This window comes from Barbatula barbatula (genome assembly GCF_947034865.1).
Source record: "Barbatula barbatula genome assembly, chromosome: 8".
In the NCBI taxonomy this organism is placed as follows: domain Eukaryota; kingdom Metazoa; phylum Chordata; class Actinopteri; order Cypriniformes; family Nemacheilidae; genus Barbatula; species Barbatula barbatula.
In genome coordinates this window covers 21,662,017-21,943,820 of record NC_136771.1, presented here as the reverse complement: position 1 = coordinate 21,943,820, position 281,804 = coordinate 21,662,017, and the positions used below count along the sequence as shown (strand labels likewise).

Sequence of the window (281,804 nt, the reverse complement as noted above, 5' to 3'; positions counted from 1 at the left end):
ACTTAAAATCCACCACCGGAGTCAGTCGTTTCTCCCATAACGCTCATCTTTGATCAAAAAATATTATATTTATTATTATTTTATGTTATTAATATTTATAATTTAAAATAGCATAAGAGAGATTTATCTTCATTGTTAGTTGGTTTTCTGATATTTCACACCCTGGCACCCATGTACGCATTTGTCGACTACACAAGTTCAACCCAACGATTCGATGCATTTTTTCTTTATGTGCATTTTCACATTTACTGTTTACACTACTGTTTAAAAGAAACACTTAAATTGTAATTTCGTTATTTCAGAAACACCCTTGCAAACAAAACTAACTGTGGTAAGTCGTTTGTCTCACAATACAAGACTACGGAAGTTAGCAAAACGTCTACAGTGACTCACAGTGAACGCAGATGCAAAGTTTTCAGTCTGAGAATGAGGGATTGAAAACGTAAGGGATAATGTACACGCAGCCGGTTGTTATCGCAGAAATAAGCCCCGACGGTGTGATCAGTAAAGGGGCTTATTTCGCTATACCAACCCGCTGCTTGCATTATCCCGCTTATTACATGAGACATGAATTTGATATCTTTTTATGTCATTTTTAATGAATGCAGACCTTCCGCAAGGAAAGGCCGTTCAATTGTCACGAACAGGCAATTTGGTTAAATTGTAAATATAATGTCATAAATGTTATTAAAAGGCACATTTATATTTAATTTCTAAAAAAAAAACCTCTCGAAATGATTTGCTACATCCGTGTTACCGTGAGTTATTCGTTTTGAGCGGTTGTTATCTGGGAATAACCAACCTTGCAAATGTCGCGATTGGCCAATCAGAATCAAGCATTCTAACAAGCCGTGTTATTGCGTGTTTTAACTAACATGTAACAGACTGGCAGGTAGACAGTTTAATCTACCTTACGGCAACAGCACACTTGAGGGAAACTATGCAGAAATTGATGGCCTCAGTGAGAAACACAGCCAAGAAGGAACAGAAAATAACGGATAATCTTCATATGATAAGTCTTTGTTTGCAGGGGCTTGCTTATATACATTCGATCAGAACGCAGGGGCTGTCACAACACCAACAACAGGTGAGCAATGACTAATAAAGCTTGCTTACTGAGCTGAAGGGGCATTTCCATGCAAATCATCTCATTCATCTCCCTCACATTCAACGTGTCGCGCACACGCGCGCGAACACACACAAACATGCTTGTGCCTCTGTTTACTGAACCGAACCGCGCCGCCTGTGTGATGAATGTTTTTTTTAACCACCCATTTCTCTGCCCTATTCTTCACGTCTTTCCCGCTCACCCTCCAGCTTGACTCTTTAAGCCTCTGCTTTTGTATTTTGAAAGTCTTGCCTCTCATTAGTATTTCGCGAGTCTCCCTCGAGGTTTTCGTTCTAGCCTCTCGACAGACTGTCAGAAAAGCGTCCTGCCATCCACTCGTTCATCAGCTACCGGAGAAATATGAGAGGCTTGATCACGGGGCTGGAGCGTGAAAAGCTTGTGTTCAGGTGGGACATCAGAAAACTGGCTTTAATGAAGGAGTGGGATGTCTCGGATTAATCCAATAATATAGATCTAACGTGTATGGAAGAACTGAATACAAAATAAATGAATGAATGGAAGCAAAAGTTTTACCCTACTTCCGGTCGCCGCTGCCACATTGTGAAAGAGGCCTATAGGCCCTTTGTGCAAACACACCGTTTTTTGCATCTTTTGCACACCGTCTAAGCATCTTCCGTTCTGCCGCAAAGCAGTGTAGCGTTACTTCCACTAGCGCCTCCGAATGGAGTTTACCACCTTGAATAGCTACCACAAATACGGCTAGATGACAAGTTGCGAACGACAAGATCAAAAGCTACATAAAGGATAGAAATTCTTTGTTGAACAGTACCCGTTTGATTATGAAGGGAAGTGTTTTCTTTTAGCGTTAGCGAAGGTGCTGGCATTAAAGTACTCGCTGTCAGTCGATAACGTTACGAAATATTAACATGACTGATACTAAACACAATAATAATCTTACCGATGTCTTGACCACTCGTTTTTTTCCGTCACTGTTGTTAAATTCTTGTGCGTCGGCAAAACGGAAGTTCTTTTTTTGCAAAACGGAAGTTATGACACACTGCTTCTGCGAAAGTCGAACGGCGTCATTGTGAAAAGGCCCTATTTACAAAGTAAAATTTACATTTTGCAGGCCAATATATCTAATCAGTGACACCTAGCGGCGTGGAAGCAGCATCACAGGCTGTTATTCTTTTATTTCTATGACGAAACGTATCTAATCACAGCTGGACAAATAGTGTGGCGTCTAAAGGTCGCCGAGGGGATTCAAAAGCTTTGTTCTCGCGGTACTTTGATGTCATTCAACAATAGATATGCGTAAAGCTGTAGCCTACACACCTTGCAAATAATAGAAAAACCGGGTGATTTTCTTCAACACAGTGATGGGTGACACAAAAACCTTATTTCTCCTAAATGCTCCGCTGCCGAGTTGCTGTCCTTTTTTCAAGACTTAAATAGAGACTTGCAAAATTATTTGTCTTTGAATGAAAGCATAAATCCGAACTGGAGTCATGAACAGCTATTTCTCAAACATTTTAAATATTCTTTTGATTTTTGACACACTTCCAAAATCATGTGCTCGTGCGCGAAGAAAACGAGGGTGCGTGGGCGCGCGTGCCACAGCGCGCAGAAGATGATCAAACGTGTAGAAGACTTTCGGATCCAAATCGCAAACTTTTTTTGTAGTTGTTTAACATTTCTTATCAAGTTTTTGGAGGAGTTTAATAATTTAGACAGAGATGGTGTCATTATAATGGGACTATAATGGTATGCTAATAAAATGACTTGATTTAATGTATCTCAGAAATTAATAACATAAATTGAAGATACATTCTTAATGCTAACACGTTTATGGAAATTAAAGTCAATGGTTTGGTCAAGTGAATGCCTTTTTCGGGATCAAAAGCAAGACCTATGGTTTATTGATACATTTCTCTGTTTATTCAATTATTTAACCAATTTAATTGTTGTGTACTAGTTTTTTACTACGTTGCCTTGCTCATATACCTGCTTATATGCATCAAACCTCCCTATAGATGTACGTATGTACAGAGATCATTAGTACAACAACATACACACACTGTCAAACATTACTTGTGTATTTCGCTTTGGTCTTTACGGCATTCTAGAGATTGCCTGATCTCTGTATTCCTCGCTGTGAAAAGAGGAGTTTAGGGTTCCCATGTTGAATGCGTCACATCTGAATTTCAAAACGCTATAACAGCGAAGCTTTCTGGAAATATGCAGACTTGACATGGTTTAACTTAGAAGAACTTGCGATGGGTCTCTTGTCTCTCCATTTTCTGCTGTGACTTATCAGCAATTCTGTAAGAAGTTGTTTTGAATGCGCTTGCGAGGGGTTTTGTTTGTGCTGCGTTCATCGCTGTAATCTTCACAACTCATTGTGGGGTTTATTTGATTGACAGCTTTACATATGAGCTTTCCAGATCTACAAGTAAAGTGTCTCTCAGAGGATGCATTGCTGTATTCAAAACAACGATGTTGAAGATGTTGGAGTTGGTTGTCGCTTGTCACTTTTTTAGCATGAATTGCATGATTATTCGCATTATGTTGGTCTGTGTATTAGAACAAAAGAAGTGTATTGGATTTGCAAATCCCTTGTATTCTTTTGTATACAGTATTTCATTCCAAATATACTTTTATATGTAAATAGGCCTGGATGTCCGACTGCTTAAGTATAAGTAATAAGGGGTTTTGAATGCCATTTCATGTAGACTGAGACTTTCTGCCATTCTCAAGACTTTTGAGCTCATACGAGCTCATACTAAATCTCAGAAACATTGTAGATGAAATCAATCATTTTAGATGATCTAATCACATCTTAAAATGGAGCTCCTCAGAAATGGCTCTTCAGACCACGAAGAACAATTCATTTCAATTCTGACTTTCTATTTGGTATTCCTCAAGCATTATAAAACACCTGGCTACTGAAGGGAAAGGACCTTGATGGATCTGGTTAAGGGTTTGCTTTTGAACAGAAACTGAGTTCCTGCGTGACAGTAAATGTTCTCTTTTATCTCAAGCGCACCTGGTCTGTTTATCACAAGAGCTAATACAAGCACACAGTGACAGATCATTGCTCGAGACGTTTATGAATCGTGCTTAAAATGCTTTCATCCCAATCTTACTGCCGGTTGCTTTTTGGCAACAGTTGTCATGGTGATGTTCGCCGGCTGCTCCTCACCTGGGAGAACCAAGTATGAAATCAGATAGTTAAGATTCTGGATGGAAAACACATGAGTAATGTTCTGCTATCTTTCCTTAGAAAAACTATTGCATTTTCTCCAATCATATGCTGTGTGGACTTTTAAGACCTTGAACTTCAAGCAGCATCCAGTATATTACAGTTATAGGTGCTTATACGTAGGTTTACATACCCTTTGCAAAATGTAAATTGCTGTATATGTATGTGTGTATATTTTTTATATCAATTTATATCAATGCTGTGTTTGTCTTTATCTTTACAGAAAAAACTATAAAATAGCATTCTGGGAACCACAAATCATCAACAACCTTTTTCAGTTTTTTGTCTAATCATCCATGTCATCTGTGCTCATCCTACTGGATCTGTCTGCTGCCTTTGACACTGTCAATCATCACATCCTCCTGGCTTCTCTCAGTGCTATGGGTGTCTCTGGAATGGCGTTGCAATGGTTTGAGTCCTACCTCTCGGGTAGGTCATTCAGAGTATCTGGGAGAGATGAGGTCTCCGCGTCCCAACAGCTCAACATGGGGGGTGCCACAAGGCTCAGTGCTTGGACCGCTACTCTTCTTCATTTACAGGACATCCCTCGGCTCGGTCATTCAGAAGCATGGCTTCTCCTATCACTGCTATGCCGACGACACACAACTCTACTTGTCATTTCAACCGGACGATCCGACGGTCGCTGCTACGCATATTATGTCTTGATTGATAATAATACGTCTCTTTCCACAAAAAAACACGTGGGTCTGTCATGATTCTGCCCCTAGACCAGAAAATCAAGACAAGAGAAGGCAGAATCATGACAGTGAAAGATTTGATTTGTAAATAATCTTGTAAATAAAGTAATTATTTCAAGAAAAGAAAATATAAGATCTCTCTTACTTCATTTTCTCCTCCAAACCCCATGTATTGTACTTTTGACACATACCATATGTATGTGATGAACATGCGCATGTAATGTATATCTGTGTGAGTCACAGTTTCAGCTCTCATAAGCAATAGATCTAAAACGGTAGTACATTTACATTTAGTAGACGCTTTTATCCAAAGCGACTTACAAAGAGTTCGGGGAGCAATAAGCGATATGTCATACAAGAGCAATAGTACAATAGGTGCTAATACAAAGTTACTAGTTTCAACAAAAGCTAGACCACTACCTGTTGAGAGAAGAGGGTTAGTGTATGTTTTTTTTTTCATTTATCTGAAGTACGGTTGTATGCTGCGAATGATCAGAACAGGTGAGCCGCACTATACAAATCTGCTGTAATTTTGCCAGGAACTTACTGTAGATTGCATTTTCTTTCCTCTTAGTACTGTTTCAAACTCAAATTAAAACACTTTGACTTCTGAGATTCAAAATGGGCAACAGTGCAAAACATGACACTCTTCCTAAGCATCTTTGTCTTGTTTTTAAGCAAATATTATTGAAACTTCTTAAATTACGATACATTTACATACAGTAACAAGAAAAGTGACCTGAAATAAGTTATTTAGTCTTGCTCTAGAAAGAAAAGATAAGAAATAGGTAAGCTTATGTTTAAACAAAATTGTAAGTTAAATCTACAGAAAGTCCCTTGCAAACCTGCTGCAAAACTAAAGCAAAATGTTACAGTGCAGTGTTGCACTTGTTCCCAGAAAGCAAGAATTGTCTGTTTACATCCCTTCTGTCTCCCAGAAACTGACGGCAAGATAATTCCTCTTGTCTGCATGTTAAGCACAAAAATCTTCATTGTGAACAGTAAACACACACATCTATGTATAGCTTGATCAGATCGAACCCACAACTTTTGCGTTGAGCTACAGAAACAGTGTGCAGGTAAATCGAAAATAATTTCAATAACTACACAGGCTAAACCAATGATGTGAGTCTGGGGTGGGACTGCCTGTTTGTCTGACCAATGGCAGATGCAGTGAGTGTTCACAATTTTACCTGTTTGAACCCACTAGGGGATCAGAAACATCACACTTCATCTGCGGTATACGTCCTATGGCACTTTGCTTTCACCATGATTCTTTGATTCAGATCTCAGAGGAAATCCACAGTTTCCGCTTATGACATTGTAATGGTACTCATCTTGTAAATACGGCTGTTCTGACATGACCTGAGGGCAGCTGTAAACTGTGCCAACAGTTGGCAGCACTTGTTCTTGAATAATGACTGACTAATGACTTTTCTCCTATTGGAAATTAAGATGGATTGCTTTCGTACTTTAAAGAATATGCGAAATGCGCTTTTTGTTTAAAATATCTTCATAATGGGAGAAAATAATGTTTTCCCATAATGTTTCTCCATTCAGAATACGTTTGTTGTGTTTTACTGTTCTAAATGAAACTATTTTAATGAAAGCGTACTGTACCGTGAGACAGCCAAGGTTTTAAATTTCAATATTTCTTACATAACTTGGGTTTTATCATTTGGGACAGATGGTCAACAAGAAGGAGACAGAAAGAGATTGAGCGAGACACAAATAGAGCCAAAGAGGGAGCATGAATAAATGCCGAAATATAGGTCAGAGACCGGTGGCAGACGTGTCTTTGTCATCAGGGAAGACTAAAGCAATCTTCATGCGAATGCGTGTGTCTGTGCAGTCATGCAGAGAGATAACCGGCGCAAACAGTGTGTTTTCATGCAGAAAACAACAGAGGAATATCAAGATCGATGCCATCAATGTATGTGAAGTTGTGAACACTGAGATGTCCAACGTCAAACCAGTGGCGTCAGATCGAAATCTCAGTTTCATTTATTTATTTGCTTGTTTTTAAGTTATAGAAGTGTGGCAAAGGTGAAAACAAGAGGAAAATACTGGCTGCAAAAACAAAACATACTTTTGTAAAGTGATGGTATCTGATATTATCAAATACAATGGTGCTTTGATATACAGAACACAGAAAAATAAGATTGACATCAATGAATGATGTTATTGTGTTGCACAACTATTTTGCATAAATATTTGTAATAATAAGAGTATAATCTTAACAACAAATACAAAAACAGATGAAAAAACGTGACAATAACGTAAACATTATTTAGGAATTTGTATAAAAGCTGAATGTATGGACATAAACACCGAAAACATTGGGAGTGAAATTCACCTGAAAAAAGTCAGGAAAGTTTTTCTCACAGAAAATGTCAGAAAAGGCTAAACACAAATATTACTAGTTTTATCAAGAAATTCCCAAGTACTCATCCCATGTTTGTAAATTTGACTCATCCTTGGTTTCTAAATTTTATTTAAGTAACGTGTATAAATAAACTTAATATTTCTTAGAAAAAGATGACTTGATCTGAACATCAAAAAGACTGACTGGCATTTCACAAAAACACTTTCATTCAATGTTTGAAATCAAATATTTAACAAACAGATGAAACAAAGGTAAACAACTAAAACAATTCAGACCCATGAAAGCATCTTCTCGTTTCCTCTGGCATCAGTTAAAATGACTAGTCCAAAACTGGAAATGATGTCATGGATGTATTATCACATTAGATTAGACTAAATACCACTTACTTGTAAAACTTACTCAAGTGATGTTTTATATACAACCTCAATAAAAAAAAATAATTGTTTGACCATTTAGAAAACCACGATTTTTTCATGGAAGTACTTTTCTAGATGCACTAACCAAATAAATGAATAGACATGAATTGATCTCGAGTTTTTTTTCTCGGGTAAATCACACTCTTTTTCAAATGGAAACATAAATATTTGATGTAATTGTAACCAGAAATCCTCATTCTCAAGACTAACCAAACTTACTATCAAAGTTTGGGGCTTTCACGGATCATCAGTGGCTTGCACAAAAACATCCATTAACTTCCTGTCGCTGTCTGCCGGCACACACTGGAATGCTAATAAAAAACAATTCCGAACTGTGTTTTACAACCAAGGTGTGATTTGGGCAAAAAAATGTATGCGAGCCGGAGTGCATGCAAATATACAAACATAAACACGCAAACACATGCATGTCTCAGACATCTAAACCCCGAAGCACAGTAAACTGAACATAACTACTCTCTGATGCAAAGTGAACATTTTCATTCCATTTTATACCCCGAATCTGGTTCCTATTGGGTTTATCGCAGACAAACAGAGCAGGTGGTAATTAAAAGGGGGCTGGGGTTCCCTCGGGTGAGTGTATCTGAGCGTCTGGGTGTGTGCGCGTCCCAACCCGAGCGTGTGTGGCGTTGTTAGAGAAAAGTCACATGCGATCTTGGGAGGTTCTTTTCCTTCTGTAATTGCCTTTTTTAATCAAGCAGCCGCTCTTCTCTGTGTGCACATGTAGAATAAGAATTGAACTGATCTTTGGTGATGCGCATAGGCAGATCTTGGTGAATAAACACAGTAATCCCTGAAAACCACTGATGCTTTGAACTTTATTAAAGGGTAAAAATGAAACAAGTTATAAACGATTATTATAAATCAATGTTAAGAAGACAACTAATGAACAAAATGGTGGTTCTAACCTCATATCCTTATTCAATGTAGATTACACTATTAAAGCGCAGTTCTAAAGTTTAACATGTAGAAATCTTCAAAACTGTCAAATATGACAAAATTATGTTTAGGAAGTATGTAGTCAACATTTGAGTGATGTAGCTATCAAACACATTTTATTAAAAGAATACATCCATGTACGCTGGGCTGCATTGCGTCACCGTCTGGCATTTAAAAAGAATTACAAATGTAAGTTTGTTCAGAATTTCACAATTTAGATTTGTACGTTTCATTTGTTAACCGTCTGTAGGACCCATTGACAAACACGAAGTGTGACCAAATAATAATGATATGAAAACCACACAAAACGGCGATATAAAGTTTCTGCCCAACTGAAGCATTTTTAAAAAGAGCAATGTGGAGATTTTAGTTCTCTTCTTTGCCATGAAAGGCGATCTGTAGTGCAGTTTCTCTATAGCGCTACTGTAAAAACAACATAACAAATACCATGTAAGGGGACCTGCGGTGTATGTAGATAGAAATAGCTCATTCTAAGGTAATAAAAACATAACGCTTCATTATGTAAGGTCTTTATACACCTCTGAAGAAGATATTTATATTATATTGCGTTTCTGTTAACAGGCCCTCCTAAATATTACACACAGCGCCTTTAAGTAATAACACGCCGGATGCTCAAAATAGTCCATCTGATTTTTACAAATGTGGCAAGAAACAGGACAATGTGTACATCTGCAAAGATCAATTATCCAATTACCATTGTGTCCATTAGGAAAGTTACAGGTATTCATGCCCATCCGTCTGCAGGTATATCGTCCATGAAATGAGTGTAAAAAATCATTTATCTGAAACACAAAAAACACGGACTGCAACAAAGCCGAGCTATACAGACAGCCAGGTAAGCACACACAAACAATCTCAGTGGCTTCCATTGTGTGCGAGCAAATACAATCAGACGCACACAGACGGGTGTATGGTTGAGTTCATGGGAGCAGAAGGAAAGTTGAGTGATTGTAAATGGAACAGCACCTTGCTGTGAGTTCAGCTCCAGCACCCACACAGAGTGCAAATATCTTGCCCGCAGAGTCCTCCGAGCGCGCTGAACATTAGCTAACATTACACTTTACAACACGCAGCACAGAATAAAAAAGACATAAGTTAGCATGAAAAATAGAGCTTTGAAAATGAGCAGGTTGCGTACTTCCTAAAATATTTATTTCCCCAGAGGACATTGCACGGTACCATATAATGCATTGCTGGAATTGACATGGCGATTCGCAACCGCATACTAGAGTTCTGTTTCTGAGACCTTGAACGTTCTTCATAAAAACTTTAAAGGGATGGTGTAGGAATAAGGCTTCATCGTTTAGTCTTTCACTTTTGTAGAACACGAAGGAGACGTTTGGCATCATGTTCACCTGCTCATTTCTATACAATCGTAGTAAACAATCATCAGTGGATACATCTTAAAAATAAGATTTTTTTCACGTTGGCTTTTGTTTACTAAATACTAGTTGTACGGTCTAATAAAACGTGCATGTTCAAGTTTATATAGATACTGTTTACTATTTTTATTCTATATAGTGTAAGTAAAATGTTGAGGTCACTTTAAAGAAAACATGCAAGTATACTTTATTGACCACACAAACTACTCATTTACTGACAGTATACTTTCATAAACTATAAAGCGTGCTGCAAGAATTGAACTATAGCAAACTGTCAGTAAGTTCACTTATACTGTGGTAGTATACTGTTGCCGTATAAACAAAATTGTTCAACTTGTTGTGTACTTGCCTGTAACACAATATCCTTGTATAAACTAAAAAGTGTGTTTCAAAGTATTGAAATAGTACACTCACAAGTGTACAAGTAAATTGATATAAGCATACTTACTAAATTAAGCATACTAAAAATGAACATTACGTAAGTGTACTTAATAAAACGAAACTATTCCTGCGTGGGAATGATGACCAACTTTCTCACAGTAATCCCAAACGTCGTTTTTGCGCCCTTGAAGTGCACTTGTTGTTGTTGTTGTTATTCGTGAACTTTGCGTAGTGTTTCTCAAACGACTACATAATGAAGTACGATTGCGCTACATAACCCCCCACCCTCCACCCCAAGTACACATACAGTAAAGGCCGTGCCCTTTAAAATAAGTAGGGCATAGGGATGTCACTTCCCATGGGGATTTGCCCTAAATGGTAATACGTTTGGAACGATGAGGAGTACGTGTATTCATGTTTGGTATGCTTGCCTACTGCATTTACACATAGCATTCTTTACACCAGGGAATAGAGGCGGCCTTGCGAACAGTGTCTTTCAGAGCCAGCAGTCGATAAGTAGTAGGATCTGTAATGATGCCGTAGCTGCACGGTGCTCTTGGGTCACGTCGAGCTGAGATCTGACCTGCAGACCGGAGCTCTGTACGTGAAGACGGCGTGATGGAAATGCCATTAGGGCTCAACAATCGAAGAGGAGCATATTAACATGAGAGGCATAATGAAAACATCACTTGTTGTGGTCACGCGAGTGTGACCGGGAGCTGGACTGCATTTTCAATGAAAGAGTCACGTGCGGAGGGTTCAGAAAAAGCAGGCATACGTGCTGATCGCCTGAAAGCCTTTTCATAAGCCAAGCTACTGTCTAAAATGTAATAACCCGGTGAATGAACAGATAAAGTACTGCCTTCCGCTCTGCTACACCGGTGACTGATATTCTGATCGCTTGATCGAGGCACATGCAATTTGTTTGCATGCTTGTTTGGTTTTGTTATTTAGCCGAACAAGAAACATCGGGTGTGGACAAGTTTAAATATGAATATCAATAAAGACAGGGACCTTTATTAATAAGGGAAAATTGAATTTAGAATAGGACTTCTCAGACAGAATATTCCGCAACAAATCTTTACCGATTTAACTTCTTGATTCAGATGTCTCTGGGTGATTCTTAAGTTTTCAGAGGGATAAAACGCTCACTTGTTAGTAAACCTAAAGGTAGGGAGTAGTTGAGCAGAGTGAGTTCATCAGTGCGCATAGAGCGCCATCCACTGGCGAAAGGCGGTATTGCAGCTCATCATGCGTCGTGTAAAGGACCAGCTCACCCAAAAATGAAAATGTTGTCATCATTGGCTCACCTTCCAGTTGTTACAAACCTCTATGCATTTCTTTGCTGTGCGGAACAGAAATGAAGATATTTTATTGACCGGTTTTTGGTCACCATTGAAACACTAATGGGACGAGCAGGAGGACACGTGGCACAAAGTCAAAACAAAGGCCACGTGTCTCCCCACAAAACGTAACGGACAAGGCAAGATACTGTCACGACCCTGAGGAAGCTACTGACAAGAAGGAAAGGATCTCAACAGATTATTACGCAGGGAACAAACAAACACAGCTGAACTTCGTGAACGCAGCGCTGTCCCTCTCTTGCTCCAGCTTTCCCTGGTTGACGCGTGGGCTTACTCGCGGGTTGACACGTGTGTGCTTGTCCGGGAAAACTAAGAAAAGTTGTTACGAAAGGGATTTTCATGTTCGAAAAAACACTTTACGAACTCTGGGAGATTGTATCCAAGTCTTTCTGTCAATGTCATACATTCAACAAATTTTTAAGTTGACCATGTCAAGAAGGAGAAGCCAGCACGTTTAACATCGTAAAGACGTCTGAGTGCATGAAACACGGTGGCCCTCCCCTTGAAAATATCTTCATTTGTGTTCAGCAGAACAAAGAAACAGGTTTGTAACGACTGGAGGGTGAACGAATGATGATGAGAAACCTCAAAAAAGTCAAGTTCCTGTAAGAATCAATGTGTAAATAAACAAACCTTTTACCTTGAATGTGCTGCAAGTAATCTGCCAAACGCATTAATGAGCTTTGGGTGAATACAATTTAAAAAAGACCATTTTAGTTTTTAGGTAAACTGTCCCTTTACTCTGATTTATTTTCATGTATACGGCAGCATGACACAAGACATCGCTGGTTATCTAGACAAGGTTATTTATTTCTCTCTGGTATTATAAAAACATGTATGCCACACAGTATATTCTCAATAGCAATCTATTATATTCTCCTCCGTCTGCTGGACGGATAAAAGAATGTCCTCCATTAGCGATCGTGGAGAATTCACTACATGATCACTCCTCAAGGTTAAAGTCCTCTGCATAGAGTCGAGATCCAATAACCGCACCACATCGGGCAGACTAATCTCCCTGATGCTCAGTAGATCGCTGCCCATTTTCTCACAAGACTCTTTAACTCCATTTATCACACACAAAGACCGCTCTGCCTGTGGTTTATTGAGATATTGACTCCAAACCTCATCGCCCCATCTGTTACCACGGACATCCAAAACAACATCGCTGCGATCAATGTCAACAGCAAGTGTCCTAAGCTTGAGCAAGAGCGAGCAAGCTTTCTCACACACCGGCCTATCACAGTCAAACAAGCTGTTGAGCAGCAAATCCAACAGACCGAGATCTTTGAGTTTGTGCAGAGCTTGCGTCGAGCGCTTCTCATCTGTCGAACTTGACGTCAGCGTTCTCTCCATTAACACATCCGCTAACTCCAGCGTGTGTATTTTGACCTCCCAGTCGAAGTCGTTGCCTCCCAATGACAGCACGGAGATCAGGGATTGGTCCAGAGCTGGGAGTGGGTGCGGTCCATTCAGCCACATTGTGAAGGTTTTGACCACAGCTCTCCGAGGGAAGCCTTCCGTGTCTTGAGAAAGAATGGCCATCATTTGTGTTAAAACCTCCTCCTGAAGTTCCACGGTACGTAAAGAACATGAGATTAATACAATTATTAAGAGCCACGAAGAGAGCAAAGCGCAAAACTGTAACTAAAAAGAAAGAAACAATTATTTTCAGCGTGATTAAACCAAGTAACTCGCCGTGAGAAGTTCCGTCTGTTGGACGAGAGAGGTAACCGCTTCCCCGACAGCAGCCACAGCACTAGCCCTGACGTAGCCTTCAACATCTGCTAAAGATGACAGAAGAATGGAGAACATGCCGCTGGTGTGCAGTACTTCAGCGTAACCAGTGTTACCTGAGAAAAACAAGTATAGCAGTGATGAAACGCAACTCAAATAGAAAGAAAATATGAATAACCGTACAACGTAGAGCAATTTTAACTTACCACGGAGGGCAGCTGTCATTTGAGTGAGAAACTCTAGCGTGGAGTCTCTCACTTCCCATCGCAGGTCACACGTGCGTTTCTCCAAAGCAGGGAAAAGATCTGCAGAACAAAAGATCTGCAGTGACTTTAATCTGTATACTGGATTTAAAAAAATGATATTCATAAATATGATTATTTGAATAGTACTCAAAATGGTTGACATTTCACTTATAAATGGAGCTTAAGTGCTCCTTACCACGGCTGATAAACTGGAGCAGATCAGGAAAAGGTGAACACACATCGATCCACCTCACGGCAGCCTGGAGTGCCTTCTTTAAAACCTTAAAATAAAAAAAAAGACTAAGGGGATAGTTACCCACAAATAAAAGTTCTGTCATCATTTACTCATTCTAGAGGTGTTTAACGAAAAGAAAAAAAGACGTTTTGACGAATGTGGGAAACCAGTTCTGGGACTACTATCTCTTTTAACTTCCAACTGTGGTACTCAATAGTGGCCCAGAACTGAAAATGTCTGGTTACAAACATTCTGCCAAATATATGTCTTTGTGTTCAGCACAAAAAAAATTATATAGGTTTGGACCAACTTCTGGGTGAGTAAATTACTGAATTTTTATTTATTTTGATATCCGTGTCAAAACTAACAAGGACTCTGAGGACTGAACTAAAAAACTGAGGACTTAACAATGTCTACGATTCCTTGAGAACATAGAAAAAGCATCTTCCAAAAAGTATTGTTGAAGTTTCAATTCAACTTTTTGTCAATACTGACGTAAAACAGCAATATTTTTGAGGCTTTAGGCACACTCACTGTGGCATGGGAATCTGGATTCTGTAGATACTCCAAGAGAACCCCAAAAACATCATGCCGTAAATCCACATTTTCTATGTACAGAAAGAACAAAAGTTATAGCGTAGTCCAAACGTCAAAAAAATGTCTGGGTGTGTATATCTAACAATATCATTTAGAAAAGGGGAGCCGCACACAATGATTCAGGGCAAAAGCTTGTCAAAAATTATTATAATTCAACAGAGGCCATGCTAAATGTTTTTCAAATAACACCGATGAAGGGTTGATCTCAAAAACATTTTGCGCCTTGCACTTTCTAGCATTTTTTTAACTTGCGGCCTCTGCAAAATAAAAATATTGATTTAATCAGATCCATTTTTCACTACGTGCAGAAAGAGAATCAGCATATTGCCTTTTAAAGTGACTTCATAAATCAACAATGCAAAATTTTGTCTGCACAAGTCATTACCTTTATACACACTGAGGGCACCTAATGTATCCAGGCCACACCTTTGAACCTTGCAGCAGCCAATCAGGTGAGTCCATACAATACTTTGCGGTGAAAAGGATGGGCAATGTCCAGAGCAAATCCTCAGGAGTAACATCGCAGAGCGGGTGACTGATGGAATGTCTTCAAATGGATATTTCTTACAGATATAAAAAAAAGAATGCTTAAAGAACATGCTAACAGATGAACTTTCTGGGTAGAAAGGCAACTTTTGAACCAAACCCCAGAGAGTTAGGGGTAAAGTTGACTTACTGTGTGTGCCAGCTCTGTTATGCCTGATAAACTCTGCAGGAGCAGAGAGATGCATGAGGATTTCTGGGACAGCGGTTTCTCCAAGACTTTTTCCAGGTCCTTTTCTGCTGGAGATGTTTAGTTTTTTGTAAGTTGCATCAGCATGATTTCAGACACAAGAAAAGGAGAATTTTGTAAGCATGTGATACCGATGTCTTGAAGCGGTGTCGACAAGCAACGCAAGGGTAACAAGATGATATAGACGGCCTTCCTTTTTAACGCCTCAGGACTGACAAAATAATGCAGAAAGAAATAAAGAGAAGCTGATAAAAAACAAACACAATATTTATATAAAAAGTAATCTACATCATGCATGTGGTATTCACCATTTCTCCAGCGTTACGATAAGTGCTGCACATTGAAAACAGTCTATTCCATTTCCAGCACCCAACATGGCTTCCATCAATTCCTTCACTTTACAATCGGATTGACTGAGTAGAGGAGTTCTGTGACAGATAAAAAAATACATTATCATTTCTATAGTGCTCTTCATAATCTGCATTGTCGCAAAGCAGCTACACCTACAGAACTAACAGTAGAGACATACGAAAAAAAGAAAGTTGCAAGAAAATTAAGACAAATGGTATTAGGGAGAAAAAAATCAATGACAAATATGTCCACAGTCAATACCCAAAGACAAAATAGCATGTGTTAAAGGCAAAAAGGTTCAAATGACATTTCAACCAAAATCCCCAAGATTATTTGCAATTCATTATTATTTATTGACGTTTAAATGCAGGCCGATAAAACAAAGATATAAAGAGTCCTGCTCAAGTCACCTCACAGCGGCTTGAATGACAGTCATGAGGGGCTGCGTCAATAAACCAGACCCCCCTTTAATCAAGACCTCCAGAGGTACCAGGACATCTTTCCACAGCATGCTTCTGATTGGCTCACCGCACTGAGTGAGAACCAATGACAGCAACTTTAAGCCCTGGGTGACCTTGGGATGTTTCTCCGAGCCCAATGCTTCGACCCCGGCACTTATGATCTCTGAGGACACCGAGAGCCAATCGGGGCCCAGTGAACATCCAGCTGAACCCTCAGCATCCCTGGTGTTGCTCGTCTGTGATGATGTCGTGAAGTTTAGAACATTCACTAAAACCTGATTGGCTAAAGAGCTGACGAAAAGACTGGGGTCGTTCTGCAGATGGAGAAGAACTTTGATGAGTCCTGTGGACAAAAAGTCAAAGGGTAAGACTGAAAGTAGACAAAGTTTGGGAATGTTTTCCATCCAAAACAAAAAGACATCACATCAATAACAATTTCACTGTTTTTGGTATGACGTTTTACCATTTTCACAGATGAATTCGAGAGCTTTCCGATGGCTCAGAGTGTTTAACAGTCCCTGCAGCCAACCGCTGCGCACTGAAGGCTCGTCCCAGAGGTCAGGCGCGCGCCAGGCTCCCCGCTGGAACGCGCACGCTAGCAGCCCTTCCTCCTGTTGAACGCCAAAACAGAGATGACGGTTTGACGCAGACATTATTCGACCTCATCGTTATGACCCATCTGCTCTTTGTTTTGCAATGCTACGGATAAGGGTCACCTCAAGCAAGCTGAAGCCTCGCTCGGTGGCGGCCAGAAGTCCAGTGAGTTTGAGGGTGAACGACAGGATGGCGTGATCTGTATCTTTACATTTACAAACGCTGGATATGAACTCCAAAAGACAAGGCTGCTGCTGCAGAAGGCACTCTTCGTTAACGTCACCTAAAAAAACGCGCATTTCAGTAACTGTTAGATGAGATAAATCCCGCAGGACGACAAAGTACATTTGAGCGTTGCTTACTTTGGTTGGGACGATCTTTAAACAAATCCAAGAGCTTCTCTAAGGAGGTATCATCAGGTGGAGACTGCCTGGGGTCTGCCAAAGCCACGCAGACCCTTGGCAGAAAGGATAAGCAGTCACTGTCCATGGCACCGAAAAACTTTATTAAAGTAGCTTTGTGAAATTAAACTGTCTGCGTTTGCACGCAACAAAACAACGTTACTTGTCAACGAAGCACGTGGATACGTACTATTAACATTCTGAAAGTTGCTATAATAATGAGGAAATCGAGCCTTTTTGTCCGACTGCGCGTAATGGCGCTCTGTACGGCGTGCAGGAGAGGACACGCGCGTAGATATTTTTGCCTGCGCATGCGTAAATGCGGCGCGCTTTAATGTTCTCAAACACGCGCGCACGCATGACAACCGACGCCAAGCGCGTTTGCGCAATCGGGTGGCGCATGCCCACCTGCGTCAAACAGACAGTCTAGTTTAAAGACCCCTATTCCACAAAAACATGGCGGCTGAGCCCGAATTCGAGGAAGAAGACGAGCCACCGTTCAGCGATCTTGTGGATGACAGCGATGATGATGATGATGATGAAGGTAAAGGGTCTGTAACGTCACTGGTGCATGAAGAGGAGTCCGCAATGCGCTCGGTCTCAACGCTCATCACTTAAAATGCACAAAATCTGCCTTTTATTTAAATGAAATGCATTTGCAGTTTGGACAGCACAAGAGCAAGTGCACACGGTCCGTTTCTCTTGTCAAGAATCCTTGGGATCTAACCTATTACTGTACCAACGCAATGCTTTACAATCTGAGCTACAGAAACATGTATGTGACCTGTAGTTTATACACGATATAGGATGTTAACATGCAATAAACCTAGTAAATAATTAAGTTAGACTTATCTTCTGTGCAGGACAGTAGACTTAACGCCGAGCTTAGATATTCTTCAAAATCATATTTTGTGATCCACAAAGAAAGTCATATAAACTAATAAAGAACAGCACGATGACAGAATTAAAATGTTTGTGTGAACTATTCATTTAAACTATCTTTCATGTATGACAGAGATTTCTCTTGGTCTCCTGGGGACAACATCATTGCTTTTTGGGTCCCGGAAGACTAAGGCATTCCAGCGAGGGTCACGCTCATGCAGTTCCCGTCTCATCTGGAGATCCGGGTGCTGAAGCTTTTCAATGTTGTGGACTGCAAACTACTCTGGCGATGGCAGGGTGACTACCTGTGTGTGAAAGTGGACAGGACACCCAGAGGAACACAGGTGTGTCTTTTACTTTATAAGTCAATAGACAGTCTAATAGACTAGAGTCACCCAAAAATTATAATTCTTGACCTCATCAGTAAGCGCTCATCTTATTTTAGTGTTACAGATGAACATCTATTCCTTAGTCTTGAGTACTCATTGGGATTCTGTGATTTTCCAGAGATACAAGGTATTCGTTTCCATATAGTAAACGTCTTTGTTTACTAAGGATGACCGAATTGGGAATAAATGTATACTAAATCTTGTTTTGGTCATTGTTTTGTTGTTCAGGTAGACAATGCGTACTGGCTCTGGACGTTCCGCCGCATTTCGCAGAAGAACAACCAAACACACTGTATATATCTAAATACTGGCATGGTCAATCCTATTTTGTTCCAATACAAAAGACTTCTGAATAATTGATCAGGTGTGGACACAGATGAGCCGGACAGTAAAGTGGAGGACTGGGAAGAGGAAACCATCGAGTTCTTCATCAATGAAGAGATTATTCTTCTGGGAGACATGGAGTAAGACCTAGTGGGAAAGCAGCCTTGTCCTCCACCGTGAAACACAATTTCACCTACAGTACAGAGAGCACCACGGGTCTGTCTACAAGTGACTGATATGAGATAAACAGCGATTAACAGTATATTCCTATAGAGAAGTGATGAGGTTTTTAAGCCAGGACTTATTCAGTTCATATTGCCATTTGTCAACACTATTTCAAGCGTTACAATATCATGTAGCCTAACATTTATATAAAAGAGGGAAGGAATATATTTACTATTTGAAAATGTATGATTACATCATCAAAATAAATGTTAATAAATCCATCATGTGTTGTCCTGTCAATGTTTTTAAATTCCATAGTGACATTGTTATTGTGCAGGTTATGTTCTGAAACGCCTTGCTGTCCTATAAGTCAAAGGTACAAACTGTCCAAGTAAAGTAACCCCATGTGGTCAGAGCTGTAACAGTCAACATAAGCTGCTTACTTTATGGAGGGGGGGACACATTGAAATCCGGCCTGCCTGACACATTCTTACGGTTTCTCCAAATGTTACGGTCTATATTTTACAATCCTCTCAAACAGGGTTTTGTAAGACAACTTCAGGGGAATTGTGCAATCGCACCAGAAATTGCATTGTAAATAAAATGTGTGCTAAATATAATAAATGTAGCTACAAATAATAAATGCACAAAAGATTCATTGCAATATGTAGCCTATAATATATAATAGAAAGAATAACCACGGAATCGCTTTGTATGTCAAATGAAAATGTAATGAAAGTGCATTCAGAAGTATTTTTCAGGTTAAATGCTTAAAACACTACAATAAATTAAATAGCACACTGCCATTTTAAAATGTGGGGTCACTAACTCATTCTCAACTCATATTCATATTTCTTTTCATATAATGAAACCCATTAAAACTACATTCAGATTAAAAGATTTGTTAAGTCATGAGATGGATTGAAGTTACCAAACACTTTTGAAGATTCAGTTGAGGAAATAATGTTTGTATAAGAAACAGAGAATAGCCCATGACAGTCGTTGTAGTGGCTGATTTGATAACACCTTGAAGAATATAATTGAAATTCTCAAAGAAGAGTACACGTTTTATTATATAGGACCTTGTGTGCATATAAAATGTCTTGATACCTTTTCTTTATCAAGCTCTTATAAAAAAATATGACACACAATGTAAAAAACACCATACAAATGCCAAGAAGCGAACGATTTATCGCGTAAGGTGTTTTAAAGACTAAAGTCGTGTAAATAAACGCGATCAATTCTGAATACACAACATACAAAGTGATAATAACGATAAAGATGACCGGAAGATGTTGTCAAAATGTAACCAAACAAATGTGTTACTTTCTGTGTCTCCATAACAACAGCACATGCGCGCGACTCGTGTGTGTTGATTGAACCCTCAATATTCAACAACTTTAAACGTGCGTTTATGATTTATTGAAGCGCAGTGTATGATGGGTTGAAATAGTCCGTGTCGTGTTATTCTGCACCTCTGCTCTGTGGAGTTTTGTTACCGTTAACGACACGACCTCCAGGGAAAAGCACACAATCCCGCCTCACAATGATATTAACTGCCATCAACGAGATGAACCAACTCCAGTACAGTTTGGCATCAGGTCGAATCTCGTCGTTGAATGACTTTGGCGCAGAAGCGTAAAACTGGAGTAACTTAGGGGTGAAAAGATGAAGGATGTGCCGGAAGAGTCAAAGGACTCTCATCTCAAGGTACATTAGTTTATCACTTTGTATGTTGCGTATTCAACAGTAGCCTTGGTCGCGTCTATATACACGACTTTAGTCTTTAAAGCACCTTTGGCGATAGTTACGCACGTCAGTTACGTTCGCTTCTTGGCAATGGTTTTTTCGCATTGTGTGTCGTTGCATTTACATGTTTTTTTATAAGACCTTGATAAAGAAAAGGTATCAAAATAATGGAAATGGTCAAATTATAACATCTGATATGCACACAAGTCCTATATAATAAAACGAGTCTTCTTTGAGAATTTCAATTATATGCTGCGAGGTGTTATCAAATAAACAAAATACCAATGGATTTCCATTGAACATCTAATGCTTATTTAAAGCAAACATGTGTGTTCATTCAAGGTGGCTTTGCGTATTCGACCAATAAGCGACGCAGAGATCGAGGATGGCGCAACTACAGTGGCGCATAAGATTGACGATCAGGTAGGCAATAATGTCAGTCACGTGCTCGGCATTAGACAATTTATGCTTATTGTTTACATTTTCACGTGTAACTGCAAGTGAGGTAAACACTGCAGATCTAGCTGGAGTTAGTCCACTTTACTGATTACTGGCTTGCAGATGGTGGTGTTGATGGACCCCTGTGAGGACGCAGAAGATGTTCTGAGGGCCAAACGCTCCCGTGAAAAAACATACATGTTTGATGTGGCGTTCGACCACACTGCCACCCAGGTGTGTGTTCACAATCCCCTAGGCCTGGTTTCACAGACAAGGCTTAGTTTAAACTGGGTTATTTTCAGTTTAGACAGCTCAAACTTTCATTTTAGACTATAGTCTTAAGCCTCGTCTAGACCGGGCACTGGGGTATAGTCAATACATTTCCTAGTTTGTAGACAATGAACTTCAACCAAAACATAACTATCCCGATAACATTAAACAAAAGTTGTAATATCACATTTCAAATTTGTTATTTTAAATAAGACTATTTAAAATTTTAGGTGCAGGTCATCCGTATATTTATTCATCACGTTATTTGTATTTATTGGTTATTTAGTGAGTTGTGAAAGTTTTTGCATGATCACCAAAATATTTATCGTTCCTTTATTTCAGGAGGATGTTTATGTGGCAACGACAAAAAATCTCATTGATGCTGTGATCTCTGGTTATAATGCAACGGTCTTTGCATATGGGCCCACAGGTAACACATTCATGTTTGGATAAAAATATGGACATTAAGTGCAATACAGGTGAACTTTAAAAGTGAGTTGTTTTATGTTTTTAGACATTTTGTTCACTGCATAGTTGTTCAGTGTTATCAAAAATGTATGGATTGTTTTTTAGGAGCTGGAAAGACATACACTATGTTGGGTTTAGATTCTGAGCCTGGGATTTATATCCGGACACTCAATGACCTCTTTGAGGCTATTGAAGACAGGACTGAAGACCTGGAGTGCAGTGTTTACATGTCTTATATAGAGGTCAGGTTCTTTTAAATCTACATTTTTTAACCAGTTTTTAGATTTTATGACACCCGTCCCCACCCCATTACCCAATTGTCTCTAGCATGTCTAGCTGTTTTGTTAGTGTTTCCAGCAGAGTCCTGAATAAACAAAACACAAATGTATTGTTTGTGCAGATTTATAATGAGATGATTAGAGATCTATTGAATCCATCTTCTGGATATCTTGAGCTGCGTGAGGATGCTAAAGGAGAAATACGAATGGCTGGCATCACTGAATTCTCCACGTGTAATGCTAAAGAGGTACATTGCAAATATTTTTGATACCGAATGCTGTTTCTTTTATATGATGTTGGATGATGTACTCCTTAACACAATGTTTTATTGTCTTTCTATAGATAATGTCTCTTTTGACCAAAGGAAACAAACAGAGGACTCAAGAATCCACTGCCGCCAACAAGACATCATCTCGCTCTCATGCTATCCTGCAGGTCAGTGCAGGACACAGCCTAACTGGGTTCATGACCTCAAACTGGCACACTGTCTAGCCTGTCTGCTGCTCTACAGGTGATGGTCAAACAAAAGAGCAGAGTAAAGGATATCAACAAGGAGGTCAGAGTGGGAAAACTCTTCATGGTAGACTTGGCTGGAACCGAGCGGGCGTCACAGGTCTGTGCTGTTTGTTTTGTTTGTGTCAATGAAAGACCTCAAATTATTTCGAGATGGCACATTTTAGGTATTATCAACTTTTAGTTAAATTACTAATTTAGTCTTTTTAATCCTTCATGATTTATATGGATGTAATGATAAAAAAAGTATTAGAGCAGCTGATCCAATTTCTGAATGTGCTATAATGAGTATTCGTACAAGTTATTAATTGCTTGCATTTATTAAAAAAATAATCATTATTATTATTGTTGTATTATTGATATAAATGTTTTTTATAATATTTTTAATTTTATTAGTGATGCTTTTAAAAAAGCTCACTATTATTATTGCCTCATACTTATTATTATAATAATTATTATTATTCTTCCACCAAAAGTTTGGTGCGTAACTTGTCCCACAGGTTTTGTTGCAGACCCATGAATGAGGGCTCAAATCGAGCGGCCCATTGAGGAATGGGGTGCTATGACTTTTATAAGCGATCGGGTGGGGGGTGTTCGATAGGGGGCAGAAAACACATTGCCTTAACATTGCGCCCAACTTTGACGAGTTGTAGCGCCGAGTGAGGATATCGTAGAAACATGCGGGTTACCACATTTGATGAGGCTCTATAAGAACATACATCACAATGGGGTGTAAGCTGTAACCCTTGGGCGTAAGAGCTCCCCAAAATTCCCCATTGACAGGAAACATGCCCATATAAAACTTAGTAATAAAAAATTAGTTCATGAACTTTGCTTATTGTGCTTTTTGTAGGTTTATTGTTTACTTTTTGTTGCAGAAACCACTGTAAAGAAGAGGTTTATATTGACTTCAAATAATATTAGACTGCATAAAACAAAGTCAAACTGATAGAACGTAATCTCCAACAAAACATGACATGTCTGTTCTGAAGATCCTCAGTTTCCTTCTTTCTCTCAGACACAAAACAGAGGCAAACGGATGAAAGAAGGCGCACATATCAATCGCTCTCTGTTAGCACTGGCCAACTGCATCAATGCTTTGAGTGAGAAGTGTGGAAAAGGTGCTCACTTTGTAAACTACAGAGACAGCAAACTCACAAGACTTCTGAAGGTGTGCCAAACCAACCGGACTAAAACATCGCCTACATATCTTATCCAGAATTATTCAAACACTCTGTTGCAACACAGTCGCAGTAAGTTTTCCTGATTATTTCAGGATGCTCTGGGGGGAAACAGTCGCACCGTCATGATCACTCACATCAGTCCTGCCAGCACCAACTTTGAAGAGTCGAGAAACACACTGGTATACGCTGACAAAGCCAAAAATATAAGAACCAAGGTAAAAAAACAACGTCAATATAGTATTTGTATGTTAGAGTGCCATTAAAGTCCCAGCGAAATATTGAAATATCCCAATATGAAATATTGCAGCATTTATTGTAAATAGCTTATCAGCGTGGGTCCTTATCTTGAAAATGAATGTGCCTTCCTTATCTTCAGTTAAAATAAAAAAGGCACTTCCGCCCTCTAGTGACAATCCATCTCAAATGACGTATGTTAGATGGCTTGGGCGGAGCATCCGTTAACTCCTCTCCTTCAACTATTAGTCTACTGCCAGTTTATATATCCAATCAAATCGCATTTTTTGCATTATTAATTATTTGCATTATTAATTTTAACCGACAATGCTTAACTGTCCCGTTGTCGCAGTTGTATCAGTTATTTCATTACTGTATGTTGAGATATAGCCTTTTTTATTTTAGCTGAAACGCAATTTGCTGAATGTTTCCTATCACCTGGCCCAGTACACAAACGTTATTGCTGACCTGCGATGTGAGATCGAGCGGCTTCGTGCAAAGATCGACCAAGAGCAGCAGAAAGGACAGAAAGACATTCGTGAAATTCAAGGTGTTTGTTGATTTTGAATGTTTGCATTTGGGTAATTGACATATATTTTGTTTTTATCAACAACAAGAATTGAGGCTCATGTGTTCATCTTCAAACCTGTGAACTGTGTGTGTGATTTTGTGTTAGCTGAGGTGCGGCAGTACAGTCAAGGTGAGATAGCAGGACTGCGAGAGCAGCTCTTGTCTGCCTTCAGGGAGCAAATGGAGATCAGACGCAGCCTGATGGAGCTGGAGAGCTGTCACATGGAACTCCACGTAGACGCTTCAAGACATCTGCTCACCATCTCAGAGTAAAAACAAACTCCAAAACACCAGGTTTACTTTGAGCACTTGTTTTTCAGACGTATTGCCAATCCCTACATTAAACCAACACCAAGTGTTTCTGTTAAGAGTTGTAATAAGTGTGCTCCCATACGGCAAACGGCATTTGAGTACATGAAACGTGATCTACCTTACATGGTTATATGAAAATAAAAGGACCCTCTCTCCCGGTTCAAGTGAAACCGATGTGTGTGAGCATGTTTGTTACCTCTGAATAATATTAAGTTATTGTTGGTAACCATACGCGAAAATGTCTGCGCTAACAGTTTCATCCATCCTTCTCATCCTAATCTGGTAGTTGGGAGCAGGATCGAACCCGTCGGGAGAGAGACGAAGGCAGAAGAGAGAAGAGAGACGGACTGAAGGATGAAGAAGAAGAGAGCGGGACAGTGGAGCCTCAGTATGTCGCAGTAGCTCGAGAGCAGATAGGTCCCCTACTGGCTGAACAGAGAAGCACAATGGCGCTTAAAGTAATAAGCAAATGTTTGCTGCAAACCTAACACTGCATGCTCCAAATGTAACCTTTCAGATATCTTTCCTCTTTCTTTCAGCATGAACTGGAGGAAAAACTAGCGAATATGAAACTGAAGTCATCTAAGATTGAGGAGCTGTTGCCTCAGCACATAAGCAACGATGAACAAAGAGAGATTCTCACGCTGCTCTGTAAGGTCCATGAACTGGAACTGGAGAAAACTGAGATCCAGTCAGCTGTGCTCTGCAAAGACAACGCCCTCCGAACTAAAGACTTCATCATCCAGAGACACGAGCAGCAGCGGGCGCTGTGTTATGACATCATTCATCAACAGAAGGCTCTCATTGAAGGTGCGAATCACTCAAACCGATATAGATGGTTATATCGGATGCACAAGTCTGGCCCGAAGTTAACTTCTGGGCCGTGTTTGGTTATAATATGACAATTTATTTTATATTGAATTTATATTCATATTTTATTGTATATTCATTTTAAATTAAATGTAGTTATTGATTCTTTGCGGAGAGCTACCGGAAGTTACATTTGGCACTCAACGTTCGTTGATGTTTAAACCGTCTATAATGTTTTACATAATTATGATAGAAGAGAATATAACAAATCATTCGTTTTTCCTATTTTAAATCTGTTTGTCCACAGAGCAAGGACTTTGTGTACCTGAGGGGATACAAAAGCTTTATTCATTGGATTTTGGTGAGCTAAGTGAAGGAAACATCGAACAGATACTCGACCTTCACACTTTCTCTACAAACACCCGAGACGTACCTGTGAGCGGAACTCATTTGCTTAAAGTGATAGTTCACCCAAAATGAAAATTCTGTCATCATTTACTCGCCCTCTTGTCGTTTCAAACCTGCATGACTTCCTTCTGCAGAACACAAAAGATGTTTTGGAGGATGTTGTTAACTGGCCCCCATTCACTTGCATTGGATTTGTGTCCATACAATAGAAATAAATGATAACCGGTGCTGTTCGGTTACCAACTTTCTTCAAAATATCTTCTTTAGTGTTCTGCAGAAGAAAGATTGTCATACAGGGTGAGTAAAAGATCATTAATCGTGATTTTTCATTTATGAGTGAACTATAACTTTAATTTGTTTAGTTTTTCTCTTCCTCGCATTGTTTTCATATCCATGTAATATATTTACACAGGATAACTCTGCTATGATTATGACAAGGCAAATCACACACGATGTCATCTCCGATTCAGACGTTCGTAAAGTAGAGAGAACAAGGCCGAAAAACAGAAAGTTCAGTTGTTTACATAAACATCCTCCTGATTCCTCTTTCTCTCGACTAGATTATGACAGGTAAGGTCATCTGATGTGTTGTTCTGGAAATACAACAGAAGTGCGGATTTATCCTTTTTTATTGTATATTATTCTTCTAACAGTGACAGAGTTTTCAAATCATCATTGAAAATTCAACCACAGAGACGGCATCGCTTGTCTTCAGGCTCATCGCTTGTCGTGAAGGTATACAAAGGACAGGTCTTGGAACCAGTCAGACAGATATTGTTCTCAAAAGGCTTTTGGAACAGATATTGTCTTGTAAGACTTTAAACTAATGACATAAATATATGCCAACTTTAAAGGGATTGTTTATAAAACAAATTGAACATGTTACTCCAAAACTTGCATGACATTCTGCGACAGCAAAGAAATTCTGACGATGCTTAAAAAGGAGATGTGAATAGCGTGTGACATTGAATGTATTTGTGCAGGCGTGTGGCTATCAAGAAGCAGTTCCCGTATGTCCCGCTGAAGTCTTGAGCCCAGATACTCTGAGGGAAATCGCCAGTGATACAAAGAGCATCTCGGTCATCGCTGCTAAACGTCGCATCCACATTCAAGCGAAAGAGCCCAATTTCAGGATCGCAGGTGGTGGTTTAGCAGCAGAGCTGAAGTCCTCAATAAGCATGGACAGTTTGTTTTCTACTTTGACAGATAAGTCGACTGAGCTCAAAGGAGCGTCTATAAGACACAAAGGCGGCTCTCGGTCGAAGCAGGATCAGAAGAGAACAGAAGGCAAGATGGGGTCGCATGAGAGACTGCAGTGCAAGAAATGGTCCAGATCCTTTGAAACCAACAAACGGGTACCATCTTTTTTCTGCATGTTTAATTTCTTTTTGATTTTTTCTTTAATTAAGGAAATTACTAAATGCTTAACAAAGATTGAATATCCAAATACAAACATAAAGCCAGATTTGATTTTGCCACAGCAGGTACAAAAACCAACACAAAACCCCTTCAGGTGTCCAGCTTTGGAAAGCATCTCAGACAATCGTCTTGAGCGTCCTGCACTGAACACGATTCAGCTACTGAATGACAGTCCTGGAAACCCTGCAACGCCTCCAGCGGCTAAAGTAAAGAACCCTGTTTTACAGACTACAGGTACAGAACTACAGCTGTTTCAAACTGAAAGCTTCAAACTCGAGCAACATTCGTGTGGATGACTTTTGGATGTTACCGATCTATTAGCATTGTGATATAAAATAATTGTCGGATAAAATACAGTATAGCAGACAGTGTATGTCAATATCTTTCTGTGTAGTTAGTCAGCCAGCTTTTGAATTATAAATAAATTAGACTTGAAACAGGCCTAGAAATGAAAAAATCTTGATGTTTTATCTGTAAAGGTGAAGTTCAGCTTCAGAAGTTAGAGATCAGGGGAACACCCCCCAGCACCATTCATCAAAGACACGCAGAGCTCAAACGGGGACAGACCTACAAACATATGAGAGGTGAACATTGTTGTCTTTGTTTTTTAAATTATTCAACCAATTTGTTTCATTTGTTCGAATTGTTTTAATGGGTTCTTAGGCCCTTCAGGTGGTTCTCAAGCCACACAAGTACTACAGCAACCGGGCAATTACAGGAAGTCCACCAATGAAAACGTAAAGCAAAAAGCAATAAACAATATCAACAAAAAGACGGAACTGCAGCAAAAATACAAGCATACTGTTAAAAAGCAGTAAGACTCGGTTTGTAAAAGATGAAGTCAAGTGAATGTATAGCTTGGTTTTCGAAAATCGTAGAAATGTTGTATTATGTTCATGGTTTCTTTAAATATTTAATAAATCTTATTTTATAAATGTATAACATATTGCATTTATTGTGTACAGCCGCACGAAATGCTCATTAAGAAGATGTGCTCAAAGTTTTCTTTCAAAATCATTAAAATATCTTCCAATATTAATAGACAGTAAATAATGTGACCTCAAATATATCACCCGATCTTTGACAATGCGTTCCCGAATATAATGTTTTTCTTAAAACCTTAAAATGTCATATATCGCATAGGGCAGATAATATAAATATATATTGTGTTAATACAATGTTTATATTGTGTAAATACATTTAATGATAAAAATATCATATTTATTAACTAAATGAATGTTCATTCATTCTATATTTATTAATTCTATATTTGTGGCCCTTTCATTAAGTCAAACATTCACCTAGTTCCAAGTCAGTTTACTCATATGAAGCATACGAACTTCAACGAGCTGTAATCTCATATAATTAAAAGAAATATATCACAATTTATGCAAAATATTTTCCATATAATATTTCCCCCTTCTAACAGCGGTGATTCTGTAAGCAAATTGAATTTGCCTGTTAATTTCTTATTTGTGGTTCCCCATTCCCAAATACATTATATTTGGTCCAAAAAATATGGATTTATGATGTTATTGGTTGCCTGGAAAAAGAGTTATTGCTACAAAAGCTAAAAGTATCCCTCTCAACAAGCCATTTGAGTTATTTATTTAAGTAAAGTTCACCCAAATATGAAAATAATCTCAATTTACTCACCCAATGACTCCTGGCATCCCATATGCATATAACTTTCTTTGTCAATTTGAGCCCATGAAGATAACCTGATGGCATTTTATAATTATTTTCATAAATCACACTGATAAGTTAATAACGTATAAATATCTTTATATAATAAAGCGTGCTATTTTAAAATGGATTTTTCACCCATACTGGTTGAAATTGACCAAACAGTGCGTTGATTTGTGTTTCCTCCACCAGAGCGCAGTGTTATTGCAATGCAGCATATCATTGCCATGTGAGCAGGACTTGGACTTCTGAAATTTGACAGAACTATGATGCCTGAACTGAAAAACCGCATGTATATAAATAAGGTGCATATTTTGACACATTCCTAAAAGCTATTTACTTTCAGATAAGCAGATCCCTGGTTTCACAATCTAAATTCTTCTAACCCATTTATTTGACCACAATGGAGATGTGATTATGGGAAACGAGAAGTCATTGCAGAAAAGTTTGAGAATAAAGGAAATTATCAATTTCAAATGACATGTTTTAATGAACTTTAATGTTTAAGTGCTTCAGTGTTGTCTGGAATAGCTTCATTTTTGGTTTCCTTTTTCCCAAAATTGTAGAAAATGTATTCAGCGTGCAGTCACATTTCAGCAGGTGGATGAAAGCTGAATCTTCTTTGAAAAACATTAACATATAAAGCAGAATGCATAAATTTGCCTTAAAAGCCTGTTCCCTGGTTTCATTTCATCAGGCACAGATTTACCGTGTTTATTTACAAGGTTGTTATAAGGTTGTTTTGGGTTTGGTTCATTTGATTTAATTGATCATTTTTGCTATTAATTTATAGTTTTTTCTACTTTGTTTGTTTTTTCATGTTTTATTTTAAAATATGATAGAAAATTTGTCTAATGTTATTTGCAAACCGTTTAAGTTATATGAATTTAGCTAAACAGTGATAATTACAGAAGTATTGTTCGCAGCAATATTCAAGGCGATGAAAAGGTCACTTCAAAATCTACAAGCAAAACTGTTGTCTCCCCCGTATTTACATCTCTTTTAAGACCTCTATCAAAGTGACTCGGTCTGTTCAGTCTTAAAGGTCAAGGACAAACCCACCGAATCATCCGCTCTCTTCATCGAGCCAAAGGGTTGTGTGGCAGCTTTTAGTTGTCCTCTCATCGAGATGTTTTGGACTGAAGGTAACAAGTAAGTTGCCTACAAGCAAAGGACACAAGTGTAGTGAATTTACTTCTGTGTTATTTTCATAAAAAAGACAGGGTGTAGGATTGTGTGTATTAACCAGGGGCGGACTGGCATATACCAGGATGTTTTCCGGGCGCGCAAGCACATGGGCCGAAACGCAAATGCCCAAACGTTGTACTAGACCAGGGCTGTCCAAAGTCGGTCCTGGAGGACCGGTGTCCTGCAAAGTTTAGCTTCAACCCTAATCAACCTGAACCAGCTAATCAAGGTCTCGGTAGGCAGACTAGGAACTTCAAGACAGGTTGTTGAGCCAAGTTAGAGCTAACTCTGCAGGACACCGGCCCTCCAGGACCGACTTTGGACACCCCTGTACTAGACAGAAGAAAAATGTGGCTATACCTCTCTTCACCATGAGATGGAGTGAGAGAACACAGACATCTAATACACCTGTATAAGAATATGTGTACAGGTAATAAAAATATTGTTAACCACAAGGCTACATGCCTGCATAGATGGGGGCAGTATCAGACACATCTGAGAAAAAACACGTCTTGTCTGGTCCTGTTAAGCATTAAATATATATTTTAAAGCAAATATTTAAAAAAAAAGCGTTAAAAATAACGGAAATTGTAGTTTTGTTATAACAATTGTCACAACAGACATTCCAACACAGCCAGAGATCTGACAGTCTGAATAAGCTAATGCCTAAACTCTTTTTGTTAGGACTCTGTCCTTCCTGTCTCGAGCTTTCAAGCTCCCTGGGCAGAGTCATGACATTGCTACGTCTTTCGGGTTTCTGTTGTGTTATGTGTGGAGACATGTGGCTTTATGTTGTTACGTGATGCCACGTGTCTTCCTGTTATGTCTCTCAGCCCCACCCTCCTATCTCTGGTAATTTCTTAAGGGTTTCATTCCCATCGTCTGTTTGGTGTTTCACTTTAATTAGGGTTTTATTCCCATCAGCTGTCACCACTCTCCCCATGTAATCACTCCTCGTTAGTGTCTCCCTTTATATAGTCTTAGTTTCCCTCTGTTCAGTGTCGGTGCATTGTCTTCTGTTTGTGATCACTGGATGTCTTGCTGTTCTGTGGACGTCGTGTTTTGGATTACCTGTTTCTAAATTTGTGGATTTATATAGTTTTTCCTGTAGACCACGTTTTGTCCCCATAGAGGGAAGTGTTTGTTTGCCTTTGTTTTTTTGGTTCATGTTTTCCCATTGTGGATGTTTCATTTAATAAAAGTTTATTTACGTTAACCCTTCGTCTGCCTGCATCTGGGTTCTGTCCAAACCATTTCGTGACAGAATGCACCGACCCAGAAGAACCCAGCAGGCAGCTCTTTTCGCTGCAAGGTCTCGCCAGCCTCGTCCCCTATGCAGCATTCGCCAGGGGAACTTGGACCTGGATGTGTACCTGGACAGGTTCCTGGAGGCCGCAGGGGAGGTGCTCCTCGGGGAGGAGGAGGTGACTGCGGCGTTCAACAGCGGCCTCAGGGTTCCCCTATCGCCAGTGGAGATGAGGAGGCTGAGACCTCTGGACTTTGAGGGCGTACTCCGGTTCGCCATGAGCCGACCGGAGCCCAGGGTCTCCGTCCTACCGAGGGTCTCTTCTCCGTTGGGCCCAATCACTGAGGGTCTCGCCCTGAAGCTCGGAGTCGTGACTACCTTCTCGGACCCTGCAACCTCTCCACCAACCACCAGTCTTCGGGGCAAGCGTGGAAGGAGAGAGTCCTGGGGGTCCTCTTCGGAGGCCTCCAACGCGGAGCCAGCCCCGTCCTTCACCTCCTTCCTCCAGCCGACTACCAGGCAATTGGCTCGGCAGAAGAGAAAGAGGCAACGGAGGGGGGCACGTAACCCAGCCCAGCCGGCTCTCCTGCCGGTTCTCCAGCCGGGTTTACAGCCAGCGATCCAGCAGGCGTCCAGACCTGCCTCTCCGCAGGCGTCCGGACCTGCCTCTCCGCAGGCGTCCGGACCTGCCTCTCCGCAGGCGTCCGGACCTGCCTCTCCGCAGGCGTCCGGACCTGCCTCTCCGCAGGCGTCCGGACCTGACTCTCCCCAGGCGTCAGGACCTGCCTCTCCCCAGGCGTCAGGACCTGCCTCTCCCCAGGCGTCAGGACCTGCCTCTCCGCAGGCGTCAGGACCTGCCTCTCCGCAGGCGTCAGGACCTGCCTTTCCGCAGGCGTCAGGACCTGCCTTTCCGCAGGCGTCAGGACCTGCCTTTCCGCAGGCGTCAGGACCTGCCTTTCCGCAGGCGTCAGGACCTGCCTTTCCGCAGGCGTCAGGACCTGCCTTTCCGCAGGCGTCAGGACCTGCCTTTCCGCAGGCGTCAGGACCTGCCTTTCCGCAGGCGTCAGGACCTGCCTTTCCGCAGGCGTCAGGACCTGCCTTTCCGCAGGCGTCAGGACCTGCCTTTCCGCAGGCGTCAGGACCTGCCTTTCCGCAGGCGTCAGGACCTGCCTTTCCGCAGGCGTCAGGACCTGCCTTTCCGCAGGCGTCAGGACCTGCCTTTCCGCAGGCGTCAGGACCTGCCTTTCCGCAGGCGTCAGGACCTGCCTTTCCGCAGGCGTCAGGACCTGCCTTTCCGCAGGCGTCAGGACCTGCCTTTCCGCAGGCGTCAGGACCTGCCTTTCCGGCATCCAGACCTGCCCTTCCGCAGGCGGATTTCCAGCCGGTGCCTCAGCCTGTTCTCCGGCCGGCATCACCTCAAACTTTTTTCCCCCTTGGACACACACCTCTCCCTAGCCCCTTCAAGTCCCCGCCGGTCTCGTCCGGTTGCTTCAAGTCCCCGCCGGTCTCGTCCGGTTGCTTCAAGTCCCCGCCGGTCTCGTCCGGTTGCTTCAAGTCCCCGCCGGTCTCGTCCGGTTGCTTCAAGTCCCCGCCGGTCTCGTCCGGTTGCTTCAAGTCCCCGCCGGTCTCGTCCGGTTGCTTCAAGTCCCCGCCGGTCTCGTCCGGTTGCTTCAAGTCCCCGCCGGTCTCGTCCGGTTGTTTCAAGTCCCCGCCGGTCTCGTCCGGTTGTTTCAAGTCCCCGCCGGTCTCGTCCGGTTGTTTCAAGTCTCCTCAACCTGTCCCACCCTTTTCTGGTGTCCCCAAGGTTTGGCCTCCCATTCCACCACCACCCCTCCAATGTTTGTTGTTTTTGTTGACCCACCCGAACCCCTTCATAGCCTCCCTTATGTTCCCTTTAGTTTGTTCTGTGTTGTGCTTGTGGTGTTTGTCTTTGTGCTTTTGTGTTTTGGCCCGCTGAGGTTTCTCCCTTGAGACGCCATGGGGCGTTTCTGGGGGCGGGGGTAATGTTAGGACTCTGTCCTTCCTGTCTCGAGCTTTCAAGCTCCCTGGGCAGAGTCATGACATTGCTACGTCTTTCGGGTTTCTGTTGTGTTATGTGTGGAGACATGTGGCTTTATGTTGTTACGTGATGCCACGTGTCTTCCTGTTATGTCTCTCAGCCCCACCCTCCTATCTCTGGTAATTTCTTAAGGGTTTCATTCCCATCGTCTGTTTGGTGTTTCACTTTAATTAGGGTTTTATTCCCATCAGCTGTCACCACTCTCCCCATGTAATCACTCCTCGTTAGTGTCTCCCTTTATATAGTCTTAGTTTCCCTCTGTTCAGTGTCGGTGCATTGTCTTCTGTTTGTGATCACTGGATGTCTTGCTGTTCTGTGGACGTCGTGTTTTGGATTACCTGTTTCTAAATTTGTGGATTTATATAGTTTTTCCTGTAGACCACGTTTTGTCCCCATAGAGGGAAGTGTTTGTTTGCCTTTGTTTTTTTGGTTCATGTTTTCCCATTGTGGATGTTTCATTTAATAAAAGTTTATTTACGTTAACCCTTCGTCTGCCTGCATCTGGGTTCTGTCCAAACCATTTCGTGACACTTTTAGCGTTAAGTACACTACCTAGCATCACATCAGAGCCAAAAAGTCTGACATAATATTTTGTTGAGCTGGATTTAGTTTTGACTACACCATTTTTATTTCATTCTACCAGATCTGCTGTGGCATTGTAATGTTTCTCCAACTATAAGCAAAAGGTTTTTCAGCAAGAAATGAGAATGGGCACATATCAGTTGATCTAATGGTGCATATGAATAAACAGGCCTAACCTCAGCTCCTCTACATAAACATTATAATCACGAAACACGTTGTATTCCTATTAAAAATATAATTGATTGTCTTGGCAGACTTTGTTAATATAAACGATATGTAGGAAAATTCTAATTATTGATGTTGACAATGACATTTTAAACACGGGCCTATACAGCGGCCTACATAACTAATACATTGTATGTTTGTATATTTGTATAATTATAAGGATAAATCAAATCAAATGAAAGGTCTTGTTACTTCTAGCTAAAGAGATTTGCTCTTGCTTAAACCATTTAAATGAAAAAAACAAGCACCCTTGATCCCAGAGCAACTAAATGTGCACTGACAGAATCAATAACTTCTTAACCTCTTCAACCTTGTGACGTACATTTCTTGTGTTTTTTTCCAATACAAGCCAGTAGGAGAAGTGTGTGTGTGTGTGTGTGTGTGTGTGTGTGTGTGTGTGTGTGTGTGTGTGTGTGTGTGTGTGTGTGTGTGGCCGTATCTGTGGCCTGAAGGCCCTTCCAATTTTCTTGGAAGCACTTTTGTTTGAATTATTTTTGAAACAGCGGTAGAAATCGCATAAGCAACATTGTCACAAGATGTTTAAACCAGCAGCATGGGAGATTATTTGTTTTTGGACGATTTTGTCATGATTTTTACTTATAACACGGCTTGTTAGAATGCTTGATGTGCTGGAGGAAGATCAAAATGTGCCAAAGCCTAAGGTCCACGGTGTCTGTTAAAATGATCATTAGATGTTCCTCACTGTGTCTTGGTCTTTGTGTCAGGTGACTGGATGCCTCCAGGGCTCATTTTAAGCGAGGATGTGTGTGTGTGTTGTAATAATGTGTGGGCACTGATGTCTTGGGGCTCTTTGATGGTTCATCAGTGCCTTTGGACTGCGATTACTCTCCAAGCATGTAACGTGGTTAAACACCCATGTGGTGTAACTGAAGGCACTTTTTTCACAAACAACCAGCAAAGGTTGGAGAGAGAAAAAAATAAATGGAAAGGAAAGGTACCAGGAAAAGGAGGAGAGTATAGTAAATCTTTGTGATTTAGGTAGCAGGAAGGAAAGCAGATGGCTGTGAGGAAAGAAAACAAGAGAACGTCCTGTTTTGTATCAAGTTTTAATCTCAAAACCAATGGAAAGATTGTTACTGTATGAATCGATGAATGAATTTATAAACTGCTTTCAAATCATTCAAAGGAAACCAGTTCGTTTTATCTTTAAATATAATGTTTATTCAAAACACACAAAAGGGAGTTTATTTTCATCAAAGAGAAACCAGACCAACCATGAGCTCTGAAATTACGTTTACATGTTTATACTGTGTAGTAAAATATTTTTAAAAGGTTTGTTCAGCTTTAAGAATGTATATGTTAGCATCAAATGTACAGTTCTGTCATCATTTTCATATCCCTGGTGTGGAGCGAAAGAAAAACCGAAAGAAATGTCAAAAATAAATAGATTAACGCTTTATCAGAACGTTTTATAATGCATTTTATTAATGTGTCTATTCACTAATATCCATTGAAAACATTAACAATAACGCTACACATTACCCCCTGCTCAAAATACCTTCCCGCGGCTATGTTTTGGGTGAACTGTTCCTTTAAGGATATCTAGCGTGATACAAAAGGATTTATAGTTTTATTTAATTAAAACTGCATATAGAAATGTATTTTGACTTGCATAACCTTATATGATTTGCTTATGGTTAATGTTTTCTTGTGCAGCTGCTTTGTAACAATGAAAATTGTTAAAAGCGCTAGATAAATAAAGCTGACTTGACAAAAGATTGACAACACTTGAATATAAAAGGTATACGCATCAAAACAGACCGTTTATCATTTCCGTCAGAATGGTTTAACAGTTTGTATGGCATCATTCTTATTGGGGGGAGGAGCCACTCAAGATGTCCTGCCTTAACTTTCCATTTCAGTTTTCTTCTGAGCAATGTTGTAATTTATCTCTGATCTGTGATTGGTTCGCTTAAAAAATGGATGTTAATATCAGAATCCGAAGGTGGCTGTGTGTGAATCTGTCTTCCCTTGACCCGTCTCACAGGTAATCTACATACTATACGTTTCCTAATGAACGATTGCCCGGAGACGAGGAGTCCCAAAAGACAATTCATCACAATGGAAGCACATCTGTTACTTTGTTGCATACAAGGTTGTTTTTAATTTGTAGTTTATTAGTAGTATTCGTTCTGTGCTGCATTGCAGTGTTCGTGGTATATAGATAAAACATACAGTATTCAAGATAAGTTACATGTCAGCCTTCTGTACACGTGGTGTGGTTTAAACGGACTAAAAAGCGTGTCACTACTCATGTACACATGCACGTATATGAAGAGGAAGACCGGATCTCATCTGTAAGTGTGAAGAATGAAGGCCAAAGAGATGAAGGTCACGTGCAGATTTATTCATGTCATTAGAGCAGTTCAATCATTCTGATGTCCTCATGAAATATAACCCGCTGCATACGTGCTTGGCCCTATTTGAAATAGCTAGAAACAGTATACAAAGTGCACACGAGAGAGATGGAATATGTCCCGCGTGGAGCTACATATGTTCAAACAGGTCATTACAAGGACCACAGTAAATGAAGATAATGTACAATATAACAAATCCTAAAACAATAAAAATAATAATCACTCTGCACGAAGTATCATTTACTCAGTGCTATGTACTATGGTTAATATTATGGTTTTAGCTGCTCGTGATGGTAATACAATATTTATTGAAGACCCACTTAAGTGCCATGAAATGCAAAGTTTTGTTTGGTATATTAGTGCAATGTTTACTGAGACTGAAGTGCAGAATGATGTCATAAAAATCATTAATCCATATTGGTAGAATTGAGAGACTGTACGTTTTGAATGCTTATATCTTTACAATGTAAATTGTGTTAATGTTTTGATATCCTTAATATTCATAATAAAAGACATATATATATATATATATATATATATATATATAATGCTGTATCATCTATCATCTACATTGGTACTTTTTGTAAATGTTTTTACAATGTTAAGATTTGTCTTGAATAATAGAATCACATTCTATTCTTTACATTCCATTAAATCCACATTTTTTAATGCGTTGCTAAACAAGAAAACATTCCCCACGATCTTATTTGAGACAAAGCAAGATCAATATAGTGCTGTATAACATCAGCACATTCATGGTTGGGGTTTACACATTCTGTGACGCACACAGGTTGAGTGAGAACATCTTACACCTTAAACTCGTGAGACTTCGCTGCCAGAGCTGTGATCACACACATATAAAGTTTACACCCTCAGTAGACAGAGTTAGCTTACGATGACGTCATCTTAAAGGGCCACGTGCACAAAGAGATGGCGGGTCTGCCTTTGGGCAATTGCACAGCTTTGAGTAGTCTAAGACGACAAAATGTGGAATACTGCTGAATGTTAACAGTAGGGATTTCGTCAATTTAAAGACCTGGGACACAATGTGTAGACAGCACAGAAGTCTATATAACTAAGATGGTATATCGAATGTTTAAGCCTTGCACCCGAGTCCTTTCTTTCATCCATTTTGACTTTTTTGAAGATTGTGGAAGTGCACATTAGTACCCTGCGCTCATCAAAGTGCCCGGAGCAAGATTCTGGATTGTTCAGAAAATACCAGATCAGTAGACGCCACCGGCAGTGGCTTATGTGCTGGAAATGTTATAGCAATGACTGCATCCTTAAATGACAAAAGAAAGTAAAGTACAGAAAAAGAGAATTCAACCTGCGATCTGCAAAAATGTCTTTTTGGTCATGAATTAAAAGAAGACTATAGAAGAGGAATTATATTTGATGTATTAGATAATCCAAGAAGGTATAAGAGCTTCCACATGCGTCTGAAAGCCCATATGAACATTTTTATGATCAAATTATTAAAAAGTGAGAAATACTGTCATCGCACATCATTCTCTGTGCAATTTAAAAGACTTAACAAAAGAAACCTTAAATTCATTTGGTGACAAATTACATCTTTAACCATTTTAATGTAACACATTATGCCAGTGCATTAGAATGAAACGATAAATGAGAATCACGAGACTAACAAACTATTAGTTTGTGATCTAACTAAAGTAAGAACAACACTTATATAAGTTTCCACCGAGGGAGAGACGATTGATTGCAATTATCTCAACCGCAGCTATATAACTTCACTAGACGGATGAGTTGAATCAGTCCAAAGGGAAAACACACTTTGAGAGCTCCTTGAGACGGCGTTGTCAAATTCATTTGCGTTGCCGAAGATAAATCTTTAGAGAAGAGCATCCACCCACATCATCATCATCGTCATCATCTGGCTGATGATGCTGCTTTGAATAAACTCCTAAATGAACTTCACCCCAAGACGTTTTGAGAAATGTCTCTGTGGTTTTGTATCTATACACTGGATGTCAATGGTTGAAGCGTTGTATGGTTTCAAAGGTATTCATAATATCTTCCTTTGTGTTCTGCGGAACAAAGCAAACCAGGCCTGAGACGAAGGTGAGTACATTTTCGGTTGAACTATCCTTTAGACCGCCAGAGTGTGTAAGACCCTAATTGCTATATGCTCATGGCCTGATGGATTAAAAAAACGTCTTCAAAGACTCGAGGCAATAGCGTCCGTCAAACAAACTGAATTCATTGAATGCATAAACTATGCACATGCTGTGCATTTGAGTCGACCGGCCTGCGTCATATAACTGCTGCATATTTGATGCGATATGAGTCACAGTAACAATGCAGAAGCAATTTACAACTTTCAGTCTCGCTAAGTAGTCGTGACACCCGACCCTTTAAATAACATTCAGAAGTGTTCGCTCCTGCTGCGAATAAGCCTTAAAAAACTATACGAGACTGATCTTAGTATTTAGATCGCAGTCTATCTTCTAACAACTCAAAGTCTTGGGTTATATGTGTTAAACATGCGTGGTGTACTTATAATTGACCTAAAACCAACCAACCAAACCTCAGAGTTACACAACGGTTGATGTTGAAACTGAAAGGCAGATTTGGGACTGCTGCTGGTACATCACATACACAAAACTACTCCGTATACAAACACACACCAATGATGTCAATTACATGACTTTTGTGAGACTATAGATTTAGTGCTTTTAACACTTGAATGCTTAAGATCTTTTTTTAAGGATAGGTCGAATCAATGCTTTACCTCTTCAAATGTAAACACTAAGTCTAAAATCCCTTAGGCAAAACGTCACTGTTAATCTATGCAGGCACTGTGCTAATAAAGATGAACTCATTGATAATGTATGAAAGAGACGCTCTGTACTGACAGTGCATGAAGAATTCAGACAACTGTTGTCAAGTAACTTCATGGACATGTTTGTATGCAACCACATTACAAACTCTTTGATTCATGTTTGCCGTATGTTTCTTCTTTGCCGTATTACAGTTCTGGGGCACCATTGACCAAGCGGTGAAAATACTACCGCTAAATACCATCACTGTACATTTTGGTTTACAATAAACGTCTTTATTTTTAATTCACCACAGGATTTTTTTTATACTCGTCACAATTTTTGTTCTGGATTTCTAGTTCAGATGAGTCCAACATATACGTGTGTGCTAAATACACTGATGGCACTACCGTTCTGTGGTTAAGATATGAACTCGCTGCGTTCGATCTGTCAGAACCAATCGATCAAACTAACCAAATCCTCCAGACTGCTCTCCCAAACTCTGCTCAGAGTAAAGAGGAAGAGACTGTAAAAATGATTTGTCTTTTCAAATAAGTTACCCGGCTACCTAACATTTTGTTTTCTTAATTTACTGTAACTTGCGTAAATATATAAGTAAACATTACAATTTTGCATCAAATTCATCTATTAAGTAATATTTTTACTATTTTTATCCATTAATAAATTAACTCAAAATTTGAAGGCAGCCAGGTAACTTACTTTTTTAAGTTGAAACAACTTTTTTTGCAGTAAGACTGTGTTTCGAGTTTTGAGATGACTCACTCAGCCTCACTCAACATTTTCTTATGCAAGAGATGGCCGAAGCCGATCAAATATTGAACATTTTCACAACACAGCATTTCTCCAGAAGTGAAGAGAGCAAAGCCGAATTTGAAGACACCACGACACAGTGAAGCATTAAAACTGATTTTGACATCTTACATTTTTATTTATTTACATTCATACTTTAGGATCTTGACAGAAGAGCAGACCGCTCACGCTTTAGTATAATAACAGAAGAATGCGATGCACTGAGATGCAGATGGTTTCCACATTTAGCAAAGGAGGTGAGAAGTCGCGAGCATTCACAGCAGACTCTACCGTGTGTTTCTTCACAGGAGTGTGAGTGTATGTGTCAGCGTGTACTGTACGCGTGTTTGGATTTCACTTTAATGATCATTTTAATTAAACCACACCACCAGAGGATGACATATAGATCTGTTTATTCCAAGACATTGCTCCAGGCAAAGTTTGCAACACAACAGAAGCACAAATTTGGCATGAAGCCATTTTATTCCCTCATGGTATGGACTCCTTACATGGAGCCTAATAAGGTTTTGTGTATAAGTAGTACATTTACATCAGATGTAAATGATAAATGGTTACATCTCCTCCGATTTGAATATTACATGTAATGATGTTCATTCACTAATATGGTTTTAAACAATTGAAACAACTGTTAAAACAATATGGATGTCATGACTCCTCAAGTAGATGTTGTAACCACGCTATAGAAGAATCCACTACATATTACCAGTTTTCCTCAATCCATATTCATGAAAACTGACACAACTGAAATCTAGGTCTCTAGAAGCACACAATACAAAGCGCAACACTTCCGGCCCACTGAGGGAAACCGTCTACGAATGCATCGGATGTAATGGCTGCTTCAGTCGTTCCAATGTGAGATCGACTCGCAAGCGTTAGATTGCGTCCACCACATGGACAGACCCAGAGTCTCAGCATCCTCCCCACAAGAGTTAGAGTTGTTCGCGGCATCCACCGTTTTCTTATCGTTCTGCAAGTGGAAGAATTTAGGAAGCGAGGCCAGCGCCAGCGCTGTGGCAGGGGATGGGCCGCTGAAGCGCAGACGCAAAGCCTTGGCTGACCGATGGAGGTCCCCAATGAAGCAGTAGCAAAATGGGTTGAGAGAAGAGTTGGTGAGGCCCAGCCACTGCGCAAAAGGCCTGGCTTGGAGGAGCCAGTGGGGCGGATGGTTCAGTTCAAGATCCAACCAAATGTCGGCTACGTACATGGGCAACCAGGACAGAGCGAAGAGCAGCACGAGGGCCGCAACCATGCGGGCAATCTGCCTGCGCCCTTGCAGTCTTGTTTCGTGAAGCGCCTGAGATCGCGGGTCGAGCTCTGTGAACCGTCCTTCCGCGTTGCTAATCCGCAACCGGCGACAGGTGAGGAAGGCCAAGGTGAGGTTAAACGCCACAGGTAGGCAGTAGAGGGCGCCGAACAGCAGAACGTTGTACGCCTGACGCAGGCGTGGCTGCGGCCACACCTCTCCGCAGACGGGCAGGTTGATGGCCAGCCCTTCAATCAAAGCAACCTCATCGCGTCGGGTAACTATGGCAACCGGCATGCAGATCACGGAGGAGATCAGCCACACGACGGTGACGGAGACGAGGATGCGTCGACGGGTGAAGTAAGCGCGGGACTGTAGCGGAGAGTGGACCGCGTAGTAGCGGCTAATGCTGATGACTGTGATGCTCAGGACGCTGGCAGAAACAGACACTGCTTGCGTGAAAGGTACGGCACGGCACAAGAAGTCCCCGTACACCCACGGCGTGTATATTCGGTGGCCCAGTGTGACGGGCATGCACACGCAGACTACCGCCAGGTCGCACACCGCCAAGTTGATCAGCAGACAGCGCGTGGCACTCGCACCTGACAGACGCACACTCCCACGTTGTCCTAAGAGGACTTTAAGAGACATGACGTTTCCGGTGAAGCCCACGAGAAAGGAAACGGAGTACAAGACAGTCAAGATAATAGTGCCAGGCTCTCGAATGGTCAAAAATAGCTCCCATTCTAAAGCCGCGTTATCCTGGAAGAAAAAGGTGTTGTTGAAGAGTCTGGCTTGAGATGGAAGGTCAGGTCTGCTTTTGTTTTGAAGGTCCAATGCATTGGGAAGGTTGAAGAGCTGGGTCGGTGGCTGATCTGGGGTCAAATTCATGGTGGGGTCAGATGTCAAGTTCACCGAGAGCATCAAGCGCAACTCCCAGTCGATCATAAATAAATATTCAACACTTTATTTTTCCTTGTCTCTATATTTTCTGTTTTCTACTTTTAAAGTAGCATTGTTTCCATTAATGCACATGCAAGCTTGAAGACCGTAAGGCAGTAAAGAGGATCCCAAATCCATTCTTTTACTATTTTTTTTCTTTCACATTTTCAAAGCAAACGCATCAGTCTTGAGCTTATTATCGAAGAGAAGTTCATATTGTCCTTGGCCGGCAACAATATGGATGACAATAAAAGCAACTCTTCTATATCGAATAAACATCTTTCAGTTCCTTCGCTTTTTCTCTTCGCACCTCCGGCTCATCTGTTCCCAATGTGACCTGAAAAAGGACAAAGAGACAGTTACACACGTCAATATACAAACACTCACACGTCTATACACATATCCCGTGCCCTTTAAAAAAGCAAGTAGAAAAAGCAACAAATGTTCACAAGAAAATGCTTTCTGGATCCTTTCATTTATTCATACTTGCACGATGCTAGATTTGTGTATAAAGGCAGATTGCCACATTAAATGATGCAAATCAAAGGGCCAACAGCGGAGAATAAATAAAACAGAAATGTTCTCATTTTACCAATTGTCTAAATACATTTTACAAAGATTTAACCTGCTGAATCTGAGCCAAATGTGTCTGTGACGTTGATGTCTAGTCACGAATGCCAACTGAGAAAATGTTATTGTATACATTACATATACATATTTTTTTACTATAATAGATACCAAAGCCTACATGTACAGTATTGAATGTGCCACGTTGGTTGTAGTTGATGTAAATCCCATGTACGTCAATGCAGAATACTGTAACGTTCATTGTCAGCCTACTGAAACACTTTAGCCTTTGAGTTAATATCGGTAAAAACAATACTTTTGTATGATACATGTAATAAAAAGAAATAAAAACAGAACAGTTAATATGACACAATTCAAATTGTAAAGGTTTTACCTACCTGGATGAATTGGTCAGAAATCTGTTATTTTCAAGTAACTTTCAAAAAGGTCAAAAGTGAAGATACGTCTTGGGGAAAATGTTCTTAATGATTCAACTTGTATTTTCTCGTTCATTTCCACTATATCCAGCGCAGCGATGTGTCGCCTGTCTAGCCCTGTTCATGGAGAAGAGTTATCAGTTCAGTTAAAGCCTTTTCTTCATCTGTGTGCGATCTTAGCCAGCATGAGCCCTCTCGTGGCTGTGTGAGGTTACAGCGATTCAGCCTCTCTCTCTGTGTGTCTGTCTCTCTATCTCTCTCTCTCCGTCTCTCTCTCTCTCCGTCTCTATCTCTCTCTCTCTCCGTCTCTATCTCTCTCTCTCCATCTCTATCTCTCTCTCTCCGTCTCTATCTCTCTGTCTCTCTCTCTCTCTCTCTGTCTCTCTCTCTCTCTCCATCTCTCTCTCTCTCTCTCCCCGTTTCTCTCTCTCTCTCTCTCTCTCTCCATCTCTCTCTCTCTCTCTCTCTCCCCGTCTCTCTCTCTCTCCCCCCGTCTCTCTCTCTCTCATTTAGGGGTTCATGTTCAGAAAGGATTTATTATTCTTATAGACATAAACTAACACAAAAGCCATGACTAATATACAATTAAGAGTATTATTAATTTAAGAATGTATTGTATTATTTTTCTTTTGTTTTATATGGTAGTACTTCATTCCCTCTTTTTTTATTGTGTTTTTATATTTTATAATAACTTTCACATTATTGCGTTGTAATCTCAAATTGTACAGCACTTTGGTACACTTTTTGTTTGTTATGGTGCTTTATAGAAATCATACATAATTTAACTTTCATTATGGGGTGAACTATTGCTTCCAAACCAAATCAATGCCAACTATTTCAGAAGCGCTTTACTACCATTCTATCCTGGAAACCTCAATATTTTACCTGTAGTGCATATTTTTCTATAAAACAAACAATGGCTTACAAACTTCGGATAAGCATTCCAGGAACAAGACACGAGTTTAGACTATTTTCTATGGCATTGAAACATAGAGCAGTTTATTAACAGCATAACTGCATTTTTCATCGTTATACTACATTAGGGTCTATTTTGTAACGTGGGCCAGCTTACAGGTTCATGCATCTTACAAACAAGTGTACAAATTCTCTCCAAAACTTTGGCATAAGTTCATAGCATCGTGTGTTTAAAATGCTTTTTCTCCATCTTCAGGCACTGATGCTCAACACCCCGCACCAGATAAGGTTATTTTAATATATTATTAAAACATTGAATCCAGGCTCAGAAAATAATTTTTCTGACATGTACAACATCTTAATCACAAATGAAAAAACATAAAAAACATGAAAAATCCATAAGAATTGTTATCAAAACATCAATTTATGACGAATCATTATCTTATTCACATTTAGAAAGGAGTGAGTAGGTTCATTTGTTATGCTCTATACAATAGAAAGCTAACAAGAATACGCTAGAAAATAAACACGTGTACATTTCGAGAAAGAAAGGTAGTGTATGAAAATGTTAGAAAGGCAGATTAACTTCCTCGTATTTCCTTCCATCATGCAACTGCGTCATAAGATGCAGAATCACTGATCCGAACATTTGGATTGTCTCTCTAAGATGGTTAGTGGTTTTAAACATGTAAAGCAGTTTTTCATTGTGTCTGACAAGGTGCACGGCTTATCCACTTTTGTATTTCTGTGTGAAACAAATCATTTTGTGCATGTTTTGTGCATTGTGGCCATGCAACTACATGAAAGCACGTGTATGTGTTTGCGCATTTGGACGGTTAGGGATCCGAGCCCTCCTCTGTTGGCATCCAAACGCAGTATCCGCAAGATAACTTACAAACACGCCACCTCAATTGACTGAGGTTGTCACAAATTCATCGTAAAAGATTCACAAGATTTGACAGGATTTCCCAGTTTAAAAGACATTTCTACCTGCTAATGTATTCTATGATGATATACATACATAATACTGTAATACAAATCAATATAAACATCAATGTTCTGATGTTTTGATCATGGCATTAAATACTGTATCTTATGCGTATTTGTTGCATCACACGACAGGCGTTATGACAATGTTAAACACTGTTAAGTCAGCCGTATGACACTGGATGCAATGAAACCAACAACACTGCACTTGGTAAAGACAGCTAAGTTATCTTACACTACATCCACACAAGTCTTACTAAATGACTGCATGACAAGGAGGAATTTTGCTCGCAATTGGTTTTTATCCTCCGCATTATTTTGTACTTTTTCTCACGAGCAAGAATTGCAATGGCAAGTCCTGTTAGTGCCAGGCGTGTCCGGTGTCTTTGTCCATACTGGAGATTCATCCACACCAGAGAGAAGTGTTTCCCCATAAATGTAACAAGAAAAAGGGCTAAACATGGTGAAAATCCAGTCTGCCTCCTAATCCACAGACGGTCTATATTTCAAGAAACGAAATCAACGAAACAAGAACGACGTGAAACAAAGATTTACACCCGGGGAAGTGTTTCTCATGTCGTACAGGCATCCCTTATGTCTCAGCAAATTTTCCTCCATTTGAAATATTCACATTTAGAGTGTGCACGAACACACAAGCACCCACAAGTTCAAGTGATATGTCTACAAAAACGTACTATTATTTGTTTTACAGAGTTTGACTATTTTTTCATGTATTCTTCACTGCGGCTTAAAGCCACGGCAAACGTTGCATTGCACTGCACTGTTACACAGAAGATTAGTGCACCGAGTTTGTAGACATTTTTTTTAAAGTACAAAAACACTTACTATTTACAAGGAGCGGAGCTTGCGAGTTGTGTCTTATTAAAACACGCTCACAGATGCACGAGAGGCAAACACACACGCCGTAAGTGTGCAGTTGTTACAGAACAAGATACCGAATGTGCATAATGGCTCAACGGCTTGATGGCTATCAACACTGTGATGATTACATTAGACACAATATAGATTACACTGTCAACACAAACAGGACGATTTGCTAATCCAGAGTCAGTGTGATTCGGTTAATTCAACATTTGTAAACCAGAAATTCATAATTCACACAAAAATGACATTTCTGTCATAGTTTACCGTCATGTAGTTTATTGAAAGTAACACCCAGTTCAGACTACACCATTTTTTTGTTGTTGTTTACAATAATGACTCCGATTACGTAGACAAGAAACAACGTCAGGCTGCGGCCCAACGCGCCTACTTATACTAACTATAACCTAAAAGCATGTACTGTTATGGAAAGGTAAATACGCAAGGCCGTATGCACACCAACGCGAAACTGTATAATTGAATTTGTTAATTTAGTAAAGCGTCACTTAAATTGTATTAATACAGTGTAGAGACACTAAACTCAACCCTCCCGCAGTGAGTTTTTGGTTATATCAATCTTTCACAACGTGCGTTATGTCATCAAGAAGGCCGAACTTCCACAAATAAGAGTATAAACTCACAATGGCGAATTAAGTTTTGTAATGTCTTGTCGTCATACCTATTTATGCTAAATTTGGCTGACAAATCTGCTAGCTAAACTTGGCTAATACATTCGTTAGCTTAATGCTAATTTAGGTACCTCTCTGCTATTGCTTGGCAGTATTTATGTTGATTTATCACTCTGTCACTTAGCTCCTCAAGGAAAAGGCAAGATTATTGCTGCCGTAACTCCACATACCTTTCCTTCATTGCATAATTCAGTAGGAGATTCCGTGCTCCAATTGGTTAATTTGGAAAAAACAATCATGTTTTGCCTCTAAACATCCGCTGACATTTACGATTTATCACAACACTTTTTACGATAAAAAGATGGTGCTGAAACCGTGTAGTCTGAACCTGGCATTACACAATGTGAATGGTGACCATGGACCACGCATCCACTTTCATTGTATGGCAAAAACATAGACATTCAGGTAAATATCCCTTCTTGTGTCTATGGAATGGCACACGAGCGAGTAAACGATGACAACATTCTCATCCTTGGGAGAACTATCCTTCATAAGGGCAGAACATCACATGATAGTGATGGATATCTATAGAAGCAGAATGCTCCCATATTGCCAGGAACTGCAGCGAAAGCGCAAAAGCTGAATCTTTAAACTCATTTCAAACTATATCAACGTTGTAATTTCAAAAAATACCCCAAAATATAAAACCCATCATAAAATCAAATGTCACAGGGACATTAATAGGAGGAAGTCGTAAAAATGAGCGCGGTATATAAACCACACTGCTGTGGTAATGTGGTCGTGCAGTCCTTGCCAATATGGCGGCCCTGAGAGATTAGTCTGCAAGGTTAGTATAAGACTTTTTCTTTCGTGCAGACGACTGGGTCCTCCAGAAGAGGGCAGTGTAGTTGCTGTGATGCACTGCGTGAGATTCGGGGAGTAAAAAAATGGCAGTCTGACTGAACATTTGGCAAAATGGAGTCTTTAAAACTGGACTGAATCACGTTCCAGTCGGATAGACGTTAAAATGAACCAACGTGGGGGAAAATCTCTGGAGACAAACTTCATACTGGTGGACTTGACAGGTGGATAGAAGGTGGATGTTTGTTGGGCTACGTTTTTGAGGTCGGTTAATGGATGGCCGAGTGGGGTCGGTGGATGGCTGAATTTGGTCGGCTGTTAGGAGCGGAGCGGCTGGTTAATTCTGGTCGCATGTTGGGTACCAGGCCGTTCTGGAATTCTGTAGGCTGGGGTTGATCCGGGCGACTGGTTGCCAGATATTTAGCTCTCATGCTTGAGGTGTACTGCAAAATAGGGTTAAAACAGGAGAACGGGAAATAGTAAAACCTTTAGCATTTTGTTTTGTTATGAAGAGATAATGATACCTTCATTCGATTGTTTTTTTTAAGTGAGGATAGGTCACAATTTCGACAACTTTTAAAACACATAAAACACATATAAATATGAACCTCATCCTGTCGCTTTCACTAACTCTACTAGTTAACTAACACGCATAAGACAGAAAAAGACAAACTGACAGTCATTTGGACAGCCTGATGGTTTTTTTAAGCCAAGTTACTATGATGATGCACAAAATAATTAAAATAAATCATTTATTTATTAAAATATGTAATAAAGTAAGCAATAGAAACATTATGATAAACTGAAGAAACAGCAGTGAATGAGAAAGACACAGAAAGATACAGGGAGATTGATAGCAGTCGTTTGGTGATGGGGTTATTATGTGGACATTTTACAACAGACATGCATGAGTTTTTTTTTCAGATCTGTGAGGTAGACACAAATTCATGCATATTTTAAAGAAGAAAAATCCAGAAAAGGAGAGACTATTCCATGATATACAAGTCCAGCATGAACCAGCAACCAAGAAGTTGAGCGGAACCGGAGCGGTCTCTCCAGTCTGGACTTTGAAATACGCATGCGTCACATCCAGGGCGTGTAAACACGAGAAAAACAATTGGAAAAAGACGGCGTAAGAGTGGCGATTCGTATATTGGTTGTTACCGTTTTCCGTACTCGTACTAATGAAATGAAAGATGCCCTTGCATGCCAGGTCTAGTTAAAAGAGCTGTCGTAACCCCAAAGGGGTCCCTCGCTCCCATATATATTGCATTCCGTCATAAACTGTACATGCAACCATGCAAACTCCAGGATTCTGCAGAACCCCTTTGGCCATTTCACAACAGTACGGGGCGGGTGCTTGGTTTAAAAATGACAAGGAATTCCATTTCAAAATAAACAAAGGGGAAGATCACCCCAAAATGAAACATTATTTTGTTCCAAACTTAAAAAGGTCAACAAAATATTACAATTCTGTCATCATTTATTGACCCTAACATGGTTTGAAACCTGTGTGTGACTCTTCTGTGATACACAAAAGAACATATTCTTGAGAAATGCCTTGGTGGAAAGTCAATGGGGACCAATGGTCGTTTTGTTACCGGCGATCTTCAAAACATCTTTTTTTTGGAGAAAGACGTTTTGGAATGAAATGGGGGCGAGTAGATGATGAAAGAATTCTCAATTTTGTGTTTCCACGCTCCTTTTTTCATAAAGTGAGTGGGGACCAGAAACCGTGGTCACTATTCACTTTCATTATACTTAGCATCAAAAATCAAAGTCAATCTGGGACAATTCTCCTTGAGTTTTCCACAAATAAAACTACACATGTTTAAAACAACATAAAAGTGAGTAAATAATGGCAAAATTTGGATTTGGGGTGAAGTATGCCATTAAGCCAAAAGTGAGATTGGCCAGTCACTGAATGGGATCCGCATACAGGCTGCCAAATTGACCCTCGATATTATGTACGTGTGTGTGTGTGAGTTTGGTTCAAACTTCTTGTATATTCATAGTCTGGTTGTCACATGATATTCATCAGTCTAAAACAAAAACTGTTTACCTTTCTGAATCATGTAGTATACACAACTCAAGGGTCAACTACAAGGTTAAGCACTGGGCAGGGTTTCAGGAACATCCGTGCCTTCTAAAATATGTGACTGCGCTAACCCTAAAGACGATTGAAGGTTGTGCATGCGTGCTTGTGTAAGTGTGCTTGTGCACTTACTGACGGCGGGGGGGATTCTCTGCCAATGAGTGGCGTGTTCTCGCATCGAGGGGTCTGAAAGTTAGCGTTCTGGCTCCTGCGTCACAAACGAGACACCAGTTACTCGGACTCCCTACTTACGGGAGAAATTTCCACAGCGCATGGCAACTCCGAGATGCACTGAACTTTACAAATCTGACACTGAACTGCAGGGTAGGACTATTCGAAAGGCCACTGAGAGATACCACTAAGTATCATATCGACTATGTTTGTGTAACATTTATCCGTCTATCATGGCGAAACGCATTGCACATGGCAAATTATTTACTCATGCCAGGATATATTGCTTCTATACGTCAAATAGTGACGGTAACTTCTCATGTGAAACCCATGCAGTATTAATCTTAACCTTAATCCTACGATGCAGTAAATACAGCAAAGCCCATGCAGTATACAATACTAGCGAGCCTATCCTACAAGACGTGTCATCCAGATAATAGTTCAGTAATACCTGTAACAACCCTTAATATCCAGCCCATGCATTAAGATGAGGTTAGCGTGGCTACACTCACATGTACTCAGTGACTGGTGCGTTGCTGACAGTATGTGCCGCAGCGGGGAGGCTAGCCTCGCTGCCGTAGGTGCTGCTGCCACAGCTGTACAGGCTAGGCATGTGCACGCGGTACAGGTTATCGTGCGGCGCTCGCGCGCTGAGCGTGGCAGAAGTCTCATCGCCATCCTCCTCCTCAGACCTTCAGACAAATTAGCACAGGTCAAACACGCGGCCCCGGGTCAGAGGGGAGGGCAAAAGGTCTTCTCGCTACACTTGGTCAACTATTTGCAATCTTTTTTAAGCCAATCCTTATTTGACATTTCTTTCTCCAGTTTTATGTTTGGGTAAATTACATGACATTCCATTTTATTTGCTGTTTCCAAAAAAACTTTATGATTAAAATTATTCAAATAATTCAACAGGGTTAAACTGTTTGTCATAAATATGTAAGTCATGAAATACATATTTAGAAATCTATAGAAAAACGGTTGAATTTGTTAACATGAACTAACAACGAGCAATATATAATTTTTTCGGCATTTATTAATTTTAGTCAGTGCCAAAACAATTGTTCATGTTAGCTTACTGCGCAACTTTAGTTACAACTTCATATTAAAAAATGTGTATGCTGAAATTGACATGAACTAAAATAAATACATCTTATATTGTTCACTGTATTAACTAACCGTTAACAAATACAACCTTATTGTAAAGCCTAACTGTCTATTAAAAATATCATAAGTCAAACTCAAAAATCTTATTCAGCCTTGGAATTCAACCAAATAGCAAGCTAAACAAATCAAATGCAATACTTTTATAGACCACTTCGCAAGATCTAAACACTGGTCCCAAAAAACGTTCGCTCTCATTTTATAATTTTTTTATCTTACATATGTCATTTAATTTTAAGGATTGATTTGGTTATGCGTGTTCTATTGGTTGTATTCTGTTCAAATATTTTCGTAGTGTTAAAAATCTGAAACAGGAAGTTCTTCTGGACCAGGGTTGAACCGGAGATATTTACGTTTTCCGGAGTGGTCTATAGATTTCCCTTTAAACACTTTGTAGCCAGAATCTAATGTACTATTGCTGCCATTGCTTTTAAACTTGAAATATTCCTGATATAAAAAATAAAATAAAAATCACATAAAACTACAGTGGTATGTCCAATGGATGTCCGTAGTAACCATTGAACATTAAATTAAGAAACAGTCACCATGAGTTAGATTTCAAACGTAAAAAAAAGAAAAATATTTCTTAAAAACAACCAAAATAAAGAAAAAAAGTGGATCTGTGAATGTGTAGATTTGGATGCCACTTGTTCAACATAATGTTTAAGGTAACTCCGAACCCATGATTTCCAAACACCTTGCCCAGTGTGTAATCTACGCAAATGACCAGGTTTGATACAAATCAACAAAATGTTTCAATAAGTAAACTCTTCACAAATGCATGTCAGTATCCGTTGTTGTTCTCAAGCTAGTCCAAAGGGAGGCAGCATTGTCCACAAAAATATCAGAATTTGTGATGGTTTCTCTTTGTTCTCTCTTGCCGTAGAAACACGCATTAACACGAACACGCATGCGGACGATGTCATACCGTCTATTAAATACTTATACTCTCAAATACTCATTTTAAAATGTAGTTTTGTATTTATGCCCTCCTAGCAAGTTTGAGGCGAGTGTGTCTCTCACACATATAAATGGGAGTTTTTGTACAACAAGGCAGTGGGTTTTCCAAATCTAATACACAAAGAGAAATGAGCACACAACAAGACAACAGAAGCTACGAACGGTCATGAGAAGATGATGAACGTGAGAAAACAGAAGGGGCAGATGTTAAAATTAAAGCATTAAACACATGTCGGTTAATTCTCTGTCTGTGAACTAAAAGTCTTTGTCTAGCCTTGCAGAAGATATTAGGCGACTTCATTTTTGTGCACTAGTAAGTTCAAACAACAAAAGTGGCTTCCGCCACACTTAGCCAGTCTTGTTTGGCACACTTTGACCTCTGCCCTCTCACCTCTTGCCCTGCCAGGTGTGAGGCACGCTGCAAACGATGGAGCTAAACATCAGCGCGGTGACGAATGAGAACAGGACCAGATAAATGAGTCCTTCCACCCCGTCATAACACAGTCCAGTCAGAGCCTGCACATAGTCCTGTAAGAGACCAACAGAGACGCCTTTTAAACAGTATGTTTTTTTGGTGCCGATTTTATTCCACAGAAGTGACATGCTGCAAATGTATTAAGCCTGTATGCACATTCACTTTTTTTGCCATTTCTTTAACCTGACAATAAAAAAAAGATGAGCCATGTGTCTAATAACAATGCTTTTAATTTAGGTTTCACAAGGTGAGGAGATTTTCAAGCCGGATATGTTATAAGAATTCATACAAAAATGATCAAGATGTCACTGAAATGTCTATAAATGTCTCATTTCGCAGGAGTTATGTGAATATGTCGAATACAAATATTTGTATTAATATTAATAATAGGGACATTAATTGTGCTTTGGAAGTGAAATATCTGGTGCCGATGACGTAATCAATGCTGGTGAACTTCCTGTTTCAGTTACACAAATGTTTAAACAAAATACAACCAACAGAATATTTATTACAGATTTAAAATAATACATTTCAGATTCCATTTAATTTAATAAGATTTGAATATATGTAAGATTTAAGAATTACTAATAATAAATCAATAAAACCTCAATAGAAAAACTGCTCTGGATTTTGCAAAGTGGTCTATAAGCTTAGAAAAATCCTTATTCCGTCATCACAAAAAATGAAAGTAGTAACGAAAATGCATAGGTCACAAAATTGTTTTACAGTATACACAAACAAAATCCTCCTTTTTATATAGTGTTTTAAACAAAGACAGAACTGTCTTAAAGCGATGGTTCAACCAAAAATAAAAATGCTGTCATCATTTATTCTTGTCATTTCAAACCTTTATGACTTTCTTACTTCTGCAGAACACAAAAGAAGATATTTTGAAGTATGTTGGTATCCAAACAGCACCGGCCCCCATTGCCTTCCATTGTATGTACACAAAACCAATGCAAGTGAATGGGTGCCCGTTAACAACATTCTTTCAAATATCTTCTGTTCTGCGGCAGAAAGAAAGTCATACAGGTTTGAATCGATTTATTTTTAGTGAACTATCACTTCAATGTTTTTATATAAAAATCATCTAGGCAAACACACACGTACCATATGAAGGCTCCGACAGTCAACTAAAGCAGTCAGGTGGTGAAGATTGATCTCAGTGGAGTTTAACACGGCTTGCATCTCCTCCAGGTGACTCTAATAAACCAACCCATCAAGAGACAAACCACACCATAAGATCGACATCCACCCGGTCATCTTTCTTTATTTACACGTGTGCATTTAGAACATGCTTGAATCCGAAGCGACTCCATCGTCATTCAAGGTATACATTTTATCAGTATGCGTGTTAACTGGGAATCAAACCCGTGACCTTTAAGCATCTAAATAGTGATGCAATGCACAACAACCTAACCTACGGGGACATAAACTCGCACCTTCGTCTTGGGGAATTCTCGGATAGCCGAGCGCAGGAGCTCAGAAACGTCGTCCTGCATCTCCACAAGAGCTTTGTGGCTTCCGGAGAGTTTCTGCAAAAGAGAATTGATGATTAATGGGCTACATTGAAGAGAGGAGAGGGCGATGAGACAGAGAGAGAGAGGAACTACCTGCTGAAACGGGTTGGTCTGTCCCATGCTGCACTTCAGATAATACTGCAGAATATCTAACACACAGAAATACACATTAGCTGTTAGTGAACATGCCGTGGATTCCAGACATCGTTTCTGCATTCAATCAGTTAAGTTAAGTGCCCATGGGGAAGCTTATACAGCCACATTATTTACGACATTGGTAACAGACAATTGCGCTTGTCAACCACATGGGGGAGCCGTGAACAAAAGTTCAAACCAATGGAAAAACAAATGAGCTAATGTAAACTAACAAAACGCCAACGAAAATTGGGTTAAAGATAACAGTAAATCTGTTGCTAACGCTCCAGACATCTGCCTCTCGCATGAGTCAATGTGACCTGCTAGTTTATTATTTACTAAGCCAGATGGTTGTTAATACCAACAATGCCAAAAAGCATCGTGATATGTTAAGATATCAATTTTCTTTTCTGTCTGTGTGAAAGAGAGACAGTAAGAGTGTGATGGCATTGGAGGACATTTGGTTATTATTGTGCAGTCGTGTACTAGAATAAAGGTGAAAACAACCGGAGGTTTAATAATTCATTAAGCTCAGGATCTGAACCATTCACAGCTGATGCGGGTGAAGTGATCATGTATTTGAGAAAAGTTATCAAAAGGATTACATTAAACATTAATTTAATGTGGTGGAGTAAGACGTCTCTGAGAAACAAAGTCGAAATGTTTAAATCAACACCCAAATAGACAGTTTTGCGTTCGGAAATTAGTTTGAGGTAAGGGTGTGTTTGTTTGGCTATGATTTCAAATATCTTCCTCGTTTCTCAGAAATCCTTTACTGCTTATTAAATACATTTAAGTATCGGAGACGCTTGTTTAAAGTTATTTACTCTACTGGACAAGGGAGAGAGGGAGCGGATGCGTTTGAGAGCGGATTGTTAATGTGTTGTGGAGGGCCTGAAATGGCCATGAATGGTATTCCCTGTGGGAAGTAATTAGCAATGATGTTCATGTCTGTCCCAAATAGCCAAAGCAGGACACAAAACCGGCTTTGTGCACGGACACCCTGTGAAGAAAACCCTTTCTGCATAGCAATGCTCCACAACAGTTTAAGTCAATTCATTTGTGTGTACGTGTGTATGCACTTAACCATATTTTGGGAACAGATTTGTACCCAAATGTAAGGAAACCCTCATTTTGGGACATCATTATTTGTAACAAATGTAGTTATAAAATTTGCTTAAATTTCTTAAAGTTTTCTGTTAATATTTGGTTCCAGTGAAAATGTAAAAATATGAAAACAACAGAAGTCCATGGATAACCTCATTCAGTAAATGTGTGTGCGTGTACATTTTCTATTTCTGTCAAAGTTCAGGCTGGAGTAAAATTCCCCTTAACTCGAGGGAATGCATACAGTGCATGTGACGCAAATTTCATCACCAGAATATGCGCGTATCGTACCTAGCCGCGATAGGCTTTCTATTGCTTGCAGTTATTCGTTTAACCATCAGGTGGTAACAGTGTCCTGGGAGCATCGATTCAAGGTAGTAGAAGAACACAGGACCCCTGTAGGCCTGGAGAGGTATTGCAATATTGTGTTAAAACGTACATGTGTAGCAGTATACCTTGCAAGGTTGTGCATTCGGTTGTACTCGTACGCATGTCGCGTCCAGGTAAAATAAAGAAATATGCCACACGCTTTCGGTTTAGGGGTGTAGAAGTCTATAGTAACTCTCCAAGAAGATAATAAAACAAACCTTTGTGTGTAATCTTTGTGGATCTTCATACACATCCTTACATTAAACTCAGAACCATCATCACATTCAACCCAATCATAATTTAATAACTATGTTCATACCATACATGTAAATAAATAGTACAGATTAACAATTCATTCATTCATTTACTAAACATTCAGACTGTTGTGTGTAAGATTACCTTGGTTGATAACAGCGTTCTCACGAGTCACTTTGGTGATGTAAGAGTCAGGGGCAACACAAAAATCACTGGCAGTCTGAATGAGAGAACAATATATGACAGAATTACACACAACCTTCAAACTAGACCAGAAGCGTCTAATCCCTTAAAGAAAAACAGGCTTAAGTCAAATGAATCTGCTCATTTACTCACCACAGCAACAGAAAACTCCAAACCAAGAGAAGCCCAACTAATCACCAACGTCAACACACCAAGGAAACAAACGCTACAGAAAAGACAAAGAAAAACTGTGTTAACTACACTTTAGCTGGAAATGTGAAAACAGTAGAAGTGACATTGAAGACAAGTGGTGAAACGGATCGCGTTTGATCCGTGATCCGGAACGCATGTGACCCAAGGAATTAACTGCATCATTGCGGAAAAGATAGTTTCAGCACGCACGTGGTCTTGTTCTCTCTCTAGTTTTTGCGCATTATCGTTTAAATCTTAACTTAACAATTTTGAGTTGAGTCAAAGCGCAAATGACGCACTACATCAGCAATTTTGACGCGCCCGCCAACTCATGATTCACTTACGCATTTAAGACAACGAGAGAAATCTATCTTATTCTATCAAACTGTACTACATGTTATTATTTTATTTAAGTGCTTTAAATGTATTGAATACATTAAACATTATACTTAATACATATTTTTACAGCTTGATAATTGTGTTGGAAGCCCTGTTGCTGCTGTAAATGTCTAAATCTCACTCCAAACCCTTTTTGGACTACACTAAAATAAATACAATAAATAAAATAAAAAATAAGCGTTACTATAGTAACCTATAGTGCATTATAGTATTCTTTAGTAGTAACTATGGTAAACGGATTAGCTGAAGCAAATACAGCACTAGACTAAATACTGTAGCATTTACTACAAGGTTCAAAACAGTTTACTATAGTAGATACTTTTGCATATCATCTTTTTTAATCATTTTAAGATGAGCTTTTCCTTTAAAAAAAAGTTTTAATTTTAGTCTATATCCAGTGTTTATGCTAGATTTGCAGCCGTTTAAACATCTAAAAGTGGGATTTATAGAAGACCCAATGAGTTGCTTCCCTCTCGGGTTTCTGTGTTGTTGATGGATATATTTCGGAAGGCTTGTTTAGGTCTAAGCTCACAGTGAGTAACAAAGTTGGTAAACATCTCTAGAGTTTCAAACAACCTCCCACTGACCAAATGTGCTTCTACATACACATGCACCCACAAACGCTAATAAAAACACAAACAGTAGCAGAAGCGGTGTTTAATTCCAGCTGGAGGAGTGAGAATGTGAGCCAGGCCAAAGCAAAAAAGATCTTCACTCTCCCTTGTAGCGATTTCATTTTGCCCCGATCCATTTCAACTCCTCTGATTCGTGCTCTCTCTCTCTGTATTTCTAAAGCTTACGAAATAGATTTGAGTTTTGCACAGTTACAGGCTAAAAATAGGCCTTTTCACACAATGGTTTTCAACCTGGATATTTCCAAACAGACTTTTTTGCTGTTACTTTGGGCTGGAACTCAAAATTTCGTCTACTGCCTACACATGCGGTTGCCTTCTGAGGGACTGACGACTGATTTTAGCAGCATTTCATGTTAGCATGTAGCTAACCAAGGTAGCACAGGTACGTCTGTAAGATGTCTGCTAAAGATCTGGAAAACATCTGCTGTATAAATGGGTCGGGTGACGACCTCTAGATCCACGTTCTTTGTCAAGATGCGAAAATACAAAGCCACTAAGTTTTGGTAGGTTTTGTTTTTACGTGAACTCACCTGATCAAGATGCTTCTTGAGTTGCGTATGAGTCCAACCAAAACAAGCAGACCGATTATCACATCAAAGAGCAGCAAACCCAGGTAACCCAGCCACCTAAAAACATTTTTTTCAAATAATGAAAGTCTATATGAACATCTACATAAGGTTGCTGTAGCAACGTGCATGCTGACCTGTACCAGTCGTACTGTTCAGTTACAGATGCCAGGTGATCCAGAGAAAGCTCCGTATTGCTCCAGAAAGGCACCTCCACGATCAGATTGATCAGCTCGTCCAGCTGGCCCTGCAGTTTGTGGACGATGGACAGGTAGTCCGTCTGTTTGGCGTACACGGTCTCCAGCTGAACCAGACCCTCCTGCAGGGTTTCATTCAGACTGCTGGTGCTCTCCGATACCTATCAACACATGCGCACTCATAAGAAACATATTTGGAGCCCCTACAATTACATTCCTAGGCACATGTTCCATTTAATGTTATCGAAGGCAACAATGTATCATAGAGAATGATAGTTGCTGTAGCATTAGTAATGCTACAGTCGCAGGTTTCGAAAGGAGTAAAGCATTTTAAGCATTTGTAGAAATGTAGAATGTCTTCATCTCAGAGCAAACAGAAAGCTGAATGACTCACCAGTTTATCGACGCCTGCCACGGTTTGGTTGGCATGGCGCAAGGAATATGTCAGCCGTGTAACTCCATCGCACGTTTCGCCGTTTCCATAGAAACCGACTGCAATGCCAGCACTGCGGGAAAGTGATCAAAGCGGGAATTAATTCCTGCGAATGTGAGTGATTGTTTTTATGGGCTACGATAACACAATCTCACAAAAATAATTTTCTTGGTGGCGATAATAGAATGTAGAAAACCATAATAGAGATCAGGTTCTCATGTGGAAAATAGGGGTGTGAAAATATATCGATACGGCGATAAATTATTTTAAGGTTTATTTTATTTAAGCTGGTTTACACAAAGATGTTCGAATAAGGTTTAAATAAGTGGCTGTTAAATTGAGAAATGTACCAGTATATACAAATATTGAGATGTTTTAAATGTGTCAGTTTATAAGGAGAAGCTTTTAATTCATGCATAAAATGTTGAATTACTTGAACTGTTGGTAATATGTTATTAATTTACCTACTGAAAAAGTTTAGTTGACCTCAATAAAGAGACAAATGTTGCACTTTTCAAGGGCATTTTGTTTTCATAGTTAGGTAGATATTGTGATTATAGAATTGGAAAACAATATATTAATTATACTAGTACCGCCACATCATGATATTATCGGTATCGAGAGCCATGTATCGTATTGTGGGGTCCAACCCATAGTTGAAATACTTTTTATTAGTAAGCTGAACCACATCTGAATAATATTTTGCAATGTGTTATATAAAAAGCATGTAAAGAATCTTAATTTCTGCCATTATAAAAACAAATCATCGCTAACGTGGCAGGAAAAGCAGTTGCTAAATGGTCAACATCTTTGTCTTCAGTACACCGGCAGGTAAAACTTCACCCATCACCGGTTATTGACCCTCTAAAACCGTCCATGACCCTGAAAGACAGAGATAATACAGGAACCTAATTTATTTCCGAACCTCGCTGACCTCTTAGCTCTAGCCTCAGGAGAAGACATACGACTCAATTTTTTCGGCAGCACTGACGGCAATGATAAGGTGCTCTCGACCATCTACAAATCTTCTCAGTAACACACACACTTTTACACGAATCACAATGTGCAACTTACACTTATGGCCATGTACCAAAAGATCTAATCAGAACTCCTTAGCAACCACATCACAACCCAACATCCAAGCATCACAGTAAAGTACCACTTAAAGGTACTAAAAGTTCCCCCAAAAAGGAAAACCCTGCCATCATGTTCTCCCAAACACGGTGTTAAGATCTTTATTCTGTGAAAAGGAATATATTTTGAAGAATGTGGGAAACTTAACCGTTCTGGTGCACTATTGACTACAATAGATGTTTTTTTCTGTCCTATGTTCAATAGTTACAAATATCTTTCCAAGTGTTTACCAGAACAACGACATTTACAACAACTTTCATTTTTGGTCAAACTATCCCTTTAACATTTTGTACAAAAAACTAAAGATAAAAATATATCTGTCACAAATAAATAGACTGACTAACCCAAAATTTTGACCTTTTATACAACTAATTGAAGGTTTGTCCAAAAAGGTTCAATAATTTTGGAGATTTCACTTTTAATGTTTATAATGGGTAAGCATGTTTTATCTAACATCTACACGCGTTCCTGCATGTGTTTGTCTTTGTCTCTGTCAATCAAATACAAGAGGATTTGGGCAGGAGAGTTCTTCTAAGCTTAAGAGTAAGTGAGAGACCGAGATATCGAGGGGGGGAGTCACGTGGCTCACAAAGGCTTTCCCAGAATCACCCGCTCTGACCCTTATCATTTGTTTTTCTTTTGATCTGTGACACCGTGTGTGTAAACAATTACTTTAATGCTTCCCAGCGGTTAACTAGAATGGTCATCCAGTAAAATGGGTTGACAAATAAGATAATCGGCATTCAAAGACAGTAAGAAAAATACCATAGTAATACCATGTAACATGAACAGCCATTAAAGATGTTTCCCTAAGCTCTTCTTAAGTGTGTAGGTCACATGAGGTTTTCTTTCTCAAAAGACGTAATTGGCTTGGACCAATGACATATATGGGTTACTTACAAATAGCCACAAACCATAACAAGATCATATCACACAGACGGTTACAAAAAACAAGCCTTTACATTCACAGGCCCACTTTGCTTTAAATAAAATCTATTCTGGCTTTAAGGGTCGATTTCTGAGCCAAAGCAATCGCTAATGTATTAGTGAACCCAAAATGAGTCGCTTGTTTGAAGGTTTGCAATAAGTAAACAGCAGGCACAGATACACAAAGAGACAAATCTTGGTGATGATCAGTCCGGTTTTAGAAAAAAGATTCAATGACGACTCTATGCGGCGAATGGACACACATACGCAGAGCCCCCACACACAGGAAGAGACCTCCAGTGCATTATTCATTTCTAAGCATCCGTGTTCAAAAATCTGATTCTGTTGCCATGGCAACATCGCCAAGGCACCGAGGGGGCAGCGCCAGGAAGACAGAAAAAGAGACATGCAGTACATAGTGGAAAAAATATTTTATTGAGACAGGAGGGTCATTTTTCGCCCTGGATAAAACAACCCAAAACGAAAAAAAGATTTTTAATCAGTATTTTGTCTTGTTTTCCAGTGAAAATATCAAAACATCTCAAAAATAAGATATGACTACGTCGAGTTAAGATGATACTGCAACTGACATTAGATTAAGAATCAAGTTTTCAGAAAATGTGTCAGAAGTCAATGTAACAAAACACAGCAACTGATATCAGAAAGAAAATGATAAATGATAACATTTAGTTAAACTTATTCATGCTTACTGCTCTATATTTTAAGTCATTAACAGAACTCTGGTAAAATTATACTATTATTTTGTAACAAAAAGTGTAACCAGCTCAACCAACTCAAACGTGCATTGAGCTAAAGCTAAAAGACACAACACTATGGAGATAAAGGATTTTAAGGGGCGGTACAGTATTTTAGGTCACCCCATGAGCGTATGCATATGTGAGCGCATGTGTGCACTATTTGATGTGCTTAATGATGCATGAGGCACAATGGGTTTCATCTGTTGCGACATATTCACATGATGTCTCCCATTTCTGTCAATTTATCATTCAATCGTTCCCCTTAATCTCTGGCATCCATCTCTCTCTACGTCTCAATGGAAGAATGACAGATGTGTGAATATAACAGATTTTCCTGTAAAAAAATATAATTTATAAAGACATTATAATGGTCCTCATATGCAGATATATAGTTATATCAGTAGCTGTGTTTCCAACATTCTATTAATGCCCAAAACTGAAATATCGCATAAAACATTGTGCATCAGGAATTCTGTGTTGTCACGCTGAAGTGTATGCGCATGTATTCTTATCGGAGGAAAATTTGAAGTGCATGAGACACAGTTTTTATGCAACATGATGCCAAAATGTTCATAAAATAGGTGGAAACAAGGCTAGTGGCTTAAAAAGGGTGTAATACAAAATCCATATTTGCAGTACTTAAAATAAATTTGCAGTGTAAAATTCTAGTACAATTAAAATTAAATTATAATTTGCAATCCATAGTTTTTGCCTCTCTTTTTGCACCTCTAAAATTGCGGATTACCAGCCTATATAGATTTTGTTAATAACCCTTTTTTATTTTTTATGTTTAAAAGTTTTATGTTTATGCATAAACAATAATCTTACAGTTAGGAATCGTGGTGAGGTAAGGAAATGTATTATTTGTAACAAAAAGTTACGGACTGCAGCTTTAGTCAAGCTCAAAACTTACATTTTCCTCCAAGATGGGAATACATGAAAAAAGGAAATAATAATAAATAACATAAAAACGACTGCCAACTGTTTTATTTATATAAATTAACAGTCGGGTCCCAAAATCTCAGCTCTTCATAATAACATGCAGAGTGTGACAATCACAGTTTTTCCCTAATAATAACCAAGGCACAGTATTTTTGTGAGGCGTCTATTTCAAAACCCATTACTACAACCCAGCCGCAGAACACAAAGGAGCAGCTGGTTTCATTAATTCAAGCCATTGCAGGACAATTCGACCGACATGATTCCACCCCATAACTAACGCAGACACTTCATTAAAGCACTTAACCTCTTTGCTCATGGGTCATTTCAAAATGGTTGCTGGCCTGCTTTGACCTCATTCTATATTTGGAGCTGCCATTTCATTTTGAGAATGTTAAAACCCTTCGGCCAATCCCAGCTTCGTATACAGGGAAAACTCTACATCCGCTATTTGTACTCAGACTTCCCCCTTGCTCCTATGCAACTAGTATAGAGACACTCGATCACATCGTTTGCAATGCATCATGGGCACTGCTGAGCGCTTTGCCAAGATTTACTGCTTTTATAGACGCGTACATCATCGTTTCATCTATGAGCTCATGACAGGTCCATCTAAAATGTTCATGATCACGCACGGTGAAGATGAATGGGGTTTTTACGTCCGATACACACATTCTCTCGCTCTCAGGTGACACACGTTTTGTGTTGAAGTGCACGAGATGGTAACCAACCTGCACACGAGCGTGGCGATGATCACGCACCAGGCAGTGCAGCAGCAATCAGCATTGGGCGAATCCTGTCTCTTCCTGCGGCGACAACACAGCCAAAAAGAGTAGAAGAGGAGGAAGAGGAGGTCCAATGCCAAACACACCAACGCCGCAGCACCTAGCAACAGCACGGCCTACAGAGAGAGAGAGAGCGAGATAGAGAGAGGGATAGAGAGATGTGAGCCAAGAGAGTAATTTAAAGCTCATTGTTTCTAGTCAAGCAGTAAATGTGCCGTGAACAGTTTTCAATACAATTACCTCTTCCATTACAGGCTTTGTGTAGCTTATGTTATTGTAAAGGTTGTTTACCTTTATAGTCTGATGATGATACAGTAGAGTAACATATAATGACACTGTTGGCATACTGCTGTGGTACCACGGACCAATGATGCACAAGATGCTTATACCAAGTTGTTGAATAGTAACCTTATTCATTTTCCACGGTATTAACACAGTACTCAAAGGCACTCTAAAAAACAATTGTAATTCAATTAAAAATATTAATAAATCTACAAAAATATATGCGTGTTACCATGGTACTTTTGTATGCATCCATTTGATATAATACCGATCTGCGTGCATCTGCGTGCATCCTCTGCACAGCAAGTGTCTTGATCTGTCTGAAATCTACAACTGGCTACTTCGAAGAACCATGCAAGTCTCCACATGCAGCACAAGTAGGTCACGATTTACAAGATCGCACTTTCCAATGCTGTAACCACATCAAGTTGAGCTAGGTTTAATTGGACAATGAAAGGCCATATTTATAGACCGCTCATCCAAATAATGGGGGCGTGATCACAAGAGGGTCCCACATAGTGATAAAATAGCAGAAAATGGAGCATATCAGAACAGCTGATAATCACCCACTAACTGGCCTCTGTGTGTCCCGGTCTGATGCCCGACCACTAGGATTCAGACATTTAGACGTTCCTCTCTTCCATTAGGATAGAGAATGTCTCTTACTGCAGCACCCACACTATGATGTCATCTCCACCCTGAATGTTTAATAGACACGATGATCTGAAAGAGTGGGCTGGTATCTGTATAACAGCCCGAGCTTATCGTGATAATATTTTCACTGCAGGTTTTTCTGCGAGCTTAGAAACCCGTATGTGAGAGGACGTCAGCTTCTCTGTTGATGTGTCAAAGCTCATTTGAGTCAGTCACTCAAGACAGCGTGTGTTTAGAGATTAGAGAAGATTTATAATCGGCTCACACACACACACACACACACACGTTTCTAAAGTTACCTAAACCAGGACAGAAACTTATAGTTCTTTTTAGCAACTAAAAGATATCCTGAAAATAACAAAGACATAATTTATTAATGAATCATGTTTACAAACGAAGATGTCCATTAATGTCGACGGTTGGAGGCTGTGTTATATTCAGCGAACTTCAGGGAATAGATTCTTTGCAATACATTGCTATGTAATCCCAAATACAGTCTTTAAAGGGTAACACAAGATATCATATTCATCTTGAGAACCTATACAGTAGTATTGCATACGTCGTATCTTCGAAGAATATTTAGTTCGATCAAATTTATAAAATAGAGATACAGCTGTACCATTGTTTCTGGAAAAATACGAACTGAAGTGGGACGGAACTACAGCACAAGCAGACAAAACACATTATTGCATTAATTCCTTTGTGTTTTTTACATTACGCACGTTTGCGCCGATTGCTAACAAAGAACAAACATGTGACTTAGTTTGACGTTGAGTTTCAAACGATCTCCAAATCAAGCGTTATATCCACCATTTATATAACATCCATCACTGAAATGCCGTGAACAAACAGACACACCTAAACTTCACTATCGCAATAGTAACGCGCAGCAGCTGCAGGCCCACAGTGCAGACAATCTTGATGGTAAGCGGAACCATCACGAAACATACGTCATATGTCAAACTCATTTTTTAACAAGTTGACCATGTTAAGCATGAGAAACCAGCACGTTCACCAGTGTAAATAAGTCAGAATGCATGACATTGCATGTTATCCTGCCTTTTATCATATATTTTTGGTATAATGATCTTGGTATATTTGCGATCTTTTACTTTACAGTTCAGATGAAAAGCATTCAAATTTACAAAAAAAATGTCATAAACATGTGATGTAGCGTGAAGATTTGAACGAGAACACGATAACAGTTTAAAGGCCTGTTCACACAAAAAACTAAAAGAAAATTAAAGAAAATTACTTTGACAAAACCACACCAACTATCCATCCTCTATATTGTTATATTTGTGGTGTTGTCTCCTTTATTTTTTTAAATATAGAACAATTAAAAAAATACTTAGTTTCCATAGTTATTGTTCTTGGTGGGAACCGGGCTCAACTACGATCAAGCAAAAGCAAAAAGACTAGACGAATAAATCCAGGAAGAAGTTGAAAGTGGGGGGTAGAAGTCTGCAAATCTCAAATGTAATTATCTTTACCAGTCCTCAGAGACTGAACTTCAGTTTGTATAACGCAGCTTCAGTTGTAATAAAGAGAAAAGTGGTAGGAAACACAATAAGATTATCAAAAGTCCCTTGAATCAAGTTTATGAGAGCATAAACAAAATGTGAATGTGTGTGTGTAGGGAATTCAATATTACGTTTAGATAAGTGTAAAACTAAGTGCAAAAATCGTAAGTGTAAATCTTGAAATTGAGCGGATTTTTAAGAATGTAGGACAAGAAACAGTTCTTTGGCACTTTCCATTGTCATATTTCTGACTATGGTAGTCAATGGGGTCTATGAACGGTTTGAATACAAGCATTCTTCCAAATATCTTTCTCTGTGTTCAACCAAACACAGAAATGTATAGATTTAAAACAACTAGAGATTCATTACAGAATATTCATTGACCATGTTTACGAGGACAACAATATTCCAATATTAACACGGTTAGGACAATACGCCGATTAAGAATGTACCATGCATACAGAGCTTTTTGAATACCTTAATCCGTCTAAAGCCAAAATCGTAGTTAACACAAATCGAATAAAGAACTGCAGAATAGACATGTGCACATCTGTAGGACATTTCACGGCACTTTTAGGGACAGGATACACACTGCAGTGGTCCACCATTTGATGGCAAACAAATGAGCATGGCTTCAAAGCTTGTTTTCCCAACAGGAAACGAGGATAATGTTAACAATTCTTAAAGAAATTGATAATATGAAGTGCCTATAGGGCCGTAGGTGCAGATCTTGAAAATTCAGTACAGCACAGCGATTTAATCACGATAACATTTACTTAAGATTACAGTGTGTTGATATGTCAGTGGTACATGAGTATGTGTGTTTACAACGCAACTTTCTCATGTAAACCGTTTTATCACTTGTCGTGAGTGACTTCCTGCCAGCTGGGCCCGTTTCCTGCCCAATATGCTTTTAATTATTCCAGCCTTCCCTGTCAAGAAACCAAACACTAGCTCTTGTTTCACAAGTCTAACAAGTATGGCCGCAACACAGCTGCAGGAATCAACACCAGCCAATAGAAAAGCAGATTTAGTCGTTCTTATTTTTTGTGTACGACAAACAGATAAAGTAATGCTGAGACCATCAGTAAAGTAAGACTGAGAAACCAGAAGCTTAGCGGTACAAACCAAAGCAGATGTACAGCATCTGCTAATCCCATTTCCCAAATACCGGAAGGAGAAATCCGTAGACAAAGGTGGATGAACCCAAAGTCCCAGGTTTGTAACCCATCGGTTTATTAGGGCCCTTTGATTTCCGTGAAGCGGAAAACATGTAATGTAGCAAACACGCAAGAAAGTACCACTGAACAGCTTATGAAATTCAAGTTGTGCTATGAAAAGCGCAAATCATTATTCAGCTGCTGTTACAATGGCCCAAAGATATCCTATCGGTGCATCCATACACGAAACCACTGGGACATTTCACAAGATATCTTCTTTTGTGTTCCACAGAAGAAAGTCATATAAAGGTTTTGAACAACATGAAGGTAAATAAATGACAACAGAATTGCTATATTTTTTAATGCACTATCCCTTTAAGACTTAAGGCTGTACATTCGTCGATTGAGGATGATAATAGACTTTAGTTTTGGGGCTTTTCAATATTCCTGTTCTAAAATGTTAATGTACTGATTTGACTTTGTTCTTTTTAATGTTCGATGAAACTCTAGAGTCATAGGAATTCATTTGCAAAACTGACATGACTTCTCATGTGGAATTAATGTATATAAAGAAGAGCCACCAATTGGTTGTTCAGATCCAGACAGACTACTGCAATGCGAGAAGTGAGATCCAAGCATACCCTTCGCCACACAGATGTTACCAATCCAAAAGTGCATATCTATGTCTTTTTCTCAGGATACAAACACATTTTTCAGGGTTGTTGAAGAGAGGCCTCAGGGAATAATGCTGAACTGGCACTGGTCAAAGATTTCTTATGAATGTTTGTGTTTCTTCATCACATTTTTAAAAGACATTTAGCTGGATAGTTCACTCAAAAATTAAAATCAGTCATCAATTCTTCAACCGTATGTAGTAAAAAAACATGTATCTTCTGTGGAAGGCAAAAGAAGATATTTTGAGAATAGTCTCTGTGAGTTTGTGTCCATACAATGGAAGTCAATGGGATTCAGTGTTGTTTGGTGACCAACGTTCTTCAAAATATCATCTCAAGAAGAAAGTCATACAACTTTGTAATGATGAAAATCTGAAATGATGAAAGAGTTTTCATTTTTGGCCAAAATACAGTATACCTTTAAAATTCCAGCGTATGAAATTTAGCGGCATCTTTTAGGCCACTTTGTCCATTAAAAGCTGTTCGAAGTCCTGTGATCTCCGAATTCCTCCTCTGCTTCATCTCTCTCTCTATCAAGTGGTGTGAACGAGTGCAGACCCCATGTGTTCCAGTGTGAGAAAGAGAGCAACGGGGTACTGGCATAAAGACGATGTGTCCACTCGACAAAAGGAGGCCTACAAAGCACTCTGGGAAACGTTGGGGGTTTAAACCCCATTTTCACAGACCCCCCTAGAAAGAGGTGCATTCATCTTTAATCAAAAACACCCAACCCCCCTCTTCTTCCTCTTTTCACCCTCCTTCTCTCGCTCTCTTTCCTTCTACTCTGCTAGACCAGACAGACCCCACGGCTAGTCATGACCTCATCTCATACGGATCTACACCCCCCCCCCACATATCCCCTGGCTTTCCTTTGACCTCAGATCTAACAAGCAGGCCAGCCAGGCCAACCGCATCTCCAAACATTACCGTAAAAACACGGCACAGTAAATGTTTGATCATGTTCAAGAACACCAGTATTGCTCTTCTTTAACGTTGAAGAGTGGAATGTTTTGGAGGATCTATTGACAGATGTGATATAAAATATACACCATGTTGTTTCTAAAGCAGCGCTCTAGACCACGTTTGATAAATACGTTATCTCCTTCTGAAAAGAAAGAGAAAACGTGATATCTTAGTTCTGTGAGAGCTCCTCGAAACGGAGGGGTGGAGTGAGCCATTGGTTGCAATTCACAACCTCACCACTAGATGCCGCTAAATGTAAGCATTCAGTGCACAAAATCTCTCTTTCGGTTGTATTCACCCGATTTCATTCCGGTTAATGATCTGATGCCGATTAAAATACAAATCGACAATGCTCTGCAGAATTGCATTACATTCAAATGATCTCCCCACAGATCAATTCCTGGTAAAGAAGCCTTGAGAATGACGGAATGAAACTCATCGCTCATCTCACTTTGGAAACAAGTGACCATTGTTGGTCATTTTGCCTCCCTTTTGCACATCAGTAACCGGGTGTGTGGCCAGTGACAGCTCCAGCTGACAAGCAGAGGCAACCATGACTGCAATTTCACGCAGCTGGATGTTTTTTCCAACTGGTTCTCTGGGAATAGCCGCTTCGACAAAAGAGCCTCATTTTATGAAGTGGCCAGTAAACAACACTTCTTGACATTTGAACTTGAAAGTGTCTCTATGGCATGCGTCACTGTCAAATGAATCCTGAAGATGCTGTTCTTTTAAAAAAGAAAGTATGAATGCAATAGCACGATTATGATATTAGAACGCAATGCCATGGTACATGTATCATAACATTGAATGATTAACGTAATTTGCTTTGGCACTCAGATCTGCATACTCAAATATGTTTTTGTGCCATGAAACTGATAAATGCTTATGTTAGAGAACACTGAACAGATCTGTTTAGAAGAAAGTTGGATGTTTACACCCGCAGCCAGACTGACAGACAGGTGAATTTTTCAATAATCAACAGTACTCCTCTAGTAATATTGTGACTGCAGGCTGAACATTAAAAATAAATCCCACCAACTATGGTGGAGACCAAGCTAGTCACATTTCGACATCAAATTACACTTAATACTTCTCCAATACACTATATGGTGTAAGTTGCTACAAAGGAACCAGACATAACCTGTGTGTTATAGGCTTTTTCAGCTACATTTAAACTGTAAAACACAAAAGATAACACCCATTATACAGAGGACTCGGTCTGAATGATTGCAAATGGTTGTATTGTGTTTTATACTCACTCCCCCACCAAAACCTATAGCAGAAATTATATTTGGTAATATCGTGGTTCGTAAAAATGACTAATTTAAGATGTTTTATCAGAAAGGTATTTAACATGCAAAAGACACAGCTAGAAAAAAAAGAAGCATTAATGCAATCACACAAAACAGTCACCCAGATACAGTCCTTGTGTGACAACTTGCCCCGGTCTCCCCTACGTATGACCAAATGTCGCACATGCGGGCAAATTTCGCATTCTACCCATATGTTGTGTGGTCCGTTGCAGTGCGTTATTTGATTTGTGTGTGCACGTAAACACCAATGCAGCATCAACCTTCACCTTCCAGAAATAACATCACTTCTGGATGGTAACTGCTCGGGGATTGGACAACCTCTTCTGATGTCCGGCTCAGAGATGAAGTCATTTCCAACGCCACCTAATTTCCAACGCCACCTAAAAGCAACGCTTTATGGGAACAAAGTATTTTCAAACTGACTTTTCAATGCCACGTTGCAACATCTCTCCAAATGTCCGAACCCACCACCCTTCAGGGTCACCTCATCCATGACATTACCAAAATCACAACACTTACATCACGTGTTATTGAACAAAACCGACCACATGTCAAATGATGACATAAATGCACACAAAGCCTCACGGTCTTTTAACTCACGACCTGTTCGTCCAGGTGGCTGCCCACGCTGCAGTAAAAGCTCTATGACGTCATGCCCGAGAATATCCCTCGATGTCGCCGCACATGATGCGACGACCGTAACGTTGGCTCTCATCTGCTCGACCTACCTTTTGATACTCGGAGTCCTCCGGGCGAAAATCGCTGCTGGTCAGCTGAAACTGTAGGTTGAAGTGGGGCAGGCGATGGAAAAGGTTCACCCACCACGGCGGGGAATAATTCACCACGGCGGCCATGGCGTTCGTGTAGCTTTAGATCCGTTTCTGCAAAAGAGAACACAGCGTCGCGTTCAACAGCCGAGCATTCTTTAGCAGCGCCGAGATCACGTCGCATTGCATCAAATGCCTTTAAACTGTCCCTTTACAAATCTTTCCGGTCAGGAAGGGGTTAAGATCTGCACCGCAGACCCCGAAGCAAACAAACGCGTCGCTTTCCCGACTACCCGCGGTCGACTTGCGTTCGTTATTTCGATTAACTGCTCGACGATTTTTGCTATCGATTAACATGCATCATTCCATGTCGAGAATGCCCCCGACAGGCTTTGTTACCGAGAGTCTTACCCGTTAACAGGCTAATCCATATCTCCAGCTAACATCTCAATAGGTTGCTCATAAAGACCGTTGGTCCTCAGTGCGAACGGTCTCGCGCCCGCTTGGTGAATGAAAGGTGTCTTGCTGTCCGACGTGTTTTGATCGGAGAGAATCGTGCGCGGTCCGCCTGATCCGAGACGCTAGATCGGTCACCGCCGTGCGCGCGTTATCCGGCGACCCGCACGCCAGAACTGAGGGGGAGCTTTAAACGCAGCTTTGATGTGCGCCGAAAGCGAGATCGTCGCGCTTTTGTTTGAAGGTGGTCCCGCTCGTCTCCTCCGGTGGACGTTTGCGATCGACGTTTTTCTATTTACGTCCTGACGTGAAATTTTGATTTGCGAGAAACGATCGTTAATGTCAATCATCCTCATTCATCTGTTCGAAACACACGTGATTTAACGGGTCTACTGACCTCTGGCGGTCATACGCCGCAACTTCAACGTTATTCCTGGGGATTAAACCATATCTATTGGTGCACAAAGATGCCACTATGAACTATCAGCTCTTGTTTAGTACCTAGATAACGTCATATATAGCATGTTGTTTGTCATTCTGCATGCTGAATATCGCATTTCTATTTGTTATTGGTCTACTCCCTTGCGAATGAGCAAGTAGGCCCAATTTCTTCTCCCTTGTGTTTGTTTAAATGTGTCTTCATGCTGTTTATATGACCATGAAATACCAGTTACTATATTAGTATTAGTATATTTGAAGGGCTTGGTTCCAAAATGAGATAAGTCTGTTTAAAAAATCTAAAATTGTGTTTTTATTATGTTTTAGTGATTGTGATATTGATATTATTTGAGTTATTATGGCTTAAATCTCGTTTTGGAACCAAACTCTTCATTTCAAACCATGGCGGCGTTTCTCAAGCAATATTCATGCAGTCATTGCTAAACAGTCGAATTGTGCATTGATATTGTCAAACGTTTAATATGAATTAAAAATGACAAGAAGAAAACAATTCGGGTACAGTTATCAAGCAAAGTTTTCAGTGCTGGATACATATGTCTATGGCATAACACACAAACATTTATCTACAACAGCAGAAGATTTACAGGGTAAAACAAACCCTTCACACAGCGTTTTGTTATGTACATCAATATTGTGGAGTCTCGCAATACCTGAAATTTGTATTTATCGAAGGTGTACCTTAAATGCACACATGGCTTAAATAACCTTTATAAAATGTCCTCCTTTAATGAAAGAATATACAACACAAGGCACTTTTGGAGTGGGAAGACACTTAGTGGATAATAATGGTCCCTCATTCATGTGATCCACAAAATGATTATTATTGCCAAATAGATGACAGTTTATGTGTTTTACGCACATAAAAACTAAATCAAGTCCTTAGAGTTGAGCGGACTCGGGAGCGATTCTCTTTTTCTCATTGGCCTTGAAGGAGACATGATAATGTCATCAGAGTCATCTGAATCGACTGTCTGTGGGATCTCTGTTGCCGATGGCTGTTGTTGGATCTTCCTATCATCTAAACAGCAAAACACAATCTTAAGTCATTACAATAAGTACATTATTATGAGTTATATATTGAATATGGTATAAAGGTAGTTTCAGAGTAGATGTTGTGTATTCTGACCTGAAGCGATAGAAGCAGGATTCAAATCTTCTTTAGTCTTTTTGCCATCCTGAGCTCCACCTAGAAGACCATGATAAACATCTAAATAACAGCCACGGGTGTTTTAATGGGAGGACAGGACCCAATACGTGTGACCAGGACCAAATAAATAAATCATTTCTTAACCTGAGGTTTGCATTTTGTTCCTTATGGACAAGAGTGGAGGAGCAGAGAGATACTGCTTTTTCTGATTTGCGGAAGGAAGAGATTCTGTCTCTGTAGATGGCCTGAAACATTGATTCAAGATATGATAGTTAGGAGAATAATTTTATTCTGCAATATAATTGATTCTGTGGTGTGGTGTTCATGTTTTCGTTACATAGTCAATGTGAATAAAAATGGATAACCCATAAAAGTTTCCAAAAATAATTGTTTACATGTTTAATTGATGTTTACTTAATCATAGTTACATGCAACATATATGGGTAATGTTTGTTAAATTTATAAAACAAATCTCTTTTTTATAATATAACAAAAATCTGACATGGGTGAAAAAACATCTTAAAGGAAAAGTAAAGGAAAAAGACAAAGAATTGCATCAACAAACAAACACAACACAAGGGTAAACAAAACGATTCACACACATTATATTTTTCTTGATTAACTAAAACTTAAACTAATGTATTTTAGTATTCAGGCTTATATTATTTGTTTGCGGTCTGTCATCCACAATGTGTTGTATTTGTGTTTCGTTTCTGGGATCAGTGAAGTATGTAAGTGTGAAGATATCACATCACCTTTCCATCCTCAGAGTGCTACGTTTAATATGAGCCCTAAAAACAGACTGCAGCAGCGTGACTTCCTTTTCCTGTACACAACCATCAGCCTCTGTGTTTACACCCGATTGGCTCTGAAAAACACAGGTGTGCATCATATATTATGTTAATTATGTATTAGTAATAGTTTGGATGTCTATGCAATAACAAATATAAGGTACCAAGACAAAAATGGTTACCGTGGCAACATGGGTGGGTATAAATTCCACTGTTGTCTGTTTTTCTAATTGCATCTGTCTGGTTAAATGCCCTCTGAGGCTGGACTGCAAGAGAACCAGATCCTAAAAAAAGAAAACGTGTAATATGAGGATTGTAAAACTGTAAATAGTCTGCAATCTCAGAGTGTGTGTGCTTTACAAACCCGTTCACGGTGTGACTGCCAGTGTGTCTGGATGACGTTAGCTGCTTTGTTCTTGTCCATCTGTTCAACGTTTCGCTCTGGCACCGATGATGGCGATAATGGTTCTGTGAGTGTTAAAGACAAAGAACTGTCCGGAACCTATGAGATGAGATGTGATGGTTTCATCAGAAAATATAGATTGGCTTCATCAAGCTCAGTTTTTAATCTCTGAGTTGGCATATTCCCAGTCAATCTATTTAAAAGAGATTATGGTTGTTGGTTGTTCTGCCGTATTTGTGTCAGTGTGTGTTTGAAAGGATGCAGAAGAATATTTTAAGCGTTACCTGACTTTGATTTCGTGCAAATCTGATGTTTCTCTCCTCCTCCAATTTCTCCTTTAAACAGTTGATTTCTATAATCAGTGTTCCCATCTCCTGCCTTCAAAGAAAACATGAAAATTGGTCTAATGTAATTTCCTAATAAATTGTCATATTGATCATCATGATTCATAAATTTTTTTAGATTATATTTTTATTAAATAGAGCTATGAATGGCTTTTTATTTTGCTGACATCACCAACATATCCAATAATATGGCAGCCTAAAATTTCACAATCCAATAAACACCTTGATGGGATTTTCCACTAAATCTCCCATTAATAAAACACATTACATGCCATAATGAATGTAAGGAATAATTGACGACTGGCCATTCAACTATTCGACAGTTAATGTGCACCCATAGAATGTTTGACAACCAATCAGATTGAAGCATTCAACAGCCCGAGGTATAATATATTACAGTATATTACAAACCTGTGAGTCTGCATCATTTGTTCATGGTCTTTGATTTGTTTTTTAAGTACCATTTCTTTCATCCTTTCATCCTTCTCGACAGACATCTGCTTTTTCTCCTTACTGACACAACAGAATATTTAAAACCAGAATTACTACCAATTCATGAACTTAAGATGCTTTATCATTCATCAACCAGAAATTTGTGCGTTTGTCAACTCACTCTTTCTGGGTCAGTTTATCCTGTAGCTCTTTATTCTCCTCTTGAAGTTTCTTAACTGTTTCCCTCAGACACGCATGAGTCTCTGTAATCTCGGACGGTTGTGTGTCTGTTTTGACAGATTCGCTCTGATTCGATGATTCAGAATTGGTAACTACCTCTGGGCTCTTCGGTGACACTTTTGAGACCTGCATATTCTTTATCTGCTCTACTCTCTGGTAAAAAAGTCAATTCAAAAATAAATATTTGTAAAAGCATTGTTTCTTTACAATAGTGCATTTTGTGCAAGTCCAAACCAAATTTACCAACAGCACAAAAGTTGATTCACAAAATCGATCATGCTTTCTATAATGAAAGGTGTTTAATATTAAAAATGAAAAACCTTTTCAACTTCCAGGATTCGTCGCACCAGTCTCTGTTTACTCCAATCCATATAACCTGTAAGCATATAAACATTTGATGAAATGCCAGAGTTCCGACGAAAGGTTGCAACATCAAATACTTTATTTATTTTTTGAGCAATGATTGTTGAGAAATATAAACATTATTGCTTTTTATTAAGCAAAACCACAGTTCCTCAGTTCACTTCTGTGTCTTGACCTCCCCAGTAAGGCACTGGCATATCGCACTGGGCCAAAAGCAATCCGTGTTTCTAGGGTCCAGTGTATTTAACTTAGCGGCATCTAGTGGTGCAATTAGGAATTGCAACCAACGGCTCACACCACCCCTCTCTTTCATAGCACTGCGATGGCTAACACACAACTAAGTTTTCATCCCGTTTTCGCTTATTTGCTGAAGGACACAACGTATTTACAAAACACGCTCTCTAGACCAGTTTGTCCGTTTAGCGCTACTGTAGAAACAACATGGCGAAATCCATGCAAGGGGACCTGCGATGTACGTAGATAGACAAACATAACGATTCATTATGTAAGATCTTTACACACCTCTGAAGACATATTTATGTATATTATATTGCATTTCTGTCTATAGATCCTAAAAAAATACACAGCCCTTTGCGTCTTACTAAATGCACAATGCATCAATATAATTTTTGTGTGAACGGTTTAGTGAAATGATAGCTAATGGGTCAAACTGCAAGGATTAAGTCTGACTATGATGTGAATCGTAAATGTAAGTACCCTTGGCCCGGCAGACAGGGCTTTCCATCATGCTGATTTCTTCTCGTGTCATTTCCTGTTTCAGTTCTTGATTCTCATCCTCCAGCTGTTTAACTCCTTTTGTAAGTTTCAGCACCATCGCACCGAGGGTCTTGTTCCGTTGCCTGCTGTTTTTGCTTTCTGCCCTATTACTAGAGAGTAAGCGAGATTCAAGTGACATAAGATTAAAAAGAGACCATAAACTTGTGAGTGCAAATAATAATGGTCGTACCTTTTCTCTGATAAATCCAACAGTGCACGCAACCTGCGAACCTGAAAATAAAGACTATTATAATAACTGAATGACAAAAAAGAACTGAAATTACGCAGAATTTATGAAGTTACCTCCTCATAGTAAGTTTCTATTGTCATCTTCATTTCCTGCATGTTGGTAGTTTTAAGGTCACTCTGAAGTTGGCTGTGAACAACATTATTTTTGTTATAGATACGGTGCAAAATCATAAATAATTCTTCATTTCAGTTCAGTCTTCATGTATTCGACTAAAATCTGAGATTTTCATTGGAATCAAAATGAAGTGAGATCACAATGTATCCTAAAATAATTAACTCACATACAAGAGTTTGTCTTTCATACTGTTGAAATTTATGCTCTTGAAAGATTCTTATAGTGATTTCAAGGTATATATTTCATTATTACTGTACTTGTGATTCCTGGGATTTGCACAATAATAGCGTGAATGTATAATGTAAATGAATCACACCTCAATGCGTTCTCTTTCTCTCTGCACTGCTGCTCCAATCGCAGAACTCTGTGTTTCAGTCCATTAATGATCTAGTGTACCAGTTTAAAAAGATACAGGGGATAAAAAACGATTTCATGTGGCATCACATCAATTTCTCAAATGAAAAGGTACAGATGTGATTAACCGTGGATGGTTGTGAGAGATTATCATGACTGCAAACTCACCGATCTATGATCGGTTTTCTTGTCCACTAAACCCCTTGCATACTCTGGGTCCTGTGTGATCAGAGTAAAAATGATTATCATTTCAAATGAGCTCGGATGGGATACTTTACTTTATGCAAATGATTCCGCAAACTAATTTGCTGATGATAGGTTCGTAACCTTTGCTGGATCCAGCAGCTGTTCGATTTGTCTGTCTTTCTTAGCGTTGTCCTCTTCGAGACGGCGAAGTTTGGCTTTTATCTTGTCAGATTCAACTTTTTGGGCTTGGATGATCTTGGATGACAGAAAAGTTAACACATAGGTTCAAGCATTCTGGAAACATGATTGAATCCAGTGCAACTGTATATCAAAATCACTTGTTGGAATCCTGACCGGAAAGGAAATGAACGACAACATTGAAACATCCTATAACATCATTGACCCCATTTGTACAATGCAAAGGATTGTGGCTAATATCGGAGTAAAATGAATACATGAATATTGATAGTTTTTACCTTTTTCAGATCTATTATTTCATCATACATATCCTCCTTCTCTTTGTAGTCTGGGGTGCCTGGAACATAACCTTATGAAATGATACGAAACTTAATAACTGACACACAACTGATCAATATGTCATGAACACACCAGTCACACCAAACTCATCTCACCGTTGGATGCGGAACGAGAGTATTTAGGCTTTTTCATTCCTAACGCCTCCTTCAAGTAGTCAGGTGTGCTGGGCTGTGTGATACTGTGATCCACTGCTTTTGGAGACTTTGACAAGGTCCCTGAAAAAAAATATATAAAAGACATTTAAAGCTTTTTCTTGTTATATACAGTAAAGTATGTTTGAAAAAAAGTGTGGTCTGGTATTACAGTGTACGACCGTGTGACCACTTGTAACTCATTGGTAAGATGCAGATCGTACCCAATAAGAGTACAGTTTCAACCAAAATAGTAATAGAAGGGTCAGACCATGTGCATCATTCTGTAAGTGCAGCCAAACGTCTCTGGGTGTACCCGTCGGGGAGGTTTCAGGGTTCAGGAGCTGGGGCTTTTTCACAGTCTTCCACGATGCTACTGGATTTCTTTTTGGACGCAAGTTTGCACTGTTCAGGTAGGGCGACTCTATACAGACAGATGAATAAATGTTGATTTGGTTTGAATGAATGCTGAGACTGTGTGTGACATGCTAGAAAACTCTATCATACACCCAACCATGGCACAAAACAAGAAATATACAGAGCTGTGAATGAAAACAGCTCACTTACTAGGGGATGGAGGTGGTCTTCCAGATACCTTCTTTTTTTGTGACTTCTGAAAAACAAAACAGGAAACGACTGGACACATCTGCTTTACACATTGGTGCTTATTGTTCTGTCATTTTAGCAAAATCACATCAATTGAAAGAATCAAATAAACTACAGTAGAATGATGACTTAAAAGTAATAGTTCACTCAATACGGAAAATTGGTCGTAATTTACTCTCTTGTCATTCCAAACCTGCATGACTTTCTTTTGCAGAACACAAAAGAAGATATTTTGTTGGTAACCGGCACTCATTCACTTCTATTGTATGGACACAAAACCAATGCAAGTAAATGGGCGCCGCTCAACAACATTCTTGTGTTCAGCGGAAGAAAGAAGGATGTACAGGTTTCAATCGACAAGAGGGTGAGTAAATGATGACAGAATTTTCACTCTAAGCATATCTATGGTAATTCAATTCAATTCAATTTTATTTATATAGCGCTTTTCACAATATGCATTGTTCCAAAGCAACTTTACAGGGGAAAAACGGAAAACCCCCCAAAAAAGGGTAAAACACAGAACATGAATAGTTTAACTTGTTTAACCTAGTAAATAATATTTTATGTCAGCATCTCCTGGTGGTTTATTTAGCATATTTTGCATTAATTGAATGCTTGGCTGAAAAGATGTGTCTTTAATCTAGATTTAAATTGGGTGTCTGATCCTGGAATAATATCAATATTTATGGGATTATGTGATCGATTATGTGAAGGGGTTATGTGATCGTATTTATGGGATTATGTGATCGATTATGTGAAGGGGTTATGTGATCGTATTTATGGGATTATGTGATCGATTATGTGAAGGGGTTATGTGATCGTATTTATGGGATTATGTGATCGATTATGTGAAGGGGTTATGTGATCGTATTTATGGGATTATGTGATCGATTATGTGAAGGGGTTATGTGATCGTATTTTCTGGACCTGAAACTCTGGCAGCTGCATTCTGAACTAACTGTAGTTTGTTTATTGATGATGCAGGACGCATTACAGAAAATATTAATAATATATCAAGATCTCTCTCACCTTTTCAGTATCAGACACATAGCTGCTACATGGACTGTCCTCTACCTTTAAGAAAGATGCAAAATAAAACATAAATATGCTTTGTAAGACAAAAGAAGGTAAATCCGTTTACCATGCCCAAAAACATGGTGGTCACCGTAATGCACTTTGTAGCTGCTATAGGCCAAACTATAAAATGTTAGTGTACTTACCAGGTCCTCTACTTCCTCTTCAGTGACGAGTTCACCAGCTACTACAGACATTATAGCCTCTGTGATGCGTTTTTATTGTATTATGACCTATTGCAGCGCGTGTCATCGACAGCAGGACCATAATACTGTCTCGTTTATGAGAAAGAACTAGGGTTTATAAGATCCGATCATTATTATGCGGCAGACAATCTTATTTTAATATTTGTATGCATCCTGATAATAAAAACAACATAAAACCGTCCTGAAATGGAAAGAGGGTCGCGAGAAGAAGTTCCCAAGATGCAGCTGTTTCCTGATGTCGACGTAAAAGAGGAAAGCTGTAGATATCTTTTGTTTATTAGTCAGTTTTACAGGAATATAACGAAGCGTCGTTTCTTGTCTTCGCAGTGAGGATAAAATGTGCATTATTGTCGTCTAGCAACCGTAATGTTCAACATGGCAAACGCGTTAAATATATTCGCGTGCGTCAGCAATGCGTAACGTTTGCGCATACCGCGATTGAGCGGTCGCTGATTCTACACGGGAAGAAAACTCATAAACCCACAATTCCCTGCATTCTGTACAAATCATTAAGATAGATGTGCACAGTACAATTACTTTATATGTGTCAATCATTAAATCTCTTTCCTTTCATATCTGTTTTATCAAACAATCATAGGCAAGTTCTGCTTTATCAATATTTATTGATCGTGTTAGTCTATAACATCAACTGTGTAAAACCCTTTTGTGTTGTCTGTAAACTTTAATAAACTCGTACAACCTTAATTGTTTTAAAATGTTTACGTTGCATTCAAACTTAGATTTTAATGAAATACCAAAAGCTGGAGGCTACATGGGACATAATCCTGCTATAATTTAATATTTAATAATAACTGTTTGGAAAAAAATGATGATTGTGACCTTGTTGGTCATATTATTAGTCACATGTGATGATGTGGTTTGGGGATTGCATTTAAAACCACCTGCTTATACTATCTATATAGCGCCTTGAACATATGTTAATAGAAGTGTCTTCCCTTGAATAATACTGTAATATGGTGTGACCTGAATTGCCTCCTGTGTGTATTTTAATTACCAAGCAGCTCTGTTGCAAAGCCTTTAAAGTCCATACAAATACCCTAAATCTTTTGCCTGCTCACTCTCATTATTATAAACCGGTTACATAAGCTTTAATTCCTGCCTGCCTCCAAGAGACTGTGATGTTTAAAAAAAAGGTCCTATCCTCTTTAAGTGATTAATGGTGGTATGTGTGTTGAGGGATGCGAGAGGAGGGAAAGAGAGAGAGAGAGGGTGGGCAGGAGAGAGCGAGAAGGGATTGTTATAGTATTTGATCTGTTGGTGTCGTCGGTCTGTAGTCGGGTATTATGCATGAAGAGGGCAGTTTAGGTGTAAGCAAAGGTGACTCGGGGACTAGAAGGCGAAGTCAACCTACCGCATACATCCATATTTCAGGTAAGTCAAATGGAAGGATTTAACTTAAGAAAAACGTGTTGCTTATGTGACCTTTTTGATTTGATGCAGTTCATCCACATTTTACTTTAAAAATGCTAAAGTATTTGGTTATGTTTTGCTTATGTCGTATTCTATATTAGCCTACACTGTATAGGCATGTATAGGGTTTATTTGCAAAAAGCATATCCTAACTCTTTACTGAAATACATTAATTTTACATTTCTTTATTAACAAGTTATCTGTTTATGCCAATGAGCACTTCCCATATGTTAAAAAATATATATTTTATGAAATATAAATGTCATGGGTGAGAACAGATTCGAGCCTGCTTTTGTGTACTGTATGCTTTATATTAGCATTAAAAATGTATTCTGCCTAGTTATGTCTATGTGAATTATAATTGAATTTACTGACCTTCCCTGGAACAAACCAGTGTGGTCAGTGTTATGTCCAGTTAAATATAACGTTTAGCATCACCTGAAATCACCCCTTGCCCTATATTGACAAGGTAACAGATCCTGTTATCCTTAACTTACAGACAGACATGACATACAGTGCACCTTCAAATACCCTTAAGTTTGATTTACACTTGAACACATGAAAAGGCACACAAATTGTAATTAAGACATTAATATTAATAAAATATGCTAACTCACAAAAGTAATATTGATATATAATGTGCATTTAAATGTTTGTATCTGCAATAATAATACACAATTTTTACCCTGGATATTTTAAGCATAGCTTGTATGATCTGAAATAGGTCATTTTTTTCTACGATTAAAACGTTTCACTTAAACCATATTGGGGATGATTGTAAATCCATAATTTCCATTATTTTGTTATATAACACAAAACAGAATTTGAATGCGGCGTTACTTACCCAAATGTATTTTAAATGTGATTGTTAAATAGCAGAGCTTTATTCAATTATATAAAATCATCCTCAGTTGTCTATATCTGTGGCGTTGTACATTTGTTCTCAGGCACAAAAGAAATGCATATGGGTCAACAAAGCACCCTGGTCTATGGGCTGTCTCTAAAAGAACTGGGAGATAGTGTGCTGGTGGAGATCGAACCACAGAGGAAAAGAATTCCCTTTCTTAAACATGTGGAGTATCGGATTGTCAGTAAGGTAAATACATATGTGTGTATCTAAAAAAAATTCAGGCTGCTTTGGTGCCAGAAATATTTCATAAAAAAGTTTTTCCTGTAAAATGACATGGTTTTCTATTAAATTTGCAGTCCTGTTCTGTAATTTGACAGTATTTAAAAAATATATTGTAATAAAATCCTGTTTAAAAAACGTAAAATAAATGTTTCTTCCTGTAAAATTACATGGTTTCCTTTTTTTCCTGTAATTTGAATATAGCCTATGTGTACAATGTTCAGACATTATACGTGATAAATCTGTAAACAAATCAAAGTAAAATCGTGTCAGTGATGTTTTTTTACAGTATGAATTAACCCTTCTGCAGTTCATTTTTAACTAACAAAAATAATAAAACCATGTTTATGTGTATTTGTTTTTAAGTATTTAAGAGTTAAACGACATTTATTATCCAACACTACAGTGTCAGAAAGTGACATAATATAAAAAAACTGTTTCATTATTTTATGCACAGTGTTTCCAGATTCCGGTTCACCGCAGGTTCAGTGATTTTGAACATTTCCACAGTTTGTTACTGCAGAAGTTTATCTACAGGATGGTTCCGCCTCTGCCCCCAAATCGCATCCTTAAAGGCGGTAGGATTGGAACAAAAATATTCTGCAAAACCAGCTTATATAGCTGTTATATAACTAACTCTCTGTTTTTTCTCTCTCAGTTTTAAACTCAATATCAGACCGAGAGTTTAATGACAGCCGTCGTCGTGGGTTACAAAGGTTCATGACCTTAGTGATCAGACATCCAGTTCTAGCAGGAGATGAACTGGTCAGCATCTTTCTGCAGGCGAGCAGTGCTGTAAGTCGTGTCAAACTGTAGAGGGCAGTCGAACTGATTTAACCTTGGAACGTTCCAGACTATTTTGAATCTATTCATATTCTGTGGAAAGCAAAAGCACATGTCTATGTTTTAATGAGAACTGTTTCTTTAAGAAAAAGCACAATAGAAAAAAATACAATGCTGGATTTGTGGGTAAACCAGTAGCCTTTCTCCAAGTAGTCCTTCTTTAATACAAATCATTTATGCATTTTAAACACAAATGAAGTTAAATTAAAATGTGATATTTGAAAAAAGATACATAAATAATGAACCGCATTCCATGAAGAATATGAGCTGTCAGTAGCTTACTGAATCAAAAAGTTATTTAGATCAACTGATGTTGCAGGATGTTCAACACAAGCTGCGTGAAGCGTTTAAGACATCAGGTGACGAGTTCCTGACCTCACAGATGGCATTGCATGGCAAGGTGGGTAAAAGCTGACCTTAGCTCACCTATTATACACCACTCCGTTTCAGACATAACAAATATAGCTTATATAACACCATTAAAACAGTACCATGGTATTTTTGGGCATGCACTATGATATTCTTTGAAATACCTTTTAAATATTATTCATGTACTTGATAACACTATAAAATGCTACGCTTGGAAATAAAAACAAGACAGGAATTTCTTTTTAAAGGTGTACCTGCCAGAGGACATACATAACCAGGCTGCCACTAATCGAGAGGTCATTGCAAACATCCACAACAGTTTCCATAAACTCAGAGATGCAGCTGAGCGGATGGCACAGCGCTCGAGAGAGAACTCCACAGATCTGCTCATGTTTGGCAAAGACCTGAGGTAAACAGATCAGCCCATATCTACCCTTGAGAATCCCTTTCAAACAACGAATCATGTTTTCAGATTTAGTGTTGTGAGTAGGAAAAAAGATATGCTTTTATACATGCATCTTAATCAGATTATATCTTTTTCATAAATGCATTTGTAATCTTATATTGATGTGTATTATTGAATCCATGCAATAATCATACGTCATATTTTAAAAGTATGAATATCGCATGTCTGTGTGGTCAAGTCTAAGGATGTTATTTTATTCTTATATAGTGAACTGGGCTCAGACACATCAGATCTTCCAGCGAGCGCCGCGCTGGGCAAAGCATGGACGACACAGAGGAAATCCCTCGTGGAGCTGTCTGGAGAATTTGGCCTTCTTGCAGACAAAGCAGCACATCAGGTTTTACTAAGCATTACTCGCGACTAATGCACTTTATAATGCTCTCAGACCTTTAATGGTATTAATCTATTACGGTTCGAGGACATTCATTTCGGAACATAATACTGATGAAAATGTTTTAAATGAATGTTGTAGGGCAGCAGAGAGGAAGATGAAGTGGTGGAAAAACTGAACCTTCTCCTTGAACAGCTGCAGTCGTATAAGGTACTTTATTGACATTTCGTATTTAGTATAAAAGATGATCTATGGTTCATGACTGTTGAGATGGAAGACCAGCAGCTTTTGAACCAGATTTTCATTATTTGTCATACCCAGTTTAGTTCGCGGATCTCTATTGAGATGATGATCATACGTTTATGTCTACTTTAATATTAAGGTGTGAAGAGTCACCAACAACTGGCACCTAAGATAACACAAAAAAAAACCCATTTAACCATGTCCAAATGCAGTTTGAGCAGACGTTATATTTTATTTCGAAGGTATTTATGATGCAGGATGAAAATATATTGGATTATCTTTCTTTATAGGAACTATGTGATCGCCATGACAACGGTGTGTTAATAGAGCATCAGAGGGCCTTCCAAAAGCGCAGCGGGCCTGTGGCTACACACCTGAAGAGACAGAGCAGCACCGAGCAGCCCAATTGTCTACTCACACAGGTAACACACAACAGCATGAAATAGAAGTAATTTATAAAAAAAAGTAATTCGATGATTATACATTTTTTGTTATTGTGGCTCATATGAGTTTTTAACTCACAAATGTCCCCATACAGCAGGAAAACACAATCCTCACCGTGGAGCTGAGGAACTATTTCTCTCTTCTGTGTCTACATCAAGAAACTCAGCTTGTCTTCACCCATCTGCCCCTAATAACTAACATACTTGGGACATTTGTCCACTCGCAAATACAAGGACACAAAGAGGTGCTTACACAATCTATAGACTCTTTTAAAGCAACAGTTTAACCAGAAATAAAAATGCTCCTCTAGCTTCAAACCTTTATTATTTGTTATAAAATGCAGCCATATGGGGAAATATGATATACAAACTAGCAAGCTCCAAACAGGACTAAGTGTAACTAAAACATTACGAACTGAGATGTTTTCAAAGCTGATTTTAGTATTTTCATATGTAATATTCAAATTAAATATATGATATTCAAATATACATAGATATATACATATGATTATGTGTTTGTTTCTCGTAGATGGGTGATGTTTGGGGTGACGTTCATCCAAAACTGAAGTCTCTGTTCGACAGCGCTAATGAAGCCTCATCTCGCTCTTCATCTCAAACACACATCTCTTCAAAGCGCAGGACTCGTGCCACCACCGCTCCCCACATAACCAGAAAATCTCTATGAGGCATTTGTAACCGTCTCTGAGATCACAGTTTACAGAGTCATTTTATGTTTTCCTTCAAACTTTGTAAATATGGAAATACTAAATATGGAATACAGTGGGCCACTGAAGTACCGCATTTAAGACACACTAATGTACATTTGATATACAAATGCAAACATTTGCAAGACACTTTTGATTTTAACCAATGGCCCCGAAGAATTTGTTTGTGGATAGTCACAAACCCTCACAAAGGATTTGGATTAAAGTTTGTCACATTGGATGCTGTTTCAGAACATCTCAAACTACATTCGGTTCTCATTTTCAGTAGACCATCTTTATTTTAAGATCTTTAAAACCTGTTAAACTTGTTTGTGTGGAATGTGTTGGACTGTACAGTGTACAAGTACAGTGTATTTACGTTATCTTTAATATACGTTTTATAGTTTTTCCTTGTGTTATCTAATGCATTGATATTTATACATTAAAAAATCTGCTTTGAAAGACACCAACATGCTGACCTCTATTCTGATGCTGACCTTATATTGCAATTCCCTTTTCTTCTAATATTGAACTACAATATTCAGTTGCAAGAGGTTACTTTCAAATAAACAATGCAGTCAGTCTATAACTAAACAACATATATCTCGTATTATTCTCATATAAAGTTTAAAGAAATAAGAGATAGTTTTAGTTACTACACATGACAGTACCAATGAGTTTTATATAAATGGCAGTGTATTGTTTAATAATTCCAGATGTCAGGTATGATACAACACGAACGGTTCTGTTGGCATCAGTGGTCTGAGAGACAGATCTGTACATAAATATTACATTATGGCACCCAATTGGCATGCAGAAGATGCTCTATCAGTAAATACAAATGATTTAAATCGAAATCGTGTAAACATTCAAGCTAGAGTTAGCCAAACCAAAAACACATCGCATGTTATCAAGAGAATTGAAAAAGAATGAGACAAATTAAAGAGTAAGATAGTCATCCCTTGATATAAAATAATTTGTGTGTATGCCATGTAAAGGCAGGAACGTTACCTGTGAATATTTGGACACACTTGACAGAATATAAATGTCTCATGACCTTTAAACTATTTTGATCTTAAGGCTTATGCTTTGTAAACAAATATGAATTTACTTACAATGAAATATGAATTTACATAAAATCATAGTTGGTGCCGATGGTCAAGTTAGTTTACATTTTTCATTTCAAAGAGTGCTTCAATTTTACACAATTTAAAAATGGGAATGAGGATGAAGGTGCGTCCAAACTTTCCACTGGTAATATGACGTGTCCACAGCCAGTTTGTGTGAACTGAATTTATTAATACATTCAGTAACCTTTCGTTTAAAAATTTCCTTTGTGGTAACACATTTGCAAATGGCACAAATATGCAAAAACTGACCTGTTTTAGACACAAAACATTTCAGATGTAGGTTAAAGTTTAAGTTGGTTTTTATAGAGCATGTGAATTAAATATGTGACTTCAAATGTACATACAAACAGATTGGAGCATCAGAGAAACAGGCAACAGAGGTTTGGACAAGACCGGGGCTAGTTGTCACACAGAAACATTTTAATAGTTGGATCTCAGAAACTTGAGTTTAAAAAAAGCTCCAGTTAGAGACACGTGGGTCTACTTTAGCGGTGGTAACCACAAAAGCGTGCTACCATACATTTAGGTAAAAGTGTCCTAAAAACATATTTCAAGCAGGCGAGGCGAGTTATCATAGATTCTGAGTATTACATTATTATTTACAATATTACATGTATGAATACACTATACGTTGACCAAAATATGGTTTAATATTTTTGTACAATACTTTTTACACTTTTCAAGCTTCGTTTGTTTTAATATGGTTTCATTTTCATTTGAACTTTCTTAAAATAAAAGCCCATATGAGGTTAAATGAGAGGCTTTTATTCTGTTAAAAACCCTATAAATTATGACAACATCTCCCCAAATAATCAATGCGTGTTCAATCAATTGTACGCTGTACTCCTCTGCAACAATAGTTTTTTAAGGTACATGCCAATACAGAAATCTTTCAAAACGATACCCTACAAAACTCTTCCTATTCACTGCAATAAAAAAATGTAACAACTAACCCCAAATCTCCCATACGCTAAAACAAAAACATCATGAACTTTTACAAAATAACTTTTAATGAGAATATGTCAAAACAAATGATTACTAAAGTGCGTTCTTGTCCTCTTGTGAAACCATGGGTAGAGTAGAACATGCACACATATGGAAATAACTGAAGACATATTTTCACAGCTTTGCAAATCGGACCATAAAGATCCGAGAGAAAATGACAAGGGTGTGAGGTTAGAGGGAATGTCAGTGAACCAAACATAATAATTCCTATTTGATTTGTTCGGGCAAGCCGTCAACGATTCAAAAGAACCATGTCAAAACAAAACAAGCAATTTACAAAGGCATTTGTGGAAGTCTAGAAAAGTTCAACTGTATCCTGTGTTTTTGTTTCCAAGGAATGATGGTAGAGGTAAATCTTATTACTCTGAATGGAAGCATTAACTTCACTGCGATAATGCCATACAAAAATAAAAACAATTTACAAAAAAATGCGCAACAACAAGCTATGATGTGCGTGTGTACTATAAACAGATTGCACAGGTATATGATATTTGACGATTATCCGACACTGAATGTTACTCATGGCCTGAGTCTTAAGATAAAGAATAAAAGTATATAGCAACAACGTCCAAGCGCTTCAGTCTTCCTGCAGGACGGGTACACATTCGCTCAACCCCTCTATTTGGAATATTAACTCAAATATGACACCTAAGGCAATATCAACAGCTCATTTGTAAGCAAATGTAGAGAGTAAGCAAATTTAGGTCGTTTACATTGGCTTGCTTTAAACCACTGTAAAGCTTTGAGATGGCACTACAGGTAACCGTGGCAACAGATGCAAAAGCTTTGGGCAGATCTCAGGATTCTTTACTTCACTCCTACTGTAACATTACTAAACAGCTGTCCTAACTCCTCCCATTAAAATAAAACTTATTTAATAGGTAATATTTTTATATATTGGCTATAGGCAGATTTATGGATCAGATGAGTCCGATTTGAGATATTCTGAGACTGCCACAGACCAACATACCCCCATTAAAAATGGTAGTATCCTATTGCATTTACTATAGTAAACTGTAGATTTTTTAACCTTTCAACTGTGAATATTTGAGTATACTACATATCCATTCAGGACAGTTATTCATACAGAACACTACAGTAAACTACAGTTTATTATAGTAAATACTAGTGCTGTCAAATCGATTATTCGCAATTAATCGATTCCAAAATAATTGTTTTTGATATATAATGTAATTTGTGTGTGCAGTGTATATGTATACATCAATACATTAATATAAATGTATATTTAAAAATACAAGTAATACATATATTATTTGTACATAATGTAAATATATATATATAAATGTATATTTAAATATAATTTATGTTAACATTTGTTATATATATATATATATATGGTAGTATATATATAACACATATATAACCATGTGTTGTATGTGTGTGCATTTATATATATATATATATATATATATATATATATATATATATATATATATATATATATATATACATATAAACATACACACGCATATATAAAAAAATGTAATTTGGTATCGATTAATCGATTTAACAGCACTAGTAAATACTATAGTATTACAGTATTATAGCATGTGGGTGTGGCTCAACTTATTAGCTTTACCTCTGTTTTAAACATGCTTGTCAGCAAATAATGTGTCCGTTTTTACATTTTAGTCAATTCTGAATATATATTGTGTAAAATACAAAACATTTGGCAATAAAAAATGCTGTTATTATGTGAACATATATTGGCCCTTGACCAACCTGCCCTCTAAATATCCAACTAGTTGATTACTAATAAAAATAGCTTTAATGCACCACATCTATCCAACCAAACAATCTAACATACATCCAAAGGCGGCGCTAACAGGACGCCAGCATTAAAAACAAAAGAGAATGTTGTTATTGTGCTTCAAAAGAAATACACGTTTCATATTCGGATGAAAGTAAGAATAAAAACATTATATATGCATTCAAGTGGTATTTCTATGGCTTTTTGTACAACCTTTAGTGAAAATATACATCTACACATAATTCAAGTACAAATGTACAAAAGTCTTTAAACTCATACCCTTAATTATTGTACAGTTTCATACAGTTCATAAATACAGTTTATAATCATACGTTTAGCTTTCTGATTGGCAGCTGATGGAAAGTGGGAGTGGTTTCAAGTCAAGACGGCTCCTCCTCTTCCTCGTTGTTAGCACTCCTAAAACAAACCTGCAGGTGAGGAGGAACAGGAACACTGATAGTTCACATCAATTCAGAATAGCTGACAGGACTTTAACAATAAATGTGACATGCATCACCTTCAATCGATCAAACTATATTTAAAGAAGTTAAAGTTACTCTAGGGTTTGGGTCTCTCTGGTTAGGGTTAGTTTGAGTAACATAAAACTAAACACTTAGTTTGTTATTGCATAGAAGAGTTTAATACAAATAAAAACACTTAACGATGGACATGCAGAGACTGAATGGTAAACAGAAATAGACAGAAACCAAGACCACCAAAATGAGAAAAAACAGGAACAAAGCCTGTTAGAAAAGAGGTAGAAATACCTCAAGCCCCACCCCCTTTGACCACGGCAGCCGGCGCGCTAACACTTGCCTCTCGGTGGAACAGACGGTAGAAGAATCCTCGCTTTGGCACCGGGATTGGCCTGTTTACATCCAGATCGTAACACAGCGCGCCGTCAATCTCAAAAACATTGATCTCCTTAAAGCACTCCATCTCAATCATCTGAAAAACACATAGACAATATGGAATATTATATATGAAAAACTTCAGACGCGGTGGCAACTGACAAGCCATAATTAAGTATTCCAGCCAGCCATGTAATAAATAACAGGTAACAATATAGCTGCAAGCGGCAATTATCGGGGTCTTTGGCAAAATGGGTCCTGTGGATAGATCAAGTGATGACATATAAATAAAACTATTTGTGATACGTGTCCAAACCGTTACGGAGGGTTTGTCTAAATGTAGAACTACAGCTAATACCCTTTGAATCGAACCTCAGATCACTTAATCTTATTCTCCAAAGAAAATGACAAATTAAGCTGGTTTCATGTTTACAGTTGTCAATGACAGTAACTTTGCAGCAATATATTTTAGATACCGGACATGTATTTCTGCAACATGAGTTATACACCCTGCTTTTCGGGTATAACCAGAATGAAGTACCTCATTCTGCCAGGGGATGGAGACACTTCCTGTTACAAACTTATGATAAAAGTCATCATCTGTAGGGTCCAGGTTTACACCTTTCACTGTGGAAAACTGCTCTATATCCAAAACATCCTTGCAGTACACTGCACGTGGCTGTGAGAGAAATCAGATAAAGACACATCGTTGTATAACAATTGTAAAGTTGAACTACGTGTATTTCTTGAACTTTTCCACGTACAAACCATTTTGCAAGAATTAAAGACTGGTGCAGAAGCACTTCCTGTTCAAGTGTTTTAACACTAAACAAACATTAGAAGAAAATACAAGTTTCCACTGAATCAAATTGTTAAACAAACATCTTCAACATAAAAACTGAAGCAGGAAGTGCTTCTGGACCAGCGTTGTTTACATCTTGCAAAATGGCCTACTGTGCAAGATCTGATATGGATCTCCTTATGTCAACATGAAACAAGCCAATAATCGACCTACATCAGGACAAAAGGGTGGGTCAAGCATGCTGGCCTCCAATCGCTTGAAATTTATATCGCGGAAAATAGGATGGAGTTTCACTTCGGCCGCTCCACTACCTTGACACCCCAAACGCTCCTTTGGATCTTTACATAACAACTTTCGAGAAAAGAGGAAAAGATGTCATGACAAATCTCACTTTTACCTTTAGCAGATCTGAGCATTAAAAGAATCACATGTGCACCTGTCGGCAGATGTCTTTATCCTCCTCAGAGAACTTCTCTGAATATTCCTCCTGGTCCTCACACACACGTCGGTCCACCTCCTCTCTCTTCACCCGCTCTTTACGGCGGCGGAACGGAGACTGACCCTGGATCATCTCGTATATCAGGCAACCCAAACCCCACCAGTCAGGACTGAACGTGTAACTCTCATTCTGAATGACCTCCGGAGCTAAAACACACACATTTGTGAAAACAAGGTCTTTCAAAAACACACGCTCAAATGTACCAGTGAATATAGAACACGATTGGCTCTTACCCATATATCCCACCGTCCCGACGCGCCCTCGTATCGTCTCACCCTCTGGAATCTGGACAGCCAATCCCAGATCAGAAATACGGATGTGCCCTGGGGACCAATATCTTATTAAACAACCGGTATCATTCCTAACAAGCCCGAACATGACACACTTGAAGCTACTAGCAAAAAGATTGTTCTGAAGAAGATACATGCTCCGGTTAAAAAGGTTAAACACGAAAAACTACATTTCTGTATTTTTGAGAGGAAATATAAGAGGTGTCTGTGCACGCTGAAACAATGGGTGGTTGCAAAGAGTGTCATAAATTAACTTAATAATAGATAATATTTGTCCTCGGGGTACTATTTACCTTCATAAGCATGTTTTTCTATAACTATATAAAACAAATAGCAGGCTGTTTTGACTACAATAGACTAAACCATTCTGGCAGACAGTAAAGCAGTTTTGATGCACGTTATCTGAAGTATGCATATTTTTTAAGATACAATGACTAAAAAATGGCTTACCACGGTCATTTAAAAGAATATTTTCAGGTTTGAGGTCTCTGGAAAAAAGGAAAAAATACAACGTTTGAAGTAAAACAATAATAAAGATCTTTTTTTACTTTTACATGGATTCAAGGTTTCATTAAAAATACGGCGGAATATAATATAACCCTTATATAGACGCCATTACTGTTAGTAAACATTGTAAAACTTTTTTGTAGGCGGAGCTTAGGTGGAGGCAGAAAGGCCGCATTACTAATGCTAGGCAGCACGTTTTGTGCTTCGATTGTTTTTGAAGAAATTTACTTTAACGCAAGGAACCAGGCCGACCTGTACGCGTTCATTTGATGGATCCAGGGACGAACTGACAAAATGACCTCGCCTGACATCTACACCTGCCAGACAGAGAAACCAAGCGTGGATAGTAAAGATAAACTGAGAGCGTATACATCTACAGATGCCTGCGTGTACTAAGAGTGGCAAACATTTCCAAATGCATTTAGTTGAAAACAAACCTGACACATAACATGAGCCTTCACACTGTTCCCTGTCACACTTCCTTTATACTAATGCACTTTTGACAACTAAAGAAGAGATGACAGACAGTTTCGCTACGTGTGAAATAACCTTGTTCCCCAGTTTCTGATCATAATCCACACCAACAAATGACAGCAGTTTTTTAATCTTGGTGTCAGTGGTGTTGTTTGCCAATGGCAGACTAAATTTTGTCCATTGTGGCACTAAACAACACAACGATATGATATTTTGAACTCCTTATATAGAATCTGTGCCGCCTCCAGTTTTCCGTTTGTTTTGCCTCCAGCTAATGCCATGACGCAAGCGTGACGTCGACACGAAAGGGGTCTATACAGCAACAAAACATGTAAGAGATCACACAAAAATTATTGTAATTTTTTCAGAATTTACTATTTATATGTTTAATTAACACAATGTTTTTTCAATTTAATAATTTCATGCATCTTTGCCTTCTCTCAGTCTTTCACAATTAGATTTTTTTTGTTGACATTCAACAGACACTGGACTGAAATGGCCACAATAGATCTAGAAATGAGACAAAACCGGAGTGGTTTCTCTACTTTTTCCGTGGCTGTATCGCTGTCACTGCTGAACCCATGTAATTCCATCTACACTGTCATAATAATTGCCTATTTTGAATGAAACATGCAGAATAAAGAGCAAATTTGGTTATATTTGCTTGAAATGCTGCACGGTGCGTATACAAATAGAGCTTATATACAAAAATATATATACACATACAACATAATATTCAAATCTGACGGTACAGGCAAATTGCTACACCTGCCACACAATAACCAAATAATACATACTAAATGACCAAGATATAAATAAAGCATAGGCACCTGTAGACGATCCTCTCCCGATGAAGATCCTCCAAGCCGCAGCAGATCTCTGCAGCGTAGAAGATGGCACGTTGTTCATCGAAGCCAGAGTTCCCCATGTTATAGATATGAAACTTGAGGTCGCCGCCATTCATTATCGTCAACACTAAACAAAGAGCGTCCTTGGTCTCATATGCATATGCCAAATTAACCTACAAAAGAAAGAGAAAGAGAGGGAACATAGATGCCTTGTTATCTATTCATGAACTAAAGGGACAGTTCACCCACATATCAAAATTACATATTTTATACATAACTTATTCACCCCGTGTCATTCAGAACATGCATATGACTCTTTTTTTACATCGAGCACGAAAGATGGTTTGTGTCCATATAAGTTGGCCAATGTTGATTGGTGACCAAGGATCTTAAAAATATCTTCTTTTGCTTATGATTTGCAGAAGAAAGTCATACAGGTAAGACATTAAGGTGAGAATTTTATTTCAAGTACAACCGAACACTAGTGTATACACATTCAGTCAACTGTGTATCTATTATTGCATCTCTACGGAGGTTTTAAGTTAAGCACATTTTTGTATGCTCCAAAGTTAAAGCACACCTTAGTAATAAACCTAAATACTTCATGACAGACGTTCTCACGACAGCGTATTTAAATACAACCACATCATTTCAAGAAACCAACGGCAAAATATAAATACCAAAGTATAATAGGGGCGAGATTCACACATTTCAGAGGTTAAAGTGGTCACACCCAATGTTGTGGCAAGGGCTGCGTTTCCTGAAACCAACTTAACCCTACGTCGTTTTATCTTAAGCTGTTCCTTATCGTAATTCGTGTTTCCTGAAACCTTCTTAGTCAAGTATAGCTTCTTTAAGTCATACTTTAGTAAGGTTGGTCTGGACCGCTCTTAGCTATACCTTATCACTGTTGACGGTTCATTCTACATCGCAGTTTAATTTCACAAATACAATTTAATATAAAATTACATTTATATTTACACACTGATGGTTGTTAGCTTTTTTTATTATAGCATATTATCACATCAGCTGGCAAACCATTTTACAGAAAAGGCTTAGGAGTCTATAAGGCAATGAATGTTATGGGGAGTTTGGTCAAACTATGGCAGCGGGACTGCGTATAGTTGTCCTAAATCAAAGACGTATTTCATAAGAGAACTTTTTAGTCCCCTGGCTACCATATCAGAAGAGACAATTCTACAGAAATGTCGCCTGCCACCGCCAAGCAGCTTTTATATCTTGTTGGTCTAACTAACTAACAAAATTGAACGGAGTAGCCCCTAAAATTATTTAAATTTCAAACTCAGGTGTTTTTATAGCAACATATTTTGTATTATGATAATATAAACCAGGTGTTCCTAAACAAAGGTATAATGAAAGGTATCTCATGGCACACTTTTAAATTAGAAAACACATTCACTCCCTTTCAGTATTTGTATTTTTCTTGACATGAATAAAAACATTTAATTGCAATATCAAAATACCACATTTTAGGGCTACAGTTATGGCATACTTGTTTATATTATTCCTCTTGACATTGTAAGTGCGATTCATAATGGTGATTATATTTTAATGTTTTTATAAACGCGGCCATAAGCTACATGCTTCGTGCTGTAAACACGCCACTTGAGCATCCAGCGAGCAACATCAATAAACGTGTGAACTACACAAGTGTGATTGTTAGCTCCCGGAATAAACTTTTTTAATGCACCGCAACAGCAAGCGCCTTTGCGTGACCCCCTTTTGACCCGCAGTTTGAGAACCTTTGATATAAATGACCACACTGACGGTTAGTGTAGCGTGTTGAGACATTTGGGCATGAGATTGCAGGTTCCCGCATTGATTTCACATTTAAATAAAATTAAAGGTTGGACTTACTTTGTAATTTGGTTTATTTTTATCCCACGAGTCCTAATAAATGCAACTTCATCTATTTCAAGTGCTTATTTTATCAAGAACGCCGCTATCTCACATAAAGCAGTCTGTATAGAGTGAATCATAGATTGTCGAGCGAGTGATCTCCGTTAATTCAGCACCACCTCCGTGGACAGCACGTAACCCCCTAAGGTACATTTTGGGAAACACGCCTAGAAAAGTTATACCTGTAGTTAAGATACACATTTAGAGTCTTCGTAGCACACTAACAGACAACGTTATCGGGAAACGCAGCCCGGATCCTTACTTATAATAAATGACATACACACACACAAAGAAAACAACTAGTAAGAGACATCGGAGACTGCAAATCCTGTTTCCCATCATGCACGGCTCCCATGAGTCAAAGCATTTTGTTGGAGTACTTGTCGTCTTCAACTTTTAAACACTGGTCTGTTTATACTCATACGGCCTGAGCTCTGGGGCGGAGAAGAGAGAGAGAGAAAGTGTATATGTGTGTGTGGGTTTAGGGCACTTGACTCCGCTCTCTAAAGCTGCAGTTTGGTCAGCGTTGCCAGGCAACAGCGATGTTCTCATGTGTGAAGTAGTTCATGAGGAGCAACTGCTCCTGCCTGTGGCATGAACACACACACACGCATGTACGCACGCACACACGTGCATACATGCACTTTTGCACTCGATCTTTTAAATTTAGACGCACGCTGCAATTCTAACAGACACGTCCTTAGCTACGGCGGTAGGCACCTTGGTGTGTGTACCAATGTGTGTGTGTGTGTGTCAGCGTGTGGGTGGATGAACAGGGGCTCAGGTGCTTTACAGCTGTGGTGAAATGAATCAGAAGGAGATGAGGGCTGACATTACTCTGCAGGCACTCGGAGCTGTGCGAGCATGTTTAGTTGGCTGGTGTCTATTAAAATCTCCATTTTATGAGGTGCTGGAATGTTGCATTTTTAAAAATGAGCAGCTATAATATTATTATGGGTTCGGAGAAAATACATCAATAAAAATCATTTTGTGGAGGAACAAAAGAAGGTTTTCTTTTTGCAATGAAAGCGAACGGGGGAGAATAAAACAAAGATGAGCTGTAAACCCATAACAAATCAAGCGTGTCATCAGCGAAGCGGTTAAAATGTCTTAAAGTGTGTTAAGACTTTATGGTTGTTTTAGTGATTGAAGTTTTATTAAACGATTAAAATTGCTTAAATTCTTCTTTTTGCACTACAAATATTCAAGGAATGTTTATCACAGATGTTGTGGATCAGATCCAAACTGACCGAATCTGTTTTACAGCAGAGACACATTTCTGTGATTAAACTGCTTGGCAGAAAATATTTCAATTCATCCAAATGACTCTCTGGACAAGAATAAGCATCTGAGATCTGCCGAAGAATATGCTGGATTCACACTAATAAGAACCTCATGGGGACTAACACAGAGAATGTGTGTCAAACGGTCATTGCACAAATGATACAGACAACACAAACATGCAACTGTGACTGTTATGTTAGGATAAAGTAAAAAATGAGGAATAAAAAGAAAGTAGTACTTACTACAAAACTACTGTTAACTTTTTCTAAAATGCGTTTTTCATTTAATGCCATTGCTTCACCTTTTCTTTTCTTCACTCGTTTCTTCTCCAGCTTTTTACAGGCGTACATCTTACCAGTGGCACGAACCTGGCAAGCACAAACCTGAGAAAACATCGATAGGAAAGAAAAAAATATTTCACCCAAGCACACAAAGAATTGGCGCTATTGTAGTCTAGACATGGACGCAGCTTTGGAAAAACTACAGCTCTTGAGCAGTCTGAAAATCCACAACTTTTGTGTTAAAGATTTCAGCGATTGTGAGCAGTAGTAGGCTGTGGTGTTTGTTGTGACAGTTTTGAATAGAAAGGGCACAAAAAACTTGATATTTCAGATGCCAGAAAGTTTTGTAAAAAGTTATATTTTCATTGTATTTACATTTCGTAAAAGCAATGAACTTCTCGTTGTCTCAATACACACTACAGCACACTAACTTATATAAACAAGGTTTTTCATTCGGCATTATATATTCGATATTACATTTTTATATAAAATATAATTATATAGTTACAGTATATTATATTGACATGCACATTATCGGAGTACATAAAAAAACACCATAAGTGAAGCTGACATGAAAATCTTTACAAACGTATTACAAACAAGAGACATGCTTGCTTCATCTCAGTGTTCAATAATAAGCTATTACTTATTTCATGAATTGTGGTCATTCTAAGTGGACTTGTATTGTAAACCTTAAATAAAAGTGAATATTTTAGATTACATTTTTCATTTTTATTTACCTCTTTTATTTGTATTAACTATGTATATATATATATATATATAAATGTATATAAACACATTTCTAATCTTTTCTCACAGATTTTTTCCAAAACTGTTGTGCACCAACGATTCCATTTGGCCCAGTTCATGAGTTACATGGACTTTCCGAACCTTCAACTGGTTACTATGAACAATTGTTGCATTACGTATAAATATATAAAAATACATTTTCTTATTTTCAAATGATGACTTGGAAACGTGCCGCAAGCATGGTAATTTATTTAACCTGTTACTGTGCTTTCACACCAGGCGCAAACGAAGCGTTAAGTGCGAGGGATTTACATGTTAAGTCAATGCAAAGACGAGATAGACATTCTGTTCCGCGATTTGCGCAAATGAGGCAAATTGCGATTTAAGCGCCGCAAATTGAATTTCCGCCGCGTCAACCAATCAGGAGCTTGCTCTAGTAGTGACGTGATTATGACGTAGCTAGCAAAGGCAGAAATGCAAAACCACAATGGATGACTTCGCCTCCGAAGGTTCTGATGGACCCAGACATGGCGCCAAACAAGTCTACGCCGATTTTCATCTCAACAAAATCTATGTCAGCCATTTTGCTATTGTGATAATGCGATATCGATAATATTGTAACATCCAGAATAAAAACTCACCTCACCAAATCCGCCCTTTCCCAACACCCTATAGTGTCTAAATGTGTTTTTGGTTACTGGTTGCCTGTAAATGAAATACACAGGAAATGATTAACCATGAAGTAGGAAGACAATTCTTAATCATAAGATGCCTTAAAGGTCCAGAGTATGACATTTAGCAGCATCTAGCAGTGAGGTTGCGAATTGCGACTAACGGCTCACTCCACCCCTTTCGTAGCACTACGGTGGGTGACACAGAACCGACAAGTCGTCACGTTTTCGCTTCTTTGTCAATGGAGATGACATATTTACAAAACCCCGCTGTAGAGCAGTGTGGTAGGGCTACTGCAGAAACAACATGGCGAATTCCATGTAAGGGGACCAGCGCTTTATGTAGATAGAAATAGCTCATTCTAAAACATAACAATTCATAATGTAAAGTCTTTATACACCACTGAAGATATGTACAGTATATAATATTGCATTTCTGTAGATCCTCCAAAATATTACACACTGGACCTTTAATGTAATTGAGGGACTTATTTGTAAACACAACTGCTCCACCAATCAGAACGCCGGTTGGAGACGCTTACCTTTCTAACCACTTCCACTGGAGGAAACGCGAGAAATACATAGTCTCCTGATACGCAGAGAACGGCGCTCCGCTTAAATATTCACGAACTATCCTGAAAAAGACAGAGAGAGAGATGTTTTATAACAAAACGACCATTGTAACAAATATCAATGCTTAAAAAGGCAACAGAAAAATCTATAGCAAACCACCTCTACTGGAGCTGGTTAAGCGTTTTGTCACGCTACATCACTACTTTCTCAGAAAGAAATTGGGTTTTGAAAAAGCGTCATAGCGTCACAGAAATGATTGCGTGTAACAGCGCAAATGAATCTAATGCATCTCCTGTTATCATATTCTCTCACACACACGATCACGCTCGAATACACCGACACTTAACCAAATTCTGTGTCCACGGGGATATAACAGGAAGGATTAAAGAACTCCACCTCAGCCCCTTTCAAAGAAAAAGGAAGTGTAATCTAAACAGAACTCGAACACAAACACACAAAACTATTTGGATTCAATGTCACTTGTTTACATCACTCAGACCCACAGCAGGACTATATCCAACGGGTCACTCCATAACCATCCGTCTTCACGATAATACCAGCGCAAACCTTCTTTAAAACAAACGACAAACAGTGATCTACACCCATAAGCCTACTTCACAGTTATGACAACCCGAATGTAAATAAAGTACACGACTAGAGCGTGTTTACAAGTGAACCGGCCAACTGCATGGTCGGAAGCCAAAAAATAAGAAACTGCAGAATGCGCTATGCAACATTTACGTCAAAGAAGTACTAACTGTGTCCTTGCGAGTGTGTTCTGTACTGTTTTATGTATACCGTGTGCAGTGTGTGAATTTTTCCGGAGACCCCGTTGTACCCAATGCACTATCCCACAATGCAATGCATTCAACTTTGACCCTAAACTTCGACAAGCTGCTTTAAAAGCAAGAGCGGTTACCTATTGCACTCCTGAAAGAGCTCTTTGCAAGGAGTCTGTTCCAGTTTCTGCCTGCAATCCCCCACCACGTCCTGAGCGATGTCTGGTAGATGAGCTGCTGACTACATGGGGAAAAGAGTACGAGAGACAGGGAAGAAAAACAGGAAGAGGGGTTGATAGAAAACAGCGTGTCATTGCAACGTTCCAACATTTATTCTGTACAGGAAACTTTCACAGGCACGTGCACGCACGAGTGTCAGGACAGGTGTGTGGGAATAAATCGCGTAAATATTTACCCCGTTATTAAAATATGTGTCTAAAATATTTAAACCGAAGTCTCTCCTCTTCTCATCCGGAGCCACCTGATACAACGCCTAGAGAAACACAAAAATAATTATGAAGTGAGAAATAAATGAACGATTTATTCGGACGCATGCACATGGCCCGAAGTTAACTTTCATTCAGTGTTTGTTTATCGATCTTGGTTGTGGCGATTTAAATTGATACTCATTTCTATCAATATTTTATTGCATTATAATGTGTGTGAATTATATTAAATAAACAATTTCGTGAATGGGTCGTTTTAAGTTATTCTACTGGTAACCCAAAATAATACGGGCTAGACATACTTTTAACTTGCAAGCTAATGTCATTTACTTGTTATTTCTTTAGCTTGTTATCGGAAGTTATCTACAGGGACTTTGTGCTTCATGGAGGCGTACCAGAAGTTAAGTTTGGGCCACAAAACACGTGCAGTTGCGTTTGTTTATGTTGTTGCCTTGAAACCATCTATACTGCAATTCTTCTTAGATCTTGTGAGTAGTTCAGGACATGTGAGGATCAGTAAGAGCAGAGATGTTTTTCTCTATAAATATGTTATATTTCCCATTTTCTCTATAAATATGTTAACTGTAGGTATTATTTTCAATAAAAATACAAATGTACTTACTACAAATTACATGTCGAGCATCAATTATTGTCTCTACGACTTCCAACCAATTTTAGACAGTATTGTTTCAGGTTTTACGGTCTCATGGCTCATCATTTCCCCCTAAAACTTGAATTTTCTTATTTACTACCAGCAAAAAGCCAGAATAGTTAAACAATGGGCCATATTTGTTATACAAAGTTTTCAGATGGTATAAGTATCAGAGAATCTTGTCATGTGTGTTTGTGGAGTGATTTCATACCACAGCATCCATAAACTCGATGCATCGTCGTAACTTAGGCTGAGTGTCGCAAAACTGACGAAACAACTGACGACCAATCGGCTGCTTCACACAAAGGCTCGTGTAGTCCCTCTCTGAAATATACATACAAACTTTTTAAGCACATAATAATAAACAGTTATGAAAAAGCGACACATTATTTAAAGGGTCTACGTTAAATATGGAATTTTCCCAAACCTTTCGAGAAAATGTTTGACCTTGGGCGGATTTTTCGATTTTGTGTATTCCGCAGAAGGTTAATAAGTAGGCGTGGATTCTCATCGCTTTGTAAAGCTGTTCAAAGTTGTAAAGTTTAACTTTAGGCAAACTTTAAGACTCGCAGTGCAAAGACAAGCACGAGAATAAACAGATTGAAAGATAGAAAGTCCTAACTCACTAAAAGTGTGCATCTGATAGAGAGTGAAGACCTACAGTGTAAACCTAATGAAGTAAAGCAATATTCATGAGAGTGCCAGTAATACAAAGTTTCAGATTGTGCATTCATAATTCATTGCTGTACATAATTTCCATCTTCCTAACGTATACATATATCTATGGTGAGCATTTAAATTAGCTGCAATATATAAACAAATTAAATAAATCAAAGAAAAATGAGGTAGAAGATATATAATCATAATGGGAGACCGTTACCGTGAAATATATAGTTGCCGTGAAATAAAATGATCGATTTTGTGTCCCCTCTTACGACAATACTAACTTTGTGCTACTAGAAGAATGTTATTTTGTATACAAATTCATACTCACTCTGGATTTGTATCTATACAACATATTTTAAGCATAACAGCACAAGACTTTAGAGTCAAGAATTCAAGTCTTTTCACCGCATAGCACAGCACAGATTTTTCCCCCTGAAAGCACACACTGTTTCATCCAAGTCAGAAAGAGTGGAAAGCAGTCCAGAAAAACTAATGTGCTTTTGATACAAACATCCTCAATGAACATTCTAAGTGGACCTAAGGGAAATCATAAAATGATAAAAATGCATGACATGACCCGTTTTTGGAGTGCAAATCCGGGTACAAGGCTGTTCAGCAAAATAGGACGGAATTACCCTACAGTCAGCACACGGTCACATCCAGAACACTATGTGAATCACATTGACGGTGAGCAGAGATATCAAACTAAGCCTTTGTGGCTCTCCGAAACAGCCCTGGTGCATTCTGGGCCAACAGGAAACAGCTTCAGCCGGGACTTCATTACTGTGCCAAGATCTGCAGCTGTCTGACGCAAACACACACACACACCTGCCCACATACCAGCACGCATTTTTAATAAATGTATAAACCTGGGCCTTTATTGAAGAGTAGACAGTATTTATAGTTAGTTTGGTCCCAGACGGCATATTAACATCTCAAACATCCGTGAACGCAATTATAGTTTGGAAAGCATCATGATGTTGTGAACAGATATCTGTAAAATATCTTATAAAAGTGCTTAAAGATTTGCGGTTTCTGCAAATGTCATTTTAATCTTGAGTATCTATACAGTAGAATTGCATACTTCGTGTCTTCGAAGACTATTTCGTTTTATCACATTTATAAAAGAGAGATACAGCTGTACGATCATTTTCGGGAAAAAACAAGCTGCTTTTTATGTATTTATTATATACATATATTTATTTATGTATGAAAATGTCAGTGCATAAATGTCCCTGTACTCTGGTCCATCCGGACACAGATTTAAGCAAACATCAGTTCCTGGGCATTGACCTTTTTAATAACTTTTTTATTTATTTATTTTTTGTCTTACCAATGGTGCGTCTCAGCTCCTCACACTGACTGATATGTGGCAGTTTCAGCATCTCTTTCCATTTCTTGCTCCGGCCATTCCGTTTCCCACCTCCTCCTACGAGAGAAAGTTAAACAATGTAAATAAAGTTTCCATTTTTACCACTCCAGGTCAACTTTATCATTTTTGCCAGGACATCCCCCATTCTCTCATTCATTACAAGATAATACGTTTTTATAGGGGATGGATGGACATAATGCTCAGGCCAAGTTATTGGTATAATGTTAGGATTAGTCTACAGTAAACATGTTTTCTTAATCATAATTCATATTCTGTAGATCAAAGACAAGAAATACATTTGAGCACGAGACCTGAAACACAAAAAATAAACATACAGTCCACATACATAAGACTTCAGGCATTTTAATACACAACAGACACTGTAACATAAATACAAGAACTGACGTCATTCTTTGGTCTCCGAGGTCCTTTTAATTATTTTACCGGACAGACATCTGGTATATTTCTTAACATTGATCATGACCGATGTCAAAGGTTGAACCTGTAACCTTTAAGATAGTCTTAAGTAGCTCAATAATTCTTACGTAGCTCAACTGGTACAGCATGGCACCTAGCAACGGCTAGTTTCCCAGGGAATGAATCTACTAATAATAAAATATCAAACAGTGTATCCTGAATGCTTTGCATAAAAGCTTCCACCACATGCATAAATGTAAATAATTTGAAATCCTGTTGACACATTATTGTTAAATGCAAAACACTTAAGAAGCAAACAAGAGCGATATCAAGAGCTTGAGGCAAAAATGTAGAAACGGCATTCCTTGTAGCCTTGTTGAGTAATAAAACACATGTCACGCATGATTCAGACAAGTCAGATAAAGCATCTGCCGAATGCATGCATGTAATGTAACTGCGAATTCTGACTGTCCCAAGGATTCTGAAGTTAGTGATATGAACTCTGTTGTTGTTAGCTAATACGTTTCTCAAACACAAAACAGCAGGTTTCATATATGCACTACTCTGAAAGAACAGACATCTAGCAGCACGTTTTCCATATGTTGTGCCTCTATAGGGAGCTGGTCGTTCAACTCAAAACATTGCTAAATCATACACAGATCAGTAACTTAGACATACCGTTGAGTTGGCTATAAGTTACTATACTACAAATAATAGTATACGAATATATACTAGGTATGTTTAAGTAAAGTCCTTAAAGGGGCCATTTCATGAAAATCAGACCTTTCAATGTTTAAGTACTATAATCGGGTCTCTGGTGCATCTGCAAACTCAGAAAACTTGAAACATGACAACCTAGTAACTTTGTGTATGTGAGCCTATGTCTGCAAAGCCTGTGAGAAAACGAGCCATCACATTTCGCTCCCCTTCTAGCCGTTCTTATTATAATACCGCCCCTTTTTGTTCCCGACATTTTTGTTTTCGCAAGCGGCATACGCGAGTTATTAGTTCCGACACCATGACAAAACTAAGCAAAGCAGAGCAAATCGCTTCTTGCGATGTTCGCTTATAGATATATCTGTCAACACTCTTGTTAGTATCTCCCGTTTATCAAACCCGTCTCTTGCCACCCTCCCGTTTTGTTATTTTACGCGTAAAACCCCGGGACGCGATTGCGTGTCTCACCCCCAAAAGTGGTCGTGACCGGACCAATTGGAAATGGAGCACCTTTGCGAATGGCCCCGGGGTAAACAGGTATGCAAAATGTGTTTGGTGTTCTAAGACGAGACACAGCGTTTCTCATTCGCTTTATGTAACCCTTCTTTCTTGGGTATTTTCACCTATAGAAAGCAGCAGTGTGTATACGCAACCGGTTTGTCATATGTACTTTTGCATATAGAGAACGTGACGCCTTTGTTAGGGGTCTGTTTAAATACAGAAAACAATGTGCTTGGTGTTTAAAGACGAGACACAGCGTTTCTCATTCGCTTTATGTGACCCTTCTTTCTTGTTCCAACTTTTCGTTGCAAGCACAGGCTCATAGCCCTGGCTGTGTTTTTTGCTGAAAAGGGAGCGGAGACTAGCAGCTCATTTGCATTTAAAGAGACACACACAAAAACAACGCGTTTCTCCGCACATGCAAAACTGGGCAATTACAGCATGGTAAAATATCTTTAGTGTATTTTGAGCTGAAATTTAACACATTCTGTAGACATCAAAGATTTAGAAAATCTAAGAAAATGTCTCCTTTTTCCATATTTATGAACTAAACAACCAAGAACAGGCTTTGCTTGTCATAATAAAGGGTTTAACGTGTCAATCATTAGACTCACATTATGCATTTACAACATATACTGCATATTACTCACTAACAGTACATGCACTTACACACACGCAACCATTGAGCCGTTTGACCAGTCTAACGTCATATAGTAGAACTTGCAGGTATGTGCTCTACAGCATCAGGAAAACCAAGCCGTTTCTGTCAGAGCATCCGCTAGTCCAAGCTCTGGTCATATGAAAACTGGACTACTGCAATTCTCTACTGCCCTTGCAAAAGATCCAGAAAGCAGCTGTACATCCAGTTTTCAATCAGCCTAATGGATCCCATGTAACACCCCTGGTGATTTCACTTCACTGGCTGCTAGTTGCCGCCCGAAAATTGTTGTTCATTCTCTCCCTTGCTTACTCCTGCTTTAATCCTTCTAGTACAAAGGCCTTGTAAACTAACGGTAGTGTTTAGCATGTTGACAAAATGTTTATATACTCTCCTACTTTCCTAGTCCCCTTTGGATAAAAGCGTCTGCCAAAAGAATAAATGTAAATGCAAAACACTTTGTGTCGTTGTTCGTTTTTTGATGAGGGTACAAACAGGGTTTCAAATCCATTTCTGGAATGTGGTGCAGATCATAAAAGAGGGCTCAAAGCTCAGACCTCTAAAACTGTGTAAAAGTGATGCAGCGTGTCCAGCAGTCCAAGATTCCAGCAGCCACCCTAACGGATTTTCATGTGCGCTGTTGGAGTTCTTCCCCTGCCGATGCGACTGCCAAGGCACGAACAGAGCATCTGTTTTTGCCTCCCGTTGTTCAACAGGTGCCACGGTTGATTGACATGACAGACCGTCTCCAAGCCATCGATGACCAGTGGACCTCAGAGTGTGGTAAGAATGCGGGAGGGTGCCCCGCTTTTAAGCCAACAAGCACGATGTTGCGGTCCATGATGGCATCAAATCTGTCTCTTTTAAAAGGACTCCCTCAACATCTCTCAGAAGGTGTACTAAGCCCTTTTCACACAGAGATCCTGGAAAATACACGGAAAATGTGTCCAGGATTTTGTCCCGGGATCGATAGATTTTGTCCATTCAGCCAGTGATTTTCTGGAATCAGTGCGTGCGTTCAGATCCCGTAAATATACTGCAATGTATTGTTCTGTGCATTTTTGTTTTTGTAGTGAAAATAGGGTTGATTACGGTGCAAGATATTTCCTTGCTTGTTATTATTGCTGCCTTCCTTTATTTTGTGCCAAATAGGCCTACATAATCTCTTTTTTTAACATGTATTGTTGCCTGTTGCAAATGACAAAGACGTCCATTTTAAAACAAACATTTTTATTTTTGTTGGTAAATAAAACAAAGGAAGAGGCACAAGAACGCAAGGTAGACTATAGCCCAACGAGATTAAGCTAAATAGAAGCTAAATATAAAATGTCATATGAAAACAAATAAACGTAAATTGTTCAGTGAAAATTGACATAAATAAACACTAAGGTCGGTATATGATCATCATGTTAATTTTACAAGTTGTTCAGGTGAAAGTTTGGAGTTGGTCTGTTAACAGTAGTAACACTGGGTTGCCATCACTCTGGTTTTATTTGCATTTTGAAGTTTTGCATCAGAAACAAGTGATGAAAACGAATTTTTCTAATTAAAAACCCTTAATTCGCAAAAGTTAATACGCTCGCTTGAGGTGGTTTTTCAAATTTTCGAAAAAGAGTTAATCCGAATAATGAGAGATGGAAATGTATTATAATTCCTCCAAAAAGTCGCCTAACTGCACTATGAGACGACGTAACCTGACTAACCAGAGTACTGATCTTGTTACACAGCATCAGAAATGTTGTTATGGTCATTCTTTAATGCCTGAGCATGGTTAAGTATGTCTGTATTTGCCTCTTAGAACTGTCACTAGTATGTTTCCCAAACAGCAGGCATCCACAAAAGCACTTTATTGAGTTTCGTAATCGTCTGCTTGCGCAAGTTTTATTATAAACGAAAATTATTATATTCAGTGGCTTCTCTTACTTTTCTTACTGATATTTAGAGGCAGTTTATTAGGAAAGTGACGGCTGACTAGTTGGATGTAAACAGTGCTTATTCGCAAATGTTTTATGCAATATTCCAACTTTGCACAGAAACACACAGGCTTCTCCGCAGCACGAGCATGGAAGGTGCACGCTGCCATGTTTTAAAAGTTGAAAAACGATCAAGTTTATTGAAGCGCTGTGTGTTCATGTTAATAGTTTTGATAAAAGTAATTTCAAGTTTAGAAGCAGATAACGCTATTATCGTATCTGACCTTATGTTTGGCGATTAGGACTCTTGCATTCATCCATGATTTAGCTAAAGACAAATAGTAGGCCTACTTTTTGGTTTTTGATTTACTAACGAACAGAAATTACCCGCTTAACTATATTTGTTTTCATTGCGTAATTATTTACTATTTATTATAGATGTGTGTCATCACTACACAGCTTTTACGGCATTGTGTCTGCGTTTTGTTCACACAGGGCGCTTTCCAGGATTGATCCTGTTAATGTTACTTGGTCCCCTTTGCGGATTCACTTTTCGGATAAATCCTGGATGCGTTTGCATTCACACAGAAGTCACACTGCCAATTTTGGGGAAATTTTCTGGGATTAGCAGGCTGTGTGAATGGGGTAAAAGATTGGAAGCATATACAAGGAAAACAACACTGGGCAGAGAACTGATCCTTGAGGAACACCAGACATGTTGAAAGAGCTGCAATGTCCTAAGCTAAAATTAAACCACCTATTAGACAGATAAGATCGAAACCCTTGTAAAACTGTGCCGCGAAAACCCACACACAGCACCAGATGAGATAATAAAACTTCATGGTCAACCAAATCAAAAGCAGCACTAAGATCTCAGAGGGCAAGGGCCACATTCTTCCCTGAATCGGTTGCGCAGAAGATATTGTTGGAAACTCTTAAAAGGGCAGACTCTGTGTTATGTTGTGCTTTAAACCCAGACTGAAATTTTTAATGAATAGAAGTAACAAATATAACTGTTACATAATATTTAAATATATATTTAATTTTATATCACATTGTTTAGTACAAGGAACTGTGTGCATTCCACCCGATGTCATAAGATGTCAGGAGTGAAAGTCCTGAAATTGACTCCCGCGCCGCAGGTCCCGTGTCGTGTCTTTCTCGGACACTTTAAAATGCTTCCACACATTGCTGACATATTTGCTGCATTTTAAAGCGTATGCGTCTCTCTCTCTCTCCATGCTGGCTGCTGGTTGATCGCGGAAGACATCATGTAAATATAACAAAGGTAAATATTAGCTGACAGACATTTTTAACACGGCCTTTAATGTTGAGGGTTCAAGCCAAAGTTTATCAAAATTTGCTGCGCCGTCAGCCATCCACAGCTGACTGTGCATGAAGGAAAAGGCAGATGGATGTGTAGATCACAGAAAGAACAAACTCTGTTCAGAAAGCACATCTAGACGTCTTTAAGACCCCCCAAGACAAGAAAATCAACAGCAAAGATTTCACAAAGCAAGTATGAAATGACGTCACAAACAGTCTTTTCAACCACGCATTATCATTATTTCTGTGTCAAATGATCACTGAAGTACTGGGATTAAAGCAGAGAGTTGCCAACTGATTATGCAAACGTTTTTTGGTCCTACGCCTTTCACACACGATTCATTATTAGACATATCATACATTTCGTTGCACTGTACTTGTATGTGTGTAATGACAATAAATTGAATCCAATCCAAATCCAATTATTATACAAAATACCAATGTATCACTTTACTTATTGATCAGGATGTTAAGAGATTTCATAACCTTTCTGGACAGGATTTCCTACTCTTACAGGTGTCACCTTTTATAATTTGTGTTACTATTTCATATTACTCAAGTTACTTCAATGCATTGATACTTTTTATAAAGATTTACTTTTGCATTTGAAGTCAAACTTTGAGCGAAAAGTATTGCTTATATTTCCATGTTTCGAAAGCTACATTCAAACTTGTTGCTCTTGCCATCGCCTCTGACTCCTCTAGGCATCTGTGTACTCTGTGCGACTGTGTCTGTGTGTGTAAACCCGTCCTACTCTGCCTATGGTTGGCAAAAGATGAAAATTTCCTTTACCTAAGCCAATCATCATCAGTTATGCGGATATCTCCCACCCCGTTTACAAACCAGAGAAAAAAACTTTGCAGGTCCTTTGGATGAGAGAGAGCCTACTCGGATGAAAACTGCTTCAGTAAGCTCAATTATAGTAACGCTGCACTTTATTGTCAGTAACGTTTGATTAAATTTGTTTGATTACGTGTTAGTGAAAACGCGGTTAGTGACGAAGTTTATTTTTAACGCCGTTTTTCTCATCACTGGGACTTGCCAGAGACTCACGGTGCAAAGACAAGCGTGAGAATAAAGAAACCTAGAGAAAGAGAGTCACAACACACTAAAAGTGCGTCTCTAATAGAGAGTGAAGAGCGATGAAGACCTCCCGTACAGACCATACTTCATGTTGTCATCTTCCTACAGTATAAATATGATATAGCCAGAAGATTAATATAAATGATAAATAAAAAATCTGATTATCTGAACTTAATTTGATATCCTCTAACACGGTGAGCATTTAAATTAACTGTAAAACATTTATAAATTAAATCAATCCAAGAAAAATTTGGTATGCAAGACAAATAATTATAATGGGAGATTGTTACAGTGAAATAAAATGACTTATTCCGAGAACTAGATTTTTGGTCATTCCGCCCAGCCCTACCAACTAAAGGATTACCATGAAATATGTAATAATTTTGAAGCCCTAAATATGAATATAAAATTGACTATTTTTTCCAAACCTATATTGCTTTTTAGTTTTAATTCAGAATCCTAAGAGAATCGTGATCTCTATTTGAAACAAAAGAATTGCGATTCTCAATTTATCCGGAATCGTGCAGCTCAATGCAACTTAAAACTCTTCTTAACTGACCTTAAAACGGCCAGAACAACCCGATGAACGGACAACAGAACCTACTGCCCAACCTGTTACTTGCTCCAGAACCAGAAGCAAAAAACATTCCAACCAAATCGACACCTTACATTACCAAGTTGGTTTTAACAAATAACATTTATGACAACATGCATTTTTGCATTTGCGTTTGGCATTTAGTCTTTGCAATTCAACCGATGACCTTGGCGCTGCAAGCCAGCTCTAGCAACTGCAACAGGAGTGTCCAAACATAACATACTTATTACAAATACTCGAATGATATACTCAATGAGGGTCTGCATGAAATCCAAAAGATGTTCAGTTTTTGTTAAATGTAAACTGGTGCATTGAAGTGACACACATTTGTAGTCCATCAATCCTAAACGACTTCCGATTTCTCCTAATAATGTCAATATATTCCATCCTTTGTGCGCAGATAAAGAGGCAACCTTGCGGCCTACAACTGCAGTTCAACCTCCCTCCCAGGTAAAGCACCGTGGGTGTACACTGCCGTCTCCCCGTTATGAATCCAGAGAAAAATCATGATATTAACCTCCATTTGGAGTTTGACACTGCGGGCTGGCCACAGTACAAGCGTTACGGTGATTCATACTGTAGATCGAAGGAGACTAGATAAGTAAGAACTGAAAGATAAGATACAGATGTTGCTAATAAGGAAAGCGCCGCAGATCTCTTTCCCGCGTCTGCGTAATATTGCAACATTGTATCGCCAACATCGTAAAATACATAACAAACAACCGCAAAGGCCTACAGTTGCACATATGAATCAATTAATTTCAGCGCCATTATCTGCCGTTAACATACATCCGATCGACCGACCGCGAAAGTTAACGTGAGTTTCATGATGAAGACATGACGCTCGCCAGATGCGCTTCGCCGATCATTCAATATGATGTCCTTACCTTCCCTCGCCTTAAGCAGCACGGTGTTGGCCACGATATTCTCAATCTCCATTGTCAGAAAAAATATCCCGTGCAGTCCCGATACATTTCACTTGAGAGGAAAAAGACGAGGATGGTCGCGCTGTTGGCGGCGATGATGATGATGGTGGTGATGAGGATGGTTTTGATCGGCGTGTGTTTGGCGTTGGCACATTGCAGGTTAATTGTATTACTCCATATCTCGCCGTTGAACCCCCACCTTTCCGCTCGCCGTGGACATGTAACGTTACTCTCCCCCTTGTTAGCATTCAGCGCTCACCAGTCCTTCCTGTGTCGAACTCCGTCAGTTCTAGAGGAGGAGGGATCATCTTACAACCAGAATGTAAACCAACAGTCTCTCTCTCTCTCTCTCTCTCTCTCTCTCTCTCTCAAAAACACACAACTCTCACGTGCTCGCACCTTCCACTACATTTTTTAATCGCATCTAACAATGTTTCGTTACACCTTCATGCTCTTACGAAAACCATAGTAACCACAAATGTACTGTGGTCTCTAGTTGGATAACAAACCATTTAACCAATGATTATCCGTAGCCTATTTGTAGTGTTAATGCTTCACTTTTAATATGGTTCGTTTTTCCAGGGGTGTCGATCCATACTAGCACTACGTTTATTTTCTATATAAAGACCTTACACAATGAAGCGTTATGTTTTTATAACTTTGGAATGAGCTATTTCTATCTACATACACCGCGGGTCCCTTTGCGTGGAATTCGGCATGTTGTTTGTACGGTAGCCCTAAACGGACAAACTGCCTACAGAGCGCGTTTCGTTAAAACGTTACGAAACGTATTTTACATCACCTGTGTCAGCCACCGTAGCGCGTCGAAAGGGAGGGGGGCTGGAGGAAGCCATAGGTTGCGATTCGTAACCTAACCTCTAGATGCAGTTAAATCTCATACACTGGACCTTGGAATCTACACAGATTTTCCTACTCAAAGAACCAAAAATGGTTCCGATCGAAAGGTTTTTGTTTATTCCAACTTTTATTATATAGTTTTGTATGATTTATTAAACAAACAAAACAGAATGTTGTTTCAGTGGTAGATCACAAGTTACACAAGCTCTTAGAGACCAGCCAACATGTGGACTACATTACTGCTCAGAGTCATCATTAGACATGGGCAAGAAGATCCATAAATGGTTGCCATATACTGTAAAAAGGTTACTCACAATTCCCTAACAGACTCACTCCATATGCAGGTCATAAACTGAGCAACAGTATCCGATTTCCAAAGTTTTAATGAAACTCTTATGAAAATATTATGTCCCTCATAATGGCACTTTGGACAGAAACATGGACTTGTCACGGACACATGTGAGAACCTGGGATTTTATAGCTTGGCAGAGGTAAAAATGATCAGTAATGTACACTGGAAGCAACCAAATGATCCAAAGATGAATGAACAACAAATTAACCACATAAATATAAAAAAAGCAAATATGATTGTCTTTAAACGGTTTCAACCCACACGCACCTGCAGTCATGCCAACCCATGCAGACTCCTCATTGCATTGGTACGATGAACAATTGTGCAATTTGTTGAATAATTGACTGCATGAGAAGCTCTAAGTGTGCAGTCATTTTATAAATATTTTCATGAAATGACTGTAATGATTTGCTGACTCATTTATGTGATTGTGGATGGCCTTAGTAAAGAAAAGTAAGGTGGGCCTTGGGTTTCCATTGACATTGGGCTTATTACAGCCTGCTTCACTTTTGCACAAGGACATAAGAGATACAGCCTGTCTGGTTCGCACTCTCTCAACTGGTGAATATTGCAAAAAATTAGTTAAAATATTTAAGCCAAAAAAAACATGTCTACGATAGCACAGACCAATATACACTCAAATACTTCAATGGCAAAGAAGAACATTTTGGTTTCACAAAGAACCTTCACAAAATGTGAAAACATTTCTATAATCTTCAGATTATAAAAAAAGTAAGAAATAGATGGTTCTTTAATGACTGATTGGTTCTTTGTGGAACCAAAAGTTGTTCTTCTGTGGCCTTGCTGAGAAGAACCTTTAAAGCACCTTTTTTTAAGAGTGTACCTTGACTGACAGAAACTATGTTGACTGCACAATCTACTCATCTGCATCCCAAAATAGGTGGTCTTTCTCAAATTTCATTTCAATATATTTCACTCTTCTATTGCAGGATTTTCAAATACTTTTATTGTGAAGTTCTTTGCCTTTGTTATAAAGGGGACGTTCTGAAAGCTGCACTGCCATACAGCGGCAGTCACAGGTAAAATGTGAGAAATTACTACAACCAGATAAAACGCAGCTACATGCACAATATATAGATCATATATGGTCTTATTGTGTGTCAAACACAAAACAATGTGAAATTTCAACACTTCTGCAACTAAGGATTATAATACAAATACAAATAACATTAATAATTATAATATAATAATAAAGTAATTTGTATAGCACCTTTAAAAAACAAAGGTCTTTTTTAAATAAATATAATAAATTATATTATTTCTCCATATACCACTTACATATTATGTATGCATTTAGTTGACCGTGTTTTTCTGTTACAACCTATGCCTGTGTAAGATCACTAAAGATATGAAGCTATTATCAGTATAAATCTTTGTGATTTAATTATCACAATATATGTCTCTTAAAAAACATCTTAATTAGCCCCATATGCTATTGGCGCTCGTTTCGCCTGTTTTTGTTGTAATTGCCGTGCCTGTATTTTGAAATTTCGTGTGATGACATAATACTTCTGACCGGAAGTAACTGTCGCGTCTCTGTTTGCCGTCGTTCCGACATTCGGTTTTATTATCAAGAGCAAAATAATTTCGTTTTCTCGAAGAGGGCGAGTCCTCGCATATCGTTTCGACGAAATACGCTAAGCCCCGCGTGGCATTGCCTGTCACATAATAAACATGTCATGAACATATAAATGGAGATGAGAGGTTTCTAATAGGTGGGCGAATATTTTCTCCATCGTTGAAAACCGTCGGGAGGATTTTGTTGTCCAACGCAAGTATGTCCGGGAAACATTTCAACGTCCACGAGGTGGGCTGTTGCATCAAATACTTTATATTCGGATTTAATATCATATTTTGGGTGAGTGATGCATCTCTGACAGTGTGTGTGGTTGTTGGGTATATAACGTTAATACACGGCTTGTCCATTGAGGTTGCGATGACCCATATTATATATACGTCATGTCTGTATTTTTAGTTTTGCGTGTTTGAATAATGGGTTCATAGAAGATGAATAAGAAATCGTTTCACATTTTCTCCACCGGCCTGGTTGTTTGATAAACTGGCTCCTAATGAGCTGCCCGGTGTTAAATGTTATTTAAACGCCTGTGTAATGGTCAGAATGAGCTGGTTTACCAGCATGATGGTTCCACGCGTCAATATGCGCATTTCAGATGCTCTTTTTAAGCTTTAGGAGGCTGTCAAATGGTCCACGCGCACTCACTTTACTAATATCAAACATGCTTTGATGCGATGCCAAGTGTGCCACACATGCTGGGTGACAGCTGGCTCTGGCACTGCCTGTTTCAAAAGTCATAATAAAATACAATAAAAAATTATATATATATATATATATATATATATATGTTTTTATTGTATATATATATATATATATATAACTAAAAACAAAAGTCATAAAACCACAATCAAATATAGTTAGTAAATGTTTAATGTCTTAGGTTTTGAGAGAATTGGATATCTAACTTCTTATCTCTCTCTCTCAGCTGCTGGGGGTGGCATTCCTGTCTGTGGCTCTGTGGGCCTGGAGTGAAAAGGTAAGAGACACCATTTCTCTTTACCCTTGCTATATAGTATGGAAGTAGGTCACTTCAAACACAGGACATCTTTTTTGCAAGCCCTGCATACAATGCTTGACGCACAAACATTACACAAGGAGATAAATTTACCCTTCGGATATGTACTGTAATGCATTTCATTTTCAATATGTATACATTTTGTATTATTTCATCAGGGAGTTCTCTCCAACATATCCTCCATCACAGATCTGGGTGGGTTTGACCCAGTATGGTTGTTTCTGGTGGTTGGTGGGGTGATGTTCGTGCTGGGCTTCGCTGGATGCATCGGAGCGCTGCGGGAAAACTCATTCCTTCTTAAGTTTGTATGTCATATTTTGTTTTTATCACAAGGTCTATTTTTTCCCGACACCCATGAGCTGAAATTCTAATACAAACCTCAGATATTCCACAAGTAACACACTGTAAATTTGGAATATGAATAGTTTTTAGTTAATCTGTCTTGTCTTGTGTCTTAAAATAGATAACTTGTCTACGACTCAAAATTATTAACAAAACAAACAAAATTTTACTGCACAATTTCAATACATAGGTTTGGGGGTTTCTAGCAAAGCATAACTAGATTTTCTAAAGAACAGAGGTGGACCGTAGAGAAGTACTTTTTACTCAAGTACATTTTTCAAGTATCAGTGTTTTAGTATTCTCAAGCATAATATATTTAGTAATTACATGTTTTTATGAAAAAGGACTTGAGTAATTTCTTTCTTGTAGTATTTTAAGGTAAAAAAAGATTGTTAGATTGTTACTGTACAAATGCAATAATGATTAAATGTAGTGGAGTAAAAAGTATGAAATGATGCAGTATGATATTATCAATTAAAAGTATAAACACTGATAAAGTACAGATAAATGTAGAAGCGTACATGTGTCACACCATATACCATGTGTACTGTGTTCATACACTGTGAGTGCAGGTGGGCGGGAGCGTTTTTGAATGGCTGGATATGAGTTAATACATGAAGGGGGAAAACTGAATGTAGTCTGAAAGTGTGGGAGCGTGCTCTCCTGCTTATCCCTCCGGTCTGTGTTATTCCTTGCTCCGAGAGCTGCTACAGGAGACTTGTAAGAAAATCACGAGAGGCCCTTCTCCTCCGTAGACCTCTAAAAACATCTGGAGGCACCAGCTGTACGCTGATGTCACTGTTGAAGTATTCATTGTGGTCAGGGCGGAAAGTCATCGCTCGCTGTACTCGTAATAAAACGTACGTGTGCAATTAGATATGAACCTTGTTTAACAATGCGACATCCTGTTTTGAGTGGAGGAGTGAGAGAACCACGTCATTTCTGTAAGTGTCAAGGGGGATGTTGGCAGGATTGGGAATTCTTTCTCATGAAAGGGAGAACATCAGTTTGGCTCATTGGAAACTCATACGGCAAATATTATCCAGACTCAAAATCAAGATTCTGCTGTCTTTCTGCAGTTTTCTGTGTTTCTTGGAATCATATTTTTCCTGGAACTGACGGCGGGAGTCTTGGCGTTTGTGTTTAAAGACTGGATCAAGGACCAGCTCAAGTTCTTCATCAACAACAATATCAGGGCCTACAGAGATGACATTGACCTGCAGAATCTCATCGACTTCACCCAAGATTACGTAAGAGCGCATGCACATATAAAACCATAACAAATGTTGCATTTAAGGTCTAGGCAAGGCAATGAAATATAATCTCGTAGATGTGCATCTCCAGAATATCATAGAGATTTGGGATGTTTTCCAAATCATCTCAGCAACATAAAAAGCAATGCCCTAGCAACCACCTGGAATACCTTAGCAACCACACAGAGTAATTAGACACTTCTTTCGAGTAAATATATGTAATTATGTTAAATCTGTGGCTCAAAGTCATAAAACTGTTGGGTGAACTGTCACTTTAAATGACTAGTTGGGTTACTTGATACATGAAGAATTTGTGATGTGGATTGACTTTAAGAATACACAAACATATGTTTTTCCGCAGTGGGAGTGTTGTGGGGCATTTGGACCCGAAGACTGGAATCTGAACATCTACTTTAATTGTACGGACACTAATCTGAGCAGAGAGAAATGTGGGGTTCCCTTTTCCTGCTGCACCAAGGATCCTGCTGTGAGTAAACGCACACACAAGGACTTTCAATAGACATTGACTTTTAAAGTTAAAATCTTGTAAATGTCTTTAAGAAAAGCTGTTTGATTTATAAGCTGTTTCACTCATGGGAACTAAATATATAATGGACAGTTCGGACATTTGGCCTTCGCTCGTTCACAGCATGCATATATTGGCACAGACGTCTAGCCGAAATGTCCCTTAGATATGTCATTGTCTCCTTTCAGAAGACCTGAGAACGTATAAACAGGAAGAGATTTAAATCCGCCACAGACAAAACACCCTGTATACATACAGAACAATCGTTCTCTATTGTACTGTCAAGAATGGCTCAATGTAAAAGATTAAGGTGACGTTGACCAAAGAACTAAAATCTTGACCCTGTTTTCCCTCCACAGGAGGATGTGATCAACACGCAGTGCGGATATGACGTTCGAGCGAAGGGTGTAAGTACACTATATAGGGACCTAATCCATCTGAAGTGAATAGTGTAATAGAACACACACTAGTGTGCTTAAGTGACACATTTAAGATAAATCACATTAAAGTCCCTGTTTACTCCTGGTATCAACATCCGTTTCGGGTCTTAGGTTAACAAAAGGATTATCGTATTTGGGTTGCAGCCCAACCTTTTTGCGCTTTTCAAGTGTGTCTAGTTTACATTTCACTCTGTTAAAATATGTTCTTCTGTGCCTGAGTGAATCTGCGGAGTGATAAACTGTGTGTGTTCTGCCTGCCATGGGACTTTTGGCAAGTTTGTCCAGCAATAAAAAAATATACATTTGTTGATTAACTGCAATGTTTTTTTGGGTTGACAGTTTTGTATTTTGAATGTATTTACTTTTGTTAACGTGTGTGTTTGCAGGAAAATGAACAGAAGCTGTTTATACACACAAAAGGATGTGTGCCTCAGTTTGAGAAATGGCTACAAGAGAATCTAACCGTAGTTGCTGGGATATTCATAGGTATCGCACTTCTCCAGGTAAATGAGTCCATTTAACCTCAGATTCTCTACAACATTGATTTAAATCACGTCACTGTGCACATATTGTTCTGCATGTGTTACTTATGTAAATAAATAGCGGTTCGTGGTATATCATTTCCAACAAAAAGACATGAAGTTATCTGGCCTACACTTGACCATAGGACAGTTGACAAATAAACCGTAAACATCTCCTTTTCCACCAAAGAAAGAATCATGTAAAGTTTTAAAGCCATTGAGCCTTAACTAGTATCACCATACACTCAGGAAGTCCCCATTTATAAAATAAAATTAACAGTTATACAAGTTTTTCTCTGAAACAGAGACACTAACTGATCTTCTGCTTGTAGATTTTTGGGATCTGTCTGGCTCAAAATCTTCTGAGCGACATTGAAGCGGTCAGAGAGAGCTGGTGAGAAACATCACCGTTACAACGAGAGTATTGTACCGTCACCAAGCACCAACCCTGTTAATATTTCTATCTTTTATGTCCTGCAGTTTGTTCACCTGAAACGCTTCAGCAGTTCCACAGAATGAGAGCCTACATCCTTCTGTCACTCGGCAACAGAGCCGGAACATTGTCGTCACAGTATCCTAGCAACCACTGAGGGATTTCTTTCACATACCTCTCTTGTGACAGCGACATCTTGATGTTTCCATTGTTAACGGTGCCCAAAAAATGTTCCTTAAAATGTACGTCTAAGCCCGTTTTTAGGCACGACACGTTCTTTAAGATTAGCTCTTATTTTTTGGTCTATGAGCATCAACACTAGCCTTGTATTGAGTTAAACATATTTTGATACTCAAAAACGTGTCTTGAGTTTCAGTTCTGTTCTGAGTCTGGTTCGAAAGAAGGCGCTGTGTTTGGCGCCCCCTAAAGCTTTTCTATGTAACTGAAGTTGATCAGTCATGCAGTGGTTTTGTTGATCACGAGTTGTTTTTATGTTTGTAGACAAATACGAACATGTTCACACAATATTTACAAAATGAATAGGAGGCTCAGTTAGTGCTGATTTAATAGATTTAAATCTGAGAGTATTACCCTTCCCGATGGCAGTATCACATCAGGCCAAAGTTTTGATAAGCAAGGAGGGGTGAAGAATTGTGAATAATGTGCATTTGAAATGTGTGTTTTTCCGTGGATTTTCACAAGCCCCGATTTAGTGTTGGTCTAGTATTTAGTTAACACAATAGTTTTCATCCATATTGTACAGTTTGCGGTCTTCTGAAGATTTCTTGAGTATTTGGCTTTTCTCAAAACATGATATGTACATAATTCACATTTGTTTATTTTGTTCACATTGTCATATTGTGTGTGTAGATTATCTATGTTATCTAAATTGACTTTTTTTAAATCACAGTTCTATTGGCAAAAAAAAACAAGCACTGCATGCTTATTGGAATAACACGACATTTTGACAGTGTGTTCAGCTATATGGAAATATTTTTGTGGATTGCAATGTTTACATGTGGGTTTGGAAATTATAGCCACTGTGTAAATGTGTCACTAGAATGTTTTTTTCTTACTTAGAACTGAGATTATGCCTATTTGACGGCTTTGATGTAAATAGTCAGATTCTGGTGCAGTTAGAATAGAATGAAACCAAAGTGGGTATTTGGATATGTGGGTCATATTTGACCTCAAAATAAAAAAAAGTCTGTATAAAGAAAATGGAGCCATCAATTAATACATTTGAACAATTATTTTATTGATAGCACACTGCTATAGCCTACTGGTTAAGACACAAAAATGCGTCTTATGGTAAAGGCTTAATTTCTTCTACAAAATATACTTTTATATTTGGGGGGTAAAATACGAACCACAAATGCCCTTGTAAGTTTCACCCACCTACAAATCCATATATTTCTGGAATCATAATAGAATTGAAACCAGACAAGAATGTTTTGCTTTGATTGTGAAATGAAAATCTCTGCTGCCTGTGGTTTTGTGAAAACAGGATTTGTCATATTATTTGAGCAAAATGTGATCTCATGAATCAATGTGGTTGTGATGATGCCTTTTTTAACAGTACTTCACACGCATATGTGTAACCTTAATATAACGCAATATGTTTGTTTCTGGAATTGTGAGCATTTGAAAAATGGTTCACAGTGACTGTACAATGGAGAACATATACATTTTAATAATCCGAGGGTCTGCAACATCTCATGCCAGCATGGCCAAACATTTTGGAATGCTGTCGAGTCATTTCTGACTCTTTTCTCATTGAAACTATTTGTCCTAGTAACGATAAGAAGCGTTGTAAAAAATGACATTTTTATGATTAAAAACTTGAAATCGTTGTGGCGTGTGATTTATTTTGATAACTGCGGTTTCAGTGTTGCTGACGGTGAAACCGGAGTTTTGACGTCTGACGTTGGAATGCGTGCCGCTATATCCTTTGTTTGACGTCAGAATCCAGGCTTCTGATTGGCCGACACGGGTTTACGGTGAAAATATTGATGAAGATTTTCTTTTACAGTGAAAAGATGTCATGTGACTTGTAAAGATAAACAAACACACATTTCCTTTATTAATATATTATTCTAATGGACAATTCACATTCGTAAATGTAAATATTTAGGAAATAAATCTTTTTTTGTATTTAAAAATGAAGTAAAACATAATTGTGAATCCATTATGCCCTCAAAGAATCCAAAGGCAATAAGAATTGTACGAGCTTGTGCACTTTTTGAAGTATTCCAATAATTTGTTTGTATCTTCCCCCATGATATTTAATATGATGTGTCTTGTTTCTATTGCTGTGGGTGTTATCTTTAAAAAATTAAAAAACACGGCTTTATGGTTAGGGTTATATCGCCATCTGTTGGTTTGGCATGGTTTAGACAGCGCTTTCTAGAGTGTTTTTGCGATTTCGTGTGGATGCGTTTTTATTAAAAACCAATAAAAAACACCCGTGTACGTGAAGACTAGCCTAAGATTACATTTACACGATAAAGACTTTTAAAATGTTTCACGTTCACACGACAGCAAGACGATCTGCATTTGCATCTGGGAAAACAGATAAAAAATATGTGTAATGTGTGCCAGTGGATGGCGCTGTAGCGTGTGTACACTGTTTTAATCTAAATACACTTTGACGGCTTGCATGTGTGTTTATAGTAGTGTGCATACAAACACAATGTCTCGGCTGGTTGTAGAGGTGCAGTAAATACAAACATGCAGCATGGACACCGGGGACCCGTTTCAGAAAGCAGGGTAAGAGCAAACTCAGTGTAAGTTAACCCCAGAAAACGGGATACTCTGGGTTTTCAGTTTCAGAACGCGAGGTATATCAAACCCGTGACCGCGGGGTAAGTCAACCCCGTTTCAGAAATCAAGGTATCTTATACTTAGAGTGAGTAACCATAGTAACCTACTCTGTGAACCTAACCTGGTCGGGAGCAGGTTTTATTCCACTAACCCGAGGTTTGTTACAATCTCCGCCCCTTTTCGAAGCGCGAGCGGTGTTGAAATTGCCTTCGCCGTTCGTTTTTTCATTCGTTTTCCTTAATCGCGCACAAGTTCGTAACACAGACATTAAATGTCCGTTTATTCAGTACCCGTAGATGAGGAAGCTGCATTCATTCAGAGAGAGTTACATTTACGTCGGGAGAGAATATATGGTGAAGCCACGTTTGGATGTTTTATCATATCCGGAGGATTCTTTATTTGAGAGGCACAGTTTTTCTTTACAGTCCATTAAATATATTCACACTCTGCTTCATCCTTACATCACAAACCTCACTCGTCGTGGCTGCACTCTTACATCTGAGCAGATTCTCTGTTACGTTTCTTTGCTAACGGAAGCTTTCTATATAACACCGGGGATGCAGAACACGTTAGCAAGGCAACTGTATGCAGAGCAGTAAGAAAAGTGTGTATCGCTCTCAAGCACTTTATATACATTTGTGTTAAGTTTCCTGTGAGAGCCATCAAAGAGGAGTTTCATAGGATTGCAGGTGAATGGTGAACGTCTTTCTGAATAAGCTGATCAAATAAATGTGCTCTTGCTGCCACCTCTAATAATTCAAATACCCTTTAGGATTTCCCAATGTGATTGGGTGCACATTTAAAAGGTCCCACTCGCCCCGCTCTGCGCGGGCTTCGAACTGCCGTCGGTCAGAACGAGGGACCGGCGCTCTAACCACGAGCCTAACGACCGCAGTCCCTATTACGTCTGTCGCTAGAGCATCTCTAGCTGGCCTCCGTTACACATAGCTGGAGCAGGGGCAAGCATGGCCAGTTTTTTGTCTTCTATAGCCACAGTGCTCGGTTCTCATATCCTCATAACTTTCAAGGCCAGTTTATTAAATATATCAAACATTTCCCAGTCAGGCATCCTACCAGCAAGAGCATTTAAACTCACCGGACTGAATGATGTTTTTATATTTCATTTCCAGCTGCTGCCACGTTCTTTTTATTGCAGAAGGATTGCACCTACATGACAAAAAATCGTAGGTATATATGTTTATACATATACGATATACATAATATATATATATATATATATATAGTTCCTCCAATTCGACTGGCGAGAAATAAACGGAGCGTTTTTTGTCACGTGGCGTTGCCATGGTGAATCGTGTTATCTTCGCTCAATTGATGATGGCTTTTTAAAGCCGCGGTGAACACGAGTAACCTCGGGTGAACTTACTCAGAGTGGATTTAACTGATTGAAACCAGCTGTTCTGAAACAGAAAACTCAGAGTAGCGATTATCTGAGTAAATCAACTCAGAGTTCATATTTTAACTCAGTGTTGCTTGAACCTCCTTATTGAAACGGGTCCCGGCACTATTGTTTGAGGAATACTCGCGCATGCCTACAGACTGGCATATGACGTCATTGTTTTTGGAAAACGCCTTCAGTGTTTACATGGAAACGATAATGCCGTCGTTTTCAAAAACTTGCACTTTGAGACTCGTTTGCGTTTTCAGTCTCCCAAAACGCCGTCCTCATGTAAATGAACAGCCAAAACGCATTAATAGTTTTCAGTATTTAGTTAAAATTGGTCTTGTGTAAACGGCCGATATAAACGGCCTCTGAGGCCACGTTAACACATGAAAATCGGAAAAGTTTTTCCTTTGCGTTCTTGAAAAGTTTCACCTACACATGACTGCGTTATCAAAACGGTCTGTATTTACACGGAACCAGGAAACGGGATAAAAACGCTGTAGTATGCACGCCAGGCCAGTGGATGACGATGTTGTGTAAAGAGACATGCCATGCCTTGGCACATGCACAGTTATAAGACAAAAGTGCTTTTAAATACGTTGGTCAAAGTATATGTGTGTTTAAAGTCTGGCGACTGTAGATAGTGCATCTCCGCTAATTGGTGCACCAAATCCAAATTTTGCTGGGCACATGTTAATTCATAGCCGAGCAGCGGGCTACACGACTGAGCGCGTAATATGCATGCCTGTGACGTCATCGTTTTCAGAAAGTTCCGTTTTACAGTTTACACGGAGACAAAAAAGATGGTGTTTAAAAAAAAAGTTTTAAATCCACTTAAACACTGTTTTCGTGTTAACGAAAGCCAAAACGCATTTATCTTTTTTTCGTTTTCAGTTGAAAACGGTCTTGTGTAAACGGCCTCTTAATCACGTTCAGTGCACTTGCTTATACAACATCCCTTCTTCCTTTTTGAAGCAGCGTGGGTAATCTGAGCAGATTAGGATCGACTGTGTTTTCTTAATCCCACCACGATTAAAATTGGATTAAAACCGATCTCCTGAACTCAGTATCTTGTATAATTGCTCTGCGACAGTAGCACTTATCTCTCTCTCTCTCTCTCTCTCTCTCTCTCTCTCTCTCTCAATTATTCCATTTCAAGGTAATTTATTGGCATGACTGCATGTTTTTACAATGTTGCCAAAGCATTGAACACATAACAAAAGACAATAAATTCAAACATTAGAGTAAAATTTAAATAAGGTGCTTAGTAAAGCATAAATATAGAATGAAATATAAAGTAAAGTATATGCAAGTATAAACTCACGCATGTCTGGAGACTGAATGCCTAATGTGCATGCCTATGACGTCATTGTTTTTGGAAAACGCGCCTTCAGTGTTTACATGGAAATTATTATGCCGTTGTTTTCAAAAACTTGCACTTTGAGACCCGTGAAAAGTGCACATTTATAAGCCAAAAGTGGTTTATATACAGTCGACAGTACACGTCAACATATGAAGTAGGCAATGACCGTAGACAAAGATAAATGTATAGTTCAAGGCATAAAGCAGTCTACACATTTTTGGCACAAATGGAACCCCAAAATATAAAGAACCTTTTGTGCATCAGTAAAGTGCTGCAGATGTTACAGGTTCTTCAAGGAACCATACAGCCAAAAATGGTTCTTCTATGCCATCATTTATTCACTTTTATTATAAGAGAACACATGCAACCTGCACTGCTTTAATTAACAAGCACGCAAGCCGGGTTAGAAATCAAGGGGATCCACAAAAGACCACACTGTAGGACATCCAGAACCACAGGAGACTCTTTTAACCCGCAGAACAGAGACAGCCTCAGGTCAGATGTGTTCTGAGATTTTCCACAGAACCGCAGTGACCAGACTCCCAGGACCGTTTCCTGGAAGATTGTGTGGTTGATTGGAGGTGGAATTAGTCAATAGTTAAGCTGAAATGTCCTCTATGCAGGGCAGGGTCAGGTTCAACTGCATCCAGCGTGGTGCGCTCATATGCTATTTAAAGCCTAGCACAAGCTTTGGCCTTACGGGCCTAATCTGCTCCTCATAAAGATGCATTAAGCAATGGCTTCGATCTGTGGCACTGAAGGGCAGCGCAAAAAGGGAAAGGGGCTAGATTTGATTTGGGACCCCGGGGTCCTCTCATGAGGGGCCACCGCTCTCTTGCATGCATCTTTCTGCTCCCGAGACAGGCAGTGAGAGTTTATCTGAAAGCCTGGGAAGAGGGGGGGGGGGGTGGAGATTATATACCTGCCAACAAAAAATATTTGTCAACAAATAATGTGATGAGTAAAGATATTTCCCAGCCATGCAATCTGTCCATCAATGTCTCTAATATACAATGTAGTTCATCTTAATGAAATGGTTTTATTCAAGGTAATATTATATGTATTATGTCTTGTGAACATGATTTGCATAGTTTACATGGACACACGTATTTTTGGGGCGTATAGAAACGCTAACAAGTGGTTTAAATGTACACCATGGTAGGATGTGTGACCAACCTGTCAAGGACAGAACAAGTGGATAAGGGATGGGTGAAGAGAGAGAGAGAGAGAGAGAGAGAGAGAGAGAGAGAGAGAGAGAGAGAGAGAGAGAGAGAGAGAGAGAGAGAGAGAGAGAGAGAGAGAGAGAGAGAGAGAGAGAGAGAGAGAGAGAGAGAGAGATCAGACCTCCACTTTAACCTGTGGCTTTAGCATTATTCTTGATCCAACGACAGTGAAACAGCAAGTGGTTGGTTTTCGACTTGGATCTTCTGGAAGATGAATCATCCACAGTGAACTATCATATGCCAAGGTACATTTGTTTATCCAATAGAGTTAGAGGTAGGCCTATTTTACACAGATATGTGTCATTTTGTGTGCCTTCAACGTTTATCATTTTGGTCTATAAAATCAGTTTCGCGTTAAAGGTGAAAGAATACGATTGATCTTTAAATCAAGGTGACCGATTCACGTGCTGTACTGCACATGCGCATTCTAGACTCACCCGTGATATATTAAACAGGTATTTGTTTGCGATATGAGAAGTACGAGTCAGGGTAAAAGTTAGGCGGTGTAAATCAGGATAATGGTGGCCGATCCGATTAAATCCTTAACTTGACAGATGGACTCAACGGAGAAAGCAGCCAGGCTTTTGCTAAATTCAACTAAGATTTAAAGAAAACTATACAAGTATGTTAATCGTTTTGGGGATTTTGTAAGTACATTTTATAAGGATTCATATTAATTTGTTATGAATAAACGTTGATTTAAAAGTGTTGAATGTGCCGCGATTGATCAAATGTTAATTGAACATCGGCGTCTTCATGCAATTTAATAAAAACAATAAGGTGAGTTGAAATTGCTGCTACATCTTGGCATGTTGCTTTAAAACTAATATCATGTTCTGTATGGATTAAATAAACATCGGTGTATTTATAGTATTCAACGCGGTGTTTTATGTCCTTCCATAACCTACTCGTCTTAAATTGCCCTCAGGAAAACTAGCCATGGTTACAGTAAAAATATAGTAATGTTTTCTATTACCATGAATTATAATACCATAATTGTATTAAGTTTAACGTGACGTACGTTTATGAACGATATCAAGGTTAAACTATGGTTAATTTGCGTAAGGGGAGTGGCTCGAGTTAGAGCTGCTCATTGTGATTGGTCAGTTCTTAACATGCGGTTAGTTAAATTTGGATGTTGGAATATTTAATGAAGCCAATGTAAGTTGTTGAGTATTTATAACTGCAAGTCATTGCAAAATATATAACATAAACATAGAAATTGTGGTTAGTTGAGGTTATAGTATATTTGGTATATATATATATATATATATATATATATATATATATATATGGTTCTAATAAATATGCCTGAGTTAAAGGGATAATTCACATAAAAATGAAAGTTCTGTCTTTACTTCTCCTCAGGATGTATACAAACGTGTATACATATCTTTGTTCTGCCAAACACGATGGAAGATATTTGGAAAAATGTCAGTCACCAAGCAGATCTCACCCCCGTTGACTCCCATACGATGGGGGTGAGATTTGTTTGGTTATTGACATTCTTCCCAATATCTTTCTCTGTGTTCATTGGAGCAAAGAGAACATTTATACAGGTTTGGAATAATCTGAGTTAATGATGACAGAATTTTAATTTTTGGGTGAACTGTCCCTTTAAGTTTTACAGGTTTCTATTTCTTTACCAATGGAAGTAGTCTCAAATGGATAGTTCATCTAAGAATCACCCTGATGTCATTATTTGTCTTATACAGAACACATATTTTTTTTTAAAGAATATTGGTAACAAGCAACCATGGGCCCCATGCATGGACTTCCATTGTATGGACACAAAACCACTTTTCAAAGTATCTTTTTGTGTTTCACAGATCATATACAGGTGAATATATATATATAAATGCCCTATTTGACCGGTCTGGACACATTGACACGTCCACCATATAGTTTTTATTGGCTTTAGTTACAAACTCCTGACGAAATAAATAGGTTTTGTTTGTGTTTTTGTCTGTACAGTCGTATATCGACATTACAGGATTTTTAACTATGGTAACTTTTTACTTTATCTATGCAGGTGACTTGTTAAGAATTGCAGCTTCATGCTACCTACATTCTTATGATATTTTGAGATAACCGATGTTTTTTCACCACATCCGTGTCATTTAAACTATTAAGTGATGTGGTAAGAGATTAAGCCAAGCTTCTCTGTTACTATGGCATTATCAGGTGCAGATGTCACACTGAATAGACCTACATTTATATAACTAGTTAAAGGTGCTTGACCAAAACCAGTGTGCCTTTAATATAATAATTTCTCATTGTAAAATACTCCAATGATAAATAAATAAGCAAAGGAAAATCTAATACTAATCTGCTGTATGTTGTTTTATTTATTTGGAAAAGAATGAAAGGACATTTAGTAGCGTGTTTATTAAACATTGTTAGTGAGATTAGGCAGAAGTGTTGCTTTAAATAAATAGCCATATGGAACAAGTGAGGGATCAGTCCTCCTTCACTATAACTAACAGAGACACTGTACACTGTAAGGTAATAGGTTACAGTAAGGTGACTGAAAGCAAGCTACTGTACCCGGTTGGCTAAAAAAAAGCATCTGTCTTGTTATTTTAATCCTTTAGGCACAGAACTAATGTCTGAGGAGCAATTGTATAAGAGGTATAAGAGGTGTAGAAATGCTCACGCTAAAAATTGTGATTGAGAAGTTGTGTTGTTTGGGTGTTTTTCATCAATAAGGTTTACATTTTTAATGACTAATCCTGTGTCTCTCTTTCTCTCTCACATCTCATATCATGTTTTCTTTCAGAGATTATTATGAGGAAACCATTAGAGCCCTTGGACCCTGTGAGGAATCGAGGGGTTGATTTTTCCTGTCAGGTTTAAGCAGACTGGACGTGTAACCATGCCTGGCGCTCCATAGATTCGAGACTACCGGACCCCTGATCTGCCCATCGACCATGGAGTTCCCCTGCATCAACCTGGGGTCATATTCCACCCCTCCGGAGCGGAGCAGCAGGCGTCACCGGGCACAGCTCGTGAGGAGAAAGCTTCGTCCTACTCGGATCCTCGGTTTCATCCTGTGCATCTGTGCCCTCTCGACGTTCCTGTCCTTGAGTGCCTTTACGACCACTTTGGGGCCGTTTTCAAAATGGATGCCACCCACCAACCACGAGGGACTTGCAGAGCAAGTGCCACACAGAACTGTCCTCTCTTCCGAGGTCGAGCACAATGCCTCAGGTCAGGAACATACGCCCGTTGCCATGGCGTCTTCTGGCGAACACAGCAAGGGCGATTATCCCGAGGACCTGTTCACACTCGAGGAGAGGCGACAGGGCGCTGTCGTGCTCCACATGTTCGGGATGATCTACATGTTCATCGCCCTCGCCATCGTGTGCGACGAGTTCTTCGTTCCCGCGCTTACCGTCATCACGGAAAAACTCCAGATTTCGGACGACGTGGCGGGTGCCACCTTCATGGCCGCCGGAGGCTCCGCCCCTGAGCTCTTCACATCTGTGATCGGCGTGTTCATCTCGCACAGCAACGTGGGCATCGGAACCATCGTGGGATCTGCGGTCTTCAACATTTTATTTGTGATCGGGATGTGCGCTCTCTTCTCACGGGAGATTCTGAACCTAACCTGGTGGCCTCTGTTTAGAGATGTCAGCTTTTATATTATTGGACTTATTATGCTCATTGTATTCTTCCTGGATAACTACATTACCTACCACGAGAGCATTGCACTGCTTCTGTGCTACGTTACCTATGTGACGTTTATGAAGTACAACTTCACTCTAGAGACATGGCTCAAAAGCAAGCTGAACAGAAATCAAGTGGATGACCCTGAAGCTTCTCCTAAGGTGAGTTGAATTGTTCCAGGTGTGATGTCTGCTTTCCAGGTAAAAGTCGATGTTTATAGTTGGCCAATGAGAGTGCAACGATCACCTAATAATCAAATAGGAGTGCCAAGACTGAACCTCTCTGAGCCGGATTAGGCATTACTGTATATAAGGTGGCACCTGGACGAATTTGTACAGAAAAACATGTTTTGTAAATGAGTGATGAAGATTTAAAAAGAGAAATTACAATTGTTGACATTTTATTTCAGCCCACTCTGTATTGTAGGAGTCAGACAACATCTGTTTTTGTCTCAGTTAGTTTTAATGACGAATTTTTGGTCACAAGCAGCAGTGAGATAAAATGAAGATTTAAAAAAAGTTTCTTGGAAGCTTCTTCTTAAAGAATTTAAATTGTGCTCAGATTGGCAAAGATGCCAACATTTGCAAAATGTGTAAGCAATTTCTTTATGAACTCAAACATTTCTCATCAAAATTACCACGATTAATAACTATCTGACCTATGCTATTTAATTTTTAATATGATACATTGTAGTGTTGTTATATGATCATAATCTGTTGGGTCATTCAGAAGCGTCCACTTTTGGTATAGCAAGATGTCTTAAAAATGATTTATTTATCGAACATTTAAACCATATTATTAAATTACCCTTTGAATTCATGAATACACATCAATCACAGCTTCATGACTTTTTTATCACTTTTTGTGCATTTATTTAAAGAACGAAATGAATACATTTGAATGAAGTTCAATTGTATATTGTCTCCTTTGAAAAAATATCGCACATGCTACGAAAAAATCGCTCTGTGATAAAAATGAATGTAATAGTGTAGCAAGCGTGCGATACAGTTTGGCAGGTACATCAGACAGAGCGTTTGTCGTGGTGCTTGTTCGTGTGTTAGATTAACTAATGGCGCACCACTATTCATTTTCGTTTTTATTTCGTTTTCGCAATTAAAACTTGTTTTCCAGCTTCATCGAGTCCATTGATCTAGAGCCCTTTGATGTGCGCGCGGGAAAAATTTATGGAATCATGAATGCAGAATTCTACTATTAAAATTTGTTATCTGCTTGTTCTGCGCTGTCTGTGAGTGAATGAGCTGCACACTTTAACAGGTTATATGCGTGGCACTCTTGGAGTCTGTATCTTACTATACGAGGACATGAACACATTAACTTCATCCACAGAGTTTATTTTACAAGCATTTCACTGTTTGAGTGAAGCTACTGTCAAACGAGCCTCCAAATAAAAGTCCCCTTAATTTGAACCAGATGATAAAATAAATAACTTGTAGTAAATTTATAAATTGTAGTAAACACTAAAGTATACTTTAATGTTTGCCATGGTAAGGTTCAAATATACTATACATTACTACTACAGTGGTTCTCACATGATACTTGACGTATACTTGTACAATAACTGTTTGGACTGTGCTACAAAACTTTAAGCCTCTGTAGCACCGGTGTTATGTGCAAAAAAAGTTAACGTACAGCCCTGTCAAATAACATATAGTTTCATTTTAAAATATAAAGAGTAAGTGAAATCTTTCTGTAAATGCTATAGGGACACAAAAACGGACGTTTCCATAGAATGACCCTTTAAAGGAGTTTGCAATATGGTTAAGGAGAGACCCCCCTCATATAATTGTAAAGCACTTAGGGTATACAGCAATACACAATAAAGGTCTATATAAATGCCTCATTCACAAACCTAAGATCTACTTTTAGTGTTCAAACTTCAAAAGCACACATACATGAATCACATGTAAGTTTGGGTTTTTCAATTTTTTTGTGTGAATCTCATGTAAAAAACATTTTCTAACTTGTAGACTGGACATGTTTCACTTGAACGTTTTTGAACATGTGAAATTTGTGTGACTTTGTTTTGGAATCAATAGTCTAAGCATATGTTGGTGGTTGATTTATAAAACACATACACACAAACAAATTGTTTTTAGAGATTCACTTCTTTTAATTCTTTTAGTTATTTATTGTTTTTAAGTTCTGGACTGAGGCCACACAGACAAATAACCATGGTTTTACTATACACTTATAAAAGTAAATGTGCCATAAGATGTCATAGAAGTGGCAGTATGGTCCTATAGAGAACCTTTAATATATTTTGAATCTTTCCGTGGCACTAAATGTTCTTCATAGTGAAAACGGTTCTTAAGACTATAAAATGTTCTTTTAATTGAATGGGTTCTTCAGGATCCCAAAATGCTTTTTATATGGCATTGCTTTGAATAACCTGTTGTAACACCTTTATTTTTAAGACCGTAGAGTAAAACCGCAGCAATCCTGGATTGATTTACATTTATATTATCCCCTTTTTTATTCCCACTTTTTATAAACCCATAGGTCGTTATGGTCACTAAAAACCATAATGTCATAGTATCTTAGTAAAAACGTGTTTATTTTAGTGAGACATTTGTACATTTGCAGTTGCACTGTGGTTTCTAAATACCATATCTGAATCGTGGTTGCTGTAAGTGGCTTTTAGATCCTTGCTTTCCAATCAAACAAATCCTGGTTTCCGTGGATTGTTTTCTTATTATATAATCTTTAAGCTTATATTAACCCCCCTGGAAAAAATTATGGCTGTCTTTACATTTTAAGTTCAAGTATCACACAGTACAAACTTGGCTTTGCAAGTCATTTCAACATACTATTTACATTTTGTCGAATTTTATTTGTAAAGCCACATCGATGAATGAAAAAAAACAGATACCATCTATTGGACAAAGTATAAACTGTCATGGTATGTCAATCGATTATCATTCACTTTTCACATCTGCCACCATACACTAACTTAAAGTTGGATTTCATTATTTAACACATAAGTGAACATGGTCAAAATGTCATATCTATTATTGGTACATCCTGAGGACTATCTATAAACGTATGTCGCCATTATCCAACCTGCTGTGCTTTGTTCAAACAGCTGGAGTCAGATTTGATGTATGCGGATGCAGTTTGTCCCACGTATGGAACACAGGTGAATAGGCCGGCCTTCGATCTTCTCGCTTGTTACAGTAGTTTTGCAGCAAGGGCATGTGCCATACGGATCAGAAGCCTTTACCTTAACCCAATCATTAGTCTCAGATTGCTCTTTATAGATGCTTTTTGCATGGGGGGATGTCACCTCAGCACATTGGAGATATGATTCTGGAAAGCACTTGGAAAGCTCTAAATGTTTCGCTTTTTAATCTTCATGGATTTAATTTAGCTAAATAAATATCCTTTTCATGCAGACAGGTAGGGCTTTCACCGTTCTGGACTGTAATTGAAAGCGACTTTGGTTTAGTGTGTTCACATTTGGCTTTTTCAATTAAAACAGACCTTGGTGTGACTGCTCTGTTAGTGCCTTTTTGTAAATAAGTGACCCAAACAAGATAGCTGAGACTCCTGAAAAGGTAAACGAGGCTGAAATATGAACGACACATGGTGTAAAGAAATCTAAATGAACTAAAAACAGGATGTGATGTCACAAATAACCGTCCTTAAAATCACGATTTGACAACATGAAGAATTTATTAGATCGACAGAAACCTGACTTTGTTTCTTTAGCAGAACACAAAAGAAGATATTTTAAAGACTGTTGGTAACCGAACAATGGCAGTGCCACTTCTATTGTATAGACACAAATCCAATGCAAGTCAATGGGTACTGCCCCATCTTAAAATATCTTCTGTTGTGTTCTGCAGGAAAAGATAGTCACACAGATTTAAAATGACAAGAGGGTGAGTAAATGTTGAGATAATATTCATTTTTGGGTGAACCATCTTTTTCAAAGCTGACCAAGCATCTGTGTGCATATTGGTTTAGTCAGTGTTAGTCTCGAGTAGCCTTCAAACTGAAGGTCTGGAACTCAGCACCTCTTTCTTTGGCCAAGACCCACCCAATAGGCCATATGACAAGCAACCGATGACATTACTTTTTGAGCCACGTCATGTTAAGAGGCATGGAAATGTCCCCGCAGCAACAGACCAGTTCACGAACGTGTCAAAAGTTAACAGCAACAAAATTATTATAAGTTTATGCCGTGAACCTTGCATATTTTGAGAATTAAGCGTTTAGTCGATCCTGATGAATTCTTATAGCAACGACAGCACTTTTTAGATCAGACACGTCTACTGGAAATCCTGTGAAATTCAACCAATCAGATGACGACTTCAAACTTGCTGAAGTGTTTCCAAAAAGATACTAAGTCAGTGTTAACAATGGTGTAAACACTAAGTGAACCAGGACAAAAATGTATCATTTTTAACCAAGAGGACAGAGGAAGTGTGAACACTCCCTAAAATCCAAATAAAAATTGAATTAGGCTATCAAACATCTAGGAAGCAAGGCCATAGGCAGATTTGGTCTCCTTAATGAAAAACTGTATTGTTGTGGTGCTCTAAATTGGTTCCAGTAACTAAGGCCTTGTTAGGGAGATAAACGAACAGAGGTAAGGATAGTACATGTGCTCTTTGATGTTCCTTTAGCTGAAGCTCGGGCTAATCCAATAAAATGGTGATCCTTTTAGTAGCGCTAAGTATAGACAGGTGTCCTGTTCTTTTTTAAACCAGATACAGAGTATTGAAACCTAGAGGTCTTATATCATGCTGTAAGATTTCATTAATGCATCATTAGTCAATGAAGGTTCCTCTAACATAGTTGATATAGATTTTTGTGGTCATGGTTTCTCCTTCCCAGCCGAAATCCTTTGTAATCCCAAATCAACTAACAAGGACTGACCCCAGCTGAATAGCTCATGTTAAAAGACTCTTAATGCTTAGGGGAGCTACCCAGATGCCTTCTAAAACACAATTATTAACAACAAGCCCACTGTCTGTCTTGCTAAAGACATTTTTTTATATGTCTTATAATAGTAAATGAAACAATGCTGCTTCCTTTAGATATTTCAGAAACTTTTAAAAATAGATTTTCACATCAATGTTGATATTGATAGGTGGTGAGGGGGAGTATTTGTTGTCCTGACTTAACGTGTGAATCCTTAAATGCCTCTGTCTCTCAAATTGGTCACTTTAAGCTTCTTTACCAATGCTCATCTGCCCTAACTGGTTAACCAAAGGCCTGGTGCAAAGAAAGAAACCTAATGGTGTAGGTCTGCAAGACGTATTGAAATATCACAAATAAGCATATCGCACTGGTTTGCAATAATTTAATGAAGTGAAATATAGTTATATACATATATGCTAGTCTGTTGTAGGTCAAAGTAGATAACAGAGAGATCGAGAGCTTTTCCCAGAAGCAATGTGATACGTGTATGTTTAAACATTTTTATATCATTTAAATAGATTTTACAAACAGTACTCAATTAAAGTTGCTTAAACTTAAATTGCGTACTGCACTATGTAGTACATTATTGCATTATTTTCAATATCGTGCAGCCTTACAACAACTCGAAATGACACAGTTAAGCATTCTTCGTAAAGCATACTTAGAATTATTAATATTCTTTCTGAATTTATAAAAAGATAACTCGCTATATTTCACAGCCCTTTTGATTCTCCTGTAGTTATTTCACGTTGAATAATCTGCATAAGTGAAGGCATCTAAAGGTTCTGTTTTAGTTCAAACTATTTGTTCGACCATCTTATGAGTCATTACTGTTTATATTAATTTAACTCATTGCTTTTGGTGGGATGTTCTTGTTTGCTGTTTATATACTCATACGTACATGCAACCAATATGTCACAATACTACATAAAACTAGTTTAGCATGTAATGTACAGACATTTTTTATAAACGGCTGTTTTATTTCATTTTGTATGCGCATGTACGGTCGTGTATCTGATTTGCGTATGGGTGAGTTCAGGACTAGTTAAAGGGATACTGCCGAAACAAAAATGAAGATTCTGTTATCATAACCAGACAGATTTTGACCCCATTGATACAATGGAAGTGCCCCAGAACGGTTTGCTGTCCTACATTCTTCAAAATGTCTTCTGTGTTCAACAGAACAAAACATTGTATTTTATCATTTTTCCTACTATAGGAGTCAACTGTTGGGCAAGATCTGTTTGATTATTATAAGCATTCCTTCAAATATCTTTCTATGCGTTCATCAGAACAAATCGAAGGTGAGTTAATTATGATAGAATTTTCATTTTTGGGTGAAGTGTCCCTTTAAAGCTAAATATATGACTGTAATGGTGTCATTGCATAACAGGCCCATCCTTCTAAATAAGCCTGTCCAACTAATTGCTGAAGTGTTACTCTACAAAGATCTTTAGCTGCTATAGGTGGTAAGACTGGCCCTGATCCCAATTACTTCCTCTTCGGCATGTGTTTGTCTTGTGTAAAGGATACATGTAACATTTGTTAAAAGTAGACTACTTCAGCTTTAGATCAGGACTGGAAATCATTTCTGTTGCCCACAGTCAGTTTAGTCACGCATAAGTGGCACTCATGATATAAGAGACGATTTTGCCAGGTCAGTTGTTGACAGAATGTTCTGGGGGAGTTTTGTGTATGGTGTGTATACCAGGTAAATGCCACAAAAATATAAATTCAATGAAACAACTTTTAGTGTTCCTGTAGCTCAGTGGTTGGAGCATGGCACTAGCAATGCCAAGGTCGTGGGGTCGATCTCAGGGTATTGCTTATGCTGAGAAACAAAGGTATAGTATAATGTTGGTCGCTTTGGTTAAAAGCGTCTGCCAAATGCATAAATGTTTGTAAATTTAGCATAGGATAGGATTTAAATTTATGTGCATAAGGTCTTGACCTTCAGACTATGAAAGGCCCAAATAAAAAGTTGGGTTCGGTTTGTGGTCATAAGCTTTTTGTTGGGTATGTGAGGGATAATTCACTCAAAAATGACTAAATTATTTCATTATTGATGACATTACATTTGTCATCACCCTCATATCGTTTAAAATCTGCATATCACTCTTTCTTCTACTAAACAAAAAATACTACATTTTGAGAGATGGCGGTTTTGTATCCATACAGTGGAAGTCAGTGGGGTTCAATGTTGTTCCAGCGTTATTTAAAACATCATCTTTTGTGTTCTGCAGGAGAAACAAAGTCATACAGGTTTGGAATGACATGAGTAAATGATGACAGGATTTTCATTTTGGATAAACTATCACTTTAACCGTTTAGTTTCAGAGAGCACAACCTTATAACTAGATTACTTATTGCGTGAGTAAATGACACAATTATTTAAAGAAAGTGTAAGTCCATGCAAAACTCTTTTGTGGTTGTCAGGGGGTTGCTATGCAGTTGCTAAGGTGTTCTGGGTGGTTTCTATATGTTGCTTTGTCCACAATGTTTTCAGGTGCACAGTAGTGTAGGTTGTTAGGTTGTACAGAATGTAAATCAAATCTTTAGATGCGTTTTGGGTTCTTCCATCAAAGTCAGGTTGATTTGCCTGAAAACCCAAATACCATATTTGATAATATGCTAAAATTCTGGGATGTTGTTCATGTCCATAGCTCAAATAGCGCAGGATGAGAACACTGAAGTTTAACATTTATTTTTAGTTTAAATTGATAAACTGTCAAATCTAAACCCTAGCTTCATTGCTATTCCTACTTTGTGTACTTACTTGATTGAGCTTTGTGTGCCACGGCTATTGTCGTCTTGTGGTCAAAATGTTGAATGCTCATTTGTAATTTTTCTAGAAAAAAATATATGTAAAATGTAAACGTTCAAAAAAAGCTTTTATTGCCTTCATTGCCAATGTTGCCTTCTGCATCTGTGCTAAATCGGTATAAATCAGACTTAGCTTGGTGCAGGCCTGCCAGCTGGAGGTCCGCTGCAGACAACCAGGACTCCTGTTGGCTGACCTCTGCCTTAAAACTTAGTGAGCACACAGAGCTTAGCTCTATTTCCACAGGCAAGATCTTATCTTCCACCTGCAGAGGGACCAAAGCAGGTGAGGGAAGAACGTGAAAAGAGAGCAAGTGACGGGTGCCTCTAATTGCTAATGAAACGTGCTTAAGCTCTATACGTTCTGGGCTCATAAATCTTATTTAAGGCTTCTCGTGTCACTGCTGAGATGACCAAATTTCTCATGACGACGCCGCACGAGGTGCAGTGACACAGGAGTTTTCTGTGGCTTTTAGCTTGCTTTGAGGTCATCTATACTTGTAAACATTGATAATTCCCATTGCTAACATTCAAATTCCCTTTTAGCAGATGAATTATTACGCATTTAAAAGTAGTTTTTTGATGCTCGTGCTGCACTCATTTAGTCCAACAGCCAGTTGCAAACCACAACTTTACACTTGCAAAATGACTTGATGTCACGCTTTTCTTATTTTTGAAAGTATTTAGGCTGGTCGGAGCCGATGGCCCTCAGGTTAGTGCTCCGACATATAGCGCTGTTGCACTCCGGGCGATCAGAGTTCGGATCCCGGCTCGAGGTCCTTTCCTGATCCCACCCCCTCTCTCTCACCCACTTCACTTCCTGTACTCTCTAAAAAATAAGCTTTCCAAATAAAAGCAAAAACCCAAAATAAATCTTTAAAAAAAAGAAAGTATTCGAGCCATCAAATGATTATTTGCGATTAATCATATCCAGAATAAATGATGTATTTAGAAAAAAGATACACATGCATATATTCAAGAAAAATTTAAAAGTAATAAACATTTCTATATAATTTAAATAATATCTTACTCTGTGGATGCACCTTCAGCTGACGTCTCAGAGTAAATATAATGTTTTGTATTACGTGTTTAGCAGAGTAAAACGTGTGTTTAGTTTTTACTTACAGTTCTGGGACCTTTTATAAAATATTTTTACATTTTCATCACATTACTTCGATGCTCAGTAGGTATATCTATAGGTTAAAAAGGTGATTTGTTTTGGACAATTATTATCAAACCAAACAATGTTGTACTCCCTTTTTCAAATACAGAAAACCTTTTTTGTATTAATGGCTTCTTGAAATTGTGGGTCACTTTATACGTTGCTTAAAAACTACTAGGGCTATCTTAAACTTTAAGAAATTACCGCCAACATTTTAATTTTAATGCCCTACTTTTTTCCTAATTCCACTTTTGTCAGTAACTTTACTGAGATTTATTTAGCAATTAAAATGAAAGGTTCAAAAAGCCACATAATTCATAGATGTATTCATATAGTTGTATAGCTTTATTAGAAGAATATTGGCAAATTTAATACCTGATTCTTTTATTACTGTTTATTACTTTGACTGATTGTATGGGATTGTTAACACTGGTTTGTATACCTGTTAAAAAGAGCCATACTTTAAGGTGATAGATATATTATTAATAAGGTGTAATATAAGTAAATTTACACTTTAGAAATGTGATTAACTAGTATTATTAACTGTAGAGTGACTTGTCTATGCAAGACTTGAGTCTTGAGCACTAAAACTTAACACGAGGGTCTTGCTGACGTCAAATAATTGCGATGAGACGATTATTTGATCATTCTGAATGCCTAGGCATGCTGCTGGTAATTGAACGGACTAATGATGTCATAGCAGAATGTAGAATCAAGTATGTACTTGTGTAGTTCAACAGACACAAGAAACACAAATTGCATGGACATTTACCTTGTGCAATCAGATTCCCTTCAACAGTTGAATGCTTTGTGAACTGGAATCGGTTGTGTTGTTGCCAGCGATATTCTACATTTCTGTATTTGTATTATTTTCTGTATTTTGAGGAAAAGGTCTTTGTAATCGGTTTTGATTAACCTCAAAGACTACACCCAACTCATCTAGCGAAGGTGACTGTCCCTTTCTTTGTCATTAAGATCACTTCAGATTGTAATCTGTTTTCTTATTCTTACAACTCTTGGGTCTTATTTAGAAACGTGGCGTATATTGGGAATGAACTGAATAAATCGGCAAAATAAAGGAATGAAAAAGCACACCAGACATGACTCAACATGATCAGGCCAAAACATCACAACCAATGAAATGAGCACACACTCCGCTTTCGGACACTGGAATTGATTTGTGGTTACACTGAATCATTTTTTATTGCATTATTTTTAATAATTATAGATTATTTCTGTTTCTCTTTCTAAAGGTTAATGCAGGAGATGATGAAAATAAACTTTCTGTAAGTACTTTACCACACTCGCCCTCTACATCACTGCTCTCGTACCAATACAACCTTCAATCATCATAAGATGCATTGAAATTAAAAGATTGCTTTTTAATTCGTTTTCCTTAGGCTAAGCCACGCCTCCAGAGAGGAGGAAGCTCGGCCTCCTTGCATAACACACTGATGAGAAACAGCATCTTCCAGCTCATGATCCACACACTTGACCCCCTCACTGAAGGTAATGTTCAAGTTTAAAAAAACACATTGATTTTTTTAATTCTGGTTTATTCATGTTATCTCTCATATGTGATGCAGGGAAGTTCAAGGAGAAAGCATCCATTTTACACAAGATTGCAAGAAGTAAAGGCCAAGATGAAGCAAACGGTGTTGGTAAGTTTAAAAACTACATGACATGGCATTCCAAACCCATCTTATCCGTAATGTATTACTACGGAAACTGATATTCATAGGGTGGGGCTTGATTGTACAACTGAAAAGTACCTACATTTAATTGAACATTTTCTATTTTCTGGTAACAACAAGCAAAATCCTTTAGAAAAAAACAGCATTAAAAAAAATCAATCCATTTTGATGTTGTTAAATTCAAAATGTCCAATTGGTTCATTTTACATTGATTGGGTTCTTACTCCCTATTTCCTCTTGTTTTTTTTCTCTCCAGTAGATAAGAACCTTCCCAACAGCACCAGTGTGGAGGTAGAGGTCACTCCGCCCATGAATGGCAGTGCTGGCAATGCCGAGGTGATGTCATCATAAACGAACTTCTTCAATATACAATACTGTTGAAAAGTTCAGGGTCACTTGATTAAAATGCCTCATGATCTGAAGGCATATGTTGGAATATTTGAAAATAGTTATGTGGAGAACATTTTTATTGTGCCAACATATTCATTTCTTTCATTGCAAACAAAGTTGTTAAACGGATGAATTGGACTGAAAAATGTATAAGAGCTCTTTGGTTAGGAGACGAAAATGATACTAATACTGAAATATTGACTGAAATTGTCATCTTTGTGTTTTTAAGGATGAAGAGGAGGAAGATGAAGACCAGCCTTTGAGCTTGGCATGGCCAGATACGCCAGGGAAGCGAACAACATACCTCTTAATTTTACCCATTGTCTTTCCATTGTGGCTGACACTGCCAGATGTCCGCAGAGAAGTACGACTAAGTAACATTGTTATGTTTGAAAAGTTTAACACATGCTTCTGTATTGATCAGCCACATTAAATGTAGTATTTGAATAACAACAGATAACAACTGATGCTGAGTATTTTAAAGGGGAGCTGTGCGATTTCTGCAGTAGCTCCTCACTGCAGAACGGGAGATCCGGGATGCAACTAAACTCCAATTTGCGGCTAAGTATACAAAGTGGGCGGAGTCAGATCTGGATCCAACCATGCACCCTGCCTGTTGTGTTCTGCAGTGAGGATCATCTCGATTTCTGAGCTTTTGTGGCAACATATAAAGTAATAAAAAATATCTAAAAATAGAATAGTATATTCAGAATAGTGTAGGAAACCAAAGATATTAATATTAGCAAGATGCGCCACTGCCATTACAATGAATGGCGAGGAATGCATTGCTCAATATGGCTGCACTAGACAGAATTGACCTTTTTGGGTGATCTGTCCCTTTAATGTTAATTTGTGTGGTATTCATAATGCTGTTTTAATAATATTTTGTCAACATGCTCTTTCCTCAGGCTTCAAGGAAGTTTTTTCCTTTCACGTTTTTGGGATCAATTTCCTGGATTGCTGTTTTCTCCTACTTGATGGTTTGGTGGGCTCATCAGGTAATTGTTAGCATTATTCCCTACCAACTGAGGAACAAATACAGTTTATTTCAATACAGTTCTAACACTGTGTCTACACCGAATGCAACCTGCGCGGCACGGTTAAAGACATAAGAAACGCATAAAAGCCCATAATTGTTAGAATGCTGTCCACACTGGATGCGGCGCAGCGACAAACCCTTTAAGAACAAGCAGGTTGTAATGTTGCATGGAACCTGATGCGTCCGGTGTAGACACCCTAATACCATCTTTTTTGTTTTAATGTTTCCTCCTTTTTCGCTGGGTCAATACAATTGTATGGGATACTGTAAAATAAATCAACAAAAAATGTTAGAAAAGGAAAAACATTATCTTTAATGTAAGGTAGTGTAGAGGTGAAGGTTGATCTTGCCTTGCAGCAAGAGCATTGGGCTTGTGATCAGAAGGTTGCAGGTTCAAATCTCAGTGCCAGTAGGTCATGACTGAAGTGCCCTTAGAGAGCGGTTGTCTAACGCATCGCTTCAGTAGGAAATTGTCTTACACAAGTAGTCTTGGAATAAAGACATCACCTACACTTTCTTCTGTAAAACACAAAAGAAGATATTTTGAGAAATGTCTCAGTGGGTTTATGTCCAGATAATGGAAGTCGATGGAGGCCATTGTTGTTTTCTGCAGAAGAAAGTCATTCAGGTTTTGAATGACAATAGGGTGACTACATAACGAAATAATTTGAATCCGTATTTGGGGAATGTTTCTACTGCAGGTTGGTGAGACTATTGGAATCACTGAGGAAATAATGGGCTTGACCATTCTAGCAGCAGGTACATCCATTCCTGATCTCATCACCAGCGTTATCGTTGCACGGAAAGGTCTTGGAGACATGGCCGTGTCCAGCTCAGTCGGTTCCAACATATTCGACATCACTGTGGGGTGAGGAACCTTTATAAGATTGGCTACATAAAGTGTTCTGTTGGCTACCTAAAACAACATTTATATCTTTTTGTGTCTACCGTCTCCAGCCTGCCGTTTCCATGGTTGCTGTTTTCCTCGGCGAACAACATGAGTCCAGTGGCGGTTAGCAGTAACGGCCTGTTCTGCGCCATCGTTCTGCTCTTCCTCATGCTCCTCTTCGTCATCATCTCCATCGCCGTGTGCAAGTGGAGGATGAGCAAGCTGCTGGGATTCCTCATGTTCATGCTGTACTTCGTCTTCTTGGTGGTCAGTGTGATGCTGGAGGACAAGATCATCATCTGCCCAGTCTCCATCTGAGTCCTTTATCCTGAGCGCTCTCGTCGTTATTCCAGGTCACAATCCCGTCTTCGTCCAGACTTGGACTCGGAAACTTGGACGCGTAAATGCATCTGAATGGTAGTTTGTTATGGGAATGTAGTGCAATATCATGCACTATTTAAAGGCAGTACATAGAGACTTGATGTACTGTAGGTTTAGTCATTTTTAACACTCTGCGGACTTGAAAACCGTGAAGACAACACAACCAACTAGGCAGAAGATATTTCTTTGGAGAATGTCTACAGACTCAGGAAAGGACCAATGGTGCAAATATGCAATAAAAACAGTAACGAAAATGCCAGCAAGCAAAACACTGATTCTTGTACTGTGCTTTGAAGCTCATGGATTCGTAAGCCTTGTGTTGCACCGATGACAAATATTTAATGTAAGAATCAAAGTTCCACAATTGCTTTGTTTGAACGCTGGTCCTTTCTGAATGTTTTGAGTATATCACGTAACTTACTGACTAGATTTGTAGACGTAGTCTTCTAAAGCCTAGGCCTACAAATAATCAGTATCCAAATCACAGATCGGGAGCACTCGTACTATTAAATATAATCAATCACATTATCTGTGTTATTTGTTAATGAAATATTTGATGTGTATTCTCTGGGTCTATTATTTGGCAGATCCAAAGAAAGAACAAAAAAAACTTGCACGTTACCTCACAAATCCTGTGTGGTTTCTTATGCTGTAGAATGTGTGTTCATTACATGACTTCATGGTCTAGACTCTGGAGCAATATTCATAATATGTCACTCTTGTAATTGGCTGCTGGTGTAAATGTGAATATGTCTGTACAGCTTACTTTGTTGTCTTCATCAAAACTTTGTCACTGCCTGTATCTCTTGGACTGTCTTTCTATGTTTGGTTGAAAATTGAGGGTGAATTATATAATTGGTGCTTTTAAAAGGAACAGAGCACCCAGCAGCTTGGCCGTTATTCTTAGTTAAAATGACATAATCTATCCATTCATATTTTCCATGTATTTACCTACGGACAAAATAAAATGATTTCCGAACTTACAAGAAGTATTATTTGAAGAATCAGGTCTTTGTATATTTTTTAAATAGATTTGTTTTCAATTTGGATGTACGTGCAGTGTATGTTGTGGGGTTACAGTTTTAATTATTATTGCGTTTAATAAAACGTAAAGTCAAATTTATGAAAAATTATGCTTATTACGACTCCAGCTTCATGTTGTTGTGATTTACATTTTATAATGGCTTTGCAGAGTAAGCATTATAACAAAATATTATACTATACAATAGGGCCTAAATATGTACAGTACCAGGTTCCTTTCTCTGTATCTATATACATCAATGTGTTAAATAAATTACACTCTTTGCACAACCCCTGAATAAAGATTATAGAGTCTTTATGATGAATCGGATAATACAAAATATTGTCATGTCACATTGTTTATTACAAAGGCAGTGTAATGAGCTTTCAAGTAGAATTACTTAACAACCCCTTTCTTGTTACTTCATACACATAGTTCAGCTTTAAAATAACCCAAAATTGCTTGACTAAAGCAAACACAGACCACCATTAATGGTGACATAATTTTTAAACCAATGAAACATCAATAGCAATTCTCAACAACGACTTCTGAGGACGTCTAAGTAGTAATTAGTGAAGCTGTAATGCTGTTTGTAGAGTTGTTTACTCAGATTTGCGAGATGTAATGTCTTATCTTCAGTTGACGTCATCTAATATTGAGATTGGATGTTCTTGTGTTTCTTGTTTCTTCAGTGATTCTGCTTGTTAACAGCAGATATTGTCTTTAATGCTTAATCATCTCTTAATTGCCTCATTATATTCAACACAACATCAGTGTTACTTTAACACTATGTAGAGTGGGACCATATACACTCTGAGCAGTGTTGATTTAACACTGGCCATATTACTGTGATATTAAAATATTATTATTACGAATTTATTATTATTAGTTTCGCGACTAACCATTTTGACTGAGGTCAGAGTTTCATAACTTTGCATCACACGCCTTATCGCGATCTTCTTCCTGTTTAAAGAAATGACGCATGTGTGTGGTTAACGTTGATTGGCCAATTTGGGAAGAAAGAGTACCTTTAACCAATGACAACCCTTTCGACACGCCCATTTCTCCGACCTGCAGATAGCCCACTTGAAGTAGGGCGCATAACACGGAAGCGGAAGCGAGACATGTTGCGTCAAGCTGTCAATTTCATGTTGTTTACATCAGAATTTACCTTGTCTAACAGTTAAATGCCACGTACGGACTTACACTGAGAGTTTACCCTTCAAACACGAGCATCACGAAGAGATTTCTCCCGTCATCCAGAAACATGAAGAGCATTGGAGTTTTATTCCTGCACGTTTTAACGTTACTCATGCCACACATCAACTGTTGGAATGATGGTAAAGTATATCTATGATATTAAACAGAGCTAAATAAATAATTCTAATAAATTAGACCTCATTGAGGATGGACGGATAACCGAAAGAACTAAGACGAAACTATGGTCTATATGCAAATTCACTAGGTTAGAAAGTAATGTGTAATACATTTTTGTTGGTTTCTGTAATGTGTGGTGGGCTTCCTGTCTACATTTTGTGATACAGGGTGTGGCTTATATCGAGCTATATCATTTTTGGCCGCATATTTATTATTAATTAAACATTATAATAATAATAAGCAAAAGTTAGTATTAAAATTTTTTGAAAAGGATAAAGGTTACAGGGAATCCTTGTTTTTTTAGGGCTGTAAAAATATAATAAATATAATAATAGTTCAGTATCAGTATAGCGTAGGTAGGAAGTATTTTAATTTTCTTATGATATTCATGAAACATTCAAAAACATTTGTAACAAAAAACGAAATGACGTGTTGACGAAATGAGGTCAAGACAGGTTGAATTTAGTACAGGACATGTTATTAAAACATTAAAATTGTTAAGTTGGTTGAAATGTAACCTACCTTAAAGTAACAAAACAAATATAAAACAAATTGACACCAGAACAACTTCTGTCAACCAGGCAGACCACCGTGTTGTCATGGAAACACAGAACACATGAATCTTACATATTTCCTTTTCAAAATATCACTGAAATGTTCCTGCTAAGTATCTGATATCTTCCAATGTTCCAGATGCTGTCTTACTGCGTGACATTTCGGCGCTCACCCTCCACAGAGATCGCTACACCACAGCACGCCGCTCCAGTCCTGTTCTGCAGCTGCAGTGTGTTGGTGGGTCCGCTGGCTGTGGGGCATTCGTACCGGAGGTGGTCCAGTGTTACAACAGAGGATGGGATGGCATAGACATACAGGTAGACAGCCCCACTGCTGATCATATCAAAACCGTACTGCTGTATTCTTTTACATTCAGTGAATTGTGATAATACATACACACACACATATATATATATATATATCTTCGATCCATAAAGTAATTTTGTGTGCGAGAAAATGTAATCTTCATATGAGGTGAATCAATGCACTCCTGATGGCAAGATTTTTAATTATAAACTAATCTTTTAACTAGTCTTCTCTCTCTTTGCAGTGGGAATGTAAAGCCGACATGGACAACTGGTACAGGTTTGGCCGTGTGGAGGTGTCCTGTGAAGGTTATAGCAGTACTAATGACGCATATGTGCTGAGGGGATCGTGCGGTCTGGAATACACACTGGAGCGCACAGCAGAGGGGAAGCAACAGCACAGTCATGACTCCTCATCTGGTTTTTCAGGCTTTGCCTCTAACTTCTTCCAAGGCTTTTCTAATCCAAAACAACAGCAGAGAGATGGCCACCAACAGCCATCTGGTTACTCTCAAAACAGCCAGTCGGGTGAAGGAGTGGGGGGGCTTATAGTGGTAGGGATCCTTCTGCTTTTGGCATATGGTGTGTACAAGATGTTTTTATGCAGCCCTACTCAAGGCCATCGAGGTTACTCCGGCGACCACTCTCAAGAGCCCGGAGGGGCTTGGGATAACAGCCATGGCACAGGACCACCTCCTCCTGGATTTAAGCCGGATTATTATGCAGACCAGCCCAGCTCAGGGCCCGGCTATGGTTTTTCTGATGAATACACCAGACCTCAGGGATCTTGGACTGGTTCCACGTTTGGAAGACGATCTGGTTGTGCCGGCGGTGGTGGATTTTGGTCTGGAATGGGTGCGGGTTCACTTCTGGGATACCTGTTTGGGAACCAGAGGTTAGTACATGTTCTCACTTCACATAACATCAGTTTACTCATTTAGTTTAACTTTAGTATGCAAGACTTATGTTTTATGTCCTCAGACGCCAACCACCCACGGGACCATCATACTCCTACAAACCTTCTCCAGCAACAAAAACAAGTTCAGGAACACGTACTGCTTCAGGTACATTATTGCTGTAAACCATATAAACTCAGATTTTTATCTGAACACTCATACTGGATTATGAGAGCCCAGAAGTCGTCTTTTAGATATCTACTTTATTTAAGATGTTTTTGTCTGGAGCAGGTTTCGGAGGAACCAAAAGAAGATAATTGAAGACGACAGATGAATGATGGATATCCACTCTCAGAAGCTCAGTTCTCACATGAGGTTACCTGACATATTGATCTTGAATTATTTTTCTATTTTCTTAAACTCATTTAAAACCCCTGACCGTCTTCATGCTGAGCTTAACTAGTAGCCCTGTAGAATGTTTGAAAAGTGCTGTTTGCTATACATTAAGTAGCATTTTTGTTTTTTATAACAGAATTATCTGTTTTGTGCAAAGATTTCTTGACTTTGTTTTACTTTAAAATAGGCTATATGATTGCATACATTTCTGGTTTGACAGTTTTGTGGCTTTTAGTACATTAGTGCCATGTGCAAACAGAAAATTCTGAACGTGGCTGTAGTGTAACTGAAGCTGTTGACTATTCAAACTTTTACAGTGTCTTTTCAGGTCTTTGAGTGGAAGTGATTCGCCTTTTTAGAAGATACTGTAATTTCGTTATAGCTGTAATGTTGACAACATGATTAAGCATCTTGTTTGTGAACAATGACACAAGGACTTGTTGTGATGAAGGATTTAGAACATGTTACAGGCTTTGCAGGTGTGTTGCTGTTTCTTTGATATGTTTTGTAAAATGCACTTGATTTACATTTTTATGATTGGAGATCTCAGAAATCTCAGTCACATATATATATTTAAAGTATGTGACATTTGAATCAAACATTACACGAAATAAAGAAATGGAAGTGCACATACAAAGATCTTCATTTGTTTCACGTGTTGTATGTATGTATTAAGTTTTGTTCGTAGCAGAAATCTGAGGAATCACATAATTCCTAATTTTATCATAAATTGTTTTAATAAACTCATAATTACACTTCCGGTAGAAATTCGAAGTGCAGAATCCGTTACCTCAGAAATGACGTATTTTGTAGGCTTACCCGGAAGTAAGCGCCGCTGCTTATATTTTATATGGAATAATACCTATGAGGATTTTTTAATCAAAATATAAAATTCCCATACGACCAAACAATTTGCAATTGTTTTTGGTGCAATATCTAGTGGAATTTGTATGCTATTTAAGCAACAAAACAGATTAGAACATCAGCAACTCCAACCATTCTCGCTCAATCATTCCTTATATGTCAAATTAGTTTTTTTCTCTTATGCTAACAATATATCTATAAGAGGTCTCTTTCAGGAAAATATTGTTTCAAAACCAAATGCAATTGGATACTGGAATCATTTGTAAATTATGTGGACTGGAATGTTAGCAACCGCCGTTTTAAAGAAAAAATAAGGCAAGTGGGTTATAACTGGTGTGTTTTATGTGATAGAACAAAAGAAGGGTTCAGAGGTTTTGTTAACCACAGACCTTATTTCGGACGATTTAACACATTCAAAAAACATTTGGAGCGATATAACCGGAAGTCCTAAAATGCTAACTCGCTTCCGGGTTTTGCATACAAAAGTACGTAGGCTGCGTCCGGAAGCTCTAAAATGCTGCCTACGCGACATGCAGCTTTTCAAGGTAGTAAGGAATCAAAGCAAGCCCGAATTCAAGACAAGAGACAGCGAGGCAACAAGTCAGCTGCCTAAACTTTCGAACGCATCAGTAATCTGAACACCACTCCCCCGTGCACCCTCAATCGGCTGATATTACCCACAAATCACCGCGAGTAGGCGGAGTTTAGTGACGCTCAAATACGTTAGTAAACTATATAACTGACGCGTCACTAAATAAGCAAATGTAAGTATACAGTAAACATCACATACGCAATAATAAATGAATAAATACCTTAATGGAAAGAAGATCTGTATTTTGATGTGTGTGACAGTTATTGGCCACAATGTTGTCTAGGCAACAACGGGCACTTCCGCTTCCTGTTAGAGTGTCCCAATGTGTCGTTTGCCATGCACTCAAAAGTACCTACTATTCCAACACAAAAACAGTACCTACTGTAAGGGTGTAGCATAAGTAGGAGAATTGGATGCAGGGTTAGTTTTATTTGTATGAGAAAGATGACATCAGAGAACAACAGAAGCAGTTTCCGCTAACACACTATATGCTGTGGACGTTTAGACTTCCCCGTGACGGTGAGAGGTAACGATATTGAAATCCTTTGTTTACTAGCTTACAAAATATTCAATAGCTTTGACAATCATTTTTTTCATTAGATTCACATTTTTGTTGGGTTACTTAGTATATTGTGGTTTATTTGTGGTTGACTCTAGTCTGACACTAGTCAGGGTCTGTGTATCTAAAAGTGTTTGCATTAATATTGGTTGAAGGAATAGATCACCCAAATGGCCCCATTGATTTGATCAGTCATTTTTATTCCTGCTATTCCTGCTGGGATCTATAACTTTAAGGCTATTAAATAACATTGAACATACTTCTACGGTATTTATAAACTAGCATAACATTTTACGTTTTATGCTAGTTAAATTTCTACTTATGCTTTCATTTTCAGGCTGTATACATACACTTTTATTAATTCATTTTAAGCAACAATTATTTTACAATTAACAATAGTATATTTATGAATGAACATCAACCTAGATTGGAAAAATAATAATAAATTGAAGTAAAAACAAATATGAATAAATGAAACCATATTGTATTAATATTGTACTAATATTGTATTCTAAACCAATTTCCCATGTGTTTGTATAGCTTTAATGACTTTACTGTTCTTAAAAGTGAAATAAATTGTCTGAATTGTTACTTGTAGTGTTTAAAAACTGATCATGGATGGACCCGAGGCCGGTTGTTCTCAAGATGCACCGCTGGATACTGCAAAGTCTGAAACTGAATCCAGCACAACTTTAACACCACACATGTTGGCTAAAATAGAACGTAACAGACAACGTGCGCTGATGCTCAGACAGGCAAGACTGGCCAGTAGACCGCTTTCAACTGGAGAAGGTGCCTGAACCTAAATAACACACACAGGCAAAAACTGTACAACATAAAGTTGCATGAATAATAATTATTTTGGAATGTTTTGAGATCACTTCTGTTCTTTTCCTGAACATGTCTGTCTTGCCTTAGGTGCCACTTGTGCCAAAGTGGCAAAAACAATAGACACCGGTGCAGGGTTCTTCATCGAAGAGGAGACGGCTGAAGATGAACTGAAGGAGAGAAGAGTGGTCCATCAACCAGGTGAATTATACATTTTTTCACAAACTGATTGACAATCAGAATAAATGGTCTGTGGTTTTGATCAAATGGTCCGTTGTGTGTGTTTATTTTAGCCCCAGTGATGGAGCCGGATTATCTGTTGTGTGATGAGTGTCAAAAGCCGTTTATGGACTCTTATCTCAGCAACAATTTTGATCTTTCTGTGTGTGACAAATGCAGGTATAACTTAATAACATTTGTGTCATCACATTTTGGAAGTGCAGCAACAATATGTTTGTATAGTGTTTTATCACATACCGTTAAGTTAGTGTTAAAGAGACTAAAAGTAGTTGTTAAGAGACTACTGAAGTTATCACCTGGTGTTGTTGTTGTGGGTTTCTGTTTTAATGCTTCGCTGTGTTTCCTGCCCACCTGCAATCTGAGAAGAGATAAAAACAAACATGCTGTATTATAGAGTTAGTCAACTGGCGACCTGCCAATCATCTTTTTCAATAATTGGATAGACTTGAATAACGGTGTGCTTAAGAACGTCCTGGGATGCCACATCAAGTCCAAAACGCTGCTACATTCAATACAAAAGTTATTCCCGTGGCTCATAAAGTGACGTGATCATTCTGTCCAAGATGCGTAATGTTGTTTACAACAAACTTCCGCAGGTCGTGTACTAAAACGCACCTAAGGGAAAAACTTGTTGTTTTTATGACTGCATTCATCATGTATGATTTAAACGGCTATATTTACGAAAAACTGTTTTTCATCGCCCTCCAGAACTTGCACTTCAACGGATCTTCCCTTCTAAGTGTGTGGGACACATGAATGTTTTTGGAATTCACCCGAAGATGTGATAATAGCGTTCAGTTTCTTGCACAGACCAATTGATTAGCTTTATAAGACACAAGAGGCAGGGATTACTTACTTTCATTAATTCAACCAAATATCTTCATAAACATCTTCTTGAAAAAACAATGCCACACACATCTAAGATGTACTGGGGGATTGGGGGTGAGTAAATTAACAACAATGTCATTTTTGGGTAAACTGATGCATTAAGGAATATAAAATACAATTAAAAAGACAATATCCCTTTGAATTTAATATCTTGAAAAGGCACAAATACTGGACGCAATATTTGTGCGCATGTTTTAATATGTGACCTATAAGGAACAGCAACAAAAACAGTATAAAAGGAACAAAATGCAATAAATAACAGAAATACAAAATAACATAAGAAATTAGGTTATGGTAAAAAAACTGGCCCGCATCCTATTTATACTTTTGGAATCTGGCCCTGAAAGAAAAGTAGTTGAAGACCCCTGCTTGTAACCCATTGTTGTGTGTGTTTGTTGTCTTCTGTGTGTTTATACTTGTGTGTTTTCACAGAGACAACGACGATAAGCACAAGCTTATATCTCGCACAGAAGCGAAGCAGTTTTACCTTCTGAAAGACTGTGATTTGGATAAGAGGGAGCCGGTGCTAAGATTCATCCTGAGGAAAAATCCACACAACCCTCATTGGGGAGACATGAAGCTCTACTTGAAGACACAGGTAGGATTTCTAAACTTTGGCTGCTAGGGCCCGAATTGCTGTTTTTAAGGGTCTTGCATCATGAATGAAACATTTAAAGGGACAGTTCACCCCAAAAATAAAAACTACCATAATAGTAAAAATAACAGTGGTAGTCAATAGTCTCTCAGAACTGTTTGCTTTCCTACATTCTTCTAAATATCTTCTTTTGTGTTAAACAGAAAAAAAAGACATTTATAAAGTACATTTTCCTACTATGGTAGTCAATGGTGGCCAAGAACTGTCTGGTTTCTTCCAAATATCTTTCTCTGTGTTCCTTTAACTTTATTTACATGGACAAGCATAAACACACCTTTCAGCAAACTTTGACACATTTATAGTAGAGCGTTTTTGCATTTTGCATATAATGTTGTGTTTGGTTGTAAATGTTGTATACCTTTTTATAGCTGTTTTGTGAATGTTAAGGTTGTGAAACGCGCTATGGAGGTGTGGGGCACTGAGGAGGCTCTGGAGGAGGCAAAAGAGACTAGAGAGGAGAACAAGGAGGTGCAGAAACAAAAACGGTTCAATAAGAAAGTTAAAGGTACGAAAGCCGGCCAATCTAACCACACTTTATTACACTTTCATGAGAAGACACAAGTGATATCAATGGCCTTGAAAAAACTGTTATACTTAAAATAAGGTGTGTGAATTAACATGAGCAGAATAAAACTCATTTGATCTCAACTACACCTCTTCATTTGTATGAGAGATTGAATGTATTTGTCACTCATGAATAATTCAGTTTATCCCTGTGGGACTCTTGCAACATTTGCTTGATTCAGCATCTGTAGTTAGCTTCACTGTTAGCTAAAAAGTAAATTACCATTGAATGGACGAATAGGTTGCGACAATGTGATTTTATGCATTGCTCTCCATCTTCCCTTGGCTTTCAGAGCTCAGACGGGTGGTGAGAAGCAGTATGTTTAAAAAAGACACCAGCGTACACCAGCATGAGTACGGCCCCGAGGAGCTGCTGGATGAAGAGGAGGATCTCTACAGGAAGGTGTGTCGAACCTGCGGACATGAACTCACGTTTGAGAAAATGTGAATGTTTTAAACTCCTCAGGGGATGGGGGACAGGTCAGCAATGGACATCTTTACTTCCCAGTTCTCTTCTTGTTTCAGTAGATGAACATTTAATGAACTGAAATTCAGTATATGAACTTGGATGATCTGAAGATGTTCCTCTTCTCCAGGATTAAATTGATAGATTTTCTGGTGCTGTTATCTTTTTTGTCACAAGAGGGTGCTGTATAGCTTCTATACTCCGAGAGCTGGTGAGATCAAATATTACACAAGGTAGAGGTTGTGTCCTTGATTTTTAAGGTGAATGTCTTAACACTGTTGTAGTGTTATGGGCACTCTACATCTGTAAAATGGAGGTTAAATTTGCAAATTAACCTCATGACATAGATTGCTGCTGCATATGTTAAGAACAAGACAGAAATTGTGTTTTGAGTGACATGTCATGTTTCAGTATTTTGTAGCCTTATCATACGGTAATGTAATGTTAGAGAGGAAGCAACATCAATCTGGTGATCTTCCTACTCTTTCTTGTAACGTTCGGCCAGGATTATGAACGATTTTATATGTGGTGTAATGTTAGACTACAGAAAGTGTTAAATAAACATTTCAACTCAACAAGTCGTGCCAAAGGCTGGGAGATACATTCTATATTGTCAAAGAAATGACGAATTTAGTTCCACACAAGAATATGTTTTGTGTTTCAGAAAAAAATATTTTTTGAAATTACTGAAATATAAGCTTTTTTCAAATATCCCTGCCTAAACTCTGTATTTGCATTGCCGTATTCTCAGGAAATATTTGGTAACACTTTGACCACAAACATGCTCTCCTAATTGCATTTCTCAGGACCCCCATCCATATGCACACTTTCATCACAGTGAGTAAGAGAGTAACTATGATATGTTCCTTTTGTCACAGTGTGTCCAGAGGTTGGGTTACAGATGCCTTTCATTGCTGACATTATTGGCATCAGCCCTGTATGTTTTCTTTTTTTCTAGTGTCTGGTCACCGTAGCGGACTGCTATCTAAAATCTCCACTGAAATATCCTGAAATGTTAATGCTTTCCATTTTTTTTTGCATATGTTGGCATAAAAGCAATGCAGAATGCAATAACTAATCTGTTGGTTAAGCCGGGTTTCAAATTGGTCATTTTAAAATGTCAAACTTTTTACACCCCTTTACAACATTTACAGGCAACAGACATACATTTATGAATCACAATTTTATTTGTAGTCAAATTGTGCAAATAGGAGCATTAATTTACCCACTTCAGAAAAAGTCAGATTAGGTTGATAGTGTCTTTGTGCTGCTAAATCTCGCCCATCATGTCCTCTAACCTGAATTGCCCTTGGGGTCAATGTAAGGGTGAAAGACCACAGAAGCCCAGCACAGAAAAAAAGATAAGGACATGCCTCTAATTCCTGTGCTTTGATTAATGGCACTCATGATTTGCCACCTGCTGTTTTATATGGCCCTCTGCAAGTAACTGATCTCCAACGCTTGCGTGCATGGCGTCCACATTTTAAATAGCAGCCTAAATTTATCAGCTTTGTGGAGGTCGTCAAAATTTCGGACACGTGTGAGAGCTGGTGAGAAAACGACAACTCAGAACTGTTACCAGCGTTCATTAGATACACAAGTGTCAAAGTGGACGCATCTTTTGAAATACATGAGATATGGTTTGCTCCTTTACTCCATATACGGATGCTTTACATACTAACAGCAGGTGTCTCATGGGAACTTCGCACTCATTCACAAAAATGAAGCACCCTTTACTATAAGAAATGCAATCTACACTGAAAACAGAAACAGACCATGGCGTCTTAATATGTAACAGAACAGTAAAATAATTATGAAGCACAAAACATAAAAAGCTAACATAATGACTAAATCAAACTGTAAATTCAATTTAGCATTTTAGTTAAGTTAATCGATCATATCAGATGTATCCAATGATTTAATACATACAAATATTTACTATTTATAACTAGAATTTTAATTAAAAGATCGAATTCCCCAAAAAAAACAATTTAAGTTTAATGGTCCTTAAAACTAACACACTTCTATAAATCCCATCATGCCATTTGAATCTCAATAACCCCCTTCCGCCCTTTTATTTGATTGAATCATTTATAAATGTTATTATTAATTCATTGTTTTACATGTTGATATTTCAAAAATTCGACTGCTGCAAAGCTCTCATAGACAGGACACTAGACATCTTGCATTAAGTTTGCTTTTTTGTGGTATGATCTTCGACTGGTGCCCATATCCCTCACACCTCTGCAGTTGTTCTTTCTCTCTTTGTTGGATTGTAGTTCTCATATCTCTCGCCCAGACCCAATTGGCCTTCTTTAAGATTGGCAGCATGCATTCGCTCTAATACGGGTGTGCAGCTGTCGCGAGCCAGAGGCGGACATTGATAACATTCACTGGACAGCAAATGTTTCTGTGCGCTGCCCACAATAGACCGGTGGCCTGTTAGCAGAGTTGTGTTTTGCAGTAGCTTTGTGAAACATGACATCATTTCTAATAATACCTGTATACGTGCTGTAATTCAAATGTCAGCAATACCGTGATCATTTGTAAGACAACGACATAAACCATTTGGTTCGTCATGATCCTTGGTATGACAGAGCAATAAGAGAATGTAATTGAACCAATTATTCTATGATAGATCTCCGGGGGTTCGTGCCAATGCGCGGTCACCGGACACCTGATGGACGTCTGGAGATGAGAAGCGAGGCGCTTCGTGGATGTCTGTTGACCTGGCACAGCCTCTCTCACTCGCTCACACACACACACACACACACACACACACACCCACACCACCCTCTATCCTCTATCCCCCTCGCTCACTTGTCACTTGCTCCCAGTACGAGTACACTGAAGCACGCACACCGTACTGCGGCCCGGTGTCACACCACTAATCTCCGTGCGGGACGCCGTTAAGAGCAGATGGAGACACTCCAAACGGCCATCGCGAGCAGAGAGGACACCGGACCGTTCAAAAAGCCGATGTTTGACAAATACCATCGCGTCGATGGGGATCACAACGAAACAAATTACGTAGACCTCGGTAATCCGTCGGACATGAAGTCGGATGGCGCAAAGACAGTGAACGTCACTTTCACGGGCGAAGGGAACCAGCTGGCCATTATCAAAGGCAAAGGCGACGCGTCCGTCTCCATTAAGAGCCCCGTGGAGCGAGACGATAACGAAAATGTTGAGGAAAGTTTACCGGAGGAGCGCTTCAATACCGTCGACGTTGAAAAGTGCTACGCGGAAAGGCTTTTTGGAGAGAGCGCGCCCCTGATCCGCGTCCCCTCAGAGGATGAGTTCACAGAAGATGGGAGTAAAAAGGACGCGGATCTAAAAAACGAAGATTGTAAACATGAAACGGAGGAGTTGCAATACACGGACATGTACTTGAACAGTCGCTGCGAGTCGAAAGATAGCACGAGCGCGGCGGACGTGGAGTCGCACTACATCACGACGCACGAGATTCAGCTAACGGAGCTGGATCACGATGTGGATTACGAGGTCGGCCGCGGATCCTGCTGGGATTTCGAGGATGAAAATCTGGTTTATTCGTTTGTTGATTACGCATCGTTTGAGAGTGACGAGACGACTCGTAAGAGGATCCAAAGCAAGGTGAAGAGCAATAAAGTTCAGTCCTCTTTACGCGCAGCGAAGCTTTGCGCGCCCGGTGCGCTGGTCAGCACCGAAAGCGAACTTTGTGAATCCGACAAATGTGCCAGCTCGGACGAGGGCGTGGGTAAGACCCAACGCGATCGCCGGCATATGACGGGACCTATTCACCTGTCGATCAAAACGTCTTCTCGGGCCATCAACGACCACGTCAATGTCTTACAACAGAAGAATGTGCGCTTTCACACAAGACGCGCAGCTGAACGTCAATATTCATACAGAAGTTCAGATTCCAAAAGCGAAACCCTGTATGACCGTTGCTTCATCCCACCTCCCGGTCGCCAACACCTAGCGAGCAAACTGAGAGTGAAAGACATCAACGAATATTCCAGCGGCGCGTCCAGTTCCGTTAGCGAGCTGGATGATGCTGATAAAGAGGTGCGCAACCTTACCGCCCGTTCATTCCGGAGTCTGGCGTGTCCTTACTTTGATACCATTCATCTTAGCAGCTCCAGTGAGTCCTCAATGTCAGAGCACAGCCTGAGTATTAACAAATGGTCCGCTTTCGTCGACTTAAATTACAGCAACTTGACACAGGGACTTGACCAGAACATGCTGGCGCGCAGGAACTCTGCGCCCGTTATGGAGGTGAATAACAGCGCTGAGTATAAAAACAATAAAGATGTGCTTCACACGAATATTCCGAATCCACAAACGAATATATTTGCGTTGAAAAACAATTTAAATTCTAGACAGGCGTCCTCCGGGTCGTCTACAAAAATAGAGATACGGAGCAAACCGGACAGCACGGAAACCATCAAACTAACAGAAACTTTGAACTTCAGTTGCAAAGTCGGAGGAGGCATACCTGCGCGCGAGAGGCGAGCGAAACGCACCCTGAATGCCATGGCGTCACCTTCCACAGTTGAAGTGGGGGGCATCGGGCCAGCCAAGCCGGGGTGCGAGACAGAAAGTCGGGTGCGCGAAACAAGTGAAACATTTGAAGATACACACACAAAAGCAATTTTCGCCTCCAGTCTCTTAAAAAACATAATCTCCAAGAAAATGCAGTTTGAACAAGAGCTCAAAATGGAAAGGGGCGAAATATGCGACACACACCCTGTGCCTTCATTGTGCCCTCAATATAAAGATCAGGACGCGAAGAAAGAAAAAGAGGAGATACAGAGTGAAAACTCCGAAACTGAGTCGGGACACTCGCAAGAGGAACGAAAGGACGGAACAGACTTGGTATCTTGTGTCTCAGTTGTTGAGCCACCAGAGACCCCGCGTTCCCAGCCTGCTGAACTCACCGAGTCACCCTGTGACCCAGGAATTGCTCCTAAATTAGACCAAAGCGATGTCCCACAAATTCCCCTGACACCCAGTCAAAGGAGTGCTTTCAAAACCTGGAAAGATGGTGAGCAAGAATCTGAAGCGCAGTGTGATGGAGATCCTCAGTGCGCACTGGAGGATACGCAGCCAAATACTTCCACTGAACGCGTGCTGGAAAGCAGCGAATGTGTTGAGGGCGAGAGTAGTAAGATGATTAAGATGTCTCACTTGTATGTCCCTAGCTCGCAGCTTATGCCGAAAGAGAAGGAAGCTGTCGGTCTTTCATTACATAATCTAAATGTGAATGGAGATGTTGCGGAGTCAGACGGGGGAGGGTGCCCAAAACTTGGCTCTGGCCAGCTTCAGTGCTCTGAGGACACGGACAAAACCTCACCGTGCCAAAAAGCCCCCGAAATCAAAATACGCATTCGCACTGTCAAAGAAAACCAAGGCAATCGGTTGAATATCGCCAACCTTTTAACTCCTAATATCCAGTACAGCAATCCTAAAAATGCGACCAACGAGTCTAAAACTAATTTGTTTAACATATCTGACAAAGCTCCTCATTTTATGGTGAGAGATATCAGAGACAATAAATGTAAGTTCCAGACGCCCATTCATCAAGTCAGAGACGTGCGCAAATTGGTTAAAAGCTCATATAGGTTCGTTGCGCTAGAAAACGCGTCAGGAACGTTACGCGAAGATGGCAAACCTATTCCAAGGGCCCCTGACAAGAAGCCCTTTCCTACACCATTGGTTATAAAATGCCAGTCTGTTAACACGAACAGTGCCACAAAGCACGATCCTGTGAATGTGAGCTCTATAGAGGAGAACGAGAGCGTGTTCGAAACAGCAAGAACGTCTCCAAATGTCCCATCTGAATGCGCTTCTAAAAGCGACGGCGCGCGCGCACAGACCAGAGCTCCGTGCGCGAAGAAGCCTTTAACAGAACAGCACGAGTTTAGTTTAAAAATCGATGTGAAAAAATCTGATTGCTGCGAGAAGAAACCAGAGTCGAAAGTCTCGAATCAAATGGCCCTCGAGAAGTTAAAGGCAGCCGTGAAAACCATGGAGCAACTATACGTTTTTGACAGAAACGAGTGGAAGCGCAAAACGAAAGCGCCACGACCGATCACGGACAGCCACGTGCTGTCATTAATCACGAGAGAGGAGAAAGGGGTCGCGACCAAAACGGACTTCGATAACGAATGTGAAAGAGCCGATAAAGATAAATTTACAAGCTGGCAGCTGCGCACCGAGAAGTTGCCCACAGCTTCTTGTGTTGGTGGTGTGATAGATGAGGATAAAATGTGTATGCCAACAAGTTCTCACAGTCAGAAGGAATTAGTAGCCCAAAGGGCAGATTCTTTGAATAACAAGTGTGTGTTCAGGGTTGGAGGTAACCTCAAAGCACCTGCCCAAATAACTGTGGAGAATGAGAGCACTCAGGAAATATGTTCTAGCAGGAACTATACACATAAAGCGCCATTGTCACTGAAAATCAGTCCTTCAAAAGCAAAAATTGAGGACAGGAACACTGTTTTAGAGCACCAGCAGCACCTGCTCTCAGATTCCTCAGATAATTACCTTACCATCCCTGTTAAAGCTTCAGATTCCAAACTCCCCCAACCTCCACAGCCTTCCCATCAGCCCCTGCAGCGCTCACCTATAGTTATGAAGTCATGGTCACCAGAGACTCAGATGGCCACTATATATCACCACGCTGTTCCCCTCCCAACCGTGCCCACCATACCTGGCCCCCAACCTCAGGTACTGTGCCTCACCCCGGCCACAGATCCCATGCCCCCTGACATCCAGCGCAAGCTCCTGCTGGACCCCACCACAGGACAGTACTACTTAGTGGACACCCCTGTACCCATGCAGCCGGCCGCCCAGAGGTTTTACCATCCCGAGAGCGGTCAGTACATGGACATTCCTTTGTCGCTCACGCCTGTGCCCGTGTCCGTCTCGCCGGTAACCCTCGGCCCGGCAGCTTATCCCCCCACGTACCTGGTTTACCCATCAACCATGCTGGCAACTCACCCGCACCTCAACACCCAGTCCCACTCCTCCACCTGCTCAGAGGGCGACGACACAGCGGAGACTGGCAGCCTGTGTATGATCCAGTCAGGCGTGGCGGTACCCAGCAGCACCAAACCTGTTATTAGTATTACATCACAGCAAAGCGCCCGGATCGTTGCCCCTCCCTCCTTTGATGGCACAACTATGAGCTTTGTGGTGGAACATAGATAAGTGAACGTAAGCGATTACTGCATGGGTGTGCATGTGTGGTTTTACTCTGTGACTTTGAGAAGTTGTAGCAATTGTTCAAGTTGTGATTCATATTTCGAAATTATAAATCAATTTAAAAACGTTTTAGTTTTTTAACCATTAGTGGAACATCTACATGCACACAGTCGTTGAAACATTAAGAGACCAATCCAAATATTCGTTTTATTTACATTTATACGTAGCCTAGATTTATTGTGGTCATTCCAGTCCAGTGTCTGCTGAATTAAAAAAAAATCAAACCTCAGGAATGACAAAGTCATTTCACAGCAATGTGAAAGGCTGACAGCATGACAGGGACACATGAAAACAGTGATTAAACTGAGGTGATGAAAATACTTTTAAACTTTTCCTAAGTACATGTAGACATTTCACTGTTTTGTCGCTTAAAAGTGAATATAAACTTGTTTTCTTTGCAGTATTTGAGGTTTGAAAAAATAGAGCATCTATTGTTATTTTGACATGTTTCTCCATCATTTCATTGTCTGCAAATAAATGCAAATAGAAACAATATTTTTATTAAAATTTTGAATTGTTTTGCCTAAAAACACACCTAAAAATATTGAGAAAAAAATGAAAATAATTTCAAAATGGTCTCTTAATGTTCTCCGCGACTGTACATCTGTGAGTACTGGGCTAGTGAACTTACTGTAGAGGAAACTGACTTCATACCTTGTCTAAAATGACCTTGGAGACGGTTGGGTTACTTTTGAGGACATGGCAAGCATGATTTGCTTTGCAGATGATGCTTATAGTTTCATATTTTGTGTTACAGTAAAATTGAAAGCAAATTTTGTGTCAAATAATTTCAAGTGATTCAACTGAACCTTACCGGAAAGGTTGCATAACATTATTTTTAGCATTAAGATATCTAAAGGTGTCCCATCAATGATGAAAATATGACTATTCAAAAGAAATTTGGATTGCACTTTATTTTACAGTACGTGTAAGTATAGTGTTACAGTTTACTTACCTAAGAAAGTACTGGGTATAGTAGGTAACTACATTGTGAGAGATATCTTAAATACATTTAAGTTAAGCTGTAGGTTCAGGGTTAGGGTCTAGTTATTACCCAGTTATTATATTTACTGTAATAAGTACACAGTATGTACACGGGAAACAGGCCTGTAAAATAAAGTGCTACCGAAGTTAGTTTGAGAAATGTGTGGTTTAATGTCTGCGTCTGTGTATGTTTATTGTTGTGTGTTTGGAAGTGTAGCATGAAAATATTGTGTGAAACATTAGTGCTTTAACCTTTGAAATTAGGGGCATTCTGTGCTATGTGCTTGTTTATGAGTTTATCGATGTGAGTGCAAATTAAATCAGATCAGAATGGAAAATGTTTAGTATATCTTTATTGACATTTAAGTACCCATTAGAAACTAATTTGAAGCTCAGAACGTTGTATGTATAGCACTTTTCACTAATTGAAATCTTTCCTAATAAAAATAGTGTCACAATCGGCAGCGAGCAAGCTAAAGGTGACAGTGACCAGAGAAGATACACGAAGACACTTTATCTGTGGAATAAAGTAATAGAAATGTTTCTCATTTCTTTTATTGAGGGGCCGGGTGGTTTAAATTGTATTACGCTCTCCGAACAAAACAACGTTTTTTATATCTTAAACTGACAAAATTCAAATGAAGATGCTAATGCCAATATACCTCTGTGATTAAGTGACGTTTTAGTTGCAATGCATGAACAAAATCTAAAGAAATACCAGAGTTTGGCCACTATTGCCGGCACTTGACAGTATGCATGTGTAAATGTGAGCCGGAAAGTGTGTAGGCGCATGTCTGTGTGTGTGGAAAGGTCAGTAGGCGAGTGAAGTATTTGTTGTGCTGAGGCAGAAGGGTGACAGCTGCTGGGGCCGATCAGAGGACCAGCGAGGGTCAAGCCTTTTTTTAGAGGGATGAGGGTGAGAGGAACCTTCGTGTGTGAACTTTACAGATACTGTGTTGAATTAGTATCGGCAAATGAAAGCAGAATGGTCATTAACAGGATATTTGGAATTCGCTGTACAAACACATTAGCATTCCCATCAGTCTCCTGCGTCATGACATTGCAATTCAATTGAGACTTGTATTCCTTTTTGGCTCGCCAGTTGTATTTCTCATGCCATTTGAGTAGCAAGTGCTTGATATATAAATTCAGTATTAAGCTATGGACCCAGGTGTTTGGAAGTTTTTGGACACTTTGTCTCTTTCATAAGTTTACATATGTTGTTATAACATTAAAATACGGTAGAACTTCTATATACCACTGCGTTATGCCGCAATGAACAGCATCTGCTAGATGTAACTTATTTCAGTTTCCCATTTCTCTCCAACCAGAAACTGCATAGGGTTCTTCCAGTGAAACGTTGAAGTCACGCATTCTGGTTTTTACCAATTGGTTAAATATTTGTTTTTACTGAAACAAATAGTTTTTTCCCTTGACAAGTTCAGACACCAGAGTAACCCTATTAACACGTGTTCTAACAATCAATATTTGCTTTTTTCTGATAAATAATTATAACTGTGTAAGTTCAGCAGTTTATATAAAGAGTATCGATTCTTGATTTAATATTGTTTCTCTGATGAGTCTTTTCTCTCTGTCTTCTTCTCAGGATGGTCTGTGTTTGGTGGAATGCATTCTTCTCCCTTCCACCTCAAAATATATTCCTCAGACATGCTTCACAGTTTCCCACACATGTGTTCATCAATTCCTAACTGGTGTTGCCTACTGATCTGTGACTTTTGGAATGTGCGAATAACTGAAACAAACTGAAGCTGTTTTAACAGACTTCTGTAACATGTTCATGTACTCGGCTATAATCTAGATGCTTTTCTGTTCGGGCATCTCAAAGCACTGCATAATTAAGGCTGCTCGTTGAAGTATAAAGTGTTTTTATTGTTACATTTTATGGACCCCTTTTTAACTACCTGTGGAAAGTAGCGGAAATTCTGACTGAAGAAAACACAATGTGTGTGTAAGAGAGAGAAATGTAGAGAGCAACAAAGGCTCTGAGTGTGTGTGTGTGAACCAGACAGCACGTGAGGTGTGTATGTTTCGAGTGATGAGAATCGACTATTTTTGATGGGTCGATTGGTAGTTTTATACATTGTCAGTGTAAAAGTGTATAATTATGCTAATTAGGGTGAAGCATTTATGTATTTCAAAATGGTCTCTATGTTGCCGATTTTCTCAGTTTGCAATATGGTTATGTAGCTATCATCGTATTTGCATCCGCAGTTATTTCTTTTTTTCTTTTCTTTTTACCATTTCACTCTTGTGTTGTCCCTCCCTGTGCAATTGTTCCTTTTGTTACATTGATCTTACATTAAAGGTATATGGATCTGCAGGCCAGTCTATGTACCACTTCTGAAAAAAATGCATTGTTATTTTTGACAGCTTGGAGTGGACAGATGTCTGCAGTAGTTTTTATCAGATTATTCCATAAAGTGCTGACGCGTGGCTTTAATCTCATATGAAATCCAAAAATCTAAAGGTCCACCTAAACATTTTATTATTTCATAATCAGCAATAACAGAAAACACACGCACGCACGCACGCACACACACACACACACACACACACACACACACACACACACACACACACACACAACCAACCAACCAGTCAAAGCTTACTTTATCATTATTATCTTTTCACTTTTTTTCACATATTTTATAATAATATTTTGAAATAGTAACAAATAAGTATGGAAAATACATCCCAAAATAGATTACAGTTGTATTTTAATTTATTTATATATTATTATATTATTATTATTATTAGCCTATTATTATTTAGCATTTAAAATGTTAGCAAAAATGTACTATACCGTATTTGTTTTTGTTACAAAAGAACGTATTATTTTAGCACAAATATAATACTTGTCTAAATAACTATCACACATTTATAATATTTCAGAAGGTTTTTAAAATCATGAGAAACATTTCAGTCAAGTGATCCTAAACATTTAAACTTCGGCGCATTCGGTTGGACAAAAAAGAGCAACTCTTCCTCAACATCGAAATCATCAGAGATTTTGCGAAGATCAATTTATATACAGCGTGCGTCTGCTTGTAAACACAAAGTTGCGCTTCCGGGGTCTGCCCCCACCGAATGCGCATGTGTCGAAGTGGTCTCGTGAACGCGCACCATAGACCTGTCAGTGGAGAATATATCGATCAAAGTCTTTATTTTGGTTTGTTTTTACCATATAAAATATTCTCATCGCTTCAAAAAGTTAAGCTGAGCTATATGAGCGGATGGACCAATTTAACTTTGACTTTTTCTGGAACCTTTACCACAACTATAACCATGATGTCTATGAGGAGGCCTGAAATTACACCTTTAATATCTTTATTTGTGTTCCGAAGACGCATGGATGTCTTAAGACATGTTGGACGTCACGTGTGTGAGTAAAAATAACACAATTTAGATTTTGATCTGAACATTTCCTTTAAGGAATCCGCTGGCAGGCAGTGAGAATGATCAGCATGCGTGTGAATGTGTTGAGAATTTTATGAGAGGGTTAACTGGATGCTCTATCAAATACTCGAGAATGGTTCTTTGGGACATTAATATTTACTTTGATGATCTACATTTTAAGAGGTATTTTTTTACCATTATTATATAGGCCTACATTTGGGAACATTACAAAAGTTACATTTGTGTGGTATATTACTACATTAGTTGATATGTGCAAACAATGAATTGATTTGTTCATGTTAAGTCGTATTTTGCAAAATAAACTAATTTGAACAAACAATAGCCTATATTATAAAGAAGAAACATTAAAAATGATAATTAAAAACTTCCATGCCTTATGCATTCCCGCTATTTTGAATGTGAAAGAAACACTTTAAACAGTGTCAGTGCAGCACAAATCGTGTTCTTAATTTCTAATAAACTAAGATTTATAGTTCATGCTGTCCATGTTTGTTTCCATCATAAATCCCGCGTGAAGTCTCCTCAGGTTGTCTAACGGTGGTCACTATTTAATTCCCGGCTAATTTTACTCCTATCATAAACCCCTTTCTCACACCCTCGACCTCATAAAAGGCCTTAAATCTTCCATCGCTGGATGGCGTGGGCCCTGTTTGATTTACACAGCTGGCACAGGCCCGTTTGACCGATCGCCAGCGTGCTAGGTGCGTTTTCCGTGAGCTCCTGAAACCTCACCCGTCCGGAGGCATTAGCTCGAGCTAACAGTTTGCGCCGTTTGTTTACGCGGTCGCCATGACAGCGGCGCCGGTGACAGACACGCGCGCTCAGCTGCTGTGCGCAGCGCGAGAGGAATGTCCGCGAGTGTTCGGTTGCCCGCCGCCCCCGAGCGGAACTCAAACAGTTATTCAAAGAAGTTCACTGGGGAAATTAGATTTGATATATAGTCGGCAATTTGATATTTACATCTTTTCTTTAAAACGAATTTGTGCACATTTTATAAATACATAAACGATTTATTAGAACTGTGCCAATTCAGGTTTTCAATAGCGTAAATTTGTCTATATACCGAATAGGTATATATATTTTTGTCATGGTCCTCATTGACTTTCAAGAGATTTCTCAAAATATTTCATTTTCTGTTCCACAGTTACGTGGATGAATAAATGATGACATGCATTTTTTTTATTGTACCTTTCTCATCTGTGAGGTGCCTGAGATAAAAGCATCTGTAGTGTAAATGCAAAAATACGCCACCGTTTCTTTTTCTCAAAAAAACCCTTTATTCATGATTGATTGTATTTCCATGTACAAGACCATAAATATTCTGAAGTATGTAAACATCTGGCGCAGTCATGGAAATCAGGCTGTCTGAACTGCCTGTGGAGGGATGAAGTGTGTTCTGCCCTCTGATTAAATAAATAACACAGTAGCACCTCAAATACACAGTCTTTCAATGGACCTTTTATAATGCATTTTAAATATCTTTTTTTCTTACGGGTTGAATAGTTTCGTCAAACGATGAGTGCCATTGGTTTTTGCATTTTGTCAAACATCAAATTGTATTCGGGTGTTGTGGCAAAAAGGGGTTGAATTTGTGCTAATCATTTTAAAACATGGGCAGTATTTATTGTGAGGTCCCTTAAAGTAAAACTCTGAGTGGCTCAAAGTCATTCAGCCATCCCAAACCACACATAAACACGCAAACACGAAAATGTGTGGTCGCTTGTGTAAAAAAAGCATCCGGAGCAGTCACGGCGAGACTACCAGCTCTGCTCGAAGACTTTCTTGCACATGTTAGAGTTCTCCTGGTGTAGAGGGAATTCTGAGCCTGGCACCAACTGTTCTTTGCTTCTCTTGGAGCTGAAATTCTGTCCCGAGGGCAGTTTCTCCTGCGTGGACACCATCTCTCTAGAGTGCACGAGAAGCGACAACAGGTTAGTTTTCTTGAATTGTGTTAAATGTTTTGCGATAAATTAATAAGTTCTCCCTTCCTTGTAAGTCGCTTTGGATAAAAGCGAATAATAAATAAATACATGTAAATGCAGGTTATGTGATGTAATGTTTGCCAGTCTTAAAAACAACATTCCTGTCAAACTAACACTGTATTTCTAACCACATCCCTGACTATTAAGTTCAAAAGAAAATTATTGGATATGATTGTTATTCACGTCCGAGCTCTAAGTCCAACCCTTTCCCTAATCCTAAAATCTGATTGGTTGAATGTTTATTCATGGTACATAAAGCTAAACTATGTCAAGTGTGTCACACTAGAACATACACAGAACACTTGTTGCATTTGCATGTGATGCAACAACAGCATACAGACTATAGATATTTTTTCATATTTCTTGTAGGAGGACTCATACCTGAATGGGAAGGTGGTTTTGTCCATCTGCATGCAGACAAGGAAGGGGTATTCGGAAAACTGCACAGTGGTGATGAAGTCCAGGGCAGCTTCTGTCTCAAAACTCACCTCCACCCCAGCACTTACGAAGTCCATGTCCACCGTCATGTTGCCAATGACAACCAGCGCCCCCCTGCACACAGAGTCAAGGTTGAACTTAGCAAATGTTTCTGAAAGCTTTTTTCGGACCATATCATATCATCGCATCACACAATACTGTGTTATTTCAATATGTATTTTATGTCGGAGGAAATCATTGAACCGCACCTGGTAACCAAAAGTTTTTTTAATCATAGCAAGTAGAATCTTTAAGGAGGTTAAAATTGCACCAAAAATGAATAACATTTTTAATGGGGGAATTTACTGCTGTTTCATACATTCGGACTTCTTTACAATGTTAAACGTGCTGGCTTCTCATGCTTAACATGGTCGAATTGTCCAAAAACGAGTTGGCCGTATTACGTAGTTATCTTTGCTCGATACACTCCCCCAAGTTTACCTTTATGTTACAACTTTCTTAGTCCCTTATTGGGCAATTCTCTCGGAAAAGCATGCCCATGGCAAGGTGAAAGAAATAGCCCGCCCACATGTCAACCGTCGAACAATAGGAAGACCTTCTTACCATCAAGAAATCAAGATTGGCTGCGCTGTGGGCCTGCAGCTGCAGCTCGTCAATCTTGCTATAGTGAGAGAAGTTGAGGTGTGTTTGTTTGTTCACAGTATTTCAGTGATGAATGTTATATAAACAGTGTATATAACGCTGGATTTGGAGATCGTTTGAAATTGTTAGAGATAGCGGTCACAGCTCTTAAAGATGCCAGACACGAACCGCACGCGGTAACCTACCCACGCACACCCAGGATGTCGTCTGTTTTCGGAAATAATCATACAGCTGTATCTTTCTTTTATAAATGTTATCGAACTAAATACTCTTCGAAGATACGAAGTATGCAATACTACTCTATAGGTACTCAACATTAATATGAGATTGGCAGAAACTGTGCGTTCAACCGGTCCTTTAAAGGAAAGATGCTTGACCATCAAAAAGAGGAGGTGCAACCACAAGTCAAAAATACATACTAAAAAAGAAAAGAATTACTTGTAGCATTATTTCAGCATCATCACAACGTTATTTCAACACAATTTTGAAAATAGACTCTAAACTAAAAACTTTTAACAACTACAAGAATCACGTTATTTCAACACATACCATGTGCAAAACTAGTTTGCCATTTATTGAACTCATCCCTTGTGATTTCAAAGGTCTAAATTCATTCATCCCACAACATGATACGCAAAGCGGCTTGCGATAAGGTTTTATTTCCATTTCAATCTCTTTCCAAGAGTCTCTGCTGAGTCAGTTTTGGAGCTCGTATATCACATCAGACTGTCTGGCTCCGCGCTTTGAACCTCCACCTTAAATGATCTATTCAAAATGGCCGTTGGCGATGAGTGGCCATGAGTAGAAGCATGCTAATCTTGTGGGCCAGAGAGATCTTTGGTTCGTTCCGATCCTAAACATAGCCCGTACCTCTGTCTGCCCGCATGCGTGCGCCTACAACCACGTATCTGTCTGTTTCTCGCTTCTGTGTGCCCGCGTGCACGCCTGTGTTTATGTATCGGGTTATCTTTCTGTCTGTCAGTGTGTCTTTGTCTGTCTGCTTGCGTGTGGTGCAGTTTTCAGAAGGTAAAGCTTGCCCAACTGATCCATACACCTGCCCCTGCCCGTCCTGAGGGGCTGGCACATGAAGAAAACCAGATGCCACCCTAAAATACCCGATGTACAACAAAGAGCGGCATAAGCCATGGCACTAAACACTAAAGTAAAAAAAAAGCTTGATCGCAGCAAAGTTTTACAATGTTGAAGTAGATTAAATGCATTTTATCCTCAATTGGTACATAGAACCCATTGGTGGTTCAACTGTAAAGACTTATTCTTCCAAATATTCCCCTTCAAATGCATTTTATTTCTCGCAAACGCCATCATACAAATCTAAATCTAATTTTACCCTCAACCCCTGATCTTTACTCAAAGCCCTGAATCTTTCCATTACTATTGACTGCATCCACAAACTTCTCGTATGGAGCAGGTGGAGATGTGGATAAAGACATAGCTTAGTGTCGAATCTTATGGAAGGATTAATGATGTTATATTAAGACGTCTCGTATTTACAGCTGGCATTTTGAAAACCCAGCGAAGAAAAATATCCGGCAAAGTAAATACAGCAAGTAGCTGTTTTTTTCCAAAGCAGTGTGCGGTAAACAAAGACAATTCCATTGTTGCGACCTCTTGGTGGTGGCTCATGGGAGTCAATCGAGGAGCTTTTTAGCTTTCGAAGGACTGTAGATTACCTGTTGTTGACGCTGGTCTTAGACTCTCTGTACCACAAACTGAACTCCATTCCTCCAGAAATATCGATGGCCAGGCTGCCTTGGAACTCAGCATTGGCTCTAATACCAGACTGGAGAGTGATCACCTACAGTAAATAAACAGATAAAGTTAATAAATGGATATTTAAGTAAATAAATACATTACTATATTCACAACTGGTAATCTGAACTTCACCGTCAGGTCAGGAGAACATTTGGTGCTCTCATCTATGTGAATGAATAAAAATTCTTTCATCATTTATTCACTCACATGTCGTTTCAAACCTGTCTGACTTTCTTTCTACTGCAGAACACAAAAGAAGATATTTTGAGGAATGTTGGTGAAAAAACAATCTGGGACCCCATTGACTTCCACTGTATGGACTCAAAAACACTAAGACATTTCTCAAAATATCTTCTTTTGTGTCCCACAGAAGAAAGAGTCACACAGACGTTTTGAACCACATGAAGTAGAATAAATGATATTGACAGAATCTCTGTTTATGGATGAACTATCCCTTTAACTATTTTATCAGGTGGCTACTCAATCTAAATGCATATAATGTAAATCATGCAAAAATGTCAGAATATCACATCGTACAAATTGAGATGAATTTGCCACATCTTTAAAAAAATGATGTTGGAATACATTAAGGTAAATGTCATACATGTGAGTGGTCTGTCAGCAGAATGAGGCCCTTCACGACATTGATGGGGTCTCCAGACATTGAGAACATCTTGGACATCAGGTCACTGTAGCCTTTGAAGAAGGTCACCGGGCGAAGCTGCACGTCGAACAACAGAGCAGACATTCCAGCGAAAGACTCCAGATCTTCCTCTCCTTCATCCGGCGTGGCTGCAATCAGAGACTCAAGACCCTGCGCTTCAATTGATACCTGAAACACAGCATGGCAAAGGATGAGTACAGGGTCGGCATACAAGATTTTATGAATGTAAGACGACAACAGTGATGTGGTTATGGTACCTGAAGACCATGCAGAAGGGCGTCTTTGCTCTGGGCGTAAATGTTCATGTTGCTCGTCCTCAATACACCTGAGCCAGAGTACAGGATGTCCAAATTGTAGGTGCAAGAGATATCAGCATTTCCTTTTGGATGACACAAATACCCAAGAATGATTTAAAGTGTGAAGCCACACTTCATGCATCAATAAATATATTAAACGAAGTGGCTTCTGTAAATAAATGTCTTTGCTCCGAGTTAACTTCAGTGTTTTGGTATCAGGTTTTGTTGTAATTTTTGTATGATCTAATTTGCATATTTCACTACTGATTGTTTAATGTTTAGTTTTAGGGGCAAGGTTATTTTAGGTTACTAAAATTAAAACTTTGAAAACATTTCTGTTCATTGAAATCAAATCAAATATTGACCTTAGAATGTCGCCCCACAAAAATGATAATATAAACAAAAATAGAAATGAAGGAATCTGAGAAAAATAAACAAATAAATCATAAAATGTCAAAAGCATATAACAGAGTTGCTAAACATTTAAGTAAAATTAACATTAAAACCTATTTAAAATATTAATAAAACTAAAAACAAAGGGGCTTCATTATTCCCCTTTTTAAAAAAAAAACATAATTCTTTTATATGATTTATATAGTATACATTCATATGAATTAGCCACCATGTAAAATGTGTATGCATTCCTGAAAGATCAGACAAGCAGAGAAAGTATTTAGAAAAATATTTATATAAAACATTTTCTGCCTTCATTTGTAACAGTAAATTTGTCTTTGAGATTTTACTTAAAAGTTTGTTTCTATGCTAAAATAAATGTCACTAGATTTGATATTTTGGTAACTAATGCATGAACATTATTATTGATTAAGTTTCCAAACCCTATGATGTGTTATTTTATTGAAGTCTGTTTCAAAAAAATCTATAATTTGTTCCAAAAATGATATAAATCTCTCTCTTAAATATATATCCATTAGGGGTGAGACAAGAGTGGATACTTACGTGCCATGAAGCCTGAAAATGCAGATGAGGATCCTGACTTGGAGAATCGGTCATAGTTGTGAGAAATCATGTCCTTCATAACTTGCCGTACCATTTTACTGCAAACCAAACAGAAGAATGCCAAACACAATATAATCAGAAACACATATCTGTTCATTTGGGTTGCAGTGAACAAGGGAATGCTGTTGTAAAACACTTCTTAATAATAACATTAACTTGCCAGTAAGGAATAATAATATTTTAAGCTGTTGGAATGGGAACGATACTTGCTCATGCAAAACGTGTCATCGTGATATTAATTGTGGCCTAGCAATGTTTATGATTTTCTCATGTTTCATGACGATATTGGGGTAAATAGATATGGGTGGGGCTTCATGGTTTGTGTGCGTGCTTGAGACCTACCAGGCCGGCATCTCAAAGCGCAGTATATCCTGGACTTTCGACAGCATGTATTTATTCATCTCGTGTGGCAGGTGTCCGATGGAGAGCAGGAGGTTCTTCACTTCCATGTAGGATGGATTACTGCTCATAATCAAATCGGCTGCGGCTGAGCGTACGTTCTTCTCATAAATACGACGGTTCTGGTGGTACACGCGGTTTAAAGCTTTCTTCACCTGTGGAACGCCAGTGTTTTAATACATTCGTACAAACATATTACTTTTATTACAAGAAATGCAATTGAAAAGAATGACTTGTACTAAAAAACATGATCAGGGAATGCAGGCCAGTAAGAGCCCAGAATAGATGAAAGTCTTTGGCACTTTTAAAAGGGTGAAACTAAGGACATTTTTGATTTTTTATTCCTATATTGTGTCATTCCAGTTTTGAGGAGTTGACTTTTTTTCTACTATGTGAAAATATGGGCAGAGAATGCACGAGTGACTGTTTGACCGTATTTACCTCCTCTGTGATAAGCGCAGTGTCGTATCTCTGCAGGGCTGTGATGGCGATGGTGCTAAATGCTCCCACCTCTGACTCGGCATATATGGTCAGGAGAGGAATAGCGTCTGGCAGGAGAGCGTTTTTTAGCGCTAACAGGTACATCTGCACCTCTGACTCCTCCTGCGTACTGTCGGGCCCCGCCAGCAACAGCTCCTTGACCTTAACCACCGTCTGTGAGTCAGAAACATGAGAGTTAAGAATCAAAGAAGATTTATTCATTTATTAAGAATATTTGAGGAAATGATTTAGGACAAAAACATGTTTCTTATTCATGTGTTATTATGATTAGTTTGTGAAGGGAAGGGAAGTTTATATTGAATATTACACTCTTAAAAGTGTTTCCGCGATACTAGTATACCATTTTTGGTGACATGGTTCCAGAACCTTTAACATCCAAAAACCTTTCTGTTGCACAGAAAGTTCATTGTAAAGTGGAAAAGGGTTATAAAAAAGTAATGGTCCTTAAAAGAACATTTGGGTGAATGGTTCTTCTATGGTTTTTAAAAAGTCATAAATCAATGTCATGAATGTGACACGCAGTAGGCAGCAGATCCATATGAATACATATATATTTTACACTGAATTTTGTGGAAAACTGCAGAACTAGTATATACTTTATTTATTTTGGCTACATGTGTTTGAGAGTGTTACACTAAAATATGCCAAAATATTTATACATACAGAAAAACGTTGTAATCATATAATTTTTTCTTTTGAGTCTCTTATATTTATCAAATGAATCTATATGAAAAGCATACGAAGACTGTCTGGAATTGAATTAGATAACATCAAATAGAGTATATAAAATATATGTCAATAATATTGTGTGTTTGTACTCACTGATAGTTCACAAGCTCCTTTCAAACAGAGTTTCTTAATCAAAGCGCCCATGATAATCACCACAGACTCCTTAATGTCTGAACTGCCAATCTTCCCTTGATAGACATGCTACAGGAAACACATCACAACTATTACAATACCAGAAATATGTACATATTGGGTACATATTGCAAAATAACATACCTTTGATGTTTTTCCATTTGAAACAAACTATTTTAATATAATTATATTCTTTTAATTACTTCACAATAGTGTGGTATCTCACCAGCAGGGACTGCAGCAAACTCTCTGTAGGGTGTGAGGCGAAACCACATGCGTATAGGAAGCGCTCCTGCAGGACAAAACCTTCTTTCTTACTGAAGTCCAGGAACTCAAGGATGGCTGACAGAGAATCTGAAGTCTGAGCGGATGTCACTGCGTCGACTAGCTGAGGTCTAAAGAGGCAGAAAGACGGAAAATCGTTGTTCCTGAATCTTTCGCCGCCATTAATGGAATTTTTGGTCATTAATAACTCAACGTTTCCCAGCATTATACAGTTTTTCCATATTACAGTTATACAGTAGGGGCGCACTTGGTATATATTTTATGTTCAAGAAAATATTCGGGAGCCGTCAAAGTTTTGTGAAAATTAATTCTTTATCGTTTTTGTTCGTTCAAGAAAATATGAAATAAAATATAATGAAATATTAAAAGTCCCATCAAACTCTGTAAAATAACAACAAAGCATGAAGCCTAAAGCAAAGGCTAAAATCAATCTGAACGCTATTTTTTAGCATACTATGATCAGATCCATACTGGATCTTAATTCAAAACGGTCACATTTGACTTACGTACAGTATCTCTCTGATCACATTATCATTACTTAAAAAAATTTAAAGCTACAATTTATATTTTTTTTATCCGTATTACAACTGTATTTTATCACATCTTTTCCGTCTATAATCTTTAAAACAACATGCACTACTAAAAGTGTGAATTGATTGATTAGATGCATTAATGTTTAAACTCTTATATTATATAGAATGGAAAATATGCAAACTGGAATGGAAAAAAAACCAGATAGCACATGTATGTCTGTAAGATGTCTGCTGCATACCTGGAAGAAAACATTGAATTAACGTCTAGAAAAAGCAATTCCACATGCATTCTAAGTTATAAACAGCGATGTATTGCAGATGAGCAAACAATAAAAAAACCTGCAGACATCAAAGAGACCTATCCCATACGTGTGCTGTCAAGGTTGACAAGACATGAGAGGAAACAAGAAAATAAAGAGCTTATAAATGAGAGCTAGAAAGATGTAATGAAGTGTCTGGTCTTACAGTGTGGTCTTGCTGCAGTTGCGCAGTACTGTCAGGATTTCTTCTTTGTTAGCTCTGCGCAGGCTGTGTAAGAGCGCTATGAAGCTTCGCGGGGCCGTGGCTTTAGAAAGCGAGTCTGGCTCCAGCTGGGATCTCACCGCCTTCCACGTGTCCATTAACTATTAGAACACCAATACAGCATTTGATCAATTAAAACGAACACAAATAAGCCGCTATTTCTCTTTAAAACAGATAAGACACTCACATTGGGACATCCTTTGCATTTGGCTTTAACTTTCTCCAATACGACTCCAACAGACATGAGTTTGTCATCCAGAGATTTCACCACGCTGGCAGAATCCTTACCCCCCACTTCAGCAGGGCCAACCTCGATCTTGTTGAGTGTCAGCGACTGACTGTGAGAAGCCAAAACGTGCATTAGTTTCATTGAAAATGCATTGTTTATTAATTCAATCATTCATTTATTCAGTAATGTATCAGTTTACTTTCTAACAGTTTAATTTCAATTCACTATCTCTCATCTTTTTTCTTCCAAACTAATCGAATGCAATTCATTCACTCACTCAGTCACTATTAGTTTTTTACTCTCAATAATTCAATGTAATTCATTCATTGAGTCATTCATCTGTTTTCTTTGTTACCTGGACATGACTCTAGTCGCAGCTGAATGGCGAGCATTGACGAATAGCGTGTGTGATTCTTCTGTATTAGCAGACTTGATGATTCCATTCTCCAAATTGATAACTGTTACTAAAGTACACTTTTCACTGACACCCAACACCTGTAACAGGACAGACGGTTAGAGATGGAGATGCTGGAGGGTACCTCAATGACATATAGAATAGGGCAAGTAAGAATTCGTCTTACGGGGCTGTGGGTGGTGAATCCTGTCTCCTGTTTTTTGCAAGTCTCCATGTGCTTTGTACGGATCACTTGATCTTTAGTCGCTTTGTACTCCACTAAACACTTTCCTGAAGCATCAGCCTGCAGATGAAACACATTTAGTCTACAATTCTCTAGTATACAATAGTCTTAAAATTCTCCCTGCGCATCAAGGTATGACGGGAGACAGTGTTTTAGTTTATGAAATATGCACAATTCAACTTTAGGCTCGGTTTGCATTTAATAAGTGGGTAGTTTTAATTCTCAGACTTTACCTCCATCATCTTCCCAGATTTCAACTGCATCATTAACATGCTGGCCACACCCCTTTTCAAGTTTTTGATGGTAGCAGGCTCCGTCTTGTAAGCATAGATGCTTCTTAACTGGAGAAATGTTAAACGGCATAAAAATGTGATGTTTAAAGTGTGAAAATGATATTTGTTCAGGATAAAAAAATACTTAAATGAAATATTAAAAATGAAGTGGCTGTAGATTATATATTGCTGTTGTCCTTATGAAACCTCATACTGTATCTCCATATTTAAAATTTTTGCCATAAGTCACACTTTATGTTTGTCAAATATTAAAAAGTGTGACAATACAATCTTAAAAAGCTGTTGTTTGTTTTACCTTGCCCATTTTCCAGAGCACAATGAAAGGCCTCTGAAGAGCTTCAAGTCTGTTTTTTCCCACAATGCTTTCTGTTGAGCTGCCATGGAAGATGTTGTTTTTGCGGGAACGCTTCACAGCATTGTCAATTCGAACATTTGAAATCTAAAAACAAGAGAGGAACATTTGTATGAAAAGTCACATGCTGTTTTGGGGTGAGAAAATAGCACGGGTTATTATTAGGAAACTCTTTCGTCTTACCTGCAGTCGAATGAGCTGCTCATCCTGGTCCCCTGGGTTCCTCCAAACGAGACTGATGTCCACATCACTGTTGATCCTGAAACCGGTGTTCCCCATGGTGGAACCTGTTGGTCTGTTCAGCCCGACTTCAGTGCTGTAGCTGTATCTGTAGAGTTTGTCATTATCCAGCCGAGGTCCGGCACTCGCACCTGAAAAAACACAAAGACTTCATGCTGTGACACATTCTACAGCTGCTGATTTCAGGTCAGTTCAACCATGCTAAGCGTATAAATAAGACACAGCAGGACCAGTGAGGAATGTGAAAGGAGAACGGCATCCAGGAGGTAATTTGAGCATTTCCATAAATAAAACCACAGCATTAAGAAAAAGAACAGAAAGGACGACTTCTAACCGTTTGGGAGAAAATCTAAAGCCTGGATTTGGATTAAACTGATTCGGTTTCATTGCTACACAAGGTAAACATACAAATGCACATATAGGTTTGTCAACTGAGAATGCAAGTGAAACAAAAAGTCATAATGTTCTGAGTTGTAATGCAGTTGTATCTGTAATCGTAGATTGGTCTCAGATAAAAGATAACACATAATATAACCCTCACGGTGATTTGTAACGTTTCACGTTGAACATGTAGCCTAATTTTTCCCAGTTTGTACATTTTAATGTAGAGTCAGAAAATACTTAACGTTAAATATGTGTAATATCTCATGCCACATGCAAAGAACTGAATCACAAATTTGACATTTCACCAAAAAAAAAAATCACATTTTGTTTTAATGCTCCACATCGACGTTACTTTCTAAACGTGTGGCTTTAGGATCATTGTTTGATTCATATAAGTGATCAATACACAGTATCTGTGTAAAATAAGAACAGTTTCCGGTCTGTCTGTACCGATCAATCACTTGAAATAATCACTGACGTGTCACATTCAGATTGCATCACATCATTCGTGCACTGATTTGAGACATAAAGCTTGTTTTGAAACTATTGACAACCAATGTGAATAGAATAGAGTTAAAACATATTAATTGATGCCCAGCACATCAATAAATAATATGCTATGGTTTGATCGAGCTGGGTACCGAATGAATGAAAAAGTGTGCGGTGTTTTCTAATCTGTTATTCAGAAAGCTCAATGAATACGAAATCTCAATAAATAACCATTTTAAACACACATTTTTGCTTGAACTCTTAAACATAAATCATTGATTTCATATTTGGCAACTTATAGCAAAAATTATTGTGTGAATAAAACGCTCTTTTAAACAAAAATGTTTTACTTACCCAGAGATGAGGTACTCAAAAAGGTCACACATAATACAACTCCAGCAAGCTCCAGCATGGTTGGCCGGCCGTATAGTCTGTACACAGAGGTCTGAGGGCCAGAGAAAGGATGGGTGCTTTGCTTCTTCTCTGTGTTTATCTTGACTCGCGGGGCAGACTCCAAACTCCACGCTCCAGTACTAAGTACGAGATAACGGCTAATAATTAACCCACAGAAATGACTGAGATTTGACGAATGGTCGTTCGTGAGATAGCCGTGGGGTTTCATTTTTATAGTAGGGTCCGGATGGGCATCCCTCCTCAAAGACGCATCAATCAGTTTCTGCTGCTTTCACAGATGATCAAACGCTCATGAGAACACTTTAGATTGTAAATCTAATCACTGTAACAAAATGCAATAATACTTTTTATGAGTTGATTGAGGATTGCAAGACAATATTCTTTTCCTCAAATCGGCTAAAAAGTCTTGTTTCGGTAGGATTCATTGGCGTCCCCATTCACCAGTTGACATCACACCAACAACCCAAACATAACCATTATTATTTCCATCAAAACGAGATCGAATCGATGTGAATTTAAAAGATTGTTTCTACAGTTAGCGGGGTTGATACATGCTGTACTGTATGTTGATGATGTGGTGGATGATCTTTGATGCATGATGCGATTGAACGTGCGCGTCACCATTGCGCGGTGATGCGCACTAGACGAGTAATTTCTGATTTTATTGCGGCACCTTTCACCCAATTCTTGCCTTAATGATCTGATCACTCTCGTATACTTTAGGTCGATTACTAAATGATAACTTCGCATCTAAAGAAGGACGGATTGAGTAGCCTATTTCAACGCGTTTGATTAAATCAGCTGTGTGAAAACAAGCAATGGTTATCTTTGATTCTCTCCTGTAAAAAGAAAGGTAGCTCATTGGGAAGGCCTACTAACAGGTTCACATCACTTCCATTGTATGTAGTCAATAGTCTTTTTAAATTGGTTTTATAATGATAGAAAATCACATTATTAAAACTAATAAAAGCAGCAGGCCTGTGTATGACAGAGGAGTTTATTTTCAGGAGAACACGCGAGACCACACACAGTGCAGTAGATGAGCACCACCTGCTGGTCAAGATCGTGAATGACAGCATTAGTGGATAATTCCATTAAACTAGAAGGTAAATTGATTTACTGAATAAATGAACCATATTTCTCTCGTATTATAAGATTGGCTTTTGTAATTAGAAAAAAATTGGAAAATGTTTGTCACACCTGTCATGTTTTTCTATTTAACAACTACCATTGCCATTATAAAGCGATTACATGCAAATGCTCACGAGAAATTTTTTTTCTGATGCTTTTTACTCCCTAGCTATACGTCCAGGCAAAGTTGAACATATTTTGTATTAGACCACAATTTCTAGTAATCATTAACCTTCTAATAACCCCTCCGATAACCTTGACCTTGACACAACTCTTGAAGAACCCACACGAGCTGTCTATAGTATTTTGAGCCAATAGTAGACCACCAAACCATTTTGTAGGCTGAATGTTTTGTCCTCTTTCTATCATTTTAAGGCTTTAACTGTTTTCAGAAAACATACCTAACATTTCTCGTTCCTTACATTTTTCTTTCTTTAATCGTTGATCTCTTCTGTGGAACACAAAGACATATATTTTGAAAAATATCTCTGTGGTTTTGTGTCCATACAGTGGAAGTCAATGTGGGCCCATGTTACCAACAGTCTTCAAAATATGTTATTTTGCAAAAAGAAACTCATTCACATTTGAAATTACATGAGGATGAGTATATTGAAAGCATTTAAATTTTTTGGGTGAACTGTGCCTTTAGGGAAGAACATTATTTTAATATGAATGTTTAATATATTCATACATTTTCATTGCTTTCATAAACAACAATGCGTGGTGCATAATTCACTTTGCACTGCCCGATAATGGCCGGCAGATGGAGACAATTTAGATCAGGCTTTCTCGACATTTTTGACCCCAAGGTCCCCCCACCTGAACTCAAAATGTCTACCAAAATATTTTTAGAATTTGGAAAACTGGAAAAACGTTTATTCACAATAAAACAATGGCCAGATACTAAGATATATCTTGGTATTTCGTTTTAAAATGTATCTCAGGGCTCATTTTGTCTTCATGTCTGGAACTGGGACCCTGTTGAGAAAAACTGATCTTGATGGTATATAAGGCCTAAAACATTTTTATTATCTGGTACTCATTTTGTTCAAAACCTCCACATGTGTGACAGTACATTTACCATTTAAAGATCATCAGAATGAGAAGTGCTGGTCTTTATGTTCGGGATTTTATATCATTGCACACAAGGCGGATGTCCTAACACTAGTTCAATAAAATCTGGCATACGACCAGACACGTTTTTAACACCACCAGAGTGAATGGTGTGTTTGCTTTGGGAGGGTAAGAGTCTGTATATACAAGTGTTGAATTTCCCACAGTTTATTGCAACCATATATAGTCTCATGAGTATTGTTGGTCTCATTGTATTTGCCGAAATGAGAGCGCTGCTGTTAAGTCTACTTCTCCTGCTCATAACAGGTACAGTGGAAACACTACAAAACAACAATCCTGAAACCGGTTTAACCTCTTTTATCAAAAAAAATATAATAAAAAACCATTTCACGTTTTTCTTAGGGTTTCGTGGGTCAGCTGGGTCTCGCCGAAAGGTAAACAGACGTTTATATTCTTAGTGGATATTTATGTCAATTTGAACAATTCTGTTCACTTACTGCAAACAATGCTGTACATTTTTTAAGAGATACTTCACATATGTATTTAAAAAACTATTAATATTATATTGTTTGAATCGGTCTGTTACATTTGTGTGTGCATGTGTGTGTTGTAGCCCATGTGTGCTGAGATGGCAGAGATTCACGCATGCCCAATGAATCTCGCACCCGTGTGTGGCGATGATGGAAATATGTACCCCAACGAGTGCTCGCTGTGTGTGGAAAGACTGTATGTCACTTGCACACGCATACACGCACACAGAATAAATGATGTTTGCATTTGAGCAATTCCAGCGTTATGGATGTGACCTTTTCAGTAAAAACTTGAAATATAAATGCTCAGAGAATGTTTTACTTGCCGATATTCAATCATCTGGTAGTATTTTAATAAAGCCCTGATGATGGAGTCCAGACATCAGAAAGTATCTTAAAAGAGGGACACATGAAAAGGGCGCACGGTTTTGAGAGACAACATACTTTGTTGGATTCATGTGAATTAAAATGAACAGAAGCAATAATACCCAACAAATGGAGAAGGGGTGACGCTTCATAGAAAATAAAATAGTTATTTTATTTTGACAATTCTGTTCACTTACCTGGAAAACTATGCTATGAGAGAATTCATATGTATTTAAAAACCGCCCGTATGGTGAAAATCTTTGGTAACAACATGATTTCTTTTCATCTTAAGCCTGAGATATGCATTGAATTGAAAACTTTATGTATCATAACAATCGCTGTTTTTCCTCTTTTCCAGGAAAACCAAATCAGACATTTTAATCACAAAAGATGGGAACTGCTAACCTCCTCTGAAGAAAAACATGATCAAATTAAAGCATTTGAAATTGAACTAACATATTTCTTTCTCGTCTCTAACTCTATCAAAAATGGGTTTGGATATTTTGGGGTTTAAAAGAGAAACAGAAAATGAGTAGGCTGTTCTGTAGCTCAGCTGCTTGAGCGTGGGTCTTGTGGCACAAAAAGCTCCTTACATGCGTATACTTGCCTGGGCGTAATATCAAGTGGGGATCGTGTCCCCCTCACTTTCAAATTAGTTTGCAATGATTTTTTAACCACTCGCCACGGAGAGAGAAGTGCTTGGACGGAGCAGGACACAAGACGGCCTGCCTGTGTCTAAAAATAGATCACTGAAAGATTGTGTTCAATCACCTGGTGTTGATTTGAATTGAATAGAAATGTGTTCTTCGTTTAATAAGGACTCGTTCTCTTAACAGGAGTGTTTATGACGAGGCATGACAGAAACGTGGGCTTCCCTGGTCGTCGTAGGCCTACGACAAACCTCGTCTCCCGATCGCAGGTTCAGGTTTACCAGCCATGTTTTACATTTTGTCATTTAGCATGACTAACTTTTATCCAAAGCGACTTATAAAGAATTCAGGGAGCAATAAGCAAATATATTTTCCTGCGTTTCTCAGTCAATACTCGCATCTTCCCCCTTCGTGAAAGTCATCTTTTGGTACACAATAAACACACCTTTTGGTTTAATGGGTTTAATCAATTTCAACGATCAAAAATAAAGATTTCTGTGATAACAACCCGCTGCCTGTACCTTAACTCTTACTTAACAATCGCTCAAAACAAACAACACATTACCCGGATGCAGTAAATCATTTGGAGTGTTTTTTGGACAAATGAAATATAGATATGTATTCTAATAACAAGCATGACATTGTAGGCTCAATCAAGCAACCTGAATCCCATATTAGGGACACATATGTTATTACATATATTTATATGTTATCTATGAAATGTTATATTTTATAGACATATTTTTATATATTTATAATATCCTGACGTGCTCTTTCAACAAATGATTTGGATGAAAGATTTCAAAAGCTTCTAGATTTCTAACTTACAGCTGTTCCCTGAAAAGTCCAAGCAAGCGAAAAGTCTCTTCTTAGCTCCAGATGTCTCATGGCTTGCCTAAGTCCACTGTGATTTTGTTGTACAGCTTGTCTTTTTCAAAATGTATGACTTTGTACTGGAGGGAATTGATGCCATCTTTGTTTATTGTACTCCGTGTCTGGGTGATTTTTTTAAACCTATAAAACGAAAATGCACATCTTCATTTAGCCTTGTATTTCAGTGTGCGCACGTTTGTGTTTGAAAGAAAGATTACCTTTGTGGGTTTGCCTCATTCTTCTGGTCTCTTTTGTGACGGATCATTCGGCATTTACCGATGTCTGCACTCGGCCTTGATATTTTCATGCCTCGAAGTTTAAGCCTTTGAAAAAAATATGCCTGTAATATTAAACCTGCACAGTGCTTAATTCAACTTACATTCAACTAACATTCTCTGCCTCAAAGTTTTCAAACAACGTTCTTGCAAGACTATTTTATCAACATTATCTATCATTGCTTTAAAAACGTTGATATAAAAATGTTTCTTTTTAAATAGTGGAACATCTAAAATATTCACATATTTAATTTCATAACATTAAAAGTAATGTTAGCAAAACATATTTGTTAGCTGGGTCTTGTTATATAAAATCACTATAAAGTAAGACCAGAAAAGGTTTACGTTATTAATATTGATCATAAATACACATTTGCCCAAAAATGTTGTTTATTTAGTGCTTGCCAAACATTATAGATCTTTCTGTATAAATACTCAAAGGCAGTTCATTCAATCACAATCAAAAATGAATTTGCTCACCTGTTAAAGATGTCATCGTCCTCTCCTCCCCAGCCCCAGTAGTTATTGGGAAAGCCATTGATCTTTAAAAACTGATGTTTGCTCATTGCCGACACCCCTCCAAAATAATTTGGATAAGGCAATCTAAAAAAAAATCAAGAATCAAAATCCACCTTTAACAAATATTAATCTCATAAAGTTTGAACAACAGGTTGAAATTTCTATGTTTAAGCTGCCAAAGAGAATTTTGCTAAATGTTTTTGTGTGCGATTTATAAATGTAAATGACTCGTTTGAAAAACCCTGTCAATTAAAAATGTGTAGCTGTTGTTCAAGACATCAGACATACTTTGGATGTGACACAAAAGCAGCATTAGATTTACAAAAGACGTAACTGATCTGATATTTCATTCCGACCTTAACTTCCTGAAAAACCAGAAAGCGGAGAAAGGCTGTATCAGTCTCAACGGACACACAAGAGATTTATTTTTCCTGGGAAGGATTATTTCAGCCTTTGATGAATGAAAACCGTGTGACATGAAACTCGTGGAGTTTAGTGGAACTTTGTGTATTTCTGTTGTACAAAGGCATAAGGACTGGTGTGAGATTACAGTACCAAACAATACGTTTGCAATTATTTTATGAACATTTTTTCCCATGAGGCTCTCAGATTTTCACAAAAGAGCTCAACAATGTCAATAGATTTATATATATATAAACAGCTGTGGAAAACTAATTCCAGATTTTTATTTCAAATCAGTATTTCTAGATGTATTGTAGTCATTCCAGTCCGGTGTCTGTTGAACAAAATAGAGTGACAAAGTCATCCTACAGCGATGTGAAAGACTGACAGCATGACAAGACTGATTTGCTAATTTGAAAACTGTGATAAAAGGTCACGTGAATTGTTTTCCCCTTAATACTGTTCCAGGACAAATATTACTGTTGTATTGCTTAAAAAAAGAATATGAACTTTTTTTATTTGCAGTATTTGAGGTCTGAAAAAATACAGATTATCTTTACTGGTATTTTGGTCTGTTTCTCCAGTTGTCATTTTCTGCAAATAAATGGAAATAAAAACAATATTTTAATTCAAAAATTGGTAAAAATATTGCTAGTAGTTTACATAATGAATTAAAAATGATAATTTTACCTAACACATATTTATAAATGGTAAATACAGAAAAACTGAACAAGTGCCTTAAATGGTCTCTTAATTATTTCTGTGGCTGTGTTTTTAAAGCAGTATTTCTCAAAGTGTGAAGCGGGCCCCACTGGTGGGGAATAGAGACATGACTTGTGGGGCGCGACAAACGGGAGGAAATTTGGTTTATTAACATTTTTGGCATAAAAGAAAAACCTATAATTTTGACCTATACAATGTATTGTTGGTTTTCGCTACAAATATGCCCATGTTACTTATTTTGTTCTGTGGACCAGGATCACATATATCATGTTTACTGCACTGCAAAAACAAAGTCTTATTAAAAAAACATCATAACAAAATGAATAGAAAACAGTCAGCACAATAATTGACTCAGTATTCAAAATATAAGCAAATTTGAGAGATTGTTCAAAGTAACTCTTTTGTACAAAGGTCAAATGTCATTGCTTCCAGCTGAGCACTTTTATCCAAAGCGACTGTGAAAATGCAGAATTCTCTGTGTCCCAGCTGTTTCAACATGCAAGGACAGATATATGTTTTGTCTAAGGGATCTCCATTATGACGGCGTGCTCAGTAGACGTTGACCTAACCAATGTCGGCTTTATTGTGTTATCTTGTTATTGTGTGAGATGTTCAGATATAAGTGATATGTTCGTCACTTCCTCACTTATGCGTATATATATATATATATATATATATATATATATATATATATACTGAACCCATCTTTAGTAAACTTTGACTTTGAGTGAACTACACTTCTGTGTCTGTGTCATTCTTGGTCCCCGGATCCGGTTCCTCTGATTGCTCCGTCGACTAGACCCTTCAACTCATGAAAGCTGTATACCTAGACAAAGTAATAATCTTACAATTTGGGGGCTCGTGCTGAGAAAGGGGGAAAACCTCTCCGAACCAAGAGACAAAAGCCGAGCTGAGGCAAGCGCACCGACGATCGGGCACAGACCTACAATTAAAAGGGTAAGTGTTTTAAAATATGTCTTTGACAAATTGTGGTTGGAGGAAATGCTCTGATATGTCTTTGACAAATTTTGATTGACGCAAATATAACACTTATCCTGTAGGATTCTGGTGATTAATATTTCGTAGAGAGACAAAATAGGTTTAGCACTCAATGTTAGTGGGATTTAATTCCCGTTGTTGTGACGTGGTTGCGCACAACAGTAATTGCCTGAAAACAATTATTAACGCACGACTAAGATATACATGTCATGTTACTGTTTATGGTGATCGCGGTGTAAGCTTTGTCATTCAGAAACAGCTTTTGTCATCTTTTGTTATTTCAGAAATTCTGTTTAATTCTGTTTAATAAATTCATATTTGAATCATTATCGAATGTTGATAGAGTGTGACTAAAAAGTGAGGTGAATCAAAATCACCCAGGGTCAAAATACGATACATGCATTATAGTTGAAACAGTCGATTGAGCATTCAGGGTTCCAAATACTAAACCCCAATACTAATCTGTGTTTTTGAAGTGGAAGATGGGAGGTTCTAATTGGAAACGTCCGTTGCCTGGTGAAACGCCAGTTGCATTTATGTATAGAAATGATCAAGGTTTTTATGTCGAACCGTATGTCAGTAATCTCGCAGGGTGGTAGAAGAAAATGAAACCGCAAATTGATTCGCCGTATCCGAGAGAAGGTTCATTTTCGGATGACGGAATCGAGAGGGCAAAAAGTATGGTGAAAGACGGGTGGGGTGATCCGAATTGGGATTATACATACACGATTAAAGCTTATGCTCTATGGAAAGATTATAAAAAGGTTTGGGATGAAGGTCCTGAGAAAAAACGAATTCTTGCTTATGTAGCAAAACAGGGTGCATCTAAAATGCCACCGTCATACAGCACTTTTTGCCAGCCCGAAACTTTGCCGTCACCCCCTGTGCAGCAGAAAAATGGTCCCGAGAACATTCAACCCACGTTATCATCCGACAATGATAAGATTACCGGCAGTGGTACATCTCAAAACCCGCATGAATTCTTTTGGGAGAAGGTTGCTAATGTTGACACATTTTTCACAGAGTTGAGAGTTTTTCTTGATGAACGTCTAGATTTGTCGTTTGGACAAGATTTGTCGTTTGCTGCTAAGCAATGACCTGAAGAATCTGTGTCTGAATTCTTTGTGTTTTCAGAGAGTGTGGACCGACGATTCTAAACTTCCCTTAACCAATGAGTTAGTTTTTCACAAATTTACAATTATACCAGGTGCCCCACTAAATCTTTTAGGTCGTGATATGAAGCACAAATTGGGTATGGATATTAAATTCACTGCAAAACAAGTTTTCTGTCCAGTTTACAGGCATCCATTGATCCATTACCAACATGTGAGCCGCCGGTTACCTGTGCAAGCATGCCTGCATGGGTGGGCTCCATGATTGACCCTTTGTTATAGTCTCAGTTCAAGGATGACACTGGTTTCATTGATATGGAACCTTATAAAGCAAAGCTTAAAACAAAATAAACCTGTGTACATTAAACAATACCCTTTGTCAAAGGATAAAGAGGAAGGTATTAAGCCTTTGATTGAAAATTTTGTCCAGCAGGGTGTCCTCGAACCAACACATTCACCATACAACACACCAATTAACCCTGTAGTGAAAGCCGATGGGAAAACCTGGCGATTAACTCAGGACCTGAGAGCTATTAATCATACCACACCAATTGTGCCTGATGTTCCGACTGTTATCAATTCGGTGCCATACTCACACAAGTATATTTCTGTCATTGATTTGTGTGCAGCTTTTTTCTCTGTGCCAGTTCACCCAGAGACTCGTTAGCGACTTACATCGCATTATCCTATATATTTTAAATAGGTTTCTGCAATCCCCTGGGATCAAACCCACAACCTTGTGTTGTTAACGCAATGTTCTCACCACTGAGCTGCAGACATGTGTTATTAAATACAATAGAATATAATTGTTTATATCTATTTATGTATTTACATTTTTATATACTATAAAACAATACAGAACATCATCACTATATGTCTAGGGCTTTCTGACTAAGTTAATTGGTGGAGCTGACCTTACCTGAAACCAAATTTGTCCATGGACACAGAAAGGTGGCGCGGCTGGCTGGAGCACATGTATGTGTTGCGGTCGTCCATCGGGACGATGTCTACGTCACTGAACACGAAACAATCGTAATCATATTCCTTTACTGCTTCTGCATATCCCACATTCAGCAGTTTCGCCCTGTTGAATGTGCTCTGCCCGTCCTGAACAAGCAGTACAACAAAACAATGTTAAAGGGGTTGATATCATGACTTGTGTGGCAAAGAACAGTAAAAACATTTCTGTTTGGATGGTTAAGAAACGTGTTGTCCACTGCTCACAGATTCAATCCAGATGTCATGTAAGATCTTTTCAACTGTAAATACAGTCATTTGCTTGATGCTGTCGGGTTATCATCAAGCAAATCTGTATTAGTGAAACATTCATGAACATTCAAATATCTACTTTGAATGCTTTAATGAATGTGCTATTAAAGGCATAGTTCAGTCAATCATTTACTCACCCTCTTGTCATTTCAAACCTATAAGACTTTTTTTCTTTTGCAGAACATAGAAGAAGATATTTTGAAGAATGTTGATAATTGCAAAAGGGTGGTACCCTTCACTTCCATTGTATTGACACAAAACCAATGCAAGTCAATGGGTGCCGCCGTTGTTTGTTTATCAACAAGAAGGATGAAGAAACAAAGTCGTACAGGTTTGAAATGACAAGAGGGTGAGTAAATGATGAATGAAATTTCAGTTTTGGGTTAACTGTCACTTTAAAAGTTTTTTACAGCGATGCCATTGAATACATTTTGGTTTCTTTCAACGGTTCTTGTCTTTGATACCATTCAAAAAAACTTTGCATAGGTTATAGGTTTAAGAAATGTCTCAGCCAAAAATATTTTCTTTGTTTTCTGCAGAAGAAAATCACTCTCACAATACCCACAAAGAAAATAAACAAATACGCGTCTTTCTACGTCTTGTTAGTCAAGCCACTTTGCATAGAGACTTTACATGCAACATGGTATACAAACAGTGAAATGAGGGGTGGATGGCGCAAGAGACCGGCTGGCAAGATTGCTACTGACATGCAACAGAATTACACACAGATTGAAATCTAAGCACAGGCATACGCAATAATATTTATGCAATTCTACGTTAAGAGCGTAAACAGGTTCAACAAACACAAGACACTGAAGATGATACGCTAGGAAAGTAAAAAAACTCCAGTGTATCAGACTATATTACATAAATGGCTTACAATACACACACACAAAAACAAACTGAAAGAAACGGGTGTTATATTATGAAGTATGTCCTATATTTGGTCATGCATTTCTACTTTTCTTTCTAAATGTCAGTTGGCTGCCTAATATTGCCTATGCAAAGTCAAAGGGCATTTCCATGTCACGTCTGTCTTGACTTTGTATTTGTTGAGATTTCACTCACCATGTGATAAATCTTTTTCACTTACTTTTAACTTTTGCTGTATGCAGCTAGTTGCAAAGCATTCTGTGAACCAGAAATCATCATTAACCTTTTTCAGTTTTTTTCTAATGCTTTCTAATGCTTTGCATGAGGCTGTTATTTTTTTGTTTAATGTTCATTTATCTCTGAACAAACTGTTGCCAGTAAATTACATAAATGTAAATCTGCCAGTGATACTGTAATTTCAACAGAAAGGTTATAAAGTGTAATCTTGTATGTTAATCTGTATAGAGATCAACTGTTTGCGTGTGAATGCCGATTTGCTCTATGGGTCCGTATGCAAACAGTGTAGCTTACGCTGTCATTTAATTACATGAATAAATTGTAACCGAGTGTTTTACCTGTTGTATGATATAAATCCCATAATCGAGCTGCTGTCTCTGTAGGATGTTATGGAGGTAGTGGAGCCAATACTTTAAGTGTTCATCTCTGTTTCTGAATGGGATGATTATGGCAACTTTTTGAAGGGCCACACAGTTGCTCGGTTTATACCGGCCGCCAAAATCAAGTTGTGGATTTTCCATACGCACCTGATCCAAAGTGATGGGCTGAGAAAATTCAATCTGCATTGGACCCACTGCGAGAGGAATGGGGAGAAGAATAGTGTGAGTGTTGTGGCACCAGGACAAGGCCCCATTTCTCATCCGTTTTATTCCTTTGACTGTTAAGAATGCTTAGTAGTAATAATAATAAATGTATTTTTAAATCCACTCCAGCCCAGCTGTGTCACCAGGCTCTCCAGTTATAAGCAGATTGCATTTGTTTCGAAAAAAGCCCATAGTTATGTTTCAAAGTTGGCTTCTTCTTCATGTCAAGCTGTGATGAGTGACAGAAGTACATGTAGGTGGAGAATACAAATTACTTCTACCAAAATGGGTCAACCATTTTTACAACATCATGGTAAACTAAACTGTAGCCTGTGGGAGGAGCCGCTCGAGTCCCGGCCAACTTCCGGTTTCAGTTGAATCGAGAAAAAAGCTGCGCATTTCAAGACACTTCAGCAGGTATTTAAACATAAAACCAATAAAATCCCAGACACAGTTCCAAATCTAGTTGCTTTCCCAGTTCATATTTTGACTTTTAAAAAATACCTTAAAAATGTGTGATCAACCGATGCCTAATTATTCAGAGTGGTATCTGCCTATCCCGATTCTTAAGATTAAAGTAGGCCTACTTTCTGAATGTTAAAAATGTGTGATTAGCAAGTTATGTAGTGTGTCAAGTCAAATACGGGTTCAGTGAGTCAAGTTAACCTATATATGTCAAAATACATGCCTGCTGCATATGCGTCAAAAGTGTTTATGATCAAAAAGACACTTGTGTTCACAAGATACTGGCAAGACACTCACTTAAATCTGATCGCACACTGAAACAAATCTGTTGGATTAACATGAAAATATTTATGTACATCGGTTGCACATAATATAGTTAGGTTTCCTTAGCATCATTTTAATATGTTCAAGTTACCAAATGTATGTTTGTTAAACAAACATGATTTTTATATGTTAACGATTCATATTTTCATTTGACGTTGTCAACAAAAGTGTCTTCAGTTAATGTAACATAACTTTTTCTCTTTTCTCTGCCAAGGCATGAAGTTAACCAAGTTCAACAGATCTTTAAGAATGTAACCGGCCTCTGCCTAAGCAAAGGCAACGCTTTTCTTACCACAAAACGGACAAATATAACAAACTCCTCTAAATCTCAAAGATGTCTGAATGAACATTAAACCCTAACAAGTGTTTCTCTTTACTGAAAAACACACAAAACAACACTTCCGACATGATGCACAAAGGTTCACCTGACCGGCAGAACACATTTTTTAACATGACTCACCACTAACCTGATGCACTGAACACATATCTGGAATTTCTGCTTCCCCTAAGGCACTGAACTAAACTGACGCATTCATGTGAATTGTTATTTCTCATTGGTATGTTCTCTTATGAATTTCCCCCAGGTTTAGGGGCGGGGACAGGGGAGCCATTTTTTAAGCTAAATTAGTTATTTCAGGGTTTGGAGTGAAGTAAGTTGTTGGGTAGCCACATCCTAAAATATGGGTCACTCATGTAAATGTAAATACACGCGCAGTCTGTGTATTGAATGTTGTGCCGAGTGACACGAAAAGAAAGTCGTGCTGAGAGTCACAAATAAATGGATTACGAATTCCAGATTTCGTGTCTATGCCACGAACTGCTGTGATACTGGGTTGATATATTGGTGCATCTCTATTAAAAAAGTAGTACTTATGCATAAGAGAAATGACCTGGAGATAAGATGAACAACAAGGGCCAAAAGTGACGTCCAGTTCTGAAGAATTTACTTTATATTGGCACATGTTATAAAAGATGCATGAAAGATTTTGTATGCGTGTGTAAACTGAAGCTAAGTTTTGGACAGAATTTAACGTAAAAGCTATAGATTACGCCCCGCAATGTACCGCATAACTAAACAGAATTTACAGAGTAACTAACTGTAACAATACAGTACCTCCGCAGTACATATCTGCAGGTAACGGGGAACAATATGCAATATGCATGTTTGGGTAATAAAGAAGAAATTCAAAAAAAGACTTTAAATCTAAGGGGTAACTATTTTAATATAACGTGATGTGCGTGACCTGCAGTATGCTATACAACAATCTTAGCGTGAACACACACTACATTTTTATACATAAACATACAACCCATACATAAGCTACCTTGGATATTAATTAAGTACGGAGTTCTCGTTTAAATATTATATTTCATTTGGTATATTTAAATAAGCCGTAGTTTGCCTGTTTGTATGTGCATTTGTCCAATGTGTACCATGTTGTACAAAAACATAGCACATATATAGAAATATTGTACAAAAACATAGCACATATATAGAAATATTGTACAAAAACATAGCACATATATAGAAATATTGTACAAAAACATAGCACATATAAGACAAGGTTTTATTATAGGGTACTACAATTAGAGTTTATTCATATTTCAAGAACCAACTTTCCAAACACAAACCTAAAGCTTTTATCATGGTAGAAGTTAAACATAACAGCCTAATGGTGAGTTACCAAAGTTAAACAAAACGAATATCATGTTTATGGGCACCATGCTGAGACCATGTACGGATAAATAGATGAGAGGAAAAACTTACCTAAAAGTGGAGACGTCTCGGGACATGGCTCTAGAGCTTTATTCGTGTACATGACTTCACTCATGTCTGTTTCTGCTGTTGCATTGCTGTAGTATTTGAACAGGTCTAGTGAGGTTATTCCTCCAGTAAAATTGAATGTCAGTGAATAGTTTAAACCTGAAAACAGTTCACTGTGCCGGTAGTTTATGTACTCATTGGTTTCAGAGTCTGATATTAAGAACACGGTTATGATTATGTACAGCCCGCAGATGAAAGAAGCCGCCACCGACGCTCTGATGAGAAAACCCACATGCCACACAGACTCCAGCATCCTTCCCCAAATCTCAGTCATTGATAGAGCCGGATGTTTTACTTCTCCGTAGACAACGACACACCGAATTGTCGGAATCGCTTCTTCCTAACGTGAATCGCCCGTTTTTCTTTCAGTTCTTCAGTGCATACACAACATATTGCGGTGTGAGTGGCAGGGCGAGAGTAAAAGAGGTGGGCGTGAAAGTGGACGAGAAACGTTTACGTTCGTTCATTCACGTTTCGTCCACAGCAAACAAAAAAAACGATCATGTTAAAATAAAGAAAATATTAAAATATACAAGACTGCCTGTCGGTTAACACAGCAAACTAACAGAGGCAAATGTTTTAAGTAACAAAAGTCAAAGTATGAAGGTGTGTTTAAACAGACATTGAAAAAGTGGGCTAAATGTGTACATTTAAACATTTTTAAGTGTCATTTATTTTTTCCTTATTTTATAAGTTTGCTATTAAACTGTGTATTCTGCAGAGCTAAGCTGCATTTATTTAAAACAATTTTAAATTAATTTTTAATCATTCGCGACATCACGCCTCGGGTCAACAGCGCCCCCGTGTGTCGGTTATAATGTTTAGCATGTATCCTGTTGCCACGTGTTTCCATTGTAAACGATAGATTTGTTGCGAGTCGGCGCGTGTGACCCGAGTTCGTCCAAAGTAACTTAATACATTGTCATTTCAGAGTTTGTCATGAATCAAAGTTATAACATTGATGTTTGCACCGCGTTTTACAAACAACAAACCCACATCCACTCTGTGTAATCTGCTCCAGTTAAAGAGCAAATCAAAGGTTGTCCTGTCATGTGACCACATTTTCATATCCTCATTCATGCAGTGAAAGCTTTAGCACATTGGAACAAGTGTTTACAATGAAGGAGAGCTACTCAAATGTTTAACTAGGTTGCGTCTATGAAGGACAGAATCGGTGCGCTACACCTACAGAAGATACACTGAACCCCCACTATGTGAGTATATTTGACTCTATAGGCCTACTTATATGATGTGGCTGATGTTGTACTGGATATACATGGATATACTTAATACAGTTGTATTAAAGAATACTTTGTTTTAGTAATGTAGAGAGCTTTGCCTAAAACACAAACAGACTTCTAATGTTAACTAATACCTTTACAAAACATAAATAGAGACTAGAGAAAGACTGTAGAATGCAACCACAGAAATGGTTTAAATACACTCATAATGAATTTTATAATAAAAATGAGTAATAGATATTGATACGGACGCTTAATGTTAAAACCTGATGCGGAAAAATAAATTGGGGCAACTTGGGAATTGTTTTCAGGTCACTGCTGTGTATCTTATCTGTCATTTTTTATACATTTATACGTTTTTAGGACACTTAAAACAATTACCCAGTGACTTACAAAAATATCCCTTTGATGGTTTTAGCTATGTTTTCATCACACTAAAACAGAATTTCATCACCAAAGCTTCAGATTATTATTTGTGTATGTTAACATTCATGCTAAGGGTGAATGTAGAATCATTCTTTCTTATGTCTCTTTCTTCTTTTAGGGATGAATGTGAAAAAGGATTTTCTGTGGATTTGTTTCTGCATTGCTCTCTCGTCCCCGCCGTGAGTAATGAATACTGTACATGTATCCATATAAAACACTGTGAGCAGAACAAACATTGCACTTCTCTTTATCTCTGTAGTCAGATAAAGTCTGACGGTTTGTCCACAACATTGTTGATATAATAATTTAGATAATGCAATGGAATTAACATGGAATCCGCCACGTTGTTTCTACAGTAGCCTTAAATGTAGAACCTGCTCTACAAAGCGCTTTTCATCGATACGTTTTCTAATACGTGAAAAAGTGACGACATCTTTGTCCTGTGTCAGCCGCCATAGTGGGATTGGAAGGGGAGGGGTGAGCAGTGGAGTGAGCCGTTAGTTGCAGTTTGCAACATCACCGCTAGATGTCCCTATATTTCACAAAATGGACCTTTAAGTCTTAGCAAACACCTGTCTAATGTTGTTTTCTCCTCCTGCTTTGCTTGTAATGTGGATCTTGTCTGTTTCAGGTTTTTATTGTGCTTTTGCTATCATTTGTGCAAAGTCGATCAAAGCCTCAGCCTTTCGAGGAGCGCTTTCCGTACCTTAGGGGTCGATTCGGCATTGTGGTGTAAGTGATCTCTCACTTTTGCACAAAATCTAAAGTCTCTAAGTATTCGGCTCTATTCAACATTCAAACATATTGTCACTTAACGTAGTTTATTTTGTGTGTGTCAAATGTTTCGTCAGGCCTTTGGATTTCATTGGCAGTCTAAGTAATCGATGGTCTTACGGCTTTGCATTTGGCGCTATTGCTCCCAGTGTGCTTCAGCTATTTTCAGAGTCTTACACACCAATGAAAGTTCCAAACTGGGCTAAAGGTACACTTCATATAAAATATTTCCTATAGCGCAAATCATAGAATATAGCCAGATTAATTTTATTCAGGTAATACATGCATGTATTGCCTTAATAGTGCATTGCCTAAATTAACTTTAGAGGGTATGCATTGACGTCACTTTCCAATGTGAACACGCCAGGACACGGCCCTTGATTGCCAGGACACGTTCCCTTGAGTGTTAATACACGTTGCATAATGTCTGCTTTTAATAGGATAAACTAAGAAACCGTGACTAAAACACGCAATTATTTGCTGAAATTAAAAGCAGTTGGACTCGACGGTGAGCTTTACGACTTACAAAGGAAGCAGGTGTGCTTGGAAACTGAGATTCTTGATATTGTAAGCAGCTGTTTTGCTGAGTGTTTTGCCACTCAAGGGAGTGTGTTTTGCCGTGTTGTTCACATGGGAAAGTGACATATAGGCACAACTAATGAAACGTATGTGTATTATAATAAAATAAATCTTACAATGTGTATTGTCTTTCAGCCTTTGTGTACCTGCTAGGAGCTGTAGAAGTGGGCGTGGCTTATTTCCCCTTCTTTGCTTGCCTTTCAACACCACACCGAGCGCTCGGAGGGGTTTTAGGTGTTCTGTATACACTCATGTGGTACATATAGATAAAAAAATACTTGAATACCATTCATTTACTGCAGGTATTCAGATTCTGCATATTGATTCTGTATGTTGATTTCAGGCTCACTGCGAGACTGTATGACACGGCAAGCTGTCCATCCGGAAAGGTTTTTAATTATTAACCTTCTTTTATAAATTATTACCTTCTGTTATGAGCTTTATGTTTACATGTTAAGATTAGAAACGGCTCCCTGTTTCACAAGTGCGACCATTTTACTGAGTAAATACAATTTGCGCACTGCAATGAAACATGAAGTCAACGCAAGTTAAAGTATTACACACATAAGCTCTTTAGTTCAACATTATAATGATTATTATTAGTCATTTTGTTAGGCTAAATGAATATATGTAATAAATATGGATACTTAGAATGGACCTGAGATGTATTGAAAGATTGTTGCCTCTGATGAATTTTAATTCAAGAAATGTAATTTCAACCGTCTTTTGAGATAAAGCAAACTCTGAACATATAGTTGCTAGTCAAATATTATACTTAATCTGTAAATATATAAGATAATTACATCGATGCAAACAACACAAACAAAACAGCACAATGCTGCAATGGCCATTTTCAGGTCTATACTGTGGAGGTTTCTCTTTTCACTGTATAACATACAAATGTTATATATTTGCAGATTTTGGGCCGTTACGAAAAATTTATCATCCAGTGGCCGTTCTTCTTGTGTCTGGGTTTTCTGCTGGGTCGCTTTGTGTATATCATTGTAAAGGCAGTAAGAATCCACCTGCATTTGCAAGATGATGAGGTAGACAATTTTCTTGAAATTGGTGTTACTGTCGCTTTTTAAGTCATTTAGATATCTCTTTTGGCAGCTGCTACAATTTCTTTTTAAATATACTGTAGAATGAAGAGGATTTGCAATTCCATCAGTTCAGATATGTTAAGACTCTACTGAAACGCCCATCTGAGCCGTAAATACAGATACAATATTATTATTAAGTACTCTGAATGTATTCTCGCCAATGAACGAACACTTATTTCTCTTTTCTTTTCCAGGTCAGAACCAAAGAGTTGGTTTCGGAAAAAAGTGTATGACTGGGACCCGTACTTTAAATTCCCAAACAGAATGATTGGTACCTCCATTATTTCATTGATTGGCTTGTACACGGTAAATAAGCACTTGCTATCCCTTATATTTTTACTATATTTGTCGTATAAATACTGATATCAATGTACTATAGTAGTTTCTAAAATAAAAAATATGTGAACGTTAATAGAAATTCTGGCATGATTTACTCACCCTCTTGTCATTTCAAGCCTTTGTGGATATTTTGAAGAATGTTGTTTAAATGGCCCCCACTCCAGGTGAATTGGGGCCAGTGCTGTTCAGTTATCGACTTTCTGTTATGCTAACATTGCCAAATCCAAATCTGTCTATATGCTCAAATGTCCCATTCACTTTTTTAATTCAACTTGCATATTGTGTCTGTATTCATGTAGATGACACTTCTAGACTACAGCTTAAGCGACTACACATTTGATAAGCTAGATGCATTGAAGGATTCACTTGCAAAGATAGCATCCTCCTGTAACCAAACAGACAACATGTTTACATCCCTTGTGCCTGGGCTGGATGAGTTCAGCTATATTGCACGTAGTAAGATCACATTTCTTTACACAGATCCAAAGACAAACAGACATATAGATATGGATAGAATAAAGAATTTCAATGTCCTTTTTTTCCAGTGTCTTGGTTGGCGACAACTATTTTTGCCACTCTGACATCTGTTACTTACACTTTTCACGTGCTGGTATGTTACAGGTACGCACCCTTATGTATTTACGTTCAACACTATTGTCTGTCATATCAGCAATAAGACAAAGTCAGTGTATTCTAACACTTTTTTTTTAACCGCGAGCTGCATTTATGACTGCAGGAAACATATAAAACGATTGTGGAGAGGGGAGAAAAACTTTCTTCCGGTGAAGTTTCATAAGCCAAGTCCTGCAGTCAGTGTGGTGAGTAAAAATGATAAAGGTTTTTTATATTTCTCCACTTATATTTATGTCAAAGACCACTCTCACTGGGTTTTATGTGCAAATGCATGTTTCCAAAAAGACAATTCTTTAAGATTAACAAAAAACAATCGAAGAACATGTAAAAAGGAAATATTACTGATCATAAAAACTTATTTTCTTTGTCAGGCAGCTATAACAAGATACTCGGGCTGGCAGATTGCCTTCACTCTATGGGGTATGCAAAACTTCTAAAAAGTATGGACTATAATACTATTTCAGCTGTTCAGGTCCATATAATGGTTTTGTCTGTGACTCACCATATCCTGCTTTTAGAAAACATGTTGAGGTCATTTTGCAAAGATATTCTCAGCTCAAAGAGGTCAATCCCTTCACGGGCATTGATCCCTTGCATACCTTGCTCTAGAAACAGCATAGTTTGGAAAATACACAGGCGTTTGATGACTCTATGGTTTATTGATTTTTCTTGCAGGTTTTGTGATTGTTCACTTCATACAGTTTCTTTTTGCCTTGATATTTGCGTATGGAGTTGTTCTGCCAATCCAGAAAGGAAAGTTTCTCAGCTGGCTTTCTAGTGTATCCATCATTCTGTGAGTTCCATTAAAGACATCTCATAACCAAAAAAATGTCAAAAGCACTTTGATTATGCGTATTGTTGAGCGAGCGTGCCATCATAAGATTCATATTTTATACTTCAAGTTCAGTTACGTTTGCATTTATTTTGAATTGCAGACTAACAATATTCATCGTGATAGCCATAGTAGTAGTGCAGATTGTTCTGGTTCAGATATTCTTCCTGCAGAGCAAACTCTCACCTGACGACAAACAAAAACCTCTTGCACTCAACAACAGGTTCAGTAGCACAACATCAAAGCACAGTTTCAGCTATATTTACAAGAAAATACGAATTTTTAGATTTCAAAACTGGTTGCAGAGTAAACAATTAAATCTAAAAATACACACATTTTGATTCTACAATAACCACATCTCTCTCTTCTCCCACAGAAAAGCGTTCCACTGCTTTAACTACTTTTTCTTCTTCTATAATGTTATAATGGGGTTGAGCAACTGCATTTTGCGCCTATTAGTAAGCTGCATTTTGGGAACGTGGTTGGTATCGCGCATTGATCGGACCATCATGCAGCGGGGCTATGAGTCCATGGATCCAGGTATTACTGTATAGTGCTGTGCAGTAAACAAACACAAACCTGATAATCATGCTGTATATTTTATAATTATTAAAACTATATATTTACAAAATAAAAATGATGGCGCAATGAGACTTATTTGAATTGTGCATCTCAAACGGTGTGACTGTTTTGTGCAGGATATAATACCTGGATAGGGATGATATTCGCTGACCATTATCATAGCAACCCGGTTATGCTGTCTTTCTGCCACATACTGCTTGGAAAGACACTGGATCGGAGACCCCCAGAACCTCATTACAATACCTTTAATAATACCACAGGTACAATTCACACACAATGCTTGTAACCAAATAGTTCTTGGCCACCATCTTGGCTTTATAACTTTCTTTGTTCTGCTGAACACAAAAGAAGGTAATTTGAAGAACGTAGGAAAAGCAAACAGTTTTGGGGCACTTTTGACAACCATTGTAATTTTTCCTACTATGTTAGTCAATGGTCCAAATATCTTTCTTTGTGTTCATCAGAACAAAGAAATGTATACAAATTTAGAATATCTTGAGGGTGACTAAATGAGTGAGTGAACCAGTGAGTAAATATTTTTGTCCCAACTGTGCATCTCTTGCTCCTACCAGGATGTTCAGTAGGGGGCAGAGTACGCGTGCGCTGGATGCTACTCTACACGCTGCTGAGGAATCCCAAACTCATTTTGCTCAGAAAAAGAAAACCACAGGATCACCATGACAACCAAGACCCTCTCCTCATGGCCCGAACTATCACCTCGCAATCTCAACAAGCAAACGGACTGGCAGGCAACTGCTGAAACATGGACTGTGAAATAAGGACTGGATTTCATCAGGGATCTGGAAGGAGAGAAATGGGACTCAAATGAAATGAATTAGTATTATTGGCCAATATTGTTGTAATAAAAGCTGTTTAGGTGAACTCTCCTGGAAGTCCAGGAAGTGAATTCAACCTCAAAATGTAGTGGATTTCAATCTTTTGTCCATGTATTTCATACATGCTTTAAGTGGCCTTTTCTGTGTCTGTGGTTTAAAAATATAAAAATGTCCCCACCAAGTGTCGTCCCATTGAATCTCAACCATTTCCAGCGCTGGCAAAACTATTCGGTTTCTAAAAAGTACTGCTGCGGTACCATGGTACAGTGATGCCATCCGCTGCTTATATTTGGGATCTTTAAATATATGGTATTGCACCTTTGATATGTTTTACCATAATATGTCTGCAAATACCACGACTAACCTGTTTACACAACACACACCTTTATTTTGATCAGATCCTTTGTAAATTTGAAATAAAAATTTGTATATTTGTAAATAAATATTATTATGGTCATTCTGACTATGCTTAGACAATTTACCATCTCATTTCTAAGTCATTTTGGATAAAAGTGTCTGCTAAATGAACAAATGTGTGTATCAGATTGTAATATCATTGTGTTTTGAAATTAAAAGGTTTCTGTCACAAGCCCCATCTCCTGCCCAAGAGACACACTTTCACACAGATAAGCTGTTGGTTATCAAAGACAATCAGTTTAGATGTTTGTTCATTGGATGTTTGCCATTTGTCAAGTACAGTGGGGGTTAAATGTCTGGTATCAATGTTATCAGGTTGGGGTTGACCTCATGGTCAAGGCAAGAATAAAAGAAAAATGTAAAGAATTTCTGAGGCTTTTTTCTTCAGCTCTTCTTGGACTCATCTTTACCTGAGATTGGCACATTCTCTATATATTCGCTTTGTATTCCTCATGCATACTGGGTGTTGTAAATTGTACCTGTAGCCTATTACTTTGTTAATTGGTAAATACCTAAATGTTGGCTGATGCTATACAACACAGTAACATTCTAGCAACGCTAGAACCCAAATTTGCAATTATCACTGTTTGTTAACATGTTTTTAAATGTTGGGAAATTCCTACATATACATTATCTGTCCTTGAACTGTTACAGTGAATATGTCAATCCAAAAGGTATTTCATACAAATGTCTAAACTGACTGATGTTCGATTTGTGAAGTTGTTCTGTAAAGGATTATGTCATTCGTTAGGTTCGTAGATATTTTTTTCTTTATTAAAAACACTTTTAGCAAGTTTTTATCATTCATATCAATTGATTATAACATGATATTATACATCAATTCTACAAATAAATACCATTTTACAACTGTCCCCATGTTTTAGGTCACGTTTACATATAACTCAACATAAAATGTGTGCAATACGCCATTGGTTTGACCGAGGTGAAGCTGACTCCGATAAAGAGTGAGTTCTCTCATTGAATTGTGTGATTTTAACCTTGTTTTCCTATGTCTTTTTAGGAGGACCAGATAAAGTGTCAGGCCCTGTCACAGTAAATACGTTTCTGGTAGAATGTCCCTGTCGTTAAATATCTAATAGGCCTATTATCGTCATTCCTAAAGCAATGTTGCAACCTTGCAATGTATAAATACCCCAAAGATTTTTATATTCATGTACCATAGTATTTAAACACCTATTCAAGGTACTTTAAAAGAATAACATGTCCACAAGGACTTTATTTTTCCTGGTATCTATTTAATCAGTGGTGTATTTCTAGGCATACGCTCCATACGGCAAGGATGGCATAATTCAACATTCTTTTCAAATTGCAAACTTTTTTTTTACTGAACAGTTTAGTCTAATATTTCTTTAATATGACTTGTGTGCAAGGGCATGATGTCATCAACCGGGATTCTTGCAGCATGAGGAGGATCCTTTTTTACATCGTTTGGCTTCAGCCGCACCTTAACATCACAGATATAACACGATTTAATTTGTTTATAATTTATTATGTATTGCTAGCTGGTTAATTACCAATTTATTTGGTTAACACGAGAGTCAACTACATGGAGACTGATTCATATTATTTAATAAATTTTTCGGTGTGTGACATTTGACCTTTAGGTGACCTGTGACGTCGTTGGCGTGATAGCGGTTCAGCAGTACACGTGCGTACGCGCGATGTTCTACGCGAATTAATAAGACAAATTAAAACAGGTGAGTTTTACAAACTAATGTGTAACTGACAAATGTGCTAAGATTTATTTTTGCTTTGTTATTAAAATGGTTATGAACCGTTTAAAGGAGTAATGACGTTCAATGTTCAAATGATGCGCATGTTTAACGGTAATTAACGTTACTAAGCCCTTAGCCCGCCCCACCTCCCGTTAGACGGCGATAGGTAATTTACTTATTTATTACAATATTTCACTTCAAATTTAAGATTTAATAAGTGAAATGTTTAAATGTGTTTGACAACTGAACAGCATTCATTGAAAATGATTAAACCATAATTAAATGCAAAGTTGGTTTAGCACACTTGTATTAAAACAAACATAATGTTCTTATAAAGTTATATTAAGTCTTTCTGTCAGTTGGTTGTATGGGTGGCATTACATTCACTTGCAATTTGGAGTGCAAATTTTGTTTATTTTAAATTGTATTTGTAGTGGATCACTTTAGTAGCTGCATTTTGGGCATGGTAGGTCAGGTGAGCTATGATTGGCGCCTGTGATCCCCAAAATGCTATCTAGGAAGGCAGCACACTAGGAATGCATCAGTGGATTATAGAGCAATAGCGTCTCCGTTATACTATGTGTGGGTTTGCATGCAGGATGAGTGACCTTGAGTTGGTGAAGAAGATGCTGCGTGCTGTTCTTCAGAGCAGTAAACGTGGCGTGGCCATGGCCCGTCTCCAGGGAGATTACCGTGCGCTGACTGGCGAGATGATTCCTCACCGGAAGTTTGGATATTCCTCTCTGGAAAGCTTTCTGTGCAGTATTCCCGGTGTGGTGCGACTGGAACGTTCTAATATAGGAGAGGTGATGCATTCAGCTCATCTGATAATAAAGCATTCATCCTACTGTAGGTCACAACTGACGACCCCTTATTTATAGTAACAGGAGGTGTTTGAATAGGAATATCTCTATAGATGCTACATTTGTAATGTAATAAACAAACATGATATTTGGTTCCAGTTATTGCATGCAAAAGTCATCTCTAAATGTTATAGTGAGTGTGTGTGTTTGTAGGTCATGTGCTTTGCCGGTGTGTGTGAGGAGACTGCACATATCGCACAGCTGGTTGCCAGGCAGAAAGATGCAAAGAAGTCCAGCTGTTCTAAATTGCTGAACTACCAAATGAGAACAAAGTCTTCCTCTCTGTTTTCACATAATGGTACATGCATGTATAAAGAAAAAACGTGTAGACAGGGAGAAGTGTTTTGATGGTGTAATTTGATTTAACCGTTTGTTTTTTCGCAGTTAAACCTCGCTCATCTCTGCGGCAGCCGGGCAACATGAGTCATCCCTATCGTTGCCCCCCCTCCAAATCAAATTTTTACCCTAACCAGCGGCAGGTTTACAGTACCGACCTGCCCTCTACCCGAGTTTCTCCTCACCACCAGCTGAGCCGGAAGTCACCAGGGTGAGCGACATGAGGCCAAACTCGTTAAAATACTTTCATTGAAGAAACTGTTTGCCCAAAAATGAAAATTCGGTCTTAATTTTCTCACCCTCAACTTCCACTATTGCACTTGGCCACTATTGACTATTTGGTTTATAAATGTCTTTGTTCTGTTGAACATAAAAAAAATATATTTTGAAGAATGTAGGAAGGCAAACAGTTCTGGGGCACTTTTGACTACCATTGTAGTCATTGTTTTTACTATAGTGGCCAAGAACTTTAGTTACAAGCATTCTTCCGAATACCTTTTTCTGTGTTTATCAGAACAAAGACATTTACACAGATTTGGAACAACCCGAGGATAAATAAATGATGACGGAATTTCAATATTTTGGTGAACTGTCCCTTTAAGCACCGGAATCTGCTGAATACAATGATTCAATCTTATTTGAACTCTGTTGATCTTAGGTCAATGGGCACTGGATCTGTTCCCAACAGGTTTCAAACAGACATGAAGACTCATCCGTATCAACCCAGTCGGACACCCGGTTAGGCTCGCATCTTATACTTGGAAAATCTATTTATAACATATTTAAATGTTTGCATACTGAATTGCAGTTATTGGTTTGTTGACAGCCTTCAATAAATTCAAGCATTCTAAGTGATTTTGTTCCTACGCTGTTTTATTCAGCTCAGAATAAGTCTGTAAACCTCGTTGAAGTTGAGATGGTTCAGAGTCGCATCAAACAGCTCTTGCAGAAATACTGCAGCGGGGTCTGGCTGTCCAAAATCCCTCAGGTTTACAAAGAGATGTTCAAGGAAGAGCTGCACATGCACAAACATCTGGAGACCTGGACACACATCTGCACTGTGAGAGAACTGCAACATACACACAAACACATGCCCCTAAACCTCTTAACCCTAACCGTAATGTTGTTATTAATGGTGCTTTTAATATGTTATAATTTCTTCTGTACTTAGATTGAGAAACCGGGCAGCAATAACATAGTTGACCGGCTGGTGTATCCTGTCCTGGAACCTTTCCCAAAAGCCAGCACTCTGCCTACTGCTACAGTAAAACAGCCGACACCTGCTCAGCAAACAACTCGCAGCCTTAAGACTCTTTCCATTGACATTCCTCCATTAGCTCTGAAACACCACCCTCCCTTGAGCCCAACATCTCCCAACTCAAGCAGGCTTGAATTTTCTCTTCTTGAATCGTCCAGCACTTCCATGCACTCACTCATAACTCCTCCCACGACCCCGCCCCCTCACCAACCTCTCGCTCCAGAGATCAAACAGAAACTACAACAGTTGCTCCAAAAATACAGCCAGGGCTTGTGGGCTCATGGAGTTCCTCAGCTGTTCCTGGAGGCATTCGGGTAAGAATGGAGTATTGCAATGGAGCAGCTTTTTATTTGTATTATATATTAGAACAGCACAGTGCATAGATCTTTACTCTCTCGTCTCTCAGGTGTGAGTTTCCACAGTACGCGTTGGAAAATCTGTCTTTGGTGGCAGATACATGCATGGTTGAATACCCCATGCCAGATAATCGGAAAAGAGCAATATTGTACGCGCTGCCATCTCATGTCGACACGCAGCCCCGCCCAAGACCACGCCCTCTGCTTCTAACATGCTCCGGCAACCCACACGTGCCTCCTCTGACCATCCCAACAGCAGAGTTTCTGTCAGTTTTGGTGATGGAGATCAACAGCACTGACAATGTTGTTTTCAGGTAATGGCACAAGCAGCACACAAATGATTTACAATATTTATTTTATTAATTAAAATAAAACAGTTCGGTGGATTGAATGGATTGAATATGGGTGTTTTTTATTAAGGTTTGTGGGCGAGGGATACTCCCAAGCACTGGAGAAGATGGAAGAGGCCATGCTACATTTTTACAATGGCGTTGGTGCTGGACTTCGTATCCTTTCTCCAAAAATTGGACAGCTGGTGGCAGTTGCTGTAGAGGAGGAGGCAATACTGAGAGCTCAGATCCACCAAGTCACAGAAGACAACGTGAAGGTACTTTCTGCTCTTTTGGGTAATGTGTTTAGGACCCATTATCTGGGACTAGATACAAATGAGAAAACATTTCAGATTTGGTAAGGAATATGATGCAAAGGTAAAGTTAAATGTGTGTGTTTAATTGGACGCTTGAAAGGCAAATGGCCAAATGTGGAGTTAAATCACATAAGATCAATCTTGTTGTTTCATCATAGGTGTACTGTGTGGATCACGGGTTCTCTGAGGTGGTCAGCCGAAAAAAGCTACTACAGCCAAGAGACCAGTTTCTCACTCTTCCCTTCCAGGCAACCGTTTGCCAACTCGCAGGTAACGTTGCTGTTGTTAAGGTGCTATGTTTTGGATGATTTATTTACAGAAATAAAATATAATATGCAAAAACAGAGATGAGCGCATTTTTGTTTGTTAGGTCTGGAGCCATTTAGTACAGATGTGGTTGTTCTGAAGACTCTGGAATCAACAGCTGTCGGTCGTACACTGATAGCAGAGGTTGTGGAGCAGGAGGACACGCCCCTCATTGTGCTGTATGACACGTCTCAAAATGAAGATGTCAATGTGAATGCTGTCTGTTTGAAAGCTCTGCATGATAAATCGATGGAGAATCCTCTACAGGTTGGTGTTGTATTGTTTTTTATATCAGCACTCTTTTCAATGGAAAGTACTGATTTATTACTGTACATCTATTAAAAATGGTGGTTATACATCCGCAGAGTTAAATAATAATTGTAAAATGAAATGACTTTCCTTTATGTTTCTAGTTAAACAGCGTGTACACAAACGTGTGCGTGACAAATGTGTGCTCGGACGGCAGTATTTATTGCCAGTTGCCGTCGCGGGGCCAGGCCAAACTCAAAGACATCATGGACAAGATTGAGGCGCATTTCATCTCTCAGGTAACACTGAATTCAGTTTAGTCTTCGTATTTTAAGTAAAAGTATTCAAAGTTTTTTCATTTATGTGTATTGTGAGAGCATTTAAGACCTTTATTATTTCGTTTTAGCTAACATGGGAGCTGCTGGTGTCAAAACCGTTTTGCGGGAAGGTGTGTCTAGCTAAAAACAAAGGCAAATGGGCGAGAGCAGAGGTGAGCTTCCTGTTGTCCTGTGACATCAACTCTCTGCATGCTTTTAAACTGCCATTGAGTTGGATATAAATGGCTCTGTTTGTAATGAATGAGTAAATGTGTTTAATTTATATGTAGATCACTAACCTTCATGGGAGTCAAGTGTTAGACATCATGTTCTTGGATTTGGGACTTCCTGCTTCGCTGGAGGTTAGCGAACTTCGAGAGATCCCGCCCATCTTCCTCAGAGAGCTCATCACCATACCACCACAGGTACTCACTGTTTGCGCACTAAGGTATCGAGTATTCTACCAATTACAGCGCAAACGCAACCAAATCCATGAGAATCACGCGTGTAGCACGTTAAACTGTGCAGTTCATTCACGCAGAACAGTCAAATGGCACGTTTTAAATAGCAGGATTAGTTATATGAACTCAATACAGCCGGAAAACAAGTTTCACTCGCAAAATGGACTAAAACTTAAGTGTGGCAATCACATAGAACATCAACTTCAAACACCACACGCACACAATAAAGAGGTTGTTTCACAACAGATACAGTCATCTGTGAAGCTCGCACCATCAAAGCAGCTAGCCTTCCCTGCCCTTCACTGGCTCCTGGATAAAGAAAAAAAGAGAAGAAACACGTATTAAACTTATCGAAAAAATACTAGAAGAAAACAACAATTAGACCTTTGTCAATGACACTAGGCGCAATGGTTCCAGTACTCAGGCCTTCCACGGCACATAACACAGCCAAAGCAGATTGGGGTACAACCATTACACAATCAAAACAAGAAAAAGTGCAACATGGTTTATTACAAAGGATTATAATGTTAAACGGATGCTAGCAGCTAAAAAAAGAAGTCAAGTGTGAACACGGCCTAAGGTTGTACTGGATGTATTTCTGTCTTTAGGCAATCAAGTGTTTTCTGGCAGATCTAAACGCAGATGGGAATGTCTGGCCTCCTGAAGCTGTTTTGTGGTTGAGAGAGACGATCCTCAACAAAGCTCACTGCTGCATGAAGGTCAGATGCATAATATAGAAGTTAAGCAGCTAATAACATTATTATGCCTTGTGAATGTGTTAGCCACCTCTGAGCAGCATTAGTATAATTAAATAGTAAACACACCTTTTAATCTTATACTGTATGACTATGATTTTCTCTTAAGCTTATGTGCATTGTAAAAAGTGTTAAACAAACACAAACAGGTTTCCTCAAATATTTACTTGAATTGAATTCAATCGTGGTTTTGTTACTCTAAATCTGTTGTTTAGTTTGTGAAGCTTGATGAGAGCAGAACAGTGCACATCTACCTGTTCAGTGGTGACGGAGCTCATGACCTTCAGAGCAGCATTAACCATCAGCTGGCCTCCTGTCCATTCTGGCATCAGAATTTCTACCTTAACCGGGTCTCCAAGGCTCCTGAGCCTTCCTTGGTTGAGATCTGGGATCCCTGTTTGCTTTCTAACTCCCTCACAATGCCCTCTAAGCTGGAGCTACCCAAGGTGGGGCAAAACATGGATGTGTTTGTGTCAGTGGCGTGCCATCCTGGACACTTTGTGCTGCAGCCGTGGCAGGATCTGTACAAGCTGGTGGTGCTTATGGGAGAGATGATCCTGTACTACAACAAACAGGAAGTGACCCAAATCGACATCCAGAAAAACTGCGTCTACGCTGCCAAGATCGACAACAAGTGAGGGAACGAATGGCAAATGAGCCAAATATATTGTGTTCAAGAACACTTCTGTATAATGTAATAAGGTCTGTTTTCTCAAACTCATTTTCTCGCTGTCTGTAGCTGGCATCGTGTTTTGGTAAAGGGCATCCTGACCAATGGCTTAGTGTCTGTGTACGAGTTGGATTATGGGAAGTACGAGTTGATAAACTATTCTCATCTTCAGCCACTCATCGATGAGTTTAGACAGCTGCCATTCCAGGGCATTTCTGCTCAGCTGGCAGGTAAGACATTTTTGTTTAATAAAGCGCTTCATCCTCATTCAAGTTGTTTCCAAAACATTGCTCAACCCTGGATCCTTATCAACTTCCCCCTTAGGTTTAAATTTAAGACGCTATTAAAATATATATATTAAAATACTCTTTGCAAGGAGCAATCGCAAAACTTATGTATTTGGTGATCATTTCAGGTGTGAAGCAGGGGGTCTGGGGCGAGGAAGCTGCTATGGTGTTCCGAAACCATGTGGAGAAGAAACCGCTGGTGGCCCAGATCGAGTCGGTCGAACAGGGGAAGTGGCCCTGGGAGTGCAAAATCTCCGTCTTCCTTGTCGACACCACACAGGAAAACAATGACGTCTGGATACATAATATCATGGTGGAGTTTTTAGATGAGCTCAGCAGAGCTCCTTGAGACGAGTGCTGTAGGCCAAAAGACTAGAGAAATCACCACATCTTGTAGTATTTCAAGTTTATTATCGATAAAGGTATTTCTAAATTGCGCTTTCTGAATACGTATGTGCTTGCATTTGTTTTTTATGTGTGTTCAAAAACACTGATTTCAATTTCATATATTGTTCCAAGTGCAATTGGAAAGGACCTTTTACCATTTTCCTGTTACGATCAGATATATTCAGATCAATGTTACAGTTCTCGGATTAACTCCATAATGCCTGAACAACTTTTGCGTCTTTGCAATAAGGTCATTTGTCTTATGTAAATATTTTTTGGATTTATTTGTTTTGTTTGAGAAGAACCTTTTTTTCCACATATAACTGATTTTGCACCTTGGTTTGTTTACGTTGTGTGTGTTTTTTACAATAGGAAATGGCCAAATTGTAGAGGAGCATTTGTGTTTAAATGTTCAGGTCTGTTTTGTTTTGTTACGATTGTTTCAGACCATTAAAACCGAAAACACAACCGGACACTGTGTGGCCTTCATTTGTCTCTTAGTGGGTTGGCAAGCCGCGTGACGTAATTTGACAGGCAGGTCATCGCGGGAGGCGGGGCGATGCTGCGCGCTTGTGGAAACTTCTTTGATCGCGACCGACAGCTGGACTTCACAAGTTGAAAGGAGGAGAGTGAAGTTACGAGTTTTAATGTCTTTGATTTCCTCTGCCGTGTCAAGCGTCCTTCGTATATGAACCGTGGACTCGACGAGTCGTTGTTGGAAGCAGGAGCACGTTTGTGTGAATTGGCGACTCCGAAAAGAAACCATATCTGGTCAAAGTATTCAGCTGTCACATGCGCTATATATAGTGCGGGATAAGCGCTGACTGAAGTAAGTGAGAATTATTGTCCCACCATAGGCTACTTGCACGCTTTCTTTTCCTCATCAGATACATAGAGCCACACCAAATGCACAGATTGTGTATAAATAGCACTGAAAACTTAGTTTTTACTGTATAGTGGTATTTTAATGTTGTGTTCAAATGAATTTGACTGATTTCACTTAAGTGTCTGATCTTGGTTTTAAGATCTTTAGTGCATTTCAGTTTCATAGACGCCAAGGACAATAGAAATCATCTACAGTTATCCCAGGCGTCTGTCAGGGTTTTGACATTTTCTTTCTTGGTTATATATTGTAGCTCTTGACAAAACTTGTCAAGTGTTATTTGTTGGCTATTTAAAATATTTCAAAACTTTTTTGCATACATTTTATTAGTAGGCTAATCATTAAAACGATGCAACAACACGGCACTTGGATTTCTTTCTTTCTAATGAAACGCTAAGCTTATATGTCTCGTGTCTTCAACCAGGTCCTGTGACCAGGGGCTCATCTGTTCCTGCCGGTCAGTCCTTTGTTTTTTTTCGTCTGTCCCCTCCTCCCTTTTATCTCGGTCGTCATGTACCGTAAGGAGATGGAGAAGTATCGGGATGTGGATGAGGACGAGCTCTTGCAGAATCTCAGCGAGGAAGATCTCCGAAGACTTGAAGATGAACTCGAAGAACTTGATCCTGATGTAAGAATCCTTCAAATATAAAGTGTTATTTTATCATCTCAAACAAACTCTAGAGCCCAAAGTAAGTTCTGGGTTCCATTTAAATTCAATGTTATGTTGAAATCTTTTTATATTCCCTTAATGAAAGCTATGTTGAACTTGTTTTTAATATTAATCCAATGATCTCATTTAAATATTTATTTTCTGTAATGGCGGCTCAACCATTTTATTAAACTAAACGCACGTCATATCATAAAAATCACCATAGCACTATGATGCACATAGTTTTATATACAACACCCTTTCAACAACACACGGTGTTGTTTTGCATTTTGGTATTTGATTCACTGGGGGTATTTACATTATTGTTTGTTTGATACGATTGTGTTGTGTATGGCGTTTGTTTAGTGTTGAGATGCTGTATCACATCTCTGTTTGTTTAAAGATGTTGGTGTTTTTTTGTTTTGTGTCACGCTGGACTCCATTTGATAAGGTTTTGTTGTTTTACACTGATGTTTCTTTAGTCTTTTAACTTAAGTGCAAAAACAACTAGTGCTACTGCCGTAAATTAAGTATTTGTTTTAAGGACATATTCAAGCACACAAGCAGAATACATGTCCAGAATCAGACAGGAGAGGAGTGAGAATTTCCAGAATTTCTGCTTCCAAACTGAGATGTTATGCCAGAGGTGCAGGTCGAGTTTACCATAAATAAACATCATTGCCCAAATGTTAATAGAACCCATGTTTCCTCAAGGACTAACCATTGCTGAACATTTAGCTGAAGAAATTCTCTTTTAAAACGAGACTTACGAGTCTGAGTGTCCTTCAACGAAGTGTTATCTGCACTAAGAATAAACGTTACTAAGGTGTCTGATAATGTGCTATTTGAAGTGCTGTGTTCTGGTTTCTGTCTCCAAATACAGTGTAATGTACATAGCCTATATGCATAAAAGAAAGTTAATACTGTGTATTTGTCATAATGGTCCATGTACACATTTCATTATAATACCGTGGTTATGGTATCAAAGTAATATAACATCGTGGGTCAAATGTTATAAAGGTAACACAATATAATATAAATAGCTGTCAGTGTTATATATTTATTTTCTATTATACTATTTTATTACTTTTAAATGTAATATTCTATTGCTTGATTTAATGCTGTAGTAAACGAACGATTTGGTTTCCAGAACGCCCTGTTGCCGGCAGGATTCAGACAGAAGGATCAAACAAAGAAAGCTCCAACCGGAATGTTCCAGAGAGATAACCTGCTCTCACACCTGGAGAAACAGGCCAAAGAACATCCAGACCGTGATGATCTTGTTCCCTTCACTGGCGAGAAGAGAGGTGAGGGTGAAGCTAAAAACAAGGATTATATTTTGTCAAGAAAAGTGACAAGGAAATGATCAACAACGTTGTTCTCTCTCTCTCTCTCTCTCTCTCTCTCTCTCTCTCTCTCACTCTGTGTATACATGTGTGCAGGAAAACCATGGGTGCCTAAGACAAACGTTGTTGATCCTATCCTGGAAGATGTCACACTGGAGCCTGAACTAGAAGAGGCGTTATCTAATGCTACTGACGCAGAACTTTGTGATATAGCAGGTACAATACAAACAACCACCCACCCGTCATCAATTAATAGGTGTTTTATGATATAAAGTATAACTGAAAAAAACCTTTTACAATGTTGCTTTTAACGTTGTATGTATTGCAATTTGAAGACCTCTTCTGACCTGATACTTGTTTCTTCTGTCATAACCTCACTTTTTTAATGCAAGATACAGCACCCTTCCTAATTTTAATAATACTTCATATTTAGCGAATCATCATTTAATTTATAATACCAATGACTAAAACATTATTCTCGCTTTGTATGTTTTTGTGTGTCTCACTGTGTGTCTGCCTCTTTAGTCATTTCCACTCAATTGTACACCCTTCATACTTCATTCTGTGTCTCCATCCTTTCTAAGCCGCGGATCAATCCAGTAGGTTTACTCCGTCTGCAACATTGCATGCCTTGCATTCAGTATTGATGGGGTATGTTCGCCATGTTTTGATTATTATGTACATTATGTCTGCATGATGATTTAAAGGGCTAGTTCACCTAAATATAAAAACGCATTTGGAACAACACAGGGGTGTGCAAAAGGAGTTTTTCCTAGAGGCGAACTGTCCCTTTAAATGTAAACTGCCTGTGCGAGTTATTGAGTCTCTTTTTACAACAATGACTCATCTATGTACTCTAAAGACGCATGGCTACCAAAAAAGGGGAAGAGCGGCTAAAAACAAACCCATTCAGCCCTCATCCACTTACGTACGCTCATTTAGCTGGATAGAAAGATTTCTCTAAAAACGAGGTCAGTTTTTTTCTGTCTTCTGGATCATGTTGCAGGATTTAAGGAGTCGGATCTGAACAGTCCGTGCTTCAGTACACAGGCAGGTGGGAAAGCGGTTACTTTAGTCTTTGGCCCCGGGTCAACAATCAGATACAACATACGAGACAGACCCATAAATTGTCCTGCATATGTTTTTATCTTCAAGGATTTTTGCAATACTTTGAAGTTCACAACACATTATTTTGCACAAACTTTGCATTCGACCATTTATTAGAACTCAACCCTTAAGACAAGTTGTTCAAAAGCAATCATAGACGGTTTAGTCACATAAACAAACATCTATCTAACATTACATGTGGACCCCAGGGGAAAATGATAATGCTAAAGAAGTCTTGAAGATGGCTTTTCTCTAATTCCTTTTTTAGACAAATTCTCTTGTCTAATTTGTCAAATATGTTTCTCTTTTTCTAGCTATTTTGGGCATGCACACATTGATGAGTAATCAGCAGTATTATGAAGCATTGGCCAGCAGTAACATTGTTAACAAACAAGGCTTAAACAGTAAGTAAAATTTTTTCACATTCATACTAGGGTGGTCACAATATAAGGGTAGTGACAATAACTGTGATATTAAAATGAATGAATATCGATTTTGTGTAAATGCTACACATTCAATATGGTAAAAACGTAAGCACTCATTTAAACTTTTGTTGTAGGAGCCACAGTGGTCTACAAAATCTCGCTATGCGATAATACCTCGATATAATGTCCACGGTACGGTATTTATTGCTACGTTTAAAATGACAAATGATAACTTGGAAACATGCCATTAGCATCCTCTTTTCTTTGTCCTCTAATCCTAACTGTTGCTTAGAGGTATGAAACAAATGCCAAATTTAAAGTCCAAGAAAAGACAAAATATCATAGGGTGAGCAATGATTTAAAGACGGTTTTCTGTAACTTTGATACAAATCCAGCAGATACCGTGATAATATCTGTATTGCCGAACAGTTGACCACGATAACCGTGTAGTGAAAACGTGATATTGTGATGGCCTAAATCCATTCACAATTGTTAGTCTTTTTATATTTTATGCTGATTGTTGACTATAATTTCAATGTATTTTTGTATAAATATTCATATGTATTTTTATTTCTATTTCTGTTATATTATAAATATGACGTGTTTAAATTGTGTTATGCATATTACTTTACTTATGATCAGCCTGGTTCTTGATATTATTATACTATATGAGACACTATATACACTGAAGTGCATTATTGGCTGTAATTCAGTGTTATATACACAGGTGTAATTCAGTGTGCTCAGTATAAACCAGTGCCAGATGAACAGCCCAATGACACAGATGTGGAGGAAACACTGCAGAGGATCAAGAGCAATGATCCAGATCTGACAGAGGTCAACTTAAACAACATTAAGGTGCTCTCTCTCTCATATGGTATTCACTCCCTTATTGTCTTCATTGCCTGTCCAGAAGTCCCACATGATATTATGTGTCTTTTCTCTTTTTCTGATGATCTATAGAATATTCCCATTCCAACTTTGAAAGCGTATGCTGACGCTCTTAAAGAGAACATAGCCGTGGAGCGCCTGAGCATCGTTGGTACTAGAAGTAATGATCCTGTAGCCTATGTGAGTTGTGCAGACACACTCCTTTTTGAATGCGTATGCAAAATGTCAAATTTCCTGTAATGGGTGGGTAATTCTATCAAAGCTTTTCGAGAACATGCGAAGGTTAGATTTCACTGTAATTAAAATAAAATAAATGTGAACTTCTGTAAGAAGGAAATCAAGCCTGTTTAAAGAACATCTGCATCGGTACGTTATGCTCATGGCAATAAAGTATATTTCCTCCCAATTGTTATTACAGTAATGTGAAAAAATCTGTTTATAAATGATTTGATTTATTACATCATTACAGTAACGACAGTCATCATTGAGAATGAGAACCGCAAACAAATAAAACATCCGGGCACATTACAGTTATGACAGTTATTGTAAGGATGAAAATGGCAAACAAATAAACCCTCCAAGCACATTACGGTAATGACAGTCATCATCGAGAATGAGAATTACAAACAAATAAAACATCCGGGCACATTACGGTAATGACAGTTGGTGGGAGGAAACATGCAAAAAATCGGCCAAAAGAAGCTTATGTTTCTATATGAAAAGTATATATATTCAACAACAAAAAAATATTGTACAAATATTCTAATTGATAATTTTATAGTAATTCGTTTCCTAATATTCTTGGGATTTTGGGGTGATGAGCTGGAAATAATGAGGGATTGAATGACATGTGATGTTGTCCTGTTCTCCAGGCCCTCGCAGACATGTTGACAGTGAACACCACTCTGAAAAGTCTGAATGTGGAGTCAAACTTCATCACCGGAGCTGGAATCCTTGCGCTCGTAGAATCTTTAAAATGCAACTCTACACTACAGGAGCTCAAGATCGACAATCAGGTAAAGTCACACACAGAGGTGTGAGCTGATAGCCGTGAGGTTGTGGGTGCTATCTGAAGGTGGAGGTGCTAACAAGGCAGTTTGTCTCTCAGACATCTGTCGGAATATAATGGTTTAAAATAATGAGTTAACACAAGAAACAAGCCAGCAGCTGTCACCCTGTAGCTCTAGACAGTTTTCACTGAGGTATGGGGGGGGGACAGGGCTGGGTCTGGGGGGGCATTTCTCTCCATATTTTCTTTGGACCCTTCCAATAATGTCTGGCTGACAATTAAAAAGTAGTTCTTTAAAATAAGCCGGAAATGACTTTTATTCCTATTTTGGAAAGTTAACCGGGGGTTATTCTGAAGTGAACTACTCCTTTAAATACTTCTTATTTCTATTTTCTATTAAATTATGATTTGTCAATTTAATCACAGATTTGTATTTTTATTATGCAAAGTGGAAAATATTTGCTTGACTTATATCTTTATATTGTGTATATGCACAGAGCCAGCCTCTGGGTAACAAGGTGGAAATGGAGATAGCTAAAATTTTGGAGAAGAACAGTACTCTGCTAAAGTTCGGGTACCACTTCACCCAACAGGGCCCACGCTTGCGCGGATCCAATGCCATGATGAACAACAACGACCAGGGTAAGAACTGCAAAAACACACACTAAGACACAAAGAATTGTCAAATGATGGTTGAGTGTTTGTTTAAAAGTGTGTGCATGAGTTCAGGGTGATTCTGAAACAAACAAATTGTGTGTACCCGGCATGTATGATTTTACAGCGCGCGTAGTTCGGTCGGACTCAGATGGCGCGATCATGTTTACTCTGTCGGTTCCCGAGCTGGAAAGAGCCTTCCATAGAAAGTTCAAGTTCTCGACAAAACCCAAGTAAACCATATCTTGCCCTCCATCTGTCGCTCTTAGTTCCTCCTGCTGGCTTTTCAGTCTTATTCAAGTCTCACGCAGCACATGAGATATTTAGCAAATTTAGGAACAGCTTTGGATATTTTTGAGTTTGCAGAATGCTCCACTTTGCTATTTCTCCACTCCAGCATGTTTCTCTTTTTGAGAGAGAACTTTTGCAATCCAAAATCTCTTTGTCTGCTTGTTTTCTTGGTTGTCAGTCTGTTGCTTCTTTCGAATGGCTGTCTGATGTTTTGTCTCCTGGTTTTCATGTTTCTTCACTAAGAGCTCTTCTAGGCATTTCCATATTGTTTTGAGAATTTTCAAGCTTTCAAAATGACATAAAAACCCACAAAAAAGGGGTTTGTGTGAGTCATGCACTATCTTCTCATTCTTCTGAATGCTTTCAGACTTTGTAGCTTCAATTGGATGAACTATTCCTTTAAATGCAATTTTCTTGTATTTCTTTATAAATGTTTCATATTGTCTTAAATAAATTGGCATATTTTATTGTTCTTTATATAGTGATAGCTTTTTTGTTTTTGTGTGTAGTAAGAAAGAGAAGGCTTGAAGGAGGACCCATCTTCCCTAAGTGTCGGACAAACATGTAGCCGCAGCAGCAGGAAGCCATCTACGGCATGGGACCGGTGCCAGCCTACATCCCATCCTATCGCATCTCATCCCATATCCTCCATCCGTTTCTGTCTCTTTCATGGATACAGTTAAACAGGGCTTCGCTATTTCTCCTCTGACATCCATCCCACATAGTCAAATACACTGTCTTAGACCTTCTTCACCAATCTATAGGAACCTTTAACCCCTGGAAACATGTAAGGTACCACCATATGTTTACCGTTCACACCGTAACTCATGGTGGAGTGCTTTAAAAAAAAATCCAACCACGTGCCATAACATTAGCAGAGAAAAATCACCTACCAGTGTCGATGAAAATGAGGCTCCATTTTTCAAATGGTACCCGGCTGACCTGTTTTTCTTACTGTAAACAGTTTGACCCCAAAGCCAGGCGTTGCCTTGGTGTGTTGGTTTTAACAGCATTGTCTAGACGTAGACCTGACCGACTGCCTTTTCTGGGGTAGTTTGAATTCACCGTATTGGTTGTACTCACACAAACACACACATTGCATAGAGGCATGTTGTTAATGTTTGATTTTGCGTTATTCTGTATGTTTGACATGTTCTGATGTGTGACTTCTACAAGTACAAACCATATTTTGTTACATTGACTCCTAAAAGTTGCATTTATGCTGTTTTGATTAGGCATTCCTATTTAGCTGCCGATCACATGACCTGCACAGTCTGCACTCCCATTGGTGGTTGCACATTTGGATGAAGAATTGTTTCCTCACCTGTGGTCTCGGTTGTCTCACCAGATCTCCTCAAAAATAAATAACTTCTAGTTGCAGGTGAATCTTTTTAAAACTCACAGCGCAAAGTATTAGCCCCACTACCGTATATTTAGGTGATTATTTATTTTAGTACATTAGATGTTACGTGTTTGAGGAAGAATAGCATTTTTCCAAAGTGAGGTCAAGCAATTTCAGTTTGCACAATTAGCAATATACATTTTTTGTGTGTCTTGATGTTTTATGTACTAACTGTCTTGCTGTATAATGGCTTATAAAAAATGAATGTAATAGATATATAACATCTTTACAATGGACTTCCCCCCCCCATACACATTTCTTACTTTAGATTGCTAATCAAAACACATCAAATCAGAAAACTGAATGCATTGTATGCCAATTCTCACAAAGACGTCTCTGCCTTGGATGCATAAAGAAAATGACAACAATTTCATTTGTCCAAGATGTTTGATCAGACCTTGCATTTCCAGAAGAATTAGTATGTTTAATGGATGACAATACAACATTCTGCTGGTGAAAGCAAAAAACATTTTCAGTTGTTTTTCCATCTTTGGAAAATTGTTGAATGTCTTGCTCTGTGGATTGGAAGCAGGCCCATAGAGTGCCGAGGCTGGCGATGCGTATCTTTTGATGTGCAACTTACTGTGTTTTATTGAGTAAATAAAGATTGAAACTTTTGTGTGGAAACTGCTGCTTTGACCACATTAATAGACATTGATACAATTCAAATATTCATCATATTTATGCATTGTGTTACTAGATGCTAAACAGTAATTTTGTTGAGATTTTTAACAAAATAAATATGTATTGATAAATTATAATAATAACTTTTGTTTTAAATGTTTATAAACCACTAAGATTACAAGCATAGTAAAATGCCTGGCCAGGCGCGTGCGTCCGATGAAACCATAAATACATTTATTTTAAATGACTAAACATTCTATTACAGTGACATGCAATAGTGTATATAAACTGTTGCATTAGAAAACATTCTGTTAGAAAACATACACAGAGTATAAATAGGCCGCCTTGTTGGAAGAGACTTTTTGCACTAGCTCTGCCCACCAATATGAGATTGGAATAATTGAGATTGGGGTTCTAATCTATCTCTCGCTGAAAACACACTTTTACCTTTTTCTATCAAATTACAGATAATAAAAGCATTTGTTTTCATTAAAACAGATTTAAGACATTTTTATTCATAGATTTTAGGTTTAGGGTAAGGTTAGAGGGGGAGGGCTTTAATATCTCAATACGTTGCCATAATTTTTATAAATTTGATAACTGTAATGATTAACACTCTATTATTATTGCATAATGTTTAATGCAAAACAACACGGGGGTGCAAATAGTAACGTTATATGCCACTTTTTATAAGTAAATAGCATTTTACTACTCAATCCAAAGAAAATTTGGTTAGTGTAAATAGCATATCGCTAAGAAATGCTGCTATTTTCACCTAGTGTAAACAGAACCTATTGCTATTTACACTTAGTTCAAATAGCCTCTACCTTTAAAATATGTCAGTAGAAGCTTTATTCAGTTTAGACATCGCTATCATTTATTTTAGCCTTGTACTAGTTTTAAACCCTGTAACACCCACAGTGTGTTAATAATCACACATAATGTGTTAAAATTCCATAACACAAAAAAGGAACATTTTGAGAGTGTACTATATTCACAATAAAAAAAACACAGATGTTAGATATGTGAGATTGGTTTATTACAGTGCCATACTCATCAGCTCTTGAGACAGATCACATTTCATCCCTTCTTAAACCATCCCATCCATTCATACGCTAATGGTTTTATTTCTGGTTTTACTGCAAGCCAAGCAAACAGAATATGTTATTATTGCTGAATGTTCTGGATCAATCACAATTCCTCATGGGTCTAGACCAAAGAAATGACAGTCCCGTCAAACGCGCCAAGCGCCTCCGTCCCTGTGAAACTGAGTTTGATCTTCGAATTGAAAATTGCACGTTCCCTCTTTATACTTCCGATAAATTCAGGATCGGTTTTAAAGCACAAAAACAGAGGCGTGAGAATGCGTCTCTCTCAGCGACACTGTTAAACTGAATTGAGGCATTAAATGTTCCAGGCTGACGCTATTATAGTGCATGAATCGAGTCGCCAGAATCAACTAAGAAATGTACAAAGGTAGTTGTCAGTTAGCTTACAGCATGGGAAAATGTTATTGCAATCTTTCCAACGACGAAACACGATGAGCACATAAATACTATGGAGACATGCAATGTGTTCAACAAGGTTAACATTTTTTACTTTATATCGAATGCAAAGTGAACGTGGAAAACCGTATCGACCAATGATACAAAACAGTGGAATAGACACACGACAGACACAATTCATGCATATATATTGCTGTTTAAGTATTGATTAAGAAACTGCAGATGATTCAGGTTTCCCAGTAAAGATAAAATATGGCTTATATTCTGATATTTAACCTCTCTCGCTTGATTGATCTGTCACTAATATCTAAAGCTCTCCTCGAATCGAAATGTGTGAAAGGTGAATGGATTACTCAGGTGTACCGTAATTTGCCTTAGTGTGCTCCCTTTCTCTCGGTCGGTACACACTTAAATAATATCTAGCGACATGTGCTCAAGATCGGAGTATTACTTCCTCAGCATGTCCTGCAGTGGGCCGGGTAGATACTTCATCATCGTATCCATAATGTTTTCTTCCTCGTCCTCGTCGCCGCAGCCGGATGGTACCGCCTTTTTTGGACGGGTCAGACTGCCTTCGCTTGCTTGCTCCATAGCCGCCTGTGCCTCGGCTTCTGCCTCCTCTCGTTTCTTAATGCCGTACTGATGCGAGAAACCAAAACAGAGAGAACACCATCAACAACTGAAAAGCTATAGAAATTTGAATGTTTCAACAAAAGCCATCGGCTGTTTTCATTACAACCATTACAAACGTTCTTTATGTGTTTCGGGCCTTATTCCAGTTTGATTTAATGGTGTTCCATTAGTTACATCCACCAGATAACAATCCACTTATAGAATCCAATACATCATCATAGACCCACAGAGACCAGTACAGTTTTTTAAAACCAATGCAATGAAATCTATTAGAATGAGTGTGAGTGTTTCTGTGATTTTTAAGCAGGGCTATAGCAATAGTATCAAAAGTTAATGTGCCCTAATTTCTTTGCACATACCAAATGGATTTAAACTGTTGCTTGAAGAAATTACAAACGTGATGGAAACCATGTTCACTGACGCTGACTTACCTTATCTCTGATGCCTTGTCTTATGTTTTCCCGCTCTGCCTCCATCTTGGCGTGTTTGGCCTTCCTCTCATCCTCCTCCTGTCGCAGAGCTTCCTGCCTCTGCTCTTCTTTCTCTTTTTCTGCTTCAGGGTCTTTTTCCTCATCTCCCCCCATCATTTTACCTACATCGGGGGGACCTCCTTCGGATTGAAAAGGAGGTATTAAATACATACAGTATACATTACAAACAAATATGTTATTTAAACTGGAAATGAAAAATTCAGGGCATATCCTGGTTATGATTTTCAGATGATATAGATGTATGCATCGTACATAAAATACAAATATTTTTTTTTTAAATTGCATTTCATTTGTTCATTTTTGCATTAGTTATAGTAATAGAGCAATAATGTGTAATTTACATTTTATGTCTTCAGAATTTAAGAGTAGTGACTTATTGGGCATGTAGCACCCTGTCTTTAAAATCCCAGGCAAAAGCAGTTTTTCTGAACGTATATGGTTTTATATGGTTTATAACTGGTCTGAGCATTGTGATAAGCAGGTCCAAATTGGTCTAAATGATCGAAACATCAGCGATTAGGTCAAGAAGACGTCAAATGCGATGTTCTATAACCAAGCACCACGAAAAATATGTAAAAACTTTAAACATACGTAAAATTAGACTAAAAATCTGACAACGTGTCTACACCGGACATGGCACGATGTGACACGCGGCTTGTTCTAATGAGATTGTCGTGTCACGCCGCAGTCCAGTGCGGACAAAATTATAATGGGTTCCAATACGTTCTATTGTCTCTTGTCACATCGCGCCGTGTCAGGTGTAGACACGGTGTGAAAGATGTATTTGTTGGGTAGTACATTTAAATATTGGTAAAAAATATTTGCAAGAAATGTATAAAAAGTGACCAGAAAACAAGAGAAGTCTGATATTATTGGAAAAAGAGACCATAGAAATAATACATTCAAGGCCTGAGTGGCAGCTTCAACCGAGCAGATCAAGTGACCTAGAGGCATACAGACAAATCCCAGAACATCAGGGGAAAATGGGTAGAAATGTCAGTGAAGAATTTATCCAACCACAGCAAGAAATCCAATCCAAGGGATTAAGAATCTCCGTGGGAACAGGCATACTTTACTGACTGGTCACAAAGCTATATCTGGAAAGATGTGCCTTAACTGGCTTCCAATAAGACACAAGGGCGAATTTTGGGCATTCTGCTGCCAGAAGCATCAACCTTTGGATTATTCAAACTCACAAAATGTCATGAAAACTGTTACATTCTGAAACCTCCTTCTTTAGTGAAAAGTGAATGATAGGTAAATGCGATTTCACCATCATGTTCCTGGATCAACACTGGTTCTGGAACAACGTATGTATCAAAACCATTGTAGGAATAATAAGATGATACATTTTCTATAGACCAACTGAGCGGAAAAAAATCCTGTTTATCTTGTTTTCCTGAGACCTTCATCTTTTAGGTTCCAAGGTCTAATTTAACACCAATACAATAAAGATTTAACTAATTTAACACCAATACAATAAAAAAAATATTTAGTCTATTCTGTCCTTGACTTTGAAAGTTTTGGTGCTTAAATTTCAGTACCAAGGACAGCGTTGTGAAAAAAGCACCAGATTCAAACAACAAAACTTGCCAGTGTAGTTTTCTTCAAAGCGGCGCATATGGCGCATTTTAAGTCTTTGATCATTGACTATTAATCTGCTTTGAGGTTTGTGTTTTGCATATTAAAATATTTCGTCTGAGGAAGGTCAGGTGCTCTTAATGCTCTTCTCTGCTGCAGTCAGCTGTTTTGTGGTGCAGCTCCACAGCGAAACACACTCTGACTTGAGTATGAAAGCACATATTTGAACAGCACAGCTTTAGGGTTATTAACACAACATCACTTCACACACAGAAGGTGAATTAAATCAAATAAAATCGCACAAAAGTATTACTATTTATAGGTATGCGTTTAGGTTAAATAATAATTTTTGATCATCTAAAGATTTGTTTTATAAATACTGTTTCTATTTGCATTTATTTGCAGAAAAGGAAAACTGGAGAAACGAGTCGAAATAACAGAAAAGATGCTCTGTATTTTTTCGGCTATCAAACTGCAAAGAAAACAAGTTTATATTCACACAACAGTAATATGTGTACATGTTTTTAGGAAAAGTTATAAAAATGTGATAACCTTGATTTTCATAACAGTTTCCATTGTGTCTTGGATTGCTGTCTGTCTTTCACACTGGATGACATTATGTCACTCCTGAGGTTTGATTTTGTTGAAATTCAACAAACACTGGACTGGAAACGCCACGATATATCTGGAATTGTTGATTATGACATGAACATTTGGAATGGTCCTTTATTTTTTTCATTGGCTGTATATATAATAAACTATAACTATGATGACTAACTAGTATTTTTTTTAATGAATCAGCTTTATTCCTAAACTTGCAGGTTTTTGGATATACCAAAACAACCTCAACTGGTAGAAGCCCTAGATAATGGTGCTACCACCAAGGTTACCAGTGAATGCACATATAATCATAAAATGTATATCTTAAGTACACTATAAATTGCTTTGGATTATAGAATCTACCATCAATGTAAATATATATATATCCCTAACACGACCCAATTCTGTGAAAAATTACACTTGTCCCTACAGCCAATCCGAAAACTCGCCAATGGCATATGGTCTCTGGTGTTTGAAATTGGTTTCATATATTTGTGGTTCTGCTAGTGGCGCAGAAATCCCTCACAGCAGATGTAATTCCTTTAATGTGAACATCATCCTTCCGTAGCCTTTGATGAATAACGTGGATGAATGTCATAAAACATACGGGCCACCAGCAGCACTGCGCTGAAAGCAGCTGACTCAGAAGAATAATAATGTCTCCGGTACGATCTACTGCACACGGGAGTTGCCAAACGCCGTCTAGTGTTGCTTTTAGACAGTAGCAAGCCGTTCTCCTCGGTGCATAAAGTTTAACACCCAACGATCCCAGAGAGCGCGCACACGTGACCGCTGCTGCAGCACTGGAGCTCTGACTCAAGTCTTTCACTGTAACTTCTAATCCGTATGTGCACTTACCTCCCATAGCTGCCTTTAGCAAGAAATTCATGATGGCTTTTCAAAGGTTCTCCTCTTTGTGCTTCCGATTTATGCGAGCAGAGATCCTTTACTGTCAGATCTGTGAAGAAATAAACCTCAGTCAATAAAAATGTAGACTGACTCTATCTCTAAATAAAAAACACACACTGTTGTTTGTATAAAGCAACGATGGGAAAGAAACTGATGAGATTAGCTTCGTAGACCATGCATAACTTCATCACAACGCTTTGTCCTTCAGCGCTCACAAGGTGCAATGTGAAAGCACGTTTTGCATAGGCAATGCCCTTCAGTGTTCCCTCTCCTTCGCGATCGAGAATTACAAAACAAAATGCACATCTTACACAGCGACAATTTCCTCAAATCCTTCCGTGCAACTGATATCGACCATCGGGCTCTCACACTAGCAATCGAAATGTGCTGATCTCATTCGTTTGCTTTGCGTAACCTGCCCGTCACCGTAGTAAGACGCGTATTTTACATTGAAAATATACCTTTCAACTTCCGGAGGTCAGAGATCCGAACTTTGCACCGTTGACTTCTCTATTACTGGGTCTGCCGGACCTACCCTCTCCCTTCGGCCCAAGCTTGCTATAAGGGTCCCAACAAAATGTTTTTGTGAGAGCAATCGTTCGACCCCGGTTGTCTTGGTGCATTACCTTAGTTGAACCCCCGTCGCCAAGGCTCAGCAGCACGCAAGCCAATTTCAGCACCACCTTCAACGGACAGCGACGTGAAACGAAATGGGATTCACGTACCTGATCGAACGCGGCGAGGAATCGTGCGGATGTGGAAGTTGACGTGGGCCGGTTGTTACGGATACGTGTTAGTAGCCCACTACGAGCATCCCTGAATCTTCGAGCGACTATTCCTGCTCGCCTAGCGCCTGTCAGTGTGTCGATCTGGGGAACTGCAACCGGAACGCAAGACGCTCAAAGCCCAGCTCATCACACGCAACCCTTTTCCATCAAAAACATCCCACGTACACGGCAAGAGAGACACAGTCTAGTAAGTCAGGTTTTACCAGGTGATTGCTATGCGATTCTGTTGTAGGCTTCATGTAACAGATGCTGTCAGACCTGAGGAATGAAGGATGGAAGGACCTTCACCCTCTCGATTTAAGCGTCATGGTCTTTAAATGAAAATGCTGAATCAGGATTTATGGCTCGTACTGGGTTTGCCATCGACAGGTACAGATTATACACAATAGCCATGGGCCGAACATTTTTCTCTTTTAAATATTAAACACATTGAACATGTTTTCTAAGGTATAGCATATTCTTCTAAATGAACGTGTTCATGAATATGTTATGTTTCCGTTGAAAATGAAGACAGCTTGGTTGTCAAACTTTAATAGATGTTAATGGTTATAACTACACCCAGATGAAGGGCTTTCCCATCGTTCGTTGTCTTCTCTTCTTGATGTTTGAAAAAATTCAATAAAACAATATTTAAAAAGGAAAACATGAACATACATATCCATAAAATCAGATTTAAAGGAATCTATTGTCCAAATCTGTTTGGGAGCCACTGTATGCTTTGTTAATGTGACAATACCCATTTCCAGTTCCATAATCTAAAAATATTGACTCAAATAGTCAATTTTTATAAATCACAATAAGTGCCCATGCATTGACTAATTCGATCTATGTGAAACTGTTACCCTTCCACCCACAAAAAAAAGAAAAACGACACAAAGAGAAAGACTAGCATACACTTTGAAACGTGAGTTGGTAGTTAGCAAGTGCTTTTTTAAGGGATAGTTCACCCAAAAATGCAAATTCTGACATAAATTACTCACCCTCAAGTTGTCTAAATGGTTCCACAAAGAACCCTTAACATCTGAAGAACTTTCTATTTTACAAAGGCCAAAACGGTTCTTTAGATTACGAAAAGATAAGGAAGAGAATGGTTTGGTTTGTTGAACCCAAAATAGTTATTCTATGACATCGCTGTGAAGAACCTTTTCAAAACCTTTTTTGGTTAAAGTCCCTGTGACCGGAAGTGCCGATCATTTTTATTTCCGTATTTTGATGCATTTCCAAGTGAAATGTAATTTTGAATGAGAAAAAAAGTGGCTTTGTGTGGCTTTCGTCTTTCTCTGCGATTTGATTGGATGTCTAAAAACAGCCGTTGCATTTTGAAATGGAACTGGCAGCAGATTGACAGTTGAAGGGGAGGAGTTAACAGGTGCTCCGCCCAAGCCGTCAAACATACATCATCAAAGACGGATAGTCATAACAGGACAGAAGTGCATTTTCAGACTTTAACTAAAGATTACGAGGGCACCCGATTTAAAAAAAAAGAGAACGACCCACATGGAAAAACTATTTGCAATAAAAGCTGCAATATTTCATGAAAAAATAACCATTGCTATTTTTTATTTCACTGGGACTTTAAGAGTGTATTTAATTTTTTCACTATAGTAGTCAATGATGTCCCAGAACTGAAAATTGCTAACATTCTTCCTAATATCTTCCTCTGTGTTTATCAGAACAAAGTAATTTATACAGGTATGAAATGAACTTGAGGGTGAGTAAATGATGACAGAGTTCCTTTTAACAGAAATCACTTTAAAGTGCTGAGATTCACAGTAACACGCATTGTAATGTACATAATATGCATTATTTGAGCATATTGAAATGAATATTACAGATTCAATGTGTTTATTCACAAATCTGTCTAGTAAGAACCAACACTCAGTGGCATTGGCAGACATGGTCATTGTGGACACATCACATGATTCACATGCTCCCTCACGCTCAGGATAACGCTGCACTGCGCCAAGGTTCTCCATAACACCTTCCTGTTGATGTATTGCTTTAACAGGGCGGATGCAACTGGAGGCCACTGAGACATAAAACAGGATTGATATTCCACTACCCGCTCTCTCTCTCTCTTGGAGAAAATGCTGAAGAAATGTATAGCAGAATAATACTGTATATAAAAAGTAGTATTTTCTTTTTTGATAAGCAGCCCTCCACTTCTCTTCAGTTCCATTTTCACCAACTGTATTCATCTCGCCAGTTTTATATTACATCACCGTGAACAGAAAGGGCCTTAAAAATGATCACTTGTATTGATTACGAAGGCAGATCAATATCGGAGGACCACGAGGAGAGAGAGAGAGAGCAATAGGGAGTAAGAAAGCGAGAGAATGTTTTATGGCCCTTCTGTTTCTGCTGAACTTTTGTTCTGCGAGCATTTATCTCCCCTGGACCGCAGCCAAATGGGAAACACTGATTTATTCCCTCTCAGCACTGTGAGAGAGCTGAGTAGACGAATATTATGGAGGGGAGAGCAGAGCAGAGCCTAAGAGAAGAGAAAAGGGGAGAAACGAGAAGACGGGAGGAGATATGAAAACATTGAAACAAAAAAGAAACCTTTCATTAAAAAAATGAAATCACCATTAATTTTTAAAACACGTTTGACTTTCTTTCTTTCATGAAAAACAATCAGATGCTATAGTCACTGCTTTTTGTATTTGACAGCCTCGGTCACCATTCATTTGAATTGTTTGAAGGAAATCACCGTCATTCTGCATATTTTCTCCTGTTTAGTTCCACCGAGGAAAGAACGTCACGTGAGTTTGGAGCAACATGAGGGTGAGACAATGACAACAGAATTTATGAGTACATTAAATGAAAGCCATTCACACGAGACAACGAGAGCGTGTATTTCAAACAGAATTGAAGAGTATCCATAAGTCATGTACTTCTCCTTTCCACTTTTTAGAAGATCTCTTAAAAAGCTCCAACTGGCACTTCTCATTCGCACTTGTCAGAACAGTTTTAACAGGTTATGACTGCAACAGAACTCAGCAAAGGAAGGAGGGGTGACAGACATTTTGCAGCACTGAAACGTGACAAGCAGGAAAAATAGCAGACAGCCTGTTCTGGTTTCTTCAAACCTAGTTGGGGTGCACCAAGGGGACAATTTCCCCATCGAGTGTGCTATAAAGTGACCAGGGTATTTCAAGTCTGTGAGATGAAAATGCTGTATGGTTCTCTGTAGTGGAAAAAGGTTCTAAACTCTCTTTGTTCTTTAAGGTTCCAAAATGGTCCCTGTAAAGAACGCTTTATAGCACCTTTATTTGTATAGCCTAAGTGTGCGTTGCCTTGAAATAAATCAAGTCCTCCTCCTCGCATGTTTCAATGCGACGCGTTGGGTCAAAATCCTCCATTATACCCCCACCACACCCCTTCCACTCTCCCATCGATGTCTCGGGTTTCACAAGTCGCATCAGTCCCGCTTCGCTTATGCAATCTGGTCCACTTTCACGCACATCATGCCATTGCCACTGCAATGCAGCATCGAGCGAGCACGCGGCCAGACGCACTGCTGCTGTAGTATTAGCACGCGACGCGCGCGTTATATTGATAAATGCTGCGGTGTTATAATCCGACAATACTATTTCTCTCATTCTGTACGGGATTGGAAAATGCCACCTGTCTCATTGTGTTTGTTTGTATGCGTATTTGCGTGATTTATCAATCCTAGATGATAGAAAGACACATTTGCAATTTTTGGATCGATAACAGAGTCTAGCCAAGGGAAAGCCCATCCTTGACACAAACATGCGGGGCATTTAGACCTAACCCTTTTCATCTTTTACATTTTTCTCCCCGAGTTATCCCACCCCAGTATATAAAAACAAATAATGTAATCCCATCACATAGCAGATAATACAATGAATACATTGCCATCCAAGCAACACAATGGATAACATGGGTGTGATAAAAATAAGGTTGAAATTACATAGTTAAGAAAGTTCAGATTGAATTACTTGCTTTGGGATCCTATAAACTCGCATACTCGTTAACGACGCAAGGTTGTGGGTTCGCTCCCAGGGGATTGCAGATACCTATGTATAAATGTATAGGATAATGCAATGTAAATCGCTTTGGATAAAAGCGTCTGCCAAATGCCTAAATGTAAATGTAAATGTAAATACATGGATTTGAAATCTCCCTCAATGCGAAGATTGACAGTAGATGGCAGTAGTGACTAGCGAGCTGTTACGCATCCTCCATTACTTGATTAAATACAGAGGAAGACGATACGCAGCAGCGTTGCCAAGTCTCGCAATATGTTGCTCCAGGCTGATTTCTTTCGTGGCATAAATGTAGAACAATTTGATCATTACCTGCAATAGTAATGAAAGTATTTAATTTATTTATGCAAAAGCTGAGCTTATTACCACTTTATACGCACATTGTTTTGCCATCGAGCCTGTTTCGGAAGCCCAATCTGGCAACCCTGATCCTCAATAGCGCGGTTAGCATTGATACCCGGCTAATCTGCGCCCGTCGTTGATCTGTTAAGGATTTCAATAAATCAACATTGGGTGGTTTGGAGACTATTTACTTCAGTTTGTTATCGACTAACGGAATTAACTTCAGATAACGTGTCAAACGTAAGTAACGTGATCATACTCTCGACGCGCACACACCGCTAGCATAACTTTTGGGCAACTTGTCGTTCCTCGGTACATCATTTCGAGGCACCCATTTCGTTTTCGTAACAGTCACGAGTACAATAAAAATCTTGAATTTGTTGTATGTTTTAGTATATAAGCTGCTTCAAAGAATACAGCGGTATCACCATGCGGCATGAACAAAAAGTCATGATAATATCGCGCCTTTCTACGGTTTACCGTGAATACACATGTTGCTTTCAAAGTCATGATCTCCTTTACTAAACTCTGAAACCACAAACCGTATCAAATCATACTATCACTCTTTACCATTTGTATATTTAATCTCATGTCGTTTGTTTAAACCAGCAGTGATGTGTTATTATCAAACATCGTGTTAAATTCAAATCTTGCCATTAAAAGACATCGTTGATAAGATCAAATGTTTTTAAGAGGAGTGTCAGGCAGAAATGTCACTTATGAGTTCTCATTCATCCACTGGGTCTCTTGTGTTTACGTGGCACTGCTCTTGCTTTTCTCTCGTACTACCAGTAGACGGCGCCACGTGTCTTTGTTTTTACACAACGTAAAGATGTGCTTGTTTCATACGATCTCTAAATGATTTTTACTTGTCACACTATAGGTGCTGCATTGTCTAGAAGAGACTGTATACGTTTGCTGTATCTCTGTGTTTTGGCTCTCTGGCCTTTCAAAGATGCCTGGTCTTGATCAGCTCATACTGAACTATGTCCAAACCGTTTCATGCGTCATTACTAAAGGTGCTGTTGGTGTGAAAACCAAACGATCCAGAGAGGATAGAGCGCTCAAGTCAAAGAGAGCAATAGTCTCATATTTTCTACAGTACATCTTTATGTACGGTACATTTTTATTTCTATGTAATAAAGCAATAACTTCCCTGTGCAGATTATGTAATGTACGTCGCTGTCAAGCCAGCTCTTATTTACAACCTCTTATAGGATGTGCTTTCTGAAATGCAAACAGTGACAGATCCTATTCAGTGTCGTCTTGACACGTAAGTCCCAGCACACAACACACCCTCGTATAAAGGTGACATGCATGATCGACAGGTGCATGTTTTACCTGTTTTACAAGGTTTTGAAGACGTGTCACTTTTAATTTTTATGACAAAACAAAGACAATCACATCAAAGACATATCTGTTATTTTTGCCCTCTACAGTAGATGTCGAATTGTTTCTATTAGTCATTTGAAAGGTTTTACAGTCTGTGATTAAATGTTTGAACACTTATTTAATAAGATCAGTTATTTATTTTATTCAGAATTATTATTTATTCAGTGTCAGAAATATTCACTCCTTCCGAACTGGAGAGGATCCAGGGCCATACATCGTGCATCTCTCCCAGTCAGCCAACCGGTGCCCAAGACTTGTTTTGACCCCGCCCCCTGGGCCGGCCCTCTCCGAGTTGCTTTGTGTGAAGCATGCAGCCAGTGCCCCTTCTCCCTTTTGCTTAATGGCTGTCAGAGACTCCGACTAGAGGAAGAGCAGAGATAAAGGGGCTTCCTTTGAATTAGAGAACCAGGGAAACAGACAGCACAGCGCACACCATGCAACCGGGACAGGCTAGGAACCCACACGTGAGTCTGGTGCCATTTTGATGTTTACTTTTCCTCGTTCACGCTGCCTCTTTCATTCCCTCCCCCAGTTGTAGTCATGAGGGTGTTTCTTGGGTCTTGTGATGCTGTAGGGATGATGCGTCTGTGTGTTGGAAACATTGAGGTTTTCTCAGTCTCTGAGTTTGGAGTATATATGGAGTCAGCATCATGTGAGCAATGTGTCTTCTGGTATTTTTATCCAAGGAAGAGAACAGAGAAACAGGGACACGTGGATTGATGAACAGTGTTCTTGACATCTCTGTAGTGCATAGCAGGATAACAGTCAATTAGGTTTTCCCAAATCGGTCTTCCCTGATGATGTTCAGGAGAGATCCCAAGCACAGATGTATCGTCAGAAAACAATCATGTCAAATAAAGGAACAACAGCAGTGTGGATGTAGTCTTGAGATTTGTCCACTCTTGGGTTTAGTTTCCTAAAGACGTAATGCTCTAAACCAAATGCATTGCAAACATGCCAGATCGTTTTTCAACAAGTTTATCCTGCTTGCTCCACCTTGATAAAACAGTGTGACACGTCTATCACTGAAATATGACCGAGTCATCTCGTTGGAATAATTTCACAGTGGCTTATGCATATTGACATTTTGACTGACAGTTTCATCTGCATGTACTTTTCCAGATTTCCAATTATTTTAATATTGTGTTTGATTTTGTACTGGACTGTACTGTGTGCATATACATTTCTTCTATTTATAAACATAATTGCATATGTTTAAGGAAAATATAGGATATTACAATTAAAAAATGTTTTTACACAATTCAATTATGGATATTTCAAAAAATAAATACATCAAAATAAATAAACCACGTGCGCACCCATTGCCAACAAAACACAGACATATAACATTTGAGTTTCACTTACTGCGTGCGGTTCATGTCTGGCAAATTTTAGCGCTGGGACCGCTCCATCTATCAGATTCAAACAATCTTCAAATCCAGCGTTATATCCACCGTTTATATAACATTCCTCAACGAAATGCAGTTTCTCTTGCTCCAGTTGGTTGACGCGTGTATGCTCTTTCTTCTCACTGACTAATAATTTCACATTTAATCTCCAAATTAATGTAGAAAAACTGATTTCTTTAACAAGCTCATTTTATGAACGAAAGCCATTGTGTGGTTTTGTTCATTTAGGCACAAAAGAAAACTTAATTCTGGTGCGCTTTGCGGCGGATTCTGGTAAACCACTTGATGATTTATCAATCAGTTTATTTGTTTGATATAAATTGTGATTTGTCACTAACCCTAATTCTAGTCCTGCCAGGTCCATTTAAATTAGCCTGACAATAGCTCTCTGATAAAACATGTTTGTTATATTATTAAGATAAGGAATGCTACATTTGACATGACCGGATTTTCCAGTTATCTCCACTTTGTGACAAATGAATAGTATTTGTATATGCCTCAGGACACACCCCTCAGCAGCATTCCTATGCGGTTTTGTTGATACTTCTTCTGGCTATGTCTCATCTAGCAGAAAGTGATCCAGCATAAATCTGCTGTCCATACATGACACTATAAAATGTCGTTTTGAACACTATTATAAGCTCAACCATCATACGTTATTGCCACAAGTAGGATTTACAGCAAAAGATTTACGAGGATGTCATAATGCCTTTGTATTATGGCAGCTTTCTTTATTTTGGTTATTAAAATACATTTGTAATTTTGGCACGTGACAGGTCTGTTCAACAATTGATTGCGATTAATCGCATCAAGAGAAAGTTTTGTATTTACTTAATATAGGCCCATGTCTGTGCAGTGTGCATATTTCTTTTGTATTTATTAGGGGTGGCCCTGAATAGACGAAGATTCGGTGCTTTGATAGGACTGATTCGACTACCAATCTCACAGCCTAATCTTCGCAGGGGTGTTATGCAATGGGAATCATGCCATTTTGGCAGTGGCACAAACAATATGTTTTTGGTGTAAAGAAATGGGACATTTTAGGGGTTTGGTACCCAAGCCTCCTGCGCAGATGAGCGTGAGGTCTGGCTATGTCCCAGTGCTGGATAGCATCTCTCCGCATCATCTGTGCTGTGTGCTCGTGCTGTAGTTCCGTCCCCCCTGCCTGCCTGCCTTCAGCAGCTCGTGTTTTACAGCTGCATCTCTCTTTTATAAATTTGATTAAACTTAATACTCTTCGAAGATACGACATATGCAATACTATTGTATATGTACTCAATATTAATATGAGATTGGGTGACACACACAGTTTCGGCCAATCTTTAAGTATAATCTTTTTCTATATACCTTTTTACTGTACAAATATCTCACTTTTCATGCCATAAAAGCAATGGTTTCCAACGGTCCAGCCATCCCATGCTTGGGAGAGACTATTGTCGGCTGCTTCTAATATGACACACCTAAATCAACTCATCATCCACATTTTGGGAGACGGCTAATGAGTTCAGCGGTGTATACTTTTCCCATCTCTGATCTAGTTAAATAAGCAAAAGATCTGATTAATCGGAAAAATAATCGTCCAACTAATCGTTCGTCAAAATAATCGTTAGTTTAGTCGAGCTTAAATAATTGTTACATTTAAAGCTGCAAGTTCAGTCTAGTTCCACTCCAGCTGGTTTGGTGATTTAACTTTGACAAGCTTTAGTTGGTGTCTACTTATGCTGTTTGCTCTTCTGTTTAGCACATTCTGAGTATTTGAATAGTCAATGATTGTCCAAATACTCCACAGGAAGTGTCCTTGGGCTTTCAAAGAGCTTTTTTCCAAATGTGTGCCGAGGGACAGTCATGATAATGAACTAGCCAGAGACGTTGCTATTTGATGGGATATATAGTTTAATTGTTCTGTTTAAAGTGACGTAGATCTGTCTACCTCTTGTTTTCCTCTTTGTTCTGTTCATGCCTCAGAGTGTTCAGTTCAGGAATATTCATGTAAGTACAATCCTTTTTAATCTGGCAATCCTGGCATGAAAGTCTTGCCCTGATTTACTACAGTTCTGTTTATGTATATTCGTTTTCTTTATTTAAAAGAACATTAGGTCAGCAAAATTTCGGTCTTGAAAGCTGTCAGTGGATTTCAGCCACGATAAAATATACTATTGGTCAGTCAAAGCTTTGCAATAAAAATATTTGTTCAGTTAGCTAGTAACGTCTGTACACCACTGCATAACGTTGGTCTGGAGTCATCTGTTACGTGCCAGATACGATATTGTAGGAATAGCGCTTCTTTATTCGCATACAACAGCATTTTGATTTCCTTAATATTAGAATCAACATTTTATACATAAATGTCATGCTTAAGCTTGACTCAAAAATCTAAATGTACTTGCCATAGGGCTGTCATCCAGAATAAACGTTTGTGTTTACATATGTATGTGCAATGTGCAGATTTATTTTGTGTTTATAAACACATACACATACTTGTATATATATATTTAGGAAATATTTGCATATTCGAATCACTCTCTTAAGAATGTTATTGCCTTTTGTAGGTGTGTTAGAAGCAAAGAGGCAAGCATGTTGCGACACAATAAAAAAGCTAGAAAGTCTGTTCTGTAAAAGTACTATATGCAGTAAAATGATGTTCTTTGTGTAGGAACTGTATTATTTGAAGACCCAGCGAGCGCAGGTGAAAATGGACCAGCCGGAGAAGGAGTTGAAGCGTCAGCTTCGCGTTTGCGTGGCTACCTGTAACCGAGCGGACTACTCCAAACTCGCTCCTATCATGTTTGGGATCAAATCCCATCCCGACATCTTTGACCTGGAGGTGGTGGTGCTGGGTTCACATCTCATTGACGATTATGGGTAAGAAATTCACTCGATTTCTCTGAAATGTACTCTTAAAGGGACCGTTCACCCAAAAATGGAAATTTGGTCAATTACTTACCCTCATGTTTTTCCAAATCTGTATACATTTCTTTGTTCTGATGAGCACAGAGAAGATATTTGGAAGAATGCTTGTAACCAAACAGTTCTTGGCCACCATTGACCATCATGGTAGGAAAATGCTTTATTTGTTCTGTTGAATACAGAAGAAGATATTAAGAAGAATGAAGGAAAGCAAACACTTCTGGGGCAATGTTGACTACCATTGTCATTTTTCCTACTATGGTAGTCAGTGGTGGCCAATAACAAGTTCCTAGTAACAGTAAATCTTCATCTGGACTTGAGAGGTCGAGCACATGAATCAGCAGTGTATCTAGCTGTTACCATGGGAATGTTGGAATGTAGCTCTTGCGAGTTTGACAATCACAGTGGCCTGCGGGTGGTGGCTGGAAGCCATTGGCTGCTATCAAAGAAGCCAATCCAGTGTTTGCATTGTTACAGGTCGTTTACACATGACATTGCCAACAGGAAGCAAACAGATCTTGCCTTTTTAGGAGGATTTTTTCTATGCCAAACACATGCCTTTTCTTTTCCAAGGGATCTGGTCACAGTAAATAACTGAAGAGACAGCAAATAATCCTGTGGCTTAATTGGTAGAGCATTGCGTCAGGTCATGGGTTCGAACTTTAAGGGATACTAACCCGCAGCATGTTCTTTACCTGTATACACTTCCTTGTTCTGCTGAACACATAGCAAGATATGTGGAAGAATTTCAGATCTCATTCTCCATTTACTGCCATAGTAGGGAAATTCAATACTATGGTAGTCAATGGTGTATGAGATCTGACGTTCTTCCACATATCTTGCTATGTGTTCGGCAGAACAATGAAATGTATAAAGGTAAAGAACACGCTGAGGGTGCGTACATTTTTTGTTGTTATCATTTATATAGCACACATAATACAACAGGCTTTGCCCAAGGTGTTTCACAAACAGTAGGACAGTAAACAATTAATTCATTAACAAATAAAAAATTAAATTACATATAAACAAACAATGCAATGTAAGCAAACATAATATAGGAGACAGCTACATACTGTATCACTTCAGACTGACCCCCATGTTACATCTAATAAGTGGGTTTTTAACAACGCCTTAAACACAGCCAACGACTTTGCTGATCTGACCGAGTGCGGGAGGTCATTCAACAGTATAGGACCGCCTCGAGAAAACGCTCCGTCACCTTTACGTTTAAAGTTTGTTCTTACAGTCACAAAGAAATTACAATCATTTCAGTTTTTGGGTAAAGTATACCTTTAAACATCGGGTGACACACATAGTTTCTGCCATTCTCATATTTATCTTGGGTACCTATATAGTAGTTTTGCATACGTCGTATCTTTGAAGAGTATGTAGTTTGATCCAATTTATAAAAGAGAATAAAAGCTGTACGATTATTTCCGGAAAAACATGAGCTGCTGGAGGCAGTGGGACAGAACTACAGTACGAGCACACAATTTTACACGTACGAGCCGATTGCCAACAAAACACAGACATATGACTTAGTTTGACTTACCGCGTGCAGTTCATGTCCGGCATCTTTAGCATTGAGGCCGTGCTATCAGTTTCAAACGATTTCAAAATCCAGCGTTTTATCCACCGTTTATATAACATCCATCACTGAAATGCCGTGAACAAACAGACACACCTAAACTAAACGATCGCAAGAGAAATTAACTGCAGCGCAGACAATCTTGATGACAAGCGGGTCTCGCTCATCAGTTGGCGGGCTCTTTCTTTCGCCTTGCTGGGGTTTTCTGTGAGAATTGCCCAATAAAAGGAATAGTGGTGACTATTTTAAAAAACTTTCCGAAACAAGATGAAGTGGTCTCAACAGCTTTTTGTGCCTTTAGCACCACCGCGCTGCCTTCAAGGGCTATAGGCGCGTGATGAAAAATGCTTGATTCTTATTGCACGGTCCCGTTCTTCGCTTTGCGAATGGGGAAAGATTCGTTGCACTAGACGCAAAAAAACCTTCACTTTTTCACCACACGGATATTCGCGGACTATATGAAAGGCTTCATAAGAATCCATTGTTTTTGTTCTAGAATGTAATCGCGACGAGCATTCCGACCAAATATTCACGGGCAATCTGAACGGGACTTAAAGTAGTCAGAATGCATGACATGGCATGTAACCTGTACTTTAAGGAACTGACAAAATGATATAAATAAAAAATGACATTTTTTTTTAAGCAAAAGCATCTTTTAAATGTAATAATTTATAAATGTTAATATATTTTTCTCTGCAGAAACACCTTCCATATGATTGAGCAGGATGAGTTTGATATTGGCGCTAAACTGCACACCATCGTTCGTGGTGAAGACGAAGCCTCCATGGTGGAGTCTGTAGGTCTGGCGCTTGTAAAGCTCCCAGACGTGCTCCAGCGTCTCGCACCCGACATTCTGCTAGTCCACGGCGACCGTTTCGATGCCCTCGCCTTGGCCACGGCAGCCGCTCTCATGAACATTCGCATTTTGCACCTGGAGGGCGGAGAAGTCAGTGGGACGATCGACGACTCCATCCGCCACGCCATCTCCAAACTGGCGCACTATCACGCCGTCTGCACGCGCTCTGCCGAGAGACACCTCATCTCCATGTGCGAAGATCACTCTCGCATCTTATTGGCTGGCTGCCCGTCGTACGACAAGCTGCTGACCGCCCACAAGCGAGACGATTATGCTGATATCATCAAGTCCTGGCTCGGTGAGAATTTCTGTAGTAGTTTCAACTCTGAACATTACATCGAAGCATCCAAAAGGAAAGTTATTTACTATTTGTGTGGATGTGATTCTTTCCCGAACAGGAGATCATGTGCAGGAGCAGGATTATATCGTAGCTCTCCAGCATCCTGTGACCACAGACATCAAGAATTCCATTAAGATCTACGAGTTAATGCTGGACGCTCTCATCTCCTTTAACAAGAGGGCTCTCATACTCTACCCCAATATAGACGCAGGTCAGCTCTTTCTGTCATCGTTTCTGTTTTTCTTTTTTAGACAGAAAATTCTGTCATGCTTTACTCACGCTCTTGTCATTTCAACCCTGAATGACTTTTTCTTCTGCAGAACACAAAAGAAGTTATTTTAAAGAATGTTGGTAACCAAACAATATCGGTACCCTTTAACTTGAATGGGTTTTGTTTTCATGCAATCGAAGCGAATGCGTACCGCCATTGTTTGGCAGCCAACATTCTTATCTTCTTTTGTGTTAGAGTGTGGAACACCCAATTATTGCTTCATGTATAATTCCATTTTCAATAAAGACATGTGTGAACATCACCTTTGTCAGCATTGAAGCAAATCTTACAAGAATACAAAACACAGAGAGAACAGTCAGGGTTTGTTTTGAACATGATGTTAATGAAAAGCCTCCGCTCTTTAGTCAAAACAGAGATGCTTTTACTTTGTTGGGAAAAAAATCTGTTTTGCAGCAACTCAAGGAGTCTGAACATTAGAAAGACCACTGGCCTTTTTAACAGCAACCTTGAGAAAAGAGTATCAAGGAGGTCAAGAACTCCTACAGTAGCAACATCAGCCTGTTTAATTCTTGCTCAGGATTTGGTGCAGAGAACTTACTTAATAAGTGGACGAAACTGTAGAACATGGTCCCTTTAACCCCGTACCGTTGTGTTTGTCTCATGTAGGCAGTAAAGAGATGGTTCGTGTCATGAGGAGGAAAGGAATCGAACAGCACCCAAACTTCCGAGCGGTCAAGCACGTTCCATTCGATCAGTTCATCCAACTGGTGGCTCACGCCGGCTGTATGATCGGGAACAGCAGCTGCGGTGTACGAGAGGCTGGAGCGTTTGGGACACCCGTTATTAACCTGGGTACTCGCCAGACGGGTCGAGAGACGGGTGAGATGAGATACAAACGCAACTTATCCGTCGCCGTCATATGATGAAAGTCTCACTGCTCTCTATTGTTTGTTTAGTGGTGTGGATAATTGTATAAATAGAGGAAGGGGTGCTTGGAACTATCTGTTGGAAAACCAGTTTTAGAATATTATATTTCCTTTGAATATTGCTGAAAGTAACACACTTTAAATAATCTTAAATTACACATAATTGCTGACTATACTTTTATTGTAGTTTTGATGGGATCTAGACCTTTCCTGGAAAGGATGCAATGGAGTTACATTTGTGTCTCTGGAATAGCAATGGCACATTTATTGTTCTGAACAGATTTTTGATGAACCAGTTTTGCTAATTTATGATATTGTGACAACAGGCGAAAATGTTCTTCATGTACGAGACGCAGACACGCATAACAAAATCTACCATGCCCTGGAACTACAGTTTGGAAAGCGCTACCCATGGTAATGAGCTCTCTTTGTTTTGCCTGAACTAATCCTTTAACAATCCCATTCTCATGTTGTTTAACAGCCGTCAAACACAAAGAGCACGTTTACACCATAAAAAACTGAAACTGTATTTACTTTGCAAACGTTTTTTTTTGGAAAAGTTTCACGTACACAGCGTTATCAAAACGATTTGCATTTACAAGGATCCGGGAAAACGAAGGATTTTTATTAAAGTATTACACATGCCAAGCCAGTGGATGGCGCATTCATTGTTTTAATCTAAAAGCAGTTTTAATACACTTTGTCAGCGTTTGTGTGTTTATTGTAGTGTGCATATAAATACTATGTCTACCTTGGTTGTAGTGGTGCAGTAAATGTACATTTTGCTGGAGAAATGATAATAAGTATGTCACACGGCACAAACATGCAGCATGGGTGCCGGCATTATTGTTTGGGGAATACTCGCGTAATACGCATGCATATGATGTCATCGTTTTGGAAAACACCGCCTTCAGCGTTTTCACAGAAATTCTTACAAAAACTATGAAATTCAAGTCAAGATTATGACTTGGTACCTTCCACAGAAGAATGTCTACATTATTAAAACATAATTCTTCACACATGTATACATTTCTTTATTATAACTCATACACCGAAATTACAACTTGCTGGCACAACACTGAGCTCAAAACAACATGTATATATATAAAAAAAATGGTAATTAATGTAATACGCTCAACATTTACTTGAGCGAAATATACACTAAAGCATTGATACTTCATGAAAATAAATATTATCACAACAATTCGCACCACAGAATAGTACAAGAACTATAAGACGGTCAAGCGAAACTAAAATGTGCTACTCTGTAATATTAACATTACCCATTGAGGCAACACTATAATACAGTAGTATTTGTCAACGCATTAGCTAACATCAACAGTGTGAAGAATATCTGGATATCTGGTCCGTAATGTGTACTCTGTGTTCTGCCCACTAGCTCCCAGATCTACGGTGACGGAAATGCAGTCCAACGCATTCTGACGTTCATGCAGACTATGAACCTCTCTGAGCCGCTTCAGAAGAAGTTTTGTTTTCCGTCAGTGAAGGACTGCATCTCCCAAGACATCGACCACATTCTGGAGACTCACAGCGCTCTTGCTGTCGACCTAGGGGGAACCAACCTACGTGTTGCAATCGTCAGTATGAAGGTGCGCTAAAGCTTCTTTCGGACACGTCGTTAGCCAGGAAGTGCATTGTGAGACATTATAAAACAACAAGATTTCTTATTACACCTGTGTTTAGTTACGACCCTGTGTGTGTGTGTGTGTAGGGGTGTGTGCTTGTTGAAATACGTACTTTATGACGCAGTTAAGGCTAGTTTGTCTGTCAATATTTTATCTGAAATGTTACAACTCTGATTGCTAAACAAACAGCAGTAGATTTGATCAGAAGTGGTGTGTAATCTGTTCTGGAAGTTAGTTTACTTCACGCTTCATACACTGTTATGTAATCGCAACACTTTGTAATTGTCGAATTATTAGGTTGGTAGAGTTGGTTTTTGTACACACAATTTATACATTTCAAAAAGTTGAAATGTGTTTATTCATGAATGTGGGACTGTGTTTGTTTGTTTTTCAGGGTAAATTGGTCAAGAAGTACAACCAGTTGAATCCAAAGACATTTGAGGAGAGGATAGAGCTCATTCTAATCATGTGCAAGCAGGCCGTGGCTGACGCTGTTCACCTCAACTGCAGGGTTCTGGGAGTCGGTGGGTCTGCGTTTCTCTTCTTTCCCTCTGTGTGCCTTCCTTATTTATTTGTTTATTCATTATAAAATGTATTATCGTGTTTGTTTCAGGTGTGAGCACAGGGGGCCGTGTCAACCCGCAGGACGGCGTGGTCCTTCACTCCACCAAGCTGATAAACGAGTGGTGTTCTGTGGACATTCGTACACCGCTCTCCAGCGCCCTCCACCTGCCCGTATGGGTCGACAACGACGGGAACTGCGCAGCCCTCGCTGAGAAGAAATTTGGGCATGGGAAGGGCGTGGAGAACTTTGTCACCATTATTACTGGAACCGGTCAGTTTCCTTTTTTTAAATCGGTTTCCTATTGCTAAGGCGAGGAGTGGGATCTGCATTAACTTTAAAAAGAGCTGTATGACTGGTAATAGCGGTAAAGCGGGTTAGCGCAGTCTTACTTGTCATACAGCATACAACGCTTTATGCCGGAGGGTTTTTATGGACAGTTTTGGTTTAGTATAAAAAGTACATGTTTTTTAAGAAAACACTATTAATTTTGAGATCATAACTTGTATAACAACACTGGAGGTTAGGAATTAAATTGATTAATGAAATAAACTTTTCTTGTGGCTGAATCTTTAACTGTTTCTCCAATCCTATATGTGTAGTTCGTGCCTTGTACCAGATTTATTATACTTTTGTTGTAGTTTTACTTATATTTTGAAATTTATTTTCATATTTTTCGTTTTCATGTTTATTTTAGCAATTTCGTTATGTGCTTTTACTCTACTTAATATTTGTTTGTTTCATAGACGTTTTATCAGCGGCAACAACATAACAAATATGAGGCCCAAACATAACTTCCGGTAGAACTGTAGTACTTTTAATTTAATTTAATATTATTCATATACAATTAAATATTAGTATGAATTAATATTATTCTAAATGAAATGTAAAATAAATTGTTATATTATAACCAAACACAGAGCGGAAGTTAACTTCGAGCCAGGCACTTGCTTCCAATGAAACATTCTATAATTTACATACATTATTTATTGAATAAATGTGTTTAGTTTTAATTGTATTAACTCAATTTAGTTTTTTATAATATGTAAGCAAATATTTATTTGATTTTAATTAACAGAAATGTTTTAAAATATTAAATGTTTGCCAAATTCAAAATATTTCTGTGGTTTCATGTATAGTTTATAATTATCAATAGTTCTTTTATTTACTTATCACTTCCTCTATGTCTTGAAATTTATACACCTATTATTTCCATTGCTATTCATGATCCACAGTGACACATAGCAAAATAAATAACATATTTTATATAAATATTTTAATAAACAGAAATATATCAAATTATACCTTTCCCTCTAATTGATAGATTCTAAATTTCTTTTAGATTACACGCATTTAATGTGTAGCAGTGTACAAAAAATTGCATAGCGTATTAATTTATTTTATTTGACAAACCTGTTTGTAATTTAGTTAATAGTTTTTCTCTGCGTGTAGGAATTGGAGGTGGCATTATCCAGCACAACGAACTGATTCACGGCAGCACGTTTTGCGCAGCCGAACTGGGGCACATTGTGGTCTCTCTGGATGGACCAGAATGCACATGTGGCAGCCACGGCTGTATAGAAGCCTATTCCTCAGGCCATGCCCTTCAGAGAGAGGCTAAAAAACTGCACGACGGTAAGACGAACAGTAGCATTCTCATACAATAAACCTTGTCAAACCTGATATTCCCGTTTCGCAAACGTTTTCTTATAGCTGATACCAAACATGGTTTAAAATGTCGTTTGTAAAACGTCATGTTTAACAATGATGTTAAAGCCTTGCTGTTGTTTTCCATGTGCTTGCATAATTTCTGTCATTCTTAACATACCAAACCTCAAAATGAAAAAAACCTTGCACCCATTTAAAATGCTTGCTTTTGTATTTCTGCTCTTATCTCAGATTTAAGGCAAGCATTTATCTATTCAGTATTTAAAGGATTTTTTTTCAGTATTTAACTTCCTTGTCAAAGAACACTGTGTCTCTATCAGAATCGATATACAATATAAATGTCTTGGTGGTGTATATGAAGAAATGTGTTTTTAAAAAGCTTGTGTTGTCGTTACACATTTCTTGCATGTTTAATGGCAGAGGACCTTCTGTTGGTGAATGGAATGTCTTTGAACAACAAAGAAAAGGTGAATGCTGTTGATCTTATCGATGCTGCCCAATACGGCAACTCCAAAGCTGCGAGCGTACTTGACACAGGTACGCCAGACAATGTTTCGATTTTAAAAAGCACATATCTGACCTAATTTTATGAAGTTACTTTGACCCAGAAAGATAGTTTAGGTTTGGTTTACTTAAGGAAAAAATGTCTTTATATATTTGTTCTCCTGACTGTTATTGGAGAATCGTGTAAATGTTGGCTCTCCTAAACATTTGAGTTTATTATAGTTTGGCTTTCAGTTTTATCGTAGTTTTATTCATATTTTGACTTAACAAAAACTACAAATATAAAAATAAACGCTTTTTATTTTTAGGAATGTTGTAATGTACTTTGGTCATTTTATATTTTGATACACAAGTTAATAATAAACAATTTTAGTGCCTCAACGTTTTTCAAAACGTATTTCAGTTTATTCCTTTGTTTAAAGTTTTCAGATAATATTACGGACAATATCTACTTCAATAAATGTCAATAAACAGTCATATTTGAATAGTTTTGTGTTTAGTAAACTATAATGGCCTTTCTCCAAACAACAGACAGACTTGATTTAGAAATATCAATTAAGTTGCCATATTAAATTGCTTTAAATCCTTTTTGGTTTCAATAATTTATGATTTTATTAAAACACTACATTGTGTTATAGACAAAGCACTGATAGTCCATCTCTTCTTTCCCATACTAGCTGGTACTGCCCTCGGTCTGGGCATTGTAAACATCCTGCACATGGTCAACCCATCGCTAGTGATCCTGTCTGGCGTTTTGGCAAAGCAATACGAAAATCAAGTTCGACAAGTCATTAGTCAGCGCTCCCTTCTCTCGGTGCAGGAGACAAAGGTTGTTGTATCCAGCCTTGAGGACCCCGCTCTACTTGGGGCAGCCAGCATGGTGCTGGACTATACCACCCGCCGTGCCTGCTGAGAGAAACCAAGAACCAATCATGTAGACTTTTGGGACTGAGGGCTAATCTCATGTTGTGTCATTTGTTAAGCAATTACTTTTTTAAATGCTAATGTTGATTTTTATTTATCTTGTTTTCATGTTTGTGATAGAACTGAGATGTCTGTCTTCCTGCAGTAACAAGCAGGTGCTGTTATATTTGGGATCAAACACCTTATGAAAGGTGTGTCGGTGTAAAGATTCAATTATGAAGAATTGGTGAAGAAAGATTGGATGAAGTATTTGTATTTATGTGGACTTTAAAATAGGTATTTGGTACTGGGACGATCTCTTTATTGCTTTCAATCTTGTTCATATCTCCCTCGCGTAGAGGTAGTACATGTCTTCCACCTTTGCGCCTTATGCTGTTGCCAAATCTGTCTTTTGTCAGCATCACGTTTTGAAAATGTTTACTTGTTCATCAAGCTGAATGAAGGAAAACACATTGCTGTTTGTTGAGTATGTTTACTCTAGTTTAATATTTAATTTTCATCTCACGAAAGTTGTAAAAAGAAAACCTTATTAAAAACATTGGTCTTATGACTTTGTACATGCTGCTAGTGTCCCTCATATCAGATCTAAGCTTTATATCTCTTATAGAATAGGGACTGCAGGATGGTTGCATATAAACTTTTGTTTGAGTTAATATATAAAACAATTCATGACTGTTTTGCATTATGAATTGATCACTACATGTTACTACCACTACAAGGTTCATAGATATTAATAGAAAAGGGTTTTGTTGCACTTTTGTTATTTTTTTCTTTATAACATTTTCGTTTCTCTGAAAATGGTCATTTTAAATAAACTAATTTAGATACTGTAAACATGAGGTTGTATTGATTAAAAGTATTACACCCTTGAAGGGACACTTCACTTAAAAATGAAAATTCTGTACTTGCCTTCGAGTTGTTCCAAATCTGTATAAATATCTTTATATAAAAAGATATTTGGCAGAATGCTTATAACCAAATAGATCTTGAACCCTATTGACTCCCATATGAGGAAAAATTAAACAAAAGATATTTTGAAGAATGTAGGACAGCAAGCTGTTCTGGGGCACTTTTGACTACCATTGTATTCTTGTTCTTACTGTGGTAGTCAATGGGGGGCAAAATCCGTAACTCTTCCAAATATCTTTCTCTGTGTTCATTCACACAAAGAAATGATGACCGAATTTTCATTTTTGGGCGAAGTATCCTTTTAAGCCTATATAAATGACAGCTGTTCGTTTTTGTGTCTTGTAATGGAGCCATCTAGAGGCCAAAGTTGTCCACACAGCTTGCTTGTTAGTGTTTAATACATTGGTCGTGGTGATACACGTAACAAGTTAATCTTACTTTTAAAGGTACCTATGAATACTTGACAGACAAATAAAAAAACAGAGACAAACAGGTAGTGGTCTGGGTTTGTTGAAACTAGGAACTTTGTATTAGCACCTTTTTATGACATATCGCTTATTGCTCTCTGAACTCTCTGTAAGTCGCTTTGGTTAAAAGCGTCTGCTAAACGTAAATGTAAAATGTATGTTTCTTTAAAAGAAATTATGCACTTTTTGATCAAGAAATAGAGACTGCAAATAGAGATACATACTCGGATGCCATAAAACACAGTAAACTGTAACATTTGTAACATGTCTAAAGTTATACTAAAATACATGCTGAAATATTTCTACTTTAACCCTCAGCTTCGTTCGGCAGACTTCAAGTCAATTACGACTTTTATTTTGAAGCGCATGGGCGTGTAGGCATAAGTAAACCCGGAAGTTCTATGCGCTCTTTTATCACTGCATTTGACGCGTATAACCAAAGCAGCGACAGCTCGTGCGGGACAAACTCACTTACTGTCATATTCTCAACACTTCTGTCTGTCTTTCTGCACTTGTAGTAAAGATGCCTCTTGAATTCGAGTTGTGTCCCGGTCGCAAGATCGGCGGGAACAACCCGTGTTTCATTATCGCAGAAATCGGACAGAATCATCAGGGAGACATTGAAATCGCCAAGAAAATGATCAAGATGTCAAAGGTAAGATTTTATTTAAATGGCTCGACATCGATACGAATTTCATCGTCTTTGCAAACCTACAAATTAAAAACAAAACTGGGGAGAAGTCATTTAGATGTCAGCTTTCTAACGTAATAAGTGTGTTAAATAGTTAATTTATTATAATAAATGATCAGATTTGCGAGTGCTGGTTTATTATGAAGTGGATTTTAAAAGGTTTCTCACAGCAGGCAGTGAAGCAGAAGACGACAGGTGCTTTATTTGATGCGGGGCATAAAATAGTTGTTCATTCAACTCTCAAATCACTCCCTTCATTGTGTACGTTACATAAAATGTTGCCATGGAGTGAAGACTTACAAGCTATAATGTGTTATATAATGTAATGAAATAAAATAAACTTCCTGTGAATTAGAATGTAATAATTCAGTGTGTTTCTAAATAATACATAAAAGCCCCACTTCAGAGTAACGTCGGGTTGTTTTGTTGTAATATATTTAAAAACAAGTTACAGAAGCCACAATTGTGCGCAATTATGTGAATTTCCCCCTTTTCTTTCTTTGTGCGTGAAATCTTGCTGTAAAACGTAACGAAAATCCACGTTTTACGTCATCTATCCAGCGTTCTATACGTTGAACCGGTTCCAGTATTTGAAGCTTCTTTGTAATTCATTATTTTGTTTGTAGTGTCGTCATTCGACATTCTTGCCTTTATTGTCTTTGTAGGACTGCGGGGCGGACTGCGCGAAGTTTCAGAAGAGCGAGCTGGAGTATAAATTCAATAAGAAAGCGCTGGAGAGGCCGTACAGCTCCAAACACTCGTGGGGAAAAACTTACGGAGAGCACAAGCGCCATCTAGAGTTCAGCCACGAGCAGTACAAAGAGCTGCAGCAGTATGCCAAAGAAGTGGGGATCTTCTTTACTGCGTCGGGCATGGATGAGGTGAGCGGGTTACTGTCTTAAAGATCAGACTTTATAATATACAAGTAGGTGTTAATATGTTGTTTATATGTTTTTTGTCATTTTGCACTGTTCCCTGCAAGAGATTCCTACTTTACATGTTAAACAGTTAGGTGAAAGTGTTTCAAAATGGTTCTTTTGTCACACTTTTATGTATTAAACTTTAGTTTTTTTCAACAGTAGTAGTAATAATAATAGTAAATACAGCATAATATAAATCAAATACGGATAGAATATTTTACTTTGCTGTTTGTATGACATCATTGTCTCAAAACTTTGCTTGCATACTAAACAATGTTGTAGGTTTAAAGTTTAAATGTTGCTGTTCTCTTGTAACTCTGCTTTAAGATGGCTGTAGAATTCCTTCACGAACTCAATGTGCCTTTCTTCAAAGTTGGATCGGGAGACACTAACAACTTTCCCTACCTCAAGAGAACTGCCCAAAAAGGTTTCCGTCAAGTTTAAATTTTGGTTAAACGAAGCTAATAAATGCTATTTGTACTACTAAAGTACAATTACCATTATCAGTGCCATTATAAAAACGCAAACCTCTGTAAACTCTTGTGTGTAACAGGACGTTCCATGGTGGTGTCCAGCGGCATGCAGTCCATGGAGACGATGCGTCGTGTTTACGCGACTGTAAAAGAGCACAACCAAAACTTTTGCATCCTGCAGTGCACGAGTGCATACCCGCTGGAACCCGAGGACGTCAACCTGCGAGTCATCACGGTAAAGCCACCGGAGAAAAATGTGTTCTTTATTATTAAACAACAATCATCTATACACATAGCATTCCTATGTTCCAAATGACAGGAATACCAAAAGGAATTCCCAGACATTCCCATTGGGTATTCGGGCCATGAGAGTGGGATCAGCATCACTGTAGGTGCAGTCGCACTTGGGGCGAAGGTTGTGGAGCGGCACGTTACCCTGGACAAGACTTGGAAGGGCAGCGATCACTCCGCATCCCTGGTGCCCGAGGAACTGAAGGAGTTGGTGCAATCTATCCGCACCGTCGAGAGAGCTTTGGGCACCGGGAAAAAAACCATGCTGACTTGCGAGGTGCCGTGCCATGATAAGGTTAGAACAAATGCATTCTCTTACACTCTTTCTCTCACCTTACTCCATTACAGTCTAAATTTATGTTTTTATCCGACCCGTCAAGTATGTAAGAACTGCTTTCTCCACCGTGCTTTTTTTCTTAGCGGGTTGTTATTTTTCCAGCTTGTCTATAAGAAATCTGCTTAGTCGGAACATTCCTGTAAGTATTTTCCTGTCTTTCACTTCTCTTAAGCTGGGGAAGTCTGTCGTCGCAAAGACGGCCATCCCAAAAGGTACAGAACTAACGCTTGACATGCTGGCCGTGAAAGTAGCAGAACCGAAGGGTGTAGCTCCAGAAGACATCTTCCAGCTGGTGGGGAAGAAGGTGACGATAGACATCGAGGCAGATGAGAGCATCTCTGGGGACGCGGTCGACAACTATGGCAAGAAAGTTAAAGCCTAGGGAATGCTAAATGTCTCTTCATTGCAGTCAGACAGAAGTTTACACACATTTGTGGATTTCTGCCAAATATGCATTATGGTTGAACCGCTGTTAAAAAGGCACTGAATCTTTGTCTGTCCGGCAGAAAAACACACGTTCAACAATACAATAATGCATTTTTATTTTTTCACACCTGTTCCTAATGTATGGGTTATCGTTTGCCAAATACTGTTGAATAAATAACAGAAAACAAATCTCCTCTATGATTTCTTACTCTACTGTGTGGTCCATTTGTTGATTCTGAATAAATAAATTCAGAAAAATTCTAGATGATTGATTTATTTTCAGATTACCGCAATTTAACTTAAAATCAACTAAACGTGCTTACTATTGTCAAACTTAAAAACCTTACAAAAATAATGTAAATAGGGCTTCAATTCAGTTTCTTTATTTGATTTTTGAATTAAAAAAGTATGCAAGTATGCGTCATTCTATGCATGATAAAGTATGCATACTTTGTTTTAAATTACCAATTCAATGCGCCAGTACATACATGGAGTAGTACATTTCAGAACTAGTATTGTCCCTTTTGTGTAATATTATTTTCACGTTAAATAACACAATCGTCGCACTCAAACGAAGTTTTGAGGTTACAGTAATTTATCACAAAGCCTTGTTTATATTTATATCGATACGTGTGCGTCGCATTAATCTGCTGCAACGCCCTATCAGGGCACGCTGAGGATCACGGGACTTGCTCAGCCGCGGTTAAGTCATTTCATTGGCCGACGACTCAACTCTCTCTCGTATGTACGGACGACAGAACGGTCCGTCAAAAATACACTCCGCTGATTGGCCGAGCGTCGTTTTCTTCTCGCTTGTGCTTCCTTAAGCACCTCCCCCGCTGACATTAAACCGGAGCCGTCGACGAGGAAGACATCAAGGCGATTTGTGTTTCAACCGTTCTCAATCTCAACACATTTATCCGGCCATGGACGATTTTGATATGCTCAGTGCCCCTCAGAGTAGCGCGGGGAACGGCGTGGGGGCTGACGAGGACCCGGCGGCGGCGTTCCTGGCCCAGCAAGAGAGCGAGATCGCGGGCATCGAGAATGACGAGGGCTTCAGCATCCTGGACAGCGGAGACGTGCCATCATCCCTGATCCAAGACCAGGACGGTGGGTTAGCGCCGACCGATCCGAGACGTTTTTAGGCGAATTAATACGTTTTAACCGCGTTGTCGATCAGTTCAATGAACGTGAGGACAACGCGCTGTTTTATTCGGCGGTTAGCGAGCTAACTTTAGCCTTCATTAAGAGCTCTGTATGAATTAACGTGTAGGGTTTGCGTGGATGCGAGTGTGTTGCAGATCAGATCTGTTATGCAGATCAGCTGTCCAGATAGTCAGTCTCAATGGTGTACTAGACTAACAGTAAAAGGAAACCGGAAACCAGATGTTATCTTTAACTCCGCTATTTGGGTAGATCTGTTATTTAACTATCTGATCCCAAAATGAATTCCTGTGTGGATCGGAACCCATCGGTCACTTTGTGACCATTGTATCTTTAACATTACAGATCATTGGAGCGGAATGGCTTTTTATTATATACTGACCTTTGGACTGAAGGTGTGTTGTCAATGCAGTTGCTTTACAGGACTAGAGACATATGTATGAGCAACCCATGATTCGCCAATGTTTTATTCCAGCGCACTCATGATTCCCATTCTGTTTCCACCAATTCATACCATCTCTTCTAGGTTGGCTCTTTCCAAGTTATCGAGAACCATCCGGCCATCATGCATCTCCCAGTCCCGGCAAAATGAACCGTTTCACATGCAAATGTGACCTCTACTGATTTTCTTTCTGCTATAAATGCACATCGCAGATGACTTCAAACGCCTACACCGAGAAAGATGTATATTGGTGACCTTTACTGTAAATACATTCTGGTTTGACGTTAAATATTCGCCTGTAATGTCAACAATAACACAGAAGAAAATACTACCCGTGAATGTCGCCATGGCGTTCTCTCATTGGGGGCTATTGGCTCGAATGCTTCTCTGGCCGAAAGGGTTTGAATAAATAATGGCAGGGATGTGGTTTCAGGAGCACAAAGGCAACTTCGATTTAGGAGGACGGCGTTAGATCTAGGGAGGCGAGAGGCAACGGTCTTGCTTGCATTGCAATATGCAGCTAAATGGAGTCAACCTGCATGTTGAATACGGTGCATTAGTTAAGGCCAAAAAGGATTCATAGGATTTCAGTAAAAATCCTTTAGTTGATTGAAAATGTTCAGATGATGCTGATGACAACATCTTTTCAAAGATGTTGCGTAAGCTTTCCACCGATTCAGGAAGAAAGTCAGCAAAACCACGGACGGGGGAGATACCCTATATCCTGTTCACCAGCGACAGCACAGCCATTTGCTCAAAGATCCTTTGTCCAACATATGTTTATGTTAACAGAGAGAACCGAATGAGAATTTGATAAATGCAGTTTTGACACTTGTGTTTCTTTTGTCTTTTCAGGAGCGATTAATGGAGATCTTCATGGGGTAAGATCTTAAAGGCTACGTGCCTGTATTCCATCATGCACAAAATATACTTTTATTGGTTCACTCATATCACACATTAGCTGCCTTCGATGTGTATTTTGCTGAAGGAATGTTTGGATACGAGTAACTTAAGAAAATTATTTATTTGTATTTAACAGTCTGAAAGATCATGTGCATGTTCAGTAAATAATAGGTAAAGGATGATATCTTTAGTTTTCCTAAAATATACCATAAAATAGAAGTTAAGACTAAGATTTGTACTGTTTAAATCTGCTTTTCAACAGTTGCTGTTTAGTTGAAAAGATGGCTTTACAAAGCCTATATTGCAAGCTGCTGAAAAATAGGTTGATCATTTCTTTCTGAGTTCTTTTGCTTAGTCCTGGCATCAGCATGGTTCGGAGCCTTCACTTTGTTTGCTTTTCCGTAGGAGAGTAACGGCCCTTCAGATTTTTATGCGGCCATCTCCAGCGCAGACCGATTACAGGCCGAGCCGGAGAGCTTGAGGAAGTGGAGAGAGGAGCAGCGCGAGAGGCTCGAGCAGCTCGGTGAGGAACAACGGACTTGGCAAATCCGTCGTGATCGTTGAAGCTTGAATGCAGATATGGCAAGCCGTGAAAAGCCTGACAAATGCTCGTTGTGTTTGCAGATGCTAACTCGCGAGAGCAGGAGGTGGAGTGGAAGGAGAAGGCCAAGTTGGAGCTGGAGGAGTGGCACACCAGGCAGAACGAACAGCTGGAGAAAACCAAAGTCAACAACAGGTATACGACACAGACGCTGTAGTTTTAATCTAAAGGAGGCGTTTAAAGCGGAGAATCTGTAGCAACTTCATCTAAAGGAGAAGCTAAAATCCAGGAGATGTGTGTAGGTTTTTTCTTTTATATGGGAATAGACATGGTGGAATCTATAGAATATCAGCTTTTTATTTCAGTTCTGTCAATAGTATTCAGCAGAGTGTCTGTTATGGGTACGTAGTAGTTAAAAGGTAACAATAAGTGTTTTTGTAATAATTAAAATATGTATAAATAATCTGCATGAAATTCAGATTGTTACTGTAAAAGGATTACGAATGTTACTTATTCAGAGAGGAAACCGAGTACAAGCGTAACAGATTTGACACACTGACCTTGGAATGGTCATCATGTGATTTCCCCCCAGACGCACGCTGTTTTGTAGTCACATGAACTGAAGCAGTTACTCTCTAGTAAGATGTTTTGGTTGCACTTTATTGTACAGTACTTGTACTTACAGTGTACTCACCTAAGAAAGTACTGGGTAACTACATGGTATAAGTTTAGGTGTAGGTTCAGGGTTAGGACCTATTTATTACCCAGTTATTATATTTACTGTAATAATTACGCAGTATGTACGTGGGAAACAAGAGATGATTTTTGCTCTAAGAAACTCGTCAAAAGCTTTTTTCCATCCAGTGAATGGACGGAGTGGTCAGATTTAGTATGACACAATGATACTTACAATCGCAGTAAACATAACATCGCAATCTGAAATGTATTGATTCTTTTGCGCTGCAGACAGAAAATCGGATTTCAGCTGACATTGTATCCGAGCGTTTAATACACCTCTGCATTTCGCAAACATCCAAAACCATTCGAGCGCCTCGGACTATCTCAAATCTCTCTGATTGTCTCTCACCTTTTGTGTGCTAAATTGTTTCAACTCCTCATATTTTAACGTCTCGTTTGTCTCTCGCGTCCTGTGCGCGTGTGTAAATCCATCTGTCAGCTCGTCGTTCACTTAAATGCACTTGGCTTGGATGCTAACATTTTGGTAACAGCGTGTTTTGCCTCTGTATAAGTGTGTTTTCTCCATTTTACCTCTCTCTGTTCTCTCCTGCTTCACTGCTCTCCTCTGGGACTCCCAGGGTGCTGGATGAGGATTTCTACAAACAACCCTTCGCTGATCTGATTGGTTATGTGTATGTTGCTAAACTAACATCCCTTCTTTTCTCATGCATTTCTCATTAACACTCCTTCCCCTGCATCTTTTTCATCACCCGTCACACATGTGTAACCAAACTCTTGGTTAAACTCCTCATCATTAAAATACAAGTGGTTATCATTAGCATTAGAATTCACATATATGATAAATGATTATTCATCCTATGCACGCCTTCCATTTACTCCCTTATACGTTACAAAATACATAGCAGACCTTTCATCAGTCTTACTCATGCCAGTTATGTTTTTTTCTTAACCCAGTTTTCATTTTTTAATTTAACCCATTATTGGTCATACGGTCATGTTGTGCATTTGTCACGATGTCTGCATTTTGTTTAAAATGATAAACATCTAAAAGATTGTGTCAATTGTGTGATTAGTCAATGTTACTTATTGTCTAGCACTATTATTAGAAATTTGTTATATTGTAGTGATATTTAGTGCAGTAGTTAACTTCAAAGCAACTATGTCTCCATGTGGTGTCGTAGCCAAGCATATTTTCAAATGCTTTATTTTGCCACATTTATCAATTTTATCATAAAAATGATTTATAAGCATATAGATTACAATCAAAGGTGCACGAAGTCATTTGTTTTCATGCTAATTCAACAGCGGTCATTGACTTTATATCAGTACATAATGGTGTGAATGTAGCATCAAGATTTCCATTCTAAAAATACCCTATTTTCCACTCTTTGTCACTCGTAATATATGTTATACCCCCGAAAAATGGCCAAAATTGAGTTGGGGTGTCTGGCCAGTCATGTGATCTCAACATGGGATGGATCGACCCAAAGAACTTTGTTTCTTTAGATGTAAAAATGTAGCTACTTGGTGCACCTTTAACCCCCGGCTGGCCATTTCGCCGGACACCTAGTTGCTCTTAATGCGGTGTTAGATTTGAGGAAGTATTGTTTGCCTTTAGGTAGAGCAAAACTGTCCCAGACTAGAACTGTCCTCTTAGTTCTGCAGCCCTCATGTTGACCCTGGACCTCTTTGCGCTTCTGCCTATTCCGCAGAACTATTGTAAACGTTAGCCGCTTTCTTTTGCTTGGTCTCTCAACTGAAGCGCCAGTTGAGACTGCCGAACATCAATGACGGCTGCAAGCTAAGCGCACTTAGAAACACTCCTAAGATGACTTGGGTATTTGAAAAGTGCATGCCTGCTTTGGTCATCTGCATAAATCTCATTTCTTTTGGTTTTCTATTTATCTGACTTGTGATCTGTTTCTCCTTGTTTTTTCTTTTCTCTACGCACCTTAAGCACTCACATTAACCATCCTTGCTACCGCCTAGACCAGTTAAGTAAAAAAAAGACAAGAAAAGCAAATATGCTCGGGGAACAAATAACACTTTTTGCAAATCATTACACCAATGAATTTCTGTCTTTATCAACATGTTTCTGCTATAAAAAAAGAAAGCAAAACATAAGTTTCTGGATGTCCTTTTGTGGTGATGTGTTGGTGCACTAGTCTTGTGCGTTGATGTAGTTGACTGTGACAGTGATAACCTCATTGGCTTTTCATACCCATTTTGCTGTGTATATTGTGTTATTAGTGGAGCGTTTTGCAAATCTACTGGACTGAGTCCACGGCAGAGGACTCGGTTTGTCTAACAGGGGCCGGGTGAAACGGGGATAGTTTACAATTTCCTTACCGGACGTCAATCTATTTCATTAGCCAAATCTAATATTTTTTCATAATGTTTGGCTGGTTTAGGGCCCCGCTTTTGGTCACTGCCAGCGCATGGCACGTTCAGCCTCTGCACGATGATTCTGTGGTTAAAATAAGCTAATTTGCCTGTCAATCGCTACATTGAAGGGTCATTAGCGTACGATTAAGTACAACAAATTATTTTAACCAATTGAATCGCTGCGAAATATGATTGGCTCTCCCGTAACCCTTTTCCTGCCTTCAAGGTCAAGTCACTAGTTCTGATAATGGTGGGGCATGATGCTACCATCTGTTTTGGATGTGGTCACATAAAGAACGTCTCTTTATGAATGTATTACCGTTGGATGGAAATAAAAACAAGGGTTAACTCGAACGCAATTCTGCTTTGGGACGTTTGCCTCTTTCCTCCTAACAAAACCCTCACAAACCATTTCAACCTTTGTAGATCTAAATGGTAAACACACATGCTGGATAAATCATCTCATTGGATCAGTTAGTCAAATTCATTCAAGATATTCTGTGGGGCGCGAAGGAGGTCAGCGGTTGCGTACTTCAGCACAATGCGTCCGAGCGTGTTTCCGTTTATTGTGGGATGCTGATTGTTCTCTGTTGTCGACAGGGCGGCCGAGGAAGCCATGGTGTCGGAGCTGGATGAGAACAGCCCTGGCACGGAATGGGAGCGCGTGGCACGTCTCTGCGACTTCAACCCCAAGTCTAGCAAGCAGGCCAAGGACGTCTCCCGAATGCGCTCCGTCCTCATCTCTCTCAAACAGTCCCCGCTCGTCCGCTAAGCTCCGCCTCTAATGAAACCACAGCTCCCGGCAGCCATAGTGGTTTTGCGACACCTACGTGTCTGAATTCCTTTGGCTGTAGTCCCATCACTAGGTTTTGAGATCCAATTCAATATATAAATAATCTATATTATGTTATTACATAATTTGAAATGGATGTATCTATATGTTTATATTCCATCTATAAATATATACATATATGACTGTTTTATTTTTTGTCTGTTTTATGGACCAAACTCCACAATGTGTTCAGTTTTTCATTTAGAGACAGTGTGTGGAATAGTGACACTATCAATCTATGCATTTCCCTTCTACAGTGTTGGGGAATAAAGTACTAACTGTCTTGTGTATGTTGTATACAGATGGTGGATATATCCTATGTGTGTGTGACCGTGTACACTTCAGTGTGTGAGATAATGGCACAAGTTTTCAAAGAACAGCGCTGTATTGCAGTAAATGTTGCCCCGTGTTGTCCATTCTGTTTCAATATGATTAAACACGTGAAATGTTAAGCGTGTCTGCGTGTCAATCAGTACAATAAAAATACACCTTTGTGTTTTTGAGTGCTTTAAAAATAAAAGGACATTCATATACAGCAAAGATACTTGAGTCAATGTTAAGAATGACCAATTTAACATCCAGCTTTACATTTGATTTGTTATCGGAGTCCCTTTAAGGTACAAAAAGGAATCAATACATTTTATATGCAAAGGTGTCATCCATTCAATACTTAAAATGGCTTTTACACTAAAAGTAAATTAAATTATATATATATATAACTAATCTTCTGACCAAAACTGCAAACATCACACTCTAAAAACAGTTGTGTTAAAAACACCACATTTATGTTACATTCAACACAACACAATAAATCGTGTTGATTTTTTAACAGTCTTCAGAGCATTTAATTCTTGGCAATACCTAATTATTATAAAATGTCTCCCAATGCAATCATTTTTTATTGATGGCTGGTGGCGATGTCATCAAAAGTCGTCAATGCAACAATACAACTCGTCTATAAATTCATGAAAAATGATCTAACAGTTACAAACTCGTGAGTAAACCCGTCTGACAATGAACAAAATGGTAACCTCACAGAATCTTAATCAGTCAAAGACGACAAAGTTGTGGTTTTGGTTTACGACAAAGTATCGAGATCCATCATGGACACCGCTTTTCTCCGCTGTGACATCACACTCAGCTGAAAAAAAGCAGAAAAGGATAATAAGACTCAGTACAACCTCAGTGCAGTTGCTATGGTCAGAGGGTGTATAAGATCATCTCTTACCTGCTGTGATGCGCTGGCTGCCCGTTGCTCCGCCTGCGTGAGACGCCTTTGTATACGTGTGTTTTTCTCCTGGTGCTCTGAAACCTGCCTCTCGTACTTCGTGAAGCAATTGCATATCATAACTGTTATGTAATAATGATTATGACCAACAAAGCTTAATAATGCAGATTCACTTTGTGTACACACCTCCAGTATCTTCTGATGGTCAGCTTCCAGCTGGATCTCCAGCTCCTGAGCACGCTGCTTCTGTCTGTTCAACTCTGACCTGCAACGATCACACGTTTTAGTTAAACCTTTATTTTTACTCATTAGCACAAAGGTCACGGCCGTGCGGGTGTTCACCTGAGGCTGCTCAGCTTCTGCTGGAATGCCTCTGTGAGCTGCTTGACCTCATCTTTATACCGGCTGATGGTTTTCTGTTGAGCGAGGAGCAGTCTGCTCACACCAGCGCTGGAGGTTTTACTGCTCTCCTCCATCTCCCGCAGCCTGGACTCTAAACCCAGCTCCTTCACGCACAGCTCCTGTTGCATCGATGATACCTGCACACGTGAGAAAAATCCTTATTTTACTCTTACCTAGTATTTGAAAGTATGAATAAGAATAATGTAAAAGCGTCTGCCAAGTGTGTCGAGATTTGTATGGTTGTAAACCTGTTGTTTGGCACGTCTCTGAGCCAGCGAGCACTCTTTCCGTAGCGCCTCCATGTCTCTGAGCAGCTTCTGGTTCTCCTGCTGCAGCGTGACTCTCTCCTCGCTGATGGACGTGCTCTCCTGTCTCACGTTGGTCAGGGCTGACTGGAGCCTCCGCACCTCCTCCTGACAGCGCGACAGCTCCTCCGAATATCTGCATTTTAGGAAGTAGTTGACTACTGTGGATACAGTATGTCCTCATGTTTGTATTTTTCGATTTATGAAGGTGCGTATTCTTACTCCATCTCCATCTTCTTCATTTTGTTTATCGTGCTGTTGAGGGTGAGCTGCGCTTCGTCCTTCAGTCGTTCGGTGTTCAGAAATCTCTGGTGAAGAGCCTCCATCTTCCTCAGCTCGGGCTCTCCAACACGTCCTTCTTTATATAACTACACCGCACAAACAATTGAACAGATTTAACAGTGTGCACCCAATGAAGGTCATCTATATGTTCGTCTGGAAATTGTTTTGTATGAAACACAAAAAACCTTTTAGAAAATATACAGATATGTTGAAATTCAACACATGCTGGACAAGAATGAACACAACACGTCTAGACATGCTGAATAAATGAAAATTCGGAATGGTCTCTTAATTTTTTCCACGGCTGTAGTTAGCCACATTATAAAACATATGCGCACGTAAAATCAAAAACCTGAACAACATTTTTGTCGACTTAACAGCAAAAAGGCCACGTGAGGCAATGTATGACAGGCATCGTGGGAAGCACTTTTCTTTACGTCATACCATAACTGTTTTACTATCACAGTAACGCGGAGCCTCTTGTGGCTTCTTGCTAAATTGAATAGTGTTAGTGTGAATGTGCATTCACTTTTCCCAACTCCTCCTCAACAGCTTTTCTCTCCCGATGGGCTCGTTCAATTTGCATCTCTTTATCGGCACATTCCTACACACACACACAAACACAAGCAGAAGACACATTTAAGTCACACACGTGCAGTAAATAGTGAGTCTCTTAGATGTATGCTAAGATGCTCACCAATTGCAAGGCAGACAGCTCCTCAGCCATGTGTTGAATCTGAACATTGCACTGCTTACGGACATTATCCACCTATAGAGAAATACAAAACAATGAGCCAGTTACATTTATACATTTGACGCACACTTTTTAGTAGGGCATATATGGATGTTAAAGGGATACTCTGAAAATGATGCCATGAATGATTCACCCTCAAGTTGTTCCAATTTTTGCAAATAATTGTTTTGTTCGGTTGAACACAAAGAAAGGTATTTGGAAGAATGTAAGCAACTTACAGTTCTGTAAGAATCTATAAGAATATGAGAGACAGTCATAAGTGACCCTAAACTTTTGAGCCATAGAGAATCTGTGGTTTTCAATTAGTTCCTTGTCAGTCTATGCTTAAATCCAGACATCAAATCAAGAAACGACACCAAAAGCAGCCATGCTGTGCTTTTCTGGTTCTTACAGTCAAGTTATTTCTAGCTGTGGAACTTCAGAGCAAATGCGTCATTATCAGTGACAATAACACGTGCCTCTTTCCTAGTGCGCACAGCTGCGTCCTGTACGAGCCGTTTCATCGCCTCCTTCATCTTCTCCAGTTCTTCTGCTCTCTGCTTCTCTCTGAGCTGAGCCTACAGTACCGCACAAACACGTACACGGGAGTCATTGCAGGCAGGTGAAAACATCTCAGAGCTTGGGCTGGGTGTGTATGATGAGTTTAATGGAAGGAGTGAGACCTGCTCTTTCTGAAGTGAGGCCTCCTCGGCTAGCTGGATGGAGCTCCTGAGGCGACTGAGTGCTTCGAATTTCTCCTCCTCTAGAGAGGCACAGCGACCCTGCAGTTCTCCCACCTGCCTCTCTCCCTCGGTCTGTTTCCTGTGTACTGACTCAGAATCCTGTGTTGCAGCTTTAAGCCTTAAAACAAAACATGCACAATAAGTAGTAGTACTAGTAGTAGTATATAGACACAGACACTATAACTGATAATGAGCACCTGGCCTCCAGCTGGGTCAGTGCAGTCTGCATTTGCTGAAGTCTTCGGTCGGATGTTTCTTCTCTGCCCTGAGCTTCCGCTGTGTCTTCTTCCTTCACAATTACACACAAAAACTATTATGAAAACCCTTTTTAATCACAGGTTGACAAGAACATTTATGCAAGAGTAACAATGGCAGCGTGCAGAGCATGTGTGGCCCATCTCTCACCTTTCTCTGCATTTGATCCTGGACGTTCTGGAGGAGTTTGGTCATCTCTTCCACTTTAGCTGCGGCTGATCTCTGCTCCAGCTTGGCTTGTCTAAAAAAAGACGTTTCTGTTTTTGTAAAAAGTAGCTTTTGTTGGGTGTGGAACACACTTTAAAGAGATAGTTCACCCGTAAATGAAAATTCTGTCATCATTTACAGACCTTCTTGTCATTTTAAACCTGTAACTTTCTTCTAGAGAACACAAAAGAAGATGTTGGTAACCGAAAAACGGCGGTTCCCATTCGCTTCCATCGTTTTTTGTCTAAACAGTAAAAGTCAACGGGTACCGCCTTTGTTTGGTTACCAACATTCTTCAAAATATCTTCTTTTGTGTTCTGCAGAAGAAGGAAAGTCATTCAGGTTTTGACATGACAATAGGGTGAGTAAATGATAACAGAATGGTCATTTTTGGATCATCTATCACTTTAAATGTACTAAGTTAATGTGACTGTGCTACAGTTATACAAGGAATAAAACACTAAAAGCGACTGAAGTTCAGATAGACAGTTGACCATCTGGAGCACTACCTGAGTTGGCCACGTAATTCTTCCAGTTCACTGCTCTGTTCCGCCACGGTCTTCAGGAACTGCTGATTTGTCTGAGTGTGACAGGAGAGACATGAACGCCGGCTAGGCATAATCCCAAACACACACATGTGCCCAAAAAACCAACCGGTCAAAGCGAAAGATAGAGATGACAGAAGTGTGTTTGGAGGTAGAGATGAGACGGGTGTGAAAAAGGTGGGTGTGCTGTACTGCTCATTAAAAATTAAACAATAGAATAGTATTTCTCTACAAGCACCACACACACACACACAAAGATACAATGCTGAACAATGAACAACACTCACTCGAAGAGGTGGGGTTCTGACTACTGAGAGACAGAAAAGTGCAAGGATAACACATTTAAAGCCATTGTGTAACAGCTGAAACCACAAAGAATCCTTTAACAGCCCCATTATCAACTTAAATTAACATTAAAGTGATAGTTCATGCAAAAATATATATTCTGTCATCATTTACTCCCCTAGTCATTTTAAACACGTATGACTTTCTTTCTTCCGCAGAACACAAAAGATATTTTGATGAAATTTGGTGACCGAACAGCACCGGCCCCCATTCACTTCTATTGTTTGGACACAAAACCAATGCAAGTGAATGGGGTCCATTTAACAACATTCTTCAAAATATCGTCTTATGTGTTCTGCGGAAGAAAAAAAAATACAGGTTTAAATGATGACAGAATTTAGATTTGGGTGAACCATTCCTTTAATAACTTCCAAAGTGTAACATATTAATAAATGGGATTTCATACATATGCATTGACATTTTATTTTTTTATGTGTCTATTTTTAATGGTTGATATATTTCCAAATCCACACTATTATATTTGTTTTAAAAAAACCTACAAACAAACCTAGACATTTTATTTGTATAATGTCATGTATTTTAATATTCAATACAGAATTGTCATGAATGGGCATGTCATAATACATGGATCCGGTTCGCTTACCGATTCAAGCTTCTGATTGGCCAGCTGGAGTTGTTGGGCGTGTTGTTGAACCTGTCCCAGCTGATTCTAAAACACAGGACAGTTTTCAGTTAGATCTGCCAGAAGACAAATCGTTTCAATTATTTATAAGTATTGTATATTATAATGAGGCACTAGTACGTCAAAGCCAAATGCAAATACTGAGTACAAAGAAAAAGAAACACAGCCTGGCACGCCTTGTGTTTGAAGTGAAAGTTTGAAGTGAAAAGATGTTAGAGAGAAAATCTTTTGCTGCTAAGTGTTTATTTGTATTGTATATTTACATTTATTGATTTTAATTAAAAACACATTCATATAATTTTCATAAGAGTTGATAATTAATATGTATTAATTCATATTAAACATAGCATTTAAATGAATATAACTATATTCGTATAAAAACAAACTTTAATATATAAAGCATTTTAAATAAATAAAGCATACATGATCTTTTTGTAAACCTATATAAATTCTGACAAGTATTTGTATGGCATTGCTCTGGGTCTGTGTGTTCGGCTGTGCACGCATTAATATAGCTAAACACTGCCCTCTAGTGTTCAATCATAATAACTGACACTTTAGAAATAGGCTGATGTGGTGGTTGATAAACCCATCAAGTAAACCTGTGTGTTGAGTTACCTGCATGTGTTGTCGTTCGACTGCGTGTATCTGTCCGTCACTCACAGTGCCCTGGTATTCATTCTGCAGTCGATCTAACTCCTGCGCAGCCGCCTGCCACATCTTCATTGCCTGTTCCTTTTCCTGAAGAGACACAAACAGAACAAACTGTGGTTTTTAGCTATAATATTTTTTAAATCATCTTGGAATAATGATCAGATCAATGGGATCGGCAGATCAAATCCATAAACATTTGAGTGTCATCTTAAAGGTAGAGGAGAGAATAATTTATTAAAAGAACCATGTCAGATATAAATGCATGCTACTGTTTTACTATGTTTAGCATACTATAATTTTACTTGTGGTTAAGTTTTAGGGTGTATGCTAGCATATAAACATACTTATTCTGTTAAGCAGCTTGCACTTTGAAAAACAAAATGAATTGAATCAAAATGATAAAAACATCACAATATTCATATCGCAATGGTTTGCAAAACATGCATGTTGGTTATATAATAGTCCATTTTGAATATTTCAATACAGGCCAAATTGATTCAATATCACTATCGGTACAGCTCTCTCTATGGCCAGAAACAGGACCTCATTATATAGCTTAATATGCTCAATTTACAGCTAATTCTTTCATTCTCCTGTCATAAATTAGGACTCAGGATTATTGATACAGCGAGAAGTCAGTGAACTTTAAAAGAATTCACTTGAGCGATGTCTTCACCTGACACAGGGGAAGAAAAAAACACCCCTCGCCAGCTCTAGAGGTTTAAATGTGATTTGCGACATAACATTCTGGTGATCGGTTCCGTAAAAGAGGGCAAAGGCGGGCTGAAAGTGGAACGCTTGATGAGTGATGCACTAATATCTCATTACTTCGTAATGTCAAGTGTTGATATGTAATTCACAGGAGCACCTGGAGCTACTGCTCACTGATTAAAACCCCGTTCCCTCACCACACCGAGACCTGCGCAGTCTCATCATGTATTAACTAAAGCACATCACTTTAAATCCCGGACCACCTCTCTTTCCCTCTTGCGTGTCAAAGGACACTCGGGATACAGGGGCAGGTAAACACCTGCGGCCACACAGATCCGCTTGTGGGGTTTAGAGCTGGTTTCGGCGTAGGTCGGGATATTCACCTCCACGGCGCACTTGACCTGCTCCTCCAGGTTGCTGATGGCGACTGTGTCAGCTGCCGCACTACCTTCTGCTCCAGTGGAGAAAGACTGCAGCTGCTTCTCAATGGACATTCTCTGCTCTGCATGAAGCCTGGAAAGAAAAATATACATTTGTGACTTCTTTATTTGTTTTGAAATATTTGCTATGCTATTTCATCCTTAACAAAGTTAATTTAGTTTACTAAAAGTATCAATTTCAAAACATTTCTGTTAATAAAATACTGGATCATATAATAAATTGATCATATAAAGCAACAATTAAAAATAAATAAATAAATATTAAAATCACAAATGCATTAAAAAATAATTTTAAAAATGAATAAAACTATAATAACTTAGTTCAATACACAAATCACAAACTTTCTTCCAGCATTCAAGTGAGTTTTTGTGAAGGATGTGACTAGCCCCGATAACAACCGAGCGACTGGGTGCACATATCAGCAGGAGATCCATTCGAAAGCTCTTACCTCTCGTTCTCTTTTACCACCTGCTCCAGACCGGCTTTGACGTCAGTCATCTGCTGCTGCAAATGTGAAAGATAAACAAGTGTGAGAGTGTGTTCGAGGGGGATAATTGACAGAAAATGTACTCTTTAACTGCAAATGTTTTACATCCCACATTTACCTAACCTAGAAATAAATTGCAATTTACAGCTTGACAGCATGAAATCGGTTTCATCAAACTTTAGCTGCGGGGTGTAGAACAGTGTGTGCATTTTTGCATATTGTGTACCTGATAGAACCTTAGCTGCATCTCCATCTGTTGTATATGTCTGTCATACTCTTCTATTAGAGGAGCCATTAGCCTGATGCACATTCATATATTACATTAGTTAATTACAACAGTATTTTGGATTACAGTTTATTAACATATTGAATCAGTGTAAGGTCAGTCAACATAAATATTTGTATGCAGTATTGTGGCAAAGGCTGTTATGGATTGAAGCTCTCAGATTGGACGGACTCACCCTCTGTCTGACAGCCAGGGGGCTGCAGACTCCAGAACGACATCTTCAGCCTAAACAGAACAAGGAAGGGATTTAGTCCTCACATTATTCAAGCCGTTTAGACAGTTCTATGTATGGTTACATTTATTTTTGTAAATAAAAGCAATATATCGAATCAACAACTAACCTGTGACACCGAGGAAGGAGGAGGAAACTCATCCTGATATCTTCCCAGGACGGAGTTTAAACGGTTCACTGATCAAATGCAAAACAAATAAATATGAATGACTGAACATCTACCTGCACAACATTAGGTTTCAATTTAGGACAAGTCACATTCTCACCTTGGTCTCTAAGAAACTCTACCTCTGTTGTCATTTTGCAATCTGTAATATAGAAAAATGACACCGCTTAACAATTGAGGCTTACAATAAAACAGGTATAAAGAACCGAGTCTGAATCAATCGGCATATCCCTGGAGACTGTCTCCGTGTAAACATGCATTAGCCACTGCATTTACTTAACGTTACTATATAACGCATTATTTTACGAATAAACCCACATTATTAAAGTTCATTGATGTGCTTGATCTTGTTGAATAGATGCAATAAAAAAGATGCGAATTTGAGTGAAATCTCAGCAAAGCCTCAAGCTTCACTGGTATCCAGGGGGCGATTTTAAGTGCATACACAAAACAATCCTAACGGATGGACATATTTACATTTGCTTCATTATTAACGCGTATTATACATGTTTAGTATCGCACCGCTTGATATGTAAACACGTTGAGGAATCGTGAATCAAATCAAATGAAAAATAACACAGTATTTCTGCAAATCCTTCCGCCTTGTGGTTTGAAGAACCTCTCAGCCAATCAGATTTATTCTTGGGGACGCGGTGCGACTTACTAAAACGCTCCCGGGAAACATCAAGTTCATTTCGTTCCGGTGCTTATGTTGTTCCGATTGATTAGAGTTCCTCCCTCCTCCCTGTTCGTGAGAGTTTAGGGACTATTAAAATGACGGGGACCCTCGGTTTAACCGAGTCGGGTAAGACCTTTGACTCCCTTTTATTACACTGTTTGATTTGCCGCTGTGTATCTGCCTTCCTCGACTGTAAAAACTGATATGGGGTGTTTGGCAGATATGTTCCATCCAGGAAGTGTCATATATCAGGTGTTATATTTATTTATGACATGTCACTGTATCACTTATCTTTGATTGTTGAAAGCTATCACATATCAGACAGTCTTGAGCATTCAGTTGTGCAGTTCAAAGGTACACGTGATATAATATATATATTGTTATTTGCATGTTTATAAGCAGACTTAAATGTGTAAGCAATGTGTAACAACATCAACTGAGAACAGTTAATAGGTTTTTTATCGTTTCAGGTCCTCCTTGAAGTTCAGAAGACTATTCACAATGCTTAACATTTTCTGCGTCGGCTGTATACTTTTAACGGCAATGGAGTTTTGCATCAAGACCACCTGGGATAGTTTACCTGTGGATCACAAACCGGTCAAAATACGGTTTTCACCTGGTGAGGATGGCTTGATAATGCAGGTAACTGCTCCATTCTTCAATGACCCCCCAGCACCAGCTGGACCCCCTGGACAACCGTTTCCTGGTCTCTGGGATTATGAAGGTTTGTTCATCTGCACCTCTGACCATACATATAAATCATCTTTAGGGCATTTTTCTTATTTTAATTTGATGTTTTTATAGTTTTAAAGAGTGAAGGCAGTTGATCTTTCATACAGGCATGCAATCCTTGATCCCGGGATTATCTATTATAGATGATAGATATAAACAGCAAACTGATTCAATGTGGTTGGGAACTAAGTGAAGACGGTCTACAACAGTCAGTCTATAAATAAATGTTTGATTTTAACTGATTGTCTCATTCTTGATTGATTTGCAGTGGTTGAATCCTTCTTCCTGAACAGCAACACTGAGCAGTACCTGGAGGTCGAACTTTGCCCGTAAATTAAGCCTACAGTGATTTTCAGACACAGATTTTCAAACATGAATGTTATAACACTTGTCTTGGTTTTGCAGACATGGACAACATCTTGTTCTGCTGCTGAATGGAAAGCATAATGTTTTGATGGTAAGTATGTTTTAGCATTTAATAAAGGTATTTATTACATATTATGTGTTGTAAGCATACATTTGTACATATTCAAAAAACAACACAATGTTTACGTGCCACTGCACCGCTAGTGTTTTAGTCTGCAAAAATGATAAAAAATAGCTAAATATTTAGTTATAATAGTTAAAAATAACGTCAGACAGGTTTACGAACACTCCCCCCTCTGTCATTGGTCAGTCTAACTGTTAGTCCTGCCCCACTTTACTTGGCATGCAAGTGTAACAGAGACATCATCTTAACATTGACACACGAGACTCCAGCTTTAATGCATATAAATAAACATTGAGATAATAATATTAAATATTCCTGGATGTGACTTGACCATTAACTTAAGAACTATCCTTTATTACTTGTTATAGCAACAGCTTCCTCTTTCATTCATGGCCAGTACAGAGGACAAGACATGGAAGGGAGAAGCCCTGTTGCCTTGGAGGTATTTCCCTCCGGGCGTTGACAAGATGAACTCCTACGCCATCCATGGTTCTGGTGCTGGAAGGACATACGAGGCTCTTTATCCTGTACCTAGAGAAGATCTGCAGGAAGGACAGGGACCAGATTTGTAAGTTTAGATCTCAATGTACTACATGAGTTTCTCCCTAATAAGGTCACCAGTCTTAGAATGTGAGTATCCTTAACATTTCATGTCTCTTCTCCCAACAGCCATCGTCTTGAGTATTTCCAGAACTTCATGTTGCAAGGCATCATGGGAGAAGGCTGGGTCCAGCCAGAGTCTGATTTGTGGAAAAATGCAAACCAATATGAGCGGAAAAGCACAAATTAATTCAAACCTGGTTCATAATCGGGTTATTTGAAACACCGTAATGACTCGTAATTTGCTTTCATGGCTATGTAGGAGCACAAAGTCCACAGCAGCCTAATCAGAGTTAATGATGTGGCTTGTTTTAATGTGGGTATAATGGCTTTATAATGGGTTTTATTATCACAATTTAATAAATCTTGAATCAGTAATGCAGCACTAATCTCAGCTTTAAGTAGTACGTCAAGCACCAAATATCTCTGCATCGACGGGCAACAAATGGAAAGTGTTTTAATTTTTACTGAAATAAAATGAACCATTTAAATATGGAGATGTAAATGGGTTCCAAGCACATTAAGCAAAATAAACAAAAGAAATTCCCCAAACCTTCCAAGTGATTTCTCAAATCATTAAAGTTTATTGGATGTGTAAATGAGACATGTAATTAATTAATACAGTACTCGGCAACTACAAATAGTTGTCATTGACTCCAACCAAAATGTATAATAAACCGTGTGAGTATTATCACTCAACAAAAGCATGCATAATCAATAGACGCTACTTAAACTACAAATTAGCACCTAATAAGATGGAACACAAGTTTATAATTACAGCCGCTGTCCTTTAAATGAGTATTAACATAGACTAATTACTGAGCAGTTGCTCTTTTGCTGCTGAACGTCTGACACGTGTCAAAGGAGACTGGAAAGTGCACTGCGGGCATGCTCTGTTAGGTGGGGTCACAGGGGTCACAGCTAACAAGACAAGGGCTCCGATATACATAGAGTATAAATAAATATGAGAATAAAGTAAGGAATGCAGAAATAAACATGTAAACACAAAAATAAGGCCTTTCCAATATATTGCCTTTTATTTGTACTATTTCTACATCTATTAATTTAGGTGTAGCGTTGATAGAGTCCAGACATCAGAAAAATATCAGTTTATGCACAAGTTCCTGGTTTAAAAGAGAGAAACATTTATGGTTTATGGATGTGATAAAAAAAGATGCACGTTTTTGAAAAACAACATACTTCTTTTAGGATTTCTGTGAATTGAAAGGTGCAAACCATAAGCAACAACACCCAACAAATGGAAAAGGGATGGCTCTTTATAGAACGTAAAATAGTTATTCTATTATATTTCAAATTTCACGTGCCCATTTATGAGAAATGTAGACCGCTATGATGTGACATTTCACTTATCAAAAAATGACACTTTCAAAGCTTTCAAAAAGACTTCACATTCAAACCACCAAATACATCTGACCTATCAGTATGGTGAATAGTTTTACAACAACAATGTGACCATATATCAATTATATTTCATATATCTTATATATTAATATATTCATGTCACGTGGACACTGGTACCACAAAATGAGTGTTGTAAATGCAAGAAAGCATGCTAGGACACAAAAACACACTGATACCTTTAGGCTAAATAAGAAGAAACAAGGCCGTCACTCAAATTGCACAGAGACTCACAGTAATCACATTTCTTTTCTCCACGTGCAATCTATTCACTTGGGGAAATAGCAGAGTACAAATTACTTCTTGTTACGAGCGGAGCGAAGTCAATCCGATGGCCTTCCACTCATGTTTTTTATATCAGGGATAATTTATGCACTGACATTTCGTAATTGATAGGACGCCTGTTCAAAAATGAATGGGTGGACTGGACACTGACATGCTTTCAATTGTACCTCTGTTAGTTGTACACCGTTAGCCTTACAAAAACACAATAGATTTCATTGACTTCTCATTAGCTACAAACCCGAAAGCCGAAGGGGGCTGGGGAGAATATTGTCACTCCTTTTCAAAACCAAAACAACAACAACAACAAAAAGAACAGAGAATGAATCATGTTTAATATTTAATTCCATTATGTACCTAATGGACCTGTTTTCCTGTCTCTTTTGCCCATTTTATCTATTTGTCACAGGTAATATCTGTACTAAAATAGCGATTTTCATCTGTTGAAAAACACATTAACAATCAAATGTTTCGAACACCGAGACCTGCAATAGTGTTTAGTGACAGTTTACAAAGCATCGTTTATCATGATCATTTCGATATGTTTAGAGCTGTTTGCGAAGCAAAGCATCACTAGGAGAGTTTCTTGAAATTCATCGCATACGCTTGTGCAACAGATGATAACTCAAATAGTGTGTCAAATGGGGACGTCGTGCTGTGACTTTACTAAGTGATTTCTTACAATCACTTTGAAAAGGGACCAAATTACATTGGGATGCGCTTTTTCATATGTACTGAAGCTCCCTCCACATACAGTATATGAAGAGTTCATGTTGAAAATCATGTTTTTTTTATTATGTTATCATGTTTTATTGTGTTAGTTGGCTGTACTTTTTGAGTTATTACAGCTTACATCAAAATAAACCAACTGCAGTTTGATATTAATTGGAATGCACAATAAAAAACATGATTTTTGAAAAAGTTGATATCAAATCTTATTTTGGAACCAAACTCTTCATATATATATGTATATATCATAGAGATGGGAATGGGCTCTTTCGGCACCAAATTTTTGCAGCAGCAAGCATCCCCATGTAGTATTTCATGCTGTTTATCCCAAAAATCTCAATCACTTGAGCTCCAACGATGTCTTATAAAGTGTTTCCCTGGCAACGCAAGCTTTTGACTAAAAAAGGCTCTCAGGGAGAATATTTTCTTTTATAACTATGTCATCATCATAAACATTAGTATTAGACACTCTTGCGCGCACGCACAGAAGCATCAGTGGATCCCATTAAAGGAGACGGGGGCCTAACGGTAAAGGATGATAAAAACCCTCCCTCACAAAGCGGAGGTTATTTTTACAGATTTTAAAGGGAGGGGAGATGATAAATCTGAGTTGTGAGGCAGTAATAAGAGACTGTGGCAGGCAACACAACATTATCGGGCTGTTTGTGCTGTGTGGAAGTGCTGGAGGGAGCGGGGTTACCGAGCAGAGCCTTTAACCGCACGACACTCTCTGATTGATAGCGGAATAAAGGTCGTTCCGTGTGATGAATGAATATTTCGATATAACCCAATCACGGTGCACAGGAAAACAGATGACTGGGTGAGACTGAGATGAGAGGGTCCACCCGGGGCACGGAACGCGGGGCCGACAAGAGACACTAAATCACCAAATAACAGAATTGAACTTAGTGTGGGCATAAAGGTGGACAGACGGGGTTGAAAATGTTACCTGGATACTCTCAGATGTTCTGTCAATACTAAGCCCATTAGAAAGATAGGGGAGGCTGGGGAGAAGCATGAGATGGTGCCAATGGTCTTTTTACGAGACATTTAGAGGTCAAGCTCAAAAGTGAATTAAGGTCATGGAGGAATTTACGGTTTGTGAACATGATGAAATATTGTGTGGTGTGCGCCGAATGCTATATATGGTCAAGATGACAGGTAGAGTCAAATCTTTCATTGAGTTTAAAGGCGGGGTGTCCGATATCTCTTAGCCGTTGTTGATGTTCAAATCACCAAAACAACACACCCCTACCCCCATCTTTCACTTTAGTCAACTCTCGGCTCGATTAATGTCCGTCCTGTGCACGGTGCAGCTTACTGCGGATTGGCTACAAGGTTGTTTTGGTGCTCGGCCCGACTTTGTCTAATAAAAGGGTTATTCGGAAATCGGACACCCTGCCTTTAACTAGTAGCAATCGCCAAGGTCCTGTGTCTGATTCCCAGGGAATGCACATGCTTGTAAAATGTATACGATGACGGTATGTTATTTATCTAATTTGTTTACAATCTACTTTTGTCCAAATACAGTACAGCAGAGATTAAGCATTTTTGAATGCGAAAACCAATGCAAAATGGCAATGACTGTAATGAAGTAGGGGGGCTGTTCACAATTGATTGAAGAAAATACTCTTGAGTACCATGAAAGTTTTGAAAGATAAAAAATGATTGCGCTGGCTGGCAACTGAAAAAACGCTCCCAATGTTGGCACCAGTGGACCAGCGGAGAGCGTGCCAACATGTTGAGCAAAAAGCGCTGTGGGCGACCCGAGTTGGAGTGCTGGCTCAGGGTCCTTTCACGACTCCTGTACCCTTCTCTCTCATATCATCATTTCTTGCTCTCTAAACTCTCCTCTCTAGAAAAAAACTGTTAAAAGACCAAAAAATGCTGGCAAGAGTTAAGTAAGCTAGTCCATTATCTAAAGAGGCTTTATTAATTTGATCGGTTTTGAGGTTCTTTTCAATATCCGATAAGCTTTCAGATCCTATTACTCAATATCCAATAAGCCGATACATTATATTACACAATTGCTCCGTTACAAAATGTAACAAGCTGCCTTGTAGTCCTGCTAGCCTACACAGGCTGCTTCTTGTCAACAGTGTGACTTATTTCTCAGCAGGATACTCTTCCACTATTGTGCCTTCCTGACAATAAAACAGCCGTAGAAAAAGATGGATTTCACTAGTACCCTTTATAACATTCTTTATATCAAACATACTGAAAATGCGCACTTATTTGCTTCATCACGAATTGCATTGATGCATTCTGCAACACAACGATGTGTGAAATTAAGCTCGTGCAATTTGGATACAGTTTGTTTCTGAGCTTCATTTGTATGGCAGTTGATAGGCTGTTAAATTCTATTACACCTGGTCTAGCTCTGTAAAATGCATGCGAAACTCATATTTCACTGCAGGAGAGTGTCTGGTTTCTAATGTATGTCTATAGCCATTTAAAAAGACTTAGGAGGAATTGCAGAGGCTTAATTGATTCTGCTACATGCTAATTACCACACAAAACATCAAATAGCCATTTAGTAAAACATCAAAGAAGTCAATGGAAAATCAACCATTGGTTAATCAAGTCTTCTTGCTTAATGAACAGAAAATGGCAGATGCGTCATGGCCTCTTCTCAATTAAAGAGCTCCACGCACACATTACGGGCCTGCCATCGTATTAACGTTGTATTTCATAAGCCATTATAATGCATGAACCTGAATGAGAATTTTATTATTGCTGTGGCTGACTCATTTGATCCTTTATTGCTACGGCTGCGGTAATATCGGGATGCCAATGCGCACACGTAGAAGGCAAGAGATAAAACTGACACGTCTCACTCCAGTTAACTGTGTTTCTTTTTCTGCCTCCGGAAACGCTCATCTGCATGTCCAATAGGATCAAGTCTCGCACTCAGATTAAAGTCGGAAAAGCTCAGACCTATCCGTTTTTATTTCTTATGCGACTTTCTCCTTTTTGACACTGCATGTACCTTCACATGTTTATAAGGTGAGGCATGCTCAGGTTGCAACCTTGATGAAGTTGATCAAACTCATAAAGCCTGCTGACTGGTGAACGTGTTCTGGTAATTCAAACAAAACTGTTGTCTTATCACACTTTAAGGACCGTTTGGCACACCCTGCGGGACGTTTTTTATTCCGCCGTGAACGTTTAACAGGTTACAGCATCCGCACGGCACGAGTTAGCAGGCCCAGAAGAGCCGCTGAAAGCAGTTTCCGCGCCGTGCCTATTTTTGCCACGTCACACGCTGAAGTCTGCAGAAATGTGTGGAAAATGCTTTGTAAACCTTTTCGTGAACTACATCTTTTGCAATATAGGCTTTTATGAAGGGACATAAAATAATGCAAACTAGTCAAGTGTGGTTTTAAAGACTCGGATGCCAGTACAAAGTGCAGGCGTGCAACCAGGACTTTCTGTAAAAAAAATTCTGTTTAAGCAATGTGAGTTTGGGTTACATTCTGTTTCCTTTGGAATTTAAACGTCATCCTGCTCCGCATGTACATTGGATTTCATGATAATCAAATGTGTATCAATCCTTATAAATTAAAGGGACAGTTCACCTAAAAATTTTAATTCTACTCACCTGTATACATTTCACCTGTATACGTATACAAAGATATTTGGAAGAATGTTACAGTAGCAGTTCTGGGGCACCGTTGACTACCATAGTTGTAAAAATTTTAATGGCAGTCAAAAGTGTTTATTAAAGCAAACATATTCAACGCAGTGACCCAGAAATCACAGCGTCCTGTAAAAGCATGACATAAAATACAGAAGATTGCAGTGGTGGACAGAAAGAACAAATGAAAACAGAGAATCTCTGGACAACGGGGTGGAATTGTGTTCAGGGAATCAAAGCAAACATGGTTAGCTTTCATATAGTAAGCTGCAATGGATCAGTCGTAAGAAACACAGAAAGCAGGAAGTAAAGGGGTATCACGGGACGCAGCGATGTCCATTTAAAGAGGGTACAAATTTTGGAAACAAGATTTGACTTTTATACGTAATTTACACACACACACATGCACGCACACACAAGTTATGAACAAAAAGCTCTGATTCCTAAATTCCAAGAAACAAGCTGAAATGTGTGGTATCCTTTGATGCCTCCACTGCAATCATATCCAGTGTAAAATCTTATTTTCATATTTATCTGTCTGAATTCTGAATCCTCTCTCTTTGCTCTGTCTTTATCCACCTTGATTTTCTCTCATCGTTCCTACGCTTCATTCGCCTCGGGGAAATATTTCCTCCCACACCGTAATTCTGACTGTTGCTCATTTATTTATTTATTTTATTTACTTGGTTATTTATAACACTCATCTAGCTTCTGAAGTTCCTGACTTTAAAATGCTACATTCCAAACTATAAAACTGGAGCCTCTGGAGTTGGCAACATTTCTGAATGCAATACTACTGGGAGACTCAATCCACATAAGTTTCTCAGTCTCATTTGACCAAACAGCTAAAGTAAGCTATTTACTGCTAAAAATATATCATGTCAAGTCATGTCATGTCTTGTCTCATATAATATATAATTTCACACAGTATCATACATAATATAATATCATAACATATTGTCCAGCACCACAACGTAACTAAACGGCCGTATATCATACCGTATCGCATACAGCAGCATATCGCATATAATACCGTAGCATACAGTTTATCATATTGTATCGTATCATATATAATATCATATCACATCATCTATATTATCGTATGTCATATATCATATCCTTTGTCCATGGATAATGTATAACAAATTTGTCAAAATATAATTTCACAGCGTCGTTTTTAAAATTCCGAGTCAGTAGAATAAATTCCCTTCAGATTTAAAACTCTTTCAATTACCAAACACGACATTCTGAAAATATGCCGTTTAGAATAGATCAAAAAGAAACCTACAAATTCCTGTTTTATAACAGACTTTATAAGCATCATCGTTCACTCATTGCTTCAGTGCATTTACCTGATTTTGATATGAGACATCTGCATGCATGTGATGTCATTCGGAATTAATTACAATTAATTTGACTTCGACAGTGCAGAGTGCAACCAGCTAATCAGGACTTCAAGTGCTCGTACGTCTCACAGAAATTACGCTAAAAAAAAGACACGCGTGCCAAGATCAGAGGGCCATCACCGCTGAGAATCGTCTAATGTGTCATTTAAAATCAAGAGCCCTCCATTTGGGATCATCAGGACTTCAACTAGAGTTTAAAATACTTTTGGATCTCTCTCCAGGAGTAGGAATTCATGGGCAAAAAAATCCCCAAGGGATGAATCCTAATGCGCATCCATATACCAGTGTGACAAAAGATTCGCTGAAGTGAGCAGGCATATTTTAAACATCTAATATTAGGCGGTGGAAATACAAATCTCTCTAATATATTTATGTATGTATAGATGGTTTCATCGGGTGCACACGCGTGGCCCGAAGTCAACTTCCTGTCTGTGTTTGGTTATAATGTAACAATTTATTTTATATTAAATGTATCTTATTATTATAATTTTACTATACTGTATATAAATTGTTTTAAATTACATTAAAATGACGAAACCGTTATTGATTCTTTGTGGAGATTAGGCCTAGTCAGTTTTTATTTTCCAAGTTATGTACATCACCGTTTATGTTTTGTGTTCAAAAAATGACAATCGTGGAAATTACACTTTTGGACTAAAATGTGTTTCTAATAAATTTCTTAGTGTGCCCGAAAGACACACAAACGAAAATAAATAATGTGTTAACGTTTCATATTTACTTAGATTTTTCTTCTCAAGTAGGCTTAAAAAATGCAGCACTGACACATTGTTTAATTGTAACCCTGGATCACAAAACCAGTCTTAAGTAGCACAGGAACATTTTTAGTAAAAGCCAAAAATACATTGTGTGGGTCAAAATTATAAATTTTACTTTTGTGCCAAAAATCATTAGGATATTAAGTAAAGATCATGTTCCATAAAGAGATTTTGTAAATTTTCAACCCAAAATATATAAAAACTTTATTTTTGTGAGTGGATGGCCTGCTACAGGGCCTCTGATTAACAACTTCAAAAGCGATTTTCTCAATATTTAGATTTTTTGCACACTTTACTTCCAGAGATTTAAACTCTTGTATCTCCACCAGATATTGTCCCATAACAACCCATATATCAATAAAAAGCTTAGCTATTCAGCTTTCAGTTGATGTAAGAATCTCAATTTCGAAAAATTGACCCATAAGACTGGTTTTGTTGTCCAGGGTCACAATTAGTGACATCATACTTTTTAAAGATTAGCTTTTGTCCAGATAAAAACGTAGAAATCGATGGCACCATATCTGGGGTTCACAACATGGTTATCGTGGCCTAGACAACATTGTGGCCAATAACACATCAAAATACAGCTCTTCTTTCCATTAAGGTATTTATTCGTTCATTATTCCGTATGTAATGTTTACTTTATACGTACATTTGTTAATTTAGTATTAAACACCGCCTACTCGTGGTGAGTTGCGGGTAATATCAGCCGTTATAGCATGCATCATTCTGCACTTCCAATTTCTACCGAAAGTAGTAGACCATACGGGAATCTTAGGAATACTATTGTCAACATACTACGATTTGGGATTCTACTTTCCAACACTATTAAGATGGATAGTATGCTGATTTGGAACACAGAGACAATCTCTGGTAGTAAGTTTGAAGCCATCAAAAGAAATAATTGCATGGTCAGCTGCTGCGATACGTCAACGTCCCTGCCATTTTGGTCGTGGCATGCGAGTAAATGCAAGTAAACAGGGAGCTGCGCTTTTTCAGCATTAAAAGCACAGTAACGTTTACATTTCTTAACACATGTTAATGCTTTAGGATATAGTACGTGGAGGACAAATACATCGTGTCTTAACGTCTCAATATTTCGACTAGATAACTGGAGCCGACTGTAAGTTGTAAAGTATTGAAATCGGTCGAGAAATTGTGTTTTTCCTGAAAACCGCGGCACCGCCATTCACCTGCATGTGTTTGTAGTTGAGAAATCAAGGCAGAATGGAAAATGACACATCCACAGAGGAGGTTAGAGTTAGAGAGAGGAGATCCTCTGTGGATGTGTGTGTGTTTGTCAGGGGGAAGTGGTCTCTCTGAGGTATACTCTAGACTTCTGTCATGAGTAGATAAGAAGGGGTGAATGGAGTTAGCACAGGAAAAAAGGACATGATACAACCCGACAGCATGGGATGACCACACACTAGACGTTACTAGCCACTAAACGGACGGCAACCGCAACCCTTAGCAACTATCTCTACGGTGACAGATCAAGGACTTTGTCACACCGCCCATGGACGTGACCTTCACGCTCTCATTTCATATTAAAATGCCACAAATATTAGGATTACAAACAAATATCTATAGCTGTTTTGGACATTCATACTGTAATATTGAATGCAGCTCTAGTGTATCGCAAATTAAGAGTTTCTTTTTCACACGAAACATAACCAAAAATATTGATGACTCACCTTGCACTAAACATTTTTGTCCAATCAAATCGAATGAGAATCTCCCTCTAATATTACCATTCACTATGGTCACTATGACGTCTATTCGATCTGGATTGGAAGGATCCAGATGGCAACCATTTGGAGATCCGTTCTGCTGAGCCCACACATTAAGGACATTTAGTCTTCGGGGGGATTATTACGTGCTATTAGATGGTTTGACGTGAATGGCATGATGTAGGACCCTATAGCGGACACTCTGGCTGTGGTAAATGGTCATCTTTATTTTCTCCATCTCTTTCTATCCATCTCTCCATTCCTCTCTCTCTTGGGTGCAGGCATAGCTATTTAAAGGGCTAAATGGATCCACTCACGGTGCTGATGGTCTCTCGCTATCCAAGTAAGGGGCCTAACCTTGACTTGGTAATCTACAGTTGCTTTGGGAACATCCTAGCGTTAAAACATGAGTGTGCATTATTGGGGAAAAGAGTCTGTTTTTGTAGAGTGATTTTTGGAGTCTTTACAGCTCTTGTCAGATTCTTTTATGGCAAGATGTGAATAAGAATGTTGAGAGTGTCTTTTGGCTGATGCCCCCCAATCTTGACTTCAGACAGCAGAAACTAGAGCTGTCCGTGTTTCCTAGAACATGTGTTATGGTTATTTAAAAGTCATTCCTCCTACACAGGATTTTTACATCGAAAATGTTGCGCGTATCACCACTAGTTCAAATCTAGGCATATATACAATAACATTTGGTACGCATAGTTTCAAAGCGTGATGATATAATATCAAATAACAGCACATTCTGGTTTATTTTTCGACTATTTCAGCAAAATAAATTAATAAATGATTAGCTTGCCCAAACTGTCTCACAGGAATTCGTAACTATTTTACGAAGTGGCCAATTTGTAAGAATTCGTACAATGTAAATCGTACAAAAACGTACAATTACTAGATGAATAGTAAAGCCTCAACCGCACAGCGGCAACTGGCGCAAATCATACTAAAAAATACGAATTTGTCGTATCGTAAAATAGTTACGAATTCTGTGAGATTGTGTTGGCTTGCCATGTTGTGTCTAAAATAGTTTAGATGTACAAAATGTATAAATATTTTGATATAAAAGTTGTAATACTTAACTTTCTTATTAATCAAGGACAACAAAAATCACTTACCTTGCCTTCGATTTGCTACGCTAAGCTTATAATAACAATAACAAATTTGAGCTGTAGGGTACAAATTTATGTTTCAAAACGAGATGGTGATTTAGAGGCAAAAGTTATGAATTGCAAATTTTACTTCTTATTTATAAAACTGACATATAAAGACGTCGTCGCGTACACTGATGTGTCTTAAAGGGATAGTACAACCAAAACTTTTTTCAAAATTCATCATTTACTCGTCCTCTCAAAACTATAAAAACCTTTGTTCTGTTGAACACAAAAGAAGATATTTTACAGTTTTAATTTTTCAAAACCTTTCATTTTTTGGTGAACTATCCCTTTAAGTAGCTCATTTAAAGTCAATTTAAACATACCTAACAAAGAAGTTCATTCATTTTACCGTGCTGAAGCCTAACCTCAGGCTCACAGCTGACTGGTCCTTTGTTACCGAACACTCTGCAGCTTAAACAATCTTATTGTAGACAGCCCGAAAACGTCGAGAATTTAAGCGTTAGAGAGAAAAGAAAACAGAGAGAGGGTATTTTGCCTTCTCCATCTTCTAATATTGATCCAGCGTGACACATCCAAATATATTTATTTGAGACATCTGAGTAGTCCGGGGCCTCTGCTTCCAAAATGCTGAAACGTTCACTCAATCACTTTCTCAGTGTTTTCCCTGCCATATGCCCTCTTCTCTCCACACACACATAGACTCGCAACAACACAAACAAGCTCCCTCTGCAAAGTAGCACTGCTGTGTCTCCCTGTTATTGATACGAAAGGAACATGATGGAAGAGCCTGTCTCTGCACCCTACACCCGGAGAGAGAGAGAGAGAGCGAGAGCACAGGCTGTCTGATCAATAGATGGCACTGTGGCTCTTTCTTGCTTATGTGTAAGCGCATGTATATGCACGTGTGCGCGCGTATGCATGCAGCAAAGATCCGGGCTGCACTTAATTATACTGAAGCAAAATCATCAAGATATAATGAAGCACAGGGGTTTAAACCTGAGCACCTTACTCACGTACGCACACACACACACACACAGCCCTGACACTTGCGCTAGTTCTTCTCGAGCTCTATCGCTTATCGTTTTGTATTTCGGCTCGTCCAAAATGGCCATTTTCAATAAATCATAAGCGCAACAGAAACAATGCAATTAAAGCTCAATAACACAGCACAAAAATCGATTAAGCTCGCCCGGTCTCATGAAAGCCTGCACTGGAAAAAACGTCTTTTGGCCTTTTTATTAACAATTGTCTATACATTCTTAAAATTAAATCACCTGAATTGAATATTAAATATGTTTATTTATTTAATGAATATATTACCACAGGTTATATAGTACATCTCATTTAAACATCCATCTCAGTTGCCAACATTGTATTTGAATAACAATCCAATAAGCTATAAGAACAAAACCCAAAAATGACACTAGAATTGTTTTACTTCAATGTGCCTCCCAACACACAGCCGCCATATTGATAGACTGCCTTTGATCGAAACTTCTCAAAGGCATAGTTCACACAAAAATGAACATTCTCACCCTCATGTCATTCCAACCCTAGCCTTACCTTTACAGTCTCACAGAATAATGCCATTTATAGGTTTTGATGACAGAATTACATTTTTGTGTGAACCATCCATTTCATATGTGCATGAACGTTTGTTGACCTTAAACTCTGCGCTGGTTTCACCTCGTGTGTCTCCAACTCAGATACCAAGTATAGTCTGCGTCCCAGTGAGACAGCAAGATGGAGCGTTTATTGCGCCGTAACCGCCTAATGACCAGGCAGTGACAGGAGAACATGGGCACGGGCCTTTGTTAAGCTTTTGGATTGGCAGGGGACCCGTTCTGTTGGTGAATTTCACACGTATGCCTCAGATTGTAATGACACGGCCGGTGACAGGCTCATGACCGGCATGCCAACACCTGCCACAGACACAACATGCTTACAGTTCATTTTGCAGCCACATGAGACCATATCTAAACAAACGCAGCTTTTTACCAGGTCACAGTCGGAGAGTAAATATATAAATAACCGCGGCGAAAAGGCGCCAAAAATACAAACACAAGCAATTTTGCATTAGGCACAATGCGTGAGAGACCAAAGGCGCTCTTAAAATTTGCCGGTCATTCTCAGGTAATTAATTACAAAGGGAAAAGGTCGGCGAGTGCGTGTTTGCGGGTGTAAAGAGGGAGATAGTGTTGGGATCCGTGAATGACAGAGGATTTGAAGGGGGGAACTTTGTACTGAATTCAATTCGGGTTGCGGCGCCTGGGAAACAATTAAGAGTGACGCACACAGGATGGCAGAGGTAAGGAATAATTACAAGACACACACACACACACACACACAGACACAGACACAGAGAAAGATAGAAGTTGATACAGAGAAGGTGATGGACTCATGTGGCGAGAGAGAGGGAAGCACCGATGTGTGTCAGCCTCTTGCACACACCTGTCAGTGCAACACACACACATACGCACGCACATAGGGTTAGACTTAAACATTTTGCATGACAATTTCATTATATCAAGTTTTATATATTTGGAACTTCTACAGACATAAGATCTCACAAATATTAAAGTAAAATGTCACTACTTTGTAGACAGCTACTACAATACTCCCAATGCAAAATCCCTAACTGTAGACTGTTCATGAAAACAAACTGTGTTCGAAACAAGCGCTATGTGACGAAGGATTTGACAAGTATGAGACACGTAATTTGTTCAACGTAAGAATACAGCGAGACACAGCACATTCACAGCCAATCAAAACATATTTGATGTTCATGCAACAATTCATTTCCGTCCTCTAATCCGATTGGACAAAAAGTTCACAAGATGATGTTCCAGACTGGCTGTCATGTATGTGTGTTGTTTCGCAACACATTATGATTGATCTTGCTTTAGTTTTGTCTTACTATAGTATTTTTGAATCTATACCTCAATTTTACAACAGTTTATCAATTTACTACAAGGGCACTACAATTATCTATAGCAAATACTATAGGATACAGATTTGAAAAAATGAGTGTTCAGGATAGCAGGACGTTTATTTTGACGGGTCCCAGCGAAGGCCTTTGCGTTACAGTGTGTACAGAGTTACAGCCTTTTTTTTACCAGATGGCAGATTACAGAAAACAAATATATTACACATCTGCACCTAAACAACCTCGGATAATTCATGCATTTTTTTGCATTACAGATGTCTGTTTGTAAATCCTGCTGCTTTTATTCCAGACGCAAAGATGAGTTAATGAACAGACGCATTAGACTAAAGATTTGATGGACTGTGCGAATCAGATTCACACGCATACACCAGACGCACACGTTTCTTCATTTCTTGCAGTCAGACGGGGTTGCAGACAGTCAGACAGCCAAACTTGGCAAAGTCTCTGGGGTTTCAAGGGTTGAAAGGAGGTGTGTGTGTGTGTGTGTGTGTGTGTGCGTAGTCCAGCTGTGATCTCTCAGTCCTTGTCCAGTCAGCCATAGACAGCTGCACCACTATGCTTGGAATTGTGACAGCCTGTCCAAAGAGATAGTGATCCCACACTGTGTGTGTGTATTTCTGTGTGTATGTGTGATCATGCTACCACATGTGGATAACCGCCACTGGACTGACTACCACATGCCTTATCACACAATTATGATTTCTGTGTGTCTAAGAAAAACTTTTGGATAAACAGACTGTCCTAGACTGAATATTTTGCGTGTTGATTTTGCAGAAAACTATTGTGGCCTTTAAATAGTCATTCAGATCATTAAGTTTATATCGCCAAAGGGCATCCAGAACATAGCAGATGTTGTCTAACACTCAGGCCACTGAGAGGAATATTTCCAATAATTGTGCAGCTAATTAGCTTTGTAGTATTTAGACTTGTTGCATAACACTATTAGAGCTGTCAATATACAGGGACAATTATAGAAGTTTGTTTTGGAGATAATGAATACCCTACGTGACTATTTATCAAATATATTAAAATACAATATTTTGTTCTAAAAGTATTCGAATACAAATATCATTTAAACCAATATTTTAATAATTATCGGTATCAGGATGTAAAGACACTTTCAACCAGTATAATAAAAACGTATATAATCAATTATTATATAATTATTCTTTCTAAAAATAATTGTGTAATCATAGTTTCTGTTACGCAGTGGTAGAGCATTGGTTCTGGGTTCAATTCCCAGGGAACACACTTATTAAAAGATGTTTAACTTGAATTTATCGTCAGTCGCTTTATAAAAGCAGTTTTTGAATTGGGAGGAGCTGGGGGGATCTGGGACCCCCTGTAAGAGGTAGAAAATTGAATTGGGGAGTCCCTCAGATAATAAAATAAATAGTAGATAAGATATGGTACATATTGTAAATATTACTCCCTGTGCCATTGTCTGAGTTCATGTAAATACCCTCTGCCAACAAGGTGACAATAAGTTTTATTTTATTTTTGTCCCACCCAAGAAACATCATCCCATGGTCGAGACCCCAAAGAGACATGATTTACTTGGAGCATCTGCTAAATGCGTAAATGTAAACGTAAGTTTAAAAAACGTTTATGAAACACTTTCCATTGAAACTCTAGTTCATTTAAATGTTATTGCATTTGGTTATATTTAGAAAAGAACAGAATATAATACATATAACAAACCCTTTCATTATAGCGTTCCACCGCTGGGCATCTAATGAATGGTTGCACAGTAGGTGATATTTCAAACTTGTTGAACTTAGTGATACTGATATTTAAATAAAAAATACGATTCACCATGCAAAAACTGCAAATGAAATTGAGTCCCATGTGGATGTTATTTAAAAATGCATTGGGATAATCAGCAAACTTTAGTTTTTTTAGTATGTGTATCATGGTACAAGCGAAGTTCATTCCTCTGGTTAAAATTCTGATTCTAAGAGTTGTTTCTGAGGGAGTAAGACGGAGACGTCTAATTGACATAGAC

General features: G+C 38.7%; 24 protein-coding genes and 1 long non-coding RNA gene across 49 annotated transcripts; 16 read left to right on the top strand and 9 right to left on the bottom strand.

The window, feature by feature from the left end:
* Nucleotides 1-12,658: 12,658 nt before the first annotated feature.
* brat1 (BRCA1-associated ATM activator 1) lies at nucleotides 12,659-17,794 on the bottom strand. Of its 2 annotated transcripts, none has more exons than XM_079462102.1 (13): nucleotides 17,252-17,794; nucleotides 17,012-17,172; nucleotides 16,759-16,906; nucleotides 16,245-16,638; nucleotides 15,792-15,911; nucleotides 15,615-15,694; nucleotides 15,427-15,533; nucleotides 15,136-15,313; nucleotides 14,688-14,761; nucleotides 14,115-14,199; nucleotides 13,880-13,978; nucleotides 13,635-13,789; nucleotides 12,659-13,502 (listed from the first exon to the last, which is right to left on the bottom strand). In XM_079462102.1, exons 1-13 carry the CDS (start codon nucleotides 17,376-17,378, stop codon nucleotides 12,792-12,794), a joined length of 2,439 nt encoding a protein of 812 aa, XP_079318228.1. In that variant the 5' UTR covers nucleotides 17,379-17,794; the 3' UTR covers nucleotides 12,659-12,791. The 2 variants fall into 2 exon arrangements, with proteins under 2 accessions (XP_079318228.1, XP_079318229.1); XM_079462103.1 differs by having other exon boundaries at nucleotides 15,427-15,530; nucleotides 17,252-17,597.
* Nucleotides 16,833-19,348, top strand: LOC306897391. The gene is made up of 4 exons (XR_013787002.1): nucleotides 16,833-17,834; nucleotides 18,306-18,516; nucleotides 18,618-18,688; nucleotides 18,790-19,348. It is a non-coding gene; the product is annotated as an uncharacterized lncRNA (long non-coding RNA).
* Nucleotides 19,349-20,718: 1,370 nt separating this feature from the next.
* Nucleotides 20,719-28,522, top strand: LOC306897746 (kinesin-like protein KIF19; the record flags this gene model as incomplete). The annotated part of the gene is made up of 21 exons (XM_079462737.1): nucleotides 20,719-20,760; nucleotides 21,142-21,222; nucleotides 21,361-21,471; nucleotides 21,850-21,937; nucleotides 22,081-22,217; nucleotides 22,376-22,501; nucleotides 22,597-22,689; nucleotides 22,766-22,867; nucleotides 23,786-23,938; nucleotides 24,044-24,166; nucleotides 24,591-24,735; nucleotides 24,862-25,024; nucleotides 25,354-25,525; nucleotides 25,607-25,877; nucleotides 26,185-26,312; nucleotides 26,698-26,855; nucleotides 26,939-27,020; nucleotides 27,269-27,640; nucleotides 27,767-27,938; nucleotides 28,190-28,288; nucleotides 28,368-28,522. 21 exons carry the CDS (start codon nucleotides 20,719-20,721, stop codon nucleotides 28,520-28,522), a joined length of 2,973 nt encoding a protein of 990 aa, XP_079318863.1.
* Nucleotides 28,523-41,063: 12,541 nt separating this feature from the next.
* On the bottom strand, nucleotides 41,064-43,104 carry LOC306897439 (galanin receptor type 1). The gene has a single exon (XM_079462206.1). The coding sequence runs from the start codon at nucleotides 42,871-42,873 to the stop codon at nucleotides 41,521-41,523; it is 1,353 nt and encodes a 450-aa protein (XP_079318332.1). The 5' UTR covers nucleotides 42,874-43,104; the 3' UTR covers nucleotides 41,064-41,520.
* Nucleotides 42,924-71,712, bottom strand: ttyh3b (tweety family member 3b). 3 transcript variants are annotated; one of them, XR_013787009.1, is made up of 16 exons: nucleotides 71,295-71,712; nucleotides 70,845-70,997; nucleotides 63,491-63,660; nucleotides 58,963-59,074; nucleotides 58,509-58,729; nucleotides 58,336-58,431; nucleotides 56,733-56,805; nucleotides 56,541-56,616; nucleotides 54,624-54,679; nucleotides 54,453-54,545; nucleotides 54,121-54,213; nucleotides 52,927-53,063; nucleotides 50,924-51,103; nucleotides 50,373-50,448; nucleotides 43,833-43,988; nucleotides 42,924-43,204 (listed from the first exon to the last, which is right to left on the bottom strand). XR_013787009.1 is itself a non-coding variant. In XM_079462204.1 (15 exons), exons 2-15 carry the CDS (start codon nucleotides 70,968-70,970, stop codon nucleotides 48,415-48,417), a joined length of 1,683 nt encoding a protein of 560 aa, XP_079318330.1. In that variant the 5' UTR covers nucleotides 70,971-70,997; nucleotides 71,295-71,712; the 3' UTR covers nucleotides 45,065-48,414. The 3 variants fall into 3 exon arrangements, 2 of the variants coding, with proteins under 2 accessions (XP_079318330.1, XP_079318331.1); XM_079462204.1 differs by lacking the exons at nucleotides 42,924-43,204; nucleotides 43,833-43,988 and adding an exon at nucleotides 45,065-48,588; XM_079462205.1 differs by lacking the exons at nucleotides 42,924-43,204; nucleotides 43,833-43,988; nucleotides 50,924-51,103 and having other exon boundaries at nucleotides 50,229-50,448.
* Nucleotides 71,713-72,196: 484 nt separating this feature from the next.
* Nucleotides 72,197-80,201, bottom strand: iqce (IQ motif containing E). Of its 3 annotated transcripts, none has more exons than XM_079462201.1 (22): nucleotides 79,694-80,201; nucleotides 79,503-79,547; nucleotides 78,435-78,480; nucleotides 78,139-78,291; nucleotides 77,832-77,951; nucleotides 77,676-77,746; nucleotides 77,341-77,454; nucleotides 77,182-77,232; nucleotides 76,976-77,046; nucleotides 76,599-76,671; nucleotides 76,486-76,526; nucleotides 76,236-76,405; nucleotides 75,476-75,531; nucleotides 75,097-75,308; nucleotides 74,895-74,996; nucleotides 74,424-74,517; nucleotides 74,101-74,238; nucleotides 73,919-74,020; nucleotides 73,701-73,813; nucleotides 73,090-73,190; nucleotides 72,925-72,984; nucleotides 72,197-72,816 (listed from the first exon to the last, which is right to left on the bottom strand). In XM_079462201.1, the coding sequence occupies exons 1-22, from the start codon at nucleotides 79,742-79,744 to the stop codon at nucleotides 72,665-72,667; spliced, it is 2,136 nt and encodes a 711-aa protein (XP_079318327.1). In that variant the 5' UTR covers nucleotides 79,745-80,201; the 3' UTR covers nucleotides 72,197-72,664. The 3 variants fall into 3 exon arrangements, with proteins under 3 accessions (XP_079318327.1, XP_079318329.1, XP_079318328.1); XM_079462203.1 differs by having other exon boundaries at nucleotides 72,228-72,816; nucleotides 78,184-78,291; nucleotides 79,694-80,156; XM_079462202.1 differs by having other exon boundaries at nucleotides 72,228-72,816; nucleotides 77,676-77,734; nucleotides 79,694-80,118.
* A 705-nt stretch (nucleotides 80,202-80,906) lies between these two features.
* Nucleotides 80,907-86,303, top strand: snx8b (sorting nexin 8b). The gene is made up of 11 exons (XM_079463367.1): nucleotides 80,907-81,145; nucleotides 82,132-82,280; nucleotides 82,771-82,891; nucleotides 82,972-83,108; nucleotides 83,476-83,556; nucleotides 83,774-83,934; nucleotides 84,199-84,328; nucleotides 84,464-84,532; nucleotides 84,856-84,987; nucleotides 85,104-85,253; nucleotides 85,538-86,303. Exons 1-11 carry the CDS (start codon nucleotides 81,058-81,060, stop codon nucleotides 85,691-85,693), a joined length of 1,374 nt encoding a protein of 457 aa, XP_079319493.1. The 5' UTR covers nucleotides 80,907-81,057; the 3' UTR covers nucleotides 85,694-86,303.
* Nucleotides 86,304-89,367: 3,064 nt separating this feature from the next.
* On the bottom strand, nucleotides 89,368-111,806 carry grk4 (G protein-coupled receptor kinase 4). Of its 3 annotated transcripts, none has more exons than XM_079462288.1 (16): nucleotides 111,381-111,806; nucleotides 103,245-103,340; nucleotides 101,457-101,569; nucleotides 100,563-100,640; nucleotides 100,288-100,388; nucleotides 99,338-99,430; nucleotides 98,766-98,829; nucleotides 97,336-97,476; nucleotides 93,872-94,062; nucleotides 92,511-92,548; nucleotides 92,004-92,093; nucleotides 91,708-91,916; nucleotides 91,485-91,622; nucleotides 91,011-91,148; nucleotides 90,435-90,566; nucleotides 89,368-90,046 (listed from the first exon to the last, which is right to left on the bottom strand). In XM_079462288.1, exons 1-16 carry the CDS (start codon nucleotides 111,430-111,432, stop codon nucleotides 89,999-90,001), a joined length of 1,722 nt encoding a protein of 573 aa, XP_079318414.1. In that variant the 5' UTR covers nucleotides 111,433-111,806; the 3' UTR covers nucleotides 89,368-89,998. The 3 variants fall into 3 exon arrangements, with proteins under 3 accessions (XP_079318414.1, XP_079318416.1, XP_079318415.1); XM_079462289.1 differs by having other exon boundaries at nucleotides 89,620-90,046; nucleotides 90,386-90,566; nucleotides 111,381-111,710; XM_079462290.1 differs by lacking the exons at nucleotides 100,288-100,388; nucleotides 100,563-100,640; nucleotides 101,457-101,569; nucleotides 103,245-103,340; nucleotides 111,381-111,806 and adding an exon at nucleotides 99,528-99,632.
* Nucleotides 111,807-114,097: 2,291 nt separating this feature from the next.
* tspan5b (tetraspanin 5b) lies at nucleotides 114,098-120,609 on the top strand. The gene is made up of 9 exons (XM_079462287.1): nucleotides 114,098-114,508; nucleotides 115,152-115,202; nucleotides 115,400-115,546; nucleotides 116,663-116,833; nucleotides 117,198-117,323; nucleotides 117,722-117,769; nucleotides 118,189-118,305; nucleotides 118,656-118,717; nucleotides 118,804-120,609. Exons 1-9 carry the CDS (start codon nucleotides 114,428-114,430, stop codon nucleotides 118,814-118,816), a joined length of 816 nt encoding a protein of 271 aa, XP_079318413.1. The 5' UTR covers nucleotides 114,098-114,427; the 3' UTR covers nucleotides 118,817-120,609.
* Nucleotides 120,610-125,604: 4,995 nt separating this feature from the next.
* On the top strand, nucleotides 125,605-143,915 carry LOC306897336 (solute carrier family 24 member 2). Of its 5 annotated transcripts, XM_079461968.1 has the most exons (11): nucleotides 125,711-125,812; nucleotides 128,347-129,397; nucleotides 132,340-132,393; nucleotides 139,419-139,451; nucleotides 139,566-139,674; nucleotides 139,752-139,826; nucleotides 140,116-140,195; nucleotides 140,479-140,613; nucleotides 141,158-141,247; nucleotides 141,990-142,156; nucleotides 142,246-143,910. In XM_079461968.1, exons 2-11 carry the CDS (start codon nucleotides 128,498-128,500, stop codon nucleotides 142,493-142,495), a joined length of 1,893 nt encoding a protein of 630 aa, XP_079318094.1. In that variant the 5' UTR covers nucleotides 125,711-125,812; nucleotides 128,347-128,497; the 3' UTR covers nucleotides 142,496-143,910. The 5 variants fall into 5 exon arrangements, with proteins under 5 accessions (XP_079318095.1, XP_079318098.1, XP_079318094.1 ...); XM_079461969.1 differs by lacking the exon at nucleotides 132,340-132,393 and having other exon boundaries at nucleotides 125,605-125,812; nucleotides 142,246-143,915; XM_079461972.1 differs by lacking the exon at nucleotides 132,340-132,393 and having other exon boundaries at nucleotides 125,657-125,812; nucleotides 140,119-140,195; nucleotides 142,246-143,901.
* A 748-nt stretch (nucleotides 143,916-144,663) lies between these two features.
* Nucleotides 144,664-148,048, top strand: saraf (store-operated calcium entry-associated regulatory factor). Its single transcript, XM_079463404.1, has 5 exons — nucleotides 144,664-144,919; nucleotides 145,650-145,828; nucleotides 146,062-146,711; nucleotides 146,798-146,880; nucleotides 147,004-148,048. The coding sequence occupies exons 1-5, from the start codon at nucleotides 144,847-144,849 to the stop codon at nucleotides 147,027-147,029; spliced, it is 1,011 nt and encodes a 336-aa protein (XP_079319530.1). The 5' UTR covers nucleotides 144,664-144,846; the 3' UTR covers nucleotides 147,030-148,048.
* An 807-nt stretch (nucleotides 148,049-148,855) lies between these two features.
* Nucleotides 148,856-153,470, top strand: xpa (xeroderma pigmentosum, complementation group A). 2 transcript variants are annotated; one of them, XM_079463402.1, is made up of 7 exons: nucleotides 148,856-149,090; nucleotides 149,722-149,915; nucleotides 150,042-150,152; nucleotides 150,245-150,350; nucleotides 151,512-151,677; nucleotides 152,122-152,239; nucleotides 152,592-153,470. In XM_079463402.1, exons 2-7 carry the CDS (start codon nucleotides 149,738-149,740, stop codon nucleotides 152,744-152,746), a joined length of 834 nt encoding a protein of 277 aa, XP_079319528.1. In that variant the 5' UTR covers nucleotides 148,856-149,090; nucleotides 149,722-149,737; the 3' UTR covers nucleotides 152,747-153,470. The 2 variants fall into 2 exon arrangements, with proteins under 2 accessions (XP_079319528.1, XP_079319529.1); XM_079463403.1 differs by having other exon boundaries at nucleotides 148,864-149,083.
* A 2,123-nt stretch (nucleotides 153,471-155,593) lies between these two features.
* On the top strand, nucleotides 155,594-163,363 carry LOC306898137 (uncharacterized protein C4orf54-like). Its single transcript, XM_079463401.1, has 2 exons — nucleotides 155,594-159,967; nucleotides 162,606-163,363. Exon 1 carries the CDS (start codon nucleotides 155,684-155,686, stop codon nucleotides 159,959-159,961), a length of 4,278 nt encoding a protein of 1,425 aa, XP_079319527.1. The 5' UTR covers nucleotides 155,594-155,683; the 3' UTR covers nucleotides 159,962-159,967; nucleotides 162,606-163,363.
* Nucleotides 163,364-165,699: 2,336 nt separating this feature from the next.
* mttp (microsomal triglyceride transfer protein) lies at nucleotides 165,700-177,841 on the bottom strand. Its single transcript, XM_079463410.1, has 18 exons — nucleotides 177,330-177,841; nucleotides 176,046-176,233; nucleotides 175,806-175,949; nucleotides 175,451-175,558; nucleotides 175,161-175,277; nucleotides 174,935-175,074; nucleotides 174,538-174,688; nucleotides 174,294-174,451; nucleotides 173,237-173,405; nucleotides 172,972-173,079; nucleotides 172,090-172,302; nucleotides 171,592-171,803; nucleotides 171,190-171,287; nucleotides 170,194-170,315; nucleotides 169,877-170,104; nucleotides 169,191-169,315; nucleotides 166,801-166,971; nucleotides 165,700-166,342 (listed from the first exon to the last, which is right to left on the bottom strand). Exons 1-18 carry the CDS (start codon nucleotides 177,595-177,597, stop codon nucleotides 166,195-166,197), a joined length of 2,868 nt encoding a protein of 955 aa, XP_079319536.1. The 5' UTR covers nucleotides 177,598-177,841; the 3' UTR covers nucleotides 165,700-166,194.
* A 1,983-nt stretch (nucleotides 177,842-179,824) lies between these two features.
* spink4 (serine peptidase inhibitor, Kazal type 4) lies at nucleotides 179,825-180,945 on the top strand (the record flags this gene model as incomplete). The annotated part of the gene is made up of 4 exons (XM_079463291.1): nucleotides 179,825-179,900; nucleotides 179,997-180,028; nucleotides 180,208-180,320; nucleotides 180,849-180,945. The coding sequence occupies 4 exons, from the start codon at nucleotides 179,825-179,827 to the stop codon at nucleotides 180,892-180,894; spliced, it is 267 nt and encodes an 88-aa protein (XP_079319417.1). The 3' UTR covers nucleotides 180,895-180,945.
* Nucleotides 180,946-181,590: 645 nt separating this feature from the next.
* On the bottom strand, nucleotides 181,591-192,031 carry b4galt1 (UDP-Gal:betaGlcNAc beta 1,4- galactosyltransferase, polypeptide 1). Its single transcript, XM_079462688.1, has 6 exons — nucleotides 191,564-192,031; nucleotides 188,761-188,996; nucleotides 186,963-187,150; nucleotides 182,769-182,891; nucleotides 182,232-182,336; nucleotides 181,591-182,154 (listed from the first exon to the last, which is right to left on the bottom strand). Exons 1-6 carry the CDS (start codon nucleotides 191,892-191,894, stop codon nucleotides 182,025-182,027), a joined length of 1,113 nt encoding a protein of 370 aa, XP_079318814.1. The 5' UTR covers nucleotides 191,895-192,031; the 3' UTR covers nucleotides 181,591-182,024.
* stra6l (STRA6-like) lies at nucleotides 189,355-200,254 on the top strand. Of its 3 annotated transcripts, XM_079462687.1 has the most exons (19): nucleotides 189,355-189,423; nucleotides 192,705-192,834; nucleotides 193,406-193,466; nucleotides 193,919-194,019; nucleotides 194,139-194,269; nucleotides 194,776-194,896; nucleotides 194,984-195,029; nucleotides 195,558-195,686; nucleotides 195,785-195,852; nucleotides 195,938-196,049; nucleotides 196,382-196,538; nucleotides 196,628-196,703; nucleotides 196,819-196,900; nucleotides 197,087-197,135; nucleotides 197,391-197,508; nucleotides 197,651-197,770; nucleotides 197,924-198,087; nucleotides 198,246-198,389; nucleotides 198,702-200,254. In XM_079462687.1, coding segments are annotated over exons 2-19 (1,869 nt in total). In that variant the 5' UTR covers nucleotides 189,355-189,423; nucleotides 192,705-192,832; the 3' UTR covers nucleotides 198,890-200,254. The 3 variants fall into 3 exon arrangements, with proteins under 3 accessions (XP_079318813.1, XP_079318812.1, XP_079318811.1); XM_079462686.1 differs by lacking the exon at nucleotides 189,355-189,423 and having other exon boundaries at nucleotides 192,407-192,834; XM_079462685.1 differs by lacking the exons at nucleotides 189,355-189,423; nucleotides 192,705-192,834 and having other exon boundaries at nucleotides 192,992-193,466; nucleotides 198,702-200,253.
* A 744-nt stretch (nucleotides 200,255-200,998) lies between these two features.
* Nucleotides 200,999-208,529, top strand: tdrd7a (tudor domain containing 7 a). 2 transcript variants are annotated; one of them, XM_079461421.1, is made up of 18 exons: nucleotides 200,999-201,100; nucleotides 201,717-201,924; nucleotides 202,135-202,279; nucleotides 202,366-202,528; nucleotides 202,976-203,055; nucleotides 203,199-203,377; nucleotides 203,489-203,889; nucleotides 203,982-204,245; nucleotides 204,352-204,538; nucleotides 204,736-204,847; nucleotides 204,948-205,150; nucleotides 205,297-205,431; nucleotides 205,539-205,622; nucleotides 205,740-205,874; nucleotides 206,519-206,629; nucleotides 206,881-207,299; nucleotides 207,405-207,565; nucleotides 207,751-208,529. In XM_079461421.1, the coding sequence occupies exons 2-18, from the start codon at nucleotides 201,718-201,720 to the stop codon at nucleotides 207,969-207,971; spliced, it is 3,207 nt and encodes a 1,068-aa protein (XP_079317547.1). In that variant the 5' UTR covers nucleotides 200,999-201,100; nucleotide 201,717; the 3' UTR covers nucleotides 207,972-208,529. The 2 variants fall into 2 exon arrangements, with proteins under 2 accessions (XP_079317547.1, XP_079317548.1); XM_079461422.1 differs by lacking the exon at nucleotides 200,999-201,100 and adding an exon at nucleotides 201,110-201,284 and having other exon boundaries at nucleotides 207,751-208,481.
* A 24-nt stretch (nucleotides 208,530-208,553) lies between these two features.
* Nucleotides 208,554-217,290, top strand: tmod1 (tropomodulin 1). Of its 2 annotated transcripts, XM_079463309.1 has the most exons (11): nucleotides 208,554-208,838; nucleotides 209,317-209,520; nucleotides 210,692-210,848; nucleotides 210,984-211,103; nucleotides 212,309-212,398; nucleotides 213,147-213,277; nucleotides 213,383-213,490; nucleotides 214,183-214,326; nucleotides 214,817-214,961; nucleotides 215,101-215,206; nucleotides 215,774-217,290. In XM_079463309.1, exons 2-11 carry the CDS (start codon nucleotides 209,404-209,406, stop codon nucleotides 215,790-215,792), a joined length of 1,137 nt encoding a protein of 378 aa, XP_079319435.1. In that variant the 5' UTR covers nucleotides 208,554-208,838; nucleotides 209,317-209,403; the 3' UTR covers nucleotides 215,793-217,290. The 2 variants fall into 2 exon arrangements, with proteins under 2 accessions (XP_079319435.1, XP_079319436.1); XM_079463310.1 differs by lacking the exon at nucleotides 215,101-215,206 and having other exon boundaries at nucleotides 208,568-208,838.
* Nucleotides 217,291-218,309: 1,019 nt separating this feature from the next.
* cplx2a (complexin 2a) lies at nucleotides 218,310-224,057 on the bottom strand. Of its 2 annotated transcripts, none has more exons than XM_079463251.1 (4): nucleotides 223,735-224,057; nucleotides 222,959-223,058; nucleotides 219,860-220,038; nucleotides 218,310-219,434 (listed from the first exon to the last, which is right to left on the bottom strand). In XM_079463251.1, exons 2-4 carry the CDS (start codon nucleotides 222,987-222,989, stop codon nucleotides 219,243-219,245), a joined length of 402 nt encoding a protein of 133 aa, XP_079319377.1. In that variant the 5' UTR covers nucleotides 222,990-223,058; nucleotides 223,735-224,057; the 3' UTR covers nucleotides 218,310-219,242. The 2 variants fall into 2 exon arrangements, with proteins under 2 accessions (XP_079319377.1, XP_079319378.1); XM_079463252.1 differs by having other exon boundaries at nucleotides 223,636-223,756.
* Nucleotides 224,058-227,955: 3,898 nt separating this feature from the next.
* Nucleotides 227,956-244,485, top strand: gne (glucosamine (UDP-N-acetyl)-2-epimerase/N-acetylmannosamine kinase). Of its 4 annotated transcripts, none has more exons than XM_079462580.1 (13): nucleotides 228,015-228,392; nucleotides 232,919-232,942; nucleotides 233,607-233,815; nucleotides 236,148-236,602; nucleotides 236,703-236,855; nucleotides 237,543-237,755; nucleotides 238,129-238,216; nucleotides 239,202-239,412; nucleotides 239,843-239,972; nucleotides 240,062-240,283; nucleotides 241,463-241,645; nucleotides 242,099-242,215; nucleotides 242,860-244,484. In XM_079462580.1, exons 3-13 carry the CDS (start codon nucleotides 233,646-233,648, stop codon nucleotides 243,093-243,095), a joined length of 2,178 nt encoding a protein of 725 aa, XP_079318706.1. In that variant the 5' UTR covers nucleotides 228,015-228,392; nucleotides 232,919-232,942; nucleotides 233,607-233,645; the 3' UTR covers nucleotides 243,096-244,484. The 4 variants fall into 4 exon arrangements, with proteins under 4 accessions (XP_079318705.1, XP_079318706.1, XP_079318704.1 ...); XM_079462577.1 differs by lacking the exon at nucleotides 228,015-228,392 and adding an exon at nucleotides 229,824-230,008; XM_079462579.1 differs by lacking the exon at nucleotides 232,919-232,942 and having other exon boundaries at nucleotides 227,956-228,392; nucleotides 242,860-244,485.
* Nucleotides 244,486-244,844: 359 nt separating this feature from the next.
* On the top strand, nucleotides 244,845-247,881 carry nansa (N-acetylneuraminic acid synthase a). The gene is made up of 6 exons (XM_079462576.1): nucleotides 244,845-245,137; nucleotides 245,839-246,054; nucleotides 246,421-246,520; nucleotides 246,647-246,801; nucleotides 246,886-247,152; nucleotides 247,367-247,881. The coding sequence occupies exons 1-6, from the start codon at nucleotides 245,006-245,008 to the stop codon at nucleotides 247,574-247,576; spliced, it is 1,080 nt and encodes a 359-aa protein (XP_079318702.1). The 5' UTR covers nucleotides 244,845-245,005; the 3' UTR covers nucleotides 247,577-247,881.
* A 477-nt stretch (nucleotides 247,882-248,358) lies between these two features.
* Nucleotides 248,359-255,126, top strand: clta (clathrin, light chain A). 3 transcript variants are annotated; one of them, XM_079463117.1, is made up of 6 exons: nucleotides 248,394-248,733; nucleotides 250,085-250,110; nucleotides 250,538-250,655; nucleotides 250,757-250,868; nucleotides 251,990-252,043; nucleotides 253,330-255,039. In XM_079463117.1, the coding sequence occupies exons 1-6, from the start codon at nucleotides 248,547-248,549 to the stop codon at nucleotides 253,535-253,537; spliced, it is 705 nt and encodes a 234-aa protein (XP_079319243.1). In that variant the 5' UTR covers nucleotides 248,394-248,546; the 3' UTR covers nucleotides 253,538-255,039. The 3 variants fall into 3 exon arrangements, with proteins under 3 accessions (XP_079319244.1, XP_079319243.1, XP_079319245.1); XM_079463118.1 differs by lacking the exon at nucleotides 251,990-252,043 and having other exon boundaries at nucleotides 248,359-248,733; nucleotides 254,358-255,126; XM_079463119.1 differs by lacking the exon at nucleotides 253,330-255,039 and having other exon boundaries at nucleotides 251,990-252,168.
* Nucleotides 255,091-263,932, bottom strand: sclt1 (sodium channel and clathrin linker 1). 2 transcript variants are annotated; one of them, XM_079463116.1, is made up of 23 exons: nucleotides 263,777-263,932; nucleotides 263,573-263,645; nucleotides 263,355-263,396; nucleotides 263,198-263,265; nucleotides 263,032-263,081; nucleotides 262,797-262,869; nucleotides 262,532-262,587; nucleotides 262,026-262,155; nucleotides 260,896-261,018; nucleotides 260,239-260,304; nucleotides 259,254-259,324; nucleotides 258,688-258,778; nucleotides 258,480-258,571; nucleotides 258,223-258,400; nucleotides 258,019-258,117; nucleotides 257,504-257,575; nucleotides 257,336-257,410; nucleotides 256,747-256,892; nucleotides 256,468-256,660; nucleotides 256,160-256,356; nucleotides 256,004-256,082; nucleotides 255,818-255,913; nucleotides 255,091-255,730 (listed from the first exon to the last, which is right to left on the bottom strand). In XM_079463116.1, the coding sequence occupies exons 3-23, from the start codon at nucleotides 263,386-263,388 to the stop codon at nucleotides 255,668-255,670; spliced, it is 2,052 nt and encodes a 683-aa protein (XP_079319242.1). In that variant the 5' UTR covers nucleotides 263,389-263,396; nucleotides 263,573-263,645; nucleotides 263,777-263,932; the 3' UTR covers nucleotides 255,091-255,667. The 2 variants fall into 2 exon arrangements, with proteins under 2 accessions (XP_079319242.1, XP_079319241.1); XM_079463115.1 differs by having other exon boundaries at nucleotides 263,573-263,887.
* A 120-nt stretch (nucleotides 263,933-264,052) lies between these two features.
* cUnh4orf33 (chromosome Un C4orf33 homolog) lies at nucleotides 264,053-266,307 on the top strand. 2 transcript variants are annotated; one of them, XM_079463114.1, is made up of 6 exons: nucleotides 264,053-264,287; nucleotides 264,404-264,657; nucleotides 264,934-264,994; nucleotides 265,071-265,122; nucleotides 265,524-265,723; nucleotides 265,825-266,307. In XM_079463114.1, exons 2-6 carry the CDS (start codon nucleotides 264,435-264,437, stop codon nucleotides 265,943-265,945), a joined length of 657 nt encoding a protein of 218 aa, XP_079319240.1. In that variant the 5' UTR covers nucleotides 264,053-264,287; nucleotides 264,404-264,434; the 3' UTR covers nucleotides 265,946-266,307. The 2 variants fall into 2 exon arrangements, with proteins under 2 accessions (XP_079319240.1, XP_079319239.1); XM_079463113.1 differs by lacking the exon at nucleotides 264,053-264,287 and having other exon boundaries at nucleotides 264,331-264,657.
* Nucleotides 266,308-281,804: the final 15,497 nt, after the last annotated feature.

What these genes read in the sequence shown, in the direction of transcription:
- cplx2a (XM_079463251.1), bottom strand. Translation starts at nt 222,989, where the DNA reads ATGAATTTCTTGCTAAAGGCAGCTATGGGAG. An exon ending in GCTAAAGGCAGCTATGGGAG is followed by an intron (nt 220,039 to 222,958) that starts GTAAGTGCACAT and finishes TTCAATCCGAAG; the next exon opens with GAGGTCCCCCCGATGTAGGT. An exon ending in GACAAGGCATCAGAGATAAG is followed by an intron (nt 219,435 to 219,859) that starts GTAAGTCAGCGT and finishes TTCTCGCATCAG; the next exon opens with TACGGCATTAAGAAACGAGA.
- clta (XM_079463117.1), top strand. Translation starts at nt 248,547, where the DNA reads ATGGACGATTTTGATATGCTCAGTGCCCCTCAGAGTAGCGCGGGGAAC. An exon ending in AAAACCAAAGTCAACAACAG is followed by an intron (nt 250,869 to 251,989) that starts GTATACGACACA and finishes TGGGACTCCCAG; the next exon opens with GGTGCTGGATGAGGATTTCT. An exon ending in GCTGATCTGATTGGTTATGT is followed by an intron (nt 252,044 to 253,329) that starts GTATGTTGCTAA and finishes ACGCACCTTAAG; the next exon opens with CACTCACATTAACCATCCTT.
- stra6l (XM_079462685.1), top strand. Translation starts at nt 193,131, where the DNA reads ATGCGGAAAAATAAATTGGGGCAACTTGGGAATTGTTTTCAGGTCACT. An exon ending in AGTTCCAAACTGGGCTAAAG is followed by an intron (nt 194,270 to 194,775) that starts GTACACTTCATA and finishes ATTGTCTTTCAG; the next exon opens with CCTTTGTGTACCTGCTAGGA. An exon ending in CTATGAGTCCATGGATCCAG is followed by an intron (nt 198,088 to 198,245) that starts GTATTACTGTAT and finishes TGTTTTGTGCAG; the next exon opens with GATATAATACCTGGATAGGG.
- cUnh4orf33 (XM_079463114.1), top strand. Translation starts at nt 264,435, where the DNA reads ATGCTTAACATTTTCTGCGTCGGCTGTATACTTTTAACGGCAATGGAG. An exon ending in TGGTCTCTGGGATTATGAAG is followed by an intron (nt 264,658 to 264,933) that starts GTTTGTTCATCT and finishes ATTGATTTGCAG; the next exon opens with TGGTTGAATCCTTCTTCCTG. An exon ending in CTGGAGGTCGAACTTTGCCC is followed by an intron (nt 264,995 to 265,070) that starts GTAAATTAAGCC and finishes TTGGTTTTGCAG; the next exon opens with ACATGGACAACATCTTGTTC.
- snx8b (XM_079463367.1), top strand. Translation starts at nt 81,058, where the DNA reads ATGCATGAAGAGGGCAGTTTAGGTGTAAGCAAAGGTGACTCGGGGACT. An exon ending in AGTATCGGATTGTCAGTAAG is followed by an intron (nt 82,281 to 82,770) that starts GTAAATACATAT and finishes TTTTATGCACAG; the next exon opens with TGTTTCCAGATTCCGGTTCA. An exon ending in ATGTTTGGCAAAGACCTGAG is followed by an intron (nt 83,935 to 84,198) that starts GTAAACAGATCA and finishes ATTCTTATATAG; the next exon opens with TGAACTGGGCTCAGACACAT.
- LOC306897336 (XM_079461968.1), top strand. Translation starts at nt 128,498, where the DNA reads ATGGAGTTCCCCTGCATCAACCTGGGGTCATATTCCACCCCTCCGGAG. An exon ending in ACCCTGAAGCTTCTCCTAAG is followed by an intron (nt 129,398 to 132,339) that starts GTGAGTTGAATT and finishes TTGTTCAAACAG; the next exon opens with CTGGAGTCAGATTTGATGTA. An exon ending in TGGTTTGGTGGGCTCATCAG is followed by an intron (nt 141,248 to 141,989) that starts GTAATTGTTAGC and finishes TTTCTACTGCAG; the next exon opens with GTTGGTGAGACTATTGGAAT.
- mttp (XM_079463410.1), bottom strand. Translation starts at nt 177,597, where the DNA reads ATGAAACCCCACGGCTATCTCACGAACGACCATTCGTCAAATCTCAGT. An exon ending in ATTTTCAGGCTTCATGGCAC is followed by an intron (nt 170,316 to 171,189) that starts GTAAGTATCCAC and finishes GTCATCCAAAAG; the next exon opens with GAAATGCTGATATCTCTTGC. An exon ending in AAAACCACCTTCCCATTCAG is followed by an intron (nt 166,343 to 166,800) that starts GTATGAGTCCTC and finishes CGTGCACTCTAG; the next exon opens with AGAGATGGTGTCCACGCAGG.
- iqce (XM_079462201.1), bottom strand. Translation starts at nt 79,744, where the DNA reads ATGTCTGTAGTAGCTGGTGAACTCGTCACTGAAGAGGAAGTAGAGGAC. An exon ending in AAATAATAGATCTGAAAAAG is followed by an intron (nt 77,455 to 77,675) that starts GTAAAAACTATC and finishes CTGTCATCCAAG; the next exon opens with ATCATCCAAGCCCAAAAAGT. An exon ending in TCCTGCTTCTATCGCTTCAG is followed by an intron (nt 72,817 to 72,924) that starts GTCAGAATACAC and finishes TTTGCTGTTTAG; the next exon opens with ATGATAGGAAGATCCAACAA.
- xpa (XM_079463402.1), top strand. Translation starts at nt 149,738, where the DNA reads ATGGATGGACCCGAGGCCGGTTGTTCTCAAGATGCACCGCTGGATACT. An exon ending in ACCGCTTTCAACTGGAGAAG is followed by an intron (nt 149,916 to 150,041) that starts GTGCCTGAACCT and finishes GTCTTGCCTTAG; the next exon opens with GTGCCACTTGTGCCAAAGTG. An exon ending in GTTCAATAAGAAAGTTAAAG is followed by an intron (nt 152,240 to 152,591) that starts GTACGAAAGCCG and finishes CTTGGCTTTCAG; the next exon opens with AGCTCAGACGGGTGGTGAGA.
- tdrd7a (XM_079461421.1), top strand. Translation starts at nt 201,718, where the DNA reads ATGAGTGACCTTGAGTTGGTGAAGAAGATGCTGCGTGCTGTTCTTCAG. An exon ending in GCAAATGGGCGAGAGCAGAG is followed by an intron (nt 205,623 to 205,739) that starts GTGAGCTTCCTG and finishes ATTTATATGTAG; the next exon opens with ATCACTAACCTTCATGGGAG. An exon ending in CATTTCTGCTCAGCTGGCAG is followed by an intron (nt 207,566 to 207,750) that starts GTAAGACATTTT and finishes TGATCATTTCAG; the next exon opens with GTGTGAAGCAGGGGGTCTGG.
- nansa (XM_079462576.1), top strand. Translation starts at nt 245,006, where the DNA reads ATGCCTCTTGAATTCGAGTTGTGTCCCGGTCGCAAGATCGGCGGGAAC. An exon ending in CTGCGTCGGGCATGGATGAG is followed by an intron (nt 246,055 to 246,420) that starts GTGAGCGGGTTA and finishes CTCTGCTTTAAG; the next exon opens with ATGGCTGTAGAATTCCTTCA. An exon ending in TCAACCTGCGAGTCATCACG is followed by an intron (nt 246,802 to 246,885) that starts GTAAAGCCACCG and finishes TCCAAATGACAG; the next exon opens with GAATACCAAAAGGAATTCCC.
- b4galt1 (XM_079462688.1), bottom strand. Translation starts at nt 191,894, where the DNA reads ATGACTGAGATTTGGGGAAGGATGCTGGAGTCTGTGTGGCATGTGGGT. An exon ending in GGATTTATATCATACAACAG is followed by an intron (nt 187,151 to 188,760) that starts GTAAAACACTCG and finishes CTGCTTGTTCAG; the next exon opens with GACGGGCAGAGCACATTCAA. An exon ending in GACGATGACATCTTTAACAG is followed by an intron (nt 182,337 to 182,768) that starts GTGAGCAAATTC and finishes TTTTTTTCAAAG; the next exon opens with GCTTAAACTTCGAGGCATGA.
- tspan5b (XM_079462287.1), top strand. Translation starts at nt 114,428, where the DNA reads ATGTCCGGGAAACATTTCAACGTCCACGAGGTGGGCTGTTGCATCAAA. An exon ending in ACTCATTCCTTCTTAAGTTT is followed by an intron (nt 115,547 to 116,662) that starts GTATGTCATATT and finishes GTCTTTCTGCAG; the next exon opens with TTTTCTGTGTTTCTTGGAAT. An exon ending in TCGACTTCACCCAAGATTAC is followed by an intron (nt 116,834 to 117,197) that starts GTAAGAGCGCAT and finishes GTTTTTCCGCAG; the next exon opens with TGGGAGTGTTGTGGGGCATT.
- LOC306897439 (XM_079462206.1), bottom strand. Translation starts at nt 42,873, where the DNA reads ATGATCGACTGGGAGTTGCGCTTGATGCTCTCGGTGAACTTGACATCT.
- saraf (XM_079463404.1), top strand. Translation starts at nt 144,847, where the DNA reads ATGAAGAGCATTGGAGTTTTATTCCTGCACGTTTTAACGTTACTCATG. An exon ending in CATCAACTGTTGGAATGATG is followed by an intron (nt 144,920 to 145,649) that starts GTAAAGTATATC and finishes CCAATGTTCCAG; the next exon opens with ATGCTGTCTTACTGCGTGAC. An exon ending in TACCTGTTTGGGAACCAGAG is followed by an intron (nt 146,712 to 146,797) that starts GTTAGTACATGT and finishes TTATGTCCTCAG; the next exon opens with ACGCCAACCACCCACGGGAC.
- tmod1 (XM_079463309.1), top strand. Translation starts at nt 209,404, where the DNA reads ATGTACCGTAAGGAGATGGAGAAGTATCGGGATGTGGATGAGGACGAG. An exon ending in TCGAAGAACTTGATCCTGAT is followed by an intron (nt 209,521 to 210,691) that starts GTAAGAATCCTT and finishes TTTGGTTTCCAG; the next exon opens with AACGCCCTGTTGCCGGCAGG. An exon ending in AGCTCAAGATCGACAATCAG is followed by an intron (nt 214,327 to 214,816) that starts GTAAAGTCACAC and finishes GTATATGCACAG; the next exon opens with AGCCAGCCTCTGGGTAACAA.
- brat1 (XM_079462102.1), bottom strand. Translation starts at nt 17,378, where the DNA reads ATGGACAGTGACTGCTTATCCTTTCTGCCAAGGGTCTGCGTGGCTTTG. An exon ending in CGAATTCATCTGTGAAAATG is followed by an intron (nt 16,639 to 16,758) that starts GTAAAACGTCAT and finishes TTTTGTCCACAG; the next exon opens with GACTCATCAAAGTTCTTCTC. An exon ending in TAACAGAGCTGGCACACACA is followed by an intron (nt 15,314 to 15,426) that starts GTAAGTCAACTT and finishes TATATCTGTAAG; the next exon opens with AAATATCCATTTGAAGACAT.
- grk4 (XM_079462288.1), bottom strand. Translation starts at nt 111,432, where the DNA reads ATGGAGATTGAGAATATCGTGGCCAACACCGTGCTGCTTAAGGCGAGG. An exon ending in GGAGCTGAGACGCACCATTG is followed by an intron (nt 101,570 to 103,244) that starts GTAAGACAAAAA and finishes TGTATATTTCAG; the next exon opens with AGAGGGACTACACGAGCCTT. An exon ending in ATAAAGACATCTGCCGACAG is followed by an intron (nt 91,623 to 91,707) that starts GTGCACATGTGA and finishes TTTTCTCGAAAG; the next exon opens with TTGTTATGTAAAGATCCAAA.
- sclt1 (XM_079463116.1), bottom strand. Translation starts at nt 263,388, where the DNA reads ATGACAACAGAGGTAGAGTTTCTTAGAGACCAAG. An exon ending in CCAATCAGAAGCTTGAATCG is followed by an intron (nt 259,325 to 260,238) that starts GTAAGCGAACCG and finishes TGTCACACTCAG; the next exon opens with ACAAATCAGCAGTTCCTGAA. An exon ending in ATGAAGAAGATGGAGATGGA is followed by an intron (nt 256,661 to 256,746) that starts GTAAGAATACGC and finishes CCTAAAATGCAG; the next exon opens with ATATTCGGAGGAGCTGTCGC.
- ttyh3b (XM_079462204.1), bottom strand. Translation starts at nt 70,970, where the DNA reads ATGGCCGCCGTGGTGAATTATTCCCCGCCGTGGTGGGTGAACCTTTTC. An exon ending in TGGCAGGCGTCGATAAACTG is followed by an intron (nt 58,730 to 58,962) that starts GTGAGTCATTCA and finishes ATGTGTTGATAG; the next exon opens with GTATCGGAGAGCACCAGCAG. An exon ending in GAGAATCCCCCCCGCCGTCA is followed by an intron (nt 48,589 to 50,372) that starts GTAAGTGCACAA and finishes CCTATTTTGCAG; the next exon opens with TACACCTCAAGCATGAGAGC.
- LOC306898137 (XM_079463401.1), top strand. Translation starts at nt 155,684, where the DNA reads ATGGAGACACTCCAAACGGCCATCGCGAGCAGAGAGGACACCGGACCG.
- gne (XM_079462577.1), top strand. Translation starts at nt 229,979, where the DNA reads ATGCAACCGGGACAGGCTAGGAACCCACAC. An exon ending in CTGCAGGGTTCTGGGAGTCG is followed by an intron (nt 239,973 to 240,061) that starts GTGGGTCTGCGT and finishes TGTTTGTTTCAG; the next exon opens with GTGTGAGCACAGGGGGCCGT. An exon ending in GGCTAAAAAACTGCACGACG is followed by an intron (nt 241,646 to 242,098) that starts GTAAGACGAACA and finishes GTTTAATGGCAG; the next exon opens with AGGACCTTCTGTTGGTGAAT.